At 39.3% G+C, this 268819-nt stretch overlaps 2 protein-coding genes and 1 pseudogene across 2 annotated transcripts; 2 read left to right on the plus strand and 1 right to left on the minus strand.

Annotated features, from left to right (window-relative positions):
* The first annotated feature begins 49268 nt into the window (after positions 1-49268).
* Positions 49269-77911, plus strand: LOC116760714 (annotated as a pseudogene).
* Positions 77912-87491: 9580 nt separating this feature from the next.
* Positions 87492-146361, minus strand: SLC25A24 (solute carrier family 25 member 24). The gene is made up of 10 exons (XM_032606414.1): positions 145820-146361; positions 126480-126606; positions 122873-122960; positions 118480-118591; positions 116356-116514; positions 113945-114097; positions 107710-107817; positions 106061-106228; positions 91182-91332; positions 87492-89921 (listed from the first exon to the last, which is right to left on the minus strand). Exons 1-10 carry the CDS (start codon positions 146000-146002, stop codon positions 89737-89739), a joined length of 1434 nt encoding a protein of 477 aa, XP_032462305.1. The 5' UTR covers positions 146003-146361; the 3' UTR covers positions 87492-89736.
* Positions 146001-234090, plus strand: LOC116760764 (proline-rich protein 2-like). The gene is made up of 5 exons (XM_032646165.1): positions 146001-146077; positions 146183-146317; positions 187714-187937; positions 188420-189140; positions 232821-234090. Exons 1-5 carry the CDS (start codon positions 146001-146003, stop codon positions 232822-232824), a joined length of 1161 nt encoding a protein of 386 aa, XP_032502056.1. The 3' UTR covers positions 232825-234090.
* The last annotated feature ends 34729 nt before the right edge of the window (positions 234091-268819 follow it).

Below are 268819 nucleotides of genomic sequence, written 5' to 3' on the forward strand. Positions count from 1 at the left end.
TTCATACTTTGACGTGTATCCGAATTACCTGGGGAGTGGAAGCTGAGAATGTATATTTTTTTAAATTGATTTATTAATAGACTTAATTTTTTTAGAACAGTCTTAGATTTACAGAAAATTAAGGTGATAATAGGGAATTATCTGGCAGTCCAGTGGTTAGGTCTCCGCGTTTCCACTGCAGGGGGCACGGATTCTATCCCTGGTCAAGGAACTAAGATCCTGCAAGCCGCGCGGCACGGCCCAAAAAAAAAAATAAAAGAAAAAGAAAAGGTGATAATACAGAAAGTTACCATATACACGTGCTCCCCCTACACACAGTTTCCCCTATTAACATCTAACACAAGTTTGGTACCTGTGTTACCATTACCATCCTTCTATTCCAGGATACCACATTACGCATGTAGTTGCCATGTGTCTTTAGGCCCCCCTTAGCTGTGACAGTTTCTCAGACTTGTTTTTGATGCCCTTGATAGTTTCGAGGTGTACTGGTCAGGTATTTTGCAGGAAGGCCCCCTACTGGAATTAGCCTGATATTTTTCTCATGACTAGACCGTGGGTTATGAATTTGGGGAGGGCGATCACAGAGGCCAAGTTCCATTTTCATCACAGCATATCAAGGGTATAGGTATATACTATCAACATGATTTATGACTGTTGTTGACCTTAATCATCTGGCTTACAGAGTGTCTGTCAGTTTTCTCCAGTGAAAAGTTACCTTTTTCCCCCTTTCCATAAGGAAGGAGTGGGGGTTATACTCCCCCTCCTTCATGATGGAGGATCTCATAATTTATTTGGAGTTTGTCTGGATGGGATATTTGTCCTCTCCCCAGTTTATTAATTTATTCAATAATTTATTTATATCGGTATGGATCTATGGATATTCATTTTAATCTATTTTATACTTTGGATTATAACCTAAAGGCACCTTATTTTGTTGCTAAAATGTTCAAGCTTTGGCCATTGGGAGCTCTTTCAGTTGGCTTCTGTGCACATTTGACATACCCCTTTAGTGTGTGTATGTGTGTGTACATATCTATAAATATTTTTATATTAACCATTTGTATCAACGTTAATGTGAGTTTCTACCGAAGCCTCCAATTCTAATCCATCACCATATAGATCATTCTCTCCCTTTTCTGAAAGAAACTTGGAACACACCATACACCATTCATCTACTTAACTGTTTGATTCCAACATAGATGTACAGCAGTGTCAGAATTGTTAACACTTACCCCCCATGAGAAACAACTTCTTTGACTAGGGTTCAATACGTATATGCACTCCCTTTTGCCTTTGGTCTAACAGACTCCACCCATTTCCAACGTTACTTAGGTCAGCACCTTTTCCCTGATTCCTTTAATAAGAGTATTTCTTATGCTTGTAATACAGTTAGATTCTCTTGTCACAGTCTGCAGTCTTTCCTGGGATCCCTGACCTCCTAAATAATCTTTTTATTTGCATATATTAAGATTCACTTTTTATGTTGTAAAGTTATAACAGGGTTTGACAAATGCATAATATCATGTATAAATCATTACAGTATCACACAGAATAGTTTCATCACCCAAAACATCCCCTGTGCTCCACCTATTCATCCTGTTCCTCCACCCTCCAAGCCCTTGGCAACCACTGATCTTATATACTGTTTATATAGTTTTGCCCTTCCTAAAATGTCATATAATTGGAATCATATATTATGTAGCCTTTTCAGACAGGCTTCTTTCACTTAGCAATATACATTTATGGTTTCTCCATGTCTTTTCATAGCTTGATGGCTCACTTCTTTTTATTGCTGAGTAATACTCCATTGTATGGATGTACCACAGCTTGTTTATCCATTGACTTATTAAAAGACATCTTGGTTGCTTCCAGCTTTTGGCAATTATAATTAAAGCTGCCACAACCATTTTTGTGCAGGTTTTGTATGCACGTAAATTTTCAACTCAACTGAGTAAATGACCTAGGAGTGTGGTTGCTAAATCATATGCTAAGACCACACTTAGCTTTGTAAGAAACTGCCAAACGGTCTTCCAAAGTGGCTGTATATTTTGCATCCCCATCAGCAATGAATGAGAGTTTCTGTTGCTTCTCATCCTCATCAGCATTTGGTGTTGTCGGGGCTCTTTTTAATTTTAACAGTTCTAAAAGACACGTAGTAATGTCTCCTTGTTGTTTTAATTTGCAGTTCCCTAATGATGAATGATATTGATGTTGAGTGTCTTTCACATGCTTCTCTGCCATCTGCATATCTTCTTAGGTAGTGTTTGGGAATGCGTGTTTCTTTAACAAGACTTTTAAGTGATTCTGATGAAGACCAAAGTTAGAGGACCACTATTCCACACCCATCATTTGCCACTCGCCTCGACTTAATTCTTTGTCTGCATTATGGTCATCCTAGATAACAGCAGGGACATTTTTCCTTTCGCCTGATTTCACAGCTAAACATGTTTTGTCTTTGAAATTTCACCACTTATCTGAAAAGTGATCTGCACCCAAAGGCCTCAGATGGAGGTAAACGTGAATGTGCCTGTGCCTGTGGATGGGCTCTTGGTTTACACTCGCAGCTTAGAGACACACTAATTTCTAAACTTTGATGACTTTGTACCCAGGGAAGTGTGATGCTATGGGCCATCATCACCTGGTCCACCTGTCCAGGATCCCCCCAGGTGGGGATATCTGGTGCCACAGCTTTCAGTTCACAATTCAGGACACATGTTCTTTCTGTGGAAATATCACGGAACACGTAAGTCCATTCATAAACAGTGTGATGCACAAATTACAATAAGGCTTAAAACTTAAGTATAAGCAGATAGCTTCTCTTCTCACACTATGAACATCAATTCTTAAACAATGACCCCTGAATCCAACACTGTTTCTGTTTTTTATTTGAAGAAGAAACTTTCTACTTTCTCTAAATTCTGAAGTCAAGGCCTATGCAAACCAGACCTCCTGGAGACTTATCATTTTATACCATGTTCTCAGGAGCTTCAGAGAGCATTATTGTTTTCCTAAAGAAGGGGTCCTTCACCTCTTTACTTCTCCTAATCTACGATGGGGTATTCTCATACCTGCCCAGATCCTCTCAGAGAGGATTAGCAGTTCGTACTACATTTGCTATTTACTCTCTTTAAAAGGTCGGGACAGACCAAACTAATAATAATAATTTGCATAACAAAAAACAATTATGCATTCCTTAAAATCTGCAGGTATCACTAATTGCCTTCTCCTTGCACCCCCAAAGAGGGAAGGCTTCTCCTTGCACCCCCAAAGAGGGAAGAATAGGCACTTGGAGACCAAGTGCCTATTCTTCCAGCTACCATCCCCCATGTTTTGCAGCTCTGGACAGCTGTGAGAGTTTTTGCATCTAATTCCTTAAAATTATTTAGTAATTAGCCCTACTACCTCCTCCTAAAGCCACCCCTGGGTTGTCATTTTTATTCCAGCTTTTGATAAGTTATTCCTTAAAACCTTTCTTCTTTTAAATTTCTCCAAAATTTTAAACATGTTTACAGTAAAGCCATTTTTAAAGGGTTATAATGTAGTTTCTTCACCAGCAATGGAAAACAAGGTAATATCTACTGACTCTCTCTAAAAAACATAAGCTATCTTCTTTCTGTATTAATTATCATCTGCCTTGGTTTATGTGGAAATCCATTTGAACAGGAACTATATTTATCGATATGCTCTGTATTATATATTCAGTTGGGCTCACTGTCAGAGCTGTATATATACCTGTCAAATTATGGCAATTGGTTATTTTGGGCTGCATTGCTGACTTAAGCTATGACCTTCCTCAAGTCACATAGATATTTCCCTTTTTCAAGTTTCTCCTGTAAAAATACTGACCCACTTAAATAGAAACATTGTGAGGATTAACTAATAAATTGTTCTGAAAACATCAGGGCCTATAAATATTGTTGTTAATGTGTTAAGCTATAAATATATACAATGAAGAAAGAATTTGCTTTTTAATTTAAAAAAAAAAACCTGTCAGCTTGAATAGTTTAATATTGTAACCTATATTTCCCAAGTACAATGCTAGACTAAAAGCAAAAGAAAAACCTAACACTATGTTTTCCCCCAAGAAAATAGCCAATACACACCAAGGATTTTTTCAGATTTTTTTTTTAATGTTTAATGTTCACATCGAAGAATTTTCTGGAATCTAAGACTAGGAATCGATCATAAAGATCATGATATCAAGCCTCCTACCCAAAGTAGGGCTGTAATGTTCTTAAACCATTTATAGATCTGACCATCCAACCTCTTGGTAAAGTCTAGAAGAAAGCCCCACTTCTTATGGTGACCCTTTCAAGTGCGGTGGAAGGTATTTATTAGAAAAGTCTTCCTTTAAACGGAGATGAAGTCTTCTTCCTTTGAATTCCAACTCTTTGGTGTGCCTTCTGGAGCTAAACACAGTAAATCTAATCACTCTTCTATAGGACAGACTTTCAACTCCTTGATGACAATTGTCAGAGCCACTCAAAGGTTTTTCTTCTCCGATTTCTCAATTCCTTCCTTCATTCCTAATGTGACATGATTTCCTGAACTGTCTCCTTCCTGTTTGTCCTCTCAAGGCAGGCCCCAATTTCTCATGTTACTTTTCAAATATAGTACTGAGGACTGATGACAGAACTTGCTAGAAGTATCCTCCCAGTGGGAAATAAGGCTGGGGCCCACGTCCCTTCCTGTCCTCTCTCTGGCACTGGCGCCCAGCTGCAGGCAACGATAAGATGCTCTGCACCTGGGCCCCGCTTTGCTTCCTGCCCTCCAGCCAAGGGCTTCAGCTGCAGATGATCAGAGCTCCCCATATCTGGGGCCCCACTATACATCCTGCCCCCTGTGTCCCAAAGGCAGGTGCTACTCAGCACTCACTTCCCACCAAACCCCACCTCCAGCTCCCGCAGGACCCTGTAAGCTTCAGCACTGAAACCTCTTTATTCCCAAGGACTGCCTGCTCATCAGTGATTTGCCTGACTGCACAATGGAAATCCCTGGGGTCCTTTAAAAACTACTGCTGCTGCTGCGCTACTGATGATGCTGCCAGAGATTCTGATAGAATTGGACTGGCATAGGACCTAGGCATGGCAGTTTTTAAAATCTCCCCAAGGAGTTTCAATGTGCAACCAGGGTTAAAAATTGCTAAGGAAATCTGGATCCTTTCAAAGCCTACTCCTTCCTATGTGTAGATGTTTAATCTCCCCCACCCCACTGATCACTCAGTAGGTGGTTCCCCTAGTTATGCTTCACCCGTGCTCCCAGGTCACTACTGTAGGCACTTAATATTGAATACTGAATGAACAAATAACCTCTTGTTTCTTTGAGGCCCACACCCTCTGAGAATGATAACCTCTTCTCTTCTTCATCCCTGCAATATGCCAATCTCTTGTCAGCTCCCTCATATCCATCATGAACTTGGGGTCATCATTTTTCTCACCATCTCGTCATCATCTGACAAGGCACCAATGTTCACATTGACTGTGTTTCTACATCTTGGCCTCCACTTCCTTGATCTCAATTCTGATGACTTCATCTCCACTCCCCCTCAGCCACCCAACCCCTGGGTAAGCACTCAGACTTTGTTGTCATTCACAACCCCTCCCCCTCTGAAATTCTAAACTCCACTGTCCTATCCTAAAAATTCTCTGTCCTGTTCTTGTACTCTCTTTTTTTTTTTTTTTCTGTACGCGGGTCTCTCACTGTTGTGGCCTCTCCTGTTGCGAAGCACAGGCTCCAGACATGCAAGCCCAGCGGCCATGGCTCACGGGCCCGGCCGCTCCGTGGCATGTGGGATCTTCCCAGACTGGGACACGAACCCGTGTCCCCTGCATCGTCAGGCAGACTCTCAACCACTGCGCCACCAGGGAAGCCCTCTTGTACTCTTTTTAACTCCTATCCCAATCTCTCTTTTCGTTCAAAGCCAAGCTTCAAAAAAGCATAGTTTTCACCCACCAGCACCCATCTACTCCCCAACTCACCTCACTCTGGCTTCTCATCCCAATGCATCACAGGAACTGCTCTTTCTAGGGATACTTCTAAGTGTTCATTCACTTGCAGTATTTGGTGCTTAGTGATGGTTCTCAGCATTTGGTGTTTCTCTCTAAAACCATTTCCTCCCTCAGTCCCTTGAACACTCTCTGGCCTACCTGTTACTTCACTGACAACTGCCTTAAGGGTCCTTTGCAAGTTCCTCTTCTCCTTCCAGACTCTTGGCATTGCCAGTCCCTAATGCTTCAGTCTGGTTTCTTAATCACTTTTAAACTCTTTTAATCATGCCTATTGCTTCAACTACTGCTTTGACACAACTCCCAAAACTAAATCCCCAACCTAGATCCTTTTCCTGATGTATGAATTGAATTTCAGTTTACTACATACCTCCAAAAGCAATACCCCACCATCTTCTCAAATTCAGTATATTCAAAGCAGAGCTTATCTTTTCCCCACTATATCAGGATTCTAAGGCCAAAAGGAACTGCAGAGTCTGTCTGATTCAATCTCCAATCCCACAGCTTCAAGAACTCTCTAAGAATACAAGCAGAGCTACAGAAGAGCTACCTGGTGGTTCATTTAACTCAGTATCATCCTAGGGAGAGCCCTTTTGGAAAATACACCCCCGATTGATCCCTCTCCCGGGTCCTCTATCTTAGCATATGACATCATCTGTACCTAGTTGCCAAAAGCCAAAAACATCGAGAGTCTGCTGATTTCACCCTTCTCTGTCAATTCCTCATCCAAGCAATCACCAAGTCCTATTAATTTTGCCTCCCCAAGCTCTCTCGGATTCATCCTCTCCACTGCTTCATCCAAAAATAGCTATTGCGTATCTATTATCTTCCAGACACTCTTCTAGACTCTGGAGACACAGTGGTAAATAAGAAAGTCATAGACCCGCCCTCACCATCTTCATACACAATATCAGTCCAGGTTCAATCAGAGGGCTCAGGTGCTACCCTCGTGGTCAGGCTGGAACCGGTTCAGGGCAGTTGACTGTTGCTACCTTAGCCTGTTCTGGCTCTGGCTGGTTCTGTGGTTTTGCTTATGTAGCTTCTGCCTTAGTTTCTGTTAAGCAAGCACAGCAGTGGGCATAGACTAACGGACTGTGGCACAGAAAAAAGAAAGTAAGTCAGTCTCTGTACAAGTGTGGGTCTCTTCCCAGTGACCCCACCACTAGCTCTGGAAACATCCTCATTGCCAGTGATGGAAAGGATTCTCCTCTGTCCTTTCTTCTTTGCATCACTTCTGATTAGCCAAGCCTGCAATTTGCATCCTTGCCCTGGCTACCAGATGGGCTTATAGAAATTAAGAAATTCAGGAGGACCTTCAAGATGGTGGAGGAGTAAGACGTGGAGATCACCTTCCTCCCCACAAATACATCAAAAATACATTTACATGTGAACAACTCCTACAGAACACCTACTAAATGCTGGCAGAAGACCTCAGACTTCCCAGAAAGGTCCTGGGCCTCTGGCTGGGTGTCAGGCCTGACCCTCTGAGATGGGAGAACTGACTTTAGGACATTGGACCACCAGAGACATCCTGGCCTCATGTAATATCAATTAGTGAGAGCTCTCACAGAGGTCTCCATCTCAACGCTAAGACCCAGCTCCACTCAATGACCAGCAAGCTCCAGTGCTGGATGCCTCATGGCAAACAACTAGCAAGACAGGAACAAAACCCTAACCATTAGCAGAGAGGCTGCCTAAAATCATAATAAGTTCAGAGACATCCCAAAACACACCCTGGACGTGGTCATGCTGAACAGAAAGACAAGATCCAGCCTCATCCACCAGAACACAGGCACCAGTCTCTTTCACCAGGAAGCCTAAACAAACCACTACACCAGCCTTACCCATGGGGGCAGACACAAAAAACAAAGAGAACTATGAAGCCTGAGAAAAGGAGACCCCAAACAAGTAAGTTAAGCAAAATGAGAAGACAGAGGAATATGCAGTAGATGAAGGAGCAAGGTAAAAAACCACCAGCCCAAACAAATGAAGAGAAAATAGGCAGTCTACCTGAAAAAGAATTCAGTGTACTGATAGTAAAGATGATCCAAATCTTGGAAACAGAATGGAGAAAATACAAGAAACGTTTAACAAGGACCTGGAAGAACTAAAGAGCAAACAAACAATGATGAACAACACAATAAATGAAATTTAAAATTCTCTAGAAGGAATCAATAGCAGAGTAACTGAGGCAGAAGAACGGATAAGTGACCTGGAGATAAAATAGTGGAAATAACTACGGCAGAGCAGAATAAAGAAAAAATAATTAAAAGAATTGAGGAAAGTCTCAGAGACTTCTGGGACAACATTAAACGCACCAGCATTCGAATTAGGGGGGTCCCATAAGAAGAAGAGAAAAAGAAAGGGTCTCAGAAAATACTTGAAGAGATTATAGTTGAAAACTTCCCTAATATGGGAAAGGAAATAGTCAATCAAGTCCAGGAAGTGTAGAGGATTAATCCAAGGAGAAGCATGCCAAGACACATACTAATCAAACTATCAAAAATTAAATACAAAGAAAAAATATTGAAAGCAGCAAGGGAAAAGCAACAAATAGTATACAAGGGAATCCCCATAAGGTTAACAGCTAATCTTTCAGCAGAAACTCAGCAAGCCAGAAGGGAGTGGCAGGACATATTTAAAGTGATGAAAGGGATAAACCTACAACCAAGATTACTCTACCCAGCAAGAATCTCATTCAGATTTGACAGAGAAATTAAAACTGTTACAGAAAAGCAAAAGCTAAGAGAATTCAGAACCACCAAACCAGCTCTACGACAAATGTTAAAGGAACTTCTCTAGGCAGGAAATACAAGAGAAGGAAAGACCTACAATAACAAACCCAAAACAATTAAGAAAATGGTAATAGGAACATACATATTGATAAATACCTTAAATGTAAATGGATTAAATGCTCCAACCAAAAGACACAGACTGACTGAATGGATACAAAAACAAGACCCGTATATATGCAAGAGACCCACTTCAGACCTAGGGACACATACAGACTGAAAGTGAGGGGATGGAAAAAGATATTCCATGCAAATGGAAATCAAAAGAAAGTTGGAGTAGCAATTCTCATATCAGACAAAATAGACTTTAGAATAACGACTATTACGAGAGACAAAGAAGGACACTATATAATGATCAAGGAATCAATCCAAGAAGAAGATATAACAATTGTAAATATTTATGCACCCAACATAGGAGCACCTCAATACATAAGGCAAATGCTAACAGCCATAAAAGGGGAAATCGACAGTAACACAATCAGAGTATGGGACTTTAACACCTCACTTTCACCAATGGACAGATCAACAAAAATGAAAATAGATAAGGAAACACAAGCTTTAAATGACACATTAAATAAGATGGACTTAATTGATATTTATAGGACATTCCATCCAAAAACAACAGAATACACTTTCTTCTCAAGTGCTTATGGAACATTCTCCAGCATAGACCGTATCTTGGGTCACAGATCAAGTCTTGGTAAATGTAAGAAACTTGAAATCATATCAAGTATCTTTTCTGACCACAATGCTAGGAGACTAGGTATCAATTACAGGAAAAAAATCTGTAAAAAATACAAACACATGGAGGCTAAACAATACGCTACTAAATAACCGAGAGTTCATAGAAGAAATCAAAGAGAAAATCAAAAAAGACCTAGAAACAAATGACAATGAAAACATGATGACCCAAAACCTGTGGGATACAGCAAGACCAGTCTAAGAGGGAAGTTTGTAACAATACAGTGCTTCCTCAAAAAACAAGCAGCATCTCAAATAAACAGCCTAACCTTACACCTAAAGCAATTAGAGAAAGAAGAACAAAAAAACCCAAAGTTAGCAGAAAGAAAGAAATCATAAAGATCAGATCAGAAATAAAAAGAAATGAGGGAAACAATAGGAAATATCAATAAAACTAAAAGCTGGTTCTTTGAGAAGATAAACAAAATTGATAAAACATTAGTCAGACTCATCAAGAAAAAAAGGGAGAAGACTCAAATCAATAGAATTAGAAATGAAAAAGGAGAAGTAACAACTGACACTGCAAAAATACAAAGGATAATGAGAGATTACTACAAGCAACTATATGCCAATAAAATGGACCACCTGGAAGAAATGGACGGACTCTTAGAAAAGCACAACCTTCTGAGACTGAACTGGGAAGGAATAGAAAATATAAACAGACCAATCACAAGCACTGAAATTGAAACTATGATTAAAAATCTTCCAACAAACAAAAGCCCAGGACCAGATGTCTTCACAGGTGAATTCTATCAAACATTTAGAGAAGAGCTAACATCTATCCTTCTCAAACTCCTCCAAAATATAGTAGAGGGAGGAACACTCCCAAACTCATTCTACAAGGCCACCATCACCCTGATACCAAAAGCAGACAAAGATGTCAGAAAAAAAGAAAACTACAGGCCAATCTTTTGGCGGTACACGGGCCTCTCACTGTTGTTGCCTCTCCCGTTGCGGACCACAGGCTCCAGACGCGCAGGCTCAGTGGCCATGGCTCACGGGCCCAGCCACTCCGCGGCATGTGGGATCTTCCCGAACCGGGGAATGAACCCGTGTCCCCTGCATCGGCAGGCGGACTCTCAACCACTGCTCCACCAGGGAAGTACAGGCCAATCTTACTGATGAACATAGATGCAAAATCCCTCAACAAAATACTAGCAAACAGAATCCAAGAGAACTTAAAAGGATCATACAGCAAGACCAAGTGGGGTTTATCCCAGGAATGCAAGGATTCTTCAGTATATGCAAATCAATCAATGTGACACATCATATTAACAAGTTGAAGGAGAAAAACCATATGATCATCTCAATAGATGCAGAAAAAGCTTTGGACAAAATTCAACACCCATTTATGATAAAAACTCTCCAGAAAGTAGGCAGAGAGGGAACTTACCTCAAATAATAAAGGTCATATATGATAAATCCACAGCCAACATCATTCTCAATTGTGAAAAACTGAAAGCATTTCCACTAAGATCAGGAACAAGACAAGGATGCCCACTCTCACCACTATTATTCAACACAGCTTTGGAAGTTTCAGCCACAACAATCAGAGAAGAAAAAGAAATAAAAGGAATCCAAATCATAAAAGAAGTAAAACTGTCACTGTTTGCAGATGACATGATACTATACATAGAGAATCCTAAAGGTGCTACCAGAAAACTACTAGAGCTAATTAATGAATTTAGTAAAGTAGCAGGATACAAAATTAATGCACAGAAATCTCTTGCATTTCTATACACTAATGATGAAAAATCTGAAAGAGAAATTAAGGAAACACTCCCATTTACCACTGCAACAAAAAGAATAAAATACCTAGGAATAAACCTACCTAAGCAGACAAAAGACCTCTATGCAGAAAACTATAAGACACCGATGAAAGAAATTAAACATGATGCAAACAGATGGAGAGATATACCATGTTCTTGGATTGGAAGAATCAACACTGGGAAAATGACTATACTACCCAAAGCAATCTACAGATTCAGTGCAATCCCTATCAAACTACCAATGGCATTTTTCACAGAACGTGATCCAAAAATTTCACAATTTGTATGGAAACACAAAAGACCCTGAATAGCCAAAGCAATCTTGACAAAGAAAAATGGAGCTGGAGGAATCAGGCTCCCTGACTTCAGACTATAGTACAAAGCTATAGTAATCAAGACAGTATGGTACTGGCACAAAAACAGAAATATAAATCAATGGAACAGGATAGAAACCCAGAGATAAACCCATGCACATATGGTCACCTTATCTTTGATAAATGAGGCAAGAATATACAATGGAGAAAAGACAGCCTCTTCAATAAGTGGTGTTGGGAAAACTGTACAGTTACATAAACTGTACAGTTACAGCTTCATTCATTCATAAAAGAATGAAATTAGAACACTCACTAACACCATACACAAAAATAAGGTCAAAATGGATTAAAGACCTAAATGTAAGGCCAGACACCATAAAACTCTTAGAAGAAAACATAGGCAGAACACTCTTCAACATAAATGACAGCAAGATCCTTTTTGACCCTCCTCCTAGAGAAATGGAAATAAAAACAAAAATAAACAAATGGGACCTAATGAAGCTTAAAAGCTTTTGCACAGGGCTTCCCTGGTGGTGCAGTGGTGGAGAATCTGCCTGCTAATGCAGGGGACACTGGTTCGAGCCCTGATCTGGGAGGATCCCACATGCCACAGAGCAACTAGGCCTGTGAGCCACAACTACTGAGCCTGCACATCTGGAGCCTGTGCTCCACAGCAAGAGAGGCCATGTTAGTGAGAGGCCCGCGCACCGCGATGAAGAGTGGCCCCCGCTTGCCACAACTAGAGAAATCCCTCACACAGAAACGAAGATGCAACACAGCAAAAATAAATAAATTAATTAATAAACTCCTACACCCAACATCTTAAAAAAAAAAAGCTTTTGCACAGCAAAGGAAACCACAAACAAGACAAAAAGACAACCCTCAGAACGGGAGAAAATATTTGCAAACAAAGCAGCTGACAAAGGATTAATCTCCAAAATATACAAGCAGCGCATGCAGCTTAATAACAAAAAACCCAATCCAAAAATGGGCAGAAGTTCTAAATAGACATTTCTCCAAAGAAGATACACAGATTGCCAGCAAACACATGAAAGAATGCTCAACATCACTAATCATTAGAGAAATGCACATCAAAACTACAGTGAGGTATCCTCTCACACCAGTCAGAATGGCCATCACCAAAAAATCTAGAAACAATAAATGCTGGAGAGGCTGTGAAGAAAAGGGAATCCTCTTGCACTGGGATTGGGAATGTAAATTGATACAGCCACTATGGAGAACAGTATGGAGGTTCCTTAAAAAACTAAAAATAGAACCACCACATGACCCAGCAATCCCACTACTGGGTATGTACCCTGAGAAAACCATAATTCAAAAAGGGTCATGTACCACAATGTTCCTTGTAGCACTATTTGCGATAGCCAGGACATGGAAGCAACCTAAGTGTCCACCGACAGATGAATGGATAAAGAAGATGTGGCACATATATACAATGGAATATTACTCAGCCATAAAAAGAAATGAAATTGAATTATTTGTAGTGAGGTGGATGGACCTAGAGTCTGTCAAACAGAGTGAAGTAAGTCAGAAAGAGAAAAACAAATACCGTATGCTAACACATATATATGTTATCTAAGGGGAAAAAATGGTTCTGAAGGACCTAGGGGCAGGACAGGAATAAAGATGCAGATGTAGAGAATGGACTTGAGGATGCGGGGAGGGGGAAGGGTAAGTTGGGACGAAGAGGCAGCTTCGGGTAAGCTGGAGAGAGTGGCATTGACATACATACATTACCAAATGTAAAATAGATAGCTAGTGGGAAGCAGCCGCATAGCACAGGGAGATCAGCTCCGTGTTTTGTGACCACCTAGAGGGGTGGGATAGGGAGGGTGAGAGGGAGACACAGGAGGAAGGGGATATGGGGATATATGTATACATATAGCTGATTCACTTTGTTATACAGCAGAAACTAACACAACAATGTAAAGCAATTATACTTCAATAAAGATGTTTAAAAATAAAAAAAAAGAAAGAACGAAAAACAGAACCAGTTAGAGTAATAAGAGACTTATTATAATAAGTCAAATCCCTATGGATTTGACTGTATGCAGCCTGGGGAACTGATTAAAGCGTTTATGTGCAGTTTGCTCCTTCATTTGGTGCTGGTTTGAAGTCAGCACGTCAGGCAGTTGGGAAGGAAAGATGGACCGGTAGTGGGAGAGCAAGGATAAACTGGAACCCCCAAGGGTAAGTTGGTACCTAAGAGGAAAACTGTGATGCTCGTCAGTCTCCCATCACTTCCAAGCCTTCAGCCTTTATCCAGAATCTAAACCACAGTTGGCCCAGAAATCAGAGGAGCTGAAAGAGGAGATAAGCAGTAGTTGAATTAGTTGTGGTCCCAGCCGCTGCCTCATGCAAAGAAGGTGGACCAGCCGATTCCAGATTATGTGTTCGAGCTGCAGCAGCGCCCGACCCTATATCAACTTTCCATGTAAACATGGCTGCTGCTTTACTTTACCCTTTCAAATCTTTATCTTGAAGCCAATCCTAACTGAGAACCACAGAGGGAAGGGAATTCTGGGAAGTCGAATTCCGGTTTAACTCAGCTGACTAGGTACAAAGCCACTACATAATCACATGGCTCCACCAACCTCTCATCTGTCCCATTCTAATCCACCCTTCACAGGGTCTTCAGGAGATGGTTCTCACATGCAACTCCCACCACATTGCTCCCTGAGCCGCAGCAATTTCCCACTGCCTCTCCATCAGCAATAGCACAAAGTCTAAACTTGTCTGCATAACGTATGAGTCAGGATCTGGTATGTTTGCAAGAGACAAAAACTCAAAATAATTTTCTTTTAAAGGAAACAGAAATTTATTTCTGTCTCAGGTAGAAATTTGGGTAGGTGGTCTGGGGCTATACCGTTTTCCATGGCATCAGGAAACCAGGGACCAGGCTTTCTATCTTGTTCTGTATGGTTGACATAATCTGCTTTCCAGAATTTAGATGGAGAAAGGGACAAAGACTAAACAAACCTAAAGGATGCACTCATGCTCCACTGTCTTTAAGGCCCTAAGAGTAGAATTCCTGGAGCCAGGTGACACAGTTTACAGAATTTAGTTTCTGGCCACACCTAGCTTCAAGGGAGCTTAAGAAATGTAGTCTTTAATCCTAGCAGCTATGTGCCTAGCAAAACTGTCTATTGCTAGTTGAAGACAGAAGAAAACAAATATTGGGGGACAATTAGTTTCTCTCACATGTGACATATAAGAACCCTCCCATCACCTGCCCCTGCCTGTTTCTCTAACCACATTTCCTGCCCATCCATGCATATTTTCATAGCAAAACTAGAATACTTGAGGTTCCACCCAACTCTCCACGAACTAGCCTAGTTTCATGACTTTGCACATGATGTTCCCTTGCCTGGAATTCCCTCCTCCTCTCGCCTATCTATCCTCCACCTATTTATCCTCTAAGACCTCATTGGCTATTTGCCCAGGTGCCCCACCTCCTGAACTACCTCCTGTCCTTTCAACATTCATTCATTTCAATAATTGTATCATCATATGACAATTGTTTGTTGCCACATCTGTCTCCCTTGCCTGAGTTCCTTAAATGTGGGACTGTCTTTTCAGCCCTGAATCTCAATATTTCTCCCAGTGTCCAGTGCATAATGCATAGGAAATGTTTGTGGGATGAAGACTTAGGGCACAAAGGGATAGGTATTTTATTCAGCCCATATGCTGTACTTTTATTAATGCAGTCTAAAGTAGCTGGGGGCAGCAGCCAGCCACAGGCTTACACGGCTGTGGACTGCTACATTGTTTTTACTGTTTACTGAAGAGAGATCAAGGCAGAGGCTGGACAGAAAAAAGAGCTTTTCTGAGGAGAGAAGTAATTGCTTCTTTATCTCTTAAACACAGGATTGAGGACAAGCACAGATGGTTCCCTCACTCTCCCTGAGACCTCAGGGAAAAAGACAAAATGTCACAATTCTAGAGCCAAAATGCTACAGGAAGTTTGAGAAGGCTAGAAGAGGGTCCCAGGAGACAAACTAAAAGCCAAAATGACAAACATCGCTCAGCATTGAGACATAGTATTCTTAAGGCTACATACAATCCGATGGGGGAGATATCCAGCCCTACCCCCACCAGTAAATACTTCCCGACCTCTCTAAGACATCTCCCCAACAGGAAGGCCTTTGAGATGCTGCTTTGTCCCCACCCCTCACCCCATCATATTTGCTGTTCTTTTGAAAGGATATAAAGTCTCTTCCTTTGACATACAAATACTCAGAGCATTAGGGAAAACCCTTTCTGGCAATTATTAGTATTACAACTGTCATTATGTTTTGCTGAAAAGCAAATATTAAAAATATATTCAATAAAAGATATTTTGAGAGAAAGCAGTGGACTAAACTGTACAGTCCTAGCTTCTTATTCAGAGATTCAGTAGTAGCCACGTGTATGTGTGTGTGCGTGTGCGTGTGAACAATTCTAAGCCTTGATTGCATTCTCTTATGGACCATTTAAAAGAAAAGCCACAAGAGAATGTTTCCTGAATTATTTTAGATGACTACTGACAGCCCTTTGCAAAGCCCCGTAAGCTGCTGGTGTTGGTGTAACTGGAGTGCCCTTTTACCCAGCAAATTCTACTTCTAGGAAATCATCCTAAGGAAGCAATCAGTGATGTATGCAAAGATGTTTATAAAATGGTATACATCTGGGCTTCCCTGGTGGTGCAGTGGTTGAGAGTCTGCCTGCCGATTCAGGGGACACGGGTTCGTGCCCCGGTCCAGGAAGATCCCACATGCCATGGAGCGGCTGGGCCCGTGAGCCATGGCTGCTGAGCCTGCGCGTCCGGAGCCTGTGCTCCGCAATGAGAGAGGCCCGCGTACCGCAAAAAAAAAAAAAAAAAAAGGTATACATCTCATCATTGTTCGTGAAAAAATGGAAATAAATGTCTCGTACTAGAGGATTAGCAAAATATATTCTGCAGCCATAAAAATGATGCTATAGAAAAACATTTACTGTCATGGAAGGATGTTCATGAAATTAAGTAAAAACATGAAGGCTATAAAAGAGAATATTCAGTGTGATCATATTTTACAACACGCACTGGCCGAGCACATGCTGGCCCAGACTCAGGAATCTGGCAGATTTTCATTATGTCTCACCCAATATGTCCATTTGTGTTAAAGTTTGAGAATTAATGAGTGTCTGACCATAATCTTTATGTACCTATAAATTAAGAAAGAGAGAGTAAAGACTTCTGAAAGACCCCAAATTCTTCTTTTTGAGATTCAGAGTTTTCGTAAATTGTCTGATGGATTGGGAGTAAGAGGGTCTAAGTTTGAATTAGGAAAGACTAGTGAGTATCCTAAAAGGAATTTACTGTGTCGGTGGGAGGAATCCAGAGCAGTGGTTTGGTCTTGGCATCAAGGGCTAAGGCTCTGGATAGTAGCCTCTGTCTCAGAACTCCTCCCCAACTCAGGCACCCTGGAGAAGGATTTGTATTAGAAGGGTCTTAACCCTCGGGGCCCAGGGTATATTTCTGCAGGGCACAAAAGGCATGGCAGAGAGAAGACAAGGAGTCCCTCTTCCCAAAAGGCACCACTGCTATCATTTATCCCCGTGGTGGTGGATAACAGAGCAGGCAATGGGGCCTGCAGGAGTGGGGGTCCAGCTGGCCAGATCCCTGCAGGGCTGCCAGGGCCTCCACAAAGCTCTCAGTGGTCACCCAGTTTGTCCCAGTGGTAGGGGCAAGAGCCACTTCGCTACAGAAACACAACTCATCGGGTACAAACAACCTGCTTAGAGGCTTCTCTCTACCGCCACCTGGATCTCATTTGAGCCTATCATAGAAGGAGCTATCCCCGTGAGAGTGAAACTTGGATCTCTGGATTAGTAGGCAACACCCATTCCTGCTCTGTCAACTTCAGAGCAAGCTATTCTCAGTGGGTGGTAAACTCTCTGGAGGCTATTCCCATGGCCAGCGGGATCTGTGTACCAAAGCCATAAATCCAGGATACTCCAGAGTAAATGCCAGGAAGCCAGTTGTTTTCAAGAACCGTTTTAAGAAGTGGCTGTTATCAAATGCATAGGACTTACCAGGATAAATAAAAGATAATATTCTTCATCTCATAAGGGTCCAATTTAAAAGGATGGCCCAAGGGATCTTGGAGCTACTGCTATTTTCTAGAAATTAATGGTGAAATGACTAATGACATAAATTATATGAAGGTTTGTTTTATGACCTAATTTTATTTGGCAAGGCCTTGGAGTTTCATGAACATAACTGTTCTCCATCTGGGAGATATGAGCTTATAGTTACACCATGACAAATATTAGCCCTGCTAGGTCCTCAGTTTAAAATAACATGTAGGAAATACTAGAATTGCAGCAGTGACGAAAATAACTCTGCCACTGCTGTCAGCTCAGGTTCATCAGTGATAGAGAATTAAAAACCTTCAAGTTCAGAGGTCTGAGTGGGAGTGATCAGGTCATGACTGCGGCACTATGTGGAAAGGCAGACAGAAGAGGCAGCCCAAGGACAGGAGCTCCTAGAGGAACCCTATTGCCCCAGCCCTCCTGGAAGGAGGAGAAAGATTTGGGCACATGCATTTAAAGCCTCAACAAATTTCTAAATTTGAGTTCATGAGCCAGCATTTGCTGACACACCCTCCCCCAAATCTTTTATTTTATACCCTCACTCTGTCTCTGAGGGTTAGGAGCTATGCTTTGTCCAGATAATTTAAAGGAGAAGAAGCTCAAGGTTTTTGCCAACTAGTCCATCTCAGATTGAAACTCAATACACTTATCATAAATTAACTTTCCTGCTGCCAAAGTACAAGTACAGCTGAGAGTCAGGAACGTGCTTATGGAGTGCTTCTCCGGATACGGAATGATGACAATCTCCTAATGTCTGAACTTATTACCAGTGTCAAACTGGATATTACTGGAAAGTGGTAGAACACAAAAGGGAAGGCAGAATCCTAAAATTGCTTTAGGACTCTGTTAAGAATGTATGATGCCACAGCCAAGGAAGCAATTCTCTCCACTTCGTGTTAGATGAGATGAACTGTAGCCTCTTCGAGGACACATGAATGACCTCAGCACAACAAAGTATGGTCAAAGGGAGACGGACAGTCATGGGAGACCTCACCACAGGAGCAGGGAAGTACCTGCCCAGGGCTTGCTGGTCAACTGCAGCCTGGGAAGTTATATCCAGGGCAACAGAAGAAAATGGCATAGCGAATGCTATAGACTGAACATTGGTGTCCTCCCCAGATTCTGATGTTGAAAGCTAATCCCCACAGTGATGGTATTAGGAGGTGGGGGCTTTGGGAGATGATTAGGTTATGAGGGTAGAGCCCTCATGAATGGGATTAGTGCCCGTATAAAAGAGACCCCAGAAAGCTCCCTTGTCCCTTCTGCCATGTCAGGACACAATGAAAAGACAACCATCTATGAACCAGGAAGTGGGCCCTCACCAGACACTGAATCTGCCCGCACCTTGATCTTGGATTTTGCAGCCTCCAAAACTGTGAGAAATAAATTTCTGTTGTTCATGAGCCACTCAGTTATGTGGTATGTTGTTACGGCAGTCCAAACGGACTGAGACAGGGAATGAGACACCTGAGTTTGCTGGGTTCCCAAACATCTATGAGATGGCCCAGGGGCTCCACAAACAGATATGTAAGCATCTTTCAAACAGTAGAAATTCAGAAAGAGCAAGAGGGGTAAATTTTAAATATTGTTCTAATGTGCCTTGGTTAATACAGGTTCTACAAATAAGACACTCTTTTCTTTCTTTTTCCTCCTACTTATGTGATTTTATGAATAATGTTTTTAGTTACAGTTATAGTCAAAAGAATCCTGTTTTGATTACTTATTTTATCTCCTATTGCCAAAACAAAGGCAGAATACAAAGCGGTATGTGCACTGTTAACACAACTATCTAAAAATATGCAAAGCGTAAGGACAAAAGCTAAAAGGTAAGATACAGAGAAAGAAAGAATTGTTTCTAAAACTTAGAGACATATGATATTTAAAATCAAAATTTATTGTCTTTATATGTTTCTAGTCATGATAGTTCTGAGTCACTGATATTTCAGAATAAATTTTATTCAGAAATCTTTTATCAAAGCAGTTTAGAAATATGAACTCTTTAGAAAGATTACTTTCTCCATAAAAATGTCAGATTTGGCAATTGATTATATACTAATATCTCAGTTAGTGTCCCCACCCGGTCCTCTAAATATTGGATGCTATCTTCAAATGTGTCAGGAAAAGGGATGTACATCTAAGTGAGAAACAATTGTTCTTAAAGGAAAAGAAGCCTTTCTCTTTGAATGTTATCAGTTCAATATTGACAGCTACAAAAGTTTTATCGGAAATGGGTTTTTAAAATGTGACTCAGAGTACACTGATTATTAAATGAAAGGAAAAAGCTGTAACTCTGTTCTCCTATCTCCTAGCCCCGCACCATTCCAAACCCCTCCACTGCTTTGCAGCACAGCTAAACCCTCTGTTCTCGTGCTATCGGAGAGCAGAAACTCTCTTATTCCCCAAAATGTACACATTCCTCATTGGACCATGCCGAACCTGATGGTCAAATAGTATGGAGGAAGCTCTTTATGCCTTTCACAATAAGAGGTTTCTAGAAATGAGACATATTCATTCAACCCTAGTAGACTAAATCAACTGAGAATGAATGAATCATTTTTGGATATCAGTGTACTTAGACATACAGGAATCCTCCAGAGATGGTGAACTGGCAGGAAGACTTTCCCAGGAAACACATCTGTTTGTGATATTAGGAACCCAGGGCACTGACCTTATGAGCAGAAACTTACACCATTTCTCACTTTAGCAAATAACAAGGCTCAGAGCTTGGGTCAACAAATAGGACTCCAAGGAATTGTTTCATATCAGTGCAAGGTCAGGGCCTGAAGGCAACAAGCCATCAGCTGGATGTTGCCCTTGGAAATCTAGTGTGGAAGCCAGCATGAGTCCCAATTCTCCTGCCAAATAGAACTACATGCTCCAATTACCCCAATAGTCTGGCTTCCTCTGCATCTGTTTGAATACTGGATTCAAGAAGTTCCTCAAAATCAAGAATTTAAGACAAAATAAATCAATAGATAAATGAACTATATTTTATTGTATTCAGTGCCTGCCACAAACATTTGATCTCAGGGAAATAAAACAGCATTCCTTTAGGAAGGGAATCAAGATTGGAGTGAAATCAAAGCTGTTTTCAGGGGTAGTGAGGGGGAAGACTCACCTTCCTTTCATCGTGCAGGTGAGTGGTGACCCAGAGAGGCAGCTGGAAGGATGGGGGAACCAAAATATTTTTGTTTACGTATAAATTAACCTAAAGCACCTCTCTATCTGAATTCTCTCTTCCTCTTTCCTCCCTACCCCCTGCATGATACACCCACCGATGTAAAAAGGGACAGTGGAAGGAAGTTAAGAATTAATCTCTGTTGTACATCTTCTAAGTGCCAGAAATTCTAATAAGTGCTTCATTCATTTATTCAAAAATATTTTAAAGCATGTTCTAAATGTGAGGCATGTGTTAGATATTAGAGATACAACCATGAAAAAGACATAATGACTGGCTTCAAGAACCTTACATTAGAAGACAGATAGGCAAATATGCAATTACAATACAATTAATGGTTGCTTTCTTGAAGGTATATACAAACTATGATAGAAGCATAGAGGAAGGGAGTACCTAACCTTGCCCTTGGGAAATTGGCTAAGACTTCTTAAAGGAAGCAGAATTTGGATTGTTATTTAAAGGGTGAGTGCGAGTTTTACAGGTGGACAGTGTTTATCAACATTCTTGAACTTCATCCTTACAATCCTATGGGGTATGTGTTTATCACCCCCATTCTTCAGGTGAGGGACCTGAGAAGCAGAGATGGTGTCTAAGGCCCCACAGCTAGTAGGTAGCAGAGCTGGGACATGAAGCCCAAGTCCACACTACTTCCACTAGGGAGATGACCTCTCTCTTCAAAACTATGTTTTCAAACATATGCCCCTGAGCAAGGGGAGGGGGGTTGTCATTGTTTTCATTTTTGTGTTTTTTCTCTTTCATAACTGCTCTTGATGTTCATGTTAATCTAATTCTATTTTATAAAGAATAGAGGAAAAGATGATCATAAGTAGATGTGTGGTATGGTCTTGTTTATCTAAGTTGATACATCCTAACAATGACCCTGGGCCCTCTATCAACCAACCTAGGAATGATCTGGAAAGAAACTTTCCACCCCACAAAACCAAGAATATCTGATGGTGTCACAGAAAGTTTTACTTACTCCATTTCTCTACCTGGGGACTCCCATGCCTGAAACTTGAATTCGTAAGACTGTTGCCTAAAAATCAAGGAAAAAGTAGGATGTAAACTGTAGCCAGACAAAAACTCATGTTCTAAATGTGAGACACAGTGCTAGATATTAGAGATACAACCATGAAAAAGACATAATCACTGTCCTCAAGAAACTTACATTACCTCCCACAAAATCATCTATTCAAATCTCCTCTTATATTATGAGGTCCATAACACAAGGTCCTTAATATAACAAGCTTAAAAGAGAAGTAGTGGTGATATCTGTTCATTTCTCTCAGTAACTGTTTATGTAACTTCTACTTTGAGGCTAATGATGTCTTGATATCATCTGCAAGTAATTCTTCCAAGTCCCGAACCCTTTAGGATTTCTTCCTCACACTGATCAGGAACTATTCCAGTGACCCCTTATTTTGGAAAATTAAACTAACCAAACAAGTGTGTTTCTAAACACACATGGAGGCAAGTGTGATTCTAAATTATCACACAAGCTATTAAAATAATGAATGCCGAATCTGCATCACATGAGTGCTATTGAAACTCCAGCCAGAGTATTTCTTTAAAATGTTTTCTAGTAGTATATGCATTTTCTTCATCCTTAATGTGAAATTCCAATACGTGGACACTAAAGAGAACCCTCTCCTATTCATTTACCCAGCTAACTACATGTTAAAGTGGGTAGCCAGAGGTAGGAATAGAGTAATAAGAGATATATATCCTAATGTTGGAATCCCCCACTACCTCCTCCTCCTCTTCCCCCCTCCTCCCCCTCCTCCTCCTCCTCCTCCCCCTCCTCCCTCTCTTCCTCCTCCTCCCCCTCCTCCTCCTCCTCCCCTTCTTCCTCTTTCTCTTCCTGTTCCTCCTTATGCCCCAGCCTATTATTATTTTTCTTCTTCTTTCAATCCCAGTTGGCAGATAAGTTAAGATTGATGTCCACTTGGAGGGAGGACTCTATATTATGGCTCAGTACTCTTGGCCACAAAACTTTCCCTCTTCAGTCTAATCTCAGGAATGTGTTCTGACCTGAATATACCACTAGCTACCCTGACTCCTCTACCCATATCTGTCTCTACCCAGATAAGAATCTTAGATTCCATCAATCCCATCTCCAAATAAATGGGGAGAATACTGGCAAACAGTTACTTTCCCTAACCCACTCTAAGTCTCCCAGCCACCTCCAGCCCGCATGTTTCCATTAGAAATAAGGTATATGGATGACCAGCTAATGCTTCCCCTTAACTACCTGGGAAGATTCTCCTCAAGAGATAACTAAGAAAACTCTCACCAATAAAGATTGTTCTTTGCTAACACAAAGCCTCTGCTACTCCTTACCTCAGTTGCCCACACCAAACCCCTAGTCTAATCTAGTCTAGTCTAGATATAGTACACACAGTATAGATGTACCTTGTATCGTATAAATAACCCATAACTTCCATCCCGTTCTCAAGCAACTCCCAGTCAGCTCTCACTTCTCATATTCTAAGAGTACCCATACTCCATTGAGTCTCCTCCACACCTACCCACATACTCAAACTCTTTTTATTACTTTGTCACTTAACTCCCACAATCCATATTCCTTGGGACAATTTCTAGCTCTCCATTGCAACATTCATACCATTTCCTCTCTACCATCTTCCCCAAACTTTTTCTCCAAGGACATACATGCGAGCTGTACTACATTCTATCCCTCCCTCATGCTGTTATTTACTCATGGCCAGGATCACCAACCCCCTATCTTATACTGAGGACTTTAGAATCTTATTATCCTCATGAACAACTTTCACCTCCATGTGATCATCCATTCAACAATTTAGACTCAAAATTTATTAATATTCTTGATTGTAACAAACTTCATTCACATACCACCTCAGCAACTCACTCTGAAAAATAAGGTTACTCTAAATAAACATTTGATTCTGAAGCTTTAGCAAAAATAAAGTGAACTCTTCTAGCCTATCTCTGTCCTGTCTTTTCCAGGAATCAAATAGGGTACAAGCTGTCAGAATAATCATTCAAAGAGTCAGGATCATGGCCTCAACAACAATCTCTCTTTCATTAAACTGCATCAATAATCACTTCAGGAAGACTCTTCCCTCTCACCAACACAATTTAATCAAGGACCAAAGTCCTGCTAGCTTTATCTCCTAAATATTCCTTTAATGTTTTCCTTACTTACTATCCCTACTTCTATTAAATCAATTTAAGACCTCATTATCTGTTCACCTACAGTATTTTAACAATCTCCTAATTTGTCTTCTACCTCTACCTTTTCCCCTCGAATCTGTTCTCCAGTTAGCCATGAGAATGGTGTATCTGAATTGTAAATCTGACCATGTCACCTCCCTGTTTCAGTGTTGTTCTAGAGAGCCTAATCCTTGCACCAAGATGAGGAAAAGAATTAAGAAGCATAAGTAATAGCAGGAAAAAGTTATCATTACTTTCAGATGTTATAATTGTCTATCAAGAAAATAGAATCAACTGAAGATCTTATGGAAAGAAACAAGTGAAATTTTTGGCCAACCCAATATTATAACTAATAAGAAAAGTCACAAACGTGACCAGTTATAAGCATGTGCAGAAATTAATCACTTTCTTGCATACTAGTAATAGCCAGATAGAAATAATAATAATAATAGAAAAGAGGCACCGTTCACACTAGCAAAATAGATATCTAGAAATAAATGTTAAAAGATAGGTGCATATTTTTAATTTTTTAATTAAAAATTACATCTAAAAATTAAAAACAGAACTACCATATGATCTAGCAATTCCACTCGTGGTTATTTATCCAAAGAAAACAAAAACACTAATTAGAAAACATATATGCACCCCTATATTCACTGCAGCATTATTTACAATAGGCAGGATATAGAAATAACCCAAGTGCCCATCAATAGATGAATGGATAAAGAAGATGTGATTTATATATATTGGACCATTATTCAGCCACGATAAGGAATGAAATCTTGCCACTTGTGACAACACGGATAGACCTAGAGGGTATTATACCACGTGAAATAAGTCAAACAGAGAAAGACAAATAATGTATGATTTCATTTATGTGTAGAACCTAAAAAGCAAATGAATAAGCATAATAAGACAGAAACAGGGTTATAGATACAGCAAACAAACAGGTGGTGGCCAGAGGAGAAGGGAGTAGGGAGAGGAAAGAAATAGGTGAGGGAGATTAAGAAGTACAAACTTCCAATTGCAAAATAAATGAGTCATGGGTATGAAATGTACAGTATAAGGAATATAGTCAATAACTATATAACATCTTTGTATGGTGACATATCATAATTAGACTCATGGTGATCATTTTGAAATGTATAGAAATATCAAATCATATTGTATAACAGGAACTAACATAGTATTATAGATCAGTTATACTTCAAAAACAAACAAACATAGAAAAAGAGATGAGATTTATGGTTACCATAGGCAAAGGGGGTAGAAGGAGGGGGAATTGAGTGAAGGCAGTCTTAAAAATCTTCTGAAATAAAAAATTTTTTAAAAGATAGGTGTATCAAAAAAACAACAACAAAAAAAAAGATAGGTGTATCATTTCTATGGAAAATAATTTTTTTTTGTTTTTGCTAAAAAATATAAAGGAAGACCCAAATAAATCGAGATTCAAGCCATGCTCCTGGTTAGAGAGCTGTGATATCATAACAATAGCAATTACCCCCAAATTCATCTATAAGTTTAATGTAATTCCACCAAAATCCCAACGGGAAAGAAGAAAGTATTGTAGAGACTGCTAGTTTTCTGCCCCAATATATGTTCTTTAAACTCTCTTCCTTAGTAATTAAAATTTAGGCTGGGCACCTGGCCACATAAAACAAAGAATATATTTCTAGGCTTCACAACAGTTAGGTATAGCCTTGGGACCGTGTTTTGCCAATAAGATGTAACTATAAATGTTGTGTGGCAGCTACTAGGAACCCCTCTTAAAAGGCAGCTGGCATGCCCCCTTTGCCTCTTCATCCCCACTTACTTCTTCCTCCAGATGTTAAGGCTGGAGCTTGGGCAGCCATTTTAGACCATGAGGTAGAAGCCAAATGTTGAAGATGTGAAACAACAGGAGAGAATATTCTGGTGTTCTATTAACCATGGATCCACCATAGTGTCCCTGCTCCAAGTTTTGTTTGATAGAGAAATACACTTTTATCTAGTTTAAGCCACTGTTGGCTTTGGGTTTTCAGCTGAACCTGGTCCTAATGAGTATCATGCACAAGAAGGATGAATATACAAGAACAACCAAGAAATGTTTGACAAAGATGAATGAAAGAAGACTTGTCATCTCAGATGTTTAAATATACTCCAAAGCTCTAGTAATTAAACAGAGTAGCACTGGCACAGGGATAGACTATAGCTCAATGGAACAGATTTTAGAGCCTGGAAACCCTCTCATCCCCTGAGCCACGAAATCCTCTGACACAAAAACATACCCAGCTTATTCATCATTTATGCTTAGCTGAGCTGTCTCCATCTCCAGAAACCCCCCTTAGTTCCCCCACTCTCCACTCTGGCTGGCTTAGGTGCCCCTCATTAAAGCTATCACAGCACATACTTTTGTGTTATACTCAAGATTGTGTTGTAATTATCACTCAGTGTGTCAATCTCCCCCACTAGACTGGGAGCTCCTTGAGGGTAGGGATCATAGTTTATCTAATCCCCAACAATTTACACAGTGCTTAGGGCTCTTAGATTATAAACTCCAGGAAGGAATGGATCATAGCACCATTTTTCAGTAACCCAGCATCTGGTAGTTAGTAGGCACATTGATGAAGGAGCAATGAACCACAAATGAATCAACTGCCCACCTGATTGTACCCTTGTCATCATCTCTTTAGTTGGCCTGAGTCAATGCCTGGCCCCTACTCAAGAACTTGACTTTCAGGAATTTATGTGATAGGCCTAATACAGCAGAGGCAAAGAAAAAAAATGGATACACAAAGATGTTCACAACTATATATATATATATATATATATATATTTTTTTTTTTTTTTTTTTTTTTTTTTTTTGTGGTACGCAGGACTCTCACTGTTGTGGCCTCTCCCGTTGCGGAGCACAGGCTCCGGACGCGCAGGCTCAGCGGCCATGGCTCACGGGCCCAGCCGCTCCACGGCATGTGGGATCTTCCCAGACCGGGGCACGAACCCGCATTCCCTGCATCGGCAGGTGGACTCTCAACCACTGTGTCACCAGGGAAGCCCCACAACAATATTTTAAATAATAGAGAGGAAAAGTGCAGGTAACCAGACAACCAAAATGTTTAACTTTAAACACGGGCCTCAACTGAGCAAACATTTATTAAGCATCTACTCAGTAGCAACAGATAAATGAGATACAGTCCCTGCTATGGATTGAATTGTATCCTCCTCCAAAACATACTGAAGTCCTAAACTCCAGTACCTCAGAATGTGACCTTATTTGGAACTAGGGTGGTTGCACATATAATTAGTTAAGATGAGGTCATACTGGATTAGGTTGGGTCCCTAATCCAATGATGGTGTCTTTATAAAAAGAGTAGAGAGACACACAAAGAGAATGCCATGTAAACACAGAGGCAGAGACTGGAGTGATGCAGCTGCAAACCAAAGAACACCAAGGACTGACAGCCACTACCAGAAGCTTGGAAGAAGCAAGGAAAGATTCCTACACAGATTTCAGGGGGAGTACATCTCTCCCAGCACCTTGATTTCAGACTGCTAGCTTCCAGAACTACAAGACAGTAAATTTCTATTGTTTTCAGGTCACCCAGTTTGTAGTACTTTACCGCTGCAGCCCTAGAAAACGAACACAATCCCTATCTTCAGAAACCTGTATCTAATAAGAGACAAACATACAAACAAATACTTCCACCGTGGAGTAATAAGACCAAAAAATAAAATTATGTACAGCATTCAAGGGTAGTACCAAGTAGTGGTTAACTCTACTAGGAATCTATGTTGGAGAGAATTCAGATAAAACTTTACAGATACAGTGATGTTGGTTTTGGGAGTGGATAATGGCTATGTGAAGGCCATTGAACAAGGTGGGGATGGGGAATGAGAGGATATTCTTCCAGGCACAGGGACCAGCCTGTGCAAAGCCCAGACGGTGTGAAATGGTATTGTGGCTCCAAGAACTGCAAGTAGCTCACTACTGCTGTCTTTCAAATGCAAGTGAAATGAGGAGAGAAAATATTGACCTAAAAAAAAATGCAAGAAGCAAGAACCAGATCCTACAGCACTTTGTATGCCTTGTCAAGGAAGCTGAAATTTATCCATTCCATGATGGGAAGCACTAAAGTTTTAAAGGGAAGAACATGGTCAGATTAGAAAGGCCACTCTATGGGGTAAAGTGAAGAAGGAATTGGGGCAGAATATGTGTGTCACAAGCCAGACAGAAAGACAAATTGATAGACTGACTTTTTTTCTATCCTTCATGATGCCCTCTCTTTCCACCCACAGCTTCCACCCCTCACCCACCCCCAGTCCTGAGGCCACCACCATGCATCAAGTTTTTATGTGGGAAGGAGGTTAATCATTTGTCTCTATGGCTCCAGGTTATAATTAAGACAAATTGGTATAAGTGTGAGAGAAGATACAAAACAAACAATTGTCTCATTAGAAAGAGTTCTAAAATTATTGCAGCATTTTCCCAAATGTGACCTTATATCACTTCTGTGAAGAGGGTGGGAAGTTCCATGGTCAAATGTTTGCAAAATTCTGGCTTAAACAAAATAGAAAGTTCTCCCCATTCTGATTTTTGCAGAGCTCTTATTATGCTAATTTACATGATGACTCTCCAAAACGGGGCAATTTTATAAAATGTTTCCCTAATGTATTTGACCTCAGAACTTTTTCCTGCAAATTATCACTTCCCAAAATAAAACACACCCTGTGTTGAGGTGAGTTAGCATTTTCTAATGAACTAGTGATCCCCCCTTTGCTGGCATGTTTTGTGAGAGATTAGCCCTCTTAAGGATGATGTAAAAGAAAATTTCTCAGTTGAATGTGATGTTAGATTAAACTACTTCGGAAGTCAATTACATTCACTCCCAGGATCAGACTACAAGAGCTTTCTTAGGCAAGAAACCCAATCCTCCCCCCACCCCACCCCTGAGAGCTGCCCAGCTCCAATACCATGCCCAATTGTGTGGCTTCCTTTCAGAAATGCATCTACAAGACTCATGTAACTTAAGCTACTCCTGATTTTTTCCAGGGAAAATAAAAATCAAATACTGTCCCAAAGGAATGCTGTCATCAATAATTTAAGGAGGGCTGGAAAGGGACAAAGCCAGCCACTGTCTAAGGGCATGCTAGGAGGACATACCTGTTGTCACCAGAATTACCAGAGAGGCTACATGGAATGGAATCATTCAGAACCAAAGATGAGTGGCAGGAAGAAGGGCAGGAAGAAATTGAGAAAAATAATTTCTTTGTCGACTGAAGAAACTGCTAATCTATCACAATCCCTGTCAGCCCAATGATGCTTCAGACCCTGACCCTCTTCCCACCTAACTCAGCTCTGAGTTACACAAATACATCTGATTGGCAAAAACCTAAATTACAACCATAACCTTAGGAAGTCTTAAAAATGTGATTTTTAGCTTTCTAGCCTCTACTGTATAAGAAGGCACACTAGAAGGAAATTACAGTGGGTGTGGAGAAGGCCAAACAAACAACAGTATCCCCCACACACATATACAATACTTACAGAAAGCAGATCTTTTGGAAATAAAACAAAATACAAAATAGAATGAGTTGAGTGGGGTTCAAAGACAAGTTATAATCTACTTCAGGAAGCTCCTGATGATCCATTTATCCTACCAGTCATTAATAGCCACTCACACTTAAGTTGAGTCTGAGTTAGGATAAAAGATGTATAGCATATATTCTTTCACTTTCCCTTTCCACTCCTGTGGCAGACATTAATAATCAATCCCATTAATTTTGTGCTAAACCTAGACTCAATTTCAAATTCCTTTTCAGAACAATGCAACAGGCAGCTAGTAACATCAATCAGAATTAACAGGCAAGGGGCTTCCCTGGTGGCGCAGTGGTTGGGAGTCCGCCTGCCAATGCAGGGGACGCAGGTTCGTGCACCGGTCCGGGAGGATCCCACGTGCTGCGGAGCGGCTGGGCCCGTGAGCCATGGCCGCTGGGCCTGCGCATCCGGAGCCTGTGCTCTGCAGCGGGAGAGGCCACAACAGTGAGAGGCCCACATACCGCAAAAAAAAAAAAAAAAAAAAAAAAAAAAAGAATTAACAGGCAAGTTGAAAATTGTCATCCTTCATTCAACTGTCGTGACATTTTACTTTAAAAAATTTAGGAAACTGCTGGTCTATCATCTAGTGCCACAAAAATGATATGAAAACAAAACAAAACAGAACAAACAACTCCCTGAAATTCAGAGGTTTAAAGCAACACTCATTTATTATTATTAATGCATCTGCATGTTGGCTGATCTAGATTAGGCATGGCGGGGGCAGCTCTGCTCCCCAAGTGCCTTAACCTCCTTGGACCAGTGGGCTAGCCAGGCATGTTCTTCTCATGTCAATGACAAGGGTGCAAGAGGGGCTGTGGAAATGCACTGCCTAGGTTTGGAACTGGCACACTACCACTTCTGTGCACATGCCATTAGCAAACAAATCACTAAGTTGAGCCCAAAGTCAAGGGTAAGGAAACACCTTTCAGCCACAGTAAGGCCATGGCAAGGGTGCGGAAGCAAGGAGCGGTGAAGAATTGGGTATAAAAATGCAAACTATCACAGGTCCTCATCAAGGATCATTATAATCTCAAAATAAAATTGTGTGTAATCTCTAATTTTCATTGCCAACGATGCTGAAAAATTCTGCCCTACATTGCAAGACATTGGCCCTTGTCAGTTAAAAACGGAGATCCACAGAGAAGTGTGGATTGACATTAGGAGCATTGAGGTGAGCATGAAATCTGCTGGTTGAGGAAGTGGTATCCTTAGAAGTCTAAACCAGCACACAGAACTGCAGCAAGTGGTGATCATACTAAAGTGACCGAGATAAGGGCCACGTGTACTTGGAGCAGCTCTATTTGTTCTCAGCAAGTCACTCACCATAACAGCAGAGGCATATGACAACAATCATTTTCATGTAAAGGCACCAATTTGCTTCTATTACTCAGTGCTACTTATGAAGGAATATGTTTAAATTTGTCATTTTGATAATCTTAAAAAGCAAATAGCCCTTTTCACCCCCGCTGCCACCCATGCGTGTGCGCGGGGACCACCCTACCAGCTCGCCCTAGTCTTTTGCTTTCTTTTTCCTGCCCTGGGCCTCCCTCTTGCGCCCGGGACCACAATGCTCTGCTCCGCTTGTCATTTGGAGGCGCCCAAAGGTGGAGCCGGGCTGCCCTGGGGGTGCAGTGGATAAGCATCCTCCTGCCAATGAGGGGGATACGGGTTCAAACCCCGGTGCGGGAAGATCCCACGTGCTGCAGAGCAACAAAGCCCATGTGCCACAACTACTAAGCCTGAGCTCTAGAGCCCACGATCCACAACTACTGAGCCCATGAGCCACAACTACTGAGCCCACGTGCCACAACTACTGAAGCCCATGCACCACAACTACTGAGCCCGCATGCCTAGAGCCTGTGCTCCACAACAAGAGAAGCCACTGCAATGAGAAGCCTGCTCACTGCAATGAAGAGTAGCCCCCACTCGCTGCAACTAGGGAAGGCCCACAAGAAGCAACGAAGACCCAACTCAGCCAAAAAAAAAAAAGGTGGAGCCGAATTCCACTCCCCTTGAATGTGGGCCAGATTTAGTGACTTGCTTCTAATGACTAAAATGCAGCAGAAGTGATGTGATGTGGCTTTTGAGGAGAGACCAAGCAACTGGTTGCTGATCCTGCACTCAGCTCCCCGTAAGTCATGCAAATGGCAGCCCTGGCTTACCTTTCCTATGACATCTGTTAATAGCGTGAGGGCCAGAGGATCATGAACCAAGGGGTCCGTGTAAAAAGAACCAAGGTATTTCTCTGGGTTGGTTGGATTGTCCTGGGCACACAGATCTGGATGCATGCTGAATCCATGGGAGATTCTACCTTCTGTGAAGGGGAAGGAACCACCCGCAAGTAAAGCCTGTTCCTGAGGGGTTAGTGTTAATTGAAAAGGATTCTTTTCAACCCTCATGTTGTATGCAAAGAGAAGTTACTGTAGCCCAGCTAGTTAACTGTGTTTACAGAGGATCTACTGGGTTCCAAATGCGAGAGATGACCCAGCAAAAAGAATAAAGTTAACTCGTCTAGAAATTCAGATGTAAGTAATTTATTCTAAAGAGAGAAGACAAGTGTATAAAGATGTGTGGTCAAGGTTTTCAAATGTGGTGTGGTTATAATAGAAAAATACAGATGCAGCCTTTCAGTTGGGGAATACCTAAATAATGACGGCATATCCATAAAATGCATTGTCATGCATACAACCATCAAAAATGATGAAGCTCTGTACTCACTGACATGGAAAGATGTCTCCACGTGCTGTTGAGAAGGAAAAGTGGATTAGAGAACAGTGTGTATAGTTTGATATTGTGTGTGTGTATTCAAGAGTCACAAACTCACTTACCTACAGGAACCAAGCAGGAAATGGAAATGAATGAAACAGGCCTGTTTGTAAACAATAGTAAATGGTAGGGACTACTGCAAACTGGAGAGCTTATGGTAGCTTGTGGTCTGACGAGAGATTTAAATGAAAAACAAAGCCAAATCAAGTAAACTGTGCCAACCAAACTAAACTTGTCTGCAGAAATGGAATTTGGTCCTTGAACCATCATATACTTAATAACTAGAACAACGACCAGGACTAAATTGTGTCCCTCCAAAATTGTGTCCCTGACTCCCAATGTGATTGTATTTGTAGATAAGGCCTTTAAGGATATAATGAAGGTTAAATGAGGTCATAAGGTGGGACCCTCAGCTGACAGAACTGGTGTCCTAATAAGAAGAGGAAGAGACACAGGAACTCTCTCTCTCTCTTCCTGTGAACACACAAAGAAAAGGCCATGTGAGGACATAGTAAGAGGGTGGCCTTCTGTAATCCAGGAAGAGAGACCTCACCAAAAACCAGCTGTGCTGGCATCTTGATCTGGGAACTCCAGAACTGTGAGAAAATACATTTCTGTTATTTAAGCTGCCCAGTCTGTGGTCATATTCTGTTACGACAGCCCAAGCTGACTAATACAGATAGGGTCTTACCTCCATGTGCAAAACATACTTTCAGTTTAGGAAACTTCTTGAACACTCCACCCATGATCATGGAGCAAATGGCTGTGGTGGTCTCTGCGGGCATTCCTGGAAGACAAAACAGTCATGACATATAGGGCTTGTCATCACGAACAAGAAGTTCAGTGATGCTAATGGTAGGGGAATGGGACCTTGTGAGAAACACGGGGTCCCTGTGCCCTAGCATGGCTTGGTTGTATGCAGGCCATTACTTTGGCAAGCAGAAACCATGTGACACTTCCTATTTGCCACTTGCAAGTAGAGTCATCTAATGGCTAGAAGAGTCAAGGAGCCAGAGGGCCTGTCTTTTGTCCCGATTCTCCCAGCTTCCATTTTGTGTGCAGTGGGGCAAGCAGAGTACAGTGAGTCTAGGCTGAACCCTTTCTCCTCCAATTGTTTGCTTCTTGGGCTTTGACAAGTAATTTAATGCCCCCGAGTCTGGGCTTCTTCACCTGTGAAATGGGGACAGTGTTGCCCATCTTGGAAGGCTGTTGTGGAACCTTGCAAATGATGATGTTGGGAAAGTTCTTGGCCAGAACTTCACATTGAAGGGGCTCGACAAATATGATTTGCCTCCCTGCTTTAATTTCCTCATCTGTAAACTGGGGTTAATAATGGTTAGTTCTTGCCACTTAGTGAGTGCTCAATAAATATTAACTAATATTAATATTCCTGCCAAATCTTTACTGCTTCTTGGAGCTGAGGTTGAAAATAACTGGATTAAAATGAATTATTTCAAGTGCTTTGTGCTTCTAGAAGAGGCAGCTGGTCCATGCCTGATGCCTTCACCTCCATGGAGTCAATCTGGGCTATATTTCCAGATGACTGCTTTTCAGACTGTGATTAAGAAATCTCTGGGTGCTCTGTGACTGAGCCCTGGGCCTTCTGGGGAAGCCTGATTCTCTGGTTGCCTAGTGAGGCTTTACTGGTTGTTCATCCTGCCTTAGGCCTGTCACTTTTCCATGGACAGAGATGCCCCTGGCTCCCTGGATCCTTGGCCTTTTGAGAATTCTGGAAACATGATGGATTCACATCTACCTGGGAGTGGTTTGTGGGTAGAGTTTCCTGCAGGCAGGGGGATGGACAGCATCACTTCCCTTTGGTCCTATAATTCTGCTTTCCATTAACTACCTGGACAATAACCCCACAATCATTGTCCATATAGGAGCCAAAGTGGAATATTTATAATGTAAATTGGATCATGGCCCTCCCCTGCTGGGAATCCTCCAATCTCCTAAAGACCGCCTTTGCATCCAGAATAAAATTCTGAAATTAAAAAAAAAAGAGGGCTTCCCTGGTGGCGCAGTGGTTGAGAGTCTGCCTGCCGATGCAGGGGACATGGGTTCATGCCCCAGTCTGGGAAGATCCCACATGCCGCGGAGCGGCTAGGCCCGTGAGCCATGGTCGCTGAGCCTGCGCATCCAGAGCCTGAGCTCCACAACTGGAGAGGCCACAACAGTGAGAGGCCCACATACCACAAAAAAAAAAAAAAAGCAAATATAACTTACTGGTAATAATAAGTAACTAGAGTACATAGGGTGCTATAAATTTTGGGGGTTTTTTTGATGCTATAACGAAAAAAATTACTAACAAAAAATGTTTTAACCATACATTATTATGAAAACATGACATTTTAACTATAAATCTTCATGAAAAGCAACTGTATAATTTGATGTTGTATATTATATTTGTAATCACTGTTTTGATACCAGTTAGAATATATGAGTACAACTGTTGGATCCACCAAAGTTATAAATGCCTTTGAATAATTTTTCTATCAATAAAACTAAATTTCACAACACTTGGTGTTCCTAATTCCTTTCAACACAGCTTAGTCTCAATACTTCCATTAAGGATTTTTCCTTCCTCTCTCTTCTTTTATGCTCACATCTATAAACACTAAAAATCATGCAGGGTGGGTAGGAAGGTAAGAAAAGATATTGGTTTAAAAAACTAGGTGGCAGAATCCTTCTAAGAGAAAAGTACCTTTTACTTATAACATCCTGATTGGCCCTTGGTTGTAGAAAGATATCCCTTAAGATGGGTGCAGGATAGGGGAAGAGTGAAGAAAGGAGAATTAAATTGCCCTATGTAATAAGTAAGAAGTTTTTGTGGAAAGGGGAGTGGGGGGGGCGTGGTTTGAGAATAAGGTAGAAACTGAGGGAGGAGATAAAAGAAGATGGTATCAACCAAAAAAATAATGCAGGAAGCTGCAAATAAGAATAGAATTCATTTTGGATCTTAAGAATTATAATTCCAGAGACACAAATTTGGGTTACCCCAGAAGAGCATTCCAAGGAAGAGAAAGAGCCAGGGGCTTATAAAGACAAAAAGCCACAAGGTTGTTAAGGTGCCCAGTGAGAATGGTGATTGAATCTGACTTGAGTCGGAAAATATTCATTCCAGGGTTTCCAGGATGGTTCAACATATGCAAATCAAAGCCATACACCATATTAGCAAAAGGAAAGACAAACCACATGATCATCTCAAAAGACCAGCAGTCCCTAACTTTTTTGGCACCAGGGACCAGTTTTGTGGAAGACAATTTTTCCCTGGACCGGGAGTGGGGGACGGTTTTGGGATGATTCAAGTGCATTACATTTATTGTGCACTTTATTTCTATTATTATTACAATGTAATATATAATGAAATAATTATACAACTCACCATAATGCAGAATCAGTGGGAGCCCTGAGTCTGTTTTCCTGCAACTAGATGGTCCCATCTGGGGTTGATAGGAGACAGTGACACCCAAAGTGGGTTGCTTATGTCCAGTCTACTCCGTAATCTCGTTTTGGTTGCTGTCACTACAGAAAACCATGCTTCACAAAGTTAGGATGTTGGAAATGGAAGCAGGCTTTTCCGTGATTTTGTGGCAATCTCAGGATATTCTGCCTTGACCTTAATCTAGAATGTATGGAGATTTGAAGTTGTCTCAAACATACTTTTAAGGCCACTGTCATTTGCAATCTCAAGTAGTTGATCCTCTTCTAGAACGGACAAAGTCAATTCACCTGGCTTATTCACAAATGGGTCACAGATCCATTCCTTCCCAGTGTGGGGGTCTTTTGTGGTTGGGAAGTAATGCTCAAACTCTTTTGAAAGCTGAGATAGGTGATCATGCACCAGCTGGGAGAAAGAAGGCCCTGGCTCAGTCTCTTTCAAAATCTCTGCTAATGTTTGAAACATGTCAAAAATCCCAATGTTCACTTATCGCCCCCATAATTCCAGTTTGGATTTGAATGCAGCTACTTTATCTGTCGACTGAACACAGTTGTTGTTCTCCCCTAAATTGACAGACTGAGTTCGTTGAGCAGGTTGAATATGTCACACAAGTAAGCAAATTTTGTGACCCGTTGTGTGTCACCAAAATGTGCTGCCAGTGGTGATTGTTTTTCTAAAAGAAATCTCTGGAGCGGCTCTCATAGCTCAAAAACTCTGGCCAGTGATCTGCCTTTAGAAAGCCATCTCACTTCTGTGTATGAGAGAAGACATGTGTGCTCTGCGTCCATCTCCTCACAGAGCTGCGCGAACAGATGTGAGTTAAGGGCATGTACTTTAATGTGGTTGATAATTTTAATCACCTCCTGCAAAACGTTGTTAAATTCAGGTGACATTTTTTGGCTCGTCAGCATTTCTCTATGGATGACACAGTGCGTAGACTCACATTCAGAAGTGACCTCTTTGACCTGAGTAGTGAAACCAGAAAGCCGTCCAGTCCTGGCAGCTGCTCCGTCCAAGCATATACTGACACAAAATGACCAATTCAGTTTTCCTGATATGTAATCATTCAAAGACTTGAATAGTTCTACAGCTGTTGGTGTTGATTGGCAACAAGAATGCATATAACATATCCTCATGCACATCCTCCTGAAAAATATATCACACAAAAATAAGCATTGTTGCCAACTTGGTAGACTCATCAACCTGGATTCTGTACCACAGTGACTCATTAATCCTCTCTAACAATTGTGCCTTAATATTCTCTGCTATTTCTTCAGTTCATCTAGTTATGGTGCTAGCCAAAAGAGGAACACGTGCCACTTTTTGATCTGCAGCCTCTCCTAAAAGTTCACGACAAATGTCCTTACTAGCAGGCAGGATCAACTCTTCACCAATAGTAAAGGGCTTCAAAGCTTTAGCAATGTGGTTAGCCACTAAGAATAATGCTCTCAGTGCAGACACATTTGACGAAGTGGTGGCCTTCGATAATTGCTCTGTTCTTCATGTTCACATTTATTTCTTTTGAAAAATTCCTAAGGTTTGTCTTTTAAAGCAGGGTGCTTGGTCTCCATGTGGAAAAGCAGTTTTGAAGGTTTCATGCCTTCGTTGGATATCCTGTCGCCACATATTATACAAAGCAGGCTTGGAGAATGCGAATCACCTGTTGCAATGAACCTGTAATTTAAGTAGGACTCTTGGTATTTTCTTTTAAATGCAGCTTTCTTTTTGCTGGCAGTCTTAAGAGTCTTCTGCCGTCTCATCATTGGGTCTTTCCCCCTTTTCAAAGAAGCTCTCCAGCGACATTTGTTTTTACTCATTTTGGCTAGGGTTAGCTTGTGGGCTTAGCAAAACTGTGACTGAGCAAGTGCGCAGTGCAGGAAAGAGGTGCGGACGGAAGTAGTAAATAAAATAATGGGCGGGCCAAGCGCAGACTAAAATAAGTGTCAGATTCTGACTTAACGCCTGCCACCAGATGCAGCTATACAACTGAAGTACATCAACTCACTTGCCACTATAAAACCTGCCACCAGGGCTTCCCTGGTGGCGCAGTGGTTGAGAGTCTGCCTGCCGATGCAGGGTACACGGGTCCGTGCCCCGGTCCAGGAAGATCCCACATGCCGCGGAGCCGCGGAGCAGCTGGGCCCGTGAGCCATGGCCGCTAAGCCTGCGTGTCCGGAGCCTGTGCTCCACAATGGGAGAGGCCACAACAGTGAGAGGCCCGCGTACGGTAAAAAAAAAAAAAAAAACCTGCCACCAGATGTAGCTTAATTTTCACTTGCCACTCACTGATAGGGTTTTGATACAAGTCTGCAAGCAGTTGATTTATTATGGTCTCTGTGCAGTCAAACTTCTCTGCTAATGATAATCTGTATTTGCAGCTGCTCCCCAGTGCTAGCATTACGCTCTCAGCTCCACCTCAGATCATCAGGCATTAGATTCTCATAAGGAGTGCACAACCTAGATACCCCACATGCGCAGTTCACGGTAGGGTTTGTGCTCCTATGAGAATCTAATGCTGCCGCTGATCTGACAGGAGGTGGAGCTCAGGCAGTAATGCCAGTGATGGGGAGTGGCTGTAAATACAGATGAAACTTTGCTCACTCACCCGCCTCTCACCTGTATTGCAGGACCCCTGCAATAGACTCAGAAAAAGCATTTGACAAAATTCAACATCCATTCATGATAAAATCTCTCACCAAAGTGGGTATAGAGAGAACATATCTCAACATAATAAATCTATTTATGACAAATGCATAGCCAACATAATACTCAATGGTGAAAAGTTGAAAGCTTTCAAGTTCAAGACAAGGATGCCCACTCTCATCACTTCTCTTCAACATAGTATTGGAAGTCCTAGCCACAGCAATCAGACAAGAAAAAGAAATAAAAGGTATCCACTATTCGTAGATGATGTGATACTCTGTATAGAGAACCCTAAAGTCTCCACACAAAAACTATTAGAGCTAATAAATTAATTCATCAAGGTAGTAGGATACAAGATTAATATACAGAAATCTGTTGCATTTCTTTACACTAACAATGAAATATCAGAAAGAGAAAGTAAAAAACAAAATTCCATTTAAAATTGTGTCAAAAATTAAAATAAAATACCTAGGAATAAACTTAACCAAGGAGATGAAAGATCTGTATGTTGAAAACTATAAAACACTGATAAAAGAAATTGAAGATGATTCAAAGAAATGAAAAGATATCCCATGCTCTTGGATAGGCAGAATTGATATTGTTAAATGGCTATACCACCGAAGGCAATCTACAGGTTTAATGCTGTCTCTGTCAAAATACCCATGACATTTTTCACAGAACTAGAACACATAATCCTAAAATTTATATGGAACCAAAAAAACTCAGAATTGCCAAAGCAATCTTCAGGGAAAAGAACAAAGCTGAAGGAATAACACCTCTAGACTTCAAACAATACTACAGTAATCAAAAGTGTGGTATTGGCACAAAAACAGATATATGAATCAATGGAACAGAATAGAGCCCAGAAATAAACCCATGCACCTGTGCTCAATTAATCTATGACAAAGGAGACAAGAACATACAATGGAGAAAAGACAGTCTCTTCAACAAGTGGTATTGGATAAGCTGGACAGCTACATGTAAATCAATTAAATTAGAACACTCCCTCATACCATATACAAAAACAAACTCAAAATGGCTTAAAGCCCTAAATATAAGACATGATACCATAAAACTCCTAGAAGAGAACATAGGCAAAACATTTTCAGATATATACTATAGCACCATTTTCTTAGATCAGTCTCCCAAAGCAAAAGAAATAAAAGCAAACATAAATAAATGGGACCTAATCAAACTTAAAAGCTTTTTCACAACAAAGGAAACCATCAACAAAACAAAAAGACAACCAAATGGGGGAAAATATTTGTAAACAATGCAACCAACAAGGGATTAATTTCTAAATATACAAACAGCTCTTACAACTCAATAGAAAAAAAATAAACAACTCAATCAAAAAATGGGCAGAAGACTTAAATAGATATTTTTCCAAAGAAGATATACAAATGGCTAACAAGCACGTGAAAAGATGTTCAACATCACTAATAACAGAGAAATGCAAACGAAAACCACAATGAGGTATCACGTCACATGGGTCAGATGGCTATCATCAAAAAGTCTACAAATAATAAATGCTGGAGAGGGTGTGGGGAAAGGGAACTCTCCTCTACTGTTGGTGGGAATATAATCTGGTGTAGCCACTATGGAAAACAGTATGGAGGTTTCTTAAAAAACTAAAAATAGAGCTACCATTTGATTCAGCAATTCCACTGCTGGGCATGTATCCAGAAAAGACAAAAACTCTAAATTGAGAAGATACATGAACCCCTGTGTTCATAGCAGCACTATTTACAATAGCCAAGACATGGAAACAACCCAAGTACCCATCAAGAGATAACTGGATTAAGAAGATGTGGTATACCTATACAATGGAATATCACTCAGCCATAAAAAAGAATGAAATATTGCCATTTGCAGCAACATGAATTGACCTAGAGAATATTATACTAAGTGAAATAAGTTAGATAGAAAAAGACAAATATTATATGATATCACTTGTATGTGTAATCTAAAAAATAATACAAATAAATTCTGCATACAAAACAGAAATAGACTCACAGACATAGAAAATGAACTTATGGTTACCAAAGGGGAAAGGGGATATAAATTAGGAGTATGGGATTAACAGATACGCACCACTATATACAAAATAAACAACGAAGATTTACTGTATAACACAGGGAACTATATTCAATATCTTGTAATAACCTGTAATGGAAAATAATCTGAAATATGTGTATATTTGAATCAATTTTCCGTACACCTGAAACTAACACAATACTGTAAAAACTACACTTGAATTTTAGAAAAAGAAAGAAAATATTTGTCTTAAGGAATCACAAGTTGTTTTAGGGTAGGGGTCCAATAAGTTGATAGACTTTCACAAGTTATTTTAGGTCTGATAAGTGTCTTGAGTTTCTGGCAGAGGTTTTGATGACTTCATCAGGTCAAAGGTCAGATTCCATCCAGGCTGAGATGTGCATAAGTCACGCTTCCTTAATGGCACCTTGCTCCATTTTAGAGAGCTCACTTAGCAACACCAACCTCATTTTTATTTTCCTTTCATCATGGAGAGAGAGAAGGCTGGTAAAGTAACAAGAGACCAGACAATAGATGTCTGTGCAGAAACTCAAAGTTGTGGGCATAGCTGTTGATCTTGAAGAACAGGGATAGCTAATATTCTATTTTAAATTGCTTTCTAGGCTCTGCTGCCATATCACACAAACATGACATCAACCTCCAAATCATGAATAGACGCCTACAATATATTTCATAGAAATCAGAGAACTCTTCCCTTCAGGTTAACCAAGAGCAAAGAGAAGGGAATATCCATGAAAGGTGAAACAGAGAGAAGAATTTGTGAGCAAGAGGTGACTAAGAGAAATGCAAGCAGGGTTGTTAGATAAAATAAAGGATACCCAGTCAAATTTTAATGTCAGATAACAGTGTTTGGACTAAGGATATCTCAAAGACTGCCTGAAACATACTTATATTTTAAAAATTAGTGCATTATTTGCTAAATCCAGCAATCCCAAATGCAAGCCTCCTCCACCCAAGAATCTTTAGATCTATTGTAGCAAGTATGTGTTTCTCTTTTTAATTTGAGATGATTAAACATTTTCCCCCACCTTCCAGCTTGCAGGAGGACCTGAGGAATTCCAGACAAGTGACTAATATGTAAACGTATCCATTTACCATGTTACTAGCTAGTAATCCATACTAAACCAGTCATCTATTTCTCATGTCTTTTTAGTGTGGTCATGGTACTTTAAAATGGGGACTATTGTCCCAGTGACTTTTGCTTTCTGTGCTACAGAAGGAATAAAAAGTAAAGAATAGAAGTAGGCTTCCTTTTCTGGCATTAGGGACAGATTAGATACTCTGAACAACCCTCAAAATTGAATCAACTAAAATGCAGGATAAAATGTTTCTTAAAATATTTTGAATGCATCACTGAGCTGCATTCAAAGGAATCTACAGAAGCCAGAAATGAATTGAGAGCAGGAATTCTGAGTGGTAGGCAAGTATAAAACTCTGCATGGGGGGTTTGTGCTAAACCTGGAGAAACATTTAGTTAAACTGCAGGATGCGTGGGGGAAATACTAGATACTACCTAAGGTAGGGCTTCAAATAGAAGACCCCTACACCAAGCTGAGATAGCAAAGGGCTACACCCTCAGAAAAAAGTAATGAAAAACTCCTCTATGCTGAAAGAAGCAGTCAGCCTCTACCTGGATGCTGGGTGGAAGGGGAAAAAATATTCCGCTTAAGATCTCATAACCAGAGGGCTCTCTCTCACGGGTTCAAACTGTAAGTTCACACCAATTCTGTGGTCCAAAAACTCAAACAGAATTTAAAGTGGCCCCAGGGGACTTCCTGAAAAAGAATGATGGCAACAGCTCGAAGTTATTGAATCTCTCCAAAACTCATCATGAAACCAAGCTGAACAACCTAAAGATGCTGGCAAATGCTCACCACCAAAAAGAGACGCCACTCAAGTAGAAAGCTAGAATGCAGGTCTGAGAACATGTGTAACTGAGAGGAGCCCTCAAAGGCTCCAAGTCTCGGTTCAAAAACGACACATGGGGATGGGAGAGGACAATAGTCTCAGCCTTTCAGAATCTCAGATACCCAGGAATTTCCCTCCAGAGTCTCCCAATTGATAAACCCACGAGGAAGCCAGCTGACATGGGAACCCGTGAAACAGGGCCTTAAGTGTCAGCTTCCTACATGACAGAGCAAAGCAGGGGAGGGACGAAGAATAGGTCCATGAGCAAACAAGCAAGCAGCCAGCAGAGCCACCCCTTCCCTTACTGCTGTTATCCTGGCAGTGCTTTGTCAAGGAGTGACTGTGCGGGGCAGAGCCTCTGCCCATCTACGCCGACCTTGCAAAGTTGTGTGAAGCCACTGAGGTTTTGAAGTCATTTGGTACTACAGCACAACCCAGGTTTACCTTGAAAGACATGGAAATTGGTACTTTACCAGTTAGAAGGAGGACTCTGCTAATAACGAAAACCCTCAACAGGGGACACTGGCTTAATGGTCAGCTGGTCAGCAGCAGGGGAATTAATTAGAAGCTAGAATGGCAATTGGTTTTATACAGTGGGAAGAATTTGGCAGAACTATCACCACAGTAACCCAGAAGGCAGATCATATATCTAGTGAATTTATAACCCTAGGGAAAGAGTTCAGAAAGCAAAATGTTAGTTATATGCTTTAGTTACAATTGGCTGCATTCAACAAGTTGCCACGGGGAAGATAGGAGCTCACAGAGGATTTGGCTGGTTTGCAGAAAAGGGCGAGAAAGAAGAGAGTCCACAAATTGATGGACTTGTACAGTGTCTCTCAACCTTGGGGTAAATAACAATTGAGGAAGTTTTGGTACAAAATGACCAATTAAAACTCAGCTTTGGGGAAAATATCTGGTCAAGGTACGGACACCTGAATTAGCGATCAACACCTTCAAAATGATAATGGTGGCTGGGAGTAGAGGTTGAACTAGCGGTGTAATAACCAATAACTCCTCTCACTGGAAAAAATGGCTCAGGGAAAGATAATAAGCTTAACTGGGATTTGGGGCTATATTTTAAACACGGATACTAAAAAGAGAAAATGATAAACAGCTTTTTGTAAATTTGAAAACCGGAAGAAATATACCAATCCTTAGGGGGAGAAAAGTCCTTATCAACAATAACTGAAGAAATAGAAAATTTGAATATTCCTACAACCATTAAATAAATTTAATCAATATTTTAAAACCTTTCTACAAAAAAAACTAGACCCAGAGTGCTTCACAGTCAAATTCTACCAAACATTCTAGTAAAAAATAACTCTAATCTTACATTAATTCTTCCAGAGAACATAAAAAGAAGAATCATCCCTCCCACACTCATATTTTCAGGCTACCATAATTTCATACCTAACCCAGACAAAGACACTACAAGAAAGGAAACTGATCACCAAGTTAGGCTCTACTCATGAATGCAAATGGAAATATCCTAAGGAAATAAAATAACCCTGAATCCCAAAATTCATAAAATGATAATGTAACATGATCAGTTGATTTTCCTTCTCAGGAATAAAAGTTTGACCTAAAATTAAACATTAACTAATCTAAGTGATTATTTCAATAGAAATAAGAAAAGAATTTAATAAAATTCAGTATCCATTTATTATTTTTTAAAAACCTTAAGAAACTAGAAATAGTAAGTCCCTAGCTTATTGAAGGATATCTAAAAATAACCAATAGCCAACCATACATAATACAGTGCTTTCAGGACAAATACTGTATGGTTTCACTTATATGTGAAATCTAAAAAATAAAACAAATGAACAAACATAACAAAACAGGAACAGACTCATAGATATAGAGAACAGTCACCAGAGGGGAGACGGTAAGGGGATGGGAGAAACAAGTGAAGGGGATTAAGATGTACAAACTTCCAGTTATAGAATAAATTAGTCATGAGGATGTAATGTACAGCGTAGGGAATATAGTCAATAATATTGTAATAACTTTGTATGGTAATAGATAGTAACTAAACTTATCATTTTGTAATGTATAAGAATATCAAATTATTATGTTGTACACCTGATGCTAATACAATATTGTAAGTCAATTATATGTCAATAAATACATAAATAAAAATAAAAATTTAAAACCTAGTGCTTTCAGCATTTCACTGTCAGTCACTGCCTGGCACAAGACATGGACGCCTATTTACCTCAGCTTCTATTTAACATTGTACTAGAGATCTTAGCCTGTACAGTAAGACAAGAAAAATATTTTTTAAAGGGATTTGAAAGTAATAAATATGCCAATATTTGAATATTATGTGACAGTACACATATAAATTCAAAAGCAGCTACAAATCATTAGAGTTAGTATCAGAGTTTAGCAATTGCTGTTCACAAAGTCCCTACAAAAATGTCAATTGCATTGCTCTACACTCTCAACAACCAGTCAGAGATCATAATTTTTTAATAGGTACACTTTAAGATACTTTAAAAAAAATACATTTAACTAAGGGAAAATCTTAACAAAAGATGTACATCCTTTTACAGAAAAAAAAAAAACTTTATTGCAAGGGTGTGAAAGACCTAAACAAATGGAGAGACATGTCCTATTCTTGGTGAGAAAGATTTAATAACATACTGAAGATAATTCTTATCAAAGTGACTTTTAGATTCACTTATACACTTTGCAGATTTCCAAAATATTGTTTAGAGAAACATACAAAAGGAAAACAACTAGGAAGAGAATGCTTAACACAAATTTTAGGGTAGCTATTTTTGGGGGGTGCTGAGAAGAGCATTAAGTTGGGAAGGTATTCACTGGAGCCTTCTGAGGTTTTAGTAATGTTTGGTTCCTTAAACTGTGGCATAGCTACACAGGTATTTGTTTTCTTATTTTTCATTAAACTGTACATCTGCATTTTATACACCTTTGACTTATGTTTCAAAATTCAAAAAAGCAAGAATATTAGTAAATAATTTGCCCAAATTGTCCACTCGCCTATAGTTCCCTAAAAAACTCCTGATAATGTTAACCCATTAGACTTTGTAAAGTACCAAGAGGGTCGGCCCTAAATCTTGTTCTTCATACCTTTTCCCTTGTCTAGTACAGTACCTGGGATAAAAGAAATAGCTCCATAAACTTTTTTTTTAATGAGTGAATAAACGAAGCCTCATTAATTCTCTGTAATGGCATGCATCCATCCCAACACCAATCACTCTTTTCCTAAGAACTATGCTTTGCATTCACATATCTCTAAGCTTTGCTGGTGTTCCTATTATTTCCTACCCACTGTCTACTGGATTTCCTCTGCTGAAATGCGTGACTCACTTCCTCATATATGTTTAATGAAGTTGTCAGCAAAGCCCTTTTTCATCAGACAGCCTGGCTTGTGTTTCACTTAAGGTCTTATTAGCATGCCTAATTCTACTTCCTGAAAACACAGTTAATTAACTTGCCAAATCTGTGAATGTAGCCCTGCATCACATTTAGTTTGCATTTACACACCAAGGGAAATTGGGGAACATACTTCATTTCCTGGGACTTGAGTAGCATGGCAAGAGCACCTGGGGCTTTCTGGGGAGTCCACAAAGAAGGAATTGAGGTGGTAGTTGGAACACCGTAGATTAGGCTCAGCTCTTGGCAGCAATAGTGACAGGGGCCCATCTGCTCCAGTCTCTGGCAACAAACTCCTGAGCCCACCCTGACTCAGGGTTCTAGGCTCAGTCCCCATGAAATGCTGCCATAACACAGATTATTTCTCCCCAGAAGGTCACTGCATTTTTAAAAAGAGACTGATGGTCCCCTCCATACTTCCCAGGGGCTCATGCTCGTGAGTGGCTCTGGGATGGGGTGTCTTCTGATGACCTCGACAGAGTAACACCAAGCAACTTGGGGGTTTCCATACCATTTTGGGAGAAACTGGGGGCCCAGGGAATGTGAGGCAAAGCTGACACACATCCAGACCAGCCCAGTCTCAGGCAGCCACAGAGACCACCTGAGTCTATCCTCCTCCGGCTACTCCTCTCCACACTTACCTTCAGGGTCCAGGACTCCCGATGTAAACCGAGTTCCTACAATAGACCCAAAGCTCCCGAAGGAAGACATGCAGATTAAACTCTACGTGTGATTCTGAGCTAATTAGATATATAAATATAACAAATTCAGAGTAGGAAAATAAACTTAATAGAATTCTAGTTCTTGGGTCTCAATTGCTTCCCAAGGCAGTTTATGTCCAGAATCATGGAGTTGAGGGTACTTCCTGCTGCTAACAGCATGTCCATCTCTAAGCAGCACCAGCAGTCTATGGCCTTGGGGATGTACTGAAATGGTATCATTTTGTCTGGCAATCCAAGCTGCCTTCTGGATCCTGAAGATGTGTAATTTGGAGCATGTCGTGCAACCCTTCTCAGCCTCCCTTTTCTTATCTGTAAAATGTGCTGCTCTCCTAGGGTTGTTGAGAGGGTAAACGCTATGACATATATGAGATGGTTTGCATAGAGTAAACCAATAAACTGCAGCTACCTGACTCAATATTATCATTATTATTCCACTTCCCTCTCACATTGCCTCCTGGCCTCCCAGAGATACTGTCTCCCTTCCTTCCCAGAAATGCTCCATAGACTAAAGCATTGACTCTGAGTCAGAATGTCCTGGGTTCCAATCATAACTCTGCCAATTGATAGAGGTACAACCTTCAGCAACTCACTTACCTTTTCAAAACCCGTTGGAATAATAGTACCAACCTCAAAAAATCCTTATCAGATAATTCACAGAAATCAGTCAGTTCGATTATCGGTAAACGATAGTCATTATTATTACTTCCTCAATTTCTCAACTCAAATTGCTAGTAGCCCAATACAGATTATCTTAATTTATACAAAAGAAAAAGATTATTAACAGATTTAACCCTCAGAATCAGTTATTCGTAAATCAAGAAAAATTTCTCATTAGTGGGAATACTGGAGAGATACTTTTGAACAGGAGGATCTCCCTGCCTCTCTGGGCCCTCTCTTCATACCCGCACGCTTTAGAGCACAGCTTAAGAACTGCTCCTGACTTCTAAGTGGAGTCTGATGCCTGCTCTGAACCCTCCAAGACCAAAAGACTGTTCCTGTTCATATTCTTAAAGGAGTAGAACAGCGTGGGGTGATTAAGCAATTATTTCCTTGATACAATGCTTTTTTCAACTTTTTTCTTTTTGGCAGTTGTTCCCTCTTCTTTTAATTTGGCAATTTAACATCTCTAGTTAACGATACTTCTCCTGTAAGCCAGAACTACTATGAGTGTAATTTGCATATCAACCCCGGGGACACATAAGGGTATTTCCAAGGCTCACTCTGCCAGGTGCCCCATGCCTTGTGGGAAACAGGGTGTGGGAGGGTGTCTTTGAAGCTGGGGAAGGCTGATCTGGATGAGAGCAAGTGACTCTTACAGCACTTTTCCTTCACAGTAAAATTCTTTAACATTTGTCATTAACTAATTTGCGGATTCTCTGTTTACTGACCTTCCCCCCTTCCTGCCCCCAACACGCACACACCGGATATTGCCTCCATGATGCTGGATTTGGTCACTGCAACATATCCAGCACCTAGCACCTGGTGCGCACTTAATAAGTATCTGTTGAATAAATGAGCAAATTTAAAGTTTCCTGTGGAAGAAGATTCTTTATGTCCCTCTCTCCTTTGGAATAAATTCCATTGTTGGGGTAGGATTTCAGGGGCCATTGAGGTGAGGGGGAAGGCATCAGACAGCTTTATTTCTGATGTAATTGGATTAGAGCATGTGGCCTGGATGTGTAACTACATGCACTTCCTAATGCCCCCAGACTGAAGAGACTTACCAGCACCCACCCCTCATCCCCAGCTGAATAATCAGAGGCCTCCCTGACCGGGTCAGGCCACACCATGTATGGCAGAAATCAGATTAAAATAAGCCTGTTCTATGGACAGGCAACTCCAAAAGGAGTAAAAGTGGAGGGGGTGGGCTTCCCTGGTGGTGCAGTGGTTGAGAATCTGCCTGCTAATGCAGGGGACACAGGTTCGAGCCCTGGTCTGGGAGGATCCCACATGCCGCAGAGTAACTAGGCCCGTGAGCCACAACTACTGAGCCTGCGCGTCTGGAGCCTGTGCTCCACAACAAGAGAGGCCGCGATAGTGAGAGGCCCGTGCACCGCGGTGAAGAGTGGCCCCCGCTTGCCACAACTAGAGAAAGCCCTAGCACAGAAACGAAGATGCAACACAGCAAAAATAAATTAATTAATTAATTAACTCCTACCCCAACATCTTCTTTAAAAAAAAAAAAAAAAGTGGAGGGGAGCTGGCTGAGCCACACGTGTTCAGGTCCTCCCAAAGTCAGTCAAATAAGTTGCTTTCTCCCACTCTCCACACGTGGGGAGGAACGAGCTGAGCAATGGATTAAGTACAGGTCAGATGCATCATTTCATCCTGGAAAGACCCACCTCCATCAGATCAGCAATCAGTTAGCCAAGGGTCTGGTGAACCCCAGGCTGGGGTCATGACGCTGAGCCTACAAAGGGCCGGCCCAGCTCAGTGTGACAGGTGACCAAGAGAGGGCCCTCCAGACCTGGCCTGAGCTGCCACATCAGGAGACAGGGAAGATGTCTTCATGCTTCAAACCAGGCTGATGGCCTCCACAGTGCCACTGGAGACAGAAAGGCCACACACACAAACAGTTCCTAGGGCACTGCCTAGCCAGCTTGGGAAATGTCCCCAGGTTCCCGTGTAAATGTCAATGGAGCCACTCACTGGAGCAGGTGAGAGAGTGGCCACAGCCTGAAGGTCAAATGACTGCTCAGGCTTGTCTGGAAATGAGACCCTTATCCAAGGTCCTGAAGGGTATGGAGGGAGCAGGGAGCAGGCAGGTCCTACACACTCAGTCAGTCCTCAACAAGTCAGTCCTCAGCCTCCTTCTCTCATGCCCCTCGTTCCCCTCCCTTCCTTCTGGTACCTCATCTCTCTGCCTAAATTTCCCAGTGCTCTTGTACCTCTGGTTTCCCAGAGCCCACCCAGACCTGCCCTCCCTGAAGCGTCCCCCAAAATCACAAAATTAAGTCTCCACTTTTCCCACAATTATTCCCATTCCCAAAATTCAATCTCCCTCAAGGAAGTTACACTAGATATTAGGAAGAAAACATATCATCGAGTTAATTTACACAAAGTCTCCCCTGTTTTGGTCCAAAACACAATTTAGTAGAATTCCACCCGCAGGTGTGTCCCCTCTTTGCCTCTGCATGTGATCACCTGTGAATGTAATTTCTGGGATGTTGCAGCAAGTTGCAATCCCATGGGACACTAATCTTGTGCTGAAGCTGACACTGATGCTAGCAGAATAGAAGAAGAAAGGAATCTGGGTCCTCGATGACATAATTGAGTTGATGATTGTGACATGCCTGGAGCCTGCCTGCCCTTATCTTCCTATAGATTTCTTGTCATGTAATACAGTAATTTCTTATTACTGTATTACTTATTACTAAATTCCCCCAGGATTAGGGGGAGTGTGTAAATCAAGCAAATGTAAGATCAGATTCTGGCTTTATTTAAAATTTCAATATTTTGCTCACTGTGAAATTTTTGCATTAATGTTGACTTTTTTAAACATTGCATTTAAATGGTATTAGTCTTTATTACTGACTTTTTTGGTGCCCTCCCCCAAATTTGCGCCCAAGGCGAGTCCCTCAGTTACTTTACCCTAGTCCTGGCCCTGCTACTTTTTGTTGCAACTTTTGTTACTCACAGCAAAAATCATCATCAGAATGAAAAAAGGGGGGCAGAATTTGATAAAAGCTGTTAAGGAAATTCGTTATCCATATGAGGTAAATGTTGAAGTGAAGACAGGCCTGGGTAAATGCCTACGTGCTAAACCTGCACTGCAGGAAGGAGGGAGAACAAATGCACGGAGGTGAGTTACTGAGCCACAGCCCTGCAACCAAAACAGCTCACTGCTTGGTCTCGCAGGACGCCTCCCAAAAGGTGACATGAAAGCACTGTGTCTTGGAACTCCTTGGAGGAGCACGGACAAGCAATATAAAGGCTGGTTTTCCCCTTCCCCTCTTTTCTTTCTTGGTAGAAGTCCACCTGCTGGGGCTTTGACTCCCTCGCACTCCCTGGTTCTGTGTGCCTCCAGGCAGCCCCTGCAGAAGTTCCAAGCCTCACCAGGTCCCATCTACTCAGGGTGCAGGTATGATGGACTCTCCTTCTCAGTCAGTGCCACACAAGAGCTCCTTAGTCTATGGCCTCAGTGGCCATGGCTTTATAACCATGAGAGCAAAGAGAACCATTGCCAGGGTAACTCTGGCCAGGAAACAGGGCAGGTAGCCACTTCAGGCAGAGCCAAGGAGATTTGAGATGGCACATAAACTGGCTCTGCTACGATCCTCGCCTCCCATTTTACACAAAAATAATTCCCAGGGCATTAAAGACTTAACGATTCTTCAAAGAACAATAAGCTACAAAAATACTAGAGGAAAATAAAAGAGCATAGCTGTATCATCTGGGAGTAGGAAAGGCTTGCTTAAACAAGATGAAAAAAGCAAAATCATAAGAAAAAGCATTATCAATTGTACTAGGAATTAAGCTTTTTATAAACAGTGGTTCTCAACTGGGGGTAATCTTGCCTCCCAGGGGACATTTGGCGATATATTTTCCCTGCCAAAACTGGGGAAGTGAGGTGGGATACCATTGGCATCTAACGCCCTGAAACCAGGGATGCTGCTACATGTCCTACAATGTCCAGGGCAGCCTTCACAACAGAGACTTATCCAGCCCAGTCTGTCAGTAGCATCAAGGTTGAGAAACCCAACCATAAACAAGGTTAACAGACAAGTTAAAGACAGAGAAAAGCTGTTTGGCATATATGTCCCCAATAAAAGACTAGAGTCTACTATGGAGAGAGACTTACAAATCAATAAGAAAAAAAAGTCAACAGAAAAATGAGATATTCCGCAACCTTTCAGTTGGTAAAAGTTTAAAAAATCTAACAATATCAAGTGATAATGAGAATTTAGGAAGACTCTCATATACAGCTGGCAAACATGTAAACAGCTGCCCAGTAAAGCAAGTTATTTGACAGAATATTTTTCAGATTTGAAATGTTCATATCCCACTAATGGAACGTCAGCAAATGTGAGGTGTGCCTTTATTAGATCCATTCCTGAGAACACAGGTGTGAGCGCCTCTTGGCATCTTCCTGACGATAGGATTTGGAGCTCTCTTTAACTTAACTTCAACCATGCAGACAAGAATAAAACAGAAGGAAGGCATGTGATTGGCCATGTGGACAAAGCCATATTTCTACCTGGACTGTTCACCTTGCAACTATTATGTGAGAGAATATAAATGTCTATTTTCTTTAATCAGCTGTATTTGGGGTCCTCTTTGCTGAAGTAACTTGCTTTTACCCAACTAACACAGTTGACCCTTGACCAACGTGAGGGTTAAGGGGGCCAAACCCCCTGCAGGATCTCACATCCATAGTTCCACATCCAGGGGTTCATGTACTTATTTACATATTTTCTGGTACATGTTTAGTGAAAAAATCCACATATAAGTAGACCCGTGTGGTTCAAACCCAGAGGGTTCAAGGGTCAACTGTACAATGTAGGTATGTGCAGTGTATGTAAAAGCACAGAGAAAGATCTGGAAGACTACACACAAAGCTCATAGTTTCCTCTGGGCTGGGGGATGGGTTTGAGATCAGTGGTCAAAGAACTCTTTCTGCAATGTTTCTCTTTTAAATAAGAGAAGGTATTCACACACTGTGCATTTTTAAAGATATCTTTTTAAAAGAAGTGACCAAGATCATGTTGCCAAAACCCATTCAACAAATGGTAACTACTGTCGGTAAGAGGCAGGTACAAGATAACTGAGAGTGTACACCTTGTTCTCAGGAGAGCCAGGTCTGCAGGCACGTTCCAAAGTCTGCTGCCGGACCTTGATCAAGTTGCTTCATCTCTGAGACTAAGTTTCTTCAGGCACAAAATAAGGACAATATTGCTTCCCTCACATGGCTGTTGTGAGGAATAAAGGAGATAAAGTATGTAAAATTCTTAGAACGGTGCCTGTCATTTGGAAAGCATTCAATAAATCGAAGCTGTTATTATTATTAGGATATGTGTGAAAAGCAAAAGAAGAGCTCTCTGTTTTACTAGAAACGTATTTGTGAAAATAAAAATGAAAGGGTTATATAGCTGGCAAAGAAGGACAAAAACAAAATTTAGTTCCATTCACGTGCATGTGTTGAGCACCTATTATGTGCTAGAGGAGTACGACCTAGTCTCCTGCCCCTAAGAAGCTCAGAGTCTAGTTGTGGAGACAGATGAAACTAAACCTGTAAATACGATGTAGAACCTCTAATCTACACAAAAAGAGAAATTGGCCGTGCCTTCTATAGTTCATTGGAGAGACTGGACTAGGAGGGCTTTCAAAGAGAAGATAATAGAAAACATGAATAGAAGTTTCAGAGGCAGAAAAAGTCAGGACAAGACAGTAAGGGCAAGCAGAAGCCTTGTGCAAAGAGATGAAACAGGGCACCACCACCGTTTGCTGGAATCTAGACATGAAAGTAGTAGCAGGGGTGAGAAAGAAGACTCTAGAGGCATCACAGGCCCAAACAGGAAGGCCTTGAATGCCATCTTTAAGATCTAGCAGCAGGATGGAGGGTGGATATGAAAGGAGCAAAGCTGCGAAGCAGGAGAAAAAGGAGGGAGCTACTGCTGAAATTAGAGCAATGAACACAGTAAGAGCAAAAGAGAGCCAGAAGAGAGGCTATGGAAGCAGCAAAATCCAAAGTAATTGATGCATTGGACATGGGGAAAAAGAAAAAGGAAGAAGCTGAGGATGGCCGTCTGGTTTCTAGCCAGCACGACTGGTTGTATCTCTAAAACACAGAGCTCAGGAGGTGGAGGAGAGAGCCATGCAGCAGGTCTATTTATAAGTTCGGCGTAAGGACGAGCCAGCCGATTGCTGAGCTGCCAGGTCTGAGGGTGTGAATGCTTGGGTGGCATCACCAGATACTGGAGCGTGATGCTGGACAAGGCAGCTACTGGCCTCTGCTCTCCACTGAACCCTGGAAATGGCATCTACCTCACGGCCCATGACCAAGTGCTTAAATATGTCCGAGAATGGCCCAACTCACGTCTAAATGCAGCTGTGTCTTTCATGAGCATTTCTGTTTTCATTTAAACCTCATCAGCTGCAAGGGTTGCAGAGACAGAAGATGGAAATGGGTTATCCTGTATTAGAGTCCCTGGTATCCGAGTGCCTAATGTTTAATATTTTCAGTTAAATCATGAGGAAATAGTTATGCAAACCATAATTTTGCTATCCACAGGGAAATTATTAGCTTATTATCCTTAAGAGACTTGTACCAGGGCATCTAAATCTTTAGATAAGGAGCTAATTTAATTTTAGTTCCCCTTCTGCTAAGATTTCATACTCTGGGGTAATATATACAAAAAAGGGAAAACATGTGAGGTCTCTGGGTCAAGAATACTAGCATGATTATTAATGAGTAGAAATTTACCTGTTTTACTTCTTAAAACTCTAAAGTTCCTTCTCACCCACTATCTCATTTATTCTTTTTTTTTTTTTTTTTTTTTAACATTAAATTTAAGAATTTATTTTGTTTAAAACAGACAAAAGAGTGAAAGGTAAAGGTACAAACTAGGAGAAGATATTTGCAATAAAATAACACTAATAAAGACTTATCATCCAGAATACATAAAGAAATATCTTACAAGTTGGGAAGAATCACACAAAAACAAATTGATAATAATCAGACAAATAATAAAACAATCAACAGAAATAAACAGACATTTCCAGAATGAGAAACACAACTGGTGAATACACATGCTACATAATGACCAAACTCATTAGTAACCAGGAAATACAAAATAAGATCATAATGAGATAACATCAAATTTAAACAATTGGTAAAAATTAAGGAAAAAAATCAAAATCAAAATGTCTACAAGGATATAGAGGGGGTGTGGGATTCTTTTTATACTGCTGATATAGGGAGAGGTAAATTGCTACAGATGCCATGAAAAACAATTTGCCAATGCTAAGTAAAGTTGGTTGCAAGCATGCCATGGAATTAGTAGTTCCAGTCCTAGGTAAAGAGAAACACTTGTACATGCACACATGCACAATAAGATAAAAAGACTGCCCATTGCAGTGTATTTCAGAATAGATTTTTTTTTTAAAGGACACAATGACAAAACCCTGAAGCAATGGGAGGGGAAGCTGTTTTTAAATGGTGTATAAAGAGAGAATCAGTCTTCGGGTTTTTGTTTCTTTGAGTTTGTTTTTGTCATTGTGCCTTTATTCTTTGCAGTACCTTACATTATCATGAGAAAAAAAAAAATATCTGTACTATTCTGAGAGTTATGTCTACTGAAGATGTTATTACAATAATCAGCAACTAAGAAAACAAGTGGAGATTCACTAACCACAGGTAGTCACTTATTCACTCCCAGTAGGCAAACTCCCAGAGATGGTTCACTACCATCTGAGGAATGTCACTGAGGGATTTCCATAGGGGTAAATTTACTCAGAAAGTGATAAGGTTAGGATTTTTTTTTTTTTTTTTTAAACATCTTTATTGGGGTATAATTGCTTTACAATGGTGTGTTAGTTTCTGCTTTACAACAAAGTGAATCAGCTATACATATACATATGTTCCCATATGTCTTCCCTCTTGCGTCTCCCTCCCTCCCACTCTCCCCATCCCACCCTTCCAGGCTGTCACAAAGCACCGAGCTAATATCCCTGTGCCTTGCGGCTGCTTCCCCCCAGCTATCTACCTTACTACGTTTGTTAGTGTGTATATGTCCATGACTCTCTCTCGCCCTGTCAAAACTCACCCTTCCCCCTCCCCATATCCTTAAGTCCGTTCTCCAGTAGGTCTGCGTCTTTATTCCTATCTTACCCCTAGGTTCTTCATGACATTTTTTTACCTTAAATTCCATATATATGTGTTAGCATACGGTATTTGTCTTTTTCTTTCTGACTTACTTCACTCTGTATGACAGATTCTAGGTCTATCCATCTCATTACAAATAGCTCAATTTCATTTCTTTTTAAGGCTGAGTAATATTCCATTGTGTATATGTGCCACATCTTCTTTATCCATTCATCCGATGATGGGCGCTTAGGTTGTTTCCATGTCCTGGCTATTGTAAATAGAGCTGCAATGAACATTTTGGTACATGACTCTCTTTGAATTTTGGTTTTCTCAGGGTATATGCCAAGTAGTGGGATTGCTGGGTCATATGGTAATTCTATTTGTAGTTTTTTAAGGAACCTCCATACTGTTCTCCACAGTGGCTGAACCAATTCACATTCCCACCAGCAGTGCAAGAGTGTCCCCTTTTCTCCACACCCTCTCCAGCATTTATTGTTTCTTGATTTTTTGATGATGGCCATTCTGACTGGTGTGAGATGATATCTCATTGTAGTTTTGATTTGCATTTCTCTAATGATTAATGATGTTGAGCATTCTTTCATGTGTTTGTTGGCATTCTGTATATCTTCTTTGGAGAAATGTCTATTTAGGTCTTCTGCCCATTTTTGGATGGGGTTGTTTGTTTTTTTGTTATTGAGCTGCATGAGCTGCTTGTAAATTTTGGAGATTAATCCTTTGTCAGTTGCTTCATTTGCAAATGTTTTCTCCCATTCTGAGGGTTGTCTTTTGGTCTTGGTTATGGTTTCCTTTGCTGTGCAAAAGCTTTGAAGTTTCATTAGGTCCCATTTGTTTATTTTTGTTTTTATTTCCATTACTCTAGGAGGTGGGTCAGAAAGGATCTTGCTGTGATTTATGTCATAGAGTGTTCTTCCTATGTTTTCCTCTAAGAGTCTGATAGTTTCTGGCCTTACATTTAGGTCTTTAATCCATTTTGAGCTTATATTTGTGTATGGTGTTAGGGAGTGATCTAATCTCATACTTTTACATGTACCTGTCCAGTTTTCCCAGCACCATTTATTGAAGAGGCTGTCCTTTCTCCACTGTACATTCCTGCCTCCTTTATCAAAGATAAGGTGTCCATATGTGCGTGGGTTTATCTCTGGGCTTTCTATCCTGTTCCACTGATCTATCTTTCTGTTTTTGTGCCAGTACCATACTGTCTTGATTACTGTTGCTTTGTAATATAGTCTGAAGTCAGGGAGCCTGATTCCTCCAGCTCCTTTTTTCGTTCTCAAGATTGCTTTGGCTATTCGGGGTCTTTTGTGTTTCCATACAAATTGCGAAATTTTTTGTTCTAGTTCTGTGAAAAATGCCAGTGGTAGTTTGATAGGGATTGCATTGAATCTGTAGATTGCTTTGGGTAGTAGAGTCATTTTCACAATGTTGATTCTTCCCATCCAAGAACATGGTATATCTCTCCATCTATTTGTATCATCTTTAATTTCTTTCATCAGTGTCTTATAATTTTCTGCATACAGGTCTTTCGTATCCTTAGGTAGGTTTATTCCTAGATATTTTATTCTTTTTCTTGCAATGGTAAATGGGAGTGTTTTCTTGATTTCACTTTCAGATTTTTCATCATTAGTATATAGGAATGCCAGAGACTTCTGTGCATTAATTTTGTATCCTGCTACTTTACCAAATTCATTGATTAGCTCTAGTAGTTTTCTGGTAGCATCTTTAGGATTCTCTATGTATAGTATCATGTCATCTGCAAACAGTGACAGCTTTACTTCTTCTTTTCCGATTTGGATTCCTTTTATTTCCTTTTCTTCTCTGATTGCTGTGGCTAAAACTTCCAAAACTATGTTGAATAAGAGTGGTGAGAGTGGGCAACCTTGTCTTGTTCCTGATCTTAGTGGAAATGCTTTCAGTTTTTCACCATTGAGGATGATGTTTGCTGTGGGCTTCTCATATATGGCTTTTATTATGTTTAGGAAAGTTCCCTCTATGCCTACTTTCTGGAGGGTTTTTATCATAAATGGGTGTTGAATTTTGTCGAAAGCTTTCTCTGCATCTATTGAGATGATCATATGGTTTTTCTCCTTCAATTTGTTAATATAGTTTATCACATTGATAGATTTGCGTATATTGAAGAATCCTTGCATTCCTGGAATAAACCCCACTTGATCATGGTGTATGATCCTTTTAATGTGCTGTTGGATTCTGTTTGCTAGTATTTTGTTGAGGATTTTTGCATCTATGTTCATCAGTGATATTGGCCTGTAGTTTTCTTTCTTTGTGACATCCTTGTCTGGTTTTGGTATCAAGGTGATGGTGGCTTCGTAGAAGGAATTTGGGAGTGTTCCTCCCTCTGCTATATTTTGGAAGAGTTTGAGAAGGATAGGTGTTAGCTCTTCTCTAAACGTTTGATAGAATTCACCTGTGAAGCCATCTGGTCCTGGGCTTTTGTTTGTTGGAAGGTTTTTAATCACAGTTTCAATTTCAGTGCTTGTGATTGGTCTGTTCATATTTTCTATTTCTTCCTGATTCAGTCTTGGCAGGTTGTGCATTTCTAAGAATTTGTCCATTTCTTCCAGGTTGTCCATTTTATTGGCATAGAGTTGCTTGTAGTAATCTCTCATGATTTTTTTTATTTCTGCAGTGTCAGTTGTTACTTCTCCTTTTTCATTTCTAATTCTATTGATTTGAGTCTTCTCCCTTTTTTTCTTGATGAGTCTGGCTAGTGGTTTATCTATTTTGTTTATCTTCTCAAAGAACCAGCTCTTAGTTTTATTGATCTTTGCTATTGTTTCCTTCATTTCTTTTTCATTTATTTCTGATCTGATTTTTATGATTTCTTTCCTTCTGCTAGCTTTGGGGTTTTTTTGTTCTTCTTTCTCTAATTGCTTGAGGTGCAAGGTTAGGTTGTTTATTCGAGATGTTTCCTGCTTCTTAAGGTGGGCTTGTATTGCTATAAACTTCCCCCTTAGAACTGCTTTTGCTGCATCCCATAGGTTTTGGGTCGTTGTGTCTCCATTGTCATTTGTTTCTAGGTATTTTTTTATTTCCTCTTTGATTTCTTCAGTGATCACTTCATTATTAAGTAGTGTATTGTTTAGCCTCCATGTGTTTGTATTTTTTACAGATCTTTTCCTGTAATTGATATCTAGTCTCATGGCGTTGTGGTCGGAAAAGATACTTGATACAATTTCAGTTTTCTTAAATTTACCAAGGCTTGATTTGTGACCCAAGATATGATCTATCCTGGAGAATGTTCCATGAGCACTTGAGAAAAATGTGTATTCTGTTGTTTTTGGATGGAGTGTCCTATAAATATCAATTAAGTCCATCTTGTTTAATGTATCATTTAAAGCTTGTGTTTCCTTATTTATTTTCATTTTGGATGATCTGTCCATGGGTGAAAGTGGGGTGTTAAAGTCCCCTACTATGAATGTGTTACTGTTGATCTCCCCTTTTATGGTTGTTAGTATTTGCCTTATGTATTGAGGTGCTCCTATGTTGGGTGCATAAATATTTACAATTGTTATATCTTCTTCTTGGATCGATCCCTTGATCATTATGTAGTGTCCTTCTTTGTCCCTTTTAATAGTCCTTATTTTAAAGTCTATTTTGTCTGATATGAGAATTGCTACTCCAGCTTTCTTTTGGTTTCCATTTGCATGGAATATCTTTTTCCATCCCCTTACTTTCAGTCTGTATGTGTCTCTAGTTCTGAAGTGGGTCTCTTGTAGACAGCATATATAAGGGTCTTGTTTTTGTATCCATTCAGCCAATCTGTGTCTTTTGGTGGGGGCATTTAGTCCATTTACATTTAAGGTAATTATTGATATGTATGTTCCTATTTCCATTTTATATATTGTTTTGGGTTCGCTACTATAGGTCATTTCCTTCTCTTGTGTTTCGTGTCTAGAGAAGTTCCTTTAGCATTTGTTGTAAAGCTGGTTTGGTGGTGCTGAACTCTCTCAGCTTTTGCTTGTCTGTAAAGGTTTTAATTTCTCCATCAAATGTGAATGAGATCCTTGCTGGGTAGAGTAGTCTTGGTTTCAGGCTATTCTCCTTCATCACTTTCAGTATGTCCTGCCACTCCCTTCTGGCTTGTAGGGTTTCTGCTGAGAGATCAGCTGTTAACCTTATGGGGATTCCCTTGTGTGTTATTTGTTGTTTTTCCCTTGCTGCTTTTAATATGCTTTCTTTGTATTTAATTTTTGACAGTTTGATTAATATGTGTCTTGGTGTGTTTCTCCTTGTATTTATCCTGTATGGGACCCTCTGTGCTTCCTGGACTTGATTAACTATTTCCTTTCCCATATTAGGGAAGTTTTCAACTATAATCTCTTCAAATATTTTCTCAGTCCCTTTCTTTCTTTCTTCTTCTTCTGGAACCCCTATAATTCGAATGTTGGTGCGTTTCATGTTGTCCCAGAGGTCTCTGAGACTGTCCTCAGTTCTTTTCATTCTTTTTTCTTTATTCTGCTCTGCAGTAGTTATTTCCACTACTTTATCTTCCAGGTCACTTATCCGTTCTTCTGCCTCAGTTATTCTGCTATTGATCCTATCTAGAGTGATTTTAATTTCATTTATTGCATTGTTCATCGTTGCTTGTTTCATCTTTAGTTCTTGTAGGTCCTTGTTAACTGTTTCTTGCATTTTGTCCATTCTACTTCCAAGATTTCGGATCATCCTTACTATCATTATTCTGAATTCTTTTTCAGGTAGATTGCCTATTTCCTCTTCATTTGTTAGGTCTGGTGGGTTTTTATCTTGCTCCTTCATCTGCTGTGTGTTTTTCTGTCTTCTCATTTTGCTTATCTTACTGTGTTTGGGGTCTCCTTTTTGCAGGCTGCAGGTTCGTAGTTCCCGTTGTTTTTGATGTCTGTCTCCAGTGGCTAAGGTTGTTTCAGTGGGTTGTGTAGGCTTCCTGGTGGAGGGGACTAGTGCCTGTGTTGTGCTGGATGAGGCTGGATCTTGTCTCTCTAGTGGGCAGGTTCACGTCTGGTGGTGTGTTTTGGGGTGTCTGTGGCCTTATTATGATTTTAGGCAGCCTCTCTGCTAATGGGTGGGGTTGTGTTCCTGTTTTGCTAGTTGTTTGGCATAGGTTGTCCAGCACTGTGGCTTGCTGGTCGTTGAGTGAAGCTGGGTGCTGGTGTTAAGATGGAGGTCTCTGGGAGATTTCCGCTGTTTAATATTATGTTGAGCTGGGAGGTCTCTTGTTGACCAGTGACCTGAAGTTGGCTCTCCTACCTCAGAGGCAGAGCCCTGACTCCTGGCTGGAGCACCAAGAGCCTTTCATCCACACGGCTCAGAATAAAAGGGAGAAAAAGTAGAGAGAATTAGTAGAAGTATGAGGAAAGAAAGAAGGAAAGGAGGAAAGGAAGGAAGGAAGAAAGAAGCAAAGAAGGAAAGAAAGGAGGGAGGGAGGAAGGAAGGAAGGAGGGAAAGAAGGAAAAAAAGACAGAAAGAAAGATGATACAGTAAAAATAAAATAAAGTATAATATAGTTATTGAATTAAAACATATTTAGAAAAAAAAAGGGACGGATAGAACCTTAGGACAAATGTTGGAAGCAAAGCTATACAGAGAAAATCTTACACAGAAGCATACACATACACCTTCACAAAAAGAGGTAAAGGGGGAAAAATCATAAATCCTGCTCCCTGATACCACCTCCTCAATTTGGGGTGATTCGTTGTCTAAAGGAGGGAGGGAAGGAAGGAAAGAAAGAAAGAACGAAGGTAAAGTATAATAAAGTTATTACAATTAAACTTAATTATTAAGAAAAAGAATTTTTAAAAAAAGGTCATGGACGGATAGAGCCCTAGGACAAATGGTGGAAGCTAGAGTATACAGACTAGATGTCACACAGGAGCATACACGTACACCTTCACAAAAAGAGGAAAAGGGAAAAAAATCATAGATTTCCCTCCTAAATTCCCCCTCTTCAATTTGGGATCATTCCTTGTCTATTCAGGTATTCCACAGATGCAGGGTATATCAAGTTGATTGTGGAGCTTCAATCCGCTGCTTCTGTGGCTGCTGGGAGAGATTTCCCTTTCTCTTCTTTGTTTTCACAGCCCACAGGAGCTCAGCTTTGGATTTGGCCCTGCCTCTGCGTGTAGGTCGCTGGAGGGCGTCTGTTTTTTCGCTCAGACAGGACGGGATTAAAGGAGCCGCTGATTCGGGGCCTCCGGCTCACTCAGGCCGGGGGTTGGGGGATGGGGGAAGGAGGGGCACTGCGTGCGGGGCCGGCCTGCGGGCGGCAGAGGCAGCGTGACGTTGCGGCAGAGGCCGGCGTGACGTTGCACCAGCCTGAGGCCCGCCGTGCGCTGTCCCGGGGAAGTTGTCCCTGGATCCCGGGAACCTGGCAGTGGCGGGCTGCACAGGCTCCGCGGAAGCGGGTTGTGGAGAGTGACCTGTGCTCGCACACAGGCCCCTTGGTGGCGGCAGCAGCAGCCTTAGCGTCTCCCGCCCGTCTCTGGGGTCCGCGGTTTTAGCCGCGGCTCGCGCCCGTCTCTGGGGTTTGTGCTTTCAGCCGCGGCTCGCGCCCGTCTCGGGGGCTCGCGCCCTCAGCCGCGGCTCGCGCCCGTCTCTGGGGTTTGCGCTTTCAGCCGCGGCTCGCGCCCGTCTCGGGGGCTCGTGCCCTCAGCCGCGGCTCGCGCCCGTCTCTGGGGTTCGCGCTTTTAGCCGCGGCTCGCGCCCGTCTCTGGAGTTCCTTTAAGCAGCGCTCTTAAACCCCTCTCCTCGCGCACCAGGAGACAAAGAGGGAAGAAAAAGTCTCTTGCCTCTTCGGCCGGTGCAGGCTTTTCCCCGAACTCCCTCCCGGCTAGTCGTGGTGCACTAACCCCTTCAGGCTATGGTCAAGCCGCCAACCCCAGTCCTCTCCCTGAGCTCCGTCCAAAACCAAAACCCGAGCCTCAGCTCGCAGCCCCGCCCGCCCCGGTGGGTGAGCAGCAAGCCTCTCGGGTTGGTGAGTGCCGGTCGGCACCGATCGTCTGTGCAGGAATCTCCCCGCTTTGCCCTCCGCACCCGTCGCTGTGCACTACTCCGCGGTCCCGAAACTCCCCCCTCCGCCTCCCGCAGTCTCCGCCCGCGGAGGGGCTTCCTAGTGTGTGGAAACTTTTCCTCCTTCACAGCTCCCTCCCACTGGTGCAGGTGCCGTCCTTATTCTTTTGTCTCTGTTTTTTCTTTTGCCCTACCCAGTTACGTGGGGAGTTTCTTGCCTTTTGGGAGGTCTGAGGTCTTCTGCCAGCCTTCAGTAGGAGTTCTGTAGGAGTTGTTCCACGTGTGGATGTATTTCTGGTGTATCCGTGGGGAGGAAGGCGATCTCCGCGTCTTACTCTTCCGCCATCTTCAAGGTCCCCCCCTCATTTATTCTTAAAGATAATATAAAGCAAAAATTCCCAAAACAATATAGCTAAGTTATACGTGAGGCAAACTGCAAGTCTTATTTTTATAAGTGTATATTACCAAACTTATAACACTTTGAATTATAGAGTTCTGTGGCTGAAACAGACCATTCCAGAGAGCATCACTTGTTTTAAAGGTGAAACAAAGGCTCAGAGCAGATAAATAGCTCAGTGAAGTTCACACAGTTGAGTTGTAGCAAAGAAAGGACTAGTTTCCAGGTTTTCAATCATCCATCTAGCATTCTCTCCTCCACCTCATCCTATTTCCATTATTGACACCTATTCATTCTTTTACAGTGCACGTTTCAATTTTAAAACTAAAAAATTTTCATTATCCCTAGTTAGCCAAACCCATCTCCCTAACCTCTGCTTTCTGCTGGTTTTTCTAAAGTTCATAAACTTACCATCCTTAAAAACAAAAAAAACGAAAGAGCATGCCTCTGATCCTGCCTCCCCCTCAAGCTCCCTCCTCCCTTCACAGCCCAGCTTTCCGAGCGAAGGTCCACACTCACGCTCTCCTCTTTCTTCCCCCCATTCATTCCTCAGCCCACTGCCATCTGGAGCCTGTTGCTGCCACTCCCAGAAACTCTTCTCACTGCAGTCACTCAGGATCTCACACCTGGCAATGCCCAAGGACCTGTCCTTGCTGGACGTCCCTGCTGCACGTGACGGTGTTGGCCATGTCTTCCTTTGTGAAAAACTGTCTCATCCTGGGCTCTATGATGCCAGCTTTTCGGTGCTTCCTTCCTTCCTTCTCAGTCTCCCTCATGGGCTCTCTGCTTTTATGAGTAGGCAGGGCTGTGAGGCATGGGTGAGCGGACCTGGCAAGGAGCGGAAGGGAGACACAACCATCCTCAGATACAGCTCCTCTCGACATCCTGCAGCCACCACCCCAACTTAGTAGTCCTGCCTTTCCTTCCTTCATTGATTCACTCAACAAGTATTTGTCAAGCACCAACCATATGCCAAATACTGTACCTGACCCTGGGGATGCAGCTATGAAAGATGAGAGTGTAGTTTTTCTGCCTCCAGTTTGTACCGGCCTCCAATTCACTTCCCTCCAACCCATCCATCTTCTGGAAAGATCTGACAGGTCCTGTCACTCCCTTCTGATGAAATCCCTCCAATGGCTGGCTCTCTTTTTAAGCCCAGCTCCTCAGCATGGCATATATCTGGTTTTAATCTATCTGTCTGGCCATTCTCCACAGCGAACACTCCAATCACACAGAACAACTCACAATTTCCCAAACACACACACCCTTTCATGCCTCTTTGCCTTTACATACTCTGCCTCTCTCCCTCCCTCTAGAACACCCTTACTTATCTTCCTTGTGTGGCAAAATTTGCTTTGTCCTTCACAGCTGAGCAAAAATGTCATCTCCCCTATGACACCTTGTCAGCACCCCATCTGTTGTTCCCATTGTACAAACTCGTTAAATCACTTATCACTTTAAATTGAAATTGTTTTTTCATGTCAGCCTTTTCAATAGACTGTGAGCTCTGAGAACAAAAACTACATATTATTTATTTTCACACATGCTTAATGCCTAGCAAAGTCCCCGGTAGACAGTTATTAACACAGACACCAACAAAAACGTGTAGAATTAATTACTCTATTTTCAGTGGTACCACAAATCCTTGGTACTTGTGCATCCCATCAACATTTAATATGTCCTGGGTTGATTCCATGTTCTTTACCATTGTCTACATCTCACTCCTTCTTTTTGTTCTATTTATGTACTTCAAGAGGAAAAGGCAAAACCTAACATCTTTTCTTATCCCTCAGGCTCCTCTTCTTTATCATATTGAAACCAAACTTCTTAAACCACAAAAGACTTTTGGTTCAAGCCTCTCCTCCTGTAGATAGCAATGAGGACAGATTTCCTTTCACTGGATTTGATTTATTCCTTCATAATGGAATAAAAATCAACTTCATGGAAATGGTACATACAACCAGAGGAAATGCAATGACTAATGAGTGAGATATTACATAACAAAACAGCTTAATTGGCTATTCTTGATTTAAAAAGCACAGCCTCTACAGTTTACAATGTTTCATTTCCTTTCATTCTTTCTAATTTTGTCATTGTGTAGTAATTACTACATACCCCTCTTTGAAAATTGTGCCTTCTGCTCAGCCTATTCCTGCCCTTGTAAATGAACCACGCCCACACACCAGACCTCATTGGGATTGAATTAAAAAGTCACTGCACAAAAAAGCAGGTCATTGCTCTGCCTCCAGGACGCTGTCCCCTCCCCTGCCCACTTGTGCATCCCATTATTTCTCCCACTCAGTGTTTAGATTCCTTCACACTCCCACATTTGGCGTTTGTACCACGGCCACATACTTTCTTACCAACCGTGAATCGATGATTCTGTTTGAACTAGCTGTCCCTCCCCCCCATGATAGCCCCCAGCAGTGCCCTGCCTCAGGCCACAGAGAAGCACCCTCAGAAGCACAAGCTTCAAGGAGCACCTCCCCCCACCCCAACAGGGGAGGGAGACTGACAGGTGTCATTGCTGAGCACAGTCTTACCTGCACACTTTTTAAACTCCCCCTCTCATTATCTTGCAAACTGTAGCCTCATAAAAGTCTACCCTGCCCCCGCCAGCCTCTCCCATCCTCCCCTCTCCTACTCCAGCCTCTCTCTCCCATGAGGACACCACGTGCCCTCCATGGGGTGAGAGGCGGGATATGTGTGCTCTGCACTGTCCACTTCAACTCCTAGACATTCCCTCCACATGCACCTCTATTTTTTTTTAAACATCTTTACTGGAGTATAATTGCTTTAAAATGGTGTGTTACTTTCTGCTGTATAACAAAGTGAAACAGCTATATGCATACATATATCCCCATATCCCCTCCCTCTTGCATCTCCCTCCCACCCTCCCTATCCCACCCCTCTAGGTGGTCACAAAGCACGGAGCTGATCACCCTGTGCTATGCGGCTGCTTCCCACTAGCTATCTATTTTACATTTGGTAGTGTATATATGTCCATGCCACTCTCTCACTTCATCCCAGCTTACCCTTCCCCCTCCCCATGCCCTCAAGTCCATTCTCTACGTCTGCGTCTTTATTCCTGTACTGCCCCTAGGTTCTTCAGAACCTTTTTTTTTTTTTTTAGATTCCATATATATGTGATAGCACACGGTATTTGTTTTTCTCTTTCTGATTTACTTCACTTCGTATGACAGACTCTAGGACCACCCAGCTCACTACAAATAACTCAATTTCATTTCTTTTTATGGGTGAGTAATATTCCATTGTATATATGTGCCACATCTTCTTTATCCATTCATCTGTCGATGGACACTTAGGTTGCTTCCATGTCCTGGCTATTGTAAATATAGCTGCAATGAACATTGTGGTACATGATTCTTTTTGAATTATGTTTTTCTCAGAGTATATGGCCAGTAGTGGGGTTGCTGGATTGTATGGTAGCTCTATTTTTAGTTTTTTAAGGAATCTCCATACTGTTCTCCATAGTGGCTGTATCAATTTACATTCCAACCAACAGTGCAAGAGGGTTCCCTTTTCTCCACACCCTCTCCAGCATTTACTGTTTGTAGATTTTTTTGATGATGGCCATTCTGACCGGTGTGAAGGGATACCTCACTGTAGTTTAGATTTACATTTCTCTAATGATTAGTGATGTTGAGCATTCTTTCACGTGTCTGTTGGCAATCTGTATATCTTCTTTGGAGAAATGTCTATTTAGGTCTTCTGTCTATTTTTGGATTGGCTTGTTTGTTTTCCTGATATTGAGCTGCATGAGCTGCTTGTAAATTTCGGAGATTAATCCTTTGTCAGTTGCTTCGTTTATAAATATTTTCTCCCATTCTGAGGGTTGTCTTTTCATCTTGTTTATGGTTTCCTTTACTGTGCAAGAGCTTTTAAGTATCATTAGGTCCCATTTATTTCTTTTTGTTTTTATTTCCATTTCTCTAGGAGGTGGGTCAAAAGTATCTTGTTATGATTTATGTCACAGAGTATTCTGCCTATGTTTTCCTCTAAGAGTTTTATAGTGTCTGGCCTTATATTTAGGTCTTTAATCCATTTTGAGTTTATTTTTGTTTATGGTGTTAGGGAGTGTTCTAATTGCATTCTTTTACATGTAGCTGTCCAGTTTTCCCAGCACCACTTATTGAAGAGGCTGTCTTTTCTCCATTGTATATTCTTGTCGCCTTTATCAAAAATAAGGTGACCATATGTGCGTGGGTTTATCTCTGGGCTTTCTAAGCTGTTCCATTGATCTATATTTCTGTTTTTGTGCCAGTACCATACTGTCTTGATTGCAGTAGCTTTGTAGTATTGTCTGAAGTCCGGGAGCCTGATTCCTCCAGCTCTGTTTTTCTTTCTCAAGATTGCTTTGGCTATTCAGGGTCTTTTGTGTTTCCATACAAATTGTGAAATTTTCTGTCTAGTTCTGTGAAAAATGCCATTGGTAGTTTTAGAGGGATTGCATTGAATCTGTAGATTGCTTTGGGTAGTATAGTCATTTTCACAATGTTGATTCTTCCAATCCAAGACCATATTATATCTCTCAATCTGTTTGTATCATCTTTGATTTCTTTCATCAGTGTCTTATAGTTTTCTGCATACAGGTCTTTTGTCTGCTTAGGTAGGTTTATTCCTAGGTATGTTATTCTTTTTGTTGCAGTGGTAAATGGGAGTGTTGCCTTAATTTCTCTTTCAGATTTTTCATCATTAGTATATAGGAATGCAAGAGATTTCTGTGCATTACTTTTGTATCCTGCTACTTTACCAAATTCATTGATTAGCTCTAGTAGTTTTCTGGTAGCATCTTTAGGATTCTCTATGTATAGTATCATGTCATCTGCAAACAATAACAGTTTTACTTCTTTTCCAATTTGGATTCCTTTTATTTCTATTTCTTCTCTGATTGCTGTGGCTAAACCTTCCAAAGTTTTGTTGAATAATAGTGGTGAGAGAGGAAAACCTTGTCCTGTTCCTGATCTTTGAGGAAATGCTTTCAGTTTTTCACAATTGAGAATGATGTTGGCTGTGGGTCTGTCATAATGGCCTTTATTATGTTGAGGTAAGCTCCCTCTATGCCTACTTTATGGACAGTTTTTATCATAAACGGGTGTTGAATTTTGTCAAAAGCTTTTTCTGCATCTATTGAGAGGATCATATGGCGTTTATCCTTCATTTTTTTAATATGGTGTACCACATTGATTGATTTACATATACTGAAGAATCCTTGCATTCTTGGGATAAACCCCACTTGATCATGGAGTATGATCCTTTTAGTGTAATGCTGGATTCTGTTTGCTAGTATTTTGTCAAAGATTTTTACATCTATGTTCATCAGTGATATTGGCCTGTAGTTTTCTTTCTTTGTGACATCCCTGTCTGGTTTTGGAATCAGGGTGATGGTGGCCTCATAGAATGAGTTTGAGAGTGTTCCTCCCTCTGCTATATTTTGGGAGAGTTTGAGAAGGATAGATGTTAGCTCTTCTCTACATAGAATGCACCTGTGAAGCCATCTGGGCCTGAGCTTTTGTTTGTTAAAAGATTTTTAATCACAGTCTCAATTTCAGTGCTTGTGACTGGTCTATTTATATTTTCTATTTCTTCCTGGTTCAGTCTCAGAAGGTTGTACTTTCTAAGAATTTGTCCATTTCTTCCAGGTTGTCCATTTTATTGGAATAGAGTTGCTTGTAGTAATCTCTCATGATCCTTTCTATTTCTGCAGTGTCAGTTGTTACTTCTTTTTCATTTCTAATTCTATTGATTTGAGTCTTCTCCCTTTTTTTCTTGATGAGTCTGGCTAATGGTTTATCAATTTCGTTTATCTTCTCAAAGAACCAGCTTTTAGTTTTATTGATCTTTGCTATCGTTTCCTTCATTTCTTTTTCATTTATTTATGATCTGATCTTTATGATTTCTTTCCTCCTAACTTTGGGGGTTTTTTGTTCTTTTCTCACTAATCGTTTTAGGTGTAAGGTTAGGTTGTTTATTTGAGATGTTTCTTGTTTCTTGAGGTAGGATTGTATTTCTATAAACTTCCCTCTTAGAACTGCTTTTGCTGCATCCCATAAATTTTGGGTGGTCATGTTTTCACTGTCATTTTTTTCTATGTATTTTTTGATTTCCCCTTTTATTTCTTCAGTGATCTCTTGGTTATTAAGTAGTGTATTGTTTAGCCTCCATGTGTTTGCATTTTTTACAGGTTTTTTCCTGTAACTGATATCTAGTCTCATAGCATTGTGGTCGGAAAAGATACTTGATATGACTTCAATTTTGTTAAATTTACCAAGGCTTGATTTGTGACCCAAGATATGATTTATCCTGGAGAATGTTCCATAAGCATTTGAGAAGAAAGTGTATTCTGTTGTTTTTGGATGGAATGTCCTATAAATATCAATTAAGTCCATCTTGTTTAATGTATCATTTAAAGTTTCTTTTTCTTATTTATTTTCATTTTGGATGATCTGTCCGTTGGTGAAAGTGGGGTGTTAAAGTCCCCTACTATGATTGTGTTACTGTTGATTTCCCCTTTTATGGCTATTAGTATTTGCCTTATGTATTGAGATGCTCCTATGTTGGGTGCATATATATTTTCAACTGTTGTATCTTCTTCTTGGATTGACCCGTTGATCATTATGTAGTATCCTTCTTTGTCTCTTGTAATAGTCTTTGTCTTAAAGTCTGTTTTGTCTGATATGAGAATTGCTAGTCTAGCTTTCTTTTGATTTCCATTTGCATGAAATATCTTTTTCCACCCCTCACTTTCAATCTGTATGTGTCCCTAGGTCTGAAGTGGGTCTCTTGCAGACAGCATATATATGGGTCTTGTTTTTGTATCCATTCAGCCAGTCTATGTCTTTTGGTTGGAGCATTTAATCCATTTACATTTAAGGTAATTATTGATATGTATGTTCCTATTACGGTTTTCTTAATTGTTTTGGGTTTGTTTTCGTAGGTCTTTTCCTTCTCTTGTGTCTCCTGCCTAGAGAAGTTCCTTTAGCATTTGTTGTAAGGCTGGTTTGGCGGTGCTGAATTCTCTTAGCTTTTGCTTATCTGTAAAGGTTTTAATTTCTCCATAGAAGCTGAATGAGATCCTTGCTGGGAGAGTGAGTAATCTTGGTTGTCGGTTTTTCCCTTTCATCACTTTAAATATGTCCTGTCACTCCCTCTGGCTTGCAGAGTTTCTGCTGAAAGATCAGCTGTTAACTTTATGGGGATTCCCTTGTATGTTATTTGTTGTTTTTCCCTTGCTGCTTTCAATATTTTTTCTTTGTATTCAATTTTTGATAGTTTGATTAATATGTGTCTTGGTGTGTTTCTCAGATATATCCTGTATGGGACTCTCTGATCTTCCTGGACTTGATTGACTATTTCCTTTCCTATATTAGGGAAGTTTTCAACTATAATCTCTTCAAATATTTTCTCAGTCCCTTTGTTTTTCTCCTCTTCTTCTGGGACCCCTATAATTCAAACGTTGGTGCATTTAATGTTGTCCCAGAGGTCTCTGAGACTGTCCTCAATTCTTTTCATTCTTTTTTCTTTATTCCTCTCTCTGGTAGTTATTTCCACTATTTTATCTTCCTGGTCACTTATCCATTCTTCTGCCTCAGTTATTCTGCTATTGATTCCTTCTAGAGAATTTTAAATTTCATTTATTGTGTTGTTCATCATTGTTTGTTTGCTCTTTAGTTCTTCTAGGTCCTTGTTAAACGTTTCTTGTATTTTCTCCATTCTTTTTCCAAGATTTTGGATCATCTTTACTATCATTACTCTGAATTCTTTTTCAGGTAGACTGCCTATTTCCTCTTCATTTGTTTGGTCTGCTGGGTTTTTACATTTTTCCTTCATCTGCTGCATATTTCTTTGTCTTCTCATTAACTTACTGTGTTTGGGGTCTCCTTTTCACAGGCTGCAGGTTCACAGTTCTCGTTGTTTTAGGTGTCTGCCCCCAGTGGCTAAGGTTGGTTCAGTGGGTTGTGTAGGCTTCCCGGTAGAGGGGACCAGTGCCTGTGCTCTGGTGGATGAGGCTGGATCTTGTCTTTCTGGTTGGCACAACTGCGTCCAGTGGTGTGTTTTGGGGTGTCTGTGAACTTATTATGATTTTAGGCAGCCTCTCTGCTAATGGGTGGGGTTGTGTTCCTGTCTTGCTAGTTGTTTGGCAGGGAGTATACGGAACTGGAGCTTCCTGGTCATTGAGTGGAGCTGGGTCTTAGTGTTGAGATGGAGATCTCTGGGAGAGCTTCAGTGTTTGATATTACGTGGAGCCGGGAGGTCTCTTGTGGACCAATGTCCTGAACTCAGCTCTCCCACCTCAGAGGCACAGGCCTGACACCCAACCAGAGCACCAAGACCCTGTCAGCCACACAGCTCAGAAAAAAAGAGAGAGAAAAAAAGAAAGAAAGAGAAAAAAATAAAATAAAGTTATTAAAATAAAACATAAAATAAATTACTAAAAATTAAAAAAAAATTTAAGTATTAAAAAGAAAGATAGAAAGAAGAGAGCAACCAAACAAAAAATAAATCCACCAATGATAACAAGTGCTACAAAGTATAGTAAAAAAAAAAAAAAAAGGACAGACAGAACCCTAGGACAAATGGTAAAAGCAAAGCTATACAGACAAAATCACACAAAGAAGCATACGCATACACACTCACAAAGAGAGAGAAAGGGAAAAAAATATATTTATCCTTTGGGAAGTCTGAGGTCTTCTGCCACCATTCAGTAGGTGTTCTGTAGGAGTTGTTCCACATATAGATGTTTTTCTGATGTATTTGTGGGGAGGAAGGTGATCACGTCTTACTCCTCCGCCATCTTGAAGTTCTCTCCCACATCCACCTCTTGTTAAACCCTATCCCACCGAAGGTCCTGCCATCTGACCACTTATTCACTAGCTGTCATTCATTAAAGACTTTAAGTAGCTGGATCACGAGAAACTGTCAGCTCTCCAAACTGTTTCTCTCTCAGATTTATAACTCAAAATCTCTGTCTGACCCACCCTCTCTCCTCTCAATTTATATGCTAATCATTCCCACCACCTTTGTTTTGCAAATTCATTAGGACCTCTGGTCCAACAACCCACACACTGCTATGCATCCATCTCCTCCTTTCCCCTTCCTCTGCTTTGACTCCACGCTCCTGACGTCAACAATTCCCTCTCCAGTATTTGCAATTTCCGTTCTGGTCTGCACTTTCACAGCACCTGCCCAGTTAAACCCTAGGTGGTGAATCAAGCTATGTGCTTTCTTGGTGCTTACATTAGGAACATAAATACTGGAGAAAATCACATGTGGGAGGGCAGGATTTTCTTTTCTGTCACCCACTTATCTTCTTCCTCTCATTGTCCAGGTGACCTTCATGAAGGGAAAGCTAAGGGTCCATCCTCAGTCGTCACCTTACCTGGTTTCTAACACAGCCCATGTTTCAGATTTTCCTCTAACCTCACAGTTACTCCTTCTCATCACCTGGACTGCTTCCTCCTCATCTCTCTGACCTCTTACTAGACAGGAGCACCCAGCTTCAGTCTTCATCCCTTGTCAACTCCTCCTTATCTCTACTCACTTCTCTGATAATTAGCTTCTGGCTTTAAATACCACCTGGATGCTGTTGACTCTCAATGTCTATGTCTACCTCTCCCCTGAATTCCAGATATGCCTTTTGGAATTTTGCCTTAGATATCTCAGAGGCATCTCAAATTTCAAATGCTTCAAAGCCAGTTCTCTACCTGCCCACTCAGCCCCACCTTTTTTGGTATTAACATAGTCTTTCCATCACGATAAAAGGCAACTTCATCATTCTATCTTTCTTGGGTCAAAAACTTAGTCATCCTTGACTCAACAATTTCCTTTAAACCTCTGTCTAACCTGTCATCTAATCCTATCAGCTCTCTATCCTGCTCTCCTCTTTGTAGGAGGCCAGAGAACATTACCCTTTATTTATAGTCCTTTCATCTCAACCATTAATGACATCATTTAAATGCAGTGGTCAGAAGGAAACAAGTTTGCTGTGGTTCTCAACCTTGGCTGCACACTGGAATCATTGCGGGGGGCGGGGGGGGGGGGGGGGGGGTGGGGGGGGCGGGAGGCAGTGCCTGTATCCCACCTGCAGAGATTCTCATTTAATTGGTCTGCTCCTGGCCCCCACCCAGGTGATTCTAATGTGCAGTCAAGTTTTAGGGCTTAAAGAGAGAGACCCAGAGAGACCTGGTGAAAATCATTAGTATTAATCAGTGTTTAAATGTCAAGTAGATTTCAGAATCAGTATCACACACTAAAAACAATATCTCCCGAATTAAAATAAACAATAATAATAATTAAAACTGGAAATCTATACCAATATGTTCTATTCTTTTTGAATAGGCCTTATAATTTCAATCTTTACTTTTATAATCTTTTCTTTCTCATATTTTTTTTTTTTTTTTTTTTTTTTGCTGTGCGCGGGCCTCTCACTGTTGTGGCCTCTCCCGTTGTGGAGCACAGGCTCCGGACGCACAAGCCCAGCGGGCATGGCTCACGGGCCCAGCCGCTCCGCGGCATGTGGGATCCTCCCGGACCGGGGCACGAACCCGTGTCCCCTGCATCGGCAGGCGGACTCTCAACCACTGCACCACCAGGGAAGCCCCTCTCATATTTATAAGAATCTTTTTTATTAGTTCTATATACTGATCATTTGATGAGAAAATTGTACTCCTGGCTAAAAATTGGCCAGATTATCACCAGATCTCAGCTCTGGATCCTTTCTGTGTTTTCTTTTCAAGCACTGACATTTCTCTGAATCTTGAGGGAAATGAGCTGAAAAGCTCATCCCAATATTAGGCAGGGTTGAAGGACTATAACAATTTAAGAAGGCCAGTTTTATTATCTTGATTTTCTTTTTCAGTTCTCGAGCATTTTCCTCTGAAGGCATCAGGCTGTGGGGTGACAAGTTTGCATTTTTTTAATGATAAGTTAACAAACAAGGGGAAAGAGACAATTGAGAAGTTAAAAAATGATAGGGAAAAACAACTCAAAGAGTGGTGGGTGAGAGGAAGGAGGAAAAAAGAGGCAAAGGAGGTGAAGGCTGGCACTTCTCAGTTCCTGCTATCAGAGGAAGTTGGGAAAACAGGTGAGCAGCTGGTGGACACTGTCATGTGGGGGAGGGGGCATCATTACATCAGAACCTACCATTTCTCCTCCCCATCCTAATTTCTATTTTCCTCTGATTCAAAGTTGTTAGAATCTGTGCAGTAAAGTGTTTGCAATCTTATTTCCCCTGAGAAGTTCCCTATGGATGTCACAATTGTACATCGAACAAATATTTATACTTATGCAGTTGCATAACATTGAAATAAGAATTTAGCATTAAAAAAACCCTGTTTACTAGAACTGAAGGATACTTTAGATTAATCCAAAAATACAGATTGATTTGCCTAACAGTAATATTAAATTTTTCCCATGATGCTAATTATTCCAGGGATATACCAGAGCAAGCTTGTCTTAATCTGAAACCTAAACTGTATTGCTTTTAAAACATGTCAACCACAGTGCAATCAAGGAAAACAACTTCTTGTTTAAACAAAACAAAACAAAACAAAACAAAAAACAAAGGAGAATAGAGTAAACTCAATTTTGTGAGTAAACAATTCTGTGGTGCATTTTACTTGTTTGTTTTATTTTATTTTTACACTTACTTTACCCCTCCTTGTACTTCCAAGCTTGAATTATGAGTACACTTCTCAAAATATTTTAAGCAAATGAAAAAATATTCATCACACTTTTAAAACAAATATCCCAAAATATCTTCTATGGTCACAGTTTTCATATCTGAACATTTAAATATAACTCTGTGTATGACCAGTAATGCTTTTTTTTTTTTTAATCATTTCTAATTTGACTGGTAAAACACAGAATTTTTCTATTTTTGAAAAATTGTCTAAAAAAAATAAGAACAAGCCTTTCTCTTCAATGTTACACATAAAGGACCTTCTTTGTCACCTTCTCTCCTGGAATGGTAACAAGCTGACCCTACCTTCCCTTCTCTAAACAAGGCAATGATGGTTCATGCAGGAAATTCAAATCTGGCCAGAGGCAACCCAGTGATTTTCCAGATGGAGGCAAAGGGAGAAAGCTGAGAAGCTCCGGGTATCTGCAGTCCGCAGAGCTGGGAGAAGTCGGCCACCCAGTGGAGGATGGAGGCCATGACGGTTACTTGTAATAGTTTGGTGCAGGTCTTTTGGGGCATCAAGAACTACTCTTACGGGGTCCTGGGTCATAGCTTCCATTCGAGACATGGTGTACTATCGGGAAAATGCCAACAACAAGCATCCATATTTAAACCCAAGACACAAAATATTTTACAAATGACAACTATGCAGTAGTGTTCTATATAAGAGCATAAAGTAGTGCCACATAAAGTACTGAGTGTTTAACAAATCCTGTCTCATTTCTACAGTGATTACCAATGTATTCTGTGTGTCTTTTCTTACTCAATAGCGAAAACAAGGTGGGAAGGATATTTATCCCCCGTTACTATGATTAAAGTTGTACTTTTTCAGTATCTGCAGAGAATATTTTTCATCTGTTCAGATCCATGCAATAATGTACCTCAGTTTATGGCTCTCTTTCAAAAGTGACTGACATGTTCAAGCAAAGTTAAGGGATCGGCAAAAATGGGCAGAAGACCTAAATAGACATTTCTCCAAAGAAGATATACAGATTGCCAACAAACACATGAAAGGATGCTCAATCTCACTAATCATTAGAGAAATGCAAATCAAAACCACAACGAGGTACCACCTTATACCGGTCAGAATGGCCATCATCAAAACATCTACAAACAATAAATGCTGGAGAGGGTGTGGAGAAAAGGGAACCCTCTTGCACTGTTGGTGGGAATGTAAACTGATACAGCCACTATGGAGAACTATATGGAGGTTCCTTAAAAAACTAAAAATAAAACTATCAGACAACCCAGCAATCCCACTACTGGGCATATACCCTGAGAAAACCATAACTCAAAAACAGTCATGTACCACAATGTTCATTGCAGCTTTATTTACAATAGCCAGGACATGGAAGCAACCTAAGTGTCCATCGACAGATGAATGGATAAAGAAGATGTGGCACATATATACAATGGAATATTACTCAGCCATAAAAAGAAATGAAACTGAGTTATTTGTAGTGAGGTGGATGGACCTAGAGTCTGTCATACAGAGTGAAGTAAGTCAGAAAGAGAAAAACAAATACCGTATGCTAACACATATATATGGAATCTATTTTTTCTAAAAAAAAAAAAAAAGGTTCCGAAGAACCTAGGGGCAGGACAGGAATAAAGATGCAGACGTAGAGAATGGACTTGAGGACACAGGGAGTGGGAAGGGTAAGCTGGGACAAAGTGAGACAGTGGCATGTCCATATATACACTACCAAATGTAAAATATATAGCTAGTGGGAAGCAGCCACATAGCACAGGGAGATCAGCTCGGTGCTTTGTGACCACCTAGAGGGGTGGGATAGGGAGGGTGGGAGGGAGACGCAAGAGGGAGGAGATATGGGATATATGTATATGTATATCTGATTCACTTTGTTATAAAGCAGAAACTAACACACTATTGTAAAGCAATTATACTCCAATAAAGATGTAAAAAAAAAATAAAGTTAAGGGATCTGGACCTAGAGCCCAGGCCAGGCCGCCCATATACATTTGTGCTCTCTTCTTTTGGTTTCTTTTGTCACATTATTCCAGTTTGCTTTATGTTTTAAATGATTGTTTTTCAGGTACACATACAGGCATCTATTTGAAGGCATCAGTTCCACCCCTTCCCACCTCCAGTCCTGGTCCAGGTAGAGGTAACTCCCCATACGTCTGTCAGCTGTTTCTTTGAATAAAATGCTTCTGCTGTTATTTTCAGATCTGTGGGGGGCAGACTGCCTAAGTTTGGGTTCCCTCAGTAGTAGACCATGAGACAAGGATTCAAGGGCAGGATGGGGAAGTAAGATGAGGTGGGGAAGGCAGCCAGGAAAGGGTACATCACCAAACCAGCTGCCACTGTGGGCACCTGGAGCCAGACCCCAGGGCAAAATGGAGCCAGTGGACAACGGAGCCCAGGATCACTGGTTTAGGGCTGCTCCTGTCAGCAAAGTGAGTTCTGGCAGGCAAAACCCTGGAGCAAAGAAGTGCAGAAGCTGACAACTGGACACAGAGCCGCTGTGTGCTGCCATGGGCAGGACCAGGTGTCTGGGCAGGGCACTGGTTGCACCCACTACAGCCATCGTACCTCGATGAGCAAGTCCCTAGCACACACCCTACTTCCCCTTCCCATCCTCCCAATACCACCATTTTTTAATCCTTCTTTGGAAATCCTTGTAACTTTCAGTATATACTAACAGCTTTCTTTTTTGTTCCATCCACAATAGGCAGCATCTCATCCTCTAAAATAAAGACTTGCAGACACCACCCCACCAACCAGCCTCCCACCTCTCACCTTCTGATTATATTTTCTTTCTCGGTTGCATTGTTCTATAGCTATACTAAGTCCTGGGAGTTCAGCCTATAGTTTAATTTTAAAAGTGCATTTAAGCGTCCGTGCCCAAGCCTCGCGGGTCTGCAGCTGCAGCGCGAGGTGCTGGAGCTTGAGGGGCGGGGTTTGGGGTCGGGCCGGCTGCCGGCCCAGGAGTCAGGACATGTTCGACGCCATCGTGTTCACGGGGAAGGGTATCAGGAAGGCTATGAAGAAGGAATTAGTTTGGGTATGATTGAAGTAAGACAGTATGGCACGTTACATGGAGCTAAAATCGGATCTGAGATCGGGTGCTACCAAGGTTTTGCATTTGCTCGGAGACGTCTCCTGCATGGTTCCGCCACTGAGAAAGACAGCAAAAAGATGAATGTCTTAGAATCGTTGATTGGAATGATTCAAAAATTCCCTTATGCTGACCCTACTTAATGATAAACTTCACGAAGACTTAAGACAGAATTAGATGGAAATTTAAGCAGCTTTGTTCATTACTAAACGTTCAGCCCGACTTTAAAATTAGTGCAGAATGTTCCAGACTTTCATATTGAGGATGACAGATGCACAAAGATGAAACACCAAGGAACAGATGTTCGTATGTTAAGTGTTTAAAAATGTGATTAAAGGCAAAACAACGATGGGGGATTCATTGTTTTTCAGGGAGGGTTCCAGCTTGGCCTGTGAACAGGCTTCCTTCCCCTGAGGTCTGCCGGGTCGCCTCGGTGGCCCCCATGGGGCCCCTCCACACAAGCCCGTCCTTTGTTGGGCCCTGTCTGCTCTGCTGTGTGAACATGGCCCTGGCAGAGCCCTCGCAGGGCTGCTCTTCTCTGGTCCAGAGTCCAGGCCGCTGGCTCACGGGTTCTCATCACCTGGCAGGCCTGGCTGGATCTAGACTCTGGTTGGCTCTGGATAGGATAAACCTCCCCTTTACCCCCTGGGCTTTGGTCAGTGCTCAGAGGGACAGTTTTTTAAAAAATGAGAGCCACAGGGTTCACACGAAGCAGGTTAATGGGAAGGAGTGATGGGTTCTGTGACATTTATTGACCCTTGAGATGTGCCAGTGCTGTGACCTGCTTCTCATGTTTTATTTAGTCCCTTCAGGAACCCATGAGGTGGGCGTTATTCCTGTCTTATAGATGAGGAAACTGAGGCCCAAGAGACTGCCTGATCCAAGGGCACTGGGCGGCAGAGTTGGGACTCCAGCCCTGTCTCCTGGTGCCCGCTCTGGAACGCACAGTCACACCCACAGGCTTGGGGTTCCTGCTTGCAGGTCCCTGCTATGCCCCGTGGAGTCCTGGGGCATTGTCCCCTGTGGCCTTGGACGTGGGCATCTGCCTGAGAGGAGAGGCCAGCCCTGTCCCCAGGGAGTCAGGATGTGCTCTTCCTGTGTCCCCAGGTGGGTGGGGCTCTGCAGCATCAAAAATGGTCAAGAGGAGGAGACTTTAAGGCCACCCTTCTATGTGCAGAAACTTAGGAGCCTTACTGCAGCCTTCCTTTTAGTGTGAGTTCTTCTGTCTTCTGCCGGACTTAAAAGGCATCATCTGTACATACCATACGGCCTCAGATGCCCCTTTGTCACAGACACCAGCAGCACTTATCTCTGGCTAGTGGGATGGAGGGGCTTTTGCTGTCATTTTCCTGGGTGGATTTTTGTGCTTCCTAAACTATCTGTTTGGATAATGTATTATTTTTATAATTGGAGAAAAAATAAACAGCATATTTTAAAGCAAAAAATCAGTGCATTTATGTGACTACACAGTATTTTTCACTGCAGAGCTGGTGTTTACTATAATTACATTTCTTTTGTATTCAGTCTTTTCCATTTTTCCTGAAGTTTCTGTCTTTTAATGTTCTTGCACTTTTTGCCTTTGTTTCATAATGACATTTTTCCTTAACCTCTTCTACCCATCAGGGATCAGGTGTTCTGTTGAACCCCTTTTCTCTGTGGAGTTTCTTTGCAGTGCCCTCCATGGTGCTGCTCCAGTCTGGACTCCTTCTCTCTGCACCTATTATCAGCCTCAGACTTCCTGACACTGCTTTCCCTGGTTGGATCCACTGTTGCCTATATCCCGTTCTCCTTTTTTTCTTGGTATATTTACTCCCTAGTTTTACTTGATAGATCCTAAGAAATAATGTGCGGGAAGTAAACTTCCTTTCACTTTCAGTTTAGTAAACAGTTGCATTGCTTTTGACTTTAGATTATCACTTTTCTACTTTCTAGGGATACAGCTGCAAAATCTGATGCATTTTGATTCTTATTCCTTTGCAGATGGTCTGTGTTTCCTCCTCCATTTTTGGAAGCTTTTAAGATCTTTTCTCTTTACCCTTGGTGTTCTGAACTTTGCAATGGTGGGTCTAGATGTGTGTGCTGCCAGAGGTGCTTCCGCAGGCAGAGGCACAGGGAGAAATACCCTGGCTTCCCTCTTCCTCTGCCCTCCAGTCTCTTGCCAGTGCCCCCACTGGCCAGCTCCCCCTGGGAGCAGCAGACCTGAGAGCCTGGGAAACATTACCTGGAGGAGTCACATCTAGGAATACAGAGCAGGGCAGGGGAAGGGCAAGGACAAGGGATAAATCTGAAGGCAGACAAGCCCAGGACCAGGGCAATTAAGACGACAAAATGTCACATAGAATACAATCTCACTTTGCTTTTTATGGTTTTAAAGGTTATAAAAGTAAAACATACTAGTTGTACAAATTCAAACAATATGTAGGTCTCCATTAAAAAGTGAAAGTCCTCATGCACAGCCCACCCATGATACTCCCTGCCCCAGATAATAACACTGTGGGTTTCAGTAGAGATCCTATCTGTGCATTTACAAGCTTTATAGACACAGGCACATGTGATATGTACATAACACATTCTCACTGTTTCTTTTACATCCCCTTTGCTCAATTCTGTCAGGCTGATTAAGTTCTCATGTTTCCTTTGTCCTCTTTAAGTAGATTAGAAATTATACAGCTATTTTACAGTTTTGACTCAAACAGTTCAATGAAATATTCTATATAAAAATATATATGTATATATAAAATATGATGTGTCTCCATTACTCAGCCTAAGATGTAACAGTATTGCTGAAGTATCCAGAAAGCCCCCTAAATTATAACCCCCTCCCACCCAACAACAACCACTAATCTGAATGTTGCTTTTCTTAAAACTATATTTTAAACTATATGTTATTTTTAAATACTATACTGGTAACTAATTGTGGTGGGTTTTTTAAACTTATATGAAAGGTGACATATCATAAGTATTCTTATACAACTTGCAATTTTTACTCAATATTATGACTTTTTGTTAGATTCAAACATATTGCTATGAAACTACAAAATATTATCAAGAAAAATTTTTTTAATTCATAAATGGAGAGAGATACCTTCTCTTCTGACATCTTAAGAAAGATGTCGTTTCTCCCCAAATTAATCTATACATTCAATGTAATCCCAATCAAATTTCCAGCAGGCTTCACTGTAGACATTGACAAGCTGATTCCAAAATTCATATGGAAATGCAAAGGATCTAGAATAGCCAAAACAACTTTGAAAAAGAAGAACAAGTTTGGATAATTTACAGTACTTGATTTCAAGACTTATGAAGCCACGGTAATGAAGACAGTGTGGCATTAAAATACACAAATAGATCAACAGAACAGAATAGGGTCCAACAATTGACCCACATATATATGGACAACTGATTTTCAACAAAGGTACAAAGGTGGTTCAGTAGAGAAAGAATAGTCCTTTCAACAAATGGTACCAGAACAATTGAATACTCATATGCAAAATCTAGAACTTCAATCCATACCTTGCACCATACACAGAAATTAATTCCAAACAGATGATAGACCTAAATTCAAGGCCTTTAAACTACAAAATTTCTAGAAGAAAACACAGGAGAAAATGTTCTTAAAATTTTAAGAAAATCTTAAAAGCTAAGAAATTTTTCTTAGATATAATACTATGATTCAAAAAGAACAAACTGATAAATTGGACTACATCAAAATTAAAAACTGCTCTTCAAATACATAGCTAAGAGAGTGGAGAGACAGTCACCAGCTTGGGATATACCTGAAAAAGGACTTTCATACACAATATATAGAGAGAACTCTCACTACTCCAAAATAAGGCAAACAACCCCCCAGAATGGTCAAAATATCTGAAAAGACACTTAACCATGATGAAACTTATAATTTGATAAGCCTTGACCTATGTATACACTCATAACACAGTTTTTACCAAAACTGGTGGCAAAAAAAAAAGCACGTATCTTGAGGGAAATGTACATTAAAACCACAATAAGATACATAACTCCTATTAGAGTGGCTAAAATTGAGAAATATCCACAAAGGCAAGGATGTGGAACAAGTGGGACAATCATGCCACTCCTAGGTATTTACCCAAGAGAAATTAAAAACATATGCCCATATACAGCTTGTACATAAATGTTCATAGCGGCTTACCTGTAATAGCCAAAACTGGAAACAACGCTAATGCTTATCAATAGGTCAGTGTCCATAAGCAAATAGGAGAATATCCCTATAATGGAACACTACTCAGCAATAAAAAGGAATGGACTATTGACACATATAACAACACAAAGGAACCAGTATGCGGAGTCAAAGAAGCCAGACATTTATATGAAATCCTATAAAATGGAAGCTAATCTATAGTGATAACAAGGAAGCAGACAAGTGATTTCCTGTGCCACAGGAAACTTTTAGGGGTGATGGTATGTTCATCATCTTGATTGTGTTTATGGGTAAATAGATACGTCAACACATCAAATTATACACTTTAAATATGAGTAGTTTATCGAATGTCAATTATACGTCAAGAAGGCTATGTAAAAATATGACTTTCAAAGACTCAACTTATATCTAAGATCTGCTTGAGAAGTTACAATGTCTCCGTACTAAAAATTAGTTTACTTTTGTTCTTCCAAACAATTTTATTAAATTTGTAACTTCCTCCTTAATCTGTATTACTTTGTACATATTATATATGCAATTGGTATGAGGTACATACTTATTGGCTCACTTTGGAAATCCTGGAGGTTCCATAAAAATACCTGGCTTTGTTCTAAGAAATATGCACTGCAATAGATGACTCCTCCCATAGCAGGGAAAAGCCTGGACAGTTCATTCTAACATTAAATTGGCAATTATGTACATGTGCCCATTTAATTTACCCAACCAAGGCTGTCAGTATCCTCGTGAGGGCCACAATCAACAAGGATACAGAGACCATCCCCCACCCCAGTTAAAGTCACCATTCTATTGCCTGGCAAAAAATGATGCCCCTCAGAAGGAGCATATACCATTTGGGTTACACTTTATGAGTGTAAACTTTGTATAAACTTTGAACCTAAAAGGCTGAAGTAAACTTGGCCTTACCTCACATTGTAGATCATCTTAATTTGAATCATCTGAAACTGAACAATCGTATCTGGTCCTAAGTGAAAAGCTAATGCAAGATAGGCTATAGTGGGCTTCCCTGGTGGCGCAGTGGTTGAGAGCCCGCCTGCCGATGCAGCGGACACGGGTTCGTGCCCTGGTCCAGGAAGATCACACATGCCGCGGAGCGGCTGGGCCCGTGAGCCATGGCCGCTGAGCCTGCGCATCCGAAGCCTGTGCTCCGCAACGGGAGGAGACAGAACAGTGAGAGGCCCGCGTACTGGAAAAAAAAAAAAAAAAAGATAGGCTGTAGTGTTAAAATTAAAAAATTAAATCAATAACTAGTCACTAACAGTTTATACTTTGGGAATGGTGGTCTTTGGGCTGCTGTGGGTAAAGCTCCCACGACCAGCACCCTCGAAGCCTTGGTCTGTGGGCCAGGTGTCACTATTTTACTGGTCCTGTGCTATCACCACCATAGGTAAAAATCAGCCTTCCCATTTCACTTTGCATTGATTGGATGATGGAACAAATACAAGGATCTACTTAAAGAGTTTTGTAACGCCTCTGTTCCCAGTCAGTAAGACAAAGGGTAAATTATGGCAAGAAATCCTTGGAAAATACTGTTCCTTTGGGCTGAGGCTCCTAGCCATTTGCTATATGACTATCCAAACACCTGGGAAAGGAAGAGCTTGATTGTACGAGTGTTCCCAAAGGCTGTGCTGTTTGTTTTTAAAGAGAGAATTTATACAAGCTCAACAAGGGAAGGCATGAAGTGGGCTGCAAAACTCATCAGTCAATTCCCCCTCTCTCTCAGAAATTAGGCATGCTTGATACTTGGAAAGTCCATATTAGTGACTAGAGAACCATATTTATGGCCCATGGTGCCCCAAATGGGCAAATCTATAGTTGAATAACATCATGAGCAATTATCATGGTGATAAATAAGGCTGTCGGTTCACTTCTCACCTTGAGGGCATGTCCACAGCGCTGTACTGAACCTTCTTCTCCAGGTCCTTCTTCCTACCCCTCCTGACCAAGGGGAACTCCACTGCTGGGAATTCTGAAAAGGGGAGGGAAATACCTCACTAGGAGTCACCATCTGCTTATAAGTTAATAGTACCATAAAAAAATAGAAAGAACTTCGCTGAATAACATCATCTTGGCCAATGTATGGCTCTTGATGTTCTCAATCTTTGTGCTCATTGCCTTATAAGAAAAATAAGTGAATTATTAAGGCCTGGCAAAGAGAGGAGCATCTCTCATAATCTGGTCAGAATTCCCTAAAACAATAGCCATACATTTTTACTAAAGAAAACAAACATATGAAATAGCAAAATTTTCAAACTACAGCAAAATTCTTCAGTTGTTTACTGACTTTTTCCTCTCCTTGATATAGTTTTATTACCTTATGAAAGATTTTCTCATTTTTCTCCAGAAGGGACATCTTTATAAAGAGTAAAGAGGGAAGGGAACAAAATCAGAGGAAGGGAACAAATCACAAACGGACAGACTTAAAAACTTCTCCTCACCTTTAGTCTGCCTGAAGATTCTTTTACTGTAAAAGTCTCAAGCACCCGAGTCATTATTACCTGTCAGTCTACACTTGCACCTTATCACCCATGTCTTCTGAGGGCTTACACTCATATTCCCTAAATCATCCAAAAACAAAACAGATTTAGAAACAGTTCTAACTCCGAAGAATCTTATCATCCTTTTCCACATTACAATTAATTTTACCCTCTTCTTTCCATCTCCTCTCCTTCCCATCTCCTTCCATCTCCTTGAAAAGTGTCAGCTCTCAATTACCCTGTTGACTTTTCACTCAGGACACTATTTACTGAACCCTCTGGCTGTGAGGCTACATTGCCATGTAGCAGTAACGTTCCGGGGATTTAGAGATTCAGTAGGCTGAACGATGTGTCGTTTCACGTGAGCAGAGCCCACCACTCTGCAGCGCAATAATGCTCATTCCTGAGACGCAGAGTACAAGGGGCAGGCGGTGTTTTGAGAGCCTACAGCAAGATAACTGAGTGAAAGACTAATTTGTATTTATTCCCCTTACATGTTCGCTTTCATCTCATTTCAGACAAGGAGGCAGGGCTTTAATATCTCCTTCCCTCAGTGATTTTTAAAAGTGGAAAACAGAAGTCACTTTCAATCAGAGGCTCTTCTGTCTTTTGCAAGCATCTAAGTTACCTGCAGAGAGGATGCCAGGAGTCCCAGGGGATGAGCAGATGGGTGCCTTTAAGAGCAAAAAGGAAAAGGGACAAACCCAGGGCCTGGAAAGGAGACATAGGTTGGTGGATCCCAAGGTATGGAGAGATTCACATTCAACTCCTAACCCTTGCAGAATGGAAAGGCCAGACCCCAGGTACAGATGCCCCATGTCTTACCAACTACCCCCATGCCAAGCACAGCACAGCCATGGGGTCCAAGGGACCATACAGGCTGCAACAAAGGGCCCCTTAGCAGCAACTGGTCATGGTAGACCATGACCAGTGTCCATAGGGGCCAGGATCCCAGGTCACTTGCACAACACTGAGTGGTACAGGAGCTTCCAGCTGGATTTAAGCTAATTTAAAGAAAATTCAGAAATGTCACATGTTTTGCACATCCCAGTTGGCACACTAAGATTCATTTGGAGACCTCACCTGGGGGTTGAGTGATGCATATCTGCGGCTGACATTGATTACAGGTTCTGGAATTTAAGCTAATTCATCCTGAACCCATGGTCGTGACTGTATTGTAGAATGGCGTGTAAAAAGATGAGTGTAAACTCTTGGAAAACACACCTGATTAGCAAATACCAAGGATCTGCGATAAGGTTCGGTTTGAAAGAGTAATTCATAATGCTTTAAAATCCCTGGCCCTCTTTTAAAAGTAACAAAATACAAATCACTTCTTCAGTTACTATTATCTTGACTTGGTGGAAGTAAATTCAAAGCAAGACAATATCAACTAACAAAAAATAAATAAAAGGATTGTTTTCAATATTGTACAATTTGTATAAATTATAAACAAATAAATTCTGGGCAGTTACAAGGTGGTCAGAGAAGGAAGTGGGCACAATGACAGCTTTGTTGGTTTAAGATTCAAGTTCTCTAATTCTTAGGAAAATGTCTAGAAAGATTTTAAGGTCTCTAAGTTAATTTGTCTTTTTAAAAATTAAAATCCTTCCCAGAGAAGGAAAGGCAAAGAGTAGCCTATACACATGCCATTATGTTGGGACAGCAGTTTCAGGGAAAACCATTGTGTGTGTGATGGACACGACAGTTACAGAAACTGCAAGGTTTTCCAGTGATGTTTCCAATAATGAGACTCCCACCCCCAGAGGAGAGACATCTGAATCTTGGTTAGGAAACATTACCAAGGAACTGTGGCTATTGCAGTACCGGAAGTGCTCAGCGGACAGGCCTCCCTCCAGCCCTCTGTGGCTTCATCGCCTACTACCTTCCGTTTTGCTCACCCCACTCAAGGCACACTGACCTCCCCGATGTTCCCTCCTCCCACGGCCTTTACCTGCATTCCCCCTGCCTGGAATGCCCTTCCCAGACACCGGTGTGGCCTATTCCCGTGCCCCCTTCAGCCCTTTATTGAAACAGCACCTTCTCAGCAAGGTCTTCTCTGCCTAAAATTGCCACCTCGGCCCCAGCATTGCCTTCTACACTTAATCACCATCTGGCCTATTACATATTTTACTTACTTCGTTTGTTGTCTTGTCTCCACTAGATAATCTCCATTAGGAAAAGTATGGAGTCCTGTTCAAGGCTGTGTCCTCAGCCCCTAAAAGTATCTGACACACAGTAGGTGTTTAATAAATTCTCACTGAAAGAACTAATGAGCAAGTGAATGTTTACAGAATAAATGCCAAGTGGCCCAGGCTTGGGGCACTTCTGCTTTCACAACAAACAACGCTGTAGTGGCTATGGCCGAGCATCTGAGTATAGGCTTGTGGAGCCCAATTTGCAAACAAACAGAACAAGCAAAAAACAAAAACAAAAAAACCAGATGGCTGTGAACAGGTGTCTTCAATTGCACTGTGGTCAGAGGGCTGCAGCAGGTCCAGGTCCAGGCCGAGGCAGCTTGGATCTTAGCACAGCTCTGTCCTACATGGAAGCAGAAGGGCAGATGGAATTTTGCAGGGCATGCTCTCCCGGAGAGTGGTTTGATGAGCTCAGTCTGCTCTGTGTTTCTCCCAAGCAGGGAATGTGGCAAAGGAGGAAAAGGAGGGTTATTGGTTGCTCCACTTCACACATATCATTACTCGTTTGGTGCTCTTCTCAAAACAAAGAAATTCCATGAGAACAAAAGAGCTGGGAAAATTCTTATTTGGGCATAGGGAACCTATGCCATACTTTTATACATGTGACCTGATGTAAAGCTCAAAAAAAAAAATAGTATAAAATGCAATGCCTGTTCACGTGAAGCTTACGCCCTGGATGGGGATACAAGACAAATGTGTAAGAAACAAATTGGCGACATTTTTCTAATAAAGGGAGCCAAGGAGGGCAAATACGTTTTTCCTGGAGGCCGGGTAGCATTCAAGTTGGAAAGCAGAATTTCTTTGCAGTTTTATGTTTTATTTTTTTAAATCAAATTTTATAATCTTTATAGGTGTAAAATCTGCATTATAAAATTGTTTTAATTACTTACCAGTAAACTTACTTAGCTTTTGTTTCCCACAACTTCAAGACAAACTGGTACTCCACCAAGATGTGCCAAGGAGCCCTGTGACTTTGGACTCTCTTTGGCACTATGAGCCCCGGGGGTATCACCCTAAATGGTAAATGTGGAATTTGGACATCACGAAAGACATCATCTTATACCAAAATATATGACAGAGGTAATAACTGTTATGGCTGTTCAGAAAAGGCCAAAATATTTGGAAAGACTACAGTGAGTCTTATTCAGTAATACTATACAGATTATTCAAACTGCTGCCAAAGATATAAACTGCAAGACACAGCCATTTTTTTTGCCTTAGTTACACTATTTTTTTTAAATGAGGAAACAAGACATTTCAAAAACATTTTAATATAAACAGAAAGTAAATACGCAGTAATGCCAGAAATAAACTATCTTCAACTCCAGGCTCTTTTCAAAAGATACAAGATACACAGATAAATCACATTCATTCCTTACAAATGTTAAAAAGCAAACAATTTAAATTCATAATGAACAATGAATATTTTTCAGTAGCTGAAATTTTACTCATTCCATAATTTTACAAGTGAAAAAAGAGCTAATCATGTTCCTTAATATTGTCATTTATGTATTATTCAAAAGTACAAACACCCTGAAGATAGAGTCCCATTCTTATCATATGTATTATAAAAACACTGAGACATTTATCAGGTATAATTAATATAATGAAAACTATATGTTAGGATATGTTTCACAAACACAAGTCCAACATTTCTCTCTGGTTCGGAAAATATGAGAGGTAGTTTCAAATAAAGTAAATGTCTATTATGTCACTACATTTCCATTAAAATGTTGGCAATTTATAACAAATTACTAGAAATAAAACTTGAGTTTAAGAACTCAATTGAATATGGGGATATATGTATAGCTGATTAACTTTGTTATAAAACAGAAACTAACACACCATTGTAAAGCCAGTATACTCCAATAAAGATATTAAAAAAAAAAGAACTAAATTGAAAAATGATAAGAATAACTTCAACTAATAAATATTTTTCTAAGTCCTAATCACACAAATCAGAAAAGATAGTTGATTACAAAAAATGGCTTCAGTAAAATAAAAACATGCTATCAATATTATAAATCAAATTTTCTATATCATAATGTGTTTCTACATTGGGGGAAAGAGAAAATATGAATGTACATGTTTGTAAATTGGGCCTTTCATTTATAGTACCAAATATATAAAATTAATATATACTACTATTAATATATACTATTCTCCTAGCTTTGTGCTGCCCAAATTGAGAATTGCAGGGTCAAATAAATTAAAAGTGAGGGGGAAGTGAGAACACCATTCACCCATGATCAACCTACTCCATGTAATTAAGAAATTTCAGATAACCAAGAATGGTCCCCAGAAGCCTTCCTGATTAAAATGGAAGTCTGATTCAAGTAGGAAACAAAGGACAAAGAGAAGAGAGATGCTCTTCAGAAACTGATACAAGTAAAAGGGTTTTGTTTCCTGGTGCTTTTCAAAGCAATGACAATAAACAGAATTTTTCAAATAAGTTGCCTTGTGTTGATAATTTAACAGTAATATACTGACGATCAGTGTGTCATCCTGGGAACCAAATAACAGTACAAGACAAATGGAGAAGTGCTCACTGAAATAAATATTATTTTATCACTCTTCCTTACACAAAAATCATATGAGTGGACTAGGGTATTCACATGCCTTGAAGTTCTGCCACTTATGTTCATTCTTATTCAGCTTTAAAAAAGATTATAGACCTTATACCTATTTGGCTGCTGTAAGATTATGTTTTCATGCAATGATTCTCCATGAATGGTCCTACAAGGAAATTTTAAGAAGTTTAAAAAGACATTCAAAATACATAAATAAGTTTCTAGGTTTTCCAATCATTTTGTTTTTAAGAAAAAGAGATTTAAGTATAAAGGAACTGGCATAAACTTGAACCAACCAAAATAAAGATCAAAGATTTATAATTCACACAAAGCAAATTTAGTTCAGCAAGTACATCTTTTCAGATTTAGGATTCCAGGCAGAGATTTGTAGAAAGGACTAATAAGAAAAGATATAATTTTATTGCCTTTTCAAAACTGTATGAGCTTATCAAAACAATCATTTTTAGCATTTCTGAATGTGTAAAATTGAGTCCAAATGTTTGAAGTTACCAATGATTTGCTCTTCCCTTTTGTGAAAAAAAAAATACAGCTTCTTTTTGCCATGGACTTGTTGCAGCTCTAGGAGAAAAGGTCACTCTGGAGATGGTTGAAAGTTTCAATAATTATGCTAAAGCAAAAAATTCAGCATATCACTTCTGAGTTACTCCTAAAGTTTGTCTCATATTTTCATAAACCACATAACTGATGCCTACAGCAGGAAGCACCTTCATAAAGTTTGGGGTGATGCCTCTGTAAAGTCCTGGTATTCCTTCTTTAGAAATTATTCGTCGAAAGAGCCCAACCATGTTCAGCTGTGCGGCTCCTTCTACCATGGCTAGAAAATTAAAAAAGAAACCAGGCTAATTTAATATTCATGCATGTTTTATTATGACTATGCAATTATGATTCAGAATGATTTTCTAGAACGAACAGAATAAAAGGATAAAATTTATTCCAAGGGGCCCAAGAAGTAATTCTCCCTGTATGGCACCTAACAGTGAATGCCCTGATTATAACAAATATGAGTGATTACTCTGTGTTAGATATTGAGTTAATTACTTTATGTACCAATCCTCTAAGGTAAGTGTTATTATACCCATTTAATAAGTAAGAAATCGGAGGTTTAGAAAGATAGAGAAACTTGTCTCAACACACTTAGCTAGTCAAGTGGGAGAGCTGAAAGCTGATGGTCTTTCTCTTCTGTAAATGGAATGAAAACTGCACAGCACTGAAAGAATCAGTAGCAACATATGTAAAGCAGTTGGCATCTGTCAAATTCTCAGTAAATGGTGGCTGGAGTTGTTTGTTATTATGGGACCTACAACTTCTGAACTGTGATTCCTCCCCACTGTGACACTGTCTCCTCGACTTTGATTACACAGCGCCCTCCTGGCTCTCCTGCCGTCTGATTCAGTATTCTCTTTCCTTATGATTTGCTGGCTTTTATTGCTATGCAAAAGTAGTATTCATTCTGTGCCTTTCTTTCACTTTCTGCTTTATCCCTGGCCAATCTCACCCACTACCATTTCTTTAAACAGTACTCCCTGAGCATCGAGACGCCTCTATCCCCAATCTCTCTTCCGAGTACCAACCTCCCTCCCCCAACCAAGCAGTCAATCATTAATTAACCAGTACTTCCAATATAGATGATCTGTAAATACAAATGTAAAGAGTGGACTGCATGGCAAATGCAAGTTTTACTTTTTGGAACTTTGTGGAGTTTGGGAGTCTTTTTCCTGAATATTTTCGATCGACAGTTGGTTGAGTCCATGGATGCAGAGCCCACGAATATGAAGGGTGAACTGTACTCTTAAAACATGCACTCTCAACGGGAGCATGAAAATCTTACTCTGTGCATAAACCACAGATATACATACAATATATGCACAGAGTATCCGTGGTATTAAAATTTCATGAAGAGGAACTGATTTGCAAAAGAATTTCTAAAAAGCTTCCTTAAGGAGGCCATAATGCAAAAAAGGTTGAGAAATACTCTCTTAAAACCACACTCTGCTGTCTCAGTGGAACCTGAAGTTCCGAAAGCACGTTACTGATGCACTACTTTATCAGTGTCATCCTTTTATCCAAAACTCACCTTGAGCCTGCATGCGTGTTCTCACCAAAGCCAAGGGGTAGCTGGCCAGCTGACCACAGGTGCTGGATAAGGCACCACATCCCAGCAGCACCACGACTCCAGGGTTTACAGAGTCTTTGGCAAAATTATCTAGCCAATGGGACTTCAAGAGCTGTCAGAGAAACAGAAAAGAAGAAAAATAATGAACAACTAACTTTACAACTGCTTTCACTCAATATGATTGTTCTCACAGCTACTCTCATCCTTATGAGACAGGACACATGTCTGCAAGATTGGGCGGCACAGCCACTGTAGGAAGCAGCAGCTCTGTAGAGGCGGGGAAGCCACAGGGGATTCAAAACATGAGAGGTGTGACTGGGTGCTCATCTTCTTCTAACTAAATGTGAAGATCAACAGCACACCAGACTAGGATCTAAACATTTCCTACGGTGCTTATCAATGAAAATAATATAATACTACAAACTGCATCTAATTTTGTACTTTACACATATGTTATTTCATTCAGTCCTTCTACAAAAGCTCTGAGGTGGAGCTATTCTTCTGATTTTAGAAATGAGGAAAATTAGTCTCAGTGGGGTTTTCTAAACAAGGGTGCTGAATCAAGTATATGGATCCTCAGGCTATGCTTCTTCCCTATTATCCTAGGTCTTTGTATTTCCATTAGAAGGCAATTAATTGAGAGAAATGTATAATCTACTTTTTAAATAAAAAATATCTGAAGTATTAAAATATATGCTAATATGTGGGGGAAATTATATACTAGTTTAAATATTTTAAGATAACATGTAACTGCATACTTGGACCTTACAATTATATAATAGGAATATCTCTATAAATTTGAAAACAAAGATTATATTTAAGTGTCTTATTTAAGGTCCACTTAGTACTGTAATATGACAATAAAAAGTCAATAAGCCTAAAGACAACCATGTCTGAACTACAAACATGAGAAAAGAGAAGTGATTCACTAGAAACTAAGCAACTATTTACACTATTAACACCAGAATGGGGGGGGGGAGGTAGGAAAATGCACTTTTAAAACAATTAATTTAAAATCCTATAAAATATACATGATCTTGTAAGTCCTCTCTGTGTGTCCCATAATCATTTTCTTCTACATCCTAGGGTCCATTATCATTCCTTGCTTCTCAGATCTCACTATATTTTTTAATTTATTTATTTTATTTATTTTTGTCTCCCCCTCTTTATTGGCTTTGTACCCCTCAATTTATGGATATTCTCAAAATTCTATCACCTTATGAAGGTTCTCTGGTAACATCAAGGTCATAACAGTGGGGTCCTGATCCAATAGGATTAGTGTCTTTATAAGAAGAAATACCAGAGAATTCATTCACTCAACTCTCTCTCCCTCTCCCTCTGGGAACATAGCAAGAAGGCAGCTGTCTGCAAGCCAGTAAGAGAGCCTCACCTCAAACCAAATCAGCCAGAACCCTGATCTTGGACTTCTAGCCTCCAGAACTGTGAAAAAGTAAATTTCTTTTGTTTAACCCTCCCAGTCTCTGGTATTTTGTTATGGTAGCCCAAACATACTAATACACTACCCAAAGCAAACTGCAAATTCAATGTAATCCCTATTCAAATTTCAATGACATTGTTTGAAGAAATAGAAAAAAAATTCAAATAGAATCTTAAGGGACCCCACCTAACCAAAATAACCTTGAAAAAGAACAAAGTTGGAGACCTCACACTTCCTGATTTCAATGTATATTACAAAGCAACAGCAATCAAGATAATGTGGTGCTGGCATAAAGACAGATACACAGAATAATGGAACAAAATAGAGAGCTCAAAAATAAATTCCTGAATACATGGGCACATGATCTTCAACAGAGGTGACAAGACCCCACATTGGGCAAAGGATAGTCTCTTCAACAAATGGTGCTGGGGGGACTTCCCTGGCAGTCCAGTGGTTAAGACTCCGTGCTTCCACTGCAGGGGGCATGGGTTCGATCCCTGGTCAGGCAACTAAGATCCCACATGCTGTGCAGTGGGGCCAAAAATTAATAAACAAAAATGGTGCTGGGAAAACTGGATACCCTCAGGCAAAAGAATGAAGTTGGATCCTTATCTTACAACATATACAAAAAACTAACTCAAAATAAATCCAGGGCTGAAACATAAGACCTAATACTATAAAATTCCTAGGAGAAAACACAGGATAAAAGCTTTAGGACCTTGGCTTTGGCAACAATTTCTTGGATATGATCCCAAAAGCACAGGCAAAAAAGCAAAACTAGACAAATGGATTTCTTCACCTTAAAAACTTCTGTGAAGCAAAGAAAACAACCAACAGAGTGGAAAGGTAACCTACGGAATGGGAGAATATATTTGTAAACCATATATCTGATAAGGATTTAATATCCAAAATATATAAATAACTCCTACAATTAAACAACAATAAAAAATAACCTAATTAAAAAATGGGCAAAGGACTTGAATAGACATTTCTCCAAAGAAGATAAATAAATGGACAACAAGCATATGAAAAGATGCTCAACATCACTTATCAGAGAAATGCAAGTCAAAAGCACAATGAGATATTGTCTCACACCTGTTAGGATGGGCACTATCAAAAAACAAAACCCAGAAACTAAAAAATATTAACAAGGATGAATGAAAACGCACTGTTAGCAGGAATGAAAAATGGTGCAGCTTCTATAGAAAACAGTTTGTTCCTCAAAAAGCTCAACACAGAATTACCATATGACCCAGCAATTCTGTATACTGATAGGTATACACCCAAAGGAACTGAAAGCAGAGACTTGAAGAGAGATCAATACTTGTATCCCTTTGTCCCAAGAGGTGAAAATATCCTTGAAATTAATTCAACCCCTCAACAACTGATGGCATTCCAAACTCCTCAACCCTATCAGCAGTTTTTGCCCTTAAGACAAGCTTGGAAGGTAATATAAACTTAAAACTCAAGAACGTCCCTGAGAGACTCGGCAAAATCCACAACCCACGTTGGGCAGGTTCATTTGGCTCCCTCAATTAAAATTCAAATTGACCACGGTCAGCCGCTTCCTAACATTAAACAATATTCTTTAAATCTTGAGACCTTAGCAGGAATTAAACCAATCATAGAGGAATACAAAACACAATACCTCATAGTCCCCTACACTAGTCTCTGTAATACACCCATTCCCCTCATTAAGAAACTCCACAAAAGAGGATGGAGATTTGTCCAAGATTTGAGGGCTATTAATAACATTGTTGCATGGCTTCCGGGAAGATGGTGGAAGAGTAAGACGCGGAGATCACCTTCCTCCCCACAGATACACCAGAAATACATCTACACGTGGAACAACTCCTACAGAACACCTACTGAACGCTGGCAGAAGACCTCAGACCTCCCAAAAGGTAAGAAACCCCCCACGTACCTGGGTAGGGCAAAAGAAAAAAGAATAATCAGAGACAAAAGGATAGGGATGGGACCTGCACCAGTGAGAGGGAGCTGTGGAGGAAAGGTTTCCACACACTAGGAAGCCCCTTCACGGGCGGAGACTGCGGGTGGCGGAAGGGGAAACCTTCGAGGCCGCGGAGGAGGTCACAGCAACAGCGGTGCGGAGGGCAAAGCGGAGAGATTCCCGCACCGAGGATCAGAGCCGACCGGCACTCACCAGCCGGAGAGGCTTGTCTGCTCACCCGCCGGGGCGGGTGGGGCTGGGAGTTGAGACTCAGGCTTCGGTCAGAGCGCTGGGAGAGGACTGGGGTTCACGGCGTGAACACAGCCTGCAGGGGGTTAGTGCACCACGGCCGGCCGGGAGGAAGTCCGGGGAAAAGCCTGGACCTGCCGAACAGGCAAGAGACTTTTTCTTCTCTCTGCTTCCTGGTGCGCGAGGAAAGGGCATTAAGAGCGCTGCTTAAAGGAGTTCCAGAGACAGGCGCGAACCTCGGCTAACAGCGCAGACCCCAGAGACGGGCGGCAGACACTAAGGCTGCTGCTGCCACCACCAAGGGGCCTGTGTGCGAGCACAGGTCACTATCCACACCCCTCTTCTGCGGAGCCTGTGCAGCCCGCCACTGCCAGGTTCCCGGGATCCAGGGACAACTTCCCTGGGAGAACGCACGACACGCCTCTGGCTGGTGCAACGTCACGCTTGCCTCTGCCACCGCAGGCCCGCCCCGCACACAGTGCCCCTCCCTCCCCCCCGCCCCCCGGCCTGAGGGAGCCAGAGCCCCCAATCAGCGGCTCCTTTAACCCCGTCCTGTCTGAGACAAGAACAGACAGACGCCCTCCAGCGACCTACACACAGAGGCGGGGCCAAATCCAAAACTGAGTCCCGGGAGCTGTGCGAACAAAGAAGAGAAAGGGAAATCTCTCAAAGCAGCGGATTAAAGCTCCACAATCAACTTGATGTACCCTGCATCTGTGGAATATATGAATAGACAATGAATCATCCCAAATTAAGGAGGTGGACTTTGAAAGCAAGATTTATGATTTTTTCCCCTTTTCCTCTTTTTGTGAGTGTGTATGTTTATGCTTCTGTGTGAGATTTTGTCTGTATAGCTTTGCTTCCACCATTTGTCCTACGGTTCTATCTGTCCATGTTTTTGTTTTTGTTTTTAATTTTTTTCTTAATAATTACTTTTTATTTTAATAATTTTATTTTACTTTATTTTCTTTCTTTCTTTCTTTCCTTACTTCCCTCCTTTAGACAATGAATCATCCCAAATTGAGGAGGTGGACTTTTAGAGCAAGATTTATGATTTTCTCCCCTTTTCCTTTTTTGTGAGTGTGTATGTGTATGCTTCTGTGTGAGATTTTGTATGTATAGCTTTGCTTCCACCATTTGTCCTACGGTTCTACCCGTCCCTTTTTTTTTTGTCTTAATAATTATTTTTTTACTTTAATAACTTTACTATATTTTATCTTATTTTATTTTACTTCATCTTCTTTCTTTTTTTCCTTCCTTCCCTCTTTCCTTCCTTCCTCCCTCCCTCCTTTATTTATTTCTTTTCTATCTTTCTTTCTTTATTTTCCTTCTTTCTTTCTACTTATACTAATTCTTTCTTTCTACTTTTTCTCCCTTTTATTCTGAGCCGTGTGGATGAAAGGCTCTTGGTGCTGCAGCCAGGAGTCAGTGCTGTGCCTCTGAGGTGGAGAGCCAACTTCAGGACACTGGTCCACAAGAGACCTCCCAGCTCCACATATCAAACGGCAAAAATCTCCCAGAGATCTCCATCTCAACACCAGCACCCAGCTTCACACAACGAATAGCAAGCTACAGTGCTGGACATCCTATGCCAAACTAGCAAGACAGGAACACAACCCCACCCATTATCAAAGAGGCTGCCTAAAATCATAAGAAGTCCACAGACACCATAAAACACACCACCAGACGTGGACCTGCCCACCAGAAAGACAAGATCCAGCCTCATCCACCACAACACAGGCACTAGGCCCCTCCACCAGGAAGCCTACACAACCCACTGAACCAATCTTAGCAACTGGGGAAAGACACCAAAAACAGCGGGAACTACAAACCTGCAGCCTGCAAAAAGGAGACCCCAAACACAGTAAGATAAGCAAAATGAGAAGACAGAAAATAACACAGCAGATGAAGCAACAAGATAAAAATGCACCAGACCTAACATATTAAGAGGAAATAGGCAGTCTACCTGAAAAAGAATTCAGAATAATGCTAGTAAAAATGATCCAAAAGCTTGGAAATAGAATAGACAAAATGCAAGAAACATTTAACAAGGACCTAGAAGAACTAAAGATGAAAAAAACAACGATGAACAACAAAATAAATGAAATTAAAAATACTCTAGATGAGATCAATAGCAGAATAACTGAGGCAGAAGAACGGATAAGTGACCTGGAAGATAAAATAGTGGAAATAACTACTGCAGAGCAGAATAAAGAAAAAAGAGTGAAAAGAACTGAGGACAGTCTCAGAGACCTCTGGGACAACATTAAACACACCAACATTCGAATTATAGGGGTTCCAGAAGAAGAAGAGAAAAAGAAAGGGACTGAGAAAATATTTGAAGAGATTATAGTTGAAAAATTCCCTAATATGGGAAAGGAAATAGTTAATCAAGTCCAGGAAGCACAGAGAGTCCCATACAAGATAAATCCAAGGAGAAACGCACCAAGACACATATTAATCAAAATGTCAAAAATTAAATACAAGAAAACATATTAAAAGCAGCAAGGGAAAAACAACAAATAACACACAAGGGAATCCCCATAAGGTTAACAGCTGATCTTTCAGCAGAAACTCTGCAAGCCAGAAGGGACTGGCAGGACATATTTAAAGTGATGAAGGAGAAAAACCTGCAACCAAGATCACTCTACCCAGCAAGGATCTCATTCAGATTTGATGGACAAATTAAAACCTTTTCAGACAAGCAAAAGCTGATAGAGTTCAGCACCACCAAAACAGCTTTACAACAACTGCTAAAGGATCTTCTCTAGGCAAGGAACACAAGAGAAGGAAAAGACCTACAATAACGAACCCAAAACAATTAAGAAAATGGGAATAGCAACATACATATCAAAAATTACCTTAAATGTAAATGGACTAAATGCTCCCACCAAAAGACACAGATTGCCTGAATGGATACAAAAACAAGACCCATATATATGCTGTCTACAAGAGACCCACTTCAGACCTAGAGACACACACAGACTGAAAGTAAGGGGATGAAAAAAGATATTCCATGCAAATAGAAACCAAAAGAAAGCAGGAGTAGCAATTCTCATATCAGGCAAAATAGACTTTAAAATAAAGACTATTAGAAGAGACAAAGAAGGACACTATATAATGATTAAGGGATCGATCCAAGAAGAAGATATAACAATTGTAAATATTTATGCACCCAACATAGGAGCACCTCAATACATAAGGCAAATACTAACAACCATAAAAGGGGAAATCGACAGTAACACAATCAGAGTACGGGACTTTAACACCTCACTTTCACCAATGGACAGATCAACAAAAATGAAAATAGATAAGGAAACACAAGCTTTAAATGACACATTAAATAAGATGGACTTAATTGATATTTATAGGACATTCCATCCAAAAACAACAGAATACACATTTTTCTCAAGTGCTCATGGAACATTCTCCAGGATAGATCATATCTTGGGTCACAAGTCAAGCCTTGGTAAATTTAAGAAAATTGAAATTGTATCAAGTATCTTTTCTGACCACAGTGCTATGAGACTAGATATCAATTACAGGAAAAGGTCTGTAAAAAATACAAACACATGGCAGCTAAACAATACACTACTTAATAATGAAGTGATCACTGAAGAAATCAAAGAGGAAATCAAAAAATACCTAGAAACAAATGACAATGCAGACATGATGACCCAAAACCTATGGGATGCAGCAAAAGCAGTTCTAAGAGGGAAGTTTATAGCAATACAATCCTACCTCAAGAAACAAGAAAAATCTCAAATAAACAACCTAACCTTGCACCTAAAGCAATTAGAGAAAGAAGAACAAAAAACCCCCAAAGTTAGCAGAAGGAAATAAATCATAAAAATCAGGTCAGAAATAAATGAAAAAGAAATGAAGGAAACGATAGCAAAGATCAATAAAACTAAAAGCTGGTTCTTTGAGAAGATAAACAAAATTGATAAACCATTAGCCAGACTCATCAAGAAAAAAAGGGAAAAGACTCAAATCAATAGAATTAGAAATGATAAAGGGAGAAGTAACAACTGACACTGCAGAAATACAAAAGATCATGAGAGATTACTACAAGCAACTCTATGCCAATAAAATGGACAACCTGGAAGAAATGGAAAAATTCTTAGAAATGCACAACCTACCAAGACTGATTCAGGAAGAAATAGAAAATATGAACAGACAAATCACAAGCACTGAAATTGAAACTGTGATTAAAAATCTTCCAACAAACAAAAGCCCAGGACCAGATGGCTTCACAGGCGAATTCTATCAAACATTTAGAGAAGAGCTAACACCTATCCTTCTCAAACTCTTCCAAAATATAGCAGAGGGAGGAACACTCCCAAACTCGTTCTACGAGGCCACCATCACCCTGATTCCAAAACCAGACATGGATGTCACAAAGAAAGAAAACTACAGGCCAGTATCACTGAGGAACATAGATGCAAAAATCCTCAACAAAATACTAGCAAACAGAATCCAACAGCACATTAAAAGGATCATACACCATGATCAAGTGGGGTTTATCCCAGGAACGCAAGGATTCTTCAGTATACGCAAATCAATTAACATGATATACCATATTAACAAACTGAAGGAGGAAAACCATATGATCATCTCAATAGATGCAGAGAAAGCTTTTGACAAAATTCAACACCCATTTATGATAAAAACCCTGCAGAAAGTAGGCATACAGGGAGCTTTCCTCAACATAATAAAGGCCATATATGACAAACCCACAGCCAACATCGTCCTCAATGGTGAAGAAATGAAACCATTTCCACTAAGATCAGGAACAAGACAAGGTTGCCCACTCTCACCACTATTATTCAACTGAGTTTTGGAAGTTTTAGCCACAGCAACCAGAGAAGAAAAGGAAATAAAAGGAATCCAAATCGGAAAAGAAGAAGTAAAGCTGTCACCGTTTGCAGATGACATGATACTATACATAGAGAATCCTAAAGGTGCTACCAGAAAACTACTAGAGCTAATCAATGAATTTGGTAAAATAGCAGGATACAAAATTAATGTACAGAAATCTCTGGCATTCCTATACACTAATGATGAAAAATCTGAAAGTGAAATCAAGAAAACACTCCCATTTACCATTGCAAAAAAAGAATAAAGTATCTAGGAATAAACCTACCTAAGGAGACAAAAGAACTGTATGCAGAGAATTATAAGACACTGATGAAAGAAATTAAAGATGATACAGATAGATGGAGAGATATACCATGTTCTTGGATTGGAAGAATCAACATTGTGAAAATTACTCTACTACCCAAAGCAATCTACAGATTCAATGCAATCCCTATCAAACTATCAAAGGCATTTTTCACAGAACTAGAACAAAAAATCTCACAATTTGTGTGGAAACACAAAAGACCCCGAATAGCCAAAGCAGTCTTGAGAACGAAAAACGGAGCTGGAGGAATCAGGCTCCCGGACTTCAGACTATACTACAAAGCTAGAGTAATCAACACAGTATGGTACTGGCACAAAAACAGAAAGATAGATCAATGGAACAGGATAGAAAGCCCAGAGATAAACCCACGCACATATGGTCACCTTATCTTTGATAAAGGAGGCAGGAATGTACAGTGGAGAAAGGACAGCCTCTTCAATAAGTGGTGCTGGGAAAACTGGACAGGTGCATGTAAAAGTATGAGATTAGGTCATTCCCTAACACCATACACAAAAATAAGGTCAAAATGGATTAAAGACCTACATGTAAGGCCAGAAACTATCAAACTCTTAGAGGAAAACATAGGCAGAACACTCTATGACATAAATCACAGCAAGATCCTTTTTGACCCACCTCCTAGGGAAATGGAAATAAAAACAAAGATAAACAAATGGGACCTAATGAAACTTCAAAGCTTTTGCACAGCAAAGGAAACCATAATCAAGACCACAAGACAGCCCTCAGAGTGGGAGAAAATATTTGCAAATGAAGCGACTGACAAAGGATTAATCTCCAAAATTTATAAGCAGCTCATGCAGCTCAATAACATAAAAACAAACAACTCAATCCAAAAATGGGCAGAAGACCTAAACAGACATTTCTCCAAAGAAGATATACAGACTGCCAACAAACACATGAAAGAATACTCAACATCATTAATCATTAGAGAAATGCAAATCAAAACTACAATGAGATATCATCTCACACCAGTCAGAATGGGCATCATCAAAAAATCTAGAAACAATAAATGCTGGAGAGGGTGTGGAGAAAAGGGAACACTCTTGCACTGTTGGTGGGAATGTAAAGTGATACAGCCACTGTGGAGAACAGTATGGAGGTTCCTTAAAAAACTACAAATAGAACTACCATATGACCCAGCAATCCCACTGCTGGGCATATACCCTGAGAAAACTATAATTCAAAAAGAGTCATGTACCAAAATGTTCATTGCAGCTCTATTTACAATAGCCCGGAGATGGAAACAACCTAAGTGTCCATCATCGGATGAATGGATAAAGAAGATGTGGCACATATATACAATGGAATATTACTCAGCCATAAAAAAAAACGAAATTGAGCTATTTGTAATGAGGTGGATGGACCTAGAGTCTGTCATACAGAGTGAAGTAAGTCAGAAAGAGAAAGACCAATACCGTATGCTAACACATATATATGGAATTTAAGAAAAAAAATGTCATGAAGAACCTAGGGGTAAGACAGGAATAAAGACACAGACCTACTAGAGAATGGACTTGAGGATATGGGAAGGGGGAATTTTAAGCTGTGACAAAGTGAGAGAGAGGCATGGACATATATACACTACCAAACGTAAGGTAGATAGCTAGTGGGAATCAGCCGCATAGCACAGGGATATCAGCTTGGTGCTTTGTGACCGCCTGGAGGGGTGGGATAGGGAGGGTGGGAGGGAGGGAGACGCAAGAGGGAAGAGATATGGGAACATATGTATATGTATAACTTATTCACTTTGTTATCAAGTAGAAACTAACACACCATTGTAAAACAATTATACTACAATAAACATGTAAAAAAGTTTTAAAATTAAAAAATTAACATTGTCATCAATCATCTTCCAGTTGCCCTTAACCCTCATACCCTTTTAATGGCAATACCTACAGAGAATAAATTTTTCACTATAACTGACCCCTGTAGCACCTTTTTCAGCATCTCTGTGGATTGTGAAAGTAAAATTTTATTTGCTTTCATGTGGGAAGGACAATACATCTGGACTGTCATGCCACAAGTCTAGACTAAAAGCCCTTCCTACTTTTTACAGATCCTAAAAGCAGATTTAGCAGGTGTCATTTTTCTGTAAGTGTCCATCCTTTTCAATAGGTTGATGACCTTCTTTGCTCGTCTTCCAACGGGGCAAGTGAGCAAGACAGCATCCATCTCCCCAAGCTGTTAGCAACTAAAGGTCATAAAGGTCTCTAAAGAGAAATTACAACTTATTCAAACACAGGTCAAATACCTAGGACCCTTGATCTCGGATTAAGGACTCCTTTAAGACCCTAATAGGATTCAAAGTGTCTTAAATTTCCCATAGCCACAGACCAAAAGACAACTTTAAAGATATTTTGGGCTGACTGGATACTACAGAAACTGGATACTTAATTTTTTAGTTGCCCAGCCTCTCAAAGCTTAAAGACAAGATCCTTCAGAGTGGGAAGAAAACGTCTTTAGGGCTCCAGAACCTGAAAAGTGGACTCTGCAGTCCCCTGCTTTAGGACATACTAATGATTAGCTTCCCCTTTTCCACTTCATGTTCGAAAGAAGAGAAATGGCTTAGGAGTGCTTACTCAAAGGCACAGAGGTCAACACCAACACCTTGGATATTACACTCAACAATCAGACCTGTAGCCAGAGGCCTTCCTCCAGCATGAGAGCTATTTCAGCAGCAACAGCCCTGACAGCGTCAACTGAGGAAATAATCATGGGCTCTCCACTCACCATCTATGTTCCCCCATGCGGTAGAAGGCTTGCACAATTCTCATCACACTCAACACCTTCCTGCAAGCTGTCTTACCCCGCATGAAATACCATTACTGACTTCTCACACAACCCTTTCCCGCTACAACAACTTCAACCCTGCAACCCTTCTCCCTTTACTTAGTGACAAAACTCCTCATGACTGTCTGACCCTGACTGATCAGTTATTAACCCTCAGAGCTGACTTATAAGAAACCACTGTTGCTAACATTGAGATTTCATGGCTTACCGATGGTTCTTGTTTGAAAAACGGCAAAGGAAAATATTGTACTGGGTATGCAATCATCTGCTCCTTTGAAGTAACTGAGGCAGCTCCACTGCTGACCGCTACTTCAGCCCAGCAGGCAGAACTCCATGGTTTAACTAGAGATTGCACCCTAGCAGAAGGTAGAACTATGAATACGTATACAGATTGTCGCTTTGCCTTTAGGGTAGCTGAGGACTTTGGCATGCTTTAGAAACCAAGAGGATTCTTAACCTCAGGGGGAAGCCAGATTAAGAATGAAAATTGGGTCAATAAATTGTTGGAATCGATCCAACTTCCATCTATCCTAGCCATCATTAGGGTACCTGGGCATCCAAAATTAAATTCAGATGAAAACAAAAGAAATAACTTGGCTAATCAGGCCACAAGGACAACTGCCTTACAAGCCACCAAATCTCCTAGGAGTCATTTCCTGTGCCTCCCTGCTGCCCAATGGTCTAACCCTATGACACTGACTCCTTGAAATAACCACTGGAAATTAAAAATTCCCCCCCAACATGGGACATGACTTTCTGGGACGGGTCCATCCCAGCAATGTGAGACAAAGCAAATCTGTAAGTTGACTGGCAATGCTTTTAGAGAATGATCTTGATCAAAAGGGGGATATGTGACGTAAGATGGAGTCACTTATGTCAGGGGGTTTTAAAATGAAGCTGGAAGGCCACTCAAGAGGTGGACGTTATGCCTGTCTCACCAGGTGGAACCATAAACGTATGAACTGGGCCACACCACAGATAGTCCAAGAACTCTGCAAGAACACCTGCATCTTGTCACAGTAATGAACTCTTACCTCCCTCTAATGATAGCCTTAGCAATCAATCATGTTTAGTCAACTAGGTTCTGCCTTCAGCTCCAACTAAAATTCTTTGTAATGCAAACCTCCCTTCTTTACCATTTAAAACCCCTGACTCGGGCTTCCCTGGTGGCGCAGTGGGTGAGAGTCCGCCTGCCGATGCAGGGGACACGGGTTCGTACCCTGATCCAGGAGGATCCCACATGCCGCAGAGCGGCTGGGCCTGTGAGCCATGGCCGCTGAGCCTGCGCGTCCGGAGCCTGTGCTCCGCAACGGGAGAGGCCACAACGGTGAGAGGCCCGCGTACCGCAAAAAAAACCCAAAAAACAAAAAACCCCCCAGAAAACCCCTGACTTTTATTCCCTAGCAGACACTGTTCAGATTGATACGCAAATCTGTGTGTACCGAATTGCAATTCTTTGATCCCAAATAAATGCACTGTGTTTGATTATTGCCTCCTAGGTTTCTTCAGGTTGACAAGTACAAGGAATGAATCTGTACTACCCACATCAGTCTCTTGGTTTTATCCATGTTAAATTTTAACAAACCAAAGAAAATGTGCCATTTTTGCTTATTTTTCTCCCCTCAGAAAAATCCCTAATATCATCTGCTAAGCTGAACAACTGTATCTGTAATAACCTTTTTTTTAATTGAAGTACAGTGAATTTACAATGTTTTATTAGCTTCAGGTGTACAGCAAAGTGATTCAGTTATACATTCTTGTTTTCAGATTCTTTTCCATTATAGGTTATTACAAGACATTGAATATAGTTCCCTGTGCTATACAGCAGGTCCTTGTTGTTAACTATTTTATACATAGTGGTATGTATATGTTAACCCCAAACTCCTAATTTATCCCTCCCACTCCCACTATCCCCTCTGGCAACTATAAGTTTGTTTTCTATGTCTGTGAGTCTATTTCTGTTTTATAAATAAGTTCATTTATATCATTTTTTTAGGTTCCACATATAAGTGATATCATACGATATTTGTCTTTCTGTCTTTCACATAATATGATAATCTCTAGTTCTATCCATGTTGCTGTAAATAGCATTATTTCATTCTTTTTTATGGCTGAGTAATATTCCATTGTGTATAAATACATCTTCTTTATCTATTCATCTGTTGATGGACACTTAGGTTAACTTCCATGTCTTAGGTATTGCAAACAGTGCTGCTATGAACACTGGGGTGCATGTATCTTTTCAAATTAGAGTTTGCTCCGGATATACGCCCAGGAGTGGGATTTCTCGATCATATGGCAGTTCTATTTTAATTTGGCAAGGAACCTCACTACTGTTCTCCATAGTGGCTGTGCCAATTTACATTCTCACCAACAGTGCAGAAGGGTTCCCTTTTCTCCACACCATTATTATTCCTTTTCTCCACAGCATTTATTATTTGTAGACTTTTTAATGATGGCCATTCTGACTGGTGTGAGGTGATACCTAATTATAATTTTGATGTGCATTTCTCTAGTAGTTAGCGATATCGAGCATCTTTTCATGTGCCTGTTGGCCATCTGTATGTCTTCTTTGGAGAAATGTCTATTTAGGACTTCTACCCATTTTTTGATTGGGTTGTTCTTTTGATATTAAGCTATTTGTGTATTTTAGAAATTAATCCCTTGTTGGTAGCATCGTTTGCAAATATTTTATCCCAGTCCATTGGTTGTCTTTTTGTTTTGTTTATGGTTTCCTTTGTTGTGCAAAAGATTTTAAGTTTAATTAGGTCCCACTTGTTTATTTTTGTTTTTATTTCCATTACTCTCGGAAACGGGTCCAAAAAAATATTGCTGTGATTGCTGTGATTCTGCCTATGGTTTCCTCTAGGAGTTTTATAGTATCCAGTCATACATTTAGGTCTTTAATCTATTTTGATTTAATTTGTGTATATGGTGCTAGAGAAGTGAACAACTATATCTGAATGTGAGAGTATTCTCTTCATTAATAAAAATAATTAACAGGGAAATCTAATACAAAAGTGACCACAGGCATATGGGGTCTCATATTCAAGGAACTTGAAAAGAAAGATAAAAGAACACACCCTTGAATCTACTTTTGGTCACAAACTGTTTCCTGATACATATGTACCTCTCTATATAAAGTCAAATTCTAACAATGAGAACTATTTAACTACATTTTCAGATTCAAAAGATTGCTACAAACTCACCTCATACACAGCAAGATCTATACCTGCATAAGGTATGATGCCTAATAAATTGGGAACGTAACCTTTGTAAAAAGCTCCCATGCCTTCATGTTTCAAAATCTTCTTGGCACAATCAAACATCCCAGAGTATTGTCCAGTTTTGCCTACAGCCAGCCTGGTTTTCAGAACCTGGTTATGAGAGAATATAATGAATATTATTATTCACATCAACGCTATCATCACAGAATTCAAAAGACGTCACTTTACAAAGAACAAATATCTAGCATACATTGTCACTCAAATGACTGTCCAGTTTGTTGATGTGTTCTCTCTCACAAATTATCTCTCTTAAGGGTCTAAGACCAGAGCCAAGAAGATCCCTTTTGCTGTAAAGATGGTCTGAATTAGGGCAGTAGCAGAGGAAATAGAAGATAATCTATTGACATCTTAACAAAATTGTGATGTATTAGATATGGAGGGTGGGGAAAATGGTAGTGTAAAGGATGATCCCAGTGTTTCTAGCTTGGAACTTGGGATGGGGCCGGCAGAGAAGAGGGAAGGTGATGCTATTAACTGAGATGGAGGATATAAGAGGAAGCCTAGGTATTGAGTTAGGACATTTTTTGAGGGGTGTGTGGAGTAATATGAACAACCATGTTAAGATGCCTGCAAGGAAAGCTATATGAATATGCATACCACAAAGGTGAAAACTAACAGTATTTCTTAAGCTTATCAGTTATTGAAAAACGCTTTGTCATATCAATAAAGATATCCACATCTACAATATTATTCTTGCTCTAAAGCAGGAGTTGGCAAACTTTTTCTATAAAGTAAATATTTTCGTCTTTGCAGGACAGAAATACCAGGTCTCTGTTGCATATTCTTTGGTATTGCTTTTTCGTTGTTGTTGTTTTTAAACCACCTTAAAAGGTAAAAATATGAAAACCATCCTTAGCTCAAGGGTTGTACAAAACAGTCCACAGGTCCATGGTTTGCTAACCTATGCTCTAATAAAAGGATGTCCAGTTAGGATTACCACCACCTAATCAAATTCTAAGGTTCCATTACGAACTTTATGGTACAGAAACTCTTTGGAGAGGAATGGGTGCTATAATTCTTATCAACACTATGGGAGCCAGCCTCCAAGATGGCCCCCAACTATCCCTGCCTCCTGGTATTCACACCATGTGTAGTCCCCTTCCACACTCTACCAGGCGTGGTCTTTGTGACCAACAGAATAGAGCAGATGTGACCAAAGATTGCAGCTTCTATCTTGGGTGCTCTCTTTGATGACTGATTTGGAAAAACCAGCTACCATGTTGTGAGGATACTCAAGCATCCTATGGAGAGGACCCTGCAATAAGGAACTGATATCTTCAACCAACAGCCAGGGAAACCTGGCAACAAACACGTGAATAAGCTTGAAAACAGATCCATTCCCAGTTGAACCTTGCAGTGACTGCAGCCCTGGCTGACACCCTGCTATAGGCTGTGAGAAACCCTGAGCCAGAGGAACCCAGCTAAGCTACACCCAGATTCCTGATCCACAGAAACCGTGAGATTATATATACTTGTTGCTTTAAACTGTTAATCTTGGGATAACTTGTTACACAGTAATAGATAATAATACAAACACCGTTCATGCAATCAGACTTCACAATGGTACTTACCTCCATAGGATAAATAAGTGTCTGTGCAGTTGCTCCAGCCATGGAACCAGAAACGAATCTCTCAAAGGTTCCTACTTTTTGTCCTTCCTCAGTAAGCAACTTCTTGTACTGTGTAAATAAAGTTTTAAATGCACATTAATACCTGCTACAGAATGAATTGTGTTCTCCCCCCCCTTTCCCATCCCCCCCACAAATTCATATGTTGAAACTGTAACCTCCAATGTGATAGTATTTGGAGCTGGGGCCTTTGGGAGGTAATTATGGTTTGATCATGAGGTGGGGCCTCTCTCTCTTTCTCTCTTTCTTTCACACACATGCTCACTCTCTCCCTCCTTCCTTCCCTACCCCTCACCCCTGTCTCTCTCTCTCCCCCCAACATGTATGCACCAAGGAAAGGCCATGTGAGCACACAGTGAGAGGGTGGCCATCTGCAAGCCAGGGAGAGAGCCCTCACTGGAAACTGAATTGGTCAGCACTGTGACGACAGACTCCCCAGCTCTAGAACTGTGAGAAATAAACTTCTGTTGTTTAAACAATCCAGCGTATGGTATTTTGTTATGGCAGGCCAAGCTAAGACAATACAAAAATACAAATCAGCTCCTAGAAGTCAATTGACAATATGATGTTTCTCAAAATGCACATTAATTATTAATTGTTAATGCACTGCATTAACAATATCTAACAGAAAAGCAAGGTTTGAATGCTAATACATTCAGTTTACTGGACAGTGATTTTCAAGTTAGAATTCCACAAAACACAGATGATCCACAGAGGGGACCCGGTAGCTCCTTTGCTAAAACAGATTCATCACAACGTTCTTCCTCAGATGCACAGGTTAATAAAGTGTTCACAATTTTTAGATATTTTCCCCATAGTTTTCCTTCTTTTAAGATGAGTTTATTTTCACCAGTATAAGTAAAACTAATAAATAAGTGACAAATATTAACAAAACAACTTAGAAAGACAGTTTTTGTAGGTAATACATTTAACCATACTAACATCTCGACCCCAGAGCCCACCTGGCCCACCAGTACTAAAGCAACCGACATGGCTGATCTGGCCAAAGGGGGAAATCTGGCACAAATGCAGCCGAAATACCGATAGGGCAGGATGTTAACATCATGGGCTCCACAGTCAGGCAGACCTGGGCTTGAACCCTAGGTCTATGTGGCCCTGAGCAAGTTTATGAACATGTCCACATGCAGTTTCCTCATCTGTGATAACCCCAGTTTCACGGGGTTGTTGAAAGAATTTGATCAGATAATACACGTAACACAGCACAGTGCTGGGCAAATGGCAAATGTTCAGTAAATGTTATTGTTGTTGTTATTACTAATATATTCAATATTGTCTTTCTACAACTTGGAGAGAAAATCTCTGTCCGAACACAGACTGTGGTTATAAGCCAGGTAAACCAGATTCCTTCTCCTAGAAATGTGAGGTGGGTCTACAGGTATAATTAGGCACTGACACCTGAGGGAGAAATGGATAAAGCAATAGAGAAGCAGACACATGGAGAAGGGACAGGTCAGTGAGGTTCCACTTTCTGCACTTCCTGAGGCTCCTCCCCTTAATGCCGCAGGCACCTCCAGCCTGCTTCCCTGAGCCAGTCTCTGTTCCTTGGGATCCAAAGAGCTCAATGCAAAAACACAGGAATACTTTCTCCTAGTAAAACTGTGTTTCTCTGCTCATGATAAAAATTAAATATATTACGATTTCACAAAGTTCCCCAAATAGCAGATATCTGCTTACTCCCAAAGATCAATGTTTCCACAGGCTCTATTTCCTGAACTGCACCAGAATGTTAACCAAAACTCCCTTCTGCGTAGGCCCTATTGATTTTCCTGCATGTCAGATTATCACAATCATTAAATATAATTTATTGAAAACCGTCCTGCATATGAACAGGAACCTCAGAGACATCGTTTACATAGTGTACCCCCATCCCAAAAGCACCTATCAAAAGTATTCTTTAGTGATTGGTGAATAAATATTTAAAGTGTAGGGGTTTGGGGCTCCTGCACCCCAGAACATACAATGCACAAAGGTAAGAGTTGAGGACAGAGAGCCTGTACAGGGTTAGGCAAAGGGACAGGTGCTTAACACTACGTCATCAAGCTTAATTCCTACCCCAGAAAGGAGGTAACAGTCACAGAGACTTTAAGTGGCTTGCTCAAGGCCACAGAATTTGACTTTCTCAAAGATGACTTAGCTGTGCTCTCAAAGCCAGCCTAAAATCTTTTTCAGGATTTTAATTTTCTTCCTTCCTTTCTTTCTTTCTCTCTTTCTTCCTTCTTTTCTTTTCTTTTTTCTTTTCTTTCCTTCTCTTCCTTCCTTCCTCCCTCCCTCCCTTCCTTTCTTTCTTTCAATTTTCTTTGTTTCTTTCTTTTTCTTTCTTTCCATCCATCCTATGTATCTCAACTGTCTCTCCATTTGTTAGAATACCTATTTCAACCTTCTCCATTTTCCTCCAGCTTCCAATACCGCTTCCTCCCTCATTCTCAAAAAAAGTCCTTTCTTGGGAACTCAAGGAAGAACAGAGGCCACCAGGCAAGGATATCTTGGTATTCCTGCCCACTTCCCACACAATCACCCACATCCACTTATATCTTTTTCTTCCCAAGCTGACATGAGAACAGTCCTCCACACAGTCAAAGGCTAATCCTGCCAGCAGACTGGTTAGTACCCATTTCTCCCCCAGCCCCTCCACCCCCCACTCCCTAGTCCACACACATACTTCCTCTGAATACCTGCTGCACTTGTCGTCAGTCTCTCCCACTTATATTTTTTAACCTCCTTCTTTGTATTGACATGCTTCCTTCAGCCATAGGCATGTCATCAAAATGAAACGTATCAAAACCCAACATGCTTCTAACCTATCACTCTCTCTCTCTTCTTTTCTCCTTCCCTTCACTGAAGTCAAGCTCCCGACAAAGGTGTCTACTGTCCAGTTTTCTTCACCTCCTGTTCACTTCAGCTCATTTCAATTGGTTTATCATCTCATTACCTCACTGAAACATTTATACCAAGCTTTCTCGTCTCGGAGCTGGTAAATTCTGAAAGATAAACTGTTTATTGTATTTAGTACCCTGCAGTATTTGACCCTTCATGGAACCCTCTTCTTCCTCTGACTTCTAGGCCGTCACTTTCTCTGGATTTCCTCCTGTCTCTTTGGCTTCTCTTTCTCAGTCTCCTCTACAAGTTTCTCCTACTTCTCCCTGGACATATCCCCAGAATTGTTCTCATTCTATAAGCCTTCCTGAGGGCTCCATTCCAAAGGCTTTTCACCTCAATCACATCCTCCCTGTCCTACTGGACAGCTCCTTGTACGTGTTACAGAAATAGCTCAAACCCAGCATGCCCAAAATGCAACCTGTCGTTTTACCTCAAAATCAGTTCCTCTTGTTCCTCTTATTGTGTTCTCTACATACTTAGTTGCTCAAGTTAGAAACCAGAGTATCACCCTTGATTCCTCTTTCTCACCTCTACATTCACTCAGTGAGTTCCGTTCTTTCTATTTCCCAAAATAGTTTTCAGTTCATTTCAGTTTTTCTTCAATCACTACAGCCGTCTCCTTATACTGGTCCTCATCATTTCTTACCTGAATTCCTGAAATATTTCCTTAAATAGTCTCCCTGCCTCAACTACAGCCTCACTCTCTTCCAATACCTCTTCACTTTTTCTCCACATTGATCTTTCTTAAATGTAAATATACTTATTCCACTTCCCTATGTAAGATGCTTCAATAACCCCCTCACCACATTCGGGATAAAATCTAGACTCCTATCACATCTGGCTCCTGCCTATCTGTCCAGCCTGCTTTCATCATCATCTTCCCGGACACACACTCCACTACACTTAAGCCCAGTGGACCACCTTCAGCTTCCTTAGTGAGTGATGCTCTCCTGTGCCAACATTTCTGTCCACAGGCTGCTGCTTCTGCTCAAATACCCATCTTCCCCTTCATCTTAATGGACTGAAGACTCACACTCATTCAATGAGGATTTACTGGCACTGGGCAAGGTGCTGGGAACACACACCTGAAAACAGATCCTGCCTAAGGAAGCTCACAGTCTCCTTAAGAAGAGAGATAAGTACTGAGATCATCAGAATTCAGTGTGAGAGTGCTAACAGAGGGAAACAAAGGGAAGGTGTCCTGGAGGAAATAACTCCCGAGCAAAGTCTTGAAAGATGTTCACCACCATATGACCTCTAGGAAGAGGAATGGTGTGTGTGTGTGTGTCACTGGAGTGGGGGGTGGGGGAGGGATGACTGTAAAGTACCCTTGGGATATGTAAGCGGAGATGCACAGATATGCAGTGCTCAGGTGGATGTGCAGGTATAGAGACGAAGAGAAGAATGTTAGAATGGAAAGCAGTTAGAATGCAGATGGCAGCTGAAACCATGGGAACACAACACCGTACTGCCACCCTGTTCCTGATACAATTGAACTGCTATGGCAATGAGGACCCAGATGGACTGCAGCTTTATCCCATGTTGATGTGTTTAAGAGAGCTGCGTACCAGGCTGAAAATATTCTTTTCTTTGTTTTCTAAGCTATTAGTTATTCAATGAACAAGACCTACCTGAATACAAAAGTGAGCTAGTTAGGTACTCTAGGAAATTTGAGAATATATATGGCATAACATTTATGCCAAGGTAGTTTATAATTTACTGGGATAAACAATGGGTTTTCCATTATCTGATGGAAAATTGGATATTCTGTAAAATAGTACTCTAAGGAAACCAGGCAGGAGAGGCATCAGTTTTGGTTGGGATGCTTAGGAAATGCTTCTCATAGGAAGCTGGGCTTTGGGCTTAAGAGAACCCCGAGGGATGAAAGGACCTTCAGCAGGGGGCAGAAAATGGACAGGCATAATAGGTCCCAGAGACCACAAGAACACTATACCACACTGTGCAGAGAGCTTTCTCGTGATCTCTAAGAAAAGTTAGCATGCAGTAATTAAATATTGTGAAGAAGCCTGAGAAAGGAGCCTGGCTGGATGCCTGTTGGTAGTGTTCAAGGTAAGAATCTGCTAAGTAGCATAAAGTATAATACATACATTTGCTTGCAATAATACAGACTTTCAAAAATATTGACTTCCTGCATATGGAATAATGGTTTTATACTTGAATACTTACTTAATTTAGGGTCTGGTTTTCCTATCATAAAATCCAAGTACGTGATCAGAATAACCTACAGGTATCTAAAATGCTAGCCCTTACTAGTCGTGATATGTATCTTCAAACATTCACAGAAGGAAAATATACTTCCCAAAGATAAGCTGCAATTAAAGTCATGGAGGCTAGATTTTCTTCAATGTTTTCTTTGCTTCTCTATTTCTTAAGCCAAGAAAAAAACACCACTAGACTTTGTAATCTTCTCAAGAGTATTCTGTTGCTCCAGAACAAAATGCTCTCCAAAATTATCAAAAATCTATTTGAAATAATACAAAATATAAGGTGGGATTCAATTTCAAGGTTCTTATCATCTATGGTCAACAATGATGGAAGAGATACTGGAAAGAATAATTTTGTGCGCGCTTAACTAGACAATTCTGCTAATGACAAAGAGAAGCCAAACTCTAAAATCCACTACTGTATTTCCTCTTAACACCAAGTTATGCTGAAGCAGCATCCTAATATCTGAGCATCCTAAACAATCTAAGTCAACGGAGAAGCTGATTCAGAGGTAAATGCATTCATTCATTTACTCATTCACTCACTCATTCTACACTTACTGAGCACTTATCACACGCCAGGCTCTGTCTAAATGCTGGAGTGCACGGAGAAGAAGCCAAGCCCCTGCCTTCATGGAGCTTGCACTCTAAATTCAGCTCAATTTTATAGCAATGTCAAATTACACAAAGGATTTCAACTTAAAAGTTTTCCTTCCAGATGCTGGATGGGGATACTTTCACAAAAAACTTATGTGAGTGTGCAGCTTCTATTCTGAATTCAAAATGAATAAGCTAAAATCTTACGTTTCCTTTAAGAGCTACTTAGAAAAGAACACAAAAGTCTTTTTAAGTAATATGAAATTCAGAATTGAGTCATGAGGGATCTCTGAGGTTATCTAGTCTAATCTCCTATAAGAGAAATTCCTCATGGAGTATATGTGTGGAAAATTATCATGTATTAAAATAATAATCTAAAAAGCATTGTATGATAATTGTTATTGAATCGGTTTATTAACTCCCCTTTGTTAACAAATTCCACAGGTGATAACTATTACCTGTTCATATGCCCAGAACTTAACAGCTGTCTCAGGAGCAATTTTAATGACATTTGTACCATTTCCTCTCCAAAGTGAGCGGATACCTCCCTCTTTCACCATCTGTCGAAAGCCACCATATATGTTCATTTTCTCTGATTTTGAACCATGGACCTAAAAACAAAAGCAAAACGATATTAAATACTGGTGGGATGTTATTATTACTATCTCTAAAGTAACCATACAATCCACTCTCTTTTCTTCAGTATTATTTATTACTGCATGAAGATGTATTTGAAAATAGAATATAGAAGGCTGAGAAAACATATAATGGGAAGAACTATTACCATCATTTTAGAAGCCTGACTCTGAATCTAAAACTAAGAAAAATCGTAACCCTCAGTGTGGGAAAGTAAACAGAGAAGGCATGATCAAAAGTAAAATTATGAACAATGTTCATAAGATAAAATGAACCAACTTATTATTTATTAGGCTATGGAACACCCTTTGGAACATGAGCAAGTTCAGTATAAGAAAAATTAGAAAAATACACTGAATGTAATATATTATCCCTCCGCCTGAGAAGTAACACTGACTTGAAATATAAATGGGACTCAAAACAATCTGGATGTTATGTTTATCAGAGCCATAGAGAATAGAATACACACAGCCTGACACCAAAAATAAAAATTGTAACTTCTACAGCTTATCTCGAAATCTCATGTACCAACTGCCTAACCCAGTGAATACTGATGAATTACCTGGCTCATACTACCGATGTGATAGTTGTTTAAATAAACCAGACCTTATGCTTGTCTCTATATAAAACTGATTAAATCTAATAAACCAAAAGTAATTTAAAAAGTCAGCTATTCTTCTGATTGTTTCTGCTTACACAAAATGAGTGACTACTATTTAATAAAAAACCAAGAAGGGAGGAAGTGAGAGGCTGAAGACTAAAGGTCAGCCATGAGGGCAGTATGTGATCTAGTCACAATAAAAACTCTGGACACCAAAGACTCAGGTGAGCCTCCTTGGTTGGTGTGCAACTCTGTGCATATTGTCACACGCCAAAGTCAGGAAATAATACATTCTGACTCTCTGGGGAGAAAACAACAGAAAGTCTGCATTTGGTACTTCCCTGGAAGCCCTATGCTCTTCTTTCCTTGGCTGATTTTAATATATATCCTTCAGTGTAATAAACCATAATCGTGAGTATAAAAGCTTCCAGTGAGTTCTGTGAATTAATGAATCTGAAGGTAGTTTGGGGAAACCCCTGAACTTTCAGGAACAAAAGTCTAAATATATCCATTTTATTTTAAATAAACTTCACAATAAAATATGACAAAGGAAAAAAATATGCTTATTCAAGCTCTCTCAAAGTCAATTTACTATTGTTCCTAAAGAAAAACATACAGGCCGATTCCCTCTCCTTTTTTTTAAAAGCAGTATCTTTACCCCTAAACATATTTTGAGATGTAGGTACATTCTCAATGGATGCTGGTTTAAAATATTGTCAGAAATCATTTTGTACAGAAATCTAATGGCAAATATAAAAAGTGCTGACCATAGGTATAACAACATAACTTTTAAAAACCTTTTTTAAGCAGCTAGCATATTCTAGCAGGGTGTTCCAGCCTACCAGGCATTTTCACATATCTTACATTATTTAATTCTTACAACCACCCTTGTTAGATATTCATATTATCATTCTAGAATGAAGGAAAATGAGGCCTCAGGGGTTTCATGCAGTCTGAGAACCATGAGCTTTAGAGCCAGAAATACTCCATTCCTTGTCTAATTTGTTGTAAAGGATAAGTCATTTAACTCTCTGAGCCTTGTGTTCCCCACAGATAATATGAGGATAAAATCCCCCCATGCTGGGTTACTAGAGGATTAAATGGGTTACCATAATGAGCACCAAATAAATATTAATCCTTTCCTTTTCCTTTCTTTTCACTCTGACCAGCCAAGCCTACACTGCTAGTAAATAGGAAAGTCAGCTTATAAACCCAGGTCTTTCCTGCCAACCTCAGCTTTAGAATAATTTTTTAAGTTACATCCTTGTTCCAAGATTCTAGATTTCAGAAAAACCCTCTTTTGAGAAAGAACATAAAATACAAGGAAAATATAAGTAATTTAAGGAGAACCCTACAATAATGGCTAGAGATTTCCTTTTCTAATTAAACATTTGAATAGTCACAGAAAGCCAAGATTAACAGTTCATCACACACATGTACCAACAATTTAAGGTTTGGTCAAACACTGAAATACTTAACATGGACTGAATTTAGGATTAATAGCAATAAAATTGAGAGATTTCTTTTTAAAGGTATGACTATCACTGCGAAATTTTTAAACTTTTATCAATGCACCGTATTTCTCATTGTTTCAGAATATTTTGGGCAAACTTAGAAGATCGCAAAGCTCACCTGCATCATGACTTTCAGACGATCCAAAGGGGCAGTGCTTGTTCGAGAGACGGCACCAGCAACACCTCCTGCCAAAAGCTGCCTCCACCACTGCCCCGACTTCTTTTCATCTTCCGTGAATTCATCTGGAACAGTTAAACTGTCTCCTATGTCAATACCCTGTTAAAATGGAAGAAAGAGCCCCAGGCTCCATCAATTAAAGACAGATCATTCCAGAAGGTTTGCTTCTTTGAAAGAAGAATTACATATTTTATAATTAAGATCAGCTTCAATCCTTAGAAAGTACTATACTGAACCAATCTGAGCATACAGGCAATTATAAGTAGCCTATTCACGCTAAATGAAGTACAGTATCAGTCCACAAGAAATGAAAATTAACAGTAATTACAAATTTACAAAACCAAAAATCACAACTTTTTTCTTAATAGATTCAGAATAACTTTTCTCTTCTAGGTCTAAGTCAGAATGAAAGAGCAGCATTTGATCAGAGGTAGTGAATCCTTAGCTACAGAAAGAAAATAATTTGTCAGTTCTTAAAGATACACACTTTATCTCAAAATTATATCCACATTATACTTTATAACATGATATGTGCTCTAAAGATATAAATAAAAATTAAATTAAAACTGTAATTTGAGTACCCCTAAACTCATTTCCTATATAGACTGTCTGTAAATATTTTTATAAATCTGACTTGTCATTTAAAACATGCAATAGATTCTATATAAAATTTAGCTTACAGGGAGGTATTGTTTAAAATGATCTACCTTCCAATCTTCTCTAAATATTACTATAGGTTACAAACATAGCTTGACAGAAACAAAATTCTATAATAATATTTTTATAACTTTATTATCTAAATGATTCTAGTGTAAAACATTTTATAGGTAAGAGCGTCAGGGTAAGGAGCTTTGCTATAGTAGTAACCCTCTATTTCTTCATTTTACAATCAATAAAATGGATACATGATTGTAGCCTCAACTATTACTATCTCCAAAGATACAATAAGAATTTGATCATGTAAATATGACTTCACATAAGTATAAAATTTGTCAAGGCAACTGAACTACAAATATAGTATTATTTTATACTCATAGTTGAAAAGGCATTAGTCACCAATAATTCTACAATGCTCTAGGTAAGTTTAGGCATTGTTACTAGTAACAATGTGAACTCTAGGCTTCATTTAGTGCATATAAAATGTACTGAAATCCAGGAATACGTATAGAAGTCAAGCCCATTAGAAAAATAAAAATTCCCTCAAAGAGTTCCCACTGTTTTCAGGAACAGATTGCAGAATGAAATGAATTTCATTTACCCCAGGATATTTCAGTAGGACATTAATGAAATTTAATTAAAATTTGAAAGTTTAGAAGAATACAGATGGATAGGTGTGCAATATTAAGCAGATGAGCCAAAGATTTTTTAACCTTCCATGATTATTATTACAGGTGCCTTAAGCCAGAGATAAATGTAGGTGGTTGACTGAACAAGTAAGTTTCAGAAGGGATCTTTGGTCATTATCAACCACGAGGTACTGAGATTACTTAGGCAATATATTATCTATAAAAGGTAAAAGCCCCAGGACTTCTCTGGTGACGCAGTGGTTAAGAATCCTCCTGCCAATGCAGGGGACACGGGTTCGATCCCTGGTCTGGGAAGATCTCACAGGCTGCGGAGCAACTAAGCCCGTGCACCACAACTACTGAGCCTGTGCTCTAGAGCCCACAAGCCACAACTACTAAACCCATGTGCCACAACTACTGAAGCCCGTGTGCCTGGAGCCCATGCTCCACAACGAGAGAAGCCACTGCAATGAGAAGCCCACACACCTCAACAAAGAGTAGCCCCTGCTCGCTGCAACTAGAGAAAGCCCACCTGCAGCAACGAAGACCCAACACAGCCAAAAATAAATAAAATAAAATTAATTAAAAAAAAAAAAGCTTTAATATACTCTGAGTATACACCTAACAGAACACGTAGAACTTTACAAGTTAAAGAGCTATTGAGACGGGTACCATGGCCCATAAGTGTTACAGAGTGCTTTTGGATGATAACCATACCAATTGCTTATAGCTCCAAATTATCCAAATAAGTATAAATTAATACATAAAGCGTACTCACAGTAGAATGTTTCCAGAAACGGATAATTTCCTCAATGTCTGTAACAGGGTTAAATAAGAAGTAGTCTCTCCATTCATTCCAGTCCACTGTCATCGTCCCATCAGCATCGATGCTGAAAATAAAAAGAAGCTGATTAAAGAACAAAATAAAATGTATAAATAAAACTAACATTATTGGCCATGTTGCAGAATGACAGTTTCTCTTCCAACTTAATATTCTTAAAAGGTTTTTGGAAATGGCAACAAGCATTTGATAATCTGCTTTAATCATTTAGATAAAAATAGATCCCCAAATTACAGGTCTCACTAAAGGCTACTTTTGGTGCTCTGTCAAACTCCAAGTCAATGAGCTGTCAAACACTAATGTTGGAAGTTAAAATTGGGGGGTAGCAATGAATGAATTTATGATCGATTTTTTCTTACACTGGCTCAAGAAGATAGTTCTTCATGTTCTACTGTAACATTTGGATGTGACTTCAGAATATACTCAAGATACACTATCAATTTCCTTCTCCAATTTTCTCTAAGCTAAGAAAATTACCAATGATTGTAAAAAATAAAATCAAACTTGGTGATTGGGCCATCTGAGTCTTAAGAAATCCTGGTACCTTATCTTCAACATTTAAAATTAACATATTGTAGCCTTGGATATTTTTCATTAACTTTTTGCTTATTTTAGTAGGTTCTTGGCAATAATGTCATTTGTACCTGTTTATTTTCCTAAAAGCAACTTTATAAACTGCCCAGGATGTTGATAGTTTTGTTCACTACGGTAGACCCAGCATCTAAAGTGGGCAGTACAAAGAAAGTGCTCATTTATTTATTGAATTAATGAATATATCTGAAAAAAAAGTTTTGGGGTCTCCTCTGAATTTTATATTTATTCTATGACTTGTGTGAAAGTGATGCATAAAGATGGCAGTCAGATAAAATGCTATTTTCAGATATTTATGATTATATTTTCCAGTGCCACTTTTTACTTTGATTGCATACATGAAATTACACTTAAACTTTCAATTGTCCCATCACACAGGTGTTAACATTCTATATTTGCATAAGAGTCCTAGTTACTACTGATGTTTATGACACTATTCTTCTGGGTTAAAATATTTATAGCTCTATTTTTTAATCACTATTTGCTATTTTAATGCAATTGTTTATTGTCTGACCCTACCCCTCAACCCCCCACACACGCATGCAAGCATCCTCCACAAGGCAAGGATTTTTTATTTTATTCACTGATATGACCAAAGTGTCTAGAACAGTGCTTGGCGCAGAGCAAATATTTGTTGAATGAATAAATGAATTCCAAACTCTGCAGCTTAAAGCTGCAGAACACTTAGTGTCGACAAACTTCTTAAATAAGATAGTCTCACTGTGGGTTTAAATTGCGTTTCTCTTCAACTTACTAACGAAGTTGAGCATCTCATCATATTCATCTGTTATTCATGTTTTTCCCCTTGTGAAATGCTTGTTCATATCTTTTGCCCATTTTTCTAATGGGTTGTGTCTTTTTCTTAAGTATGTATAGTTCTTTATATAGTTGATTTAATCCTTCAAGTCATAAATTAGCAAGTACCCTCTCTTTGTCTTTTCATTTTATTTATAGTGTCCATGAATAGATGCTCTTAATTATAATACAGCTGAATTTATCAATCTTTTCATATATGGTTACTGACTTCTGTATTTTTTTAAAATAAATTCTTCCCTATACTGAGATATAGACATTTGCTTCTTTTTCCTCTAAAGGTATTGCAGTGTAACTTTCACATTTAGTTTGATTTTTCTTAAATGAAGTACAGTTGTTTTACAATATTACGTTAGTTTCAGATGTACAGCAAAGTGACTCAGTTATATGTATAATTTTTTCAGATTCTTTTCCATTATAGGTTATTACAAGATATTGAATATAGTTCCCTGTGCTATACAGTAAATCCTTGTTGCTTATCTATTTTATGTATAGTAGTTTGTATCTGTTAATCCCACACTCCTAATTTATCCTTCCTACCCTCCCTTTCCCTTTTGGTAACCATAAGTTTGTTTTCTATGTCTGTGATTTCTGTGCATGGCGTGAGGCAGGTACCCAACTGTATTTCTGTCTGCATGGATAACCAGGTGCACCAGAACCATTTATTGCATAGTCTCTCCTTTTCCCAGGGATTTGCAAAGCTACTTCTCTCATGTGACAAATCCCAAATACGGCTGGGTCTGTTTCTGGGATGGTATGTTCCACTTGTCAACTTGTCTATCTGTGTAGCAATACCACTATGTCTTAATTATAGCTTATAACAACTCTTTGATATCTGATAGGGCAGGCCCCCAGCTCCTTAGGGTTCTCCGAGAATGTCTTGGTTATTCCTGGGCCTGTATGGTTTCATTTTTCTCTAGAAATGTTTCATAGCCCAAATGCTGGGGCAAAGAGAGCAACTGAGAGGGTGGTTCAGGATTGGGGGAAAGTAAGTAGGAATGGTGGAAGGAATCAATCAAGAGATTGACAGACTGGTGGAAATGAAGGGGCCAGAGATCTGTAAGTCAAAATGCAAGTACCATAGGAGCCAGACAGTGTAGAATCTGGAGGAAGAAGGGTCAGAAGGTAGGATACAGGCTTTTAAGACTTCAGACAAGGCGTGGCTTCAAGTTATGATACAATCCTGAGAGGGAGCGGGCTGCTGAAGCAAAATGGAATAAAAGTCTCAGGTGTGTTGAGGAAGGCAAGGAACACTGACGCTAGAAAGAGGAGTCACCAGCACAAATACTGAAGTTTCCTAGGACTTAAAGAGAAAATGACTATTTGACAAGTGCCAAGGTCCTCAATAAATGTGGAGGGGGAACTAGAGATAAGAAAATTAGAGGAAAGAGGGATGGAGATGAAAGCCTAAATGGAAAATGGATTTTACTTGAGAGCGGAAGATAAAGATACATGAAGCACACATGTTTGGGAGTGACTGCCTACCTATTTCAGCTACTCCCCACCCATATCGTCTACTGAAAAAGTAGAACTAGGAGGCTGTATTTCAACCAACTGATTCCTATTCTCATACTCTGATGACTCAGCCTCAGCTGTTTCAATCAGCACCTTTCAGACTTCTCTCCCATGAATTCAGTTTTGAGTATACTAAGAGACAGTGAAATGGCTGAAAGGAAGCTGACATTTGGAGGTATTACGAGTCACACTGATGGCCGAGCACTCAAGGGAAGGTCCGTGATTTCCACTATTGAAAACACAATCAGATTCTGCCTTTTAAAACACTGCCTTTTAAAACCCAATCAAATTCTGCCTTTTAAAACACTGTGAGATAATAGAAAATATATAACTTGGTCTCTGTTCCCTGTTCCTGGCAAGAGCCCCTAAAGCCCTTGTAATTTCCTAAGTGATAAGAGCACTAGGGCATCTTTTGTTCTAATGAGGCAACTCTGAGTGGGCTCCTGGATGGCTCCTGGATGAGGGCTGGTCACCAGAAAAACCAAGTCATGATTAGAAGCTTGGAATTTTCAGCCCCCTTCCCACCCCCATCCCACCCCAATTCTCCAGAGGGGGAGAGGGACTGAAAATGGAGTTAATAATTGAGCATGCCTACATGAAGAAGCCTCCATAAAAATCTCAATAGCACGGGATTTAGGGAGCTTCTGATTAGCAAACACATCTATACACTGGCAGAGTGAAACACCTAACTCCACAAAGACACCTGTGCTCAGGACCCTCCCAGGCCTCTCCTTACGTATCTTTTTGTCTGCCTGTTCATCTGTATCCTTTATAATATCCTGTAATAAACTGGTAAGCATAAGTAAATGTTTCCCTGAGTTCTGTGAGCTCCTCTAGCAAGTAACTGAACCCAAGGGGGAGAACGTCACGGGAACCTCTGATGTGTAGTCAAGTCAGGCAGAAGATGTGGGTAATCTGGGTACCTACTACTTGTGATTGGCATCTGAAGTGGAGAGCAGTCTTGTGAAACTGAGTCCTTAATCTGTGGGATCTGACACTACCTCCAGGTAGACAACATTAGAATTGAGTTATGTTGTAGGACACCCAGCTAGTGTCAGCTAGAATTGCTTGTTGTGGGGAAAAAACCCCACATATTCAGTGACCAGAAGTTTCAGAAGTGAAGTGTTTTGTTTGAGTGGTAAAGGAGTCACGTAAAAGGGAAAACAGAGCTTCTTCTACTGCACCAGCCCTGGAGGCCTTGAAAGAGTTTTCCCATTCCTACACTTTAGGTATATGTGTACACACAAAATGAAAAGCGAGAAAAAGGGGAGGAAGATATTGAAAGTACATAGTGAGGAATGGTAAGGTACAAGGATTTGTTTTAAGCCACACTTACAAAGGCAGATCTCTAATACAGGATACTAAAAGTAAAAAAAAAAAAAAAAAAACTGTCAATAGAGGAAGAGCTTACCTTTGAAGAATCAACTCTGCTTGTTGTTTAGAAATAGTTAGACCTAGTATCTGGAGAGACTGGACAATTTCAGAAGCCTCAATTTTTCCTTTAAAAAATAAAAATTATAAACTTAGAACTGATAAGGACCTTAGAAATCATGAATTTCAAATCCCTCACTTTATAAGGGAGAGGCTTGGACTGATTAAGGTAAAATTGTGAATTTAGATGAGCTATAGATTTGCTTAAGTACATATTGCAACACCAACTCGAATTTCAACAAATACATTAAACAAATATACACACATTATTTCACTCAAAAATCATAACAGCCTTGTAGGTAAATAATGACATTCCATCTAAAGAAAAGACTGAGAGCGTACATGGCCTTACCAAGAAATGACATTAAGAAGCAGCAGAACTGAGATTCAAATCAAGATACTCTGACTTTGAGGTAAATTCAATTAAGCTAGGATCTATTAATTTTAAAGCATGCATTTCTACATTTTAATAAATGATTAAGCATTTATTATACATAAACATGTAAGGCACTGAGTTAAAAGAAAGTAGAAAATGACTAAATGAAGCCAGAGTGTGGAATATTCTTTTGAGAAATCTGGCAATAAAAATAAAGCAGGATAGTAGGATGATGGAAGTAGGAAAATTATTATTATAAGAGCAATTAGAGCATGTTGTAGAAAGGAGAAGAATCAGAAGAGAAGAAGAAAGAGAAAACATAAGCAATAAATGTAAGATTGCGTTTCCCTCAAGCATCCCACAGACCCATGAGGATCCTAAGACTAAGATGCATGGAACAGGTAAACAAACCAAAGGGTCTGATGCCAAACCAGGATTAACAGCAAAGTTCTCCAGGAAAAGAGGAAGACAAAAATTACTGTTAGTGGTGAAAGTAAAGACTCCCTTTAAGGGAAGGACTTTGAAGGAATGACAGGATTTGGAGAGACTTCTCCCAGGGAGAAGAAAGGAGCAGCACGAGAATCTGGACAATGTAAGAGCAGTTAGAGGCGTCACCCTGTTAGCGATGAAATTTTTCAAATACCACTCTGAATAATCTCCTTTATGGTTGCACTTTCAAAGAAGTACAGTTGATTCTCATTATTCACTGTAGTTACTTTCTATAAGGTCACCATGAACACAGAACTAAAGAACCGAACCGCTGTTCCTAAGGGAAATACAGGGTTAGGCTCCTGTGCCTCTGGTCACAATATTCTCATCAACCAATCAATATAAAACCTTGTTTTCTGTGTGTTTCTGTTTAAAGACACCTTGCTTAATATATATTATTGACTCATAAACATTGAACTCATGGTCAACAGCACTATAACTCATGCCTGAGTGAAGCTTTTCTGACACACCTATTTTCTTCCAAAGGCACGTCACAGCCTTCCCACATTTAGGAACACTCGACAGCATTTCAGCACTGTTCTTGGGAGCCATTGCAAATAGTGAAATCACCAATAAAAGCATAAAAATGCAAAAAACATGGCACCAAGTAGACTGCAGAAGGACTTGTGTACAATAAAAAAGCTAAAACAAGAACGCAGCGCATTGCCTCTCTCTATCTCAGCTTTAGAAATGTGCTCACCAAGAAAATGAAATTTGTGGCTGCTCAGCGCAAACCCATGAATGACTGCAAAAGCACTGTGAGTACTGATTTGGGGGTTATTTATGGAGTTAAATTTTAGCAAGTAGAAAAATTCTCAAATACAGAATTCATGAATAATGAGGATAGACTGTATATGCTTTGCTTTAAGAAAGTTTAAAAAACAAAAGTATGAACCTATAATGAAAAAGTGTTTTTAAATTACAAAAACAAGATAAACTGAGGGGAAACTGTATTTATTACAAATTTCATCTTTAACACAACATTATAAATCAACTATACCTCAGTAAAAAATAGAATAAAAATATTTCACCTTTAATTATTTCTTCTGGTTCATTTAGAATTTTCTGAAATGGACCATTGATACATGCATACTGTACGTACTGAACAATCAGCCTCTACTTATCTGGAGATGATCATGAGGTAACTTCATCTCCTGCTACTGCCTGCCCTAACACTATATAGACAGTCCCTTCTCTGCAGCTGAACTTTAGAGGGTTCAGGGTGGGATAAAAGTTTGTGGGAAGAAATAAACTTGATTGTAAGAATTGAATTTTGCTACAAGATTGGACTAAGGTAGACTTGGAACATACAATGTAAGGTTTATGGGTGGTAACAAATATTCTAACAGTACTACTTCCCACCACAAACTCAGCTCTTCCTGGCCAAGTCACACATTTGAACGATCATCAAAACCATTCAAAGGGTTTAGTTGTTTCTTTGTTTGAAGAAACTTGCCTTGAGTCTAACTGAAGTTAATGTTCAGTAAAAATCAGGGATCAACAAACTATAACCCTCTGGCCGAATAAGGCCAGTTGCCTGCTTTTGTAAATAAAGTTTTATTGGAACACAGCCATGCCTACTCATTTACATATTATTTATGACTGTTTCTGCACTGTGACAGCAGAAATGAGTACCTGCAACTGAGATCACACAGCCCATTAAGCTAAAATACTATCTGGACTTCTACAAAAAAAAAAGTTTGCCTATCCCTCGTATGAACCATATTTTCTCTCAATTTATTTGTTTAACTTGTTTCTTGAATAACAAATCTTGAATGAAATGGCCTTGACCACTCATGCGTGGGGAGGGGTCTGAGGCTGCATTATACATTTTTATTTTATTTTTTTATTTTAAATTTTTTATTTTTTTGGTACACGGGCCTCTCACTGTTGTGGCCTCTCCCGCTGCGGAGCACAGGCTCCGGACGAGCAGGCTCAGCGGCCACGGCTCACGGGCCCAGCCGCTCCACGGCACACGGGATCTTCCCGGACCGGGGCACGAACCCGTGTCCCCTGCATCGGCAGGCGGACTCCCAACCACTGTGCCACCAGGGAAGCCCTGCATTATACATTTTTAAAATAAATGCCCTCTTCCTATCAAAGGTTGCCTCTGGTGATAAGGGTTTGATAGCTCTTCCCTTTCTCCTACAGTGGCCTTTACTTCTTGCTCCACATGACTGGAACTCTAACTCCAAGCTATTAATCTAAATAGAAAAACTACAATCCCAATCAGAAGGTATGTATTTAAACGTCTATCTGCTATTTTCTTTTTTAACTTTCAGAATCAGAGCATCTTCTTTGATCACATGTAATTCTTTCAAAAAGACTATCAAATATAAGATAATCTGAAAGTTGTTTAAATTTTAGAATATATAATACTCATGCTTAGTATGAATAAAAATAACTCTGTTGCCCAGAGAGCAAAAAAACATAATTATTATTTTTAACCCATAGCTTTAAGTTCAAATCAGTATAAGGTTCCATAATTAATATTTTACAAAGGCCCTACTCACAGTTTATGATTCATTAGGCAAAGCTACATATAACTTTTCTTCACCAAAAACATTCTATATAAAAATCACATTACTAAGAAAAACAAGTATTAACACAAGTAATAATTATCATCTAAAAATAGACTGACTAAATATACATTGTTTTAGACTTTTGGAAGCATGAGATGTGGTTCTTCATAGCTGGTGATAAATAGAAAAGAAAGACACACCATCATTATTTTTGTCCAAACTCTTAAATGCCAATTTCATTTGTTTCTCATGGTCTTTAAGGTACTTCATAAATTCTTCAAAATCCAGCTTTCCGTCTTTGTTGACATCACCAGTAGTAAAAATTTTCTACAAAAAAGAAAAAAATTAGAGATATTTTTATATGGGTTAAAAATACTAGATGTTTTGTACGTCAAGCAGATTGGCTGTTTTCCTATTAAGACTTGTATTTTATAAATCCCAAGATAGAAGACAAAATCTTGACCTAAATTTAAATGTTTAAAATAGTATATTTCCCTTTAATTTCCAAAATTAAATAATCTTTTCCTAAATATGATTCTTATAAAAAGCTGTCATATCAAACTGCCTATCTCTATTAAGAAAAATCATTCCTTTTGAGAAAGAAATAATATATTATTTCACACAAATATATGTATTGATATATACACACACATAATATATATACATAATATATATGGGTACAATATATAAAATTGATAATACTATATATATAATTATATGAATACAACAATATATAAATGGATACTATATATATACACATATAATACTATATGTATTATACATACACATATGTACATGTATAATACTATATATTATATATACATATGTACATAATAAATATATACATAACACTATATATGGACACACATACATACACAAGATAAATGTATTACAGTAATCCCAGGTTGGGTTAACATATTTTTTTTAATCTTGTAATTTACCACAGTAACAGAATAAAAAAGAAAAGTCATGTGGTTACCTTAATAAATGCAGAAAAACATTTGATGGATTCAATATCATTTGCGACTAAAAACTCTGAGCAAACTAGGAATGGTGCTTCCTCAAACTAATAAAGGGTATCTACAAAGAATTCTAGCCTTTTTTGTTTAAACTAGTATGACTAGGATTCTCTTATCTGCAACCTAAATGCCATCAATTATTACTTACAGTTTTAAAAGCAAATACATTTGTAGTGTCACTGAAAAATAATTATTGCTATTTAATTACCTTTACAAATTAGACTGAGGATGATTTTCATCTGGAAATTATTTTCTGATTACTCAACACATACACTGAGATTTGCATAATCCAAGAGAAAATGTCACAGCATTCTGGGGCCCCATTTATGTACTGAAGTTTCATCTAAGAAGTTTATATTTTGGTCAATGAAAATAACAGTGAACAACTATCATTTTAGAAATTACAAGTTAAAGGACATCTCTAACGCTATCTTTGAACAGCCTGATTTTTTTACCCATATTTCATTAGCCTTTGTTACGGTAAATAAAGATTCCCAGAGTTACAACTGTCTAATGACTCTGACTTTTGAGTTTTCTTGCCTATTCCTCTGTGGAAATAAAGACCAGTCAAAGGAGAAAAGGAAAGGCTGTTTATTCTGAGATTACTATAGCAAGGAAGTCAACCACTGTCACTTGTATTTTGGCTCAAAGGCAGGAAGAAGAGTGGGAAAGCTTTATAGTAGAAAAAAAAGGAGTTTTGGGGTGTGCCCTGATTGCAGACTGTTGGCCTGGGAAAACTGTAGGTGGGCTAAAGCAAAAGTGGGGCATCCTGTGTGATTGGTTAGGGGGGCATATTTGGCTTTTTCTGGTTGGTCCTAAGTTGGAAGCAGGGACAAAAATTGGGGAACATGTCAGTTATCAATTAATTTCTGGCCATTTGGGGCTGACTGTTACACAAGTTATTGTTTAGCTTCCTGGACTGTCACTAGAGATAGCATTCTGGCTTCCAGTAAGTCTGACTTACAGTGGGTTGGCTTCCTGGATTTTTTATTATAAACAAGGGGTAGTTTTCTGGGTAGGTCTTAGGTCAAAGTTCAAAATTTTTTTAATTGAAATATAGTTGATATACAATATTAAGTTAGTTTCAGGTGTACTACATAGTGATTTGACATTTGCACACATTATGAAATTCAAAGTTCAATTTTAAATATGGTCTAACACTGTCTATTTGCATATTCAGTCTCTCACCTTTCACAGCAAAAAAACAAACCAAATCAAACATCATTCAAAAAATCTGTTATCAGAATAAAAAGTTTTATCTTTTCTTTCTTAGTAGTATGTAAGTACCATTTCTATATTTAAAAAATCAATTGAATTCTCAATCTATATAAATAAACTTCTACCACAGAATCTGGAGACATGGGGGTGAAAACTCACATCAAAACTTCCTAGAGATGTGACCATCACCTGAGGAAAAGCCACATCAGCTTCTCTGAAATATACGGTTCTATGTGGCTGGTGCAGAGACTGCCAGAGTTTTGATATGTGAGACATCATCAGTCATAAAAAGCCTTTATATGGCTCACACCACCTCTTACCAAAAACAAAAGACAAATATGCAAAAAAAATTGTTTTGATAAAGAAGAAATGTGTTTTAAAGGGTTAAACTTGTTTATGGCATAATCCTGAATTTCTTATGAAAGGTTAGTTTGTATCAAATAAACAAATATCATACAAGTCACATGTGAAAATCTAAGTACAAGAGTAGCTTTAAAAAAGCATGAAGGGAAGATGGCGGAAGAGTAAGACGCGGAGATCACCTTCCTCCCCACAGATACACCAGAAATACATCTACACGTGGAACAACTCCTACAGAACACCTACTGAAGGCTGGCAGAAGATCTCAGACCTCCCAAAAGGCAGGAAACTCCCCACATACCTGGGTAAGGCAAAAGAAAAAACAGAGACAAAAGAATAGGGACGGCACCTGCACCAGTGGGAGGGAGCTGTGAAGGAGGAAAGGTTTCCACACAATAGGAAGCCCCTTCGCGGGCGGAGACTGCGGGAGGCAGAGGGGGGAGCTTCGAAGCCGTGGAGGAGTGCACAGCAACGGGTGCGGAGGGCAAAGCGGGGAGATTCCCGCACAGAGGATCGGTGCTGACCGGCACTCACCAGTCCGAGAGGCTTCTGTGCTCACCCGCCGGGGCGGGCAGGGCTGCGAGCTGAGGCTCGGGTTTCGGTTTCGGACGGAGCGCAGGGAGAGGACTAGGGTTGGCGGCTTGAACATAGCCTGAAGCGGTTAGTGCACCACGGCTAGCCGGGAGGGAGTCTGGGGGAAAGTCTGCACCTGCCGAAGAGGCAAGAGACTTTTTCTTCCCTCTTTGTTTCCTGGTGCGCGAGGAGAGGGGTTTAAGAGCGCTGCTTAAAGGAACTCCAGAGATGGGCGCGATCCACGGCTAAAAGCGCGGACCCCAGAGACGGGCGGGAGATGCTAAGGCTGCTGCTGCCGCCACCAAGGGGCCTGTGTGCTCCACAGGTCACTCTCCACACCCCTCTTCCGCGGAGCCTGTGCAGCCCGCCACTGCCAGGTTCCCGGGATCCAGGGACAACTTCCCCGGGAGAACGCATGGCGGGCCTCAGGCTGGTGAAATGTCACGCCGGACTCTGCCGCCGCAGGCCCGCCCCGCACGCCCGCCCCGCACGCAGTGCCCCTCCCTCCCCGCCCCCCCGCCCCCGGCCTGAGTGCGCCAGAGCCCCCGAATCAGCGGCTCCTTTAACCCCGTCTTGTCTGAGCAAAAAACAGACGCCCTCCAGTGACCTACACGCAGAGGCAGGGCCAAATCCAAAGCTAAGCCCCTGTGAGCTGTGAGAACAAAGAAGAGAAAGGGAAATCTCTCCCAGCAGCCTCAGAAGCAGCGGATTAAAGCTCCACAATCAACTTGATGTACCCTGCATCTGTGGAATACACGAATAGACAACGAATCATCCCAAATTGAGGATGTGGACTTCGAGAGCAAGATCTATGATTTTTTTCCCTTTTCCTCTTTTTGTGAATGTGTATGTGTGTGCTTCTGTGTGAGATCTTGTCTGTATAGACTTGGTTCCACCATTTGTCCTAGGGTTCTATCCGTCCATGGTTTTTTTAAAAATTATTTTTCTTAATAATTAATTTTAATAACTTTATTATACTTTACCTTCGTTCATTCTTTCTTTCCTTCCTTCCCTCCTTTAGACAACGAATCATCCCAAATTGAGGAGGTGGTCTCTGAGAGCAAGATTTATGATTTTTTCCCCCTTTACCTCTTTTTGTGAGGGTGTATGTGTATACTTCTGTGTAAGATTTTGTCTGTATAGCTTTGCTTCCAACATTTGTCCTAAGGTTCTATCCGTCCCTTTTTTTTTTCTAAATAAGTAATTTTTAATTCAATAACTTTATTATACTTTATTTTATTTTTACTGTATCTTCTTGCTTTCTGTCTTTTTTCCTTCTTTCCCTCCTTCCTTCCTTCCTCCCTCCCTCCCTCCTTTCTTTCCTTCTCGCCTTCTTTCCTTCTTTCTTTCTTTCTTTCTTTTTCTTCTTTCTTTCTTCCTTCCTTCCCTCCTTTCCTTCTTTCTTTTCTCATACTTCTACTAATACTCTTTACCTTTTCTCCCTTTTATTCTGAGCTGTGTGGATGAAAGGCTCTTGGTGCTCCAGCCAGGAGTCAGGGCTCTGCCTCTGAGGTAGGAGAGCCAACTTCAGGACACTGGTCAACAAGAGACCTCCCAGCTCCACATAATATCAAACGGCGAAAATCTCCAGAGACCTCCATCTTAACACCAGCACCCAGCTTCACTCAACGACCAGCAAGCTACAGTGCTGGACAACCTACGCCAAACAACTAGCAAAACAGGAACACAACCCCACCCATTATCAAAGAGGCTGCCGAAAATAATAATAAGGCCACAGACACCCCAAAACACACCACCAGACGTGAACCTGCCCACGAGAGAGACAAGATCCTGCCTCATCCACCACAACACAGGCACTACTCCCCTCCACCAGGAAGCCTACACAACCCACTGAACCAACCTTAGCCACTGGAGACAGACAACAAAAACAGCGGGAACTATGAACCTGCAGCCGGCAAAAAGGAGACTCCAAACACAGTAAGATAAGCAAAATGAGAAGACAGAAAAACACACAGCAGATAAAGGAGCAAGATAAAAATGCACCAGACCTAACAAATGAAGTGGAAATAGGCAGTCTACCTGAAAAAGAATTCAGAATAATGATAGTAAGGATGATCCAAAATCTTGGAACTAGAATGGACAAAATGCAGGAAACAGTTAACAAGGACCTAGAAGAAATAAAGATGAAACAAGCAACGATGAACAACACAATAAATGAAATTAAAAGTACTCTAGATGGGATCAATAGCAGAATAACTGAGGCAGAAGAATGGATAAGTGACCTGGAAGATAAAATAGTGGAAATAACTACTGCAGAGCAGAATAAAGAAAAAATAATGAAAAGAACTGAGGAAAGTCTCAGAGACCTCTGGGACAACATTAAACGCACCAACATTCGAATTATAGGGGTTCCAGAAGAAGAAGAGAAAAAGAAAGAGACTGAGAAAATATTTGAAGAGATTATAGTTGAAAACTTCCCTAACATGGGAAAGGAAATAGTTAATCAAGTCCAGGAAGCACAGAGAGCCCCATACAGGATAAATCCAAGGAGAAATACGCCAAGACACATATTAATCAAACTGTCAAAAATTAAATACAAAGAAAGCATATTAAAAGCAGCAAGGGAAAAACAACAAATAACACACAAGGGAATCCCCATAAGGTTAACAGCTGATCTCTCAGCAGAAACCCTACAAGCCAGAAGGGAGTGGCAGGACATACTGAAAGTGATGAAGGAGAAAAACCTGCAACCAAGACTACTCTACCCAGCAAGGATCTCATTCAGATTTGATGGAGAAATTAAAACCTTTACAGACAAGCAAAAACTGAAAGAGTTCAGCACCACCAAACCAGCTTTACAACAAATGCTAAAGGAACTTCTCTAGACAAGAGACACAAGAGAAGGAAAAGACCTATAATAACAAACCCAAAACAATTTACAAAACAGGAATAGGAACATACATATTGATAATTACCTTAAATGTAAATGGACTAAATGATCCCACCAAAAGACACAGATTGGCTGAATGGATACAAAAACAAGACCCTTATATATGCTGTCTACAAGAGACCCACTTCAGACCTAGAGACACATACAGACTGAAAGTAAGGGGATGGAAAAAGATATTCCATGCAAATGGAAACCAAAAGAAAGCTGGAGTAGCAATTCTCATATCAGACAAAATAGACTTTAAAATAAGGACTATTAAAAGAGACAAAGAAGGACACTACATAATGATCAAGGGATCGATCCAAGAAGAAGATATAACAATTGTAAATATTTATGCACCCAACATAGGAGCACCTCAATATATAAGGCAAATACTAACAGCCATAAAAGGGGAAATCGACAGTAACACATTCATAGTAGGGGACTTTAACACCCCACTTTCACGCATGGACAGATCATCCAAAATGAAAATAAATAAGGAAACACAAGCTTTAAATGACACATTAAACAAGATGGACTTAATTGATATTTATAGGACACTCCATCCAAAAACAACAGAATACACATTTTTCTCAAGTGCTCATGGAACATTTTCCAGGATAGATCATATCTTGGGTCACAAATCAAGCCTTGGTAAATTTAAGAAAATTGAAATTGTATCAAGTATCTTTTCTGACCACAGTGCTATGAGACTAGATATCAATTACAGGAAAAGGTCTGTAAAAAATACAAACACATGGAGGCTAAACAATACACTACTTAATAATGAAGTGATCACTGAAGAAATCAAAGAGGAAATCAAAAAATACCTAGAAACAAATGACAATGGAGACACAACGACCCAAAGCCTATGGGATGCGTCAAAAGCAGTTCTAAGCGGGAAGTTTATAGCAAAACAAGCCCACCTTAAGAAGCAGGAAACATCTCGAATAAACAACCTAAACTTGCACCTCGAGCAATTAGAGAAAGAAGAACAGAAAAACCCCAAAGCTAGCAGAAGGAAAGAAATCATAAAAATCAGATCAGAAATAAATGAAAAAGAAATGAAGGAAACAACAGCAAAAATCAATACAACTAAAAGCTGGTTCTTTGAGAAGATAAACAAAATAGATAAACCACTAGCCAGACTCATCAAGAAAAAAAGGGAGAAGACTCAAATCAACAGAATTAGAAATGAAAAAGGAGAAGTAACAACTGACACTGCAGAAATAAAAAAGATCATGAGAGATTACTACAAGCAACTCTATGCCAATAAAATGGACAACCTGGAAGAAATGGACAAATTCTTAGCAATGCACAACCTGCCAAGACTGATTCAGGAAGAAATAGAAAATATGAACAGAACAATCACAAGCACTGAAATTGAAACTGTGATTAAAAATCTTCCAACAAACAAAAGCCCAGGACCAGATGGCTTCACAGGCGAATTCTATCAAACATTTAGAGAAGAGCTAACATCTATCCTTCTCAAACTCTTCCAAAATATAGCAGAGGGAGGAACACTGCCAAATTCCTTCTACGAGGCCACCGTCACCTTGATACCAAAACCAGACAAGGATGTCACAAAGAAAGAAAACTACAGGCCAATATCACTGATGAACATAGATGCAAAAATCCTCAACAAAATACTAGCAAACAGAATCCAACAGTACATTAAAAGGATCATACACCATGATCAAGTGAGGTTTATTCCCGGAATGCAAGGATTCTTCAATATACGCAAATCTATCAATGTGATACACCATACTAACAAATTGAAGGAGAAAAACCATATGATCATCTCAATAGATGCAGAGAAAGCTTTTGACAAAATTCAACACCCATTTATGATAAAAACCCTGCAGAAAGTAGGCATAGAGGGAACTTTCCTCAACATAATAAAGGCCATATATGACAAGCCCACAGCAAACATCATCCTCAGTGGTGAAAAACTGAATGCATTTCCATTAAGATCAGGAACAAGACAAGGTTGCCCACTCTCACCACTCTTATTCAACATAGTTTTGGAAGTTTGAGCCACAGCAATCAGAGAAGAAAAGGAAATAAAAGGAATCCAAATTGTAAAAGAAGAAGTAAAGCTGTCACTGTTTGCAGATGACATGATACTATACATAGAGAATCCTAAAGATGCTACCAGAAAACTACTAGAGCTAATCAATGAATTTGGTAAAGTAGCAGGATACAAAATTAATGCACAGAAATCTCTGGCATTCCTATACACTAATGATGAAAAATCTGAAAGTGAAATCAAGAAAACACTCCCATTTACCACTGCAACAAAAAGAATAAAATATCTAGGAATAAACCTACCTAAGGAGACAAAAGACCTGTATGCAGAAAATTATAAGACACTGATGAAAAAGAAATTAAAGATGATACAAATAGATGGAGAGATATACCATGTTCTTGGATTGGAAGAATCAACATTGTGAAAATGACTCTACTACCCAAAGCAATCTATACATTCAATGCAATCCCTATCAAACTACCACTGGCATTTTTCACAGAACTAGAACAAAAAATTTCGCAATTTGTATGGAAACACAAAAGACCCCGAATAGCCAAAGCAATCTTGAGAACGAAAAAAGGAGCTGGAGGAATCAAGCTCCCTGATTTCAGACTATACTACAAAGCTACAGTAATCAAAACAGTATGGTACTGGCACAAAAACAGAAAGATAGATCAATGGAACAGGATAGAAAGCCCAGAGATAAACCCACGCACATATGGACACCTTATCTTTGATAAAGGTGGCAGGAATGTACAGTGGAGAAAGGACAGCCTCTTCAATAAATGGTGCTGGGAAAACTGGACAGGTACATGTAAAAGTATGAGATTAGATCAGTCCCTAACACCATACACAAAAATAAGGTCAAATTGGATTAAAGACCTAAATGTAAGGCCAGAAACTATCAAACTCTTAGAGGAAAACATAGGCAGAACACTGTATGACATAAATCACAGCAAGATCCTTTCTGACCCACCTCCTGGAGTAATGGAAATAAGAACAAAATAAACAAATGGGACCTAATGAAACTTCAAAGCTTTTGCACAGCAAAGGAAACCATAAACAAGACCAAAAGACAACCCTCAGAATGGGAGAAAATATTTGCAAATGAAGCAACTGACAAAGGATTAATCTCTAAAATTTACAAGAAGCTCATGCAGCTCAATAACAAAAAAACAAACAACCCCATCCAAAAATGGGCAGAAGACCTAAACAGACATTTCTCCAAAGAAGATATACAGACTGCCAACAAACACATGAAAGAATGCTCAACATTATTAATCATTAGAGAAATGCAAATCAAAACTACAATGAGATATCATCTCACACCAGTCAGAATGGCCATCATCAAAAAATCTAGAAACAATAAATGCTGGAGAGGGTGTGGAGAAAAGGGAACACTCTTGCACTGCTGGTGGGAATGTGAATTGGTTCAGCCACTATGGAGGACAGTATGGAGGTTCCTTAAAAAACTACAAATAGAACTACCATATGACCCAGCAATCCCACTACTGGGCATATACCCTGAGAAAACCAAAATTCAAAAAGAGTCATGTACCAAAATGTTCATTGCAGCTCTATTTACAATAGCCCGGAGATGGAAGCAACCTAAGTGCCCATCGTGGGATGAATGGATAAAGAAGATGTGGCACATATATACAGTGGAATATTACTCAGCCATAAAAAGAAACAAAATTGAGCTATTTGTAATGAGGTGGATAGACCTAGAGTCTGTTATACTGAGTGAAGTAAGTCAGAAAGAAAAAGACTAATACCGTATGCTCACACATATATATGGAATTTAAGAAAAAAAATGTCATGAAGAACCTAGGGGTAAGACAGGAATAAAGACGCAGACCTACTGAAGAACGGACTTGAGGATATGGGGAGGGAGAATGGTGAGCTGTGACAGGGCGAGAGAAAGGCATGGACATATACACACTAAGAAACGTAAGGTAGATAGCTAGTGGGAAGCAGTCGCATGGCACAGGGATATTGGCTCGGTGCTTTGTGACAGCCTGGAGGGGTGGGATAGGGAGGGTGGGAGGGAGGGAGACGCAAGAGGGAAGACATATGGGAACATATGTATATGTATAACTGATTCACTTTGTTATAAAGCAGAAACTAACACACCATTGTAAAGCAATTATACCCCAATAAAGATGTTAAAAAAAAAAAAAAGCATGAAGGACGTTTAGGTTTAAAAAGAAAAACACAATTTAAAAATCCAAGTAAACTTTACAGAGATAATATTTTGGACTGGTCTGGTCCATGGACAACATCCAGTCCAGGCCTCTGATGTTACAAATGAGGAAACCAGGACACAGTGCTTGGCATATATAATGTGCTCAAAATACAAGTGATCAATGACTAAGTGAATAATCAAAATAAAGACTCCCAAAGTTCACATGGCTAATAGGAAGAGTTTTACCAAATCTTAACACGACAGAACTCATTTGACAGTTTTTTGAGCATGAAGTGTCAATTATCTTAAATGAATTCGCCAGTCTTTAACTCTCATGGATCTCTATCTATTGGGTTAAACATCCAAAGAGCAAAGATCATTGGAAAGTAATAATTATACTCAATAATAACTTCTGAACAGAAGATAACTTGGAAATACACTGATAGAAATATGCATTAGGCACTGCATACTGAGAAGGATCCTCTCATCTAGGTAGCTGGGGAAAAGATTTGCAAAGGAAAAAATGCCCAAGCTCATTCTTCAAAAGTCTGATGATAAAGGCACCTTATGAGGAAACATCAGCATGGGAGAAACCCCAAGAGTACAAGCTACTCAGACTGATTGCCCCCCTTCCAACAGAAACCAAAATACACTATTAGAGAATTTCCAACTACCACACAACTCCCAAAACACACAGTGATTATGCCAGTTCCCCAAAGTGGGAAGAGAGCATCTTTGGCCTAAATGCACATCTAGGCTACTAATAACAGGTGAGTACATTGAAAAAGGTGACTCCAAAAACAAGGCTGCAGCCAACATGTTGAGGGCAATTTGAATTTAGAAGTGTTATTAGAGCCAGGGAGAAACTTGAGAAAAATGCTGGAGAGGAGTATTAGTAATGTTGTTATTCTTCAGACAGTGACGCTGGTAATAGACCTGAAAACTATAGTGGGGCCCAGGATCAAGCTTGGGAACGTGTAAATTTGGCTTTACCCTTCTCTGCCCAAGGCCCCTCCAGAATTCTCAGACCCAACATCTCTCCGACCACAGCCCCACTAAAGCCCACCTCCCCTTCGTCCTGAATGACCCCTACGTCCTGCAGGCCTTCCTGAAGTTCAAGGATGTCCAGGGTCCCATCTTCATTATGGTCTAGGTACGAAAACAGTTCTTCATCGAAGGCGTCCATCTGGGATGTCTCTGGCGGCAGAAGTGCTTTGGGTGGTCCACGCTGTGACCCCCGTTAGTCTCCCCGAGGTGGAGGTGAGAGGGAGGATGGTGATCTCTGCCCACCACAGACCGAGTTGGAAAAGACCTAAGGTAGCAGCTGCCTCTCTGCTACCAAATCCAAAGCCCCTGGGCCAGGTACAGAACGGAAAGGGGACGGTTCATTGCCACGGCTCCAGAGCAGAAGCACGAGACGCGCTGGGAGCCTCGGAGGGTTTGGTGCTGGAGGCCAGGCCTGGAGTGTGAGGCCATGGAGTTCCGGCCTCACTCCCAGATCAGCCAATCAGACTCCCTGTTTCCCACCTCACTCCAGGAAGAGCCTTTTCTCCAGAAGCTTCCTGAGAGACCTCCACACAGGTCTGTCTCTAAAGGTAGAACTTCTTTTTAGAGAAAAGTGGGTAGGGGAGTTTTGAGACATGGACTGTGGGGCCATAATGACTGGTGGTGTTGGTCCAACCTTTTTTTGTTTTTTAAGTTGTCTGGTCACACCTAAGACTTCTTCTTCTAAGGTTAAGGCACTTGGGAATTATTGTAATGAAGCTTGGGACCAGAATGAAAATCTGACCATGTGGGCCTTTCCTTCTGTGATCCTCTCCCACAGTTCCTTATCTTCACTCAGTATCTGCAGTGGCTCCAGAGCAAGGCTGCTGAACAGAAGGAGTCCCATCTCCATCTGCACAGATTGTGGCAGCACACTTGGGAGGATAATCTCAAAATGGGCAGAAGTTAAGTCAACTGGGGTCCAGGAGATACTCATAAACAATGTTTATGGCATCTTCTTAATCGCCACTTTCCGTAACCACTGAGAGCTCTGGCTTCCCTATACACATACCTGTTGGTCCCTCATCGGGCGCCACTGGAAATGTGGAAGTGTAGTTTCACAGTCAAAATTCCACATTTTACATAAGTTACTTTTAAAAATATGGAGTAGTCATTAAAAACTTGAATGTTAATATTCATATGGAGTAACAAGAACTCTCATGCTGGTGGGAATGCAAAATGGTACACTTTAGAAGACAGTTTGGCAATTTCCTACAAAACTAAACACACTTTTACCATATAATCCAGCAATCATGCTCCTTGGTATCTACCCAAAGGAGCTGAAAATGTATGTCCACATGAAAATCTAAACACAAATGTTTGTAGCAGCTTTATTCATAATTGACAAAATTGGAAGCAACCAAGATGTAGCTGAACGGGTAAGTAAACTGTGGTACATTCAGACAATGGACCATTATTCAGTGCTAGAAAGAAAAGAGCTATCAAGCCATGAAAAGACATGGAGAAATCTTAAGTGCATATTACTAAGTGAAAGAAGCCAATCTGAAAAGGTTACATACTGTATGATTCTAGCAATATCATATTCTGGAAAAGGCAAAACTATAGAGACATTAAAAAGATCAGTGGTTGCCAGACGGTTGGAGAAAGGGGTGGAAGGATGAATAGGCAGAGCAGAGAGGATTTTTAGTGCAGTGAAAAATACCCTGTATGATTCTGTAAAGATGGATACACATCATCATACATTTGTCCAAACCCATAGAATATACAACACCTAAGGTAAACTATGGACTTGGGGTGATATGTCAATGTAGGTTCATCAACTGTAACAAATGTTACCACTCGGCGTCAGATGTTGATCATGGGGGAGGTTATGCATGCGTGGGGGCAGGTGAGATATGGTTAATCTCTAGACCTTCCTCTTAATTTTGCTGTGAACATAAAACTGCTCCCCCAAAATAAAATTTTTTTAATTCGTAAAGATAATCTAATCAAGCCGTTATCTGTCAGTTTTTGCTCTCTTTACTCATCGTGTCAAGTACGGAAAACACAAAGAGGACCATCCCATGTCCTTGAACTACCCATGCGTTTGCCAGGAAGAGTTATGCCATGGTTAGTCATAAGTACTACTGCAAGCTTCGCAATAAACGTTTCTCCCCAGAGCTGTTGAGCAGTGGCAAACATCTAATGTTGTTTCACAAGATGGGCTGTGGCCCAATCAACAAGGAATTCTCCAACAAAAGAGAATTTTACAGTCCACAGGGAATGATCCTTCCCTGGGCATTGCAGAGAATGCAAGTAGTCACAAAGAGTCATAGAAGACAGACATCCAGGCAGGCGCAAGAGTCTAAAGACCAAGTAGAAAAGATAGAAGTCACAGCCAGACTTCTGAATAAAGAAAACAGACTAACAGCATTTTACATAACTGATAGAAGAGAGCAAAACATAGACTTGATCATCTCATCATTTTATTGCCTTAATTCTAAATCCAGATTTTTTTTTTTTGGTTCTACACTATTCTGAAGTCTTCCAAGCCTAAATTGAACCAAAATAAGCATACTTCCAGCTAAAATTGCTGACTCTTCGTCATCAGTTTATTTTTCTGATTTCCATTTCAGTAAATTAAAATTCAGATGGTTTCTTCTGCTCTTTGATGTTCTGAAATTTTTTTCCTCAGAGTACCTCAAGTGACATCCAAACATTGGGATTGCCTTTTAAAATGTTCTAACGTGGCCTTTGATGAAAAACAATGAGGAGGGGGAGGCAAAGAGGGAGGAGGGAGGAAACGATGGAAAATAATGCAAAAAGCAGACAGGATTACTAGATTCTTATGGGAAAATTAGTAATAACTACTGTATCTCCTTGTTCCTCATACTACCTTCTACTCTCAATTCCTGAGTCGCAGGAGAACTTAATGTGAATTTTATCTCTTCTAAAACACTAATTTCATAATGAGGAGATTTGGAAACACACGGAAAAGCAGGGTCACTCATATCAGAAGAAACCAGTGAGTTCGCCTCTAGCTAGTTCTTAATTTTGTCTCAGAACTTGCCTTGATGTCTTTTCCCTTCCCTGTATACTTTTGGAACACTTAGTAACAATTAGTTATTGTATTCCTTATTATGTTCCACATTCTTTCCATTTAAGGCCTAAAGGAACTTAAATAGAAATTTGCTCTCTTCTACATGCCAAATTCGTTACAAAAGCTTGGCAACATGGAGATGAGATCAAGTCAGATGGAAATTTATAGAGATTTCACTTTAGGTTGAGTATTTGTTTTAGATGCAAATTATCTTGAAACCTTCCCTTGAAGAATCACCCCATAGTTCTCATTTCTAGATACTCCAGTGGGTAATCTCCCCAATCCTTGACATTATACAAACCCTTGACCTATGCCTCTGAAATTCTCCCCCATAAAGACTGACCATGTAACCCTAATTCCAAGTATGTGATTGGCTACTGTCACCCAGGCTCCCCTCCACACCCTCTCTTCCTCCTGTTTTTGCACAGCCACCAGAGTGATCTTCCTAAGTCATAAGTCTGCCTGTGTCCCCTCTTGCTTAAAATCTCCTAAGTGCTCCCATCACTCAATTGATAAAAGTCCAAACCACCTGGCAGGTCCTCAATGCCTTTCATGATCTGGCCCTTGCCTGGTCCTGACATGACACTATTCCTCAAGAAGGCCAACTGGTCACTCGGTGGAAAGTCAGTTATATTGGGTGCCTCCTGTGGTGTAAGGGGAACTGGGTCTTCCTCAAAGGAAGGTAGGGGTTTCCCTTTCCTGCCCACAAAGGTTCAGACAGCACCACTATCTGGGGGCTTGTGGAATGCCTGATCCACAGGCGTGAAATCCCTACAGAACACAGCATCTGACCAGGGGATCCCTTCATAGTGTAAGAGGTGTGCACATGGGCCCGAGACCACTGGATCCACTGGCCATTTCACACCCCACACCATCAGGAAGCAGCCAACCTCACAGAATGCTGCAATGTCCTACTGAAAGCACAGCCGAAGCACCACCTAGGAGACAATATTTGGCAAAAATGGGTTGCCACCCTTCGGGATACCGTTATGTACACTAAATCAGAGACCTACCATGTGGCTTTGTGCCCCCAAAAGGAAGAACACATGAGTCCAGGAACTAAGAGGTGGAAGCAGGAGTGGTCCCACTTACTATCACTCCCAATGACCCAATGGGAACTTTTTGCTTCCCATCCCCACAACTCTGGGCTCTGCAGTGTTAGCTTCTGGTCCCCAAGCAGGATAGATATACTCTTGTCAGGGAACACAATGAGGGTCCCATTGAACTACAAGCTATAGCTTCCACCTGGACATTTGTAACTCCTTGTGTCCAGGGACCAACAGGCAAGAAAAGAAGTCACCCTCTTAGTAGGTGTAAATTGGCCCTGATCAGCAGGAAGCAGGGCTGCTTCTACACCACCGAGACAGAGAGGAATACTTACGGAACTCAAATGATCCATGTGGACTCCAGGGATGCCCAGTTATAACTGTGAATGGGCACATGCAGCAACATTGGCCTGAGAAGCTCAGACACTGCAGAAAGGAAAGTTTGGGTCACACCACCAGGTAAGTCACAAAGACCTGCAGAGATTCTAGGTGAACGTGAGTGGAATTTAAAGAAGGGAAATCATGAGTACCAGTTGTGACCAAGTGAAGCAACGGGGACTGTAGCTTGTCCCACTGTCCTCCCTGGGGAAAAGAGGCTGCGAACAATAAGGGAGCACTCCCAAACCTATGCTGAGAAGCACATCTGTGGGTGCCATGGAGTGGCCTGTGGAGGCCAGGTCAGATCACTCCACAGGCAAACACTCCTGTTTCCTCTCTCTTACCCTTCTTTTGCACACCCAATCCCATCTTGGTTTCTGCTCCTAGGAGAACCAGAAATGACGCAGTTAGCACCAGAAGTAGCCCAAGACAAGAGGTAAGAACATGGGGTTTGGGAACTGGCTCATTCACTGCCCAGCAGGCAAAGAGCCCTGAGTGGAACGTGGGGCAAGGATGATGCCTTGTACAAGGTGGGAGCCCAAAGCTGAAGATTTCCCAGCGGTGACCTGGGAAAACAACCTGTTTAAGGGGAACACCTGGCTAGTGCAATGACTCAGGCATTTGTAAAATATGAGGGGAACTATGCTATAAGGGTAGGCAAGAAAGCATAATGATGAAAGGAGCAATTCACCAGTAAGCTAAAACAATGCTAAATTTGAATATACCAGCAGTATAGTCCATTATATAGTCTGTTTTTAAAATAAAAGGGAAAAATCAACAGAATTATAAAGGAAAGTTAGCAAATATACAATCATAGAGGAAATTTTGACACCCCTCTTTCAAAAGTGATGGTAGTAACAGTTTTAGATAATTTAAAGGCTAATTGATTGCTTATTAGGTACCATGAATTATTCTAAATACTTTACGTATTTTAATTCATCTATTCTTCACAATAACCCTATGAGATAAGTACTCATGTTACCTCTGTCACAGATGAGGAAACTGAAGCTAAAAAGATATTTTTAATGGCCCAAAGTTAACTAGTAAGTAGCAGAACCAAGATTTAAACCCAGGTGGTTTGACTAGATATTTCTTATTTTCTTACAAGCTCATCTATGTATGTAAAAAGATGTTTATCTGGAAAAACTATAGAATCAATAAAAAGATCAGTGGTTGGGGATGTGGGAATGAATAGGCAGAGCACAGAGGACTTTTAGGGCAGTAATAATACTCTATATGATATTATAATAATGGATACATGTCATTATACATTTGTCCAAACCCATAGAACATACAACACCAAGAGTGAAACCTAAGGTAAACTATGGACTTAAAGTGATAATGAGGTGTCAATGTAGGTTCACCTTTGGTAAAAAATGTACCATTCTGATGAGTGATGTTGACAATGGGGGCGGCTATGTATGTGATGTTTAGAGGCAGAGGGTGTATGGGAAATCTCTGTAACTTCCTCTCAATTCTGTTGTAAACAAAAAACTGCTCTAAAAAAATAGTCTTTTATATATTTATCTTATTTTATCCAACATTTCTAGGTATCTAGCAACAGGAGAATTTTTGGTTTTCTTGTCCTACATATGCTGGAAATAAAAGCACTAACAACTGCTTTACAGTTAAATTTTTTTTTCTTTTAATTATTTCAAAGGAGCCACTGTCTTGTTTAGGGTATTTCAAATCACAGCCTTAAATCTTTTTGTACCACTGTGCTTAGATCACTGAGACATGACCCTCATCTTCAAGATGTTTGGTCTTAGTGGAGGGCACAGTCAATAAATAACAATAGTACCTTTTGAAAATTATAGCAGTAGCGATATAGGAGACCAAGATCTACAAATAGTAGGGTGAGACCAACTCTTCTATAGAGGGTGGTCCAGAAAAGCTCATCACAGAGGAGATGATATTTATTTTAAAAAAAAACAACTCTATTTTTTCCTAATCATAAAAATAATAATATATGGTCATTTTAAAAAACTGAAATAATACAAAAATTGTGAAGAAAAAAGTAACAAGGTAATTTAACTCCTACCATCCAGAAGTAATCATTATTAACCTTTAATTGAAGAATATACCCATCAGAAAAGAGTGCTGGGAATAGTTAATAATATCTGGCATGAGCACAGAGTGATACTATGTATATGTATATGTATGTAGGTATAATATGTATAGAATACATATATTGTGTGTGTGACAAATATACGCCATCCTGTTCTATATGTTTGCATACACACAGTTTTATACAACTTATTTTATAATTTGTTCTTATATAAATTTTGGAAAATTAAAGACATTTTTTATTCCTGAGTTCCTCTCTCTTTTTATTAATCAGTCTTGCCAGAGATTTGTCTATTTTATTCATATTTTCAAAGAACCAACCAAAAAAGCATATAGTTGGAAATTTAAAGCACACAAATAATTCATGGGTCAAAGATGAAATCATATTGGAAATTAGAAAATACTTAGAACTAAATTACAACAAAAGTACAAACTTAAGGGATGCAACTAAAGAAGTAATTAAAGTGATATTGTAGCTCAAACTTAATAAATCAAGCATTTATTAATAACTCAAGAAATTAGAAAAGGGACAAATGAGTAAACCCAAAGAAAGTAGAAGGAAATGAACAAAAGTTAATGGAAGAAAATTTTAAAAATGGAGACAATCTTCAAAACGTACCAAAAGTTGATTCTTTCAGTGTATGAATAAAAAAGACAAAGGTTGAAGGGGAAAAAGAAAAGGTTGGCAAGAAAAAAAGATTTGGCAAGATTGAAGAGGAAGCAGGGGCGGGGGTGGGGGGAGATATCAGGAATAAAACAGAGAACATAACTACAGATACAGTCAGAACTTTTTAAAAATCACAAGTGAATATAAATATTATGAGCCTTGGACAGAAAGTGCAGTTTCCTAAAAGTTGTAACTTACTAAATCTGACTCAAGAAGAAATAGTAACCTGAAGAGGCCTGTAACTACTAAAGACATTGAATGAGTAGCTTAAAATATAACTACTATAAAACAGTTTTTGGCTCTTATAGCTTAATAGCACTTTACCTCTTGGGATAGGGAATGCCAAAGTGTCCTCCTACGTTTCAGTGGGGTTGGAGAGGTTCCAAATATCTCTGCTGATAGGGGCGCACTTCAGGGACACAATTAAAATGACTCAGAGAAGCTGAAATTGCTCATAGGATGGGCCAACCCTTCAGGTCAACTTATGTACTTAGGGCATTAAGAATGTCTTAAACAATGGAATGTTGCCTCTCCTCAACAGGAGGTTGGGGGAAACATACCACTGGTTTTCAAACAGTTTTGAAACAGCAGACAAACTAGCTGGTGTAAGAAAGCAGCTTCGAAGAGATACAAAATGTGAGACTTTTTACAGAACTTGGGGCTCACTGAAGCGTGAGAGCTAAAAAAAAAAAACAAAAACAAAAGTGGCTAAATTTTTGCAAAGGCTTAAAAAGCCTTGGGATGCATTCAGACCAAAAGTACTGGGCACAGGATTTTAAATTCTCAGAGTGAGTCAGAGGGTCCACTGCACTAATTTTTCTGTAAAAGTACCGGTAGCCTTTCAGATCCTGATGCGCATCCGTTCCGGGGTACCTGGCCCCATTCCCGAGCTTCTGAACCCACTCGCGGGTTGGAAGCCACACTTCCAGCTACTTCCTGCAGAGCCGCGGGCAGCCGCCCTCCGTCCTGGCAGCGCCCAGAGTCCCCGCAGACCTTCCGGCCCTCAGGCCCCGCAGCGACCCACCTCCTCGGCGTCCTGGCCCAGGGGGATGCCCAGGCTCTTGAGCCCCTCCTGCAGCTCGCAGATGTCCACCACGCCGTCCCCGTTGCGGTCCAGCTTGTGGAAGAGGGTCTCGTAGCGCGTCGGCGGCTCCGCGTCCTGGCAGGCCGCCGCGGGCAGCACGACGCCCAGCAGCCAGCGCAGCATGGTCCCGGAGGCGCGGGCCGGCCCAGCCGAGGGACGCCAGGGGGGCCGAAGGCTGCTCGGGCGCGAGGCCTGGCTGTAAGGGGCCCGCGGCCTGGCTGTAAGGGGCCCGCGGCGCACAAGCTGAAAAGAGCCAAGTCCCCACCCGAGCTCGGCTCGGTGCACGGGGAGTGGCCGTTCCAGCTGCTGCCTGGGGAGGAGCTCGGCCGGCGCCGGCCTTCCCGATGGGCGCGGGGGACGGGCTAGGCTCTGCCTTGAGCGGGCAGGAAGTGAAAGGGTTGCAGGGTGCGGCCCGGGAGGGGCTGTGAGACCTGGGAGGTAAGCTCTGCGGCGTCCCTAGTGGAGCTGTCAGGGGTGCGGCCCGAGGAGCCAGTCCCGGGAGGTTGTGGGATTCTGAATCAGCGTATTAAAGGTGGGGCGGGGGACGGAGGAGGGGTGGTGGTGGTGGTGAACGGGAGGACTGAGGGAGCAGCTGGAAGCTCAGGTTACTTAACTTCAAGCTCCCTTCCCTTCGGGCTTGGTACCCTGGCGAATTGCCCAGCAACAGTCCTCTCTGCAGGGACACTGGGCCTTCTCGGGCTTTGTCTCACACAGGTCTCGCACTTTTTCGTGCAACTCCACGGACACTACACATCTCTGGGACTGTTTTCTTTTCTTTTCTTTTTTTAACATCTTTATTGGAGTATAATTGCTTTACAATGGTGTGTTCGTTTCTGCTTTATAACAAAGTGAATCAGTTATACATATACATATATTTCCATATCTCCTCCCTCTTGCGTCTCCCTCCCTCCCACCCTCCCTATCCCACCCGTCTAGGTGGTCAAAAAGCACCGAGCTGATCTCCCTGTGCTATGTGGCTGCTTCCCACTAGCTATCTGTCTTACGTTTGGTAGTGTATATATGTGGGACTGTTTTCTATTCACAAAAAATGAGAGAGTTGGGTGGCTGCTCACTTGGGATGGGAATTAAGCTTTAAGAAGCAGAGGAGTTAAATCTGAAGGCAATTAAGAAACAAAAAGGAACACTTAAAACTAATACAGTATCATATAATTATAGCTCCACAAAACTGGGCACGGGGTTGGGGGGCACTCAAGGGTCTTTTGCAGAAACTATCAACATCCATCCAGGTGGGCAGTGGTAAAAAGAGGGATTACTTTGCTCTACAGCTTAGTTAGTGTGATCTGCCCCGATAAATCTTAGGGAGCATCTGCCATCAGCACTTGTTAGGAAAACCTCAGGCCCCTCCTTCTCAAGATGGATGCAGTTACAAGGCTTGGGGTTTATTGCCCAGGAAAGACAGACATTCTTACTGCATAACATGGGATAAGCAAAGGAACAGTGGACCTCCAAAGAAAATACCAGACAGGGTCCTAATCCTTCAGCTGTGTAAACTTGGAGATGTGGCATAACCTCCCTGGGTAGCCTTTCTCCTCAGTAAAATGAGAATATGAATATCTGCCTCATAACAACAAGGTTGTATATTGTATGTGAAAGATCTTAACACTCTCAAGTGCCAATCAGATGAGATATTAATTGTAATAATTCTCTGTTCATCCACAGCTGCTTATAGAAACTATCACAGTGTTCCTGTTACCTGAAGGAGATACAGATCTGTATTTGTACTATAAATAAGGATCCGCCCACGTTTTCTGAAACACTAAGCAAAAACTAGTTCCAACAAAATCCAGGAACTCAGACCTTGAATTTACTTCCCCTCATACTATTTTATATATTTAAGACACATGCAAATCTAGAGTTTGTAAACTGAGGACTGCTTGTTGAGTAAAATCATCTTGAAACCCAATTTGTTTGTTTATTTTACTTACAATTTCCAGTTTTGTTAAGAATTATCCTCTTCCTTTGGAAAGGCTTTCAAACGTCATCAAATTTTCTATCCGTCTTTAAAAACCTCTTTCAATCCCTGCTATGAACACTCTGTACTTGAAGAGAAGCTGCTTGAAATGGTCATCTCAGACTTAAATGTTTTTCTTCTTCTTCTTTTCTTTCTTTCTTTCTTTTCTTTCTTTGGAGTAAATAGAGGAATTACTTATCAAAATTTTGACTGAGAAAATTTTGAGAAAACTTATGTTCACACAAAAACTTGTACAAGAATGTTTATAGCAGTTTTCTTCATAATTTCCAAAACCCAGAAATAAGCAAAATTTCTTAAATGGGTGAATAGATAAGCAACCTGTGTTACATTCATACAGTGGAATACTACTCAGCAATAAAAAGGAATGAACTGATGAATGCGACCATACATTACATGACATTCTAGAAAAGGCAAAACTACAGAGACAGAAAACAGATCAGTGGTTGTCAGGTGCTGAGGGACAGGGAGGGAGTGATGGAACTGTTCTGTGTTTTGATTATGGTGGTGTTTATGCAACTGTATGAGCTTGTTAAAATGTACACGGCACTGTGCACTCTCTGGAAATATACCTCAATAAATCTGACTTAAACATAAGTAAAATGGAATAAGGATTCTTGGCTCAAGAGATCACTGTGAAAATCAAAGTAGCTTATGAAGTACATAAACTTCAAGACTAGCTACAGAAAAGCGTGGTTGCAGACCAGCAGCATCAGTATCACTTGAGAGCTTGTTAGGAATACAGAATCTCAGCACCACCACCCCAGGTCTACTAAACAAGAGTTGCACTTACACAAGAGCCTCAGGTGATCTTTCACACATTCAGGTTTAAGAAGCTCTGCTACCAAAGTGTAGCTTGCACACTGGTGCCAGACTGCAGGCTGTTACCTGTTCACAACGAGGTAAATCAGAGATTAAGAGGAAGCATTTAGAAACTTTACAGCAGTTTGATAATTTCCTATTTGTTGAATCTAGTACATAAAAAGAAAACCTCAAGGCTTGTCTTTTTATTTCAATTTTCTAATAATTCATTTTTAATTTTTTAAATAGAAGTATCCGAGTTAAGAAAACACTGTTACCACACCTAATAAAGGTATAATTAACAATAGCAACTTCAAGTATGAGAAAAGAAAATGTTACATAGATATTTAAACATCTGCGTGAGAGAGGGCAACCCTACCCACCTGTATGCTGGTAATTCTCAAAGACCAGTGTTCCTACAGAGGTCAAGAGCAGAAGCCCTGAACTCATTCGCTTCCTTAGCCCAATTGATTTCCATGGTCAGGACAGAAGTCTGGGGTTCAGCTTGCTTCCATTTTTCCCAGCATCTAGCCTTCTCAAGTACTACTGTCTTCCACTGGAACAACTTTTGAGCTTAATCTCATCTACTTTGGTCTTCAAAGACCTCTTTCAACACCTACTTTGAATACCATATAGTTAGGGGGATCTGCTTGAATAATCATTCTAGATTTTCAGAGTTTTAGCTGGTAAACAAGTTTACCCTTTTTATTTACTGGAACACTTAGTTCCAATAAGACCAAAGTCTCAGCTGGTCCACAAAGACCTGATCCCATTTCAAAATCTTGGCCATTGCTGTCTCAAATTTAAGTGATCACAAAGTGGGCTAAGAGTTTGATCGGTTCACTGTAAAACCATCACTGGAAAGACAATTTTATCATACAATGAGTTTTAAATTTGAATGTTCTTGTAGTCTTTAGGGGAACAATAATCATTTTAAGTTTTGACTCATTTATAACATTAAGATAAGTGGATATTCTCCCCAGGTTTTCCAAGGCATTTAGGAGACAGAAATCCAGATAAGAAGGTGAATTCTGTCTCTTGCTCAGCCTATCCACTATCTCCAATCCCCCAAAAGGTAAATGCAGACAACTCTCAATCACAAAAACATGGCACTTAATTACTGAAAAACTGCCATTATTATTGAATCATGTAAATAATTCCCATTTCAAACCAGTTGTGTCAAATTCAAACTGGATTCAAAACCTCATACCTCATCACTTTGAAAATAATTATGTGAAAGACTGTGTTCAGACCATCTTCAGTTTGTGAACATTTGTGTAAATTTTGTCCTGAAGACCAATAGATTGAAAGTGCAGGGAAAGAAAATTGCACATCTATTGAAGAATCAATAGTCATGGAAATTGTATCAATATTCTATACTTATGTTTTTGTATGTAAAGCCTCCATCTCCCTCCCTACTTCCCTCCCTCCCTCACTCTCTTCCTCCTGGAATCACCAGTTAAAAGCTATTAGGCAGGCTTGAGGAAAGCTGCCCAGCATGGATCAAAGCTTAAGGAAAAAAGGAAGCTGAGCAGGGCGGCAGTCTAATGGTTGGGAGACTAGTTACATACAAGAGGATAGAGCAAATAAATAAATATACTGAGGATAATGAGAGCTAGGCTTCTTGTCAGGGAAGTGAGTTACAAATATGCCAAGAGGAAAGCTAGAATGAACCCTATAGTGTTGGATTTGAATTAGTGGTATTGGTATGAATTCATGTTTTTAAATATTTTTAGATACAGAAATATAGAGGGGTGTCTGTACTCACGGAGCGTACAATTTAGTCAGAGGAGACAAAATAACTATACCTCCAGGATACTGTAACTGGAAGAAATTTGGGCCATGTAAATAACAATAAAACTAAGACTCTACAGAACAATAAAAATGTGCTCCTCTAACATTCATTTTAACAGTTTTACTGTGCAGAGAGAAATTTCAAATGCACATTTTTCATTTTAAAGTGTTCATAACTCATATTTAAAATGGGACTTTATGCTTTTTTTATTTCATTCATACCTTATTGCTATATATGCTCAAAAATTAAATGTCTTTTACATTGTTTGCTTGTGTCTTCATAATACCTTCAAACTCATGATCACTTGTTTCTTTGTAGTAACGTGACTGTACTTGTATCTTTTTAATAAGTTTGAAATAATCTGCAAGCAATTCAATTTGCAGAAAGTCCATCTTTTTAGTACATTTTCGCAGTGTTATTTTTCCTTTCGAAGGAAAAGGATCCACTATTGGAAGAATAGCCACAATGTAATGTTGCTACCAACTCAGTAGAGGGTGCTGCAACTTAAAGATGAAGAATAGCTTTGGGATAAATACTAGTAAAAACAGAGAGGGAAATGCAGGCAGGAGGAGATCAAAGGAAAGAAGGAAGATTAGTGGGTCTTTATTTTTCAAAGTTTCATGTGGAGTCAGGAACTTTATAATCCCTGTGAATGATTTCTCAGTGACCCAATCACCTATTTAAGCCCTGAAGTATATAATGTAACTTTGTGCTACAAAAAAAAGAAGGGCAAGTGATGGTTAAAGTTCATTTTGTAAACCTTGAAACCTTCTGTTGTCAAAATGTACTGCTTTTCAAAGTTGTTGTAGTGTTGATTCTTCTTTGTTATTGTTGTTCATTTTAATTAACCTTCCCCTTTAATGTCTTCAAATGTCTTCTAGATGTTGACTCTGTATAAGTCATTATATTATGTGTATGTACATGAATTTAGTCATATTATACCCTAATTTCATATTTTCTATTTTCGAAAAAAAATATTTGAGGAAACGTAGTAGGCTCTAAAGAGAAAGTGTTTGGAGACTCCAACTACCAGAAGCCCAGTCTGAGCTAACTTATGCAAGAAGAGAAGGACTACAGCTGGAACTCAGGTAAAACAAGAAGCATGAACTGGAACAGCCTCAAGATTCTGAATGTTGTGTCTCTGCTCCCATTTGTGCTCCTGCTTCTGTCTTCTCCCACAATGCAGATCAGTTTTCCTTACATAGTAGGAAACATGGTTGTAACTAACAGCTCCCAGTTTTATATCTTACTACCTCAGGCACCAGAGACAGCCGTTTGTAATGCTCTTTCTGGTACTAAGTTCTCTAAATCCTCATGAGGGACTCCTTGACTTAGGTTAGGTTAGGTGCTCACCACTGGAGAAATTAACAGTGTCCGTGGGCCCAGGATTAGGTCAATGCATTGCAGTTCCCAGTGAATACAAATAAGAAAGTGGAGAAGTGCATTTTCTGGAAGAGGATTTAGATGTACAAATAGATTTGTCTTATTAAATTTAATTGACTTAGGTTTCAGTGTATCAGATTATATATAATTTGTCAAATGTTCAAAAGTCAGTTCCACTTGAAAACAAATCAGAAAAATAAAGCATCTCTGAAACTGACTTATTTAAGTCGATGGCAAAATGGGATTCAATTAAAAACCAAATTTTGGGCTTCCCTGGTGGCGCAGTGGTTGGGAGTCCGCCTGCCGATGCAGGGGACGCGGGTTTGTGCCCCGGTCCGGGAGGATCCCACGTGCCGCGGAGCGGCTGCGCCCGTGAGCCATGGCCGCTGGGCCTGCGCGTCCAGAGCCTGGGCTCCGCGGTGGGAGAGGCCACAGCGGTGAGAGGCCCGCGAACCGCAAAAAAAAAAAAAAAAAAACACCAAATTTATAAGCAACTTTGTAGGAACATACATTTTATATAAAGTAATGCAGAATTAACAGGCTGTTAAATAGAAATTTAACTAAGATACCAAGACAGCATATATCCTAAGACAAAATGAAATGCAAGGCCATAAAGCAGAATTTTCAAAGGAAGTAGTAGTAGAAGTCAGTTTTGTGGCCCTTGAACCCCTGTCACGCACATTGAGGGTAAAAGGGGTTCAATTAGAAGAGGATTTTTAGAGAGAGCTGCTGCTGTACTGAGTGCCCCTTCGACTCAACCCCACCTCCCGCCCAGGGAAAAGGGTACCTGTCCCTCACCTGCAGCCTAGGGCAAGGAACTTTAGTGAGATTACCTGAAAAGTTTGATATAAATCTCATCGGTTTTGAAGACACAGTGAACTGGTATCTGATTCATGCTTAGGAAATGTGTGCTAACCATTCTCACAGTAAAGTGAGAGAGAAGCTGCTGCCTTAGGCAAGTTACACTCTCAGAGTTTGTTGAAACAAAGAATATGTGAATATTTTTCCTGTGAAAAGATGTGGGCTGTGAAAAAAAAGCCAAGGTGGAGTTGTCTTAGATCCTGTCTAAAAGGGTTAAAGGGCTGTCTGAAGAGATAAATGAACTTCAGCAGAAAAAATGGTGGAGGCACCAACAGATGTCTAGAGATTGAAGAAGGAGATATAAGTGACCAACCAGGGAGAATACATGATATCCACCAAGAAACCATAGAAAAGAGTTTCCTAGGAACTGAGTGGGTCTCCAAAGAACCTGCAAAAGACCTGATAAGAGAAAGAAAGAGTTTCACAAGATGTCAAGGCAGAAAACTCAGTGCTGCTCACAACGGTATTAGATAAGAACTGGCCCACTGGCCCTTTCCTCTCCTTTCTATTCTATTGTGACTCTGATGGGATTAGCAAACTACAGAAAATGAATCCTAGAAGGAAAAAAAGAAAAGCCAAAAATGTCCATCTCTTTCCTAACAGGCCTGAGCAGAGGTAGAGGAAGAAATTTTAGCTTTAAATAGAGATTGAAGTTTTGTTGACTACACTGGGCCAAACATACTAATTACTCCCTTGAAGAACCTTTCATTAATTGAAAGTGATAAGTTGTGCAATCTGCCCTGAATTTCATCTAGAACAAGGGAAGAACCAGCCTCACAAAATGAGTTCAGAGTGACTCTGGGAAACAGTTACAAAGCCCTAGTAATTACATCCCACAAGTTATGCTTGTTTCCATACATAAAATACTCAGCAACAACATCACCTCACACCTGTTAGAATGGCTATTATCAAAAAGGCAAGAATAATGTGTGTTGGTTAGGGTGTGGAGAAAAGGGAACCCTCATGCACTATTAGTGGGATGTAAACTAGTGAAGCCATTAAGGAAAACAGTATGGAATTCCTCAAAAAAACTAAGAATAGAACTACCATATGACCCAGTTATCCCACTTTTCGGTATTTATCCAAAGAATATAAAAATACCAATCCCAAAAGATATATGCACCCCTATGTTCATTGCAGCATTATTTACAATAGCCAAGATATGGAAACAACCTGAATGCCTATCAATGGATGAATGGATAAAGAAGATGTGGTGTATATATATATATATATATATATACACACACACACACACACACACACACACACACACACACACACACACACACACACAGTGGAATACTACTCAGCCATAAAAAAGATGAAATCTTGCCAGTTGCAACAACATAGATGTATTATGCTAAGTGAAATAAGTCAGACAGAGAAAGACAAATACCATATGATTTCACTCTTATGTGGAATGTAAACAAACAAATAAAATAATTCAACAAACCAAACCAGGGCTTCCCTGGTGGCGCAGTGGTTGAGAATCTGCCTGCCAATGCAGGGGATGGGAGTTCGATCCCTGGTCTGGGAAGATCCCACATGCCACGGGGCAACTGGGCCCGTGAACCACAACTACTGAGCCTGCATGTCTGGAGCCTGTGCTCCGCAACAAGAGAGGCCGCGACAGTGAGAGGCCTGCGCACTGAGATGAAGAGCAGCCCCCACTCGCTGCAACTAGAGAAAGCCCTCGCACAGAAACGAAGACCCAACACAGCCAAAACTAAAATAAATAAATAAAATTTTAAAAAACAAACCAAACCAAAAAAAACCATATGGATACAGGGAACAGAGTAGTGGTTACCAGAGGGGAAGTGGGTGTGGGGAGAATGAGATGGGTAAAGGGGATCAACTGTATGGTGATGGATGGAAACTAAATTTTGATGAAGAGCACATTATAGTGCATAAAGAAGTATAAATATAACGTTGTACACAAGAAACTTATATAGTATTATAAACCAACGTTACCTCAATCAAAAATAAGTTTTTAAAATATTCAGCTACAACTATCTCAGAGGCTGTATAATATTTAAGAGAAATTGCTACCAAACTCAGGTTCAGCTGCTCATCACTCAAGAATCTAATACTGAGAGACAAGAGTTGGGTGAAAGGAAAGATAGCTTTATTGAGGAAGCCACAATCCTGGGGAGGAGGTGGACTCATGTCCCAAAGAACCAACTCCCAACTGCCAATCAGGGGGCAAGAGCTTTTAAAGGGGAGTTTTAGGGGTGCACAGGTGGAGTGGGGGGCTTCATGCAGAACAGCACAGTCAGATCCAACAATCATCTTGAAATTGGTCATGCTGTGGTCTGATAAGCATCATCCTGATTGTTTCAAGCATAATCTTCAATTCTAGGGTTGGTTTGTTTCCATTTTCTTGAGGCCAGTTCTTGGCATTATGCAAGATGGACAAGTTTATGTCATGGCTACAGTCTGGTCATCATGCAGTTAGCTTTTTCTCTCTGGTGGCAGTTATAGTAACTGCAAAGCAACGCAGGAATGTGCATCAGACACTGTTATCTATGTCCTTCAGGGAGGAACTAAAGAGTCTGTGACTCTACTGCCTAATCATTAACTGCTTGAGCCTGTTTTTTGTGACTCAGAGGAGGCCTGGGAGACTATAGATTTTTTACAAACAAGAGGCAGGGGACATGGAAGGGCTGTACCTGGGAGGGCCCTGCAGGGTCCTGCTTGATTTCAAAATGAATGGAGGCAGTTGTTAGAGAAACATCCTAAATTCTAGATGTTTTACATATATTATTCTCATTTAAGTCTCATAACAATCTTCCAAAGTAGGAATTAATAACCCCCCTTTTTTTTACATATGTGAAACCTGATTATCAAGAAGATTGAGTGACTTTCCCAAATAACAGAGTCACGATTCATATTCATGTTTATCTGGTTCCAACAAACGTGTCCTTTCTAAATTCACCCTAGTTCCCACATGCATCTTAGAAATGTTTTTAACTTGCAGCAAATTTATCTAAAATCTCTGATCTCTAGTTTCTTTGTGGCCAGGATTGGATTAAAAATGCCTGTTCTCGGGCTTCCCTGGTGGCGCAGTGGTTGAGAGTCCGCCTGCCGATGCAGGGGACATGGGTTCGTGCCCTGGTCCAGGAAGATCCCACATGCCACAGAGCGGCTGGGCCCGTGAGCCATGGCCGCTGAGCCTGTGCATCCGGAGCTTATGCTCCCCAATGGAGAGGCCACAACAGTGAGAGGCCCGCGTACCGCAAAAAAAAAAAAAAAAAATTCCTGTTCTCCCTCCGTCCACGGTTATTGGAAGAATCATGAGATAATATACTACAAAGAGGAGAGAAACAATACATTATTGTTCCTTCTTCTGCAGACAGAAGAATTGTATTGGAGGTAATCATATGGGGGGATCATAAATCATACTCATAAATTGCTTGTGATATACTACACTAAAAGTCATTATATCTTCCCTGAAAAAAATTTCAAAATGGAAATGCTTGCTTTAAATATAAATTTATTGATCTAAAAACATAACACCACTACCAGTAAAAAACAGAAGTAGAGAATGGAAACCATTCCTTTTCATTTGTTTCATTGAATCAAAAAATGTATTTTGATTCTACAAATCATGACCAACCTAATTATCTTGGCTGAAGTAATCCACATTGCACATGAATGAAGTGGAGCAAGGCTGGCCACTATGTACACCTATTTGAATTTTCTTTGGCCAAATTTGTTAAACCTCATTAGAACTTCCTGCTGCCCACACAACATCCTGCACCGACTTCCTGGTAGCCTTTTGTGATCTGACAGGGTGAGTAACTAAACAAAATTATAAACAACACTTCAACTTGCACTGAGGCATTACCATCCTCTCCCTAGGAAAACAAAGGTTATTCATAAGAAAGAGAGGATGACTAAGAAAATCAACTATTATAAAATTACTAAGTTTTTAAAAATGTATTAAAATATGCCCATTTTAGTCTTACATTTTTATTCTGTTTAAATGTATTAAGGCATTTAATCTTAAACGCAAGGCTTCATTAGCTACCTATGTTACGCTAAAATTTTTTCGGCCATCTTAAAATTCTCTCCTTTATACCAATTTCTTTTGCTATTTTTAAATGACCTATACACTTTGATTTCTGATTACAAAATGATACATGTTTATTGTATGGAAAATACAGAAAATCACAGAAGAAAAAATATACACATGATCTCACTGTCCAGAGATTTAATTTAGATGTGAAACCTTTCACTTTCTCTCTCTCTCTGTCTTCTTTTTTGTATAACTGCTTTATTGCATATTCCATTTTTTAAAATAAATTTATTTATCTTTGGTTGCGTTGGGTCTCCGTTGCTGCACGTGTGCTTTCTCTAGTTGTGTTGAGCGGGGGCTACTCTTTGTTGTGGTGTGAGGGATTCTCATTGCAGTGGCTTCTCTTGTTGAGGAGCGTAGGCTCTAGGCACGCGGGCTTCAGTAGTTGCAGCACATGGGCTAAGTAGTTGTGGCTCACGGGCTCTAGAGAGCAGGCTCAGTAGTTGTGGCGCACGGGCTTAGCTGCTCTGTGGCACGTGCGATCTTCGCCAACCAGGGCTCAAACCTCTGTTCCCTGCATTGGCAGGTGGATTCTTAACCACTGTGCCACCAGGGAAGTCCCTGCATATTCCATTTTTTATTAAAATAATCTCAGATTATATATACTATTTTGAATACTGCTTTTCCTAGTTAATATAGTATAGACATTTTCCTGTGTCACTGACATTCTCCTATATCATTATTTCAAAGAACTGTTTAATACTGTACTGTGTTAGATTTAAACTAATATTTTGTTAAACATATTCATTATTACAATTCTTCACTATTATAAACAATGGAAAATATAAACACTCTAAAAGATAAATCTTTTTTAACAGCCATGATGGTTTCCTTAGGATAAATTTCTAGAAATGAAATTGCTCAGTTATGGCTTTTTCTGCTTTTGCTAAGTATTGTCAAACGGTCCTTCAGTAAGTTTGGACTAATTTACATTTCCATAGGCAGTGTATGAGATTATTTAATTAAAAAATGCAAGTACTGGGTATTAGAATATTATAAACTTCCATAATTAAAGAGGTGAAAACTGTGTCTTACTTTAATCCACAATACTTTGAGTAATATTGTTTTAGCTTTTACATAAAGCTGTCATCTACTTCAACTAACTTTTTGTGTATCATGTAAGGTAGGGGCATTGAGGTTCATATTATTCCATATGAATATCCAATTGTTCTAGAGCCATTTGTTGAGGAGACTGTCCTTTCCCCCATTGAATTACCTTGGCACTTTATCAAGAGTCAATTGACCATACATGTGTAGGTCTATTTCTAGGATCTCTAATTTGTTTCATTAATCTGAATATCTATCCTTAGGCCAATACCACCCTGTCTTGTCACTGTAGCATTAGAGTAGTTTTTAAATCATATAGTATGAGTCCTCGTACTTTGTTCTTCAAAATTGTTCAGGATAGCCTAGGATGTTCACAATGGATTGAAATTTCGAATTTCACTCCGCTGAGATCAGAGAACATACTTTGTATAATTTTAATCCTTTTCAAGTTATTGACCTATTTTATGACCTAGCATATGCTCTATCCTGGAGGAGGTGCATGTGCACTTAAGAATATGTATCCTGGGACTTCCCTGGTGATCCAGTGGTAAAGAATCCACCTTCCAATGCAGGGGATGCAAGTTCGATCCCTGGTCGGGGAGCTAAGATCCCACATGCCACGCAGCAACTAAACCCGTGCACCACAACTACTGAGCTCACACGCCTCAACGAGAGAGCCCTTGTGCCACAAAACTACAGAGCTCATGCACCCTGGAGCCCATGTGCCACAACTAGAGAGAAGCTTGAGCGCCACAACGAAAGATCTCGCATGCCTCAACCAAGATTCAGCATGCTGCAACTAAGACCCGATGCAGCCAAAAAAATTAAGAAAATAATTTAAAAAAAAAAAGAATGTGTATTCTGCTGTTTTTGAGTGGAGTTCTATATATGTTAGGTCTAGTTTGTGTATAATGTTCAAGTGTTCTGTTTCCTTGTTGATCTGCTTAGTTTTTATATCCTTTATTGAAAGTGTGCATTAAAGTGTCCAACTATTATGGTTGAATTGCCTATGTCTCTTCAGTTCTGACAATTTTTGTTTCATATCTTTTGGGCCTCTGTTGTTAGGTGCATATATGTTTTTGATTGTTCTAGCATCCTGATAAATTGACCTATTTAGTATAAATGGTCCTCTTCATCTCTATTAATATTTGTTGTTTTAAAGTCTATTTTGTCTGATATTAGTATAACCACTTTAGCTTTCTTGATTGCTATTTATGTAATGCCTCTTTTTCCATTATTTTACTTTCAACCTATTTGTTATCTTTTGATCTAATCCATGGCTCCTTTTAGACAGTATATAGTTGGATCTTTTTTAAAAATTCAGTCTAATAATCTCTGGCTTTGATTGTTTAATTCACATTAATGTTATTAGTGATAGAGCTGAATTTACACCTACCACTTCTGTTTGCTAGTTGTCTTGTGTCCTTTTTCTTCCTCTCTTCCTTTACTGCTTTGTCTTTCATTAAGTGAATATTTCCTACATAAAATGCCCACGTCTTAAAAGGGTATTAGCCCTATAAATGATTTTTCTTTCATTAATTCACTAAATACTCAACAACAAACATGTATTGATAGGCTACCTTGCATTAACAAATAGGCCCAAAACTGTAACTGTCCAAATTTAAAAGTAATTATTTCTCACTCACATAATAGTACTACACAGGTGTTCCAGTCACAGGTAGCTCTCCTCCATGCAGTTTCAGGAAATCTAATTTCAGGCCCAGAAATTGTACACATCATTTCCACTTACATTCCATTGGAAAGAACTTTGTCACATGTCCACCCTAATTACCAGGGGTGCTGAGAAATCTTTAGGTGTATTTCAAGGAAGAAGGGGAGATTACATACTTTTTGGACAGCTAGACATCTCTAACTCAGTACTATGAAGAAGCCTGAGGAAAATTTTTCCTCTGGATAGTTCAATATTCTGAAATTAACTCCTTAATTTACAAGCAAAAATCTATAGGAAGTTTTATTTTTTAAAAAAAGCATTAAGCAGTATATATTTTTGCAAAAGAAAAATTATAGGAGGCTAAAGTGTCACAATGCCTTAAAAAAACTTTAGAGGGCTTCCCTGGTGGCACAGTGGTTGAGAGTCCGCCTGCCGATGCAGGGGGCGTGGGTTCGTGCCCCGGTCCGGGAAGATCCCACATGCCGCGGAGCGGCTGGGCCTGTGAGCCATGGCCGCTGAGCCTGCGTGTCCGGAGCCTGTGCTCCGCAACGGGATAGGCCACGACAGTGAGAGGCCCGAGTACTGAAAAAAAAAAAAAAAAACTTTAGAGACCCACAAAATTTAGAGTAAGCTTTTCTTTCTAGGATCACCTGTATGAGCTGTTCCACTGAAGTCTCTATATTACCTTCTGCTTCATAGTGTGTCTGCTGCACCACTACTTCTTGGTATGCTTATTCTATCATTCCCTGGCGTGGCTACTGTACTATGAGGTTATTACACTCATATGGTCCTTCCCTTGACATAATCTTCTACTTTCTTATGCCAGTGTTCTATTGGTTTGACTTTTCCAGTGATAAGGTGAAATGTGACATTTTCAAACAGCCCTGTGTCATGCTTAACCAGACTTTTTTTAGTCATTCAGAGAACACATAGCTTTTATAGAAGGGACTTTTTTCTGTCCTTTCCTTCTTGATATTTTCAGTGATTATAGTTATTTTAAAGGAGATATAACAGATGTCAGGTCAGAAATTCCTTCCCCTTAAGGCTTTTCCTCTCTGATTATAGATCAACTACCTTTGCTATGAAAAAAAACTCTGCGGGGCTGGCATCAGTATGTACTCTAACAGAACAATTTTACTTTCCTTAAAGCTCAGTTTCTATTCTAGACAGCAAGGAAAGTCAACTACACTAACTGCTTACAGGAAAATCACACCAATGACAGTTTTCCCTTGTCTTTCCAGTAATAGGTCTTGAGAATCCTACCCCAAGTGTATTACTCTCAACTATTCAGGAGTTGCTCCCTACCTCACTCTGTAGTTTGTTATTAATATCCTGTCATCAATATTATTAATATAATTAGTATCATCACTACAATTATGTACTGGGCAGAAAATCAAATTACCTAGTAAAAATATTTCACACAAACCCCATGGCAAGTGAAACAGTGTCCTTAGCTATTCCTTTAAAAAATGTGTATGCATTCCATCTTACCTTCAATTTTTCTAAGTGAGCACGGAGAGGGAAGACATCAGAGCTTAAAGTATGGGACTAACTCAGTAGGTGTTCAATAAGAGTAACACCAGCTCCTAGGAAGCAACTTGGAAATTTGTGAGAGAATTTTAAAATTATTTTTTAATAAAATATTAACTTTAAAATAGTATTTGATTTACAGGAAAGTTGTGAAGATAATACAGAGAATACCCAGGTACCCCATGCCCAGTTTCCCCCTATTATTAGCATTTGCAATTAGTAAGGTACATGTGTCACAGAGAAGAAATACTGATAAATTACTATCAATTAAAACCCATACTTTATTCACATTTCTTTAGTTTTTAACCTACTGTCCTTTTTAGTTTCCAGGATCCCACCCAAGCTAGCACATTCTATTCAGTCAACATGTCTCCTTAACTTTCTCTTGGCTTAGCTGTGAGAGTTCTCAGACTTTCCTTGTTTTTGATGACCTTGACAGTTTTGTGGAGTACTAAACAAGAACTTTGCAAACTGCCTCTCAGTTGGGATTTCTCTGATGTTTTTCTCATAATTATGGGATTTTTGGAAGGAAGACACAGAGGTAAAGTGCCGTTCTCATCACATGGTATCAGTAGTACATCGTATTAATATAACTTAGTCTATATTGACTTTGATTACCTGGCTGAGGCAATGTTTGTCAGAGTTCTCCAGTAAAGCTAAGTAACTTCTTCCCCCTTTCCATATTACTCTCCTTGGAAGTCACTATGCATAGTCCACACTTAATGAGTGGGGAGTTGAGGGAGAAGTATCTACATAAATTATGTGGAATTCTCCTGCAAAGGAGATTTGTTTATTCTCCTCCATTTATTGATTTATTCAATCGTAATTTACATTAGTAGGGACTCATGAATATCTTATATTGGGTTATAATCCAATACTATTTCATTTTGTTGCTCAAATTTTTCCAGCTTTGGTGATTTGGAACACTTTCTATGGGCTCCTGTGCCCCTTTGACATAACTCCTTCAGTGTGTGTGTGTGGGTGGGTTTTTTGTTTTATTTGGATTTGTGAGCACTTTACTTTCTGGCACTACAAGACACTTCAGGCTCGTCATAGGTATTTATTTCTCCAGTCCTAGAATCAGTTAATTCCACGAGTCCTGTTTTCTTTATTGGAGAATGGTATTAGAAACCAAGATTTGGGCATAAGGTGTGCTGATTGCTACTGGGGTGTTGTTTCTTTGAGGCCATTTCAGCTGACAATGCAAAGAAATATACATGTGTATGCTGACCTGTGTAAATACACCTAATTACAAATGTTCCCTATATGTAACTATCTCTATCTATATTAAGATAAACATGAGTTCTTACTGATGTCTCCAGCAGTAGTCCTTACTGCACAGTACAAGGCCTTCTGCCCTTGTTTATCTGTAACCTCTCACTCCAACAGTGACAAAGGTGGCTCCCACCATCTGCCATCATTTACTTAACTGTTAAATTTTAGTATACATGTATAGTGTTTTCAGAATTGTTAAACTGTACCCCTGTGGGAAGCAACTGTCATCAACTATAATATTGTGCTCATGTGCAGTTCCTTTTGCCTTTAGTCTTAACAGACTTGTGGTGGCACTTTTGATTGTCATAATGTTTGTAAGGGTGGCTCTGACATTTACAAGGAAGGACTCAGGAATGCTAAATGTCCTGAAATGCAATGCACAACTCTCACAAAGTATTGCGTATATGACTTTTAAATGTCCCACTGACCATCTATTCAAGTAAAACCTGTTTATTATCTATTTTTACAGTTATAATTTTCATTAAACATTTCAAGAATGTAACTATCATGTAAATTAAGGAAAAATTATACTTCTTTTGTTCAGAATGTTACCAAGCAATGTTTACCATTTTGGAAAATAATGTCACTGATGGTAGCACTGCTTGTGGTAGTTGAGCTGCCAAAGCAACACCTCTGTGTTACTCTGCATCTGTTGTTATCACATTTGCACAATTCTATGTATGTATACAAATATGCTTATTTTTCCTTTATTTCAAATGTCAAATACAAGGAAAAATTGTCTAAATGTTCAACTGAATATATTTTGTCTTACTTGGAGTTCTGTGTTCCACTGGAATGAGGTAGATACTAAGTTTTTAGTTGTCCTACTTCTCCCAGAAACCCGAGGAAAAGGAAGAGGAAATAAAATCCCTTAAATATATTTCAGTGAAATAGGAGACAACAAAAATCTGAAAACTCAAAAATGGGCATGAGTGCTGCCCTAAGCTCCCTAAGAAGTTGGCGTAGGTGTTTGTAACAAACGTCCTAGGGAAGAACAGAGGACTCAGCAGTAGGAGATATCAGAAATCTCCACAAAATGTTGTATTCTAAAAGAGGGCCCCATGTGTAGAATAAACTATTGTGAGCAAGACTGAAACTAGATAGGACACCAGGGGGAGAGGCGAAGAGAGAATGCTCAGAAAATGCTGGCGGACTGAGGCTCTGAAGGGGCAGATCTCACAAAGATCCCACACACCAAAATTTCTAAAAGTGAGTGCAGCATCTCGGAAGGTGATTACTTTGTTTCCTGGTGATGGAAACCTATAGAGAATGTGTGGAGGCCCAGGGGTCCTAAACTAAGCTGGTTTCTGACAGCAAGAGGAGATATGACTATACAAAGGCAGGTATTTTAAGTTGTTCCCCTGAGCTATGAAGCTTGCAAAGTTACCTTGGCCTCCCCTACCAACCCCACTGGGACTTCTAATCCAGAAATTTCCATCTCCTTCAACTATGATTAACAAAGATGAATATGCTCAGCATTTAGACTAAGGTATTACAGGCATACCTTGGAGATATTGTGGGTTCAGTTCCAGACAACCATGATAAAACAAGTATTGAAATAAAGCAAGTCACAGAAGTCTTTTGGTTTTCCAGTGCATATAAAAGTTATGTTTACACTATACTGTAGTCTATTAAGTATGCAGTAGCATTATGCCTTTTAAAATGTACATATCTTAATTAAAAATACTTTATTGCTTAAAAAATGTTAACCATCAACTGTGCCTTCAGCAAGTCATAATATTTTTGCTGGTAGATGGTCTTGCCTCTATCTTGATGACTTCTGACTTATCAGGGTGGTGTTTCTTGAAGGCTGAGGTGGCTGTCACAATTTCTTAAAATAAGACAACAAAGAAGTTTGCCACATAGATTGATTCCACCTTTCATGAACAATTACTCTGTAGCATGCAAGCCTGTTTGATACCATTTTACCCACAATAGGACTTCTTTTAAAATTGGAGTCAATCCTCTCATACCTGTTGCTGTTTTAACAACTAAGTTTATATAATATTCTAAATCCTTTGTTGTCATTTCAACAATCTTCACAGCATCTTCACCAGGAGTAGATTCCTTCTCAAGAAGCCACTTTCTTTGCTCATCCATAGGAAGCAACTCCTCATCTGTTCAAGTTTTAACATGAGATTGCAGCAGTTCAGTCACATCTTCAGAGTCCATTTCTAATTCTAGTTCTCTTGCTATTTCCACCACATCTGCAGTTATTTCCTCCACTGAAGTTTTGGACCTCTCAAAGTTATCCATGAGTGTTGGAATGAACTTCTTCCAAATTCTCCTTAATATTGATATTTTGCCCTCTTTCCATGAATCACAAATGTTCTTAATGGCATCTAGAATGGTGAATCCTCTCCAGAAGATTTTCAATTTACTTTTCCCAGATCCATCAGAGGAATCACTATCTATGGCAGCTATAACTATATGAAATGTATTTCTTAAAGAATAAAACTTGAGGGCCGGGGCTTCCCTGGTGGCGCAGTGGTTGGGGGTCCGCCTGCTGGTGCAGGGGACATGGGTTCATGACCCGGTCCGGGAGGATCCCACATGCCGCGGAGCAGCTGGGCCCGTGAGCCTGCACGTCCGGAGACTCTGCTCCGCAACAGGAGAGGCCACAGCAGTGAGAGGCCCATGTACCACTAAAAAAAAAAAAAAACTTGAGGGCCGGAGGAGACAAGATGGCAAAGTAGAAGGGCTTGAGCTCACTTCCTCTCACAAAAACACCAAAATCTCAGCTGACTGCTGAAAAACCATTGACAGAAACGAGTGGAACCTACCAAAAAAGATATTCTACATCTAAAGACAAACAAGAAGCCTTCACAATATAATCAGATACCATACCCGCCAGTTGGGCAAGCCACAAACTAGAAAATAATTATATCACAGAGGTTCTCCCACAGGAATGAGAGTTCTGAGCCCCATGTCAGGTTCCCCAGCCTGGGAGTCTGGCATTAGGAGGAGGAGCTTGCAGAGCATCTGGCTTTGAAGGCCAGTGGGGCTTGAGTGCATGAGCTCCTCCACAGGACTCAGGGAAACAGAGACTCCACTCTCGGAGGGTACACACAAGGTTTCACATGCACTGGAACTCAGGGAAAAGAAGTGACTCCATAGGAACCTGGGCCAGACCTACCCATGGGCCTTGGAGGGTCTCCTGGGGAGGCATGTGTCAGCTGTGGCTCACTGTGGGGGCAAACACCCTGGTGGTGGAGTCCCCTGGGAATATTCATTGGCATGAGCTCTCCTAGAGGTCACCATTTTGGCACTGAGACCTGGCCCTACCCAACAGCCTGCAAGCTCCAGTGCTGGCACACCTCAGGCCAAACAACCAACAGGGTGGGAACACAGCCCCACTCATCAGCAGACAGGCTGCCTAAAGTACTGAATGTATAGCCACCTCTAAACACACACTTTGACACATCTCTGCACACCAGAGGGACAAGACCAGCTCCACCTACCAGTGGGCAAGCACAAGTCCCTCCAAGCAAGAAGCCTGCACAAAACCCTGGACAAATCTCACCCACCAGGGAGCAGACACCCAAAGCGAGAGGAACAATGATCCTGCAGCCTGTGGAAAGGAAACCACAAACACAGAAAGTTAGCCAAAATGAAATGACAGAGAAATATGTTCCAGACAAGGAAACTAGATAAAACCCCAGAAGATCAACTAGGTGAAGTGGAGATAGGCAATTTGCCTGAAAAAGAATTCATAGTAATGATAGTAACAATGATGCAAGATCTCAGAAAAAGAATGGAGGCACAGACCAAGAAGATACAAGAAATGGTCAACAAAGAACTAGAAGATATAAAGAACAAACAGAGATGGACAATACAATAACTGAAATGAAAAATACACTAAAAGAAATAGCAGAATAAATGAGGCAGAAGAATGAATAACTGAGCTGGAAGACAGAATGGTGGAAATCACTGCTATAGTACAGAATAAAGAAAAAAGAATGAAAAGAAATGAGGACAGCCTCAGAAACCTCTTGGACAACATTAAATGGAACAACATTTACATTATAGGGGTCCCAGAAGGAGAAGAGAGAGAGAAAGGGCCTGAGAAAATATTTGAAGAGATAATAGCCAAAAACTTCCCTACCACAGGAAAGGAAACACTCAAGTCTAAGAAGCACAGAGAGTCCCAAACTGCATAAATGCAAGGAGGAAAACACTGAGACACATATTAATCAAATTAACAAAAATTAAAGACAAAGAGAAAAAATGAAAAGCAACAAGGGAAGAGCAAAAAATAACATACAAGGGAATCTCCATAAGGTTATCAGCTGATTTCTCAGCAGAAACTCTGCAGGCCAGAAGAAAGGGGCATGATATATTTAAAGTAATGAAATGGAAAAACCTACAACTAATAATATTCTACCCAGCAAGGCTCTCATTCAGAGTTGATGGAGAAATCAAAAGCTTTACAGATAAACAAAAGCTAAGAGAATTCCCAGGGATGCAAGGATTTTTCAATATCCACAAACCAATCATGTGATACACCACATTAACAAACTGAAGAATAAAAACCATATGATCATGTCAATAGATGCAGGAAAAGCTTTTGACAAAATTCAACAACTATTTATGATAAAAACTCTCCAGGAAGTGTTTATAGCGGGAACCTACCTCACCATAATAAAGGCCATATATGACAAACCCACATCTAACATCATACTCAACAGTGAAAAGCTGAAAGATCAGCAATAAGACAAGGATGTCTACTCTCGTCACTTTTATTCAACATAGTTTTGGAAGCCCTAGTCATGGCAATCAGAGAAGAACAGAAATAAAAGGAATCCAAATTGGAAAAGAAGAAGCAAAACTGTCACTGTTTGTGATGACGTGATACTATACATAGAAAATCCTAAAGATGCCTACTAGAGCTCATCAATGAATTCAGTAAGGTTGTAGGATACAAAATTAATATCCAGAAATCCCTTGCATTTCTCTACACTAATGACAAAAGATCAGAAAGAGAAATTAAAGAAACAATCCCATTTACCATCTCAACAAAAAGAATAAAATACCTAGTAATAAACCTACCTAAGGAGACAAAAGACTGGTACTCTGAAAACTACAAGACACTGATGAAAGAAATTGAAGATGACACAAACAGTTGGAAAGATATACCATGCTCTTGGGTTGGAAGAATCCATATTTTCAAAATGACTGTACTACCCAAGGCAATCTACAGATTCAATGCAATCCCTATCAAATTACCAATGACATTTTTCACAAAAGTAGAGTAAAAAAAAAATTTAATTTGTATGGAAACACAGAATACCCCAAATAGCCAAAGCAATTCTGAGAAAGAAAAATGGAGTTGGAGGAATTAGGCTCCCTGACTTCAAACTATACTACAAAGCTACAGGCATCAAAACAGTATGGTACTGGCACAAAAACAGAAATATAGATCAATGGAACAGAATAGAAACCCAGATATAAACCCATGCACCTATGGTCAATTTATCTATGACAAAGGAGGCAAGAATATACAATGAACCAAAGATATTCTCTTCAATAAGTGGTGCTGGGAAAACTGGACAGCTACCTGTAAAAAGAATGAAATTAGAACATTTTCTGACACCATACACAAAAATATACTCAAAATGGATTAAAGACCTAAATATAAGACTGGATATTATAAAACTCTTAGAGGAAAACACAGGCAGAACATTCTCTGACATAAACTGCAGCGATATCTTTCTTGATCCACCTACTAGAGTAATGAAAATAAGAACAAAAATAAACAAATGGGACCTAATTAAACTTAAAAGCTTTTGCACAACAAAGGAAACCATAAACAAAACAAAAAGACAACCCACAGAATGGGAGATAATATTTGCAAACAAAGCAACCGACAAGGGATTAATCTCCAAAATATACAAACAGCTCAGGCAGCTCAATATCAAAAAAAACAAACAACCTAATCAAAAAATGGGCAGAAAATCTAAGTAGACAAACAGATGGCCAAAACGCACATGAAAAGATGCTCAACATCACTAATTATTAGAGAAACGCAAATCAAAACTACAATGAGGTATCACCTCACACCCGTCAGAATGGCCATCATCAAAAAGTCTGCAGAGACTGTGGAGACTGTGGAGACTGTATAAATGCTGGAGAGAGTGTGGAGAAAAGGAAACCATCATGCATTATTGTTGGTGGGAATGTAAATTGATACAGTCACTATGGAGAACAGTATGGGGATTCCTTAAAAAACTAAAAATAGAACTACCATATGACACAGCAATCCCACTCCTGGGCATATATCTGAGAAAACCATAATTCAAAAAGATACTTGCACTCCAATATTCATTGCACCACTATTTACAGTAGCCAAGACATGGAAAAACCTAAATGTCCATCGACCGAGGAATGGTTAAAGAAGATGTGATACATATATACAATGGGATATTACTCAGCCAGAAAGAAATAATGCCATTTGCAGCAACATGGATGGACCTAGAGATTATCATACTAAGTGAAGTAAGTTAGACAAAGACAAATATCATATGATATCACTTATATGTGGAATCTTAAAGAATTGATACAAATGACCTTACTTACAAAACAGAAACAGAATCACAGACTTTGAAAACAAACTTGTGGTTACCAAAGGGGAAAGTTGAGGGGAGGGATAAATTAGGAGTTTGGGATTAACATATATACACTACTATATATAAAATAGATAATCAACAAGGACCTACTGTATAACATAGGGAACTCTACTCAATAGTCTATAAAAACCTATGAAAAGAATCTTAAAAAAATGGATTTATGTATATGTATAACTGAACCACCTTCCTGTGCACCTGAAACTAACACAACATTGCAAATCAAGTATACCCCAATATAAAATAAAAATTAAATTAAAAAAAAGAATAAAACTTGTAAGTTGAAATTACTCCTTGACCCATGGGCTGCAAAATGGCTGTTGCTAGCAGGCATGAAATAACATTAACATCTCCATCAGAGCTCTTGTATAACCAGGTACATTGCCCTTGAGTAGTAATATTTTGAAAGGAATCTTTTTTTTCTGAGCAGTAGGTCTCAACAATGAGTTTAAAATACTCAGTAAACCATGTTGTAAACAGATATGTTATCATCCAGGCTTTGTTGTTGCACTTATAGAGCACAGGCAGAGTCAGTTTAGTATAATTCTTAAGGGCCCTAGAACTTTCAGAATGGTAAATGAGCATTGGCTTCAACTTTAAGTCACCAGCTGCATCAGCCCATAACAAGAGATTCAGCCTGTCCTTAGAAGCTTTGAAGCCAGGCATTGACTTCTACTGTCTAGCTATAAAAGTTCTAGATGGCATCTTCTTCCAATACAAGGCTCTGTCATCTACAATGAAAATCTGTTCTTTAGTGTAGCCACCTGCATCTTAGCTAGATCTTCTGGATGACTTTCTGCAGCTTCTACATCAACATTTGCTGCTGCACCTTGCACTTTCATGTTATGGAGATAACTTCTTTCTTTAAACCTCTTAAACCAATCTCTGCTTATTTCAAGGTAACATTCCCACATATATATTTTTTTCCTTTGGAAATTTGCTTTATTTTTTAGATTAATTTTTATTGGAGCAGAGTTGCTTTACAATGTTGTGTTAGTTTCTGCTGTACAGCAAAGTGAATCAGTTATACATATAAATATATCCCCTCTTTTTTGGATTTCTTTCCCGATTAGGTCACCACAGTACATTAAGTAGAGTTCCTTGTACTATACAGCATGTTCTCATTAGTTATCTATTTTATACATAGTATTAATAGTGTATATATGTCAATCCGAATCTCCCAATTCCTCCCTCCCCCTCTTCCCCCCTTGGTATCCATACATTTGTTCTCTATGTCTGTGTCTCTATTTCTGCTTTGTAAATAAGATCATCTATACCATTTTTCTAGATTCCACATTTATGCGTTAATATACAATATTTGTTTTTCTCTTTCTGACTTACTACACTCTGCATGATACTCTCCAGAGCAATCTAAATGTCCACGAATAGAGGGATGGATAAAGAAGATGTGGTACATACATACAATGCAATATTACTCAGCCATAAAAAGGAACAAAATTGGGTCATTTGTAGAGACATGGATGGAGCAGAGTGAAGTAAGTCCCACATATATTTTTAAAAGAAAAACTATAATGGAGCAATTGAAATTATGAAGAAAGACTATAAAACAGACAGAAAAATGGGAAGCAGATGGTCCAACAACAGGAGGTTATGACTAGATAACATGAAAATGTGAAGTGGGAACTGACATAACTCAAGAAAGTAACAAAAAGACTAGTTTGGGGTTTTAATTTGGAGGCAGTGGAAATCAGTGCTGCTGTCCTGGATTTGCCTGTTCTGATTTCTCAATGCTCTTTCCCTATGTAAGGAGTTTAAGGGCATTTTGAAGATCTATGTGGCTTTCTCTACCAAAGCTACCTGCTCTGCTCTTCTGTTTTACCTTTATTAGTCAGCTCACACTGACATGCTAACAAATAATATAGACTGGGTTGCTTAAACAACAGAAATTAATTTTCTCACAGCTCTAGAGGCTGGGAAGTTTAAGATCAAGGAGCTGGCCAATTCAGCTCCTGGTGAGGACTCTTTTCCAGATTGCAGACATCTTGTGCCCTCATACAGTAGAGAAAGAGAGCGAGAGATCACTTCCTTTTCTTATAAGGCCACCAATCTTATGGGATTAGGGCCCCATCCCTATGACCTCATTTAACATTAATTACCTCCTAAAAGCCCTATCTCCAAATTCAGCCACACTGGGGATTAGGGCTTCAACATATAAATTTTGGGGAGGACACAATTCAGGCCATAGCATTATTCATCCTTGAAAAGTCACTAGCCTTCAAAAACAACTTTCTCTAGACTTTCATACTGGAATTTTTATAAGCAAAAATTTGCCTTGGATGATGCAGAGCAAATGATAAGCTATCTAACCTCATTCTGTCTCAATGTAGTGTTGCTCTAAGAGGCTGAAACAGTCCCCCTAGACTTATGTAAGATGATTATACTACTGTAGATAGTAAGTATATAGAAAGAACATTAGCTTTATATCAACAGAACTAAATTTGAATTACTAATTGTCTTACCTTGGAAAAATTACTTATCACTGAGTCTGTTTTATTTTTAAAATAGTGGTGACCTATTTCATAGAAATTTTGAGACAATTAAATGAAACAAAATATGTTAAAAACCTAGTAGTGCTACAATAAATTGCAATAACCTTTTAATTCACAAAGAAACAAAGATTACAAAGAAACAGGTTCACTCTATGCAGCGTCAAAACTTAGATATTAATGGTAAGTGAGCTCAGACTAACAACTTATTTCCCTCCATCTTAAGGATATTTGAGGCCCTCTGTCCAAACTGACTGCTGTTTACCTAACATAAGAAGAAACAGGAGATAAACAGTGCCCCTAAGTCTTCCATCTGACTTATACCTCAGATGGAGAGAACCTTGTAGCTGAAGGACAGAAATGTCAGGCTTAAATACTCTGTCTGCAGAGTGGTCATTATGAAGCCGGGACCCTCAAAGTGCTCCAACTCCAGTGTAGTTCTCCCCTGTGCCTGCCAGATAATAAATACCTGGCTCCTTCCTTGCTAAACAATGGCATACCAGGGGGAGACCACCTTTGTACATTACATAAATTATTTGCATGATAACCAACATTACATTTCCCCATTTTTGAAGTCTGAGTATGTCTTACAAAGCCCACATGCATTCTCTCTATACTGAATGGATTAACAAACTAAGGGTTATATGGCTGTTCATACATTATGAAGCAGTTTCATATTCCTTATTTCATTTGATTCTGAAAACATTCCTATAAATAAGGCTTATAAAAGGCAATGTTATTGTCCCCACTTAAAAAATATGGAAACTGAGACTCAAAGATTAACTGAACCTCCAAATATCAAAGATAATGAATGAAAGAGACAGGACTGGAAATTAGGTCTTTCTGGATCAAAGTATCCTTACTTCCTACTTCAACACACTACACCATTTCCCCTAAAAATTATAATATTCTTATGTAAGGTTTGTAGTTTTCAAAACATTTTCATATCCATTTTCTCATTTGAGCCTCACAAGAGCAGACAAACCGCCACACAGAAAAAGGCCATGAGACCTTTGGGTCTGGATGAGGTGAAGGGTTAGAACTGAGACTTGCAGATAAAGTCATAAACCTCAAAGGGCTGTATCTGCAGATACAGAGTCCAGTTCAATTTATAGCTAGCTATCTGAGATGAAGTCAGAAACTTCAGAGGAGGAGGAAAGGTAATCAAGTTCTTCAGCAACAGGGTAGGCCCCAGACAGTTGGCTGAAGTACAGGACTAGTCTCTTCCTAGGTGCCAAAGCAGAGGGGAGCTTGATAGGCAGATTGCTCCCTCGCATCCCACCACTCCCATGGTGGTATGTGGCAGAGAGCTGGCAGTTTAGAGGACTATTGGGCTGAACACTAAGGCCTCTCTTGATCTTTAGACAGCTGGCTTAGCATAGTACCTGGTACATATATTTTGAACTATAAACCAGTTTGACCCCTGGTGGGAAACTAGTGGTGAGGATATTCTTGTTCTGCCAGTCTGGATTCCTTTTGTTCTGGGGCACAGTGAGGCTGTTTATATAAGGCTGATGATCACTGAGAACATCTGAGATTGGACTAGGACACCAAGGTTTCCCTAAGGATACCCAACCCTTTATGAAAAAATGGAGATAGAGAACTGTGCATTGATTAGTGGACTAATTAACTCCCTGTAAAATTCCAAAGAACTTGAAAAGTTCTTTATGCAAGATTTTTTCCACATACCTACAACAGATTTACTAATATCTGAAACTGGATCATTACCAAATTAGACCCTAGTCCAGAAATGAGGAGAATAAAAATAGTCTGTTTCCTGAAGTGTTACAGACCTTGAGAACCCATGGATGCTTTAGGGTTTTGCAAACCACCCTTCAGCATGTTGTGATCAACATGCTGTAATTTTCTCAACTGCTCTCTCCAAAGTGAATGGAATAATATACTATTTTTTAGCATACAGTCTGAGCAGAATGAGAATACAAAGAAGTTCTGCAGTGCCTTTAGGAACACAGGCTTTGCACAAAGCTAGAGAGGTGGGTGCTCTGCTAGAAGACTCTGGAGATCTGAGGGCTTACTGTTTTCCTCCGGTGGACTGACTGCAAATAAAGTCCTGAAAGCCCTCTGTGGTTGTCTGGAAAGTCCTTTACCTTCCTGAGTGAAGTCCAGATATTTCTTGGAGTCAAAAATTTCAATAGGCACTTAATCTCAAGCATCTCCAGATCATCAATTCTGCTATGGTCCTTCTTTATCTTTAATTCATATTACTAAGTCTTTCCTGTAACCTATTCCTTAATCTAGCCAATAATCTTAGTTATATCCTATAATATGTGGCTAACCCTCCAGAGACCAAGAAACATAATTTCCCTAATTTGTATCATAGTTCTTCAAGGTAACCCATGAAGGGGCTGATTTTTAAGCTCTAATGGTATCTGAAAAACTATGCAGAAGGGTGCTTCAGTGTTAAATCCAACTTCTGACACCACATCTTATAATACTGTCCAGTTATTGTCTTTTGTGGCAGTCAGGAAAGATCTCTGGTGTTTCTTCAAGATTCACTGCAACTCCCAAGTTTCAGTGTTCAAGGTACATTGTGATAATCACTTTTACATAAGTTACCCCTCAGGCATCCTCAGTATCCAAAGATCAGGCCTAGACTCAATCTCAAAGAATTGAGAGGTTGTACCCTAAGGACAGAATTGAGAGGCTGTACCCTGAGGATTATTGATAATAATCTCAACCTAGTATGGCTGTTAGAATTAAGCAAGAGGACCTTTAATAGTGCCTTGAAATAATACCTGGCACATAGCAGGCACTTAATAAAATAAATTTCAGTTTTTTTAATTTAAAAAAAGTTTGTTTTTTCTGATATTGAGCTGCATGAGCTGTTTGTATATTTTGGAGATTAATCCTTTTTATTTTAATTTTATTAATTTAACTTTTTTAAAATTACAATTTAAAAAGGTTACTTTCCATTTACAGTTATTACAAAATATTGTCTATATCTCCCATGTTGTACAATACATCCTTGAGCCTATCTTATATCCAATGGTTTGTACCTCCCACTCCCCACCCCCACTGCACTGGTAACCAATAGGTTGTTCTCTATGTCTGTGAGTCTGTTAAAGAAATATTTTTAAATCATCAATTTTATTAATAAAATATATAAAGAGAGAAAATTACCAAAAACCTTCCATCCACTTCTGTGTAGTGTTGGTTGGAAATACGGCAAGCATTTACTGCACACATGGACCTTTTTGTTTAAGTAATTTCACGGCTCATTCCTGGCCCTTTAGTACTTGGTCTTTACTGTTCTGACATTCTTGATTTTGTTCATTCTTGAATCATTTTATAATATTCTCAAGTGTTTGCATCAAAAAGTGTACATGGGCTTTTGGAATCCTTCAATATCTTAGAATTCTTTCTGTTACCTTTTTCTGTGAGTAATAAACCTTGCCTTGTTAAATATTTAGGTGTCAATATTTCCTTTCCACATCTCTGCCTTTGGTTCACTTGATGGCATTAAGTGTAAGATCATGTCTCTATCCTTCACCACCTCGGTGAAGAATGAATGACCACGTTATTTATAGAGTATAATAAATATATACTACCAATGAAATTGATGAAGAAAAATAATACAGTAGTACTTTTAGAAAACAAAAAAGTTAAGAAAAATAACTATAAATCAAAATCTCAACAAAGGTAATGATCTTTAACAATTTAGAATACTTAATTTTCACCATTTTTCTGTGCAATCTTTTTTTTTAACATCTTTATTGGAGTATAATTGCTTTAAAATGTTGTGCTAGTTTCTGCCGTACAACAAAATGAATCAGCTAAGACATATATCCCTATAACCCCTCCCCCTTGCGCCTCCTTCCCACACTCCCTATCCCACCCCTCTAGGTGGTCACAAAAAACAGAGTTGATCTCCCTGTGCTATGCAGCTGCTTCCCACTAGCTATCTATTTTACATTTGGTAGTGTATATATGTCAATGCTACTCTCTCACTTTGTCCCAGCTTACCCTTCCCCCTCCCCATGTCCTAAAGTCCATTCTCTACATCTGTGTCTTTATTCCTGTCCTGTCTCTAGATTCATCAGATCCTTTTTTGTTTTTGTTTTGTTTTTTAGATTCCATATATACGTGTAAACATACGGTATTTGTTTTTCTCTTTCTGACTTACTTCACTCAGTATGACAGACTCTAGGTCCATCCACCTCACTACAAATAACTCAATTTTGTTTCTTACTATGGCTGAGTAATATTCCATTGTATATACGTGCCACATCTTCTTTATCCATTCATCTATACATGGACACTTAGGTTGCTTCTATGTCCTGGCTATTGTAAATAGTGCTTCAGTTGAACACTGCCATACATGTGTCTTTTGAATTATGGTTTTCTCAGGGTACATGCCCAGTAGTGGGATTGCTGGGTCATATGGTAGTTCTATTTTTAGTTTTTTAAGGAACCTCCATACTGTTCTCCATAGTGGCTGTATCAATTTACATTCCCACCAGCAGAGCAAGAAGGTTCCCTTATCTCCACACCCTCTCCAGCTTTTATTGTTTGTAGATTTTTTGATGATGGCCATTCTGACCAGTGTGAGCTGATACCTCATTGTGGTTTTGATTTGCACTTCTCTAATGATTAGTGATGTTGAGCATCCTTTCATGTGTTTGTTGGTAATCTGTATATCTTCTTTGGATAAATGTCTGTTTATGTCTTCTGCCCATTTTTGGACTGGCTTGTTTGTTTTTTTGAAATTGAGCTGCATGAGCTGCTTGCATATTTTGGAGATTAAACCATTGTCAGTTGCTTTGTTTGCAAATATTTTCTCCCATTATGAGGGCTGTCTTTTCATCTTGTTTATGGTTTCCTTTGCTGTGCAAAAGCTTTTAAATTTCATTTGGTCCCATTTGTTTATTTTTGTTTTTATTTCTATTACTGTAGGAGGTGGGTCAAAAAGGATCTTGCTGTGATTTATGTCATAGAGTGTTCTGCTTGTATTTTCCTCTAAGAGTTTGATAGTGTCTGGCCTTACATTTAGGTCTTTAATCCATTTTGAGTTTATTTTTCTGCATGGTGTTAGGGAGTGTTCTAATTTCATTCTTTTACATGTAGCTGTCCAGTTTTCCCAGCACCATTTATTGAAGAGGCTATCTTTGGTCCACTGTATAACTGGCCTCCTTTGTCATAGATTAAGTGACCATCAATGTGTGGGTCTAACTCTGGACTTTCTGTCTTTTTCCATTGATCTATATTTCTGTTTTCATCCCAGTACCATATTGTCTTGATGACTATAGCTTTGTACTATAGTCTGAAGTCAGGGATACTGATTCTTCCACCTCCGTTTTTGTTTCTAAAGATTGCTTTCACTATTCGAAGTCTTTTGTGTTTCCATACAACAAACAACCCAATCAAAAACTGGGCAGAAGTCCTAAATAGACATTTCTCCAAAGAAGACATACAGATGGCCAACAAACACATGAAAAGATGCTCAACATCACTAATTACTAGAGAAATGCAAATCAGAACTACAGTGAGGTATCACCTCACACTGGTCAGAATGGCCATCATCAAAAAATCTACAAACAGAGACCTTCAAGATGGCAGAAGAGTAAGACATCAAGAACACCTTCTTCCCCACAAATAAATCAGATACACAACTACATGTGGAGCAACTCCTACAGAATACCTACTGAACGCTGGCAGAAGACCTCAGACCTCCCAAAAGGCAAGAAACTTCCCACGTACCAGGGTAGGGCAAAAGAAAAAAGAAAAAACAGAGACAAAAGAATAGAGACGGGACCTGCACCACTGGGAGGGAGCTGTGAAGGAGGAAAAGTTTCCACACACTAGGACGCCCCTTCACTGGTGGAGACGGGGGCGGGGGGGGGGGAGTGGGGGGATGGCAGCTGGGGGAAGCTTTGCAGCCACAGAGGGGAGCGTAGCAACAAGGGTGCAGAGGGCAAAGCGGAGATTCCCGCACAGAGGATCAGTGCCAACCAGCACTCACCAGCCTGAGAGGATTGTCTGCTCCTCCGCCAGGGCAGATGTGGTCTGGGAGCTGAGGTCTGGGTTCGGAGGTCAGATCCCAGGGAGAGGGCTGGGGTTGGCTGCATGAACACAGCCTTAAGGGGGCTAGTGCGCCACAGCTAGCCAGAAGGGAGTCCGGGAAAAAGTCTGGACCTACCTAAGAGGCAAGAGACCATTGTTTCAGGGTGTGTGAGGAGAGGAGATTCAGAGCACCGCCTAAACAAACTCCAGAGATGGGCGCGAGCCAAGGATATCAGTGCAGACACCAGAGACGGGCATGAGACGCTAAGGCTGCTGCTGCAGCCACCAAGAAACCTATGTGCAAGCACAGGTCACTAGCCACACCTTCCCTCCCAAGAGCCTGTGCAGCCCGCCACTGGCAGGGTCCCAGGATCCAGGGACAACTTCCCTGGGAGAACGCACGGTACGCCTCAGACTGTTGCAACGTCACACCGGCCTCTGCCGCCACAGGCTCGCCCGGCACTCCATAGCCCTCCCTCCCACCCGGCCTGAGTGAGCCAGAGCCGCCGAATCAGCTGCTCCTTTAACCCCGTCCTGTCTGAGTGAAGAACAAACACCCTCAGGCGACCTACATGCAGAGGTGGGTCCAAATCCAAAGCTGAACCCCGAGGGCTGTGCGAACAAAGAAGAGAAAGGGAAATTTCTTCCAGCAGCCTCAGGAGCAGAGGATTAAATCTCCACAATCAATTTGCTGTACCCTGCATCTGTGGAATACCTGAATAGACAATGAATCAACCCAAATTGAGGAGGTGGACGTTGGGAGCAAAGGTTTTTTTTTTCCCCTTTTTCTATTTTTGTGAGTGTGCATGTATACGCTTCTGTGTGTGATTTTGTCTGTATACCTTTGCTTTTACCATTTGTCCTAGGGTTCTGTCTGTCCATTTTTCTGTTTTTTGTTTTACTTTTTAAAAATTTTTTCTTAATAATTATTTTTAATAACTTTATTTTATTTTACTTTATTTTATTTTATCTTCTTTCTTTCTATATTTTCTCCCTTTTATTCTGAGCCGTGTGGATGAAAGGCTCTTGGTGCTCCAGTCAGGCGTCAGGGCTGTGCCTCTGAGGTAGGAGAGCCAAGTTCAGGACACTGGTCCACCAGAGAACTCCAAGCTCCACGTAATATCAAATGGCAAAAATCTCGCAGAGATCTCCATCTCAACACCAACACCCAGCTTCACTCAACGACCAGCAAGCTACAGTGCAGGACACCCTATGCCAAACAACGAGCAAGAAAGGAACACAACCCGAACCATTAGCAGAGAGGCTGCCTAAATTATAATAAGGCCACAGACACAACACCAGACGTGGACCTGCCCACCAGAAAGACAAGATCCAGGCTCATCCACCAGAACACAGGCACTAGTCCCCTCCAACAGGAAGCCTACACAACCCACTGAACCTACCATACCCACTGGGGACAGACAACACCAAAAACAATGGGAACTACGAACCTGCAGCCTGTGAAAAGGAGACCCCAAACACAGTAAGTTAAGCAAAATGAGAAGACAGAAAAACACTCAGCAGATGAAGGAGAAAGGCAAACACCCACCAGACCTAACAAATGAAGAGGAAATAGGAAGTCTACCTGAAAAAGAATTCAGAATAATGATAGTAAAGATGATCCAAAATCTTGGAAATAGAATAGAGAAAATACAAGAAAGTTTTAACAAGGACCTAGAAGAATTAAAGAGCAAACAAACAGTGATAAACAGCACAACAAATGAAATAAAAAATTCTCTAGAATGGATCAATAGCGGAATAACTGAGGCAGAAGAATGGATAAGTGACCTGGAAGATAAAATAGTGGAAATTACTGCAGAGCAGAATAAAGAAAAAAGAATGAAAAGAATTGAGGACAGTCTCAGAGACCTCCGGGAAAACATTAAATGCACCAACATTCGAATTATAGGGGTCCCAGAAGAAGAAGAGAAAAAGAAAGGGACTGAGAAAATATTTGAAGAGATTATAGTTGAAAACTTCCCTAATATGGGAAAGGAAATAGTTAATTGAATCCAGGAAGCACTGAGAGTTCCATACAGGATATATCCAAGGAGAAACACGCCAAGACACATATTAATCAAACTATCAAAAATTAAATACAAATGAAAAATATTAAAAGCAGCAAGGGAAAAACAACAAATAACACACAAGGGAGTCCCCATAAGGTTAACAGCTGATCTTTCAGCAGAAACTCTGCAAGCCAGAAGGGACTGGCAGGACATATTTAAAGTGATGAAGGAGAAAAACCTACAACCAAGATTACTCTACCCAGCAAGGATCTCATTCAGATTTTACGGAGAAATTAAAACCTTTCCAGACAAGCAAAAGCTAAGAGAATTCAGCACCACCAAACCAGCAATATGACAAAGGAATTCTATAGGCAGGAAACACAAGAGAAGGAAAAGACCTACAATAACAAACCCAAAACAATTAAGAAAATGGTAATTGGAACATACATATAGATAACTACCTTAAATGTAAATGGATTAAATGCTCCAACCAAAAGACTTGACTGGCTGAATGGATACAAAAACAAGATCTGTATATATGCTGTCTACAAGAGACCCAATTCAGATCTAGGGACACACACAGACTGAAAGTGAGGGGATGGAAAAAGATATTCCATGCAAATGGAAATCAAAAGAAAGCTGGAGTAGAAATTCTCATATCAGAAAAAATAGACTTTAAAATAAAGACTATTAGAAGACACAAAGAAGGACACTACATAATGATCAAGGGATCGATCCAAGAAGAAGATATAACAATTGTAAACATTTATGCACCCAACATAGGAGCACGTCAATACATAAGGCAAATACTAACAGCCATAAAAGGGGAAATCGACAGTAACACAATCACAGTAGGGGACTTTAACACCCCACTTTCACCAATGGACAGATCATGCAAAATGAAAATAAATAAGGAAACACAAGCTTTGAACGATACATTAAACAAGATGGACTTAGACTTAATTGATATTTCTGGGACATTCCATCCAAAAAAACCAGAATACACATTCTACTCAAGTGCTCATGGAACATTCTCCAGGATACATCGTATCTTGGGTCACAAATCAAGCTTTGGTAAATTTTACAAAATTGAAATCATATCAAGTATCTTTTCTGACCACAAGGCTGTGAGACTACATACATATCAATTACAGGAAAAAAGCCTGTAAAAAATACAAACACATGAAGGCTAAACAATACACTACTTAATAACGAAGTGATCACTGAAGAAATCAAAGAGGAAATCAAAAAATACCTAGAAACAAATGACAATGAAAACACGACAACCCAAAACCTATGGGATGCAGCAAAAGTAGTTCTAAGAGGGAAGTTTATAGCAATACAATCCTACCTTAAGAAACAAGAAACAGCTCAAATAAACAACCTAAACTTACACCTACAGGAATTAGAGAAGAAGAACAAAAAAACCCCACAGTTAGCAGAAGGAAAGAAATCATAAAGATCAGATCAGAAATAAATGAAAAAGAAATGAAGGAAATGATAGCAAAGATCAATAAAACTAAAAGCTGGTTCTTTGAGAAGATAAACAAAATTGATAAAACATTAGCCAGACTCATCAAGAAAAAAAAGGAGAAGAATCAAATCAATAGAATTACAAATGGAAAAGGAGAAGTAACAGCTGAAACTGCAGAAATACAAAGGATCATGAGAGATTACTACAAGCAACTCTAAGTCAATAAAACGGACAATCTGGAAGAACTGGACAAACTCTTAGAAATGCACAACTTTCCAAGACTGAACCAGGAAGAAACAGAAAATATGAACAGACCAATCACAAGCACTGAAATTGAAACTGTGATTAAAAAGCTTCCAACAAACAAAAGCCCAGGACCAGATGGCTTCACAGGTGAATTCTATTAAACATTTAGAGAGGAGCTAACACTTATCCTTCTCAAACTCTTCCAAAATATAGCAAAGGAAGGAACACTCCCACCTCATTCTATGAGCCACCATCACCCTGATACCAAAACCAGACAAACATGTCACAAAGAAAGAAAACTACAGGCCAATAGTTGCAAAAATCCTTGACAAAATACTGGCAAACAGAATCCAACAGCACATTAAAAGGATCATACACCATGATCAAGTAGGGTTTATCCCAGGAATGCAAGGATTCTTCAATATACACAAATCAATCAACGTGATACACCATATTAACAAACTGAAGGAGAAAAACCATATGATCATCTCAATAGATGCAGAGAAAGCTTTCAACAAAATTCAACACCTATTTATGATAAAAACCCTCCAGAAAGTAGGCATGGGGGAACTTTCCTCAACATAATAAAGGCCATATATGACAAACCTACAGACAACATCATCCTCAACGGTGAAAAACTGAAACCGTTTCCACTAAGATCAGGAACAAGACAAGGTTGCCCACTCTCACCACTATTATTCAACAAAGTTTTGAAAGTTTTAGCCACAGCAATCAGAAAAGAAATAAAAGGAATCCAAATTGGAAAAGAAGAAGTAAAACTGTCACTGTTTGCAGATGACATGATACTATACATAGAGAATCCTAAAGATGCTACCAGAAAACTACTAGAGCTAATCAATGAATTTGGTAAAGTAGCAGGATACAAAATTAACACACAGAAATCTCTAGCATTCCTATACACTAATGATGAAAAATCTGAAAGTGAAATTAATAAAACACTCCCATTTACCATTCCAACAAAAAGAATAAAATATCTAGGAATAAACCTACCTAAGAGGACAAAAGACCTGTATGCAGAAAATTATAAGACACTGATGAAAGAAATTAAAGATGATACAAATAGATGGAGAGATATACCATGTTCTTGGATGGGAAGAATCAACATTGTGAAAATGACTCTACTACCCAAAGCAATCTCCACATTCAATGCAATCCCTATCAAACTACCACTGACATTTTTCACAGAATTAGAACAAAAAATTTCACAATTTGTATGGAAATGCAAAAGACCCTGAATAGCGAAAGCAATCTTGAGAAAGAAAAACAGAGCTGGAGGAATCAGGCTCCCGGACTTCAGACTATACTACAAAGCTACAGTAATCAAGACAGTACAGTACTGGCACAAAATCAGAAATATAGATCAATGGAACAGGATAGAAAGCCCAGAGATAAACCCACGCACATATGGTCACCTTATCTTTGATGAAGGAGGCAAGAATATACAGTGGAGAAAAGACAGCCTGTTCAATGAGTGGTGCTGGGAAAACTGGACAGCTACATGTAAAAGAATGAAATTAGAACACTCCCTAACTCCATACACAAAAATAAGGTCAAAATGGATTAAAGACCTAAATGTAAGGCCAGACACTATCAAACTCTTAGAGGAAAACATAGGCAGAACACTCCATGACATAAATCACAGAAAGATCCTTTTTGACCCACCTCCTAGAGAAATGGAAATAAAAATAAACAAATAAGACCTAATGAAACTTAAAACCTTTGCACAGCAAAGGAAACCATAAACAAGACGAAAAGCGAACTCTCAGAATGGGAGAAAAGATGTGTAAGTGAAGCAACTGACAAAGGATTAATCTCCAAAATTTACATGCAGCTCAATATCAAAAAGCAAACAACCCAATCCAAAAACGGGCAGAAGACCTAAATAAACATTTCTCCAAAGAAGATATACAGATTGCCAACAAACACATGAAAGAATGTTCAACATCATTAATCATTAAAGAAAGGCAAGTCAAAACTACAATGAGATATCATCTCACACTGGTCAGAATGGCCATCATCAAAAAATCTACAAACGGTAAATGCTGGAGAGGGTGTGGAGAAAAGGGAACCCTCTTGCACTGTTGGTGGAAATGTAAATTGATACAGCCACTATGGAGAACAGTATGGAAGATCTTTTAAAAAGTAAAAATAGAACTACCATACGACCCAGCAATCCCACTACTGGGCATATACCCTGAGAAAACCATAATTCAAAAAGAGTCATGTACCACAGTGTTCACTGTAGCTCTATTTACAATAGCCAGGACATGGAAGCAACCTAAGTGTCCATCAACAGATGAATGGATAAAGAAGATGTGGCACATATATACAATGGAATATTACTCAGCCATAAAAAGAAACAAAATTGAGTTATTTGTAGTGAGGTGGATGGACCTAGAGTCTGTCATACAGAGTGAAGTAAGTCAGAAAGAGAAAAACAAATACTGTATGCTAACACATATATATGGAATCTAAAAAACAAAACAAAAATGGTTATGAAGAACGTAGGGGCAATACGGGAATAAATATGTAGACCTACTAGAGAATGGACTTGAGGATACAGGGAGGGGGAAGGGTAAGCTGGGACAAAGTGAGAGAGTGGCATGGACATATATACACTACCAAATGTAAAATAGATAGCTAGTGGGAAGCAGCCACATAGCACAGGGAGATCAGCTTGGTTCTTTGTGACCACCTAGAGAGTTGGGATAGGGAGGGTGGGAGGGAGGGAGACGCAAGAGGGGAGAGATATGGGGATATATGTATATGTATAACTGATTCACTTTGTTATAAAGCAGAAACTAACACACCATTGTAAAGCAATTATACTCCAGTAAAGATGTTAAAAAAATGTGGTTAAACACACAGAAATTTCAATACTAATAAGTATAGTTTATATATTATTCTTAGAAATTAAAAAATTACTGCTAGACAATAGACATAATTGAATCTTTGATAGTAGGAGTAAGTTAAAAGCCAGTAAAAATATCCTTTAGTACTCCTCATTATTATTCATATTAATCTAATTGTGGATAAATTAGAAACTAAAACACACACACACACCATCATTATTTTTGTGCAGACTATTAAATGCCAGCCTCATTTTTCTCTCATGGCCTTTAAGGCATAAATTCTTCAAAGTTCAATCTGGAATCAGCATTGGCATCTACAGCTTTAAAAATATCCTACAAGAAAGAAGGAACTCATTACAGAGATGTATCGCAAGTGAACCTACTATACCATGCTAACATTGGCACATTTCACTCATGTTGATTATGATTTCTACCAGCACCCACTGTCCTAGTTTTTCAATCACAGCTACAAAGGTAAGCACATTAGGTGATTTTTAATTTGTGCAATACTGGAGTCAAAAGCCATCATGTCATTCCAAATAATTATGAGTCTTATATGTAAGTAAGTATTTACCTAGGTAAACAATGAATGCCAAGTACCTTGAGGGAATAAAGATATGAAGGTATGTAGTCTTTGCCATCAGAGACCTCACACTCTATTAACTAAATAATAGAAAATATGTAAAATTCTAGTGTGACCCACAAAATAATGCTTTGAGACCTAGCCTTATGAAGTAAGAGTGTATGTTCAAATCTCACTGGGGTGGTCTGCTTTTTTAAATAAAAAATTAATAATCATAATTTTTAAATGCACATCATATATATTTCTAGCAGACTCCTACCTCAAATGTAGAGCCCATGTCTTGTTCATCCTTGTACCATCAATGGCTAGGATAAAGTATGACATTCAAAGGTCCTTAATCTATATTTATTGAATTAATAAATACTGTGAACTGGCCAATGGACTAGGTGGTAGGGATTAAAAGAAAAGCAGATGCAGTCCCTGCCCTGAAGGAAGTTACAGACTAGTAGAGACCATTCACATAACCAAAGAGAACTTGTTAGGTGATGTGATGGGAATGTTCAAGGTACAGTGGAGTTTGGGGTGGATTCAGGAAAGCCTTCACAGAGGGAGAGGACTTGAATTGAGAATTGCAGAGAAAAACTGGCCTTAGCTGGGCAGACAAATGGGACAGGGCATTCCAAGAATATGTGACAGTATCTGTAAGCAGGCAGAACATATGTTAGTTGGAAAAAACAATAATAATGATAATAATAACAGCTAATATTTATTGAGCACTTACTTCTAAGCACTTTATATGTACACTGCTATGACCCATTTCTGAGAAACAGGAAAGGCTGATAGCTTTCAATGTGGACCACAGTGGGAAAGAGCCCTTCAACATGTCCTAGTCATAGAGCAAGCAGCCCTGCCTCTTGGGCCACCTAACCCAGCAAACTCTATGGTACTGAAAGTATCAGAGGTATAAAAAGGTATTGTGTGGAGTTTATAGCAAGCCCCAAAAGGAGAGTCTGCAGCAGAAAACTGTAACATTTCCTGACATGCTATGGGGCCCTGGTAGAAACAGATTGCTTAAATATGGGACATCAAATGACCATACAACCAGGGTTGACTATCATGAATTGGGTTCTGTCAGACTCACCAAGTCATAGGTTTTGGTGAGCCGAGCAGCGATCCATATGATTGAACAGTACATCTGAGATCAAGCACAAGCAGAATCAGAGCACAAACAAACAAAACAAAGAATGGCTCAGATCTCCAGGCCCCACCACTGTTATACCATCACCTCTCCTTAAACTCACTCCTACAACGATTTGGAAGTTCACTATGACCAGCCAACACAGGAGGAAAAAGGAAGAAGGATAAGCTTGGTCCATGGATGGATTTCTGAGTATGTGAATGCAAACTGAAAACAGCCTTATATGCACTACACAACCACTCAGGAATAGTCCAGAATGACAGCAATAAGGGGAGAGAAGAATGTCAAGTGGTGTACCTGATCATTCACTTTATGTAGAAAGGGAAGTGGCCAGAAATAACAATATATAGGGACTCATGGGCAGTGGTGAGTAGCTTGGTTGGATGATCAGTAGCCTGGAAAGAAAAAGATTAGAAGATCAGAGACACAGAGGTCTGGGGAATATGCATGAAGATGGATATATGGGAGTGAACACAAAGTAAAAATATTTTCATATTGTACAGTTGCTACCATGGAAGAGGTACAAAACAACCAAGTAGACAGAGTGACCCAGCCAGCTGAAGTCAGCCAGACTGTCTCATCAGCTGACATAATGAACAGCAGTGCTGACACAACGGGCTCTGGAATGGAGCAGCCATGGTAGTGGAGATAGATGCTATCCATGGACCAACCAGTATGGGTCCCACTTACCAAGCCTAATATAGCTACTGCTGCTACCAAATGCCCAACCTACTACCATCAGAGACTAATACTGAGCCACTGACACAACACCATCCTTTCAGGGAATTTACCAGCCACTGAGCAGCCAGTTGATTACTCTGAAGATATTCTACCCGGAAAGATACAGTGTTTCATCTTGACTGGAATTGACACATACTCTAAGCATGTGTTTGCCTTATTTGCCTGCAGAGCCTCAGCTAGCAGAACAATCCAACAGTTAGAGTGTTTGATCTTACGACATGTGTATGTATATACAGTACATTGCATTGGACCAAAAGTCCTATTATACTGCAATGGGGCCATATAATGACGACAGGACCCACCAGTCCTATCACATAAAGCACTACCCAGAAGCTGCTGGTTTGCTATAGTGACAGAACAAACAAGTGGTTTTCTTCCAAGTGACAGCTTAAAGATAATACCCTTCATGAATGGAATACCATTCTCGAAGACACAGTATACATGCTAAATCAGTATTCATGCTAATGTTCCTATATCCCTACCATTCCTCTCTGATTCCTACCTCTCTGTCAGGTTTATTCTCTGATATTCCTTCTCACATAAGCAGAAGCCTAAGATACAGACTGAGGTGTAGTGTCCTGGAATTCTGACCTAAAAGAAGGATGTATAACCAGAGACTGTCCTAAGAGACAGGACCCAGGGACAAAAGAAAAATAAAGCCATGCAGATGGTTTCATTAAGTCATCAATCTGAAGGTACTAAGCAGAGTGGGAGGATATAGGATTGAGATAATGAGATAAAAATCAAATCAGAGCAATACATTTTGGAGCACAGAACTCTTAAGGAATTTCCTGAGCCATGGGAACCGTTTGGATCTCTAACACACACACACCCTCACCGATACAGCTGAACAAGCACAGTAATATCAGAAGACTGTTTTGCATTGATAAAGTGGAAATAGAATGATAGTTTTCTCTTGGTATTCTGAAACTTCCATCTAAACAGTTTTTAAATAATCAAGACTCATCTAGAGAAGAAACACATCCCTAATTTAGGCAAGGTACTAAAACAATCAGCTAAAGTGTAAACCCATGGGTCAAGGTGTGACTCCCCCTCCGTCTTTGATGTGGGAGAGCAGCTCTGGGGACCCATGTGTGCCTGTCCTTTGAAGAAGGCCCTGAAGTGTGAATCCTGGGCCGTGAACCTTTAGAGAAAAGATAAGGTCTTTGACTCCTGCATTCACAAAGGCTAATGCAGCCCCTGAAATTCTGTGCCAGTTCAGTAAATGGTGAACGAGTCACCAGAAACCCACTCAGCATCTCCCAAAAAGCCCGAGAGAAGGCTGCAGTGTTTGTGGAAAGTGACCGTTCTGAGAAGGTGGAGAAGGTGTATTGCTGGGCTGCCTTATCCCTCGTGAGGGGTTCACGGAAGAGAAGCCCACTCAGGGCCCTTGGGAGCAGCTCTGGAAAGGGCGAGTCTGTATTTGAGACAGGCTGGGACCTGGGACCCTTTGCTGCAGTGCTTGCACCTGGACAATCATCTCCTCCAGCAACAAAATACAAAGAAACTATAAGGGACTAAAACTAACTGCTTACATGCACAGTTGGGGCAAATTATGAACAACAAGGTACAAAAAGACCAAGAACCCAACTGCCACTTCTGAAGAGCCCAGAGCAAAAGCAGGAGTTTGGGAGCAAAAGCAGGGTACTGCTCATGCCCCCAGAACGCAACGCCACCCAAGGGGTGGGCAAACCACCTAAGCCACGCCTCCCGCCTCACCCCGGGACACACCCTGCCCTCATCCCATATTAGGAGCCAGCTCCCCCGCCTCCCCCGAGGAAGCAAGCAAGGGAAGCTGTTGCTTGTTTTCACTAGCCCCTGTTGCAGCAAGGGCCCCAAGAAAGACTTGCTTGAATTTCTTGTCTGGCCTCCTATCAATTTTTATTGATTAAGGAAGGCCAAGAACCCTGGTGGGGAATCTCTCTGGGCTGGCGGGGCCACATCCCCCCGGCCACTCACCTTCTCTGAGTGCAGGACAAAAGAGGAGCTCCAGTTTTTCAGGCCCTCTTGGAGCTCCACGATGTCCACCAGCCCGTCTCCGTTGTGGTCCAGGTCTTGGAAGAGGATCTTGTAGCGGAAGTAGTCGTCGTCGTCGTGTGGCAGGTCGCCGCGAGCAGCACGAAGCCCCGCAGCCAGCGCAGCATGGCCCTGCCGGGGCTGGGCCGCGGCGGCGGGGATCGCAGGCCGCCTCTCTTTCTGGTCCCAGCGAGAGCGTCCCGCCGGCGGCCGCGCCACCTGCCGCCTTCTCGACGCCGCGCTCGCGCAGGGCGGCGGGTCCGCGCAGTCAGCGCGAATGCGGCGGCGGCTGGACGCGAGTCGCCGCGGTTCCGAGAAGCCTAAGGCGAGGGGCCCCGCGCCTGTGGCTCTCGGGCGGCGCCAGGGGAGCCTCGGAAGGCCCGCCACGTGGGAGGCCGTGGCCCAGGCGCTACGCTGGAGTCGGCCCTCCCGGAAGTTGGAAGCTGAGGCTCCAAACGCGACGGCCAAGACCGTTCCAGCGTACGGTCGACTCGGGAGCTGAGGGGAGTTTGGGGAGAGGAGCGCCTACCACAGCGTCGAGAGAGCGCTCGGGCGTCGAGGATCTCACCGGGCAAACGCAGCGGGCCTTCGGCAGCAGGTAAATAAGTTTCTCTGACCAGCACCTCTAACCACCTACCTCACTGAACTTCCTCGTCACAAAATCCACAGGAAACTTAAAAATCCTTGCCTTATTTAATCCCAGCCTTGTTTAAACACCGCTGACCACGCCTTCCATCCAGAAATACCTTTTCCTTTGTCTTCTGGAACACCACGTATTTCTGCCATTCCTCAAACTCTCTTACAGGCTCCCACAAAAAGAGCCTGAATTCTTCTAAAACAGAGGCTCTAGAAAATTGCAGTAGATAGGGTTGAGGGATTAGGTAAAAACCTAGTTCTGTAATTTGTTGCATTGAAGCTTTGTGTCCCCAATCCGTAGTCATGTCCTTTGAAAGTCAATGGCACAGTCTAATGATAGGCCCACCAATGTTTTGAAAAGTTTTCTCATAAAATTCCAGACCACAGAGTAAAGTTCACTTATTTCTCAAAATAGCAGTTTTAATAATAAAATAATAATAACCTTATTTATTATTTAATAAATATTATTTAATAATAATAACCTTAAGATGTTATCTATTCCATGTAGTTTTTATACCACTTTGTTAAATGCTAGAGATATAAAGATACAGAACATTGAATCTGCTCTCATAGAAGCTCACTATCTAGTGTGCTCTAAGTTTATAAACAAAATTCAACTTAATAAAAATATGCTATAATTAAGATGTGACCAAATGTCAAAATATGTGTTTTTAAATGAATGAGTTTTAGGAATTAATAATAAAACAGAAAACTATTAATAAAGCTTTTAGAAAATATTCTAAATGCTAGGCATTTATAAGTACAAAAGACTTTTTCTTTAAAAAATAATTAACTGTCAAAAACAAATACAATAATATATTGTGGAACTTATAACATGCAGAAGTGAAATGTATGACAGCAATAGTAAAAAGGATGTGAGAGGAGACATAGAAGTATACTGCTAAAAGGTGCTTACTTTATATGTGAGGTAGTATACATTTAAAACTGCATGCTAGAAACCCTAGAGCAACCGTTGAAAAAAACATGGAGGTATAGCTAATAAAACAGTAGAAGAGATAAAATAAAATACCAAAAAATACTGAATTAATACAAAAGAATATAAGAGGGGAAAAGGAAAAAGAACAGTTGAGGTAAGCAAGATAAGAAAGATGTGGGACTTAAAACCATGTAGGTAATTACATTAAGTGTAACATTCTATACACTCCAATTAAAAGGCAGAGCAAACAAGACCCAACCATATACTTTCTACAAAAATGAAATATAAAGATACAGATAGGTTAAAAGTAAATGGATGGATAAAGAAATACTGTGCAAACACTAATCATGAGGAAGCTGGGGTAGCTATATTAATATCAGCCAAAGAAGACTTTAAGACAAGGAAGACATTTTATAATCTTAGGAGGGTTGATTCATCAAGATGATTTAACAGTCATAAGGGGTATGCCACCTAATAACAAAGCTTGAAATTACATAAAGTAAAAATGGACAGAGTGCAAAGAGAAATAGATAAATACACAATTAGAGTCAAATAATTGATAGAATGAGGAAGCAAAGTCAATAGGGTATAAAATGTTTCAATAACATGATCAACTAATTGACATTAATAGAACAGTACACCCAGTAACAGCAGAATACCCATTATTTTCACCTGCACATGTAAAGTTGAAAGACTAACCATAACCATATGCTGGACCATAAAACAAGTCAATAAATTTTAAATGACTGAAATCATACAGAGTATGTTCTTTGACCACAATGGAATTAAATTAGGAATCAATCACAAAAAGATAGTGGAGAATACACAAATGCTTGGAAATTAAATAATATACTTCTAAATTACACATGGATCAAAGAAGAAATCACATGAAAAATAGGAAAATATTTTGAACTGAATTATAATGAAAGCATATCAAAATATGTAGATGCAGCTAAAATAGTGCCTAGAATTAACATAGCTTTAGATATTTGTATTAGAAAACAAGAAAATTTTAAATATGTGATCTAAGGTTCCACCTTAAGTAATTAGAAAAAGAAGAGCAAATTAATGCCAAATAAGTAGCAAGAAGGATTTTAAAGTAAACACTTGAAATGAATGAAATAAAAGACAGTAAAGAAAATTAGTAAAAGTAAAAGCTAGTTTATTTGAAAAAATTAATAAAATTGATAAACTTGTAACTAAACCAATAAAGAAAAAAAACTACCAATAGAAAACATCACTGCAAATTCTAGACATGCTAAAATAATAATAAGAGAACATTATGAACACCGTTATGGCAATGAATTTGACAACTTAGACGAAATGGAAACATTCCTTGAAAGACATATTGTCAAAGCTGACAAAAGAAGAAATAGTAAACCTGAATAACCATCTATGTAAAACTACAGCTAACAGTCATACTTAATGGTGAAAGACTAAGTGTCTTCTCCCACTAAGACAAGGTAACAAGGTAAGAATGTGTCTTCTCACCCCTTCTATTCAATGATGTACTGGATGTTCTAGCCAGTTTAGTAAGGCAAGAAAAAGGGAAAAGCATATGTATTGGAAAGAGGCAAGTCAAACTTTCTTTATTCTCAGATGGCATGATCATTTACATAGAAAATCACAAGGAATCTACAAAAAAGCTCCTTGAATTAATAAGTGAATTTAGCAAGATTGCCAGATATGTCAATATAAAAAATTATATTTCTATATATAACAATAATTGGAAAATAAAGTCTAATACCATTTACAACAGCATCAAAAATTGAAATACTTAGTAATAAATTTAATTAAATATGTGCAATATCTGACACTAAATGTGAAAATATTTTTGAAGAAAATACCTAAATAAATGGAGAGATACATCATCTTTATAGATTGAAAGGCTCATAGATTGGGTCATTTCTCTCCAATTTGATTTAGAGATTTATTGTGATCCCAAACTAAGTCCTAACAGGCTTTTTTATACAAGCTGACAAGCTGATTCTAAAATTTATATGGAAATGCAAAGGATGTTGAATTGCTAAAGCCATTTTGAAAAAGAGTAAGTTTCAGAGGCCAGAAATAAACCTACACATATATGATCAATTTATTTTCAACAATTCAATGGGGAAAGGGTAGTCTTTTCAACAAGTGGTGCTGGAACAATAGGATATCCATAAAGAAAAAAAAACTTGAAACTTTATGTCTTGAAAAGACACCATTAAGAAAATGGGCAAGACAGAGTCTGGGAGAAAATGTTTCAATACACATATCTGACAAAGGACTTGTATCCACAATACTAAAGAACACTTAAAATAAAATATTACAAACAACCCAATTTTTTTAATGAGCAAAAGATTTGAACAAACATTTCACAAAAGAAGATATGTGAATGACCGATAAACTCATAGAAAGATGCTCAAAAATATTTAGTCATTACAGAAATATGAATTAAAACTACAACGAGATACCACTCTAGAATGGATAAAATTTAAAACACTAACAGTATTAAGTGGTGCTGAGGATATAGAACAACTTAAACTCTAATATGTTGCTGGTGGGAATGGAAAATAGTATAATCAAAAAGATAGTTTGGTAGTTTCTCATAAATTGAACATACACTTAGTATATAATCCAGCAATTCCCTCTCTGTGTTTTTACTTTAGAGAAATGAAAGTATGTGTCCAAAAAAAGACTTGTACACCAATATTCACAGCAGCTTTATTTATAATAGCCAAAAAGTAGAAGCAACATTCTTCATCAGATAAGTAGATAAACAAATTGTGGTATAGTCATGCAATGGAATACTACTCAGCGTTCAAAAGGAATGAACTCCTCATACACACACGGATAAAACTCAAATACATTGTGGGAAACAATAGAAATCAGAATGTGATAGTGGTTACACAAATATATACTTTCATAGAAATTCATCACAAGGAATACTTAAAATGAGTGCATTTTATTAAATGTAAATTATGCCTCAACAAAGTTGAGTTTTAAAGTTAAGCAACTAGCTATTACTAACTAAATTTTGCTGAATATTTTCACATACATACAGTATACATACAGTATTCTGTACATTTTGGGTTAGTTATAGATATTAAGGGAAACTATAGTAGGAATGTAATCAAACTGCTCACCAGGAAAAAAATTACATATATCATATTATGGCTAGTTATGTTTCTATCTGATGACAGGAACAGAGTCTTACTCAGTCTCCCCAGAGTGTAGCAGAGTTCTAAACAGAAAAAGACTTCCATATTTGTTTAAAGTTTGGAATTATTAAATCAGTAAACAAGGTTAGAGGGATTTTAATTCCATTGACCTGTAAACCTAACTTTTTCTAGTATTTAGTGTTTGGCGTGGGACTTAAAATCTCTCCATAGTTTGTTGGTTTTTTTTTCTTTCCCATCTCTATTCCTTTATTAACTTCTTTCAACCATAAGATTAAAAGCACTAGAAGACACACTTGAGCTTGAATCCCACCTCTACCGCTTACCCCTTATGCAACCTTAGGCAAACTACTTAACTCCTCAAAGACTTCATTTTCTCATCTGTAACAATTATACCTGACTCATAAGATCATTATCAAAGTGAAAAAAAATGATATAGAGTGTTTACAACTGGCCCATGGTGAGCATTTAAAAGTTTGCTATTACTACTTTCGTTGTTAGAAGCTATATCCTTACAACAAGCAGTATGAAAATTTTCTTAGTGGGCTATTTTGGTGTAATAGTATCAGTTTTTAAAAAATTCCTGGGGCTATGGCAGATACTTGGACTGGCTCTTCCAACCTTCATTCTACATTGCTCTTTGGAGACTGTGGAATGCTCAAAACTGCATTTCTAAACTTTGAAGTTTAGGGTTCTGTATAAAAATTAGATTGCCCCAAAAACCTTACACAGAATTTGGAAAGAGTAAGTAAGACTGCTTCCTCCTGTTGTTTCAGCAGGCAAGCAAGGTCATGAATATTAGAGTTTAGATAAGTTTTGGTGCCTGGACTCAGCATTCCAATGTTTATTCACCAATTTCATGGATATCTTGAAGCAGATCTGATAGTGGTGATGGCAGCTACAACAAATTTCTGACCTCTGAATTGCAACTATGTTCAACTCAGTGTAGTTCAGCGATTATCTTTATTTTTTTCTATAAAGAACTAGATAGTAAATACTTTAGGCTCTGTAAGCCATATACAGTCTCATTATTCTTTGTTTTTACTACAAACCATGAAAGGAAAATTGAGAAATTAGACTTCATCAACATTTAGAATATCTGTTCATCAAAAGACACAATTAAGAAAGTTGATATTCGGGACTTACCTGGTGGACCAGTGGTAAAGAATCTGCCTTCCAATGCAGGGGACACGGGTTCCATCCCTGGTCAGGGAACTAAGAGTCCACATGCCGTGGGGCAAATAAGCCCATGTGTCAGAACTACTGAGTTTGCGTGCCTCAACGAGAGAGCCCACGTGCTGCAAACTACAGAGCCCACGTGCTCTGGACCCCACGTACCACAACTAGAGAGAGAAAACCCAGATGCCACAGTTAGAGAGAAGCCCACACGCTACAACAAAGAGCCCGCACTGCAATGAAAGATCCCACACACCTCAACGAAGACCCCACGTGCCGCAACTAAGAACTGACGCAGCAAAAAAAAAAGTTGATACTCAAGTCACAAACTGAAAAAGAGTTATTCACAATACATATTGCTAACAAATGACTCCTATGTAGAAGTTTGAAAAACTATAAGGCAGTAAGAAAAAGGCAAACAATCCAATTAAATATCTAGAAAAAAAATTTTAAAAACATGTACAGGCAGTTCAAAGAAAGACTATCCAATGGTTTCTTTTCTATGATTTTATTTTATCTTTAATTAATTTTTATTGGAGTATAGTTGATTTATAGTGTTGTGTCAGTTTCTGTTGTACAGCGAAGTGAATCAGTTATACATACACATATATCCACTCTTTTTCAGATTCTATTCCCATATAGGTCATTACAGACTATTGAGCAGAGTTCCCTGTGCTATACAGTAGGTTCTTATTAGTTATCTATTTTATATATAGTAGTATGTATATGTCAATCCCAATCTCCCAATTTATCCCTCCCCCCACTTTTCCCCTTGGTAACCATATTCCAATGGCTTCTAAACAAAGGTGTTTTTTTAAAGATAATCAGAGGTGAATTCCAGAGGCTACACTATGTTTTTTTTTTTTGTTTTTTTTTTTTTTACACTATGTTTTAAAGCCCTAAAAGTCTGCAGTTATAGGTCTTAAATAGTAATTTATCGTTCTGGTAATAATATTTAAATTGACTTCTCTGTTTTCTGAAATGTAAAAGTACTTGTTCAAGCTTCTTTGTTTCTTCAGTAATTCAGAAGGGACCTTTGGAATTTCCTCCATCCTTTGTTCATAAAGGTATAAAAACCTCTAACATGGTTGAATTTTTATTAAAATAGTTTGAGAATCTGTTTTTCATTTGAATTAACACCACACAACTGCCTATCAGTAGAAGATTAGATAAATACACTCACATTTATGTATATGATGGAATGCCATGTAGGTGTAGAAATGAATGAAATAAAGTTACATGTATCAGCATATATAAATCTAACAATGTTCAGTGAAAAAGCAAGTTTTAGAAGATGTATAAAATATTATGATATATATTTATGGATACATTCATATATAGAAAAAATATTAAAACGTGCATGGGAATGAAACACACCAACTTGAGGATAAGGATTACTTCTCAGGAGAGGAGAAAAGGAAAGGTGGTGTTTGAAGCAGAAATGACAAAGTCAAATATAATAGTATGGTGATTACTTGACATTGATTATTTTCTTCATGAAATGCTACATATTTAATTTTTAAGCATACACACACACACACACACATATATATATATATGTATATATATATATATATATATATACTTAAAGGTGGAACCAATTTACTCTTTTTTACTCAGACTGGCAAAACTGATCATGGAAGCATTCAGTAAATGAAAGATATTAATTCAATAATAATTGTTCCCATCTCAGATAGTCATGTTTTAATAATGTTACTTTCACAAATAACCCACAATTTTAAATGATGTTTGACTATTTGTGTCCAGGACAGAGAACATAAACAAAATTTCTACTATTTAACAAAGACATAGTCCTGATAATCAAGGAAATTCAGAGACACAAGTCAAGATTTCTGAGGGAATTTGTAGCTGTGGCAATCTTGAATTAAATGGCAGTTTGGGAAGTGTTTCTAATTTATTTTATTAGCAACAAGAGAAGGAGGAGTGCTTTGTCTTCTGTATATTAAATAGGAAGACAGCATATAACACCTATCACATTGTGGGTACCCAAATGTTTAACTGCTATCAACATTTTACATCTCTATCTATCCCTCTCCTTCAACTTTGATGCTTGAAAAAATTGACTTTATATACATATGTGTATATATTGTGTGCATCATATTTATGCATGTATGTGTGTGTATATATATAACATTGGCATCCATATGTATACATACATGTAAATATTTATTGTCTCACTTTATGGTTAAGTGGAATAAAACACATGACTGCCTATAGAGCATTTATTACATTTTTTTCCTTTACTCCCAAAGCTCTTCAGAAGTCAATTCAATGACTTGTTGAATCCTTGGAAGAGTAGATCCACACATCTAATTCACAGGCACTCTTCTTTTGTTCCTTGTCCTTTATAGGCAACCTAGTGGGATTAAACCTACTTTGGCCAGCCTGGGATTAGACTTTTCATGTCCATATGTAGCCTTTTTAAAAAACTTGAGGTATAGTTAATTTACAACATTATATTAGTTTCAGGTGTACAACAGAGTGATTGACATTTTTAAAGTTATATTCCATTTATAGTTATTAAAATGTTGGCTATAGTCATATATAATCTTTTATTGGGTTGGCCAAAAGGTTCCTTCATTTTTTTTTGTAAGATACTCTAGTAGCACTTAGTTATCTTTAACTTCATTCGAAACAATTTTGTTAGATTGTATGTGACAGCTGTCATATCAGTGTGCATTAAAAAAAAGACATTAATACCAGTGAATTTTTGTGTAGCTGTTTTTTTTAAATAATGTACTGTGCTCAATGGACATTTTTTTTAATTAATTAATTAATTTATTTATTTATGGCTGTGTTGGGTCTTCGTTTCTGTGCAAGGTCTTTCTCTAGTTGCGGCAAGTGGGGGGCCACTCTTCATCGCGGTGCGCGGGCCTCTCACTATCGCGGTCTCTCTTGTTGCAGAGCACAGGCTCCAGACGCGCAGGCTTAGTAATTGTGGCTCACGGGCCCAGTTGCTCCGTGGCATGTGGGATCTTCCCAGACCAGGGCTCGAACCCGTGTCCCCTGCATTGGCAGGCAGATTCTCAACCATGGCGCCACCAGGGAAGCCCTGTGTAACTATTTTAATATTGAAGATGGAAGAAAAAAGCAACATTTTTAGCATTTTATGCTTTATTACTTCAAGAAAGGTAAAAACGCAAAGAAAAATTTGTGTAGTGTATGGAGAAGGTGCTATGACTGATTGAATTTGTCAAAAGTGGTTTGCAAAGTTTCGTGCTGGAGACTTCTCACTGGACTATGCTCCACGGTTGGGAAGACCAGTTTAAGTTGGTAAAATCAAATCAAGACATTAATTGAGAACAATCAACGTTATACCACATGGGAGATATTTTGACATACTCAAAATATCCAAATCAAGCACTGAAAATCATTTGCACCAGCTTGGTCATGTTAATTGCTTTGATGTTTAGGTCCCGCATAAGTTAAGCGAAATAAACCTTCTTTAATGTATTTCTGCATGAGATCCTCTACTTAAACATAATGAAAACATTCCATTTTTAAAACAAATTGTGATGGGAATTGAAAAGTGGATACTGTACAATTATGAGGAATGGGGCAAGCAAAATGGGGCAAGCAAAATGAACCACCACCAACCACACCAAAGACCGGTCTTCATCCAAAGAAGGTGATGTTGTGTATATGGTGGGATTGGAAGGGAGTCCTCTATTATGAGCTCCTTTCGGAAAACCAAACAATTAATTCCAACAAGTACTGCTCCCAGTTAGACCAACTGAAAGCAGCACTCAATGAAAAGCATCCAGAATTAGTCAACAGAAAACGCATAATCTTCTACCAGGATAACGCAAGACCGCATGTTTCTTTGATGACCAGGCAAAAACTGTTACAGCTTGGCTGGGAAGTTCAGATTCATCCGCCATATTCACCAGGCGTTGCACCTTCAGATTTCCATTTATTTCAGTCTTTACAAAATTCTCTAAATGGAACAAATTTCAATTCCCTGGAAGACTGTAAAAGGTACCTGGAACAGTTCTTAGCTCAAAAAGATAAAAAGTTTTAGGAAGATGGAATTATGAAGTTGCCTGAAAAATGGCAGAAGGTAGTGGAACAAAATGGTGAATACACTGTTCAATAAAATTCTTGGTGAAAATGAAAAATGTGTCTTTTATTTTTACTTAAATACCGAAGGCACTTTTTGGCCAACCCAATATATATTAGTTGGGTTGTATATAGAAATGCTTCTGGCTGTATCAATAAAAAACATAAAGGGAAGATACATAAACTCACAGGTTAAAATCAGAGCATTTCTCCAAATCCAGGAATATAGAATGCACATAACGGTTCCAATTTATATGCTATGTTGCTATTCATAAATCTTATTCTAAAATAGAGGAAAAAAATAAATGGCAAAATATTTTAAATGCTTCAGTGGATCTGATCCACTGGCAAAATGCTTCAGATCCACTGAAGCATTTAAAGTATTTTGCCATATGCCATTATTTTAAATCAATACCTGATCTTTATAATCTGTAGTGTTACTGAGGGATCCAACTTGCCATTTATTTTTTCCCCTATATTTTAAAAGTTCACCAAAAAAACTTAGTTTCTAATAGTTTTTAATTATAAAGCATGGTACCATATTAGTTTCACACGAGGCACTTGCTTTATATTAATCTTATTTATGTGAACTTTAGAAGCTGAATTATTGATTAGAATTCTTCTATTAATAAATTCTATTAAGAAAAAAATGGGAATATGACTAAAAAACTGGCTTGCTTTTCTTACTCAAACTTATGTTCATTGTGTATTTATATTAGTTTTACTTTTTAGGAAATTTAACTTAACAATTTAATTCAATTATTACTAGTTTATTAGTGGCCTGTCTCAAGGATCCCATCCTTCTTCTATAATAAGGAAATTAAATTCCTCTAATTTCACAGAAAATTAAATCACGCCATTTAACAACAGAGAAAAAAGTGGTATCAATCATTCTTTTGGATTTTAACACTCTTCCCACTAAGAGCACATTTTAACTAAATTTTAATAACCTTGAGAAGTAAGACACAACTTCAAATATTAGAGTAACTGAAAATCTGTAATAAAATCTGCTATAAAATGGCAGAAATACCTTTGTCCTAAAGAACACTTGAGAAGAGAATTGGTCCAATACAGTTACTAGTTACTGGCTGTAATATAAATTATACTGTGTAATTTATAATTATATCTCATTAAATCACAATTTTAGAGTCAATACTGTCTTTAAAATATAGTTATATATACAAATCTTGAAATATCTTTGGCCTATACTCTTTCAGTAGAAATTAAAAAGAAGCAAAATACAAAAGAACCAAAGGGAAAATAAGAATACTATTCATCTTTCACATAAGTTTAAAATTTCAAAGGGGAGGTCCCAGTCAACCTTCCTTTATTCTTTTTTCTTTTTTTTTCAATTGAGGTATAGTTGATTTACAATGTTGTGTTAGTTTCTAGTGTACAGCAAAGTGATTCAGTTATATATATATATATTCTTTCATATTCTTTTCTTTATGGTTTATTACAGGATATTGAATGTAGTTCCCTGTGCTATACAGTAGGTCCTTGTTGTTTATCTATTTTATATATAGTAGTGTGTTTCTGTTAACCCCAAACTCCTAATTTATCCCTCCACCCCTTTGGTAATCATAAATTTGTTTTCTATGTCTGTAAGTCTGTTTCTATTTTGTAAATAAGTTCATTTGTATCATTTTTTTAGATTCCACATATAAATGATATCATATGATATTTGTCTTTGTCTGATTTACTGCCCTTAGCACGATAATCTCTAGATCCATTCATGTTTCTGCAAATGGCATTTTTTCATTATTTCATTCTTTTTTATTCCACTGTATATATATATATATATATATATATATATATATATATATATACCACATCTTCTTTATCCATTCATCTGTCAATGGACATTTAGGTTGCTTCCATGTCTTGGCTACTGTAAATAGTGGTGCTATGAACATTGGAGTGTACGTATCTTTTCGAATTAGAGTTTTCTCCGAATATATGCCCAGGAGTGGGATTGCTGGATCATATGGCAACTCCATTTTTACTTTTTTAAGAAACCTCCGTACTGCACCAACCTTTCTTTATTCTTGAAATGAATTTAAAAACGCAGTATGTAAAGGGTAGGAAATATATATTAACTCATTCTGGGATCCTCTTGCCCTTTTTTAAAAAATACAGATTTAAGTATGAGAGCTCTCAAGTTTTTCTGATTTACTTTGTTCACACTGGTAACTTTCCTGTAATATTTGGCAATGCTAAGAACCAAGAGTAAACTAAAAATGTCTGTATCCACAAATAAGAGTGCTCAGTAAGGGAGCAATAGGTCACGAGTATTCCATTAGAACACTGAGGTACTCTGATGCCATGTAATTCTATTTAGGGCTTTCTATTTTGTTTTATTCAGTCTAAAGAAAGAAGTGAAGCTCAAACACCACTGTTTTCCTATTAATTATAATTTTTAATGCATTGGTTTTCTCTAATGCTCTCAGATTTAAAATATGTATGTAAAACAATGTTAGCTTTTTAAACTATAAAGTAGAAAATGCTGAAAAACTCCAAAATATTCCAGTTTTGTTCTATAGCATAAGATTATATTAATAATATAATTAGGTTATATTAGGTAACATAAACTGCATTTTAATCCATTTAAATGCAAATTTTGGAGTGTTCATTAAAATTTAGAGAAGCTTAAATAGATTTTATGAATATTAAACATCTTAATTCATAAAGAACTTAATAAACTGTAATTCTGGCTTACGTAAAATTAAAATTCAATATTTAAGTCTAATTTATATGTTTATCTTTTTAGAGAATGGCTATAGCATATTTTCATACAGACCTCTTGAAATTTAACGAGAAAGCCAAGACATTCTCATGCTTATAAAGGTACATAAAATGATAGTTCAAGATTTCCTTTTTATGCTATTCCCAAGGGTGGTTTTACTGATTCATAAACCATACGGCTTATGCATACTGAAGGAAACAACTTTAAGAAATTCGGAGTCCTGCCTCTGAAAAATCCTGTCACTCCACCTCTTTTATAAATTTTACAGAAGACACTAATCATATTTAGCTGTGGAACTCCTAGAAAATGAAAGGGAAGGGAAAATTCAAGTTAATTTGATATTTTAGCTTTCTTTCAAACACTGACTAAGGTAAAACATATGCTAAAACAGATAATAAAATACAATTAATTAAATTATTTTACAAGCAGCCCCAAGGGAACATCTGTGGTTCATCATATTATGTACATAATCAGGGACTCTAACGGAATGATTTGATGTTCATCTCTATTTAACTTTCTTTCATCTTAGGAACAAATTCTGTGCACTGGTGGTGAAATTTACTTATAATTATCATAGACTTATAATTTTAAAACACTATCCAGACGTATAGAGGTACCTTATTCAACATCTCAAGCTCAGAAACAAACTCAAATGTGTTTCTCATTCGATATTTCTTTTCTCAGGGAATGGCTCCACCGCTCATCTAGCTGTTGAAACTGGAAACCTGAAAGGCATCCATGGCATTTCCCTCATCTTACATATCCAGACCTTTGCCCATCAGTGCTATCCTCTAAATATCTCTCAGATACATTCATTTACTTCCATGTCTACTGCCATGCCTCCAGCCTTCAAACTACCATCATTTCTTGCCTAGACTATTCTAACAGCCTTTTACCATATTATCACCTCTGTCATTTTTTTCTCCATACTTTAACCAGAGAGAACTTTTAATTATGCAAATCTGATTATGTTACTGTCCTGCTTCAGTAATTTTCCATTGTGCTTATATATAGTATGTTCTGGCCTCTGTTTCCTCCTCCCACCTAACTTGTACCACTCCCTTGCTTTCTGCACTCCAGCCTTACATCCTACTTTTCAGTTTCTCCAATGTCTTTTTGCTTCTTCCCTCTTCAAGCTAGTTGCACAGGATTTTCCCTTTGATTGAAAGTAACTCCCCCTGCTTTTATCTATTTAACCCCTCCTCAGCCTTCAGTTCACAGTCCAGGCAACACCTCCCAAAGAAAGTTTTCCAGACCTGCCTTTAGATTCCCCCCATTATAGTCTTTAGAGAACTTCACTTTTCTTTTGTAGCTCTTATCAAAGTTTACATATTTGTGTAAATTTGTAATTAATAGCATCTTCCCTACGAGACTATCAATTCCATGACAGCAGGGAACAATATATTTTTTCCTTACTCAAACCCCATGTGCCTGGCACATTGCACAGTACCTGGCAACATTCTCAAACTCCTTAGCTAGCATTTTTCTCCCTAATCATTATATCATTTTCCCAACATTGGCATAGCTGAATTGAGTTAAAAAAAGCAGTAGAGAAAAATATGTCTTTCTCTATTAGTTTTAATCTAAGCATTTCCTCTCTCCATCCACCCCCCAAAATATAATTCCTTTGAAATCTAGAGAAAGTCCCTTGAACTTTTAGAAAATATTTACTCACCATGGAATTTCTTGGAGAATGTTCTATTACTAGAAGCATTTTGTGTATGTGTGTTTTTTCTTAATAGAAGCTAACAACATTTCTCCCAGTTTCTATAATTTTCTAAAGGAATATGGAGAACATGCTTACTTTTTTTCCATCTGTGGTTTTATACTTTATTTTTTTAAATTGAAGTATAGTTGATTTACAATGTTGTGTTAATTTCTGCTCTACAGCAAACTGATTCAGTTACACATATGTATACATTCTTTTTATATTCTTTTCCATTATGGTTTATCACAGGATATTGAATTCCATGTGCTATACAGTAGGACCTTGTTGTTTATCCGTTCTATATATACTAGTTTGCATCTGCCAACCCCAAACTCCCACTCCATCTTGACCCCACCCACTCCTTGACAACCACAAGTCTGTTCTTTATGTCTGTGAGTCTGTTTCTGTTTTGTAGATAAGTTCATTTGTGTCATATTTTAGATTCCACATATAAGTGATATCATACAGTATTTGTCTTTCTCTTTCTGACTTAGTATGATAATCTCTAGGTCGATCCATGTTGCTGAAAATGGCATTATTTCATTCTTTTTTATGGATGAGTAGTATTCCATTGTATGTATGTACCACAACTTCTTTATCCATTCATCTGTTGATGGACATTTAGGTTGTTTCTATGTCTTGGCTATTGTGAATAATGCTGCATGTATCTTTTTGAATTATACTTTTGTCCGGATGTATGCCTAGGAGTCAAATTGCTGGATCATATGGCAACTGTACTTTTAGTTTTTTAAGGAACCTCCATAGTTGCTGCACCAACTTACATTCCCACCAGCAGTGTAGGAGGGTTCCCTTTCCTCTAAACCCTCTCCAGAATTTGTTATTTGTAGACTTTTTAAAAAAATGTATTTGGCTGCGTTGGGTCTTCGTTGCTGCGCGCAGGCTTTCTCTAGTTGCAGCGAGCGGGGGTTACTCTTGGTTGTGGTGTGCTGGCTTCTCATTGCAGTGGCTTCTTTTGTTGCAGAGCACGGGCTCTAGGCACGCGGGCTTCAGTAGTTGTGGTGCACGGGCTTAGTTGCTCCACGGTATGTGGGATCTTCCCGGACCAGGGCTTGAACCCGTGTCCCCTGCATTGGCAGGCGGATTCTTAACCACTGCACCATCAGGGAAGCCCCTGTAGGCTTTTTAATGATGGCCATTCTGACCAGTGTGAGGTGGTATCTCACTGTAGTTTTGATTTGCATTTCTCTAATAATTAGCGATGTTGAGCATCTTTTCATGTGCCTGTTACCCATTTGTAGAACATGCTTGCTTTTTTTCCCAATGTTAAGCCTATTTTCCCCATTGATTTTCCCCCTACTGATTATTGTAAAAATTGTAAACTACAAAAAGAATAGTGCGATGAACATTTGTATACTCACCACCTAGTTTCAAAATTTGACATTTTGCCATACTTATTTTTTGCCTCTCTTTTTTCTCTTCTCTGTACATACATATAAATATGTGTGTGTGTATGTGAGTGTATGCCATTTGAAAGTAAGTTACAGACACTATGACACTTCTTCCTTAAATACTGCAACATCTCCTAAAAACAAGGACATTAGTCCATGTAACCACAATACCATGATTATGCCTTAGGAAATTGAAAATAATTCCCTGTATTACCAAATACCTCCTTATTCAAATTTTCCCAATTATCCCCAAAATGTCACTTATAGGTTGTTTTTTTCTCCAAACTAAAATCTAAACAAAATTCACTCATTGTACTTGGTTGTTATGCTTCTTTAGTTTCTTAATCGAAACTAGTACCAGTCCCCCACCACCACCATTTTTTCTATGACAATGACTTTTTGAAGAGCCCAGGCCAATTGTCTTGTAGAATATTTCACATTCTAGATTTGTCTGATTGATTCTTGGTTGTGTCATTTAACTTATTTCTCAATCCCCTGTATGTACTTTAGGTCTGAAAACATACCCAAATGCCAGTAAAACATTTTTTGGCAAGGATACTTCACAGCAGAAGTCATGAACTTCATGTTACATCAGGAGGCATATATGTCAGGTTGTTTTACTGTTACCAATGCCAAGTTTGATCACTTGGTTAGGGTGATGACTACCCATTCTTTCCATTGTAAAGGTGTGTTTTCCTTTTTGCAATTAGCAAGAAATCTAATGGATGATACTTAGGCATTATGTGAATATACTATTCCCCAATACCATTTAACTTAATAGTTTTAACATTCCTTGATGATCCTATGATTCATATATTGATTTTGAAATATCATTACTCTGTATACTAAAAAGAAAAATAGTTGATTACAGGTTTGAGGGCAGGGAAAGTATCAATACAAGCGACCAGGAAACGTAATATTCCAAAAAACACAGAAGAGCCCAGAAATGAATGTGGACGTGTCCAAAAAACAAAGATGGATTTTCAGTTCCAATTGTAACAGAGTAGTTTGTGTCCACTAACCCTCCAAATAAAAATTACTATTAAAAGATGAACCAAATATATAAAATCATTGTTTGAGAGCAATCAATGCAAGCAAGACAAGATCACTGAGAGAAGGAAAGTATGCAAGTAAGCATTACATTCACTCTGGTGTTTTCCCTTAGGCCATTTGGCCATTTTCAGCATTAGAGAACAGCATTCAAGCAAAAACAGCAATGTTACTGAACTGAGGACAGAAGTGCCAGATACTTGAGGAGCAAAATCATGAAACAGAGTTAGTACTAGTGAAGTGAGTCCAAAAATTTCTGTGCAACTTTCCCTTGGAGCATTGCCAACTCTAAAGCACAAAATAAAGCCAGCAGAAAAGAGCATTTGGAAGGCTAGAGGTGTAGGAAAAGATTTTAGCAGTAACACAGTGCTAGATAACAGAGGTTGGATTTCAAGCCCAACAAGGTGGGGGGCTGTGGTAACCACTGTCTAGGGGTAAGGACCATACTCTGAGAGTTCCTTGGAGAAAAGGCAAAGCTGAAATAGGTCATTCCTGACCAAGTCTAAACAGGTTTTAGATGATCCACCTATACTGTAGCTACCTACCAGAAGAAAGCTTAACCCTGTTAGGAGAAAACTATCATCCAGAGTCTACGATTTTTCATACAAAATGCCCATCATTCAATTCAAAAAATGAAACATGATATTTTGGAGAAAAAGATCAAATAACTGAAAACCCAGAAAGAAAAACAGACGCTAAAAAATATTCATATGTGAAATTTAAAATAATTGTGATTAATATGTTTAAGAAATTAGAAAAAAAGATGGAGACATTCACAAGAAACCTGGAATCTTTTTTTTTTTTTTTTTTGGCGGTACACGGGACTCTCACTGTGGTGGCCTCACCTGTTGCGGATCACAGGCTCCAGACGCGCAGGCTCAGCGGCCATGGCTCACGGGCCCAGCCGCTCTGCGGCATGTGGGATCTTCCCGGACCAGGGCACGAACCCGCGTCCCCTGCATCGGCAGGCAGACTCTCAACTACTGCGCCATGAGGGAAGCCCTGGAATCTATTTTTTTAAGAATAAAAAATGGAAAGTCTAAAATTGAAAACAAATACTAAAGATTTCAATGTATGAATTTAATAGCAGATTAGACACAGCAAAACATAGGGTTAGTGAACTCTATAGGATAGGTTCAGTAAGAGAAAAAAATGCAGATTGAAGCACAGAGAGGGGGAAATAAAGAACAGAAAATACAGAAAAGAACATAATAGATATATGGGACATGGGGAACAAAATCTAACATACATGTAATTGGAATGTCAGAAAAAGAGAGACAATGGGATAGAGCAATATTTGAAGCAATTTTGGCTCAGAATTTTCCCAAAACTGACAAAAGCCATCAAAACACATATTTTAAAACCAGTGGGAGGATAAATATAAAGCAAATGACATTTTAGGCACATAATAGTCAAACTGTTGAAAACCAGAGGCAGAGAAAAATCTTAACAAGCATCTAGAGGAAAAAAGAGAAAGAAAATACATTATCTTAAAATAGCAACAATAAAACTGATGGCTAACTTTTCAACAAAAATTACAGAACTCATAAGACATTGGAATAATATTCTTTTAATGTGCCATAAAAAGAAACAAAACCAAAGCTGAAAGAATCTGTTGCTAGCAGACTTCCACTAAAAGACCTTCTAAAGGAAGTTCTTTAAGTAGAAGAAGAATAATTCCCAGTGAAAGAAAGGTAATTCAGGAAAAAACCAAACAAATGAAAAGAGAATAAAATATATATTAATGCTGATTTTTACAACAGTAATGTCTTAGGGGTTTAAAACATATACTCAAGTAAAAATATGACAACAGTAGCACAATAAATGAAGTAAAACTGTTACATTACAAATTGGTAAAAATACTAATTTAAGGTACACTGTAATTAACAGAGGATTCATATTGTAATCTTCAGGGTAACCATTAAAAGAAAAATAAAAGAATATATAACTAACAAGCTTATAGAGGAGAAATAATGAACATATCTGATTAAATCAAAAGGAGGCCAAAAAAGAGAAAGAAAAATGAACAAATGGAATCAATAGAAAATATGTAGCTATATAATATGTGGTCTCCACTTACATGCAACAGTGCCTTGAGATACAAATGTAGTAAACGCTAATTAAAAGACAAAATAATCGCACTGAATTTTTTAAAAGATCTAACTATATGCTTCTCAGAATGGATATACTATATATAAGGATACAGAAAGGCTGAAGGTAAAAAGATGTTTTAAAAAGATGTTTATACCAAGTAAACATTAACCAAAAGAAAGCTATTGTAACTACATGAGTATCTGACAAAGTAGACTTTTTTTTTTTTTTTGCGGTACGCGGGCCTCTCACTGTTGTGGCCTCTCCCGTTGCGGAGCACAGGCTCCGGACGCGCAGGCTCAGCGGCCATGGCTCACGGGCCCAGCCGCTCCGCGGCATGTGGGACCTTCCCAGACCGGGGCACGAACCCGTGCCCCCTGCATCGGCAGGCAGACTCTCAACCACTGCGCCACCAGGGAAGCCCAAAGTAGACTTTTTAAGGCAAAAACATTACTAGCAAAAAAGAGGGACATTTCATAATAAGAAAAGGGTCAATCCTAAATTTTAATACACATAATAATATAGCTTCAGAATATATAAAGCCAAAGTTGACCAAGTTAAAGGAGGGATAGAGAAATCCACAATCATGGTTAGAAATTTAAACACACCTCTGTCAGTAACCAGTAGAAAAAGCAGACCAAAAATATCAGCAAGAATATACAACATTTGAAAAACATTTAACTAACTGACCTTTCATAGTACATATATAGAACACTAAATACAACTTCAAAATCCACTTACTTTTCCAGTGTACCATGAACATTTACCAAGAGAGACCATATCTGGACGGTAAAGCAAGTCTCAATAAATTTCAAAGCATAGAAATCATGCAGAGTATATTCTGTCTGCAGTGTAGTTAAACTAAAAGTTCAGTGTTAGAAAGATCATTGGAAAATCCCCAAATGTTTGTAAATTAAGCAATATACAGTGAGTACATTGTATATAATCAATGGGTATATTCTAAATAATCAATGGGTCAAAAAAGAAATCACAATGGAAATTTGGATGATATTTTGAAATGAATAATAATGAAAACATTGTATATCAATTTATAGTGTATAAGTAAAGCAATACTTACAGAGATATTCAGAACCTAGAATTCATATGTTAGAGAAGGAAGATTTAAAGTCAGTTATCTTAGCCAGGGGTCAGCAAACTTCTTCTGTAATGGGCCAGATAGTAAATATTTTAGGCTTTGGGGGCCTCTTGCAGCTACTCAACTCTGCCATTGTAACATGAAAGTAGCCATAGACGATACATAAAAAAATGGAGGTGACTGTGTTCCAATTAAATTTTATTTACATAAATGGGTGGAGAGTCAGATTTGGCCTCCAGGCCTAGTTTGCCAACCTCTGATCTAAACCTCTAACTCAAGAAACTAAAAGAAAAAAAGAAGGAGGATGAAAATAATACAGAGAAGAACAGAAGCCAGTGAAATAAAAAAACAAATGGACAATAGAGAAAAATCAATAAAGTCAAAAGATAATAAAATCAATAAACCCCAAAAAATCTGATTCAGAAAAAGAAAGGAAAAATAACAAATTGCTTATGTCCGAAATGTAAAAGGAGACATCACTTTAAGACCTACTGTCATTATTAAGGGTTTAATAAAAGGACATTATTAATGACCTTATGTGAATAAATTTAAGCATTTAGATGAAATAGACAAATTCTTTGAAAAACACAGTATCTCAAAACTGGCAAAAGAAGAAATAGGAAGCCTGAATAATCAATATCTTTTAAAGAACTCAAGTCTGTAATTAAAATACAGAAAAAAAACTTCCATCAAAAATATCCAGACAGGGCTTCCCTGGTGGCGCAATGGTTGAGAGTCCACCTGCCGATGCAGGGGACACGGGATCGTGCCCCGGTCCAGGAAGATCCCACATGCCGCGGAGCAGCTGGGCCCGTGAGCCATGGCCGCTGAGCCTGTGTGTCCGGAGCCTGTGCTCCGCAACGGGAGAAGCCACAACAGTGAGAGGCCCACGTACCGCAAAAAAAATTAAAAAATAAATTAAAAAAAAAAATATCCAGACAAAACTGGCTTCACTGATGAATTCTTCCAACTATTTAAGGAAAAAATAATTCTAATTGTATAAAAATTCTTCCAAAGAATAGAAAAAGAAGGAACATTTCCTATCTTTATGGGCCAATGTATCCATAATACCAAAACCTGATAAGAACACTACAAGGAAGGAAATTTACAACCAAAACTTCTCATGAATATAGATATAAAAATCCTAACCAAAATATTATCAATCAAATTAAACATTATACAAAATGGTAATGCAACATGACCAAGTGAAGTTTTTTCCATGATTTCATGGTTAACATTTGAAAATCATTGTCATATACAGAAGAAAGGAGAGAAATCATGGTACTATTTTGATAGATGCAGAAAAAGCAATTGATAAAATTCAGTACCTATTCATAATTTAAAAAATACTTTCAGCAAACTAGGAATAGAAGGGAACTTTCTTAATCTCACAAAGGGTATATTCCAAAAACCTACAGCAAACATCATACTCAATAGTAAAATATTGAACAATTTTCCTCTGAGTAGGAATTAGATAAAGATGTTCACTCTTAGCATTACCATTATAGCATTGTATTGGAGGTCTCAACCAGTGCCATGAGGCAAGAAAAAGACTTGAAAAGTATAAAAGCTGGAACATAAGAAACCAAATTATTGTATTCACAGAAGGCATGACTGTGTACATATAAAATCCAAAATGAAAAGAAAACTTGACAGATAAACTATTACAATTAATACATATATTTAGCAAGGTTGCTGGATACTAGATTAATGTTCTAGAACCAACTGTATTTCTAAAAAGCTGGCAAAAGCAAACACTTAGAAAATAAATATTGTATAAAATTCCATTTGTTATCACACCAAAAAAACAAATGCTTAGTAATACACCTAACAAAAGATACACATCACCTCTACACTGAAAAATACAAAATATTACTATGAGAAATGATATAAGACCTAAATAAATAAGTGAAGGGATATACCATGTTCATGGACTTCTAAGATGTAAATTATTCCTAAATTGATCTAAAGATTCAAAATAATCTCAGTCAAAATCTTAGCAGGACTTTTTGGTGTGAGAATTAACAGGATGGTTTTAAAATTTATGTAAAAATGCAAAAAGCCCAAAATTTCCAAGATAATCTTGAAGAGCAGCAACATCAAAGGACTTAAAATACAAGATATGAAGACTTCTTACAAAGCTACAATAATTAAGACAGTATATTATTAATATAAGTAGTCCAACGGAACAGAGTAGAGAATTCAGAAACAGGACCATACAACTAGAGTAACCTGATTTACCACAATGCTATGAAGAAAGAATGATCCTTTCAATAAATTGTGCTGAACTGATATCTATATGAGAAAAAAATTAATTTCTACCTTCACCACTATAAATACACACAAAATATCCTAAGTGGGTTGCAGACCTAAATATGAAAAGATAAGATGATAAATTTTCTAGAAGGAAACAGAAAAATTTTGTGATCTTGGGTTAGGCAAAGTTTTTTAAACAGAACACCAAAAGAAAAGATTAGTAATTTGGACTTCAATAAAGTTAAGAACATCAGCTCATCAAAAGATACCATTAAAAGACTGAAAATACAAGCCACAAACTTGAAAATGTTTGCAATATACAAATTTGACAAACAACTTGTATCCAGAATATATTAAGAACTCCTTCAAATCAGAAAAAAAAAGCAATCTATTTTTTGATGGGCAAAAACACTTTATAGAAGAGGATATCCAAATGGTAAATAACCATATAAAAAGATGTTCAACATCACTAGACACTGAGAAACGCAAATTAAAGTCACAGTGAGATTTTATTACACATCATCAGAATATCTAAATTAAAAGACTGACAATAACAAGTGCTAACAAAGATGTAGAGCAGCTGGGACTTATAGATTGCTTTTATAATGCAAGTTGAAATAAGCATTTTGGAAAACAAATTTGATGATATCTACTAAAGCTGAATATGCATTTATTCTATAATCAAAAAAGGTGTTTATGTTTTTCAAAAGACAAGTACATGAATATTCATAGCAGATTTATTCATAATAGCACAAAACTGGAAACACCCAGATGGCCATCAGTAGTACAATGGATAAAGTGTGGTATTCACATAATGAAATATTATACAGCAAAGAAAAAGACTACATGTAACAATGACTCTCCAAGATAGTACATGGTTTTCAAGAACAGGCAAACTAATAAATGGTGATAAAATTCAGAATAATTATTACCTTGGGGTGGGATGTTTATTAGCTGGGAAAAGCATAATGGAGCCTTCTGGAGTGCTGAAAATGTACTGTCTTAATCTAGTTGGAAGTTTCATGTGTGTATATATTTGTAAAAATTCCCACAATCAACTACTGTGAATTGAAAGATGGAATCTTCCTTTTATGAATTCAATAGATAAATTTTTCTAATAATCAGCAGATATTTTATTGACTTCTTTTTAAATGAAATTGAATCACTGTATATCATCTTGTAAAAATCCTTTACAATTCATTTAGACGATTATCTAAATTTTGAATCCTTCACTATCACAACCTTGGGAACTCTAGTTCAAGAATAGACTGGACACCTCCAGTGTGGAGACATTAATTCTACCACCCAAAGCAGAATATGCCATCTTCATGTGGCTATGAAGTTCAGATTTGATCTTTAAAACTCAATTTTAAAATAAATAGCACTATTAAAACTCATGAGAAGGATTTCCTAATTTTGTCTTTTCAAAAGAGCCAACGCTGAATGATGGTAATGAGGAGGATTCTAAGACATTCTTCAGAGCAGAAAGTAAAAAGTCCTGAATCACATGCGGCTTTGTAACTATCATCCGTCTCACAAAAACTCACCTTGAACCTCCATGTGAGTCCTCACTAGGTTCAGGGGGTAGCTGACAAACTGGCCACAAAAGTTAGGCAAGGCACAACATCCCATCAAAATCACCAACCCAGGGTCCTCTGCGTGAGTGTTTAGCCAATGACTCTTCAAAAGCTGACAGAGAACAAAGTAATAATACACTTTAACAGCTGTTAAAGAAGAACCAAAATAATAAAATGTTAATATCTTTTCTCACCATAGGCATGCACTCCTTTCTATCTTCCGTGTTGTATTATAACGAAGTATATCAAATGCAGAATGCAGTAATCCAGTACAGAGTAGCAAGAGCCATAGGATATACATTTTTGGACCGCTAATTTTTCATGTAATTTAATGCACAGTTAATAAAGCCCTCAATATTTCAAAGACTCAAATTATCCAAATATTATCTCTTTTCCTAGGTACCATCCTAGCCATTAGAATTATCCAGAGGTGTTTTCTATGTACAAAAAACCAGAGATCAGGGCTTCCCTGGTGGTGCAGTGGTTGGGAGTCCGCCTGCCGATGCGGGGGACGTGGGTTCGTGCCCTGGTCCGGGAGGATCCCGCATGCCGCAGAGCGGCTGGGCCTGTGAGCCGTGGCCGCAGGGCCTGCGCGTCCGGAGTCTGTGCTCCGCGACAGGAGAGACCACAATGGTGAGAGGCCCGCGTACCGCAAAAAAAAAAAAAACAAAACCCAGAGATCAGAGAACCTTAATGATGAAAACTGGCTCTGGACTTTAGAGCCCTGATTGCCTAATCTTTAAGGAAGCTTATTATGTCAAATTGCATTTCTTCTAACAACAATATTTTTATTTCATCACTTCTTCACACTCTTAAATATTCTTGAAGACACCAAAAAGTTCTTGTTTATGTGGGTTATAAATATCTATCAATATTTTCTATACTATTAGACATTAAAATAGAAAAATTTTAAAAACAAGAATACGTTCTTATTAACCAGCAGAGCAATGAGGTCATCACAAATCTGAAAAACTCTTTCGTCAAAAGAGAATGCGAGTGACAAAGGTAAATAACATCTTCATATTATGAAAATCATTTAGACTTCAAGGACCCTCAGAAAGGGTCTCAGGAACCCACCCCCAGAGTCTCCAGATCATGCTTTAGATGAATGATTAAATGGTTTTTAAATATCAAAATAATCATTTTAATCTAAATATACTAGACAATGCCACTGACTACTTGGGCTGAATTGTGTCCCACCACCACCAAAATTCTTTTGCTAAAGCCCTAACCCCCAGGACTTGAGAATGTAACCATATTTGGATAAGGTCTCTAAAGAGGTAATTAAGTTAACTTAATGAAGTATTCAGACTGGACCCTATTCCAATAAGTCTGGTGTTCTTGTAAGTGAAAGAAGTTTGGATACAGTTGTGCCTGTGCACAGAGGAAACCATGTGAGGGCAGAGGGAGAAGGTGGCCATCTGCAAGCCAAGGAGAGGTCTCAGAGAAACCTAATTGCCGACACCTTGATCTTGGACTTCTAGCCTCCAAAACTGCAAGAAAATAACTTCTCTTGTTTAAACCACCTAGTCTGTGTTATTTTGTCATGGCAACACTAACAAACTAGTGCACTGCTTTTAAGGCCTTTCCTCATTTAATGATTCCCAAACTTGACTAATTATCAGGTTTACTTAGGATTTTCACTTTTTTTTTTTTTTGTGGTATGCGGGCCTCTCACTGTTGTGGTCTCTCCCGTTGCGGAGCACAGACTCCGGACGAGCAGGCTCAGCGGCCATGGCTCACGGGCCCAGCTGCTCCACGGCATGTGGGATCTTCCCGGACCGGGGCATGAACCCGCGTGCCCTGCATCGGCAGACGGACTCTCAACCACTGCACCACCAGGGAAGCCCTACTTAGGATTTAAAAATTTTTTTTATTGAAGTATAGTTGATTTACAATGTTGTGTTAATTTCTGCTGTACAGCAAAGTGACTCAGTTATACACATATATACATTCTTTTTTATATCCTTTTCCATTATGGTTTATCCCAGGATATTGAATATAGTTTCCAGTGCTATACAGTAGGACCTTGTTGTTTATCCATTCTATATCTAATAGTTTGCATCTACTAACCCCAAACTCCCAGTCCAACTCTCCCCCATCTTCCCCCCAACTTGGCAACCACAGTCTGTTCTCTATGTCTGTGAGTCTGTTTCTGTTTCATAGATAGGTTCATTTGTGCCATATTTTAGATTCCACATATAAGTGATATCATATGGTATTTGTCTTTCTGTTTCTGGCTTACTTCACTTAGTATGATAATCTCTAGTTGCATCCATGTTGCTACAAATGGCTGCAAATCATTCTTTTTTATGGCTGAGTAGTATTCCATTGTATATATGTACCACATCATCTTTATCTACTCATCTGTTGATGGACATTGAGCTTGTTTGCATGTCTTGGCTATTGTAAATAGTGCTGCTATGAACGTAGGGGTGTATGTATATTTTTAGTTATAATTTTGTCCAGATATATGCCCAGGAGTGGGATTGCTAGATCATATGGTGATTCTATTTTTAGTTTTCTGAGGAACCTCCCTACTGTTCTCCATAGTGGCTGCACCAGCTTACATTCCCACCAACAGTGTAGGTGGATTCCCTTTTTTCCATACACTTTCCTGCATTTATTATTTGTAGACTTTTTAATGATGGCCATTCTGACTGGTGTGAGATGATACCTCATCATTTTGATTTGCATTTCTCTAATAATTAGTGATATTGAGCATCTTTTCATGTGCCTATTGGCCATCTGTATGTCTTCTTTGGAGAAATGTCTATTTAGGTCTTCTACTCATTTTTTGATTGGATTGTTTGTTTTTTTTGTTGTTCAGTTGTATGAGCTGTTTGTATATTTTGGAAATTAAGCACTTGTCAGTCGCATTATTTGCAAATACTTTCTCCCATTCTGTAAGTTGTCTTTTCGTTTTGTTTATGGTTTCCTTTGCTGTGCAAAACTTATAACTTTGATTAGGTCCCATTTGTTTATTTTTGCTTTTATTTCTATTGCCTTGGGAGACTGACCTAAGAAAACATTGGTACAATTTTTGTCAGAGAATGTTTTGCCTATAATCTCTTCTAGGAGTTTTATGGTGTCATATCTTATGACATTCTGAGTTTATTTTTGTGCAGGTGTGTTCTAACTTCACTGATTTGCATACAGCTGTCCAACTTTCCCAGCACCACTTGCTGAAGAGACTGTCTTTTTCCCATTTTATATGCTTGTCTCCTTTGTTGAAAATTAATTGACTGTAGTTGTATGGGTTTATTTCTGGGCTCTCTATTCTGTTCCATTAATCCGTGTGTCTGTTTTTGTGCCAACACCACATTGTTTTGATTACTGCAGCTTTGTAGTGTTGTCTGGGACGGTTATCCTCCTGCTTTTTTCTTTATTCTAAGGATTGCTTTGGCAATTCTGGGTCTCTTATGGCTCCATATAAAATTTAGGATTATTTGTTCTAGTTCTGAGAAAAATGTCATGGGTAATTTGATAGGAATCACATGAAATCTGTAGATTGCTGTGGATAGTACTGCCATTTTAACAACATTAATTCTTCCAGTTGAAGAGCATGGGATATCGTTCCATTTCTTTGAATTATCTTTAATTTCCTTTATTAATGTTTTATAATTCTCAGCATATATTCACTTAAGATTTTTACTTAATTTTTCAACTGCAGATCAAGGGTCAGAAAGCAAATTACAGTAGGTTAAGGAGAAAATAAACAATGAGGAAATAAAGTATAGATGAGACTTCACATCCTTTGGGAGTAAAAGAATGAGAAATTGATAGCAGTCACTAGTGAAGGAGGAAGAGTTAGAGAGAAAATTTGTATATTTTTGGTTTAGGTGTTTGTTCTATCTTGAAAAAGAGACTTGAAAGTGATTCCAATGTCCAAGGGGAGTACTGATAGAGCAAGGACCTGGATCAAGAGCCAAGGTAGAACACTCAGCCTCAGTAAGAAAGAAAGACACTATCTCTGGGACATAAATGATAATAATGATGATATCTCACACTTATATAGCACTTTCCATATGCTGGGGCAGATCTAACTATTTCACATATATTAATTTAATACTCATAAAAACCCCATGAGGTAAGTCCTACTATTATCTTACAATTCTGATGTTTATTTTTTCTCCCTTCATCATGTTAGTATGACAGAACCAACCTTCCTAAAGCCAACTCGGCCTACTCCATGTCTGCTGCCATGCAGCTAAACATGGCTGAAGAGAACACACCCATACTGATTGGTCTCATTTTAAATTCATGATCATAAAATCTTAAATGGGCCTTTAATTATCCCCTAGAATACCATATGTCCCTTGACCATTTACTCTCCCAACATACCAAAGACCATTTTTTCGTGCTTTTTCCACTGTCCTAAAACTTCTAACACTAGATGATCCTAAAATTCATATGGAAATGCAAGGGACTCAGGATAGGCAAAACAATGCTGAGGGAAAAAAAGAGAAAAGCCAGAGGAGTCACATTTTCTAATTTCAAGCTTATTACAGAACCACAACAATCAAGACAGTTGTGGTACTGGCATAAGGATAGACATACTGATCAATGAAATAGAATTTGAGAGTCCAGAAATAAACTCTTAATATGTATGGTTAATTTCAACAATGGTGCCGAGACCATCCAGTGGAGAAAATAGTCTTTTCAACAAATGGTATTGATACAACTGGATATCCACATGCAAAAGAATGAAGTTAAACCCCTGCCTAACACCATATTCAAAAATTAATTCAAAATGCATAATAGACCTATAATAAGAGCTAAAACTATAAAACCCTTAGTAGAGAGCATAGATGTAAACCTTCTATGTTCTTGGATTAGGCAGTGGTTTCTTATATATGACACCAAATACAATAGTAACAAAAGAAAAAATAAATAAATTGGACTTCCTCAAAATTTAAAATTTGTGTAAAAGACAACCCATGAAATGGGAGAAAATATTTGCAAATCAAATATCTAAGGGATTTGTATCTATTATATGCAAAGAACTCCTACAAACCAACAATAAAAAGGCAAATAAACCAATTAATAGTAAACAATAGTACCATTTTCTATCCACAAGGATGACAAGATCGAGAAGACAGGTGCTAACAAGTTTTGGCAAGGATGTGGAGCACTCAGAACCCTCATTCCCTGCTGGTGGAAATAAAATGGTGTAGCCACTTTGGAAAACAGTTTGGCAGTTCTTCAAGAGGTTAAACATACAGTTATCTAATGACCCAGCAATTCCACTCCTAGATATATACCCAAGAGAATGGAAACATATGTCCACACAAAAACTTATACTCTATATGTATAGTTGATTCACTTTGTTATAAAGCAGAAACTAACACACCATTGTAAAGCAATTATACTCCAATAAAGATGTTTTTAAAGAAAACTTATACTCAGTTTCATAGTAGCATTATTCATCATAGTCAAAAGATGGAAATAGCCCAATTGTCCATTAACTGGTGAATGGGCAAACAAAAGATTGTATATCCATGTAATGGAACAATATTCAGAAAAAAAAAGAATGAAATACTGATACATGCTACAAGATGGATGAAACTTGAAACAATTTTGCTAAGTGAAAAGAAGCCAGTCGTAAAAGACCACATACTGTATAATTACATTTATATGAAATGTCCTGACTAGACAAATCTATAGAGACAGAAAGTAAATTAGTGGTTTCCAGGAAGTGGAGGAGTTGGGAATGGGGAGTGACTGCTAATGAGTACAGGGTTTGTTTTTGGAGTGGTGAAAATGTTCCTGAATTAGATAGTAGAGGTGGTTGTACAACCCTGTGAATATACTGAACTGTACACTTTAAAATGGTAAATTATATGGTATATGAATTATATCGTAATAAAAATTTTTATGATAAAAATAATCTTGTCAGATATGGCATTCCTCTGCTCAGAGCCCTCCAAGAGTTTCCCATTAAAGCAAAATTAAGCAAAAATTAAAGTCCCTTCTATGATCTGCAAGGCCCTATAAAACTGGCCCACCACTGACTCTCTGACCTCATCTCCTACTAATCTCTTCTGGCTCACCCTGCTCCAGCTGCACAGGCATGCATCTACCCTAAATGTTCTCCCTGTAGCTGTATGTGTGGCTCAAGCCCTCACTTCCTCTTGTCTTTACTCAAAAGGTATCTTTTCAGGAAGGCCTTCCAGTCCCTAACGCTATCTACTCTCCTTCCCTGCTTTGTTTTTCTCCACAACCCTATCATTAACACTTCAATTGCTTATTGTCTATCTCCCAGTGAAAGAACATTGAGCCCCCTAAAGATAGGACTTTCTGTCTCTTTTGTTTGGTGCACCAAGAACAGAGCCTGGTACATGCAACTCAATAATTATTTATTGAATGAGTAAATCCCCATTTTTAAGGTGAGAGGATTCAGGCACAGAGAGGTAAAACAAATTATGAAGCCATAGTTTGTACTCAAGCAGTCTGAGTCCATGATCCTAACTGCCATTCTAACCATTGACAAGAATTAAGAAGTCTTGAGGGGTGGAAGGTGCTCAGGATTACCAAAAAGGAAGGGAGTTGGACAAGGAATGTCATGCTTGATGGTCTGTCAGAATCAGCTGCAGAGAATGACCAAAGTAAAACTGGACACTACTAACACAGAAAATAGGTCATTATTATTTTGCACTCACCCCATCCCCCCAAAAACTTATATTCTTCCCTTCCTTTTTTCTGAATCAAGTGACTATAATTGATTTGGAGTAGATCATTATTATAACCAGGGATTATTCACAAGAAACCCCAGAACAAAAGTAACATGAGTCAAATCAGACTTCTGACACTAGGGAAAAAATGGGAAGCAAAAGAATATCATTCAGTCTTCTTGGTGGTCTGAAGATGAGGAAAGAGGTTTTAAAAACAGATCTCCAAGTTACTGATATACCAGCTATAATGAAACCCAGCAACAGATGGAGTCACCAAGGGAGAGTGAGTGGGCGTATGCAGGGAGAGAAGAGGGAAGGTCAAGGTCAATATTTATAGGAAATGAGCTTGCAATCCTGAGGAAGAGAAGCCAGCAAAACAGACTGTTTTTTAAAAAAAAAAGTGTTTTCTATTCACTCAGTTTTAAATATATCTTTTATTTAAAATTGTTTCAGTTGTATTATATTTTCAGATCTAATAAATTTGTTGTAAGCCCATCATGGAAACAAACTCACCTCATAGAGAGTGGTATCTATGCCTGCATACAGTATGACAGAAGACTAGGAATATAGCCTTTGTAAAGGCCAACATTACCTTTTCAAGCTTCCAGATCTTCCTGGCACAATCCAATAACCCAGAATATGTCCAGTTTTACTTACAGCCAAATTAGTTTTTAAAACCTGAATATGAAAGAATGTTATTGATCAGTTATCCAACCCAGGGCAGTTACATAAATTGTGAGCTACAGAACTCATCCATTGTTATAGAATTAAAAGGAGAAAACAATCTTAGGTCAAACTGATTTTTCAATGACAGTACACCTACTGTCATTTTCCTGCTGTTCCCTGGAATATTTTACTTTTGCATACTAGTATGTTACAAATACAGTGCTTAAATGCTTTTACCAAATTTCTGAATTTAACTTTGCAGGAAGAGAGAGTATCTGAATCCAGCTCTGTCTTCTTTTTGTCCAAATTACATAATAGTGTAGCCACAGCTATTGTACTATGACTCAGATAAGGAACCCAAAAGAGAATTGATCCAACCACTATTGGAAAACAAGTTGGAGGTTCCTCAGCAAATTAAAAATAGATCTGTCCTATGACCCAGCACTTCCACTTCTGGGTATAATACCCAAAGGAAATGAAAAGAGGATTTCAAAGAGATATATGCACTTCTATGTTTATTGTAGCGCTATTAACAAGCTAAATGCTCATCAACAGATGAATAGACAAAGAAGATGTGGTGTATATATATATATATATATATATATACACACAATGGAATGTTATTCAGCCATGAGAAAGGAGGACATCTTGCCATTTGCAGTAACATGGATGGACTTAGAGCACAGTGTGCTAAGTAAAATAACTCATACAGAGAAAGACAAGTACAATATGGCATCACTTATATGTTGAATCTAAAAAAGCCAAACTTGCAAAAACAGAGAGTAAAATGGTGGTTATCAGGGGATGGGAGGTGGGGGTGGGGTAAGACAGATGCTATTTAAGGGTAAAAATTTGCAACAAATGATAAATAAGCTCTAGAGATCTAATATACAGTATAGTGAATACAGACAGCATTCTTATACTATAATCAACCATCTTGCTAAGAGACTAGAACTTATTTATTCCAACCACTTAAAAGAAAGGATAATTATGAATGTGATTGAAGTACTAAATATTGCTATAATATATAAATGCCTCAAATTAACATATTGTACACCTTAAATTTACACAATATTATGTCAAATATATTCAAAAAAGAACCTAAAAGAAAAATGAAGCTCCACCCCCAACTTAAGTATCCTAATAAACTGATACTAGGATTTCACAAACATCAGCACACGTATATATATACACACACCTTGTGAATGGCAGGTTTATTAAATTATATATATATATATATATATATATATATATATATATGACAGAGCCCTGCATTTGATAAGGAATAAAGGAGTGCCACTCTGACCAGTCTCTGTCTCTTGCTGTCATGATTTCCAACCCATGTAGAGAATCAAGAGTATTGTGTAGCGTCCCTTCCCTGTCCCCCGGAAAAAAAGAAGATTTCCCTAATTTTTGCCCTCCCTAGAACACTAGGACTAGATCATTAGGTTATGTTTAATTATTTGTTTACATATCTGTCTCCATCAGTAACTCCAAAATGCATATGGATGAGAATGGTATATTATTTGGTTGTTGTACCCTCAAGGTGAGTTGAGTGCCTGGGAGCTTTATTGAATAAATGAGTCCAGGAGATTACAGGCAATGAATAATTTGCCCATGAGAATATCAATAAGTATTGAAATCCTTCTGAAATCTTTCTTCTTAAAAGCATCAAATATTATTCACATTACTCAAAAACATGCGTATGAACTACGCAACACTCCTGCGTTAGGGTTTTCAGATGCTCTGATGACACTGTGCATGTTTGAGCACAAGTACCCACTATGCCTCCGGCCAACAGGTATTTCCATAGATGGCCAGATTTTCTCTTTTCATCAATTAAATTATGAAAAGTCCATCTATCTCCCATATCAATTCCCTATTAAAACAAAACAAACTTTAAAATAAGTAACATTATAATTAGATGACCTCAGATGAAAGTGTTATCTCCTTATAAGATCTAAATAATGTTTTATATATCTCAGCTCCACAGCAAATTAATATCAGCCTCTCCCAGAATTTTGTACTTTACCAACTAGTGTAATTTTAAATCACTCATTTTGTACTTTATCAACTAGCGTAATTTTAAATAACTCATGAGTTAGCTTGAAATACTGTCAACTATAAATTAATAATAACTATTTGTATCATGTTTAGGATAACCTTTACATTTCCCATTTTAAAATCTCTATACAATTTTCAGTATAAAATTATTTGAGATTGAATACAAAAAGAACAACCTGCCAAGTTCTAAGAAATATTTTTAGCCATAATGAAATACAGGCTACATAAACTACTAGAGAGATAATAGTTATTTAACTGGCAATTATGTAAAAGTATAATATCTTCAGTGTTCAAGATCTAGTGGATCCCCATGTTATCTCTAGTCAGACTCTTTACCTGTAACAAAACAAATATAAAATATCAATATATGGCATACCTTTAAAAGCAGTTCCCTTTTACATCTTTACCTACAGTGGAATTGAACAAAACCTGGGCCTTCCCACGTAGTGCTCGGAGCAGGTAATAAACTCTGCAGTATATATATCACAAGTAGGAGGCTTTCGAGAGTCTAGAAGTTTGATCACATATGTCATGATTAAAGACCTTGGATCAGGAGTCAGGTGGGATTCAAATCCTGACTTCCCTAGCTCCTAATTGAATGAACTCTCTGGGACTTAGTTTCCTCAAATGCAAAGGGAAGCAATACTAATACCTAGCCGGATAGGCTTGTTAAGATTAAATAACTTAGAGCGTAAAAAACACTCAGCATAATGCTTGGTACCAAAAAGTTCTCAGTGAATGTTAGCTACTGATATTATTAATTGTAAAACATAGGTTGCTTGATAGCAGTTTGGCCTCCATGTGCTTGGCTGTGCTTAGTCATGAGCAATAATGTAACTATGTAATAGCTCAATATCTGTTTAAGAAATAAAAATTAACATTTACAGAGCTAAGCCAGCACTGCATCGAACAGTTACATGTGTCATCTTTAATTTTCATAATAACTCTAAGAAAAGTAAGTATTATTATCCCAGTTTTACAGTTAAGAAAACTGAAGCCCAGAGAGATTAAATAATTTACCCCAACTCACCCAGATAGTAAATGGCAGAGCTGGGATTTGAACCAGAGCCAGCACTCTGTTTCCACTCTGCAGAACTGGCTGCTTTCCACCTCTGGGCTGTACAGTTACAGTGTCAAGCATATATGTTTCCTGTGAAATTACTATAAGCCAAACAGTGGACCTGCCCCTGGAACAAATGAAGTGCCGTTTGTTAGCACTATATCCAAAAAGGAAGTTCATTGAGTTCATTTTAAATTACTTTATTAGGTTATCACAAACACTGTATCATTTAATTTTCAAAATGGGTGTTTTCCATGCCTGTTTGCTCCTTAACTCATTATAAAACAGAAAACGTATCCTATCGTAGGCATAAAATAAATGTATTTTCATTGACTTGAATTTCCTTTAATCATCTCTAAAAGGAAGGTGCAGAATGAACACTACCAAAAGGATAAAATCTCCTCTTAATGATTACATATTTACTAAAAGAATGTCGGTAACTAAAGAGCTTCATAAGGCTCATGTTAAGAGTAAAGAAGGTACACTATTACAGCTAAGGCAGTAAGGTTATTCCACCTGTCAATTGTAATGTGATCCTACTGGTCATCTCCCTTTCTCAGAGAGACAGGACATATGTATGCATGTATATATTTGACCCTTGAATAACACAGGGGTTAGAGGCACTGATCCCCAGGTACAGTCGAAAATCCATGTACAACTTAACAGGCAGTCCTCCATATCCTAGGTTAACCACAGATCATGTAGTTCTTTAGTACGTATTTATCGGAAAAAAATCTGCATATAAGTGGACCTTCAAGGTGAAGTTCATATCTGCACTGTTCAAGGTTCAACTGTATACATATAGTCATGGGACATAGAACAGTGCAGGTTATAATTTGTAGTCACTAAGCAAAAATTTTAAGATATTTTAAGAAATTTTGAGAATTTTAAGAAATTATGAAGCATAGAATTTTATATGCACTGAGAGACAAGAACTATGCCGACTATGAGGTATATATGAATATGAAAAAAACTAGAACTTTGGCACTCTTTCAAAAATTCTGCTCATAGTTTATTCATTCAACCAACAAATATGTATCAGTAAAGTACTATATGACACAGCAATCTGCAACTCACATTCCCTACCTTTCAGGCAAGAAAATAAGCAACTATAATACAAAATGATGGTGCTGAGTAGAAGTAATCAACTCTTCAGAGTGTAGTTACTCTCAACAGATGTGTGCCTTTTGCAGGTTAAAACTTTGGTTGAAGTACATATTATATGTCAATTCAGATTTTTGGCATCATACAAATTTCTGAGGAAACATTCTATAGCATCACTTTTTTAATCAGGAAATATTCACTAGATAAGTTTCTGGCCCCATAATTTTCCAACAGTACACAATGCATTACAGTTACACCCATGATTCATGGAATAAAATACACAAATATTTAAAAAGAGACCACTTACAGTAAAAAGGCTCCAGTAATGGGCAATTTCTTCAATATTTCTTGAAGGTTTAAATAAAAAATAATTCCTCCATTCATACCAATCCACTGTCAGTGACCCATCAGTATCCATACTGTATGTTAAAACAAAGAATATGCTCAAATACAAATTAAGAGTAATAAATTTTAAAAAGCATTATCAAAATGACATAATCTCAAAGTCAGAAAATTGGGGATATAGCTGAGCTCTGCCCATTGTTACTTTTGTGACGTAGAGAGTGCATCTTACATCTCTAAACTTCAGTTTATATAGGAATAATTCCTACAACACAGAGCTATTAGAGTACTAAATGTGATTATATGCACAAAGGCCTTGTAAATTATAAAGAACTAACAAGCTGTAAGTCAGAATTACAGCATCCCCATCTTCTAGTATTTCTTCTTTAAACATTTCCCCTTCTTCCCATTTGTACCTTCATCTTGTAACTTCCCTAGCAATCAGAATGATGGCTGACAATTACCCTTTTTAGTTATAGATCTTAAAGGACAATTTTCACTTTTATGGATATCAAATATCTCATATCAAAAATATCATAAGAGGGCTTCCCTGGTGGCGCAGTGGTTGAGGGTCCGCCTGCCGATGCAGGGGACGCGGGTTCGTGCCCCGGTCCGGGAAGATCCCACGTGCCGCGGAGCGGCTGGGCCCGTGAGCCATGGCCGCTGAGCCTGCGCGTCCAGAGCCTGTGCTCTGCAACGGGAGAGGCCACAACAGTGAGAGGCCCGCGTAAAGAAAAAAAAAAAAAAAAAAAAAAAAAAAATATCATAAGAAACCCAAATATCCATGGAAATATAATTTTCATTAATATGAAATAATAGTAATCAAACCAATTTTTAGAATTTTAAAGAATTTTAAGAATTCTCATCAGGGAATTTCTCAAATCCTTGAATGAAATTAAGAATGTGAAGGAAGATAATGAAATATATTGCTTTGAAACGTGAGCTTCCCACAATTTCAAGTTATTCATACTTGTCTCAGGTAGCTCCCTTTCTCATTTTCCTCAGTGACTATTGCTAATTTTCATACATCTCCTCAAGCCACCAAATCAATTTTTGACGCTTACTCTCGGGCCATGTTGTCCCCCATTTCCCCCTGAAACATGAGTGTTTAAGCATTCTCATCCTAAAATAAAATCTCTTAACCCCACCTTCCGCACTATCACCCCCTATCTCTCTCTGCCTTTGCAGCAACACTCTTTAAAGAATTGTCTACCTTCTGTCTCCAATTTCTCCTCATTTTCTCTTGAACCCACTCCCATCAGGTTCTCACCACTATTACCCCACCAATAGCCTTCACAGCACTATCAGTGGTCCATTCTCTATCTTCATCTTCTTTAGCCTATCAGCAGCATTTGACAAGATAGTTGTCTTCTCCTTGAAATATTTTCTTCACTTGTCTTCCAGAACAGAGTATTCTCCTAGCCCTCCTCCTTTCTCTCTGGCTGCTCTTTCTCTGTCTCCTTTACTGGTTTCCCCTCATCTCCCCTGCCTCTAAACATCAGACAATACCAAGACTCAGTGTACCATACTCTCTCCTTGGTTATCTTTTCCAGTCTCATGGCTTTAAATACCATCTATAGGTCCATGACTCCCAAATCCCTTGCCTGAGTTTTCCTCTGAACTCTGGATCCCTATTTCAAATTGCCCACTTCACATCTCTACTTTGATGTCTGGTTGGCGTCTGAAACTTAACAAGAACAAACCTGAACTCTGATATCTACCCCATTCCAAATCTGCTTTTCTCACAGTTTTACCCCTCTCAATACATGGCAACTCCATTCTTCTAGATGCTCAAGCCAAAAATCTTGGCATTATCCTTGACTACTCTCTTTGTTTTACACCCCGCTCACAACCCAGCAGTAAATCCTATCAGTATTTCAAAATACATCCAGAATCCAATCGCTACATACTTCCTCCGTCCTGGTACGAGCCACTCTCAAATGTTGTCTGTATTATTGCCTAGCTGTCCTCCCTGCACTCACCCTTGTTCCCTACAAACTATTCTCAACACGTCAGCCAGAATGAGACTGCTAAAATCTAAGTTAGATCATATCACACTCTGTTTAAAACCATCCAATGACTTATCAGAGGAAAAGCCAAAGTCCTTATAATTTCCCACAAGATCATATGTGATCTGATTCCTGTTAACTCTTAGAATTCATCTCCTACCACCTTCTTCCTCATTCACTCTATTCCAAACACACAGGCCTCCTCTCAACGTCCTAACCTTGTCAGATACACTGCCTTCCTGGGGACTTTGCTCATGCTGTTTCCTTTGCCTAGACTGCTCTTCCCCCAAAGACCATCCTGACTCCTTCCTCCCTTCTTCGGATCTCTACGCAAATGTCACCTTCAAGACCTTCCCAACTCACCGTATCTAAAACTGCAGCCTCCCTACCACTCACATACCCATACTGTTTTCCTCCCCTGCATTATTTTTCCACTTATCACCATCTAACATAATTTATCTAGCTTACTGTTTTCTCCTGTTGTTATCATGAGTTCCACAGAGCAGGACTTTTTGCCTGTTTCCTTCAATACTACATCCCTAGCACCTAGATGAAGGTCAGGCACTCGATAAGTATTTGTAGAATGAATGAATAAATTTCTCCCTACCCACTTTTATCCTTACTTCCTATGTTCTAGACTCTGAGAATGAAATGTTGACTCCTATTCAAGGACCTCTCCCTCTCTTGAGCTATTGGTCCCATTCCCTCTCAATCACTAATCTCCTTTCCCTACAACATATCCAGCATCTTTCTCTGCCTCTGATGGCTACTTCTCCACAAATCTCTCCTATCCTTCAAAAAATAATAAAAATAAAATTTAAAGAGACTTGTTTAGTTGTCTTCTCCTTCTTATCTAAACTTCCCAAATCAGTAAACCACATTCATAGTACCCACATCCTCATTTCCCATTCATTCAATAGCCTTATGCAATCTGACTTAGCCCTTTACCACCCTACTGAAACTGCTTTCACTGAGATGCCCAGAAATCTCCCAATTGAGTAGATCCAGTGGATTTTTTCAATATTTATGTTACTGGTCCTTTCTTTTAAACTTGTTACTTTCCACCCTTGGCTTTTGTGACAACATTAAATATCAGAAAACATGTATTGATCTGTTAGTGTGTTCCAGACACTGTGCTAGGGATTGACTATAAAATAATGGATAATATACTTTGGTCCCTGTCTTCATGAAGCTTACAGTCTAGTGGGAACAGACTGTAAAGTTGTTGTAAAAGCAAATACCAGCAAAACCAAGAAAGTTTCAGAGGTTAGAGTCACATCTAAACTAACACCTACAGAATAAGTAGGAGATATTCAAGTGAAGGAGCTGGGATGGGTCTCCCAGACAGAGAGAAAAGTTTATACAAGGATTGGAGGAATGAGAAACCATGGTTTTGAGGGTTTTTTTTTTTTAAAGACTGAAAGAAGCTCAGTTGGCCTGGAGCACATAATGGAAGGAGAGTTCAAGATGATGAGGCTTGAGAGGTAGGCCAGACCATGTGGAGCCCTGTAGACCATGGAAAAGAGCCAATGTTCCACCTTAACCCTTGGAATAGCATCAGGTATTAATATGGATATGAAATTCCAAATGAAGTGATAGCAAATCAAATTCATCTATATACTTAGAAGAGCAACAAAAACCATGTTTCTATGAATAAAGCCAACAGAAGTTACATAAGACCTTTATAGAGAATATATTAAACTTTATTAAAAGACATTAAAGAGAATCTTAAAAATGAAGACATATATAACATTCATGGAACAGAAAATGTAACATCATAAATACTTCTTCCCCAAATTAATCTATAAATTAAATACAATTGCAATCAAAATTCCAAAAGGGGTATGTGAGTGTGTGTATGCACATGTGCATATTTGTATATGTATCCGAATAAGCTGATTCTAAAACTTATATGGAAGAGCAAAGGTCCAAGAATAGCATCGACATTATTGAAGATGAAGAAAGTAAAACCAGATATCAAGATGTTTTCTAAGGTGATAGCAATTAAAACATGTGGTAATGATGCACAATAGACAACAACCAATGTAATAGAATAAAGAGACCAGAAACACATCCATATACAGATGGAAGTTGAATATATGACAGAGGTAAGCATTTCAAATTGTAGGAAAAGGATGAGACCAGTCAATAAATGGTGATAAAACAACTGACCATACAGAAAAATATGAAACTGGACACCTAATTTCATAACATACACAAACATCAATTACAGATGAATTAAAGAAAGAAATGTAGGGCTTCCCTGGTGGCGCAGTGGTTGAGAGTCTGCCTGCCGATGCAGGGGACGCGGGTTCGTGTCCCGGTCTGGGAAGATCCCACATGCCGCAGAGCGGCTGGGCCCGTGAGCCATGGCCGCTGAGCCTGCACGTCCGGAGCCTGTGCTCCACAACGGGAGAGGCCACAACAGTGAGAGGCCTGCGTATCGCAAAAAAAAAAAAAAAAAAAAAAAAAAATATCTAAAAGAAAGAAATGTAAAATACAAAAATTTTAAAATAAGATATAGATTAACATTTTTATATCCCAGGGTAAGGAAGAATTTTCAAGATGTTAAAAGCATATCCATAAAAGATGGACAAATATGTCTACATTAAAACTTAAATTTTCTTCACGATGGAAAAAAAAACTAAAACTGAGTTTAGAATAAGCAAAAAGCTGGGGGAAAACATTGCAGTACATATAACCAACATAGGATTAACATCCAGAATTTAGAAAGAATACCTACAAGCCATTAAGAAAAAGATGACCAATTCAAGCTGAAAAGTAGTCAAAAGACATAACATAGGTAATTCACATAACATAGGTAATTCATATCCAAATGGCCAACAAATATATGAGAAAATATTCAGACTCACTCGTAATGAGGAATATAAATAAATTAAACTATATTAAAACAACAGGACCATATTTCTGACCCATGGGTTTAGAAAATATGTAAATAGTAGAAGACTACAGTATCAAGTAACAGGAAGGAAATACACTTCTAGTAGAACACCAAATTGGTACGACCACTTTGGAGAACAATTTGGAATATGTAATTAAAGTTAAATGTCTGCATGCCCTACAGTCAAGCAACTTCACTGCAAATAATATACAAGGGGATGTATACAAGACTATTCATTCCAGCATTTTTTGTACTAGCAACAAAACAAAATTTTTTTAAAAACCTAAATTCTCTCATCATCAGGAGAATTCATAGATAAATTGAATTATATTCATTAAATAGAAGCTGTACACTGACTAAAATTATTGAACTACAGCTATATGCATCAACATTAACAAATCTCAAAAATAGAAGGTTTGGAAAAATTTTTTAAATATACAGTATGCCACCACCTAAATAATGTCTTAAAACATGAGAAACAATATCATATTTTAAGAATACGTCTGTAGTAAAATATACACAGAGATAAAAATTTGTATGGAAATGATAAATTCAGGATAGTAGTTACTTCTGGCAAAAGAGAAGGAAATGGGTTTAAAGACACTGAAAACTTCAGTTGTTTGTAATGTTTTATTTATTTGAAAAAATCTGAACCAAATATGACAAACTTAAATATGACAAACCCAGTGATGGTATGGTTGTTTGTAATATAATTCTCTTTATTGGTCTGTATGTTTTCTTGAATGAAATAGTTCATAACAAGTTAGCTTTATCCCAGGAATGTCTAATGTCAGAAAACCTACTACTATCATACATTGTATAAATAGGTCAAGTGAAAAAAGCAGTATAGTTTGATAAAATTCAGCTCTCTTTCCTGATAAAAGATACTTTTCTTCAATGTTTTCCTGTCATAACTTTTGCCACACTGCAACTGCACTCCCCTCAGCCCCATACACTCTGCAAGGCTGGGCACCAGGACCATCCTGTTTACCACTTAATCCTCACTGGCTACCAGATGCCTGGCAAAAAGCATCGATCAATATCTGATTGATAGGTAACTTGATTGATTGGATGATTGATGGATTGACTAACAGTACAAAGTATATAATCTTACAAAAAAACAACAGATACATGCATAAATATAAAATAGATATAAAATTTTATCAGTGGGTTAATATTAATGTATGAATGTAGCTTCACCACCATTGCTACATGGATTATGGTGACCTTGGGCAAGTTACTTAACCTCACTATTCAACAATTTCCTCATCTGTGAAATTAGGAAAATAATAACCTTTGTCTCTAAAGTCTTGTGAGAATTAAAGGATATAATATATGTGAAGTACTTATAAGGGTGCTAGCGAACAGATGATTATGGGCTATTATTCATGTTTCCATAGTTGTCATTTTCATAATGAAAAAGATTTTTGTTTTGTTTTTTTGGCTGCCCAGCATGCAGGATCTTAGTTCCCCAACCAGGGATCGAACCCACGTCCCCTGCAGTGGAAGCAGGGGTCTTAACCACTGGACCACCAAGGAAGTCCCGAAAAAGGTTTTAAAGTAAATAAAACTTAATGTTAAAACGTATATACATATGTAAGAGCTGACCTTCCAAGAATCTTCAATGCCTCTTTTTCAGAAATATGTATACCTATTAAGTTGAGAGTATTGATAATTTCTGAAGTATCAATCCCTCCTTTAAAAGAATAAAGAAAATAAGCATCAACTGGAAGGTCCGAAAAGATGCAGAGGCAAATACTCAAGCAGTATTCAGTGCATTATCACAACATTCCATAAAGCAGCAAAATCCCAATTATTTCTTCTACTTGCCAAGATAAAAAGAAAAGACTGGAAAGCCCATATAATATTTCCTGTATCAGTAAAATATTTACCCTCCAATATTGCTCAAATCAGTCATTCTTGCCTCTTTCCTTTCCTTCACCCTGCACATTCAACCACCAGATGTGGTCTGTTCTGTGCCTAAATATCTCCCAAATCATTTATTCCCATCACCACAGTCCCATCGTGGCTTAGATGCCAGTCCATGCTCCGCACAAATATGCTGGTGTCATTACATCCCTACTGAAAACTCTTCAAAGGCTTCCCACCTCATTCCCCCTTAGGATCAAGTCCAGAAACCTTCACAGACCCCCAAGGCCCTCCATGATTCTGCCTGTGCCAGCCTCCCAGCCTCATCTCTGACACTTCCCCTTGCTCTCACTTCAGCCTCACTGGTCTTCCTCTAGTTCTTCGGACATGATCTGCTCCTCTGAGGTGACCACAGCCTCCCAACAAGCTATTTCCTCTGCCTGGAACACGTTTCCCAGCCCTTCACTTAGCTAACTTTTACTGATCTTTCCAGATTCAGCTTCACCACCATTGCTACATGGAGCTTCATGTAAAAACCTTATCAAAATGTTAAATATTTCTCAGATCCTTAGCTAAAAAGCATATTATTCAAAGGGTATAACGTTTTTGTTGGTGGTTTCATTTTTGAAAGATAGTATGTAAATAAAAACTACATCATTTAAAAATATTCCTTAGAGGTAATCACAATAAAACAAATGACAGAATTAAGTAAATGAGTTTTTGATAACCTTTCAGGGAAACCAAACTCTTAATAATAAACCTTTACTAAAACACAGTTAAGTTTTGGATAAAATTGCTAACTGTATAAAAACAAACTTTCATTATTTGTGTCCAAACTCTTAAAAGTCAACTTCATTTTTATCTCATTATCTTTAAGGTACTGCATAAATGTGCCAAGGTCCAGCAGATTATGCTTGTTGATATCAGCAGATTTTAAAATTATCTCTAAGAGGGAAAAAAAATGATATTAGAGACAGATTCAGACAAGATAGATTACAAATTACAGTGTTTAAACATTAGTATATTTATCACATGTAAATTAGATAGTCTGCCATAAATTACTACTGCCTTAGTTTTAGAGTAAAATTTCTAATACTGAGAACATAGACTCTGAGTATTAGAATTTTAGAGAACTTTAGCAATTGACTAGTCTTCTCTTCTACTCAACAGTCATGCATTTATTCATTCACTCAACAAATATGTAAGGAACTGTTCTAAATGCTTGAGAAACAGAAATGAATCAGCTATAGCCCCAGCCCTTGAGAAGCTTACAGGCTAATAGGGAAGACACCAAAACCACTGTGATAGAAAATGTTCAAGGATCAGTGGGTAACAAAAATGTGAGCGCTCTGAAGGAGGGACGGAGATGAAGGAAATCTTCATAGAAGGGACTTGAATATTTTGAAAATGAATAGCAAAAGGTGAGCAAACAAAGAAACAAGGGTGTGAGAAATGTAGCAGAGACTACCAGCTGTCCACCAAAATTCCTCATCACCTTGTAGGGACACACAGCTGGACTACATTTCCCGCCTTCCTTGCAGTTAAGCATGGTCGTGTGACCAAGATCTCACCAACAAAATATGAGTGAAAGTAATGTGTACCACTTCTAGACCTAGTTAATAAAATCCTCTCACATGTAATCCTGCATGCTCATTCCTTTCACAGCTGAATGCAGATGATGATGACACCCTTGAGGAGGATAAAGCCACAAGAGAGAAAGGACCTGGATCCCTGAATAACTGCAAGGTGGAGAACTGCCCCACCAACCTCAACACCCACCAAGAAATCATGAAGAGCTTTCAATACCATGCTAAGAAGTCTGGACATTTCCCATCGACATTGTCAGTCCCTGAAGAACTTTAAGGAGGGTTATGAAATAATCATGATATACGTTTAGATATGTCATATGGTGGCAGCGTGGAAGAAGAAATGGTGAGAGGTAAAGGCAGGAAGACTGGTTGTAAGACTGTTACAGTAACTTAGGTGAGACATGGTAGAGGCCAGGGCTTACCCGAAGCAATGGGTATAGAGGGAAGGGAACTGGTATATTAAGGAATTACACAGGACCCTGTGATTAACTGGATGTTGGGGTAAAACAAAGGAGGCATCTGGAATGACTTGGTAGTGGAACACTTATCCAAGACATTGATCATAGAGGGAAGCAGAGAGCCTCAGGAGCTGGGAATAGCTATCAATTTGTGAGTCACCCACTAAGATGATAGTTTAGAGCCTTGAAAAGTAATCTTGGGGCTCACCCACATTTGAGAGGTAAGCCAAAAAAGAGTCATAAAGGGATCTGAAAAGCAGCAGTGGGAGACCTGAGATCAAGTGCCCAAAGGGGAGATATGGGGGACCTCATCAGTGTTCCATACTGCAGAAAGGCCAAAAACCAAATAACTGGAAAGAGCCCTCTGAGTGCGGCAATGCAGAAGTCTTTAGTGACCTTTCACAGAGGGGAAGAATGGAGGCAGAAGCCTCACGTCAGACAGACAACCGAAGAGTGAGAGAAGTCAAGGCAGAAAGGGCAGACTTGGCTCCATCAAAGACCTTGACTGCACAGGAAGGAGACTGATAGGACAGTATCTAAATGGGGAGGCGGTGTGGGGAGCCAACAGGAGAACCACTGCGATTAGAGAGGAGAAGTTTGAAAATATAGGACAAAGAAAGGGAATAGTAGAAGTTGTACTTTTCCCACTTTAAAGGAGATGAGAAGACGAAAGGACAGAAATATAAGTGGAAAAACCAACTTTGAAAAGGACAAAAAACACCTCTCTCCCTGAGACTGGAGGAAAGAAAGTGAGCATGAGTATAAATAAAGGTAAGATTATAGTTGATGTATTAAATTTACTGAGGCTGCCTTAAGCTCCGTAAACAATTTTAAGCAATTTTCATTTATTTGATCATTAGTCATCATTACGATCCGATGAGACTAATATTATCCCTATATTACAGCTTAGGACACATTATGAGAGGGCCAGAAATCTGAGGGAGTTCATGACAGTTCACCTCTATTTACTCAGTGAAGTAAAGGGCATGGTCAGCTACTGGAAGGCAGGAGCAAGGACCTTGTGGCTGGGATAAGCAAGGTTTCTCAACACCAACACTACTGACATTTGAGACCAGATATTTCTTTGCTATGCTATGCACTGTAGAATGTTTAGCATCATCCCTGGCCTGCACTCACTACATTCTTCACATCACACACACACATCCCCCACTGTCACAGCCATCAAAAATATCAAATGTCTCTGAGGGACAAAAACACCCCTGGTTGAGAACCACTGGGATAAATAGAAGATAAAACTGACAGGCTGATAAAGCAGAAGACCCAGCTCTTTACTGAGAACAGAGATGGAATAATAAGATTCTGGAGCTGCCTTCTGAAGGAAAGCGTAATTTCATCAGTTCCTTTGCTAATTCTGTACAATGCAAAGCAAGTGCAAGAAAAAGCCTTGGACACACAGAATCCAGTGAAATCAATACATGTTATATATAATTAAGACTGGCATCTGCGGTTGGGTAGGCCTCAGGAAACAAACCATCAATTTCCATCACATTGGAAATAGCATTATCCTACCTCCCATTTCTCTGACATACACTTTATAAATCCTAAGAAATATGGACTGAACATTACATGTTACTGTGCTAACTGTATGGTTTTTCTGGATTCAGTGTTCTGTACCCTCACATCCATCATTCAGTTCAAGCCTTCCAGATGGAAACTTATTAAATATTATTTTCTCTTAGTGAATTTAATTCAGTCACCTCACAAGGAAAAGATTTCTACAAAACCTGGTGTCCCCGTCCCTTTTTCAAACACACGTGCACACATGTTCCCATGCTGTGGATGAAGCCGATAGTCTCTCAGAGCAGCTTTAAGTAAAACAAACACTTTTTTTTCCTCTACTGGGTCAGTTGGTTAAATGTACAGCTGTGGAAATGAGGATCCTCTGAAAATACAATAGTGAGTATTGATATTGTCGTGTGCTAAGCTTAAGGATAACTCTACACTACAGTGAAGGGTATAATGTTATGGCGTAGCATAGCGATTTCTACAGTGTTAGGTTAAACTGAAACTACGTGGTTGTAATTAGTGTGTTAGTATCAGAGCATCTCCCTCTCCCTGCATCGGGAGTAGCAAGTGCACACGCTGGAAAGCCCCAAAAGGGCTCCGCGGTGAGCACTCGCCCTGCAGTGCCAGCCACATTTCCCAAGCGATGGGATGCTCTTGGGGAGAGCTCAGCAGGAGCCATCAAGACAGACCCTTGGGGTTTCCAAGAGGGGAAACGAACTTGGGCCCAGGCCTAGGCAGTCGGCTCACTGCGGGGGTTTCGTTAACACTGCAGGAACGCCAAGCGGGCCTTCTACGTTTCGACGGCTTGGACCCCATTTTTAGGCAAGATGGGAAAGTCTTCTGTATGTTTCACCGTAGCAGCTCACTAATAGGACACAAACGTGTGGAAAGTGCTCCAACAGCGGGGCAACTCTGAGTGAAGCAGCTCACACGGAAAGAACGTCTGAGCCCCGAAGGGTGCTCAAAGGGCTGAAGGGGTCTTCTCCGCCCCCACCCCCATATCAGCCCAGTAGGGCCTCCAGCCTCACACTCTCCCTGAGGCGTGAACGCACCGCGGCCCACCTCCCCGTCCTGGCTGGGAGGGATGTCCATAGCTTCCAGTCCCTTCTGCAGTTCGACGATGTCCACCATCCCGTCCCCGTGGCGGTCCAGCTTCGGGAAGAGCTCTTCAAAAAGGCTATCGGATTCGTTTTCCTGGCCAGCCACGGTGGGCAGCAGGAAGCCCCCTATGCTGCGCAGCATGGTCACGCAGCGCCAAGGGACCCCGAAAAGTGGGAAAGCCCCAGCCGCAGGCCGAGCCGCTAGGGAGCCTCTGCGGGAGCGGCTGCTGCCAGCAGGCAGCGTAGCAGCTGCCCCTGGAACTCACGGTCCTATGCCTCTGGCTTCGGTGCCAGTGGGCGAGGAACACCCCCTTCATCGACAACAACACTAGTTCCGGATTTGCTTCTGCCAGTCTTGGCTGGGGGCTCCTTGGAACCACCTTTTTTTTTTTTTTTTTTTTTTATGGTTAACGTTTGGCTGGGAATTCCCATACAGAACAATCTTAATTCAAGGTCCAAAGTGGCTGAGCGTAGTCCCATTGTTGTGAATTTTTAGGGGAGATTTTTTTTCAGTTTTGTGCTCAGAGCCAAGGCTGGTGTAGATCAGCCTCCATGAAGCTGCCCTGGGCCAGTTCTCTCTCCTCCTCTTCATCTTAGGCCAAAGCTTCATCTCCTATTTTCATGGTTTGTTGAAATCCAAACCCCTTAGTAACAAATGGAGACAATATTAGGACTTCTTTTTATATTTATAAAAGTAAGGGAAAAAATAAGCTTTCTAATATTTAACATGAATTGACAATTGCACATTATATACAATATATACAATATACAATATATACAATATATACAATATATGCACATATATACAATATTTAAATAAGTGTACCCAAAATGAGGGTGGATGAACAAAGAAATTTACTCTTGTGTAATAGAGGTGATCACCTGGTCAGTGGGTCAGTGAGCTAGTGGAAAAATTGGTGAGAAAATCAGCAGCAGTTAAGGAAAGCCACCAGAAGCACTGCTCAAACCAAACAGACCAGTCACAGCAGTGGAACAATGGAGACCAGCACTGAACACAGACAGGAGACCAGCTGACGCCAAAGGGCGTGCTCTAACAATCTGCTCAGGCAGGTTGTTCCTTAGTCCCAATGCTGCAGAAGTCACAAGTAAGCCACATCCCTCCCTCGGACCCCTGGACGCTCTCTTAGGGAGAGAATTAGTGAGCAGTTAGCAAAAGGAAGTAAGTACTATCTAAAGGGGCTAATTCTAAGTTTAAGCTTTAAAACTAATTAGATATTGGCTTCACTTTTTTCCCCTAATATCTAACAGGTGGGGCTCAGGAGAAAGCCCTGTTTAAGCAAATAAAGTACACTTTCTCTACATGTCTGAATTTAATACGAGCTGAGATTTAGGAGGCTTTGTCCCATTAGTATTCTTCTGGACCCATGTTTTGAAGTCCTCTCTCAGCACACTGGTACTGCTGATTGTTTCTTTATGATCTCTACTGATGTCGGGCAACAAAACTGAAGTTGAAATCCAACACCTTAGGATGACAAAGCAGAGGATGGAAAGGATCCAAATTCTTGATTGCATCCCTAAGCCGGTGAACCACTTCTGGAATCAGCTTCCGCTGAACCTCCTTGGACAGCTGACAAACTAAACCTCTGTTATTTAAGCCACTTCTTGTTGGATAGTCTGTCACCGCTGAAAGTATCATAACTTATAGAAAAATCATAACTCGTGTAATAATTACAAACTGGAGGGAGTGTGATTCTCTGTATCGCTCTCCGTTTGTAATTATTCTATGAGAACATAACAGAGACCTAATATATATACATATCAGGGAATGAGGGAAGGCATCCTGAGGTTAGGAGATATTAAATCTAAGACCTGAAAGATGAGTAGGAGTTGGCCAGTGACGACTGAGGAAAACAGCATTCTTTGCGCTTTTAACATTGCTGAGAAGAAAAAGAATTCGAAAAGTTCAAAGAACTAAAGGAAGGCTACTGTTACTGGAGAATAATGAACAACAGAAAGAGTGGCATAAACAGATTAAAAACACAGGCCATGTTAAAAATCCTACCTTTTATCCTAAGGGCAATATAGAGCTATATTAGTCAGGATAAATTACGTTATGCTGTGATAACAACTCCAGAATCTCAGTGACCCACAGGGTAAATACCTCACTTGTACAAATACCCGTTGTAAGTCAGCTGTGGGCTCTACTCCTAGGATGTTGTCCTTACTCTGGGTCCGAAGCAGCTACTGTCTGGAACATAACTGGTAGCCATGGCAAAGAGAAAAGGGAAAATGGAGAAGCATGCTGTGACTCTTGAACTTCTACTTATAGGTGACATATTCAATTTCCGTGTACATTTCACTGGCCAAAGCAAGTGACATGCTCTCCTGACTTTAAGTCCTCCTGCAGGGAAGGATGCTGAATATTGGTGAACAATATTACACTCTAACCCAAGAACTATCTCAGAATTTTGGTCAACAGAATAAACATGATTTAATTCACAATGTAAAATATTCCTCTAGGGAGTTCCCCGATGGCCTAGTGGTTAGGATTCAGGGCTTTCACTACAGTGGCCCGGGTTCAATCTCTGGTCTGGGAACTGAGATCCCACAAACCACGTGGCACAGCCAAAAAAAAAAAAAAAAGAATCCCTCTAGGTGCTGTGTGGAGAACAAGAAATAAGGGAAGAGTCAGTGAAATGAGATCAGTCATGAGACTCTTGGAGCTGTCAGCTTGAGCTATGGTGGTGGCAGTGGTGAAGGAGAGAAGCAGACAAATCATGATATATTTTAAAGGTAGAACTGAATGAACTTTGGGAATGACTGGATGAAGGAGAGAATGATCCTGCTATAGACTGAATGTGTCCCCCAAAATTTCATATGACATGCTAACCCCCAAAGTGATGGTATTAGGAGGTGATTAGGTCATGAAAGGAAGCCTCATGAATGGGATTAGTGCCCTTATAAAAAAGATTCCAAAGAGCTCCCTGGCTTCTTCTTCCTTGTGAAGACACAGCAAGAAGACAGCATCTATGAGCCAGGAAGTGGGCCCTCACCAGACACTGAATCTGCCAGTTCCTTGATCTTAGATTTCCCAGCCTCCAGATTGTAATAAATTTCTGTGGTTTATAAGACACCCAGTCTACGGTATTCTGTTATAGCAGCACTCTCGGATTGAGACAGTACCAAAAATAACTTTTAGGTTTCTGGCATGAGACACCATGTAGATGGGATTGCCGATCTCTGAGGTGGAGGAGATTGTTTGGGGATAAGATCAAGAGTTCAATTTTAGACATGTTAAGTTTAAGATGCCTGTGAATCAAGCAAGTGGCAAAATTGCATGCACAGGTCAGGAAAGAGGTCCAGGCTAGAAATATAAATCTGCAAGTCATTGGCATACAGGTAGCTTTTAAAGCTATAGGAAAGGAGAACATCACTTAGAAAGCATGGAGTAAGAAGGCCCTAGACCAAGCTCTGGAAAACTCTAAAACATAGATGTCAAATGCAGGCAACAGAGCCAGCATGGCATAGTGGTACAAAGCTCAGGCTCAAATTCAAGCTGCCAGCGTTTGAATCATCTGGAGCAAGTTACATAATTTCTCTGAGCCTCAGTTTCCTCATCAGTACCAGTTCTGTCTCAACAGTCTGTTGTAAGGATTAAGTAGAAAAAAATACTTAATACATGGCCTAACACATTAAAAAGCACTTTATAAATGATAGCTGTTTTTATTTTTATTTTTATTAAAGGAGACTGAGAAAGAGCCTTCAGAGAAGTAGGGGAAAACAGGCAAGTGTTAAAGAAACCATAAGAAGAGGCTGTTTTTAGAAAAAGAGAGCTGCCAAAAGTGTCAAAGTCTACTGAAAAACTGAGTAAAATTAAAAGCTGGGATTGAAAATTGTCTTTTGGATTTGGCAAGAAACACGCCAGCATTTTTAGTGACTTGGTGAGGAAGAAACCAGATTGGGGAGAGTTAAAGATTAAATGGATGTCCACCTCATACTATGCACAAAAATAAATTCCAGGTGAAGTAGATATAAAAGTAAAATGTGGGGCTTCCCTGGTGGCGCAGTGGTTGAGAGTCCGCCTGCCGATGCAGGGGACACGGGTTCGTGCCCCTGTCCGGGAAGATCCCACATGCCGCGGAGCGGCTGGGCCCATGAGCCATGGCCGCTGAGCCTGCGCGTCCGGAGCCTGTGCTCCACAACGGGAGAGGCCACAACAGTGAGAGGCCCGCGTATCGCAAAAAAAAGAAAGTAAAATGTGAAACCTTAAAATGTTACGAAGAAAATCTGGAAGAATATCTTTGTGATCTCAGTGTAGAAAAGGAGTTCCAAAACAAGACAGAAAAAGCATAAACCGTAAAGCACAAATGTGATGAAATTTAAAACATCTATGCATCAGAACTCATCACTTAAAAGGTGAAAAAGATCAGTTACAGATGGAAAGAAAATACAAGTTTATAAACAACAAAAATAACATTCAGAATATGTAAGGAATCCTGTAAATCAATAAGAAAAAGACAACCTAATAAATGGACAAATAATATGAACAGGGATCTCACCAGGACCTACAATCTATTAATATTTTCACTTTGTCAGTGTCATCACCTCACCATGTTATTTCTCTCTTTACTTCCACTTAGATTCCACAATCCATCACCTCAATCAATACCTTTCATACCCCTTTAAATTTCTGGTCCCTTTTTCTTTGCCTAATTCATTTGGGAAAACCATAACCTTGAGTAAATTCAACTCCATGTTCTCTGAAGCTTCACCCCTATCTATGGCTGACTACAGCTGTAGATGCCCTTCCTACAGTGCAATAAAAAAAAAAAAAGTACAAATTCTGTTGAGAGTTTGGAGATACAATGGTGGAAAGATGAAGGGGGCCCAGGCTCTTTGAAGGATGGCTTCCAGTTCTTCAATGAATGAATGAAGAAATGGTGAAAATGAGGATGTTAAGATATGAGGGAGAGAGGGTCAGAAAAAGAGAATGTGAGGGTCAGAAGTTTGAAGAGATGGAAGAAGGGATAGCATAGTTGTTATAGAGAGTGGGAAGGCTATGTTACAAGAGAAACTGGGTCAGATTTGGGGGCATTTTGGGTACCAATTTGTAGCCGTGAATTTATGGAATATCATTTGTGAAACTTACTGTGCATATCATGAAGCCCAGAACTGGGCACCAGTCTCGTTATAGTTGTAATGGACCCAGCGCATTACATCAGCACCTTTGTTCAGAACTACTAATATACCAACCTCCATTCTGCCATGCCATGGAGTTTATTCTAGTCTACTCTCCCAAAGGCTCTGCACCTATTTATTCCACTTAATATACACAGCTTATTCATGCTTATGCATGATGGAGCAGTAAGACAAAAGAAGCCAGGATCCTGGAGCCTTCATATCAGCCCTGGACTACCTATATTTATGTGAAACAGAAATAAACTCAGCCCTTCAGCCATCATAATTTCAGCCTTTCTGCCCCACAGCTGATCCTAATTCTAACCCAAAAAATCCTCAATTAATAATACACAACTAATCAGAATAACAGGTAACCAGAAAAATGCCCAGGTTAAATCACAATCTAAATGACAATGAATATAGGTTTAAAACTGTTAAAATATATTGAAATTAAAATAACTTTAGCATTTTTAATGAAATCAATGTGTTGCAAAAATGTTTTACTAATTTTATATAAATCTATGTAATAATGATATTTATGAAACAAGCTTATAAAATAATGATACATGAAGGTTGCTATAATTGTGCAAATTGCCTCAACATACCAGTTATTCAACATTTACTGAGTGTATATACTATGCTAAGCAGTATGCTAACTAACTACTAGGAATACGAAGATAAATGAAAGAGTCTCTGACTTCCCTTGAGGAGCTTAAAGACTAATGATAGAGACATAAACAGATGATATTCGATATACTTAGTTTCAATTTTTTTTTTAATTAATGAACAGATTTTGTAGATTTAGCAATAAAATTTTTTTTTTGTTTTTTAAGAAGAGATCCACTTTGGAGTGGGGGAGAAAGCTAAATGTAATTTGGCTCGCTGACCAATAGAGGGTGATAGAACATCAGAATGACAGCTTAAGAATGCCTTTATGGACCAGGTTGTAGGCATTTTTCTATAATTTATTCAATTAATACCATTTCCCAGACTCGTTGACATATTTCGCTATGAACATACAAAGCAAATAAATTCACTCTGAATAAAATACATTTATGATTTGGAAAAAATACAGTGAAATAAATAACAAATTTCACTTATTCATGTTTCAGTTTTCATTCTTTTTTAAACTTTTTTCTTCTGTGTCCTACAATATCATGAAAGCTTATCAACTGAAGGAATACATTGTATCAGGTTTTTTTTCTCATAAGTGTTGCAAATATAGTTTATCTGTCTTAGTATCTTTCCAAGAATGGTCAAGTTAATGAAACCCAATGCAATGGGAACACCGAGCCAGCTGTGGCTGTTGACAGAAGATAAATGATAAAAATCTTTAGGACTTCCCTGGTGGCGCAGTGGTTAAGAATCCTCCTGCCAATGCCAATGCAGGGGACCCGGGTTTGAGCCCTGGTCCGGGAAGATCCCACATGCCGCGGAGCAACTAAGCCCGTGCACCTCAACTACTGAGCCCGCACGCTAGAGCCCACGAGCCACAACTACTGAGCCCACGTGCCACAACTACTGAAGACTGTGTGGCTACAGCCCGTGCTCCACAAGAGAAGCCACTGCAATGAGAAGCCCACGTACTGCAACGAAGATCAGCCCCCACTCACCGCAACTAGAGAAAGCCCGTGCACAGCAACAAAGACCCAATGCAGCCAAAAATAAAAAATAAACCTTTATATTATCTGTGAGTAATATTTTTTTAATTTATAAATTTATTTTATTTATTTTATCTTCCCAGACCTGGGCTCAAACCCGTGTCCCCTGCATTGGCAGGCAGATTCTTAACCACTGTACCACCAGGGAAGCCCCTGTGAGTAATATTTTAAAGCATGAAATTTGATTCCCCTCGTTTAAGTCAGTTTCTTTGGCTATGATTCATATATTAATGAGATTGAAACTTTTCAAAACGCAACTATAGTAAAGCATTTTATGTTAAACCAGTGTGTTTTCTACCAAAACAAAGATTTCTTCATCAGAATGTGTTCTGTTTAAAATTATTGTGGAAGTGTCTCTCTTGTTTGGATTATTATAAAACTTGATTCTCCCTTTTGAAGGATACCTGTTGGCAATTATTTATGGAGCACCCATTAGCTGCTCAATTTATGTGCCAGAACAAATTAACAAATTACCCAAAACTGAGTGGCTTAAACAACAGAAATTCACTCTCTCACAATTCAGGAGACCAGAAGTCTGAAATCAAGGTGTAAACAAGGTTGGCTTCCTCTGGAGGCTCTGAGGAAAAATCCTTTCCTTGCCTCTCTCCTAGTTTCTGGAGGTTGCCAGCAGTCTTTTGCTTGTAGCTATATTGCTCCATTGTCTGCCTCCACCTTCACGTGACCTTCTCTCTGCGTGTCTCTGTGTCTTCACATGGCCTTCTTATAAAGATACCAGTCATCGGATTTAGGGCCCGCCCTAATCAACTATGACCTCATCTTAAATAAGTACATCTGCAAAGACCCTACTCCCAATAAGATCACATTCTGAGATTCTGAGTAGACATGAATTTGGGGGGGCACTGTTCAACCCAGTACAAGTAGTAACGCTATCTTATATATCTTCAAACAAGTCTTAAAAGAGAAAAAAATAATATGGTTTTCTGTTACGGAAATAATATGGAAACTGAATATACTATATTCGAAATAGACATATCCCAAAATCCACTCAACCGAATCTTTTAATTTTATTTTTATTATTTTTTACTTTTACTTTATTTTCATGTTCATGTATTTATACCTTGTCTTGTTCTGTAATGGTTTTGAGCTGCCTTATAATAACATTTAGATAGTAATATGCACAACATAAAATATATGTGGTTCACTGTTAATAAACAGTGTACACGTTTTACTGAAACCCAGTAGAACTAGAGATTTAGCAATAAAGGAAGATACAGAAAAACCCTCTCTATACATGGAATCCAAAATTTTCCATCACATGAAATTCCTGGTCATGTTGCAATGTTAAACATCTCTTCTCAATTAGTTTTCCAGTTACTATGTGTTTTAACTTTTTTGTCTTCATTTATGAGATGTGTAAGAAATAAACCAATTATTAGAAAATGTGCACCATATACTGAACCGAGAAAGCCCCAAATAATCACAAAGTAGTCATTTTCTAACCCATTACTCTGCAGAAGATACTACCTTTAATTGATCCCTCGTTGAGAATTGCAGCCAGATGGAGGATGGGAACAAAATGACAATTGAGTTGTATCTGAATTCACATTATCTCAGAGACATTGTCACATTTTTTTTTTTTTTTTTTTGTTTTTTGTTTTTTTTTTTTTTTTGCAGTACGTGGGCCTCTCACTGTTGTGGCCTCTCCCGCCGCAGAGCACAGGCTCTAGGCGCGCAGGCTCAGCGGCCATGGCTCACGGGCCCAGCCGCTCCGTGGCATGTGGGATCCTCCCAGACAGGGGCACGAACCGGTGTCCCCTGCATCGGCAGGCAGACTCTCAACCACTGCGCCACCAGGGAAGCCCTGTCACATTTTTAAGATAGAAAATCAAGACCAGATAATGCTAAAACACAGATGATAAAGGGAAATATGGTCCCTTGCACCATTCTCATTATCAGAAAGGAGAAAACACATCAGCTCCTCTGGAGAACACAAGTTTTTTGTAGCAGTGAGTTGTTTTAAAAAATTTCCCACTGAGTAAATGAAGGGAGAAAATAATGTCCTTTAGAAACTCCTAAAGTAATTGCAAAAACAGGAAAGTCTGCTTCTTGTCAATTGTTTTGTTACAGTGGAGGCCAAAATGCTGAAACACAACTCAGCCAAGGCACTTGTGAAGGGCTAAGATAACACAATCACAGTGGTTGGTTGTTCCAGCATATTCCAAGGATAGAGGTTAGTGTTACTGGAAGAGTAACTGAAACAAATATCCTTCAAACATGCTTCCCCAAATACCACCCTCCCACTTGGCATTTAGGTTGGTGTGGGATGGCAGAGCCTCCCAGCTTATGCTGACTGATGAGAATCCAGGAAGCTAATATTCTGAGCTGCTAGACCTATACATGTTTTAAAAACAAGTGAGCAGATAGTAAAGTTACATTTCTTAAGAAAATTAAAGAATCTATGTAGAAAACAGGACAAATACTCCAATGGTTCCTGCAAGGAAACTCAGGATTTTCCTCAAGAAACAGTTCTGGGGGCTTCAAATTCAACACAGTAAACCCAGGGAAAACCTTTGTCTTCTCTACTTCCCTACCTTCTGAGACCTAATGATAACACAGGAACAAACCCAGAACGATAGAGAGAACAGGAGAGTTGCCAGTGGATGAGGGATTAAGACAAATTTGTGGAAGATGGAAAAAAACTAGAAACCCGTGGTTAGATAAGAAAGAATGGGTAGCTCAGAATAGGCAGGAAGGGAATATCAGTGGAAGAGAAGGTCAGTCTCCACAGCAGAAACCCGCAGGAGCTTTACATGGAGTGAGCAGGTACCTCGGGGGGCAGGAGGCAGAGGGGAGGCTACACTAGAGGGATGTTTGAAAATGTGTCTAGTACATAGCACCTGACTGCACCAGACACCTGCCTACACTCCCTACCCTCTCCTCCCGTTCCTAAATACCTAGAATACCAACTAGCATTTGACTTCTGCTGCCCTCCAACCAAAATAAACAAAAGGTTTTCTTATCTTGAAAAATTGAATAAACTGACTGCAGAGAAGTAGGACTGCTAAGGCTGGATGCTAGTGCCCCAAGTAAAGCTCTCCCCATTCTTGCATTTTGGAGTGCCAGATCTCCCCCACAAAAACTAAAAGTCTCTAGCATTCTTACCCTAAAATGAAGGCAACCAGTGGATAAGTCTATTTATAGAAGCAGCGGCTGGCTGTCTACCAAGAATTTGTGCTCCTCATTCCTTAGTGTGATGCTTCTTTGGGGTAGTGACTGCCCAGCCAGGGACTTCATTTTTCAGCCTCTCTTGCACTCCGGCGTAGTCACCTAACTAGTAAACGTGGGTAAAAGTGATTGATATGTGTCACTTCCTGACCAGAGCTTTGGAGAAAGCTGGTGTGCCTTTTCAGTGTCTTGTTTAATCTCTGGCAGCGGGAAGCAGAAGGCACCAAGACCCAAGGTGATGCTGAAAGTACCAGTGGAAGGAGCCTGGGGCTCTGAATCACCACATGAAAGAAAGCCACCTGCCAATCAGAAAAACTTGCATTGGACTGTGACAGATGAGAAACAAACATCTATTCCAGAAAGCCATTGCAATCTGGAGGTTTGTTTGGGTAACCCAATAACGGTTATTGGGTAATCCAATAATCAATTGTCCCTGCTGTATGCACAGAGCTATCCCACAGGAAGACAGACCTATATATACAACAGAAAGAAACTCCTAAAAGCTATCTAGAACAGTCCCATTCGTAAATATGATGGGCAACTAAAGATAATAAGATCACAAAAAAGAAAACAAGCAACATTAAAAGAGAAAGACCAATATAAATAGTAGTGATCTTAGGGGAAAGGCACAGATTATCTACAGAATAGACAAAGAAACTTTAAATTTTAAAAATTAGCATTATCAGAGAGATTTGAAAAGATATTGCTTCCACAAAGTTAGAATCGGATGCTCCTACCTCTCACCCTGATCTCCCCCACACACCAAAGTAAAAAATCGGAAAGGAGAAAGACTTCTTGGAAATTATGCACACGATTGCTGAAATTTTAAAAATCAGTAGGAGTTGAAAAACAAAGTCTAGAATCTCTCATAGAACATAAAGCAAAAGATAAGATGAGAGAAAACTTCAGAGAAAAGATGAAACAAAATCCAGAAGGTCCAATATCCGGCAAACAGAAGTTCAAAAAAAAGAAAAAAAAACAGGGAAGAATGAATATATATATATTCATTAATAAATAAATATATATTTGCCTAAAAGCAATGGATGATTAATTCTCACACAGTAAATGCAAGGAGGGCTTTCAGTCACTAAATGAACTTATTAAAATGTTTACTAAGCAATGTAAAGATGATATGTACTAACTTTCTGATAAATAATTGCAGTTAGGCTGAGTAGCTTGGATTTGGATCAAAAATGGCAGGGAAAGATATACAAGTAGAAAAAATATACTAATTCAGTTAACTTTAATATATGGTTTATTGGAACCCCTCACAGAGTTTTTCAAAAGAACTTAACAGATTTTATTTTAATAAGACACAGTAAAGAGGAAATGGTTTAAAAGATGGCATCAATCTTTTATTTAACTAAGAACTGCCCTTCATTTAAAGGCAATGATACAATTTCAAATAGGAACTTCCTTCTCAAGAGGTGGTATGAGGATATAATGTTGATTTAACATACAATCTTCAACAAAAATAAAGTTTATACAATTCACCCAGAAATAAAATGCACTGGGCATTTATCATGTTAGTCAATGTAATTCTCCATGGGTCACAAGTTTTATTAGAGCTAAGAACAAAACAATACAAAGAAAAGTTGAATAAACCAGTCAAGTTCATAATTACCCTGATTTTTAAAAAATACAAATAAAATGTAACTTTCCAAACAAATGCATTCAATAACAATGATCACATTAGATTTCATTCTAATTTTTTTTAATGTTTAGATAATCACATAGTATCAAGTCTTCAACACAGTGAATTCCATTTTGTTAAGGAAAATAAAAATAGAAAACCAGTAGTCCTTAAATTTTCTTAGCTCATCATAGCATATGTTGTGTAAAATTAAAGTTTTGCTTCCATATATATATATATATATATATATATCCTCTAGAGTTAAATAAAATCATAAGATCATAAGTATTCCTAGTAAAGGAGATAAATGAGTGCCAAGAAAAATGAATGAAAAAAACCATCTAGACACAACATCATGAAATTTTAGAACACCAAATACTGAGATTTTTAAAATTAATTAATGGTTTTTACTGTGGTAAGAACACAAGATCTACCTTCTTAGCAAATTGTTAACTTATAGATACGCTGTTGTAGAGCAGATCTCTAGAATTCATTCATCTTACATAACTGAAACTTTATACCCATTGAAGAGCAACCCCCCATTTTCCCCTCCCTCCAGCCCCTGGTAACCACCATCCTACTCTCTGCTTCTATGAATTCGTCTATTTTAGATACCTAATATAAGTGGAATCATGCAGCACTTGTCCTTTTGTGACTGGCTTATTTCCCGTAGCATGATGTCTCCAGGTTCATTCATGTTGTTACATATGGCAGGATTTCCTTCTTTTTTAGGGCCAAATAATATTCCATTGTGATATTTTTTTACTTTTTTATTATTATTATTATTTTGTGGTACACGGGCCTCTCACTGTTGTGGCCTCTCCTGTTGCGGAGCACAGGCTCTGTACACTCAGGCTCAATGGCCATAGCTCACGGGCCCAGCCGCTCCGTGGCATGTGGGATCTTCCCGGACCGGGGCACGAACCCATGTCCCCTGCAACAGCAGGCAGACTCTCAACCACTGCGCCACCAGGGAAGCCCTGTATTATTTTTTTAATCCATGAATCCATCAGTGGACACTTAGGTTCTTTCCAAATCTTGGCTGTTGTGAATAATGCTGCAATGAATGTGAGAAGAGAAGGTTTTTTTAAAGCCTTTAGAGAGGAAGAGAAAAAAAGTTCACTAACCAAGGAACAATAATAAACTAACGTCTAACTTCTTATCAGTAATTCTCTGTGCTAGAAGATAGTGGAGCAATACCTTCACAGTTCTGAGGGGAAAAATGTTTGAATATAGAATTCCATGCTCTGCCAAACTATAAATTGACGTGAAGGCATACTGAAGACATTTTCAGATTTACAAGTACTCAGAAATTTCATCTCCCATCTGTTTTTCATGATGCAGGTTTTTAAAAATATTTTCCAGAGAAATGAGGTGCAAACGAACAAAGAGGAAGATATGCAATATAAAAAAGAGTGTAATTAACCCTGGAGTCTAATGAAAAACAATTCCAGGGTGAGGCTGTGCATTGGGTTTATAAAACAATCTAAATCAGAATAAGAAGTCAGTGGGCCTCAAGTACAATGTCTTCAAGAAGAAAAATGAAATTTAGTCTTTGCAAAAGATAGAATGATTATGGAACTGGATGATATCAGCGATATGATAAAGAAAACATTTTTTTTCAACAAGATAAAAGACAATTGGCAATTCCAGGAGGGACAAAGAAGAATTGCATTCTAAAAACTCATGATACAAATATGAAGTCAGCTAAAATGTGGCATAATTTTAAGCAATTTATGAAATTATAAAAGAACATAATTTGGACACTAGAACATTCTTTAAGGAGCCCAGAGCTCATGATCTTGGACCTCTAAAAAAAAGAAACAATTTGTGAACATTATTTGGCTCTGCAATGAACAATAATTAAATAATCATAATAATATAAATTGGGGAAAAGGTTGATTTTTAACTTTCAAAATCAACCTATAAACACTACATGAAAGGTGGGTTATAGCACACACACTGCAACGAAAAGTAGCCCCCGCTCTCAGCAACTAGAGGGATCCCGCGCCCAGCAAGGAAGACCCAATGCAGCCAAAAATAAATAAATAAAATATAAATAAATTTTTTTAATCTAAAAAAAACCTGATTTTAGCATTAACCTTGAAAATGCAAAAACAAAAGTATAGCTGACAGAATATGGCACCTATAAGAGTGGAAGGTGGAAAAAAGGAGCTACTAGTCTCATCGAAGTATATCCAGAATATAACTGCTTCTCACCAATTCCATGAGCACTCCATGCTCAGAACTCCCATCGTCTCTGTCTGGTTTACTGCAATAGCCTCCTAGCTAGCCTGCCTACTTCCACCAATGCCTTCCTACACTTCCTACACTTATTCTCAACATAGAAGCTATGCAAATCCTCCTAAATACAAGTCAGTCCATGTTATATCTCTGCTCAAAACCTTGCAATGGCTTCCCATTTCACCCAGAGTACAGAGAAAGTCCTTATATTCGTCCATATGGCCCTACATCATCTCACCCTCTGTCATCTCTCGGATCTCACTGCCCACCACAAGGCCCTTTGCTCACTCCATTCCAGCCATACTAGCCTCCATTGCAATCCTTGAATGTGCCAGGCCCATTCCAGCTTTGGGGCTTTTGTTATTTCATATGCCTGGAACTCTCTTCCCTAAAATATTTCATATGGATAACTTCCTCCCTGCCTTTAAGTCTTTGCTCAGATGTCAGCTCTCAATGAGGCTAAATCTGACCACACTGTTTAAAATTGTTACTCCCACCTCCCTGACTCCAGATCCCTTTTTACCTTGTGCTACTTTTCTTTTTCCTTGAACGTATCAACGCCTACAGCAGGGGTCCACAACCCCCCAGTCCGTGGCCTGTTAGGAACCCAGCTGCACAGCAGGAGGTGAGCAGCGGGCTAGGGAGAAGCTGCATCTGCCCCTCCCCATCGCTCCCATTACTGCCTGAAACATCCCCCTGCCCCGCCCCTCTGGAAAAATTGTCTTCCGCGAAACGGGTCCCTGTGCGAAAAAGATTGGGGACCGCTGGTCTACAGTATAATGTAAATATCTCAACATCCCTCCTCTCACTTGAATGTAAGTGCCAATGAGGCTGGGATCTTTTTTTTTTTTCGCTCACTGAGCACTTGGAATAGTGCCTATCACCATAGCAGGTGTTCCGTAAGTAATCATTAAATGAATAAATATAGCTTAGGAGTCAAGGGATTATATAAGGCTGATGGGACAAAACCTAAAGCTTTAAGTATATTATTTAGAAATATAAAAAAACGGAAAATAAAACTATAATAATAACTATCAAAATCCAGAGGGGATAGCTAAATTCTTATTTTTATTATAGGCAGTGAATAGACAATGGCTTTTAAATTGAGCAACTAAGAAGTGGCAGCAACAGCATATAACTGAAAGCTTGGAGATGATTACTAGCATACTAAAAAGAAAAAGTTACTAAGAAGTGACTGCTACCTCCATGTGTGTATATATATGTCTGGTGTAAACATAGAAACAAAGACTTGAAGGATACGCACAAGATTACCTGCCATTGTAAATTCTCAGGACATAAAGGGGTATAAAATAAAAAAGAATAAAAGGGTAAAAATCAGTAATTATAATGATTTTAATCCTTTTACCAAACAAAGGAGGTCATTTGCCTCTGGAAAGTGGGACTGAGAAGTGGGGCAAAGAACTGTTGTTTTTCAGTATAAATTCTTCAATAATATTTTATTTTTACCATGTACATGTATTACTGTGATAAAATTGAAAGAGGAAATTAATTTTTTTAAAAAAAGGAAAAGAATAAACAGGTCTAGGCTCACGCTAGCACATAAAACAAATACCCAATAGATTCCCCAAATACCATCATGGCCAAGATGATGTTGGCTCGGAAATTTTCAAAGTGAGTGTTACCAATTGATCACCATGGTTATAAAAAATAAAATGAGATGAAATAACACTAAACATTTGGTTTTAAGCACTTTAACTTCCTGATATATACCTGTATGGATTTCAAAATGTTCATCTATTATCTAAAATTGTCTCTATTTGAAAGCAAAGGCCTCCTCTCGTATCCACCTGTCAGCTGCTAGAGAAATTAGTCCAGTATTTTAGCATTTGACCTTATTTTCTTCTTTCTGGATCATAGGGGTTGGCTTTGCCTCTTTGTGGGTTTGCCGAAAGCAAAAGTAACACGCCCGGGGCTTCCCTGGTGGCGTAGTGGTTGGGGGTCCGCCTGCCGATGCAGGGGACACGGGTTCGTGCCCCGGTGCGGGAGGGTCCTGCGTGCCGCGGAGCGGCTGGGCCCGTGGGCCGTGGCCGCTGAGCCTGCGCGTCCGGAGCCTGTGCTCCGCGACGGAAGAGGCCGCAGCAGTGAGCGGCCTACGTACCGCAAAAAAAAAAAAAAAAAAAAGTAACACGCCAGACCAAACATTTGTCACTAAACAGCAGGAGATTTCTTACTTTTACCTAAAAGAATGTTTGTTAGACAGAAATACTGTAATCATTAAACAAAGACGAGGCCCAGTCTCAGTGATGGTGTAACCTTAGACCTCAAGGTCTCAGGGAACAGCCTGCTTCTTCCCATTCTCACAAAGCCCTGAAGGATGCAGCCTCTCCTTCTGCAGTGCTGTCAAGAAGGAGAACTGCGAGGAAGGTTCTGATGATGAGGAGATATACACATCTACACAGAGTTCTGCAAAACTCAAGGGCTGAAACTAAAAATGGCCGTTATGGTCAGCCCCAGTATCTGTTACCAATATTCTCCCAATCCCTAGCAAGACTGGAGGGAGTGATAAAGATAGCTCCTGGCCAGACCTCAGGCAAAAGAGAAATTCTGGTTCTCAACACTGATTTTGTCACCAGAGGGTGGGGTTAGGGAGAAGGTGTGGGGAGAACACAAGGAGTTAATACCAAAGAACAAAGTGTTCCTTTATCTCCACAGTTTATCTTTAGGATGGCAATCTTGCTGTTACCCTGGTTAAAGATCAACTTACTACAGCAAAGGTTAGTTGACAAGCCATTCAAGGCATTTAAACCAGTAAGTGCTAAAATTGTATCTGTGCATTTGTGTGTGTGTGCTTTTGAGAAAAGGTCTGAAGACTATATTGCAGCCCCCATTGGGAAAATTTATTATGTAGTTTATTAAGTTTATTACACTTAGGACAATTAAATTTTGGAGGACATCTATCAAAGATGACAATGTTTGTTTTAGAAGTGTTAATATTATGCCATTTTTTCCCTAACAATGTTTATTATACAAGGATTGATTGTCAGTTGAGGTCAGTCTTGGTTCTTGAAAGAAAAACCATATTATCACATAATTACTTACCCCCCCCCCATTTTCTCAAATAGTGGGGCAAAAGATCAGAAGGTGACTCTGCTTTTAAGTACTTTAAATTTCAGAAAAAAAAATTCCTGTGATGCCCAAATCTTTCAATGCTGTTAAAATGTAGACTTTTAAAGCATCAGTAACCAGGAATCTCTACTAAGTATATATGCAATTCCTGTCCTCAGTCTCAGTGATCTCAATGCCATCCAGGTGTCCAAACTAGAGCCCTGGGAGCAATTCTTGCCCTCTCCCTCTCCCTTATTCTCCCTATCCAATCACCCCCTACAAAGTCCTAGACTATAATTCTAAAATACATCTTGAACCTTCTCATGTTCTCTAATTAAACATATTCCTGCTCATCACTATCTCTCAACTGGGCTGCTACAATAATAATTTTTGAAGTGAAAATAGTAACAAACACTTCATAATACTTACTATGGGTCAGGTACCCCTCTAAGCACTTTACATATATTAGCTCGTTTATTCCTCTCACAATCCTATAAGGTGTTCTAGTACACCACCACTTTAGGATGAGGAAGTATGCACAGGGAAGTTAAGTAACTTGCCCAAAGTCACACACCTGCTATGTGGAGAAGCCAGCAATCACCTCTTACACTCCGCATTCACACCTGTCACCCCCTCTGATTGGATGTCCAATCAGCAGCCAGTGTGATTGTCTGAAACACTTAACTCTCACCAGAACCAGAAACTCTCATAAGGTGAGAACAGAAAACAGCTTTATTCTTTTCTTCCCAAAAACCTGATCAAACCAGCTCTGCAGGACAGGTTCTTTCCTAGTACCTAAGAGAAGTCCCTTGACTTTTTTGGTGCTCTCAGTTAATAAAAATTCTTCTTTTTAGTCACAAAGTAGTCCCATTTCAATAATAAAAATGCCCAGTCCAGTGTGTTTGTCAAAACCTGCATTTCATTACAGTTAATGCTTCTTCCCACCACCCATTCAAACTGCTTGGGCTGGAGGCCTCGGTGGTGGGGATCAGCTCCTCTCTTCTTGCCCTTTTCCTCTTCATTCTCTCAGCTGGCCTTGGGCCAGCCACCGGTGGAGGAGCCAGAGAAGGAAGAAAGATAAGGAAAGTTCTTGTTCGACAGGCACAGATGTAACCTAGCATCGGTACACTCTGGCTGTGGCAGGTATTTCAAATTGACTCTTGTTCTCAGGGTTGTTTTTATGAGCACCTTGGATATTCTCCTGGGGGCTCCTCTGACCACAGCTTCCTTGAAGCAGGCAAGACCTCCAACTTAGCTGGACACTTCTACCCCCACCCGACCCCCAGCCTCACCTTCAGCCTCTGAATCTGATGGCACATCTCCCCCTTCTTTGTGCTAAGGTTGACTGGTTTAGGCAGAAGGCTTCTTGGGCATGATTCTTTTTAAATGACCCCAGGCATATATTCCTACTATGGGTTTCATACCTTTAAGATGCCAAGGAAAGGGTTAAAGTTACTTTCCAAATGCAGTTCCTTATTCTAATGCCAGCAAACTTTTCCAAGTATTTCTGTGTCCCATGGAATCCAAAGGATGCAAGTCAAATTCTCCATGTTGTCTCCCTAAAGCCTTCCTTACTAGGCCTGAGGCAAAGTAAAAACACCTGTCCCACCAGTCTCCCAGGGGTGCAGGCAAGACGCACGACACATTGAAGATTCTTTCCATGAGAATTTTCCAAATCTCAACTAGCTCCTCAGCCCCTTCAGTTTTAGCCCTTGTATAGCCTTAAGATAGGCAGGGGAGTAAGGATCCACAGAACTGGTTTTTAGACCTTCTTTGTAATTCTGGCATTGATGATCTGATTCTAACGCTGAACTCTGGAATATGGGGATAAGTGGGGCCCTCAGCTGAAAGTAAGTTAGAAAGAGTCCTGTTTTAACATCTGGTTAGAAATACTAAAATATTATGTCTTTCCATTGCTATTAGGAGTAAATGCCAACTCCTTAACATGTTCTATGGAGGGCTGCGTGATGTGGCCCCTGCTTGCCTCTCCAGCCTTGTCTCCTGTCACTCTTCCCTGGGCTCAGTCACACTGGGCTTGCAGGTCCTTAGATTTTCTAAGCCTTTCCTACCTCACAGCCTTCAAAAATGCCTAGAATGTTCTTTCTCCTACCATTCTTTGTCTTCTCATTTTTCAGGTCTCAGTTTAATTATTACCTCATTACAAATGACTTTCCTGAAATAGCTTCCCACCCCCAATCCATTATTCTCTCTTATACATACTATTTTACTTTACAGCATTTATCACACGTTATATAATTGTGTGTTTACTAGTTTGTGTCCATATGGCCACAGACTGCTTACCTATTTACCAAGCATTTCCATTTTCCTCCTGGGCATATGATTGGACTGCATTTCCCAGCCTCCCTGCAGTTAGAGGCAGCCACATGACAAGTTCTAGGCAATGGAATGGAGGAAGAAAAAGACCACTTCCAGGCATGAAAGCCTTCCAAGTTTGACTCAATTACCATTGTGAACCTCATCTAGGAAACCCCAGGAGACAGGGGTTCTGCCACTTACTGACTGTGTGACCTTGAGAAAGTTGCTTAATCTCCCTGTTCCTCACTTTTTTCATCTGTAAAGTAGAAGAATAATATCTACCTCACTGAAGGGTGAGGTTTAAATAAATGAATAAATGAAGGTGCTTAGACTAGAACAATGGCTAGTACATAGTAAGTGCTCAATAAATGCTGATAATATTGTTATAATGGAATTTTATCATTATGGAATAACTAATGATATCAGCAAACATGAAATAAGAGAAATACAGATTTGCAAGGCTTAAATTGATAAGGTAAAGAAAACAGACCTTTTTCACATTATAAAGGAATTTTTAAAATCATAACCAATAAACATGTATTAGGATGAACAGAACAGGACTTGACTATGTGTGAGGTAAGAAGTAGCAGAGAAATTTAGAATTAAAGGCTTAGAAACTTCTGCCAATTAAAGATCAATCAGCAATAAGAGTAAAGGAATTCTGAATATATAACATAGCCATTCAGATTTGATTAAAAACCAAAAAAATCAGTTTATATACCACTTTTCAAGAACACATCAGTGTAAAGTTAAAGCACATCTGTATTTTTCAATACCAAACACCCACCTAATCAGCAAAGACAGGTGGGAGCCCTTTCCTCCTGCCCCTGCCCCTTCTACATCGCATAACCACCATATCCCCCTTTTACTGATGACTTCTACCTGGGAATCAGCAACATCACTTATACTGTAGCCCAGGCTTATCAAACTAGTGCAAGGCCAATATATTTGGGCGAAAAAAAAGAGTTTCCACAACTGCAGGTGCTTGATTAGCTAAGATATTTGTTAAGAAATCAAGTCTTCTCTAAAGATAAAACCAAAAATTGAAGCAAGTCACTGGATAACTTTGATAAACTTGCTTTTAAATCTGTTGCTTGTGCATTTACCTCAGTTTCCTTTCTTACGTGTTATTGGAAAAAGATTTTTTTCCTTTATTTTTTATCATCCACATTATTATTGTTTCAGGGGTTTTTTTGTTTTGTTTTTTGTGGTTTTGTTTTTGTTTGTTTTGCTTCATAGTAAAACCATCAGGGTGAGATTTTGACACAATCTCCTTTGGCCAAACTGACTTGCCGCGCATGTAGTGGTCTTCTTGTTCCCACAGAGCAACTTCCCATCTTTTCTTAGCTAGTATTTTGAAGCGTGCCAAAGAAAGGAAATGATACTGGCTGTCTCGACATACCTTAAGTCTTGACCCCACTCTACCTCAAAAAAAAAAAAAGCATTTTTATAAAGATAGCTCTTAGGATTTAAAGGATAACTTTACACGAGTAAAATTAAATGTAGCATTAAAATATCACACTAAATGGGCCCACCGCATATTACTACTGTAATTCTTTTCAGTTTGAAAGTGAAAAACCACAGATATGGACTAAGGTTCTGCTTAGAACAATTTGTGTTATAAATGGACTCACTTTTCGTAACAGATCTTCCCTATCCACTTATTTAGGAAGTACTCTGGTAAAACAATTGTTAAACCCTTAAAAAATGTTTTTTAATCTTAACCAATTCTACTGAAACCTAAATATTCCTTGTTAGAAAGATTATAAAAATTATACTTTCCAACTGTGAAATTATATTGGATTGCATTAGTCATGGTAATGACAGTAATTGTCTATGGGCTATTTATTTGAAATATATTAACTGCATCAGATTTACACTAGAAAGCCCCTGAGTTTAAGTGTTCAAAGAATATGTAAGCTAAAAGTTTAAATCCAGTCTATCCATGGATGGATGCTTTTTTTGTTGTTAAAGATAAAGATCTTTTTGCTATTTTAAGAATCTCCTTGGTTAAAGATTTTGAACACAGTGAAAAATCTATATGTCTCAGACACTGGGCTAAATAAGAAGGTCAGGTTAAGGTTACAAGAGGCACTTCTCCAACTTCTCAGTTTTCGACCATAAATATACTCAAGTAATAAAGGAAACAACATTGAATATAAGTAACCTGGACACTCATTATTACCATAGTGCAAAATTCAAGGTGTCCCCTAGCACACTTCACATTTTCATCACTGGCATCAGTTAAAGTGAAATGAATATATAAATTTCAAGAATATAATATAAACATATTTCTTCCCTACAAGAGCATACTTTCTGTATCAATCTTAATCCCTCCTTCCCTAAAATTGCTTGAAGTACCACCATCCTCTCTGTCATGGAGTTTTATAATATTGGAGTCTTTTTTTTTTTTAACTTCTTTCCTTATTCCACCACCATATGCAATGAGTTGCCAGGGCCTATTGATTCTAGCTTTACAGTAACCTCTCATGAGTCTTCTCTTTTCTAACGACTCTGCTAATATCCTAACTCAGAGCCTCATAACCTATTGTCTGCACTGCTGTAATAACTAGCCTTCTAACTGGCCCTTGCATTAGCTTCTCCCTAGCCCAATCTATCTTAAACACGCCTGTCAGGTTAATGTTCCTAATGAACAACTCTGATTTTTCATTCCCTTGCTCAAATACTTCACAATGTACAAAATAAACTCTAGACTACCCAGCCTAGCATTTAAAACCAGGTTCTGGCCGCAGTCTATGTTTCCAACCTGTTTTTTTCTACTCCTTTTCATAACTACTTTTTCCTTTGTTTCAACTCAGACTCTTCTCCTCCCTAACTTCGTGCTTTCCTGCCTCTCTCTGTTGGCTCAAGTCGGAAATGCCTTTCCTTCCTCCTCTGCATTTGCAGATCCTACGCTTCCTTCAAGGCTCAAGGTCCAGCCTGATGCCACATCCTCCACAAAGCCTTCTCTTAATGTCGCATCTGGAAGTAACTGCTTCTTCTGAGGTACACTGGTAGTTATGTAAATGCCTCTTTCTCAGCTTTTTTCTGTTTTATTTTCCCTACTCTCAACTCCTTGAGAAGATCCAACTCTTATTTGCTCTTGTATCCTTGAATTGAATATTTGCATTTTGGTCAACTAAACAAATAAGAATTGAATAAATAAATAAATAAATCCAATAAACAAGAGGCATTTAAGGCAAGTACGAATTTCATGTAAAAGAAAACATGATCTGCACATCTGCACAGAAAAATACAGTAAAAGAAAAAATGATCTGTACAGAAAAATACTGAACGATATTATAGCTAGACACCAGTTTAAAAAAAAGAACATTGGAAATGAATAAATATTTATATCTAGGTAATAATATAAAATAATCTTTTCTGAGAAATATCTCCTCAGAGTATTTATTCTAACTGATGCAAAATTTTACGAGGAGTTTTTAATGGACAAACATGCCTAATCCTTTCATTTCTACTTTCTTTATTATTAATACTAGCCGGTGCTGCTGATTTGGCTCTAGGTAGTTGAAATAACATTTGAAACATCATCAGTTCATATTTAGGCCAACATATATAAAATTGAATTGAATTGAAACACCATCAATCCAAATATAACCAAACCCATCACCTGGTGATTTATTTCCTGAAAAATAGAATCAAAGTCTGTTTTTGTTTTACTCTAAACTTTTGAGATCACCTTTAAAACATCATCAAATTCATTTTTTTCACACATGCCCAGCAAAGAGCTTAGTACATAGAGAAACAGTCACTAAATATTGAATGAATGAGTCTACAAAATAAGAGTGCTGATAGAATTTGTTAGCAACTAACTCTGAGTAATAGTGCTGTACTCAGAAATCAAGCCAATAATGAGCTGGACAGAAAATAGGTGCTCAGTAAATATTTGTTGAATTTAATTAATATAATTTTAGAGCTGGAGAGGATCTTAGAGATGATTTGCCTTCTGTTAATTTCTCTTTCCTCAATCTGTACACGGTGCTTTTGCATATGTTTATTGAAGCACAGTATTAGCAAGTATTTATTTAGCTTTTCTCCATGTTAACTCCTCGAAGGCAAAGACATTGTGATGACCCACCTTCCCCAGGTAGCCTGATGTTTGGCAGATTGTAGGCACTCAAATGCTTGCTGAGTGAGTGAGAGCTAGTCTAGACCTCTGACACCCAATATGGCAGCCATATGGCAGCCATAAAAGCTTTTATCCTTTTATCCAGGCAGACTAGTATTCAAGACAACTAAATGTCAGTACTTAGGTATCAACAACGTTCTTATTTAACTACAGAACCAAAAAAGGAAGATGTGTTTTTATTGCCATATTTCCTTTGATGTGAAATTAAAAAGATTTTGCTTGGCTGGGAATGTTATTATTCAAACTCCTGTGTCATTCTCCTATAATCATTCCTCAATAAAGCTAGTATAGTTCGGCTTTAGACAATGGAAAATTAAGGCAAGTATTTGATTTACCGTTCTTAGAATGTATGCTTTTGCAAACAACCCAGTATAGGAGTGCTTCCTAAAAATGAATAACATATAGAAAAAAAGCCATGAACTCCCAATATTAATTTAAATTATTATAAGATTTCATAAATGGGGCTTCCCTGGTGGCTCAGTGGTTGAGAGTCCACCTGCCGATGCAGGGGACACAGGTTCATGCCCCAGTCCGGGAAGATCCCACATGCCGCGGAGCGGCTAGGCCCATGAGCCATGGCCGCTGAGCCTGTGTGTCCGGAGCCTGTGCTCCACAATGGGAGAGGCCACAACAGTGAGAGGGCTGTGTACCACAAAAAAAAAAAAAAAAAAATGTCATAAATGTATTTTAAACATCAAATTCGATCTTATAACTTTTATATAACTCTAAAACAGTACAATTTACAAATTAAATATATCATAATATTCTAAACAAATGTCTCAGATTAACGACAATAGTTGAGTATTCATTCATTCAGCAAATATTTATTTGAGGATATACTTTGTTCCAGGCATAGAGTATATAATACTAGCTGGTACAACAAACACACCCCAAATTTAAGTGGTTTTAAAAACTAAGTGCAGTGAAATAAGCCACTCACCAAAGGACAAATACTGTATGATTCCATTCATATGAGGTACCTAGAATAGTCAAATTCATAGATACAGAAAGTAGAATGGTGGTGGCCAGAGGCTGGGGGACGGGAACATAGGGAGATATTATTTAATGGGCAAAAAGTTTCAGTTTGTGATGACAGAATAGTTCTGTAGGTGAATGGTGGTGATGTTTGTACAACAATGTGAATATACTTCATATCGCTGAACTATACACTTAAAAATGGTTAAGATGGTAAATGGTATGTTATATGTATTTTACCACAATTTTTAAAAATAATTTTTAAAATCACACAGAAAGTTAAATGCTAATTTCTCACTCACTTCACAGACCAATACCTTGGTCAGTGGGTTTGGGAGAGTGAGTGAGGGACTCTGCTGTAAGCTGCTAATAGAAACACCTAGGCTGATAGAGCCTTTCTCATCTTCAGCACTTGGCTTCCAAGGAGATCTTAACATCAACATTCAGCCGTCAGATGGGGGAAGAGTGAAAGAATCACATGTGGGAGTTTTATATGGACTAGGCCTGGAAGATGCATGCATTTCATTGGCTGGAACTCAGGCTTGCAGCAGCACCTAATTGCAAAGGAGACTGGAAAATATTATCTGTGTACTCAGGAAGAAGAGAAAACAGGTTTGGGTTTGGTGGTGACCTAGCACTCTATGCCATAGTCCCACAAGTTGGTCATAAGATATCCATTTCACCCTTTTTCCCCAAATAGATAATCCCCAAGAGGGATAATCTAAAATCTCACTCAGTTACTTCATCAAGTTCAAAGTACAGGATCTCCAGGTAACCACATGGGCTTCTCCATCAGGTCTGGATATAATTCCACATCATCTTGTGACCTAGTGATTCTCAGCCACAGGTGATTTTTGTCCCCCAGGAAACAGTAGGCAAGTTCTAGAGAAATTTTTGATTGTCACAGCTGGGAAGGAGGAAGATGCTACTGGCATCTAGTGGGTAGAGGCCAGGGATGCTGCTAAACGTTGTACAATGCACAGGACAGACCCACCCCCACCCCAAAGAATTGTCTGGTCCAACACATCGATAGTGTCAAGGATGAGAAACTCATTGTGACCTATGGACTAATTAGATATCTTCCCCAGTCACACCCAGTATATAATGATGGAACAAATGTATTGCAGTAGATACTTCCAGGTGGGACAGGGGAGAAAGGGAGACACTGGCCCACTGCAAAGATGAAATTCTGCCTGGAGGCTTTGTGATGGCCCTGAACTGGCAGTGGCAGAAGCTCCTAGGCTATACCATATTACTCTTTTCTGCAAGGAGCCCCTTTCTCCTTGTACATTGTCCTCTGTGGTCACTGACTCTGCCCTCCGGGAGTTTTTCCTCTAAGCCTACATGTGAAGTGGGTGTTGGGAATCATGACTTCCTTGAGGAAAGTACAGCTTTTAATACAGGCTCCTGATTTCTTTAGCAATACAGTCCCTCAAAAATTGAAAGACTTCTGATCTATCTGCATCCAGTCAGTTCCATAATGCCAATAACACTAAAGTTTTTCCTAGAGATAATTCTTGATCCTAATTTATTTCCTTGCTTTCTCACCCCATGTTTCCCTTCCTCTCAACTTAAAAGTCCATCAGACTTAAATGTGAAGGCCACACCCTGAATCTAATCTTTGCTGCATGGCTGAGTTTTAATGGGTCCTTGCCCAAAAGCTTTTTCAATCTTATTTCCTATTCTTTGAAGTACAGAGCAGTAGGTTTTTCCATCCCTTGAGTCTCCAAATTGCTGTACTCTCTATATTCCTCTTCATTTATGCTTGCAAACCTACTCATTATTGCATGAGCTCATCTCATTTTCTAATATCTTGCTAAATGCAGCCAGTAGGCATAACTTCCAACCTCTTCTAGAGCTATGAGCTTTGTAGGCACCTTATTTGCCTTCCGAATTATCACAGGCAACTCTTTCACCAAATGTCTTGCCATGGGTTTCCATTTTCCGGCTCCTAATAAGTTTCCTTGTTGCCCACTGCCTGTCTGACTAGTTTTAGATTTCTACAATAGCACTCTACCTCTGTAACAATTTCTGAATTAAGGTAAAGCTAGCTGTTGTGACAAACATACCTCAAAAAGTCACAGTGAAAGTTTGTTTCTTGGTCACATAACAGTTCAATACTAGTGTTCCTGGTTAGGGGTGGAGGAGTGAGAGAATAACCCTTTGCCATACAGTCACCTAGGGACCCAGGCTTATACAGGCTCTGTCATCTTCAACATGTAACTTCAAAAGTTTCCCTTGGGGCGTCTCTGGTGGCTCAGTGGTTGAGAGTCCGCCTGTGATGCAGGGGACATGGGTTCGTGCCCCGGTCCAGGAAGATCCCACATGCCGTGGAGCAGCTGGGCCCGTGAGCCATGGCTGCTGAGCCTGCGCGTCTGGAGCCTGTGCTCCGCAACGGGAGAGGCCACGTCGGTGAGAGGTCCGCGTGCCGCAAAAAAAAAAAAGTTTCCCTTGACATCAAATTCCAAACTAGATGCCAGAAGAGAGGGAGGACCACATGTGGGAGGTTTTATGGGCCAGGCCTGGAATTGGTGCCATCACTTCTGATCGCATTCCATTGGCCAATGGAATGTAAGTAAAAGTAGAGCGTGCATATTCCAGGAAGTGTTCTTAAAGGGAGGGAGCATACCTTTCTTCCTTCTGAGCATGCCTTGCATCTTCTTGCTGGTTGGAATTGAGAAATGGCTGGAGCTAGAGCAGCCGTCTTAGACCATGGGGTAAAAACCACACGTTAAGGATGATGGAGCAACAGAGCTTGGGTTCCTGATGATCATGGAGCTCTCCTACCAGCTCTGGACTCTTTACCTCCTGTCTTTACTCAATTAAGAAGGAAATGAGCTTCTGTCATATTTAAGCCACTGTTGTTTTGAGTTTTCTTTTATTTGGAGCTGAACCTAACTTTAACTTACGTAACTATTCTCTAACTGTTTGGTACGGTTACTTTTTCTTCTGCCCACTCCTCTTAGTTGGAGACCGCTTATACTTCCTTCTCACAGTAGAGGGTACTATAAGATCTGTCAAATCTCTGATACAAGTAGTCTTAGCACATGACTAGCACCTTTATCGTTTTACCTGAGAAGTAAAGCACTTAGGATTGGTCCATAAATTCATATCATTTCAAGAAACACTTATTGAATACCCAGTAATGCCAGGTATTGGGCTAGATACAAGAGATACAAAGATGATTAGCAAACCATCCCTGCCTTTGAGGAAGTTTATTATAGGTATGGGGGTAGATATTTAGATCTGCTGCCTCAATTTCCATTCCATTATTCTATTTGAAGAAGTTGGAAAGCTAAAAATTATATTCCTCAGACTCCCTTGCCACTTGAATTCTAGATGCAGATAAGGTCAGCCAAATAGGTGCACTTATGAAAAAAATAGGTGCAAGTGAAATTCAGGCTATCTTCTGGCTGCTGTGGCAAGTGGGTGCTCAAAAGCTTTTTCAATCTTATTTCCTTTTCTTTGAAGTACAGAGCACCTTGCAAGCAAGGTGTGATGACATGTTTGTGGCATCTAGACCCTTCATATGGGCTCCATGATGGTGGCAACAGCAGCAGCAGTGTCCTATTGTCAGTTTCTCATCCCAGCTACATTGTAAATTAATCAGAATAGGCTAGCCTAATGCTTTAGTAACAAGCAATCCCCCAAACCTCAGTGGCTTAACACAACAAAAGTTTCTTTCTCACTGACAAAAGTTAACTGCATGCACAGCAAAGGAAACCATCAACAAAATGAAAAGGCAACCTATGGAATGGGAGAAAATATTTGCAAATCATATATCTGATAAGGTGTCAATATCCAAAATATATAAAGAACTCATACAACTCAATAGCAAACAACAACAAAAATCCAATTTTAAAATGGGCAGAGGGAGAATTCCCTGGCAGTCCAGTGGTTAGGACTCGGTGCTTTCACTGCTGGGGACTGGGTTCAATCCCTGGACAGGGAACTAAGATCTCACAAGGTGTGAGGCATGGCCAAAAAAAACAGTGGGCAGAGGAATCAAATAGACATTTTTCCAAAGAAGACATACACATGGCCAACAGGTACATGAAAAGGTGCTCATCATCACTAATTATCAGGGAAATGCAAATCAAAACCACACTGAAATATCACCTCACACTTATTAGAATGGCTATTATCAATAAGAAAAGAAGTAACACGTGCTGGCGAGGATGTACAGAAAAGGGAACCCTTGTACACAGTTGGTGGGAATGTAAATTGATACAGCCACTTCAGAAAACACTATGGAGTTTCCTCAAAAAATTAAAAATAGATCTGCTGTATGATCCAGCAAGCCCACTTCTGGGTATATACTCGAAGGAAAGAAAATCACCATACTCAAGAGATATCTGCACTCATGTGTTCATTGTGGCATTATTTATAATAGCCAACTCATAGAAAGAAACTAAGTGTCCACCAATGGATGAACGGATAAAGAATATGTTATATATAGATATAATTCGACCATATAAAAGAAGGGCATTTTGCTATTTGCAGCAACATGGATGAACACTGAGGGCATTATGCTAAGTGAAATAAGTCAGACAGAGAAAGACATATACTATGTGATCTCACTTATATGTGAAAACTAAAAAAAAAAGACACAGATACAGAGAACAGATTGGTAGATGACAGAGGCAGGGGATGGAGGGCTAGGCAAAATGGGTGAAGGGGGGTCAAGAGGTACGAACTTCCACTTATAAGAGAAATAAGTTCTGGGGATGTAATGTACAGTATGGTGACTATAGATTTACTGTATTGTGTATTTGAAAGTTGCTAAGAAAATAGATCTTAAAAGTTCTCAACACGAAAACACAAAATTTGTAACCATGTGAGGTGATTGATGTTAACTAAACTTATTATGGTAATCATTTCACAATGTATACCTATATCAAATCATTACGTTGTACATCCTGGACTAATACAATGTTACATGTCGATTATATCTCATTAAAACTGGGAGACAAAAGTTTATTCCTGCTGTGGGCAGTTGTTCTCCAGGGGCTGACTCAGTGATCTGGGCTGCTTCAATCTTGTGGCTACCACATCTTAACACAAGGTTTCCTCCATGATAATTGTAGCAGGGAAGAGAAAGTCTAGAGAACTGCTCAAAATCTTGTCACTGTCTCATCCTGGAAATGACATATTCTCACATTTTATTGGCTAGAGCTTGTCACATGGCCCTACTGAACTGCAAGGGGATTGGGAAATGTAAACTCCCATATGCCCAAGAAGTAAAGAAGGACCAGATATTAGTGGCATCTGATAATGTTTGCCACAAATGATGCGACTTGAATTCAACAGTCTGTTGACTTCTACTCCACCAGCCCTTCCAAAGGTTTCAGAAGGATTGAATTGCCTGACTTATATCCCTTTGTTTCAGGTTTCTACAGGGAACCCTGGCTGAATCAGGTGTGCGCTGGTAGCTTTCTGTCCCCTAAACTCCATCACTCTCCACCCTTCCGTGCCTCAGGAGGCTATCCTCTACCAGCTGCATCTTCCAGATTCCTTTGCCCTCTTGCTTTGGTTGGTTTTAGATCATGCGAGGTACCAGCAGGAGATCAGAAAGCAGGAGGTGAGAGAGGTCAGGATATTTATCCCCCTTCCTTTCAACTCCCCACCAGACTATGGGTTCCTTACGCTGCAGTTCTGTAAAGAATCCTTTCATTAAAATTTCCTCATTTAAACACTTTGAGTATGATGTCTGTTTCTTGCCTGGACCTTGACTCATACACGCTGTTTAATAATCAAACCACGAGTCTAAAAAAAGAATACTAGACTCCCTTCCTTCAGTTTTACTGAAGCTGGAGATCTTTATATACTTCAAATCTGAGTAGATCATTCCTGTTTTAAAACTTCAATGGCTCCCTATTATATTGGCGGCACCATACCCCACTCTAAGTTGCAGCCAGACTGAACTACTTTCAGTTCCTCCTGCAGCATGGTCTCTCTTCCTCTGAGCCTTTGCACACGCAGTACCTTCTTCCTGGAGACTGCTCTCCACCCCCACTCTCGCCATTCAGACATAAGCCCAGAAAGTTTTCCACAACCCTACTTATCCTAGTTAAATGTATTGTATTCCCCCATAAGCCTCTATTAACCCACTGTCACGTGAAGATAGAATTCAATGTTACACTGTACCACAACTGCCTGCTTACTTACCTGTGTCCTCCGATAGACCCTAAGATTCTGCACAGAGACTGCATCTTAGATCTCTAGGACTCATCAAGGTGCTTGGCACATATTAAGCACTCAGTAAATCTTGGATAGTTCCTGAATGTCGTTGAAAAAGCTTGAACCCTCCTGCTCTAGCTACTGTCCTTTCTCTTTTCATTCACTGACAAAAATCAGAAAAAAAAAAGTAAGTCACCTACCCCACATGACTACCTACCATTCACTTCCCAGATTGTTACCCCAAAACTGGGTTTGCCTCTTGGTGGGTGTTGAGCCAAAAGACACAAAGAGAAGGAAGGATTTATTACTTGCAACAAGTAAGGAGAATACTGGGGATCTTTCCCAACGCAGTATCTCCCCAACAGCAAAACTGGGGAAATTTTAAGCTAAGGGTACATGCGTATTCATGAAGGGGCTTGAACAGAGGAGAATTCAGCATAGAAATGGGGCAAAGGTGGACAGAGCCCAGGCTTTAGTTGGTCGAAGCCAGAAAAAGTCATCATTCCCTAGGTTCTGATCAGTCTGGTTAGTTACCACTGATCAGCATGTAGTTACCATCCTCCACCTGGGTGAGGGGTCTTAGTTCCTGCAGAACTCAAAAATAAGTATCAGATTGTAATGTATATCCCTTGAGGCGGAACTGGGACTCTGTTTTATTGCTGAACTATTGTTACTTGACTGCTTTCCCTTTGTCCTGCATTCCCTCACTTCCCTTAAGATCATTAATTACTGACACCTGTTCAAGGGCAATTATTGTCTCCAGGCTTAGACCCCAAAATGGCTTAGGCCAAAAACGGCTTCTCTTATGTTAAGAAAACCATGTCTGGTTCTTTTTTTCTCCAGGGACCCCCTACCCTATCTGCTTACAAGACCATTTTAATCTTACTTTGCCATCACCTTTTATGGAGGCTTCTCTTGCCAAGATTACCAATGACCTCCTAGAACTTCAATTTAATAGCTTCTTTTCAGTCCAAATACTCCAGGATTGCTCCGCAGACTACCCTCCTCTACTCTCCATAGATCATAGACCTACCTCTCTCTCCCCCTCTCTAATTGATCTGCTTGCGTATCTGTATTATAAGCCCCTGTGTGTCTTGTTCATGTGTATCTCTAGTCCCCAGCACAGTGCCTGGCACACAGTAGGTATTAATAAATACGAATGTTAAATGATTAAAACTCTTTCTTGGCTTCCAGGCCATTTATCTTCCTTGATCTCCTCTTTCTCTGTTTGTTCTCAGGCGCCTTCACAAGCTCCTCTTCCTCCATCTACCCATTAACTATTCTTCAGAGTAACTCATTTTTATCCATCTTGGGACTTCAGCCATCAGGGAAAATGCTCTAAATCCCAAATGCATATATTCGGTCTTAACCTCTCCCCTGAGCTAAGGCTGCCCTTCTCTCCATGGATGTCTCCCAGTTCAAATAAATGTTCATTATCGCTTCCATTTCCAACCTGCCTTCCTCCTGCTTCCAGCCATCCAACTAGTTTTCCAAGTTACAAACCTCAAAGTCCCGTTTGACTCTTCTCACTTCCTCTTACCCTTGTCCTGCTGGCCAACCAGCTATGTTCACTAGCAACCCCCCAGCTCCAAACTCCTAAACTCTGTCCCTGGGTCTTTACCTTCATTTCCTCCACCTGGAACACCTCCCCTCCTCCCACACCCCACCTTGTCCCAAATCCTATTCATTCTTTGAAATTTAGAACACTGGTTAACTTCAATTAATTGCTGCTGCTTCTGAGTTCGCGACAAACTGCTTCTTCATTCTAAACACACATGCTAGGTTTGTTTTTTAACGACAGATTTGTATATGTCTCTCACTAAATCGTAAAACTCTTGAGGTCAGGGTTTTTCTGTTTTTTGCGGTTTTTTAAAATAAATCATTGGGTCTAGACAGTGACTAATATTTTAGGCGATTAAAAAAATTTTATGTGAATGAATGCATGAATAAATGAGTGAACTGGGAACGAGAATCTCTTCTATGGCAGCCTTTCAGAGAGATTACGGGGAGGGTTATAACTCAGACTGAAAACACGATTATGTAACCAAGTAGGCAATATACATTGTAACAACATACACCTACCTGCCTATAGAGGGCAGGTAATTGCTATGCATCTATGGAGACTTTATTTTTAGGCTTTTCAGTTCCCGGTATAGACAGACAAATTTTAGAAAGGAAGGTACTATTTTCATCCCGTCTGTACTCTTTTATCCGGGATGACAGGAATTAAAGAAGAAACAAGAGAAAACGCCTGTAGCAGTACAGTGCCTGAGTCCTCAACACATTTTAATCCTTTCCTTGTTCTTCCTCGTTTTATATTAGGAGGCACATGAATTTAGAGTACCTAAAAGAAATTTTAGTTTTAGGATTTCAATTTGACGAAAACAACGTCGTGGAGATTCTGATTAACCCTATTAACCCATGACTCTCAAACCCAAGG

This window comes from Phocoena sinus, chromosome 1 (assembly GCF_008692025.1).
Source record: "Phocoena sinus isolate mPhoSin1 chromosome 1, mPhoSin1.pri, whole genome shotgun sequence".
Taxonomy (NCBI): Eukaryota; Metazoa; Chordata; class Mammalia; order Artiodactyla; family Phocoenidae; genus Phocoena; species Phocoena sinus.

Coding starts and splice junctions, on each gene's coding strand:
- SLC25A24 (XM_032606414.1), bottom strand. CDS start 146,002: ATGCTGCGCTGGCTGCTGGGCGTCGTGCTGCCCGCGGCGGCCTGCCAG. Junction 122,961..126,479: donor TTTGGACAAAAATAATGATG/GTGTGTCTTTCT, acceptor TATTTTTTAAAG/GAAAAATTGAGGCTTCTGAA. Junction 114,098..116,355: donor GTCTGAAAGTCATGATGCAG/GTGAGCTTTGCG, acceptor TTTTGTTTTTAG/GTCCATGGTTCAAAATCAGA.
- LOC116760764 (XM_032646165.1), top strand. CDS start 146,001: ATGGTCCCGGAGGCGCGGGCCGGCCCAGCCGAGGGACGCCAGGGGGGC. Junction 146,078..146,182: donor CTCGGGCGCGAGGCCTGGCT/GTAAGGGGCCCG, acceptor TGGCCGTTCCAG/CTGCTGCCTGGGGAGGAGCT. Junction 187,938..188,419: donor TGGGAGCAGCTCTGGAAAGG/GCGAGTCTGTAT, acceptor TTATTGATTAAG/GAAGGCCAAGAACCCTGGTG.